At 38.5% G+C, this 288,358-nt stretch overlaps 2 protein-coding genes across 5 annotated transcripts; one reads left to right on the top strand and one right to left on the bottom strand.

The window, feature by feature from the left end:
* Window positions 1-53,637: 53,637 nt before the first annotated feature.
* On the bottom strand, window positions 53,638-261,806 carry LOC149197264 (uncharacterized). 4 transcript variants are annotated; one of them, XM_089405800.1, is made up of 19 exons: window positions 261,569-261,806; window positions 241,260-241,347; window positions 217,164-217,253; window positions 216,917-217,028; window positions 174,718-174,745; window positions 174,204-174,302; window positions 173,837-173,906; window positions 173,635-173,669; window positions 141,144-141,218; window positions 140,968-141,063; window positions 107,393-107,456; window positions 64,782-64,835; window positions 64,353-64,438; window positions 64,205-64,265; window positions 63,997-64,061; window positions 55,735-55,840; window positions 54,390-54,478; window positions 54,124-54,313; window positions 53,638-53,909 (listed from the first exon to the last, which is right to left on the bottom strand). In XM_089405800.1, exons 2-18 carry the CDS (start codon window positions 241,323-241,325, stop codon window positions 54,151-54,153), a joined length of 1,359 nt encoding a protein of 452 aa, XP_089261926.1. In that variant the 5' UTR covers window positions 241,326-241,347; window positions 261,569-261,806; the 3' UTR covers window positions 53,638-53,909; window positions 54,124-54,150. The 4 variants fall into 4 exon arrangements, with proteins under 4 accessions (XP_089261926.1, XP_089261927.1, XP_089261925.1 ...); XM_089405801.1 differs by having other exon boundaries at window positions 53,638-54,313; window positions 261,519-261,806; XM_089405799.1 differs by having other exon boundaries at window positions 53,638-54,313.
* LOC149197265 (uncharacterized) lies at window positions 197,907-200,557 on the top strand. Its single transcript, XM_089405798.1, has 3 exons — window positions 197,907-199,670; window positions 199,771-199,912; window positions 200,048-200,557. Exons 1-3 carry the CDS (start codon window positions 197,948-197,950, stop codon window positions 200,508-200,510), a joined length of 2,328 nt encoding a protein of 775 aa, XP_089261924.1. The 5' UTR covers window positions 197,907-197,947; the 3' UTR covers window positions 200,511-200,557.
* Window positions 261,807-288,358: the final 26,552 nt, after the last annotated feature.

Raw genomic sequence — 288,358 nt, 5'->3', positions numbered from 1 at the left:
TGATTTAAACATCTATGCTTATTGTTAGTGTCATCTATATGCCTGCCATTAAGCATAGATTATCAAACGCTGCATTCTACGAATCGATAAGTCCCGGGATTAGCTTATAGTTATTATATTTCTCTTGTAGTTTAGTTATTTACTTATTATCACCTTATATCGTAAATCATTCATCCATCCCGTTTATTTATAATCTTTGGGAAACTGGTCCCATTATCCCCAGTCGGAGCCACTATTCCAAACGGAAAAGGAGCTGCACTAAGTTCCGGACCGGGTGGTTTCCCCGATGTTGTTGCAACGAATTTCGGGGCATCAACATTTTTGGCGCTAGAAGGAGGGCATCGACTGTGAATGGCAAGTAGGTCCAAATCTGCAAACCATTCTAAGAGTAATTCTCCCTCCAAATCCTCTTCCCCTTCTCAATCACACGCTGGTTCTCCGGCACACAATCGAGAAAAAGAGGAATCAATCACCACTGCTCATACCCATCATATTTCAGAACAATTAAGTCTTGAATCCCCTGAAGTTCAGTCTCTTATCCATAAACTTCAGAGCTTCTCGATTTCGCCTCAGAAATCTGAAGTATCACAAAGCAGTGTGACCTCGCAGTTAAACTTATCCCATCCACTTACCAGACTTCAGAGCGAAAAACTCGGTATTGAACCTATTGAGTTCCCTTTACCGAAAATGAAAAAGGCTAAGAAGATTACTGAAGTATCTGATAGTGAAGATCTTTCTTCCATATCCTCCATCTCCACTCCTCCTCTGCGAAGTCAACCATCCACTCCTCCGTTACACACTATTGTTCATCAGGGAATAAGTACTACAGCATCTCAAACTACTCACTCTTCAACAACCTCTTCTCCTCAGTCATCTGGAATCCCAACAGTAGTAACAACTATTATCGCCAGCATAATGGCAGATCCATGGACTACGCCAGGTGCAGTCAATATGCTCGCACCATTGCATGATCTACCTAATGCTCCCGAAAAATGGTTGCCTAAATTTAATCCAGATAACGGAACACAAGCCGAAGAACATATTAACAATTTCATGTTAGCAGTTAATTTAAAAGGAGTGACAGAACAAGATGTTGTTGTCAGGCTTTTCCCTTATACCCTGCAAGGATCGGCAGGATCCTGGTATTTCTCTTTACCTTCTGGTTCTATTACCAGCTGGACCACATGCCAAGAGCAGTTCCTTACCAAATATGGAGATGACAGGTCTCTAGCCACTTTAATAAATGACCTCTCCAATTTGAGAACAGAGCATAGGGAACCAATAAAGGAGTTTAATGCTCGATTCAACAAACTCATAAATAAAATCCCTACCGCTTCGAAACCAAGTGAACAAATTAGGAGCGAATGGTATATTACTGCCCTCCCTTCCAACATAGCTATTTTTGTTGACAGGGCTGGCAAACCTACCTTAGCTGAAAATATGAAGGAAGCACTTGCCGTTGAAAAGCGTATTAATGCTCTAGAGAAGAAAGCAGCCTTGGAGGATACAAAAACCAAAAAAGTTTCATTTAAAGAAGATTCTAAGAAAAAGACCCCAAAGGACCCATACGACATGGAAGGTTTACAAAAAGTCCTCAAAACATTGTCTAATGAAATGGTTGAGATTAAAAAACAGGTGGCTGAGACTTCAAACAAAAGACCATTTAGAACTTTCAAGAAAACTGAAACAAAGCCACCCAATGTTATATCTAATGCAGACTCAGAACAGGATGAAGAGGAAGAGGAAACAACTTCTCAAACAGATGATGAAGAAGAAGTAGTTGAACGTCACGGCATGTGGGATTTTATACTCCCAAACTCTAACACTGAGAATCAAGAAGAAGCATTTCCTGTTACTACAAGAAGTAAAATCGCTTCTGAACCTACTCAAACAACTACAAAAAAGAGGAGTGCAGGTGCTGCCACACCAAAAGAAAAAGTTCTCCTAAAAAAGTCTCCGGTAGCAGCCCCTCAAAACCAGCCTCCAATTTCTAATTCTCCTTCGACATCTAAGACACTAGTGGTATCTGACTCCATGGAGTATAATATTGTTGATGATATGAAAAAGACTAAGGCAAACATAACCATGTTTGAACTGAGTAAGTTAAAGCATCAGCAAAAATTACTCCTAAAAGAATTTAATGCTGTCCCCTCTTCTCCTCTTCCCAGTTCAAAAGCTGCTAATGATTCAGGACAACCCCCTCCAGATATGGTCGAAGCTACCGATTCGGTTCTGATCGGAGATAGATCCAATTCTCATACCCCACCTTTCTTGCTCACCTATGAAATCTATAATCGAAATCTGCATAACTGTTTAATTGATTCAGGGGCTTCATCTAATATTATGCCAGCTTCAGTTTGTTCTAAACTGAACATAGAACCCCAAAAGTCCGCTATTCACATTGTGCAGTTAGATAGAACCAAAGTACAGGTTATAGGAGAAATTAATTCCGTAACCATCAGGTTGTCTGCTGATCCCAGAATAGTACAGAGAATAGATATTTTGATAGCTGACATACCTGAATTCTATGGCTTAATTTTGAGCAGAGATTGGTCTGAAAAACTGCATGGATACATTTCCACGGATTGGTCACATATGTGGCTCCCCCACAAGGGTAAGCCAAATCAAATAAGGATCGACCGTGAGAAACATATGACTCACACAGTAACCGATTTCGAACAAGAAAACCAACCTGTGGCCTTCAACAACAACATTTTGGGAAATTATTCCTCAGAATCATTCTTTGGCAACTTTGTTGCCCAATCTTCCCCTTTTTCAGTTAACCATTGTACATCTCAGGTAGAAAATTTTTCACAAACCAATTTATCCAAATGCTCCAATGAAAATCAAAAGGATGTAAATATTTTTGTTAATTTTCCTTTATTTTGGTCTTTGTATTTTGATGGCTCTAAGTCCAGCGAGGGCTCAGGAGCAGGTTGCATTTTGGTTAGTCCGCAAGGCGAAAAGACGATGCTTTCCTGTAGATTAGAATTTGAATGCACCAATAACACAGCCGAATACGAAGCTCTAGTGCAGGGATTATATAAGGCAATTGACCTTAAAGTCCAATATATTAAAGTATTCGGCGATAGTGAGATCATTGTTAAGCAGGTAAGGAATGCAATTCATTGCCTTTCAAGTCACCTTAAGCATTATCAATCGCTAGTGCAAGATCTTACTTCGCATTTCTCAGCATTCAACATTTCTTCAATTCCTAGATCACAAAACTCAGCAGCCGATTTACTAGCCAACGTAGCTTCCAAACTTCTCCCTTCCGAAGACTATAGTCTTGATAGATTTTCTATAGAATTAATTTTTAGACCTTCAGTTCCCGATAACATCACCAACTGGAGGGTTTTCAACCATGACGAGGACATCTTGCAATTCTTAACCTCTGAAAAGTCTTATGACAATCAAATCATTGAAGAAGATGAGCATGATTCTCAAATGAAAGAAACATCTCAAGATAACGCGATTCCTAAGCCTGTAGTAAAGCTCGAAGACCTTTATGACATTAAAGACAGGTTCAAACCTATAATTAATGCAAAACTCCAAAGCTCTACTCTTAGGTTTGAATTGATTAATTTGGGAACAGATCAAGCTCCTCAATATCAACTTAGGACTAGGACTTTCTCTAGAAGAAAAGGAAGCATTTATCAAACTCTTAAGGAAAAACAAACAAGCTTTTGCTTGGAAGTATGACGACCTCAAGACATATGATACATCTATCATACAACATACTATTCCTATGCTTCCCAATCAAAAACCGATCCAGCAGAAGTTAAGAAAAATACATCCAAATTTGGAGAGCCAGATAAAGTCGGAACTTAATAAGATCTTAAAGGCTAAGATTATCTTCCCTGTCCGACACTCAAACTGGGTCTCCAATATGGTACCAGTCAGGAAGAAAAACGGCGACATCCGAATCTGCATTGATTTCAGAAACTTGAATAAGGCAAGCTTAAAAGATAATTTCCCACTGCCTACCATGGAACAAATCCTCCAATCGGTAGCAGGATCTGAATTGATGTCCTTTCTCGACGGTTTCTCAGGATATAATCAAGTGCTGGTTCATCCTGATGACCAACTAAAAACCACATTCAGAACAAAATGGGGGACTTATGCATATCAAAAGATGCCTTTTGGACTCATAAATGCAGGAGCAACATTCCAAAGAGCTATGGATACAGCCTTTAGAGGGTTAATTAATCGAACAGTAGTCGTCTACCTCGATGATATTACTGTATATTCTAAGAAGAGATATAATCACTTGCATGATTTAAATCAGATTTTTCAACGATGCAAAACATATGGTATCTCTCTTAACCCGAAAAAGTCTTTCTTTGCTCTTAACCAGGGTAAGCTTTTAGGGTTTATTGTATCTAAGGATGGCATTTATGTAGATCCTGATCGAATTAAGGAAATTTCTGAAATTCCTTTTCCACACAACAAAAAATCGATGCAGTCGTTTCTAGGACAGATTAATTTCGTTAAACGATTTGTTCCAGATTTTTCACAGATTGTACTACCACTACAAACGATGATTAAAAAGAATTCAACCTTCAGATGGGGATTAGAAGAAAAGCAAGCTTTTAATGACATTAAGCAATCAATAATCAATGTCCCAGCTCTGAATACTCCAAATCTTTCTAATCATTTTACATTATATACCATTGCATCCGACTTATCTTACGCAGCAGTGCTCACCCAGTTGAATGATGACAATTTGGAAGCACCCATCTCGTTCTTCAGTTCAAACTTTCAAGGCGCCGAATTGAACTATTCCGATATTGAGAAACAAGCTTTTGCTGTCTTTAAAGCAGTCAAACATTATCGACCCTTTCTTTTAAAAACCCATACTAAAGTGATAGTTCCTTTCTCAGCAGTTAGGCAACTATTAATCCAAAAGGAATTGGGTGAAAAGAGGGCAAATTGGGTCGCAGCTCTCCAAGAATATGATCTAGAAATAAAGCCAGCAAAGTTTGTTAAAGGTCAAGGTTTTTGCAGGATATTAGCAGGAGCATCAAACATTCCGGAATCAAGTGATACAGAGCAAACCCAAGAAGTTAATCAGCTAAGTATTCCCGATTCCGAATCTCAATATGCAGATCTGATCTTTTATTTAAAGAATGGTTATGCACCTACCAATTTGTCCTACAAGAACAAAAGGGCCATTAGATTGAAAGCTAAGAGTTTTTCCATTATTGATGATGTGCTCTTCAGAAGAAACTATGATTCTGTCCTATTAAGATGCCTTGAGAAACCTGAGGCTCAAAAGGTTTTTCAGGAGCTACACGACGGACCAGCAGGAGGACATTTCGGAGCTGATACAACAGCTCATAAAGTCATTCATGCTGGATAATATTGGCCTACTTTGTTTAAGGACGCTCACGAATATGTAAGGAAATGTCTTAAATGCCAAACTGCCAGTGGAAGACAACAAAAACCAGCTTTCCCTTTGCAACCAATCAACATTGAACAGCCTTTTGAACAATGGGGATTGGACATCATTGGAGAAATTAATCCATCTTCTTCCAGGCAGCACAAATATATTCTTACAGCAACTGATTACTTTACAAAGTGGGTAGAAGCAGTTCCGTTAAAGACAACAAACTCTGAGGCGATCATTGAATTTATAGATCAGTTCATCATTACCAGGTTTGGTGTTCCAAACGCTCTTGTCTTTGATAATGCTTCTTACTTCTCAGGCAATGCAATGATTGATTTCGCTATCAAAAGGGGATTTAAATTAAAGTATTATGCTAATTACTATCCTCAGGGTAATGGCCTAGCAGAATCAACTAATCAAAATCTAATCAAAATCATTAAGCGAACAATCGAAGAAAATCATAAGAACTGGCACAAATCCTTGGTATTTGCATTATGGGCGGATAGAATAACACAGAAAGCTTCCATAGGAACCTCTCCGTTTAATCTTGTCTACGGAAAAGAAGCAATCGTACCAACCAATCTTCTTCTTCCATCTCTAGCCCTAGTGCAATTTATTGACGAAACTCCTTCTTCCTCTATCCAGTTTAGATATGATCAAATTCTCAAACTTGAAGAAGAAAGGGAAAAAGCCAAGGTTACACACGCAAAACATCAGCAAGTCATTAAAGCAGCTTTTGATCTAGCCTCATCTAGTCCTAAACAATTCCAAGTCGGAGATCTAGTCCTGAAATGGGACAAAGCCCATGAAGACAAAGGTAAACACTCCAAGTTTCAGAAACTGTGGCTTGGACCATTTCAGATCTGTGAAAAAGTAGGCCATTCCACTTTTATACTGCAAAATCTATCAGGGGTGAGAGATTCTCTCCCTGTCAATGGTCTGATCTTGAAGAAATTCTTTAATTGAGGAGGTAACCCCTTCTCTTTGTAGTTTGATAGTTTTTATATAGTTTGTAGGATTTGTAGAAATAAGGATGTGGGACATCTTCCATTGACCTTTCGCTGTAATTAAAAGTTGTCTCGCCACGACACTATTAGTATTTAATTTTGGATAATAGCGTCTTAAACCAAGAGAGATCATTTCTAGGAAATTAGATATCTTTTTATTCTGAACATCACAGTCTAACTTTTGTAAACTTCACTCTGAACGAAGTTCTATGAGTCATCTTGGGTTTTCAAAATTAGTCTCCAAAGGTTATCCATATTAAAATAGGAGCTAATTCATCTTCAGCATCTCTAACTCTTAAACCTGTCATCCATTTACTCTTAAGAAGATAGTTGTTCATCCCATTCACCAAAAGTTTATGATTACTCAGAGTGTAATTCTAAAATATAAAAGATTAAAGATAAGAGGTCTTATTACAAGCCTGCTTACCATGTTCATAGGAAAATAATTTAACTGACATTACCAAAACTGCATATCAAACAGGGTAATGGCTTGAAATTTCAAGACAAGGGGTCTCATCACGAGCCAGCTTGTTCAGTTTGATTACTACCCGTGAATGGCATTGTCATTATCTGGCCACCAAACCAGGACAATGGCTTTTATCTTAAGCAAAGAAGAAAGTGAAATTCAAAAAATTACGAAAAAATATTTTGAATTCATTCTGTTTAGTCACACTCTTAAGTGAATGGAACAATGGACAACAACATGGTTAAAAGGTAACCCTGCCGAGACTATGAACGTTTGCTGGCAGCAGAGGCTCTACCTGTGATAGAGGAGTTTATTCTAAAAGCTGATATGGAAAAGTTTTCTATTTTACCTTTATGAACCAATAAAGACTTGTTTTAAAACTTAAAATGCATTTATTTTCTTTATAAAAAGAGGAAGTCAAATGAAGAAGCCTGTTTTATTCAGAATCAATAGACATCCAGTTATATTAGAAATTTCCTTTCCTTTATAAAGATTCTATTTGAAAAGGTGTAAGTATATTTATTAGTCCAGAGATAACTGGTTCTACCAGCGAATCGCCAATTGTTGTGCCCTACAACAACCCCCCATTTCATAACATTTTTATCACAAACAATTAACATATGAAATGGGTCCCTTTTAAAATTTTAATTGGCATTAATGAATTTGTTCGAAAAAGGTATGATAATCAAATGAATTTGTGAATAAAAGCCTTTTTGAACAAATAATAAGCAATTTTTGGTTAAGTCCGAAAAAGCAATCGCCAAATCGTTTGCTACCTTGGTTCTTTCCGATGCGATATCGCTATCGGCCATCGGCGATAGCCAATGCACACACAGAAAAAGCACATGTCTTTTCCCCGATGCGACACGATATCGGTGATCAACTATCGGCGCTGCTTCTTATGAAAAGTGTTTTAAGCTTCGACCCGATGCGATATCGCTATCGGCAGTCGGCAGAATCCCATACATTTTCATAAGACGTTCAGATCTTTTCCCGATGCGATGTGATATCGCTATCGGTAGTCGGTAAATCAATTGATATACATTTAGGGATTATGTTCGCACGCTAAATATGATGCAATGTCGCAATCGGCATTCGCCAAGATCTCTCCCAAATGATAATGTCACTCACACCCCCGATGCGATGCGATGACTCTTAATGATGACCAGAATTCCTAAAAGGTGATTATTTCAAAGCTTTAAAGTTATATTTAAATCCGATTTGACAAAAGCACAGATTTCAAAATGCCGTTAAATAAAGGGATAAGGTAATGCATGCGTATTTAAAGCTTTGCCCCTTCGATTTAACGAACAATTACGATTAGACCTTTGAAAAAATCTGTTGCACGCTTTAAGGGGTCATTCGGTTTAATAACTTAAGTAATCCGCAGCCACTTTTAGAAATAATCTCACCACGCTTCAAATAATATATCTATCCCATTATGGATCGTCATTGTTATTTCCTTGTTACGATTTCTCTTGCATTTGTGTAGAATTCAACCGTCGAGAGAAGTCTGAATATGATGGGAAAGAAATTCAAGAAGGTGGCAGGTTCTACTGCGACACCTGTCTCAGGCCAAGCTGCTATAGTTTCAAAGAAAGGCTTAATCTCAGATACTACATGCACTGGTCTTCCTAGCACTACATGGCAAGGTACATACAATTTGCTAGAGGCAGAGCAACCAGAAAAGACAGTAACTGAGGCTAGTGTGGATGAATTAAGGAAGTCCGAGGCAACTCTCAAAGATTTGGCCGACTCCTTTCTGCACAGAATAGCAGCCAGAGAACAAGTCCTGCCTTATACTGATGTGGTACGCTGGGCAATTGAGGAAATTACCCTCACTGATAGAACCTTTCATACAAAGGATGGAAGGATTTTCGGTTCCTTCAAGCCTGATGACTTGAGACGAATGTATCATTTGCCTGAACCTGAGCTAGTCTATAACAGAGCCTTTGTGGAGAAGTTCGCGAAAGAGAATGAATCACCATCCGAACCTCTCCGAGATTGGAGGCAGAATCCAGCTAAACACAAGCATGATATGTCGGGTAAGTACTCCAATGCTTCTTTGGCTTCACCTTATTGCTATGCTGGGATTATGATGTGTAGATTGTGGGGATTACATGACTCTGCTAATATCCATATTGATATGGTTCCCTTAATGGAAGCGGCCGTCAATAGTACAATCATGGATTGGGCCACTATTCTGTCTGATAAATTGGTCATAGCTATTCGTGAGTTTAGGGCCAAAACCAGAGTCACCGAGAGGAAAATCCCACCCTTCTATTACTCTGCCTACATTATGGATACCCTTTGTTTTAATTCTGAATTTCCTGTCCTTGGTTGGAGATGGACCACCCATGACCCAACACCCATTCACTTGTACCATCGGAAATTATGGAAACCCTCTCACAAAGACCATTTGTATCAAATTTGCAATGGTTTCATGGTGCCCGTTCACTATTCTATTTTTGACAGACCTATCCCAAGAATTTCCTATGAAGCTTCTTTTGACCTACCAGTCGTAGCCCATTAGTTCGGCGAAGAGCATTTTACCTATATTAGAGTTTTTGGAAGCAAGGCTAGGCCACATGTCCTCCCCCTGTACATCCCAGATAAATTGTTAGCCCGGGAAATCTCCTACCAGATTATGTCTGAAGGTGTCACACAAACTCTCAAAGAGGAGAAAAAGAGAGGATGGCCCTCTTTTCCTTTAAGAATTGGAGTTTATACACTGCTAAATTACAAGCATGCAGAAAAGGAAGTAGCAAAACTCCAAATGATATCCCTGGCTTCTATTCCAAACAGACTCTATGATCCAAAAAAGACTGCTTTCATTGCCTTGGAACAGGCCAAACTGTCAAAGGTTGTTCATCAAGAAGATCAGTTTGACGACCTGTTCGTGAGTGCCGATTCAATAAGCCAAGTCAAACAACTTGCTACATTGAGATATGAAGATGTGGAGTTAACTGAATTTAATAAACTTAGAAAGCAAAGGTTGCAAACTTTGCCTCTAGATTTATTATCCACAACCCCAACATCCTCCTCAAGCGAGCCTGGTCAGTAGCAAATACACCTATCTCCTGTTACAACTAAAGAGTATGATAAACAACAGGAGGAAAGGAAAAACAAGCTGCAAGCAGAAAAGCATAAAAGGGAGCAGATAGAAAGGCAGCAAAAGGTACAAAAGGATCAAGAGCAAAGAAAACAAAAGGAGTTAGAAGAACAGAGGAAAAGAGAAGAAGAAGAGAAAGCAAAGAAAGAACTGGAAGATAGGCAGAAAAGGGAATTGGAGGAACAGCAGCAAAGAGCACAAGAGGAGCAACAGCGGAAGGCATTCGAGGAACAGCAGAGGATTGAACGAGAGAAAGAACAGAGTAAAGCCCACACAGAACAAAGTGAGCAAATCTCTACTGATCCTGAATTGATTAAAGAATGGAACCAATTCGATTCCATTATAAGTGGTAAGGAAGCCTCCAAAGACTCAGACGCCTCTAAAACAAATAATGCTCCCGATACTACTTCTTCTCCGGTTCTAGAAGGAACCAGCGGCCCACCCGTGGTACAGAATGTTGAGGTAATCACTCAAGACCCATCCGATCAAATTGATCTTCAGGTGGAGGAAATTCCTCCCCTAGACATTTTCTACAGCCCAAAGCATAGAGCCGTTGTAAGGCGCTCTAGGAAAAGACGAAGGCTTGATCAACCTTCTATTTCACCTGAGCAAACAGTCACGGGCAATGTGGTCTGGAAGGGAGAATTAGATCCCTCTGAAGATCTGACAAAGCTATCGCAATTTGCGGGAGCTTATTCAGCGGCAACTATTGACAAAGCCTCAGAAGTAAGTCTTCTTTTGAAGACTAAAGATCATGAGATATATGCATTGCAAGCAGAAGTAATTGAGGCAAGAAATAAGGCAGCACAGGTAGAGGAACAATTGCTGGCCCAACAGCAAGAAAATAATTTGTTAACCCAGCAAATCGAAAAACAGAGGATAGACCAAAGTGACATTCAGAAAGCAAAAGAATTGTCAGAGGCATTATCCCAGTTAAAAGCATCGAATGAGCTGATGACAAAAGCTAAAGACGAGCAAATAATTCAGCTATCAGCACAGCTCGAAGGTATCAAGGGCGCCCAGAGTATTGATGATTTCATAACAGAGGCAACTCGAATAAACAGCGCATTGATATCTCAAATCAGGCTCTTGTGCCAACAACTTGTTGACGCTGAATCACTTTGTGAAACATCTACAGCAGTGTGTGAACAAATAGAGAAAGCCAGGAATAAGCTGGATCAGGCTGAAGATGATATAACAGAATATATTGAATGGCAAGACACTCCAGAAGGGAAGGCAGCAAACTTGTCCCGAATCCATGTAACATACAAGGACATACTCTTCATGGAATGGAACACGCAGGTAATGAAAGCGGAAAGGGCAGCCTCAAGATGCAAAATGATTGCCAGCAACATGATCAATCTAGTCAATGATACATTGTATCTGGCAAACATGATTTCCCAATGCACACCTGGAAACATAACAACAGCAAACATGCTGGAGCACAGGAATTACCCTGATCTGGAGAAACAAGGGCGGTTAATCGCCGGAGTAAATACCTTAACCGCCAATGCATACTGGCTTTTTCTGATTAAACCACATTCTCAAAGGTCGGCTCTTAACTGTCTAACAGATGCTCTCCGATACCTGATTTCTGACATTCAAGATGCCACATATGATGCACAGCTAACTTCACGCCTCAATACTCCACCAGAAGTAGAGCCAATGCTGGCGATATGTCAGCGAAGGAGTAAAGGCAAAGAGACCTCTGAATGAAGCATCGCCGCCGACTGCCAAATCACCAGAATACAAGATGATGTTTGTTAATGCCGATTTAGTAGCTTTTCAGTTTTAGATATTTATATTAGCATAGTATTTATAGATCCTTTCATTGTTTTGGAAAGGGTCGTAAAATTTTGTAAAAGACTTAAAGGCTGAAGTTTGCACTATTGTGCTTCAGTCTATATTCTTTTTTGAAACTCGACCATTGGTTCTTAATTTTGCTTAGAAGGCTGTTTTAAGTAAATTGTGCACTACTGTCGTTTGCTTGGAATGCTTTCTGGTTTGAAGGAAGGACCGCGACATAGTGATTAATATACTGGATTGATCAAACAGCTTACATGGTACTATTATCTGTATCTGTTCTCTTTTCTATTATATGAATTGCTGTGTTATTATTTTTGCTATTGTTGAATACATGTATGCAATATAACAGCAAGTCTTCATTTCATATCACTATTGAATGTTTTGTGATTTGTTATCTCTCTTACTCATGCGTGTAACAATAATATAAATGACTGAGTGCAGTAATTCGCTATTATCGCTCTGCATAACTAATTATGCAGAGCAATCTTAAATGATTTAAACATCTATGCTTATTGTTAGTGTCATCTATATGCCTGCCATTAAGCATAGATTATCAAACGCTGCATTCTACGAATCGATAAGTCCCGGGATTAGCTTATAGTTATTATATTTCTCTTGTAGTTTAGTTATTTACTTATTATCACCTTATATCGTAAATCATTCATCCATCCCGTTTATTTATAATCTTTGGGAAACTGGTCCCATTATCCCCAGTCGGAGCCACTATTCCAAACGGAAAAGGAGCTGCACTAAGTTCCGGACCGGGTGGTTTCCCCGATGTTGTTGCAACGAATTTCGGGGCATCAACACGGGTCTGCAACATATATCACAATTGACGCTTTCAGGAGTGACAGCCCTTTGTATATTGCGATATGCGAGTACGGATAGGTAGATGTGATATAACAATGGACCATTGCATAATGTTGCAGCGGGTCCGCAACATATCGCAGTTATATATATATATATATATATATATATATATATATATATCGCAATTCGCATGTTTTAACGTGGCAAGGATTACAGCCCGAATATATGAAATACACTTAAAAGCATGCTTCGGAACACTTACATGTATATATATCACACATGTCTATCACAGTCGGGGGTTTCGGGTGGTGGCTCATAGTAGAACCCGCCGATTATAGTATCACTGATATATATATATATATATACTCTTCCTCTATACTCTGATATATATATATTCTGCCTCCGATATTGTATTCCGATATATACATTATTTTCCGCCTTCGATAGTGTATATTGCATATATATATTATATGCTGCTCCGCCTCTGCCTTTAGCCTTTATGTCTTCCGCTCTTCCTCTATGCTCCTCTGATCAGTCTTCTGATAGTTCTTCTGTGGCATATATTGCTCCTGATATGGCTCCTCCTGAGCTCTGATAGCTCTGCTTTTCTCCTCCAATATGTTCTTATTTGGCATATATATATGACATATATATATGGCTCCTCCTATAGCTCCAATAGCTCTGTTTTGCCTCCTCTGGCTCCTAGAATATTGCCATATTGACATCAATGACAATCTATGTCAACAATCTCCCCATTTGTTATTGATGGCAATATTCTTTTTCTCGCCCCCTTTGACATCAATGGCAAAGGAATGCATATAGACTCCCCCTATCGAACTGCTCCCCCTGTCCTGCAACATCTTTATGAATGAAATTAAGTGATGCTAAAGAGATAACCCCCATCTTTTGACGAAGATGTTCAAATTCTTCTCGAGGAAGAGGTTTTGTGAAAATTTCAGTTATCTTCTCCTTAGTGTTGATATATTCCAAGATGATGTTTTGTTCAGCTACTTGTTCACGAAGGAAATGATACTTGATTGGTATATGTTTGGTCTTTGAGTGCATCACTGGATTTTTGCTAAGACTAATAGCACTTGTGTTATCACAATAGATGGTAATTAGTTTATCTGTACCTATGTTGACATCTTTTAGAGCTTCCTTCATCCATAGTATTTGAGTACAACAGTCTGCTATAGCTATATGTTGGGTATACGACCAAAGTCCCACATTGACTAGAGGTGGGGAGGATGGACAGGATGGACAAATATCTCCATTGGTATGAGGCCTTTTGGGGTAAGTCCAAAAGCAAATCCATGAGGGCTTAGGCCCAAAGTGGACAATATCATACCATTGTAGAGATATGTGGTGTCCAGAGTCCTTACAAGTGGTATCGGAGCCATGCCCCGAAGTTATATCAGAGCCATGCCCCGAAGTTAGCCAAGTGGATGAATCCTCGGAATAACGAACGAAGGTGGTGGGCCCCGGTAATATCACGATGGGATCCTTGGATGAGCTTGGTTAGACAGGCTGTGTGCTCCAGATTCTTCATGGACGTGTCCTGGTCCCAACACGGTGAAGAGGAGTTGACCTGGGATAGAGCAAGCTCTCGAGGCAGGTGGTGCTCCATGTAAGGCGTGTGCTTCCAACGCATTGGAGCGGAGAATCCTAGTTGGTAGAGAGTGGACGATGGTCCTTTGTTTGAGGGGAAGATTGTTGGGTATACGACCAAAGTCCCACATTGACTAGAGGTGGGGAGGATGGACAGGATGGACAAATATCTCCATTGGTATGAGGCCTTTTGGGGTAAGTCCAAAAGCAAATCCATGAGGGCTTAGGCCCAAAGTGGACAATATCATACCATTGTAGAGATATGTGGTGTCCAGAGTCCTTACACTATATACTCGGCTTCGGTTGTGGATAATGATATGGATGTTTGTTTTTTGCTGAGCCAAGATACTAAACAGTCTCCTAGGAAGAATGCATTTCCACTAGTACTTTTTCAATCATCTACACTTCCGACCCAATCAGCATCGATGTATGCAGTTACAAGTCAGAGTTGAGCTCTTAGGGTACCAAATACCGAAAGCAAGAGTTCCTTTCAGGTATTTGTGAATTCTTTTTATAGCTAACAAATGGGATTGTTTAGGAGCTGATTGAAATCTTCCCACCATTCCTACTGCCTGCATTATATCGAGTCTCGTAGCAGTTAAGTACAAAAGGGCTCCAATTCTTGACCTGTAATGAGTTGCATCTACTGGAGGGGAGTCATCATTTTTGCTCAATTTGTAATTTGTGCTCATAGGTGTGATCATGGGTGCATAGTCTTCCATTCCATATCTTTTAAGCATGTCTTTAAGATATTTGGCTTGAGATATAAACAATCCTGCTCTGGTTTGAGATACTTGTAGTCCAAGGAAGTGAGATAACTCTCCTATCATCGACATCTCAAACTCTTTTGACATGTTTTGAGAAAATTCATGGCTCATCTCATCATTATTGCTAGCAAAAATCAGATCATCAACATAAACAAGTGTGACTAGTAACTTACCTTCATCCGCCTTTATGTAGAGATTACTTCCCACCACTCCCTTCTTGAAGCCTTATTGTTGTAGATAGTGATCCAATCTTGCATACCAAGCTCTAGGAGCTTGTTTCAACCCATATAATGCCTTTTTCAACTTACAAACTAAGTCTTTTCCTTCTGTTAGATCAAACCCTTATGGTTGCTCCATGTAGACTTCTTCCTTGAGTTCCCCATTCAGAAATGTTGATTTTAAGTCCATTTGATAGGTTTTGAATCCTTTTGAGCAAGAAAATGCCAAGAACATCCTGATAGCTTCCACACAAGCTATTGGTGCAAATGTTTCTTGAAAGTCAATTCCTTCAATTTGTGAATAACCTTTACAAACAAGCCTTGCCTTGTTTCTGATGATTTTTCCATATTCATTCATTTTGTTTTTGAATACCCACTTGGTTCCTATAATGTTTTTGTCCTTTGGATGAGGTACCAGCTCCCATGTCTCATTCTTCTCAATTTGAGACATTTCTTCTTCCATGGCTTTTACCCAATGAGGATCCTTACTTACTTGAGTATATGTTTCTGGTTCTATCATGGATAGAAGAGCAATATTGTTTTTCTTTGGTGTACTTACCATCCTTCTTCGGGTTTTCATCCCTTCATCTCTATTGCCAATAATCTGCTCTTTTGGATGATATTTTTGGAGAAAATTCATCTTTGAAGGGGTATGAGGTGGTTCTTTTTCCTTGGCTTCTTCTTGATCTATTTCTTCTTTTCCAGGTTCTTCTTCTTCAATGAGAGGATCAACTTCGTGTTCTTCAATTTCTTTTTCTGGAAGGTCTTCATCAATCTTTACATCAATGCTTTCCACTATTTTCCTTAGTCGATTATTGTAGCACTTGTAGGCTTTGCTCCGTGTAGAGTATCCAAGGAAGATCCCTTCATCAACCCGAGAATCAAACTTTCCTGGTGAGCCATCATTGATTTTTATGAAGCACTTGCTTCCAAAGATCTTGAAGTACTTTACTGAAGCAGGTCTTCCTTTCCATAGTTCATAAGGAGTTTTTTCATAATTTGGTCTTAATTGAGTTCGATTCAAGGTATAGACAATTGTCCTGACTGCTTCTCTCCATAATTTTGGCTGCAAATCTGCTGCTAATAACATTGTTCTTGCCATTTCTTGAACTGTTTGGTTTCTTCTTTCAACTACCCCATTTTGCTGGGGTGTTCTGGCAGCAGAGAATTCTCTTTTAATTCCATGTATTTTGCAGAACTCATTAAATTCTTTTGATGTGAATTCTCCCCCTCTATCTGTTCTGAGCTACTCAATCTTGGAGTCCTTTTCATTTTCTACAAGAGCTTTAAGATTCTTAAATCAGTCAAATGCTTCATATTTATATTTTATAAAATATGTCCACATCATTCTAGTATAGTCATCAACAAATAAAACAAAGTACCTTTCTCCTTGGAGTGTTGGATTTCTAGTTGGTCCACATAAATCAGCATGGATGATCTCCAAAGGCTTTGATGTAGAGAACTCCTTGGTCTTGTGGCTGGTTATGGTTTGATTTCCATGTTGACATGGACCACATATTCCTTGATTTGGTTTGAATAGCTTTGGGATGTTTCGTATAGCTTTAACCTTGTTAATATTGATCAAGTTCTCGAAGCTTGTATGTCCAAGTCACTTGTGCCATAACCAACTTTCATCTGTTTGACTTATGTAGCATTTATCTTCTTGAATCTTGTTCAGAAAGTAAAATTTTGTCTAGTGTTCTAACCCCTTTCGCCACAAGTTCCCTCGAGGAAGAGTTCCTTATTTCACAGTCTTTGGTGCTAAAGACAACATTATGTCCTTGATCACAGATTTGGCTGACACTCAGGAGGTTTTGTTTGAGCCCGTTTACTAGCAGAGCATTTTGAGATTTTCCTTTTCCATTAATAAGAGTAACAGTTCCTTTTCCAGCAATTCTAGCAGATCCACTTCCAAATGATACATTTCCTTCCTTTTTTCTCAATGAGACAAACTTCCTTTTGTCCCCTATCATGTGTCTAGAGCACCCACTATCCACAAACCAATGACTTTTGTTATTTTGAGCATATAGAGCCGGGCCACATTTATCTGCGTTGGGATTTTTCACTTCTTGCTTTTCCTCTTTTGAGTGGGAAATTTTGTTCATAGTGTCCATTATTGTAGCATAATGAACAAATCAGATCAAATTTGGTCAAGGGATCAAACGAATTGTAGGTCTTGATTTGTCCCTGCCTTTTGGGAGCATATGGTTTGTTAATTTGATGCTTTAGTTTTGGTGTTCCATTCTTGTGAGCCATGCAATGTCTGGCTTGATGACCAATTTTTTTACAATAGAAACAATGTCCAAGAAAGATAGTTTTGTATCTGTTGTAACAGCCACGATTTGAATCAACATTCTTCCTTGGAATTACTCCCACTTCATTATTTGGATTTGAGATGGGCCTTTGATGGAATATTGGTTTGTATCTATTGTAATATCCATGATTCAAATCCACATTCTTCTTTGGAGTGATTCTCTCTTCGTTCTTTGGATCTGGGATGTGCCTTTGATGAAATACTCTTTCTTCTTTTGGGTTGCTGGAAAGTGCATCGGCATAGATTTTCGCACTATTCTTAGTGCTTGATGATTCTCCTTTAAAACCTATTCCAGATTTTTCATGTTGAGGTTTTTGACTTTTTAGGATAGTCTCAAGTATTTGCTTTTCCAATCCTTTTTAAATTGCTCCAATTCCTTCCTCAAAAATACTATTTCGGCTTCACGTTCTTCGCAAGTTTCTTCTTTTTCTTTTAGTTTTGTTTCCAAGAGATCTTCCCTTCTTTTTGTTTCCTCGTTTTCTACCTTGAGAGAAATGATTTTATTCTGTAATTTCTCATTTTCTTCAATGGCACTTATTAACAATTCATCTACTTTTCCTTCTAGCCCTGAGTCATCATCATTTTTGAATGCCATGAATAATGTTTCTTGGCTTTCAGCATGGTCACTTTCTTCATCTGATTTCTTTCTGATGACTATAAATTCATCAGAATCAGAATCATCTTGCTTAGAGAAGAGGTTCTTCTTATTGATCCCTTTCTTTTTGTATACCATTCTTTTAGAATTTTATTCATCATCACTATCATGCTTATGAGGACACTTTGCAGCATAATGACCTATTTTTCCACATTTGAAACAGATAAGAGGGTACTTACCTTTTAGCTTAGATCCTTTCTTCATCTTTTGTACAAATTGTGCCAATTTGGATTCCACATCAAAGTCATCACTACTGACATTCCTTTATTTCCCTTTTTTTTATTTTGAAGCCTTGAATGTTGCATATTTGGAGCTTGGGCCACCTTTTCTCATCTCATAGGCAGTGAGGATTCCATGGAGTTCATCCATCTTGAGAGTATCTAGATCCTTTATTTCTTCTATGGTGCTTATTTTGGAGTCAAATCTGTGTGGGAGATATCTTAAGGCCTTTTGAACAATGGTACTTTCTTCAATGTTTTCGTCCAATCCTTTAAGAGAGTTGACCACTTCAGCTACTCGGAGAAAGTATGATGCAATATATTCTTCATCATCCATTTTCAGACTTTCAAATTGTCTTCTATGAGTTTGAAGCTTTGCCTTCTTGACTTTTGAGTCCCCATCGTATAAGCCAACTAACTTATCCCACATTTCTCTGGAAGAATTACAATTCATGACTTTTATAAATTTGGAATCAGTGATTCCACTAGTGATGGAGTTTAAGGCTTTTTCATTTGCAACGTAGGCTTTCCTCTCGTCTTGATCTATTGGAAGAGTGGAAGGAATCGGGTACTCATTTAGAACTGAATGCCAGACTTCAAGTACAAGGGACATTAAGTAGTAGGTCATTCTCTTTTTCCAGAAACCAAAATTGGTGTCGTCGAACAGAGGAGGTCTTCCTGACGCTTTGTGATTTCTCATCATGACTACGAATCCTTCTTCAATTTGTTAGGCTAATATGAAGAAGCCCACTCTGATACCAATCATTGGAAATACTGGGCGGGAGGGGTGAATCAATATTTCTTTTCAATTGTTCTTTTTATCACCAAAACAAACTTTATATATGGAACACAGAAATAGATAACTGGAATAAATGCTTTTATTAATATAATCTGTGCAATGAAATAGATACAATATATAAATGGTTGCAATCAGTTGCTAAGCACCAACTTGGACTTTTGTGAGGCTCCAACCTCCAGAGCACCAACTCTGTTTTGCCAAGGCAACAGTCCTAGACTTAGGAGCACCAACTCCCAAGGACTCCAATCCTTTCAGTTCTCAGGCTCCAAGCCCACGGGCTCCAACCCTTTATTATAAACTGTTATAATCTGTGTTGTTGTAGTTCTCTGCTCCCAAGCCTGCTAAGCTTATGCTTCACTTCTGTTCTCCTGCTTCTCCTACCTCTGCCTGAACTTCGGCTTCCTCTAACTCTGATTATTCACACACACACACACTACTTTCCTTGTTTTTCCTGTTTTATGTATTCCTGATGCCTCTAACTGTTGGTTTCCACTTTTCGCTGGCTCTTCGGTTTCCTCAACGCTCACTTTAGCTTCCTCTACACTTGCTTGCCTCTTCGGCTTCCCGATTCTTCATGTCGCTTTGGCTTCCTCTGTGTTGGCTTGTCCTTCGGCTTCCCGATTCTTCATGTCGCTTTAGCTTCATCTGCGCTCGCTTATCCTTCGACTTCCTGGCTTTTTGGCTTCCTTTATTTCCTCGAGTTCACCAACACTCTAGGGACATGTTAATTCAACAGCGAGGACCGAAATACACAGAGAAAATTGTTGCATATTAAAAACTGTAACAGAGGCCCTTTTTCAATAATAATATGCATACACAGGACTTTATTGTTTACGGAGAGATTTCATTGGAGAGATAGTACCAACAAGGAGGCCCCACCTGCCACGTCACCATCGCAATCGCAATCGGCATCGTTCAGGCCTACTGAACTATCAGAACCGTTATTATAAGCTTTTGGCCTAAAAAACCCCGGGCAATACAAATATTGAAATACATAGGAATATATGAAAAACTGAACGAAACACTTAAGGGCAGACTTCAAACTCATTACACCTACATCTATAACTGCATCGAGTTTGTTGTGTAATCGCAATTGGCAGTCGTAGCTTTCGGAAGTCTTGTATAAGTCGAGCTCATGACATCGCCGATGGCTGATGGCCGATTCTCCTGCAGATGCGATATAGCATTAAGTCAAACTATAATGTTGCATCGGGTCCACAACATATATCGCAATCGGCACTTTCAGGAGTGACATCCCTTTGTATATTGCGATATGCGAGTACAGGTAGGCGGATGCGATATAACAATAGACCATTGTGATATAACAATAGACCATTGCATAATGTTGCAGTGGGTCTGCAACATATCGCAGTTATATATATATATATATATATATATATATATATATATATATATATATATATATATATATATATATATATATATCACAATTCGCATGGTTTAACGTGCAAGGCTTACAGCTCAAATATATGAAATACACTTAAAAGCATGCTTCGGAACACTTACATGTATATATATCGCACATGTATATCGGAGTTGGGGGTTTCGGGTAGTGGCTCATAGTAGAACCCGCTAATTATAGTATCGCCGATATATATATACTCCGCCTCTATACTTCGATATATATATATATTTTCCGCCTTCGATAGTGTATTCCAATATATACACTATTTTCCACCTCTGATAGTGTATATTGCATATATATATTATATGTTGCTCCACCTCTGCCTTTAGCCTTTATGTCTTCTGCTCTTCCTCTATGTTCCTCTGATCAGTCTTCCAATAGTTCTTATGTGGCATATATTGCTCCCAATATGGCTCCTCCTGAGCTCCGATAGCTCTGTTTTGCTCCTCCAATATGTTCTTCTTTGGCATATATATATGACATATATATATGGCTCCTCCTATAGCTCTGATAGCTTTGTTTTGCCTCCTCTGGCTCCTAGAATATTGCCATATTGACATCAATGACAATCTATATCAACAGATCCAAGGGATTTGATAGAGCATAAGAGGCTTGGTTGTATGTAAATGGATCTATGCTTGGTTTTCCATATTTTTGGAGTACCCACACTTGGGGCATGCAAGCACTCAGATGACAATTCCCAATGCAAGAATGTCCCACATATACAATCATGAGAACGTCTTCTCCTACACTCTTCACTATGTGTTTCCCCGTTTGGGTATTCATTTACATATTGGCCGGAGAAATGTTGAGGTCCCACCAACTTATAGAAATCAACAGAAGAAACAAAAGGTGCATAATTCAATGGTCCAATTGCCATACTCACGAGTCTAGGAATTATATCAATTTTTGGATGGGCCTACATCTTAGCTCTTACTTTTAGCATCCAGGACTTCAAATATCTATATGATACAAACAATGAAATAACTAGCCAATTTGTACCTGCACAGATTCTATATGATGCATTTCATGGGCGGTATCATAGTTCCAGCGGAGCAATAGTTATGCGCTTTGTTGAGGGCCTTTCGATAACAACAACTGCTACACAAGTGGTTTATGCTCGATATGGAGGCATTCCCTTTTCGAAGATTTGGCATAAAGTACAAGGTTGCTACAAATTTTGTATGGTTGTGTGCAGTTATTTGCATTCCTATCTTGAAAGTAAATGTGCTATTCACAGTTATCACTTCAGTATGTACCATAGGATGGGTGTTAGGTATTGTATTTTTTGCCACCAAATTGGTTATTCAAGGATGTAATGACAGGCACAACCCCATACCCAAATGGAGATGTAGGATCATGCTCATCACCTGCATATGCTTTCACTAGATTCTATTTTGCTTCAGGTATCACTGGATACAATGTTCTGAGAAGCCTACCCCAAAAGAATCAGTAATCAGAGTGGACCAAGCTTCAGATTATATGGTTGAGATGGCTTGCCTAGAAAAGGTGTTTTACTTAAGCATGGTAAAAGCATGTGGATTTTTTTGATAGATTTATTGTTATGGCCCTGTGAGAATCTACAAAGGTAAGCCACCAGATCTCTACCAGATAGATCAACAAGTGATCTTGAGGTTCATTACAGTGTATCTCCATCCTTGAACCCTCGTTCATCATGGTTATGGGGAAACCACACAAAACCTTTGCCAATGAAGTCCATTTACTTGGCCACACATTGTCCACCTCATAGTCGGCCCACAAACATTATAGGGTATCTCTATCCTCAGTTCTCCGTTCATCATGGTTATGGGTTAACAACACAAAACCCTTGCCATCAAATTCCATCTGCTTGGCCACACACTGCCAACATCACAGTTGGCTCACAAGCATTATAGGGTATCTCTATCCTCGGATCTTCATGCATCATGGTTACAGGTCATCCACAAACCCTTGGTTATGGGTCAACCATGCAAAACCCTTGTCTTCAACGGCACTTGGTCGCCCACAACTCATCCTCAACAAAGGCTTCTTCGAAGGGAAATGCATGCAATGGAGACCATTACTTCCTAAGGGGGGAGGACTATCCGAATGGAAATTCACCCATGGTGTTTAACTATGGTAATGTAACTAAAGGCTATTAATGACTCACCCATGGTATTATCCACCCATGGTATTTACTCATGGTAATGTAACTAAAAAATGTTATAAATAACAAGCCTGCTTTTGTAAGAGGGCATATTGTCTAGGACAATGTAGCGGAAATCATCATTTTGATCTAAAAAAAATAGCTTTCTAATTTATTTTCTGGGTTGGTTTACTATATGGATTTCTTCTTTTGCTTCCTGGTGCGACTATCACTCAAATCTTGGAGCTCCCCAAGATATGGATTATATAACTCACCCATGGTATTATCCACCCATGGTATTTACTCATGGTAATGTAACTAAAAAAGGTTATAAATAACAAGCCTCCTTTTGTAAGAGGGCATATTGTCTAGGACAATGTAGCGGAAATCATCATTTTGATCTAAAAAAAATAGTTTTCTAATTTATTTTCTGGGTTGGTTTACTATATGGATTTCTTCTTTTGCTTCCTGGTGCGACTATCACTCAAATCTTGGAGCTCCCCAAGATATATATATATATATATATATATATATATATATATATATATATATATATATATATATATATATATATATATATATATATATATATATATATATATCTATATCTATATCTATATCTATATCTATATCTATATCTATATCTATATCTATATCTATATATATATATATATATACACTAAACTATTATAGTGAAACATTTCACCTAATACAAATATGTTTTGAAATTATTGCAATGGACAACCTCACAAAAATATGATCTCATAGTTTGCATCCTCCCTGCTTTCACCATCTCAATCATGGTGGAAGGAGCCACATTGTTGAATCATGCATCAAATTTGTTCTTCGGATTGAAGAAATACCTCCTCAACAGGCATATCATAAACTTCATCACTCGGTTATATAAAATAGTGAGCTAAGTTGTAGATTATTGGGCATGTTCTTTTGTTAGAAATTTTTCTTGCGATTTAAAGTCATGATTGGTAGGGAGTGTTGAATTAAAGAACCAAACAAGTTTGGTGCACAAATATACGAGAAGTGATAACTTGACAAACAAACCAAGTTCAGAATGCAACTATATCCAAAATTATAACAACTACATTTAATGATAGGATACTTCGGCAAATATTTATTAAAATATTTCATTTACTAACATCAAGTGCGCATAAAAGAATAAAGATAATAAATACATCTTTTAGCCTAAATGCAATTCTTTTGTTGTTACAAGATGCAATATATGCAATTTTAGTTCTTCGTTGTTGTTTACTTCAATTTATCTATATTTAAACTAAATGGTAAGTAATAGCTATAAATAAATTAAAATAATATTGAAGATAATAAAATTTAATTTGTAATGTTAAAGTATTAATATAATTTAATTTGTAATGTTAATCTCATTCAGTTGAAACTAAGTTTCTTCTCCATATCAATTTGAATGAAACACTGCATAAGAAATAAAGTTATAGAGTTTCATTACAACCAATGAGGTAGGGTGCTCACCAAAAAGCACCATTTTAGCACAACATTTTCACTTTCATATCTATTTTGTGATCAAGGCTTTAATTGTTTAGCTCGCACCCTGTTAGCAGTCCAGACTCCAATTTAGTTATATTTAAACTCATCGGCAGGTACTAGCTACTATGTAGCACTTGTTTAAATACTCTTTAGTTTTTCCCATCACCATTGTAAGACATTCTATAGAATATATTACATCTTTTCCATGTAACATAAGGATCTCCTCTTGGAGATTAGATCAAGTAAAACCAAAAGTATAAAATTCAAATCTCATGAAATTTTAAAACGTCAAAGTGGGTATTGTAGGTATGTTACACAAAGTTTGGTTTCATGCCTTCATAAAGATCAAACAAAAGTGTTTTCCACATCTCAAAAAAAGGAAAATAGTGCGGTTAATATATTATTAATCTCTTGAAATTAACATATGGTCAAATGTGAAATTCTTGGAATTTCAAGAAACAAGTTATGTGTATGTTGAAAAAATATTCTTCAATTGCCCCAAGTTTATTATGTGTGATGATAAAAACCAACAAAGATCACTTAAACACATTACTTGAATATAATTATGCGAAATGATAAATAAATTCTAACTTCAATGCAAAAAATAAAAGAAAATGTTGTACTAATTTCTTAGTTTATTAATAATAGATTTGATGTTCTTCCTAATTAAGTTTATTTAAATTTAAAAGTGTTAAATCTATCTTCATCAAACCATATTATCATTTGAAACATAATATTATTCTCTCTCACCGTCTTTAGTTGACACACTCAATATTCCCAAAAAAAAAAAAACCCTACTATCATTTGTGATGAAACATTATTCATGAAAGTAAATATATTATATACAAAGTACCTTAATCTATATAAACTCTTCATGATGCTAGTAGAATTAATTTGTATATCAAATAAGTGTACACTCATAAGGGCAGCTTGCTCAAAAATTGGTTTTCTGGAAATTGAATAATTGACCCAAAAACATTCACCTGCTTCAAACCATATCCTCCATTTCATCTTATTTGTCTATGAAGGTCTACAAAACTCAAGCAAGCCCAACTCTTCAAGCAAGCCCAACTCTTCAAGAAATTAACCTTTTTACATAGCATATTGCCAAAATATTTTTCAATTGATTAGCCTAAGTTTCTCCATCAATCAATAATGAATGTGAACAGTCACAAGATTACAGTCACTGGATTCTCAGACACCACTTGGTATATAAAGACCAAGGAATTGTATTTATATGTGAATATTGTTAATACAACTAACGTTTATCTTACTTTTGTTGTCTTCCCCATGTGTGTTTAACATGGTATCAAGGCTTGGCTCAAAAATGCCTCTGCCAGCTTGTGCTATCTACGTATCTACGTTTGGATGCACTCTGCTCATCTTCTCATAATCCCTCATATTCACATGTTCTTCTCTGGGTGTACTCGGCTCATTTAGAATTGCTTCTTCTCGCCCTGGTAGCTGACCTCAATCATAAGCTTATCCCTAGGATCGAATAATACCATGAAAGGCCAGAGCTTCATGTTGCTTTGCACAGAGGCATCACTGAAGCGCCTGCCAATCAATCTTTTAGCATCAAAGACTGTGTTCTGGAGATTCATGGCCACCTGATTCTTGGCAGTGTCTCCAATTAGACGCTTTGTATCAATAAAAGCAACATAGGAAGGAGTCGTTATGTTACCTTAGTCATTGGGAACTATTTATACTCTATCGTGCTACCAAGCAACCCACGCAACTGTAGGTTGTCCCAATCATGTGTTGGCTCCACCTCCTGAGATAACAACCTTGTTGTATGCCCCTCTAGAAACATCAGCTCGCAATATTACCTTGACCTCAAGATAGTTGTCCAAGTATCGCAGATTTGGATAAGTTTTGTTGAAATATTAATTTCAACCGCATTTACTGCAGTGTGGTTTGGCAAAACCACCCAGACTTCCCCGCACCACCATTAGCAAAAGGTCGTTTCCATGAGGAGGGCTCCGACACAATCAGCATGAGACACGCGTCCAGTGTACAACCATGAAACCACCATCTCCCCGGACGTTAAATGTCGTTTGAGTTGTGTGAGCTTGGCGTGCGAATTGCGTCCGATCGGGTCAACGCATGTGGAGTCACTCCAACCTGCCAGAACGTTAATCTTACTCTTACCGTCGGCTTCTAATTAATGCATTTAATGCTTGGTCATAGTTTTAGGTGAAATTTTTAAAGTTTTGCATACGGCACGTAATATTAAATTTGTTTTGCTAACACATAAAAATATATGTTTTGTGTATGGGTTGACTTGGAATGGTATGGTATTGTATTGCACACTGGAGGAGGTGAAACAAGTGGTGCGCTGCAGCGAAAAGAAACCAGAGGGTGTATGCACAGCAGTGCAAAGATATGCATCTTTGTATTTTGTAATGTTTTGTTTTTTGTGGTGTTGACCGTTTGTAATGCAATGGTGAAATCACACAGCAGGTGAAACAAGAGCAGAGCATGTAATGCTTTATGTGCTGGAAGTTTTGTAATATGCATGTGTGTATAATGAAATTGTTTTACAGCAGTAAACTTATGTAAATTTTTATTCTTCAGCAGTAAATGTAAAAGTTTCTTTTACAGCAGTAAAAGTGTATGAAGATTTTACACAGCAGTGTAAAAATCATTTTTGTAAAAGAGAGACAGAGTATTTTGTTTTGGTGAAAGTTCTTGTGTAAATCCCTCTCAGCTAAGAGGATGAATATGTATCAGGCAATTTTATTTTAATGAATACAAGCATTTTATGGTGATGTAATACTCTGTTCTCAGATAAATTTTTAAAGCTTCCATGTGCACAAAAGATCCTGGAGTAAAGGAAACAGAGCATTGCCTCTGTGTGTTTGAATTGTTTGTTTTTTGGATTTTACCAGAAAAATCCCCCACAGTTCAACCATTCCTTCAATAAATTCTGTCATGGCATCGTTAGGCTCATGTCCTCCATAGAGTGTATCACATCGAAGGTGTTGCATTCCGTTCTAGCCGCGAGGCCAACGAAGTAGTGAGCAACCTTACCAAGGTCGCAAAGGTAGCGGATGGCGATATCCACCAGAGCTTAGAAGGCGGATTACTAGCAGGATTGGAACCCAACACCTTCGCATATTTGTGCCACTGCAATTCCAGCAACCACTCGGCTGAAGGCATCCACTCCTCCAGTGGGATTTCTCTCATTGTTTGTCGGCATATGTGTCGTTGTTTCCTGCGGTGGTGTTGTCGGTGTTCCTCCATTGGTGGACATCCTCGTCACCAGGGTTGGAACTTAACGGGCATTTTGCCCGTCATAAGCCTTTTTAAACGTATTTGACGGCTGGAATTTGTCCATGCCCGTTTTGACTGACGTGCCCAGAAGAGGTAAAAACGTTTTTTTGACGTTTCGAATTTTTTCCAAAACGTTCTTATACCTAGGTTATAGGTATAGTTCTGTTTCAGGTATAGTATAGTTCTGTTATAGTATAGTTCCGTATAGTATAGTTCAGGTATAGTATAATATAGTTCAGGTATAGTATAGTTCTGTTACAGGTATAGTTCCTCACGTCAACTCAAACCCTGGGCGGAGCCGGAGGCTGTCAAATTAGCATGTGGGAGGAACGAAATTAGCATGTGGGAGCAGCCAATGGCAATAGCCATTTTTTCTCAGTCAGAGATTTAGTTTTTTTGTAGAGAATGGGCAATTCCTTTTTAGCCGAAGATTTTTTCTGTGGGAAAATTTGGAATCTTTCCCTGGATGATTTCGGAGATCTGTGCATGCCCATTGCCACTGCATGGTCTCCCTGTCTTTTACCCAACGAATGTGGCCCGTCGGCTTGTTTTCTTTTTACAATCGAGTTCATGATTCACAGTGCACACTCTCTCTCAACGCATTGCCGATTCAAACTTACGCTTGTCGCCCAGCTCAAGATTGGCTCCAGCCTCCAGCCTCCAAGGAAACTGCGAGGAAATTACAAATTGTGCTTCAAAGTTCAGGTTAGTGATTGATTTTTTATTCTTCAAACACTGTGGGTCTACTGATAAAATTTTAGGAAAACTGATCTGAAATTCTAAACCCAGTCATTTGACAGACAATAGATTACTGATTGTATTTGACATGCAAAAATAAATCATTCTTATTAAATGCATTATGCAGTTTAAATCTCAGACATACTGATTCCGTTAAGTTGAAGATATCCTTCATTTAAATGTTATGACAGAAAAAGTTTTTATTCTTGATTCTTTATCATCTCCAACCAGTGTAAGCAGCTTCTTGTTAGGGCTAAGCTCTACGATCAGCTGCAGTTTTCTCTCTAGCCCTCCCATGTTTCAAGTCTTCCCAAGTCCAACCAATATTCTGCATCCTATGATAGATCATCTGAAATCTCACTCAAGAGTCTAAACATTTCTCTATCAGATTATCATTAATGATAAATTTTTAGAAAAACTGATATGAAATCCTAAAACCAGTTATCCGACAGAGAAGAGAATCTTAAACATATTTTATAACATGCAAATATAAACCACGTATTATTATTAAATGCAGTATAGATCTCACATACCATGTTTTTGCATTAGTTGAAGACAAATAATTCCCCCATTAAATGGAATGAATCTACAAGGAGCACCTTTATTTAAAATTAAAAGAATATTATATTGTGATATACAATCAAATGGATTTGATACAATGTCTTTGACCCCATACTTTGCTTCAGAAGGGATAAATAAAACATTGATATGCCCGTCAAAATAATGGACAAAGTATGCCTGCTGTCACAAACCCCCTGCTACACAGATACTCTTTAATCTCAACATATGTTGAAACCTCCATACCATGCCTCCGAGTGAAACATCAACCTATGAAATGCCTTCAACCTACGGTATAAAACTCCAAGCTATAGTGAATGTAGGTGCCCAACAAGGACGGAGTTGAGTTTCAGCCCCACGCTTCAGAAGCTCAAGATCAAAATCAGAATCTGTGAAACTTTAAATTACCTTTATAGTTTGGGGAAATTCTCCTGTGTTCTTTTTCCCCTCACAGCTTTCAAAGAACAACTAAAATGTGATAAAGGGATTGGGCTTGAAAAGGGAGATGAGGTGCTTCGTATTTCAAGTTTTGTATTGGGAAGCAAAAGTGGTCAAATTAGTTGTCCTATCAGGGATTGTGATATACAAAAGAATAAGAAACGGTAAGAGATGTTCCTCTGTACAAATAAGAATTTTGAATTGGGTAATCGAAAGAGGTTAAAGCTCTGATTGGACTAGGAACAAAAGAATAGTAACAAATTTTGAATGAAGTTACTGGGCTAATCTAGATTTCAAAAGAAAATGTATACGAGCCAGCGAGAAAGGCTAAAATATGCAAGACTTGGGAGCAATAATATCTCTGTTATAGACATGGGCATCTATCAAATCCTTCATCACATTGTTCTTCATTTGTTTCCCGTACAGTCCTTTACATATCCGCAGAGCCCGATCCATGGCCTTTCTGTATGGGGTCAATCCTTTAATTATTTTTTTAATTTAATAAAAATTGTAATAATTGATTTTTTCTAACTTAAAAAAATTTATTAATAATAATTATTATTAAAATTATATATTTAAAATTATATATATATATATATATATATATATATATATATATATATATATATATATATTGTTTATAAATAGTATATAGAAAATAATATAATCAACCTAAATTATATTTTGTTTTAGAGAAAATAAGGGGTGGTTCAAAAAATATGGAATGGTTATATGTTATATATATATATATATATATATATATATATATATATATATATATATATATGAGGATCTAATAAAATGTTGATAATTCTATAAAAAAAAATATTTCAAATTTAAGATTACAATTATATGTAAGATTTAACAATATTATTAAGATGTTGAAATGCTAAGAAAATTTAAAAGTTTAACTATATAGATTAATATTCAAAATCAAAGTTCAAATAAATATTAATGTAGATATAAGGATTTCAACATATAACAACTTCCTTAATTCGATATGCCTTTGTCTTTACTTCTTCTTCAAATAAATATTAATATAGATATGAGGATTTCAATATATAGCAACTTCCTTAATTTGATTACCCTTGTCTTTACTTGTTCTTCTTATTTTTCCATTCGAGTGCTTCCATCCTCTTCTAAGTCTTCACATCTTAGCTCAAACCTCTTCCTTAACCATTGCCCTTGTCTTTACTTGCTCTTCTTATTTTTCCATTGCAATGCTTCCATCCTCATCTATGTCTTCATATTTTGTATCAAACATTATATTAGATAATGTCATAAATTATCTCTGAATTTGCATGGAACTTAGTCTTATTAGGCATCTAAATATTCATGTAGCATAATGTAAATTGTTGGATTTAAATGATAATTTAAATATATGAAATGGATAACCATCAAGCGTTTTACCTTGGACTGATTATATAATTTAAATGAGCAAATTTCAAATGTTCAACACTTTTTATTGAAACCTCCACAATTGAGTTTTTTCAAATTTTGGTTTTTTTTTCTTACGATAAATATATGAAAATTTTCAACATAATTATTTATTGAATGGTAATTTTTTAATCAAAACTTTATTAGTGAAGGGTTAATTTATTATGAGAACATCACTCTTGAAGGGCAAAATTTTTAATATAACGTTTCTTGACGGGAAGCATAAAGACCCAAAACGTCAAAAAAAAAAATTATGACGGGTAAAGAGAAATCCAAATTCCAACCTTGCTCGTCACTGAATCATAGAAACTGCTTCACTGGGGTTTTCTATGTTAAAACCCGATTGAGTATTTCTTGAGAGGGTAGTAAAGAAGAATTTTGCATTAAAACGAAACAAAATTGTGTAACTACAGAGGGAAGGGACAACTGTTGTCACTCTTTATACTCTCTTGCTAGAATGTGTGTGTGTTACACGTTGATCACACCTTTTGGAATCCTGTGATTTATCCTCATTAGTTGTGGAGATTTTGACTGATAGGACGGCTACTTCTTTCTACCATGAGTGATAGTGCCCTTTTCAATGCATCTGCTATGCCATTCATGGTGTTCCAGAGTTTAATTCATGTCTTCAAACATTTATAAACATGCCCCTTCTGGGTTCCATTCAGATGATGAGCGTAATATGGGTTGAATTATATGTTCGTTGATGTATTGAATGTCAAAGCATCTATGTGCGTTAAACTTTGAAGTCAAGCCATTTATATGTGTCATTGCCAACAACGAACATCTACGCACAATCAATTGTGTTTCCGGGAGGTATACTGAATTTCTTATATTGTTTCAAAAGGAAGGAGGTTGAAATTCAAATTGTTCCAAGGAAACCAACGAAAGCTCAAAAACTTTGAAGTGGTGCCTCATTTTGAGATGTTTGAATTTGACCACATTCGTTGAACTTCTATTAGTGTAAGAGGGTGAAATTTGAAGCTTTAGTTGTGAGTTTTATTGTCATATTATTTCTAAAATCTTCCTTAGCAACAATATCTGATCTCATGAGCTGTACAAGGCAGTACAATCTCCCTCTCACAGCTTTGTTGCGTGAATTATACACCTAAATAAACTCTGTGTTGGTATCATTTTCTATCTTTAAGGCCAAAATTTTTACTTGCTCTTATTGGTTGAGCTTGAAAAAATGTCAGAATTACTGAGGTATTAGAGTTTCTAAATACTCTAATTAATTCCATTGTTGATGAGAAGGTCCAAATCAATAAGGACACTCTCTCCGATATTCGAACTTGTTTACAAAATGCCAAAGAAAACATTAAGTTTTTGCAACTTGAATTATAGCTACAACAAGATGAGTTATAGAAAAGACAACATTCTGAACATGTTTTTGCTCAGAACATTTAGATAAACACCCATCAACAACCAGCGAGTCATCAAATCAATAATGTTGAGGTTGATACAGATCAAGTGCTCATTTCAGAAGCAGATTTGAATACAGGTGTGGAAATTCACTCGGCACTTCCCAAGCCAATCATCAAACCTTTGGAAGAGCTTGTCAACAACAAGTACAAAACAGGTCTTGGATATGATAAAGAGGCGTCCTTTCATATTCCAGATTATTCCAAGCCCATTCAATTTCAAAGTATTGGATTTCTTCATGGCGGTTCACCTTCACCTGTTCTAGATTCTGCTCCTCCACATTCCAACCAAAAGTTGTTAAATGCCAACACCGTGACCGAGTTGGCCATATGAAAGATCACTATTTTGATCTTCATACGTGCAATCATTGTGGTCAGCATACTCATTCTTCAGACAGATGCTTCAAAAACAAGCCTCCTGTAAGAACAAAGATTCATCTTGGATGGATCACTTCTTGGCAATGGGCTTCAACAACCAAGAAGATATTTCAGTCATATGTCAATCTCTTTTAAAATATTAAAAGTTCTTGCAGTTGAGTTTTCTCCATCTTCTCACCTTGTATCTGACGGGGGGGCAAGTGATGGTCATCTACAAGCTTCAAAGTCCCATCAAGTGAGCTTGAGCCACAACCTGCCATACCATATTCAGAGTTGTTGTCAGAGACAGAGATGCCCCTGAGTATGCCTATTTGTTGGTAGTCAACCTTAAACCATCCATGTGGGGTGAGACCTCCATTTTCAGGCTGAGCTTCTCCCTCTTCAAAGAATTGGGGACACTTCCTCTAGCAGAAAACTTCAGCGTCTTGCCAATTCTGTAAGAGTTTTAGGAATTGCATTAAGCATTCCAGAGTTGGTGGTCATCCTTAAACCACCGTAGGTTGAGACCTCCCTTTTCAAGTTGAGGTTCTCACTTTTTATGCAAGTTGTAGACCTTCCTTCCAGGTTGAAGGTCCCCCTCTTCAAAGCATTAAGGAGCACTTTTCTAGCAAAAGACCTTAGCTTCTTACAAGATTTGGAAGAGTTCCAGGAACTACACTAAGTGTTCCAATGTTGGTGGTTATCCTTAAATCACCACCTTATGCCAACATTTCAGATAGTACATTAAGCGTAGTGCTGCCATGCATTTTTGCACATTTTGTATTAGAGCTCTCTTCTTGGACTCATACATACCCCTTTAAATTAAGGGGGAGTATGTTGGACACCTAATCCTCTATGGGTTGGTGTAGAATGTGAACAGTGACCGGAGTCCAAGAGACCACTTGGTATACGAAGACCAAGGGTCACAAGGAATTGTATTTATATGTGAATATTGTTAATAGAATGCAACTCACATTTATCCTGCTCTTTCTGTCTTCTTCGTGTGTTTAACAAATTATTATTATTATTGTTATATTTATATTTACATTTATTATTTTTATATGAATTTTATTCGTAACACTTCAACATGTTTGTGAGTGCTTATTTTGTTTCTAGTGTTTGAGATCATGCCAATTTATATATCTTCAAATTCTTTAGTGACATGGGTGTAAAAAATTCATAAATTGAGGTTTCTTTTGCAATTTCCAAAATTTCACCTCTTTGGAGGTTCAATGGATCTAATCCTGTGAATTATCAGCCTTAGGGATGAACTGAAATATAAACTACAACAACAAACAGTGGAAAATATTTCTCATGATATCAACCCCAATATACTTGGCGAACCAAGAGAGAAGTTACTGTTAGGATATTCCGACGCATTGGAAATAGTTAAGTATAACTTGGTCTAGCGTAGGGTTAGGTAAAGTGTGTTTCTTTACTATGTGCTTTTGTAACTTACAATCCGACGGTCACGATATGTAGTGATCTGACAATTCATTCTCTCCTCGGTATTACCGACACTTGATCCGTGGCTTAACATCCGATTGGTCCATGATATCTATTTAAAGAGCATGGAGGGTCATTTGTAGGGTAACCGTTCATGAGAGAAGCTTATGTAAATTTTCAATTTTTTATTAATAAATTGTCTGAAGTGGGCACATTGGCTCAGGTCGTGGACTGTTTCCCTCTTTTAGGGTTTTAACCACGTCAACAATACTGGTGTATTGATCTGTGATCTATTTGTGAGCAGTGTCCTTTAGTGTTCTGTCTGAGAAACTTACCCTATAAATTCCTATATGGTAGCAGAGCTATTTGAGGGCCGCATCCGTTAGCGATCCAAATCTGAAGCCGGTACAATTGCATCCGACTGTCGTTTCTTAGATCTACTGTTACTAACTACTTTTGGGCCGAGAGGACTGCTCTATTGTGTTAGAAGCATCTGTTCCAGTGAGGAACCCCTTTCGTTTGACACGAAAAGGTTTCTGATAGCTCTAGCTACATCATTTTTAAGATCTGGAGGTATACAATGTTTATTTGCAGTTTTTAGTTATTTTCTCTCTGTTTATTTCGGTGTATTTAGTTCTTTGTTTTTTTTATTACCAGATCTACATATTTCATTTCTATGTATGCTCTTTGCCCCGCGATTCTGTACGATCTATGCAAATCAAAAACAGAAAGGAAGGATTTTTCTCATGCGTATGCTCTTTTCCGCTACACCTTAGTGTGATCTCGGAAAATCAGAAACATTGAGGAAAATATTTAGTTTCCGGCTAAAGCTAACTTCAAGTCGTAAGGTTTGTTTTTTTTTGTATGTCCATGTTGGGTTTTGTGTTTTTTGTTTTGTAGGAAAAAAGAGCTTTCTCAAGTAAGCACGCACCCCAAAGCTTCAATGACCAAAAAAAAAACCCTCCCTCTTTTCCACAAATTACTAACCTTTTAATCTAGCTCACTTGGTCCAAAGCTACTTTATGAGAATAAAGGTCTTGAGTTCAAGCCTTTCTTTTTGTTGATCTAATTAGATTAAGTTTGGAAATGAAGCAGATTTTTTTTAAATATAACATTATTATTCATTTCCGCACATTCCCGCACTTCGTCGGCATCTTCAACAACTTTTCTTCAAAAAGCCATAACTTCTTCATCCGAAAGCCGTTTTCAAAGCCGTCTTATTTTAATTGGCCTAATTTTTCAAGATATTTCTATTGGAACACTTCAAGTATTTATAGCTTCAGTTTCTGTTAAAATGAAAAGTTCATGCCAAGTTATTCTTGACAGCACCAACTACTTCCAATGGTGGTCCTACATCGTGGATTTACTTAGAAGTAAAGGTCTTTACATAATAGCCTCAGGCCAAGAAACCAAACTGAGAGATGAAGATAAGGTAACCAAATGGGAAAATAGGCAAGATCAAGCACGTGGGTTGATAGAGATGTCTATTTCTCCAGACCTTAGATTCCATATCATAAAACTTGATACTCCTAATGAAGGAATGAAACAGATCACTAAAGTTTTTGGAATTAAAAATGAACTTAGAGCCCATCAATTTGAAAATGAGTTGCTTACATTGGATCCCAATAATTTTTCTTTCATTGAAGATTTTTTGTCCAAGTTCAAGACCCTTAGACTTCTCTTGGAAGGTGTTAAGGTTAAGAAAAAATATGGTAACCTTATCTATTCCATTCTTACTAAGTTGGGACCAGCCTACTTTGTGTTTGTTTCCACCTTCCATTTTACAAGAGAAGCTTTCATTTCTCAAGGACAAGAGTACAAGTCCCCTTCCATTGATGCCTTTTATGATTCTTTAATAAGAGAACAAAAAAAACTCTTACATATTGGCCTTCTTAATCTTGGAAACTCTTCTAAGAAAGCCTTAGCCGCCCAGCAGCAACCAAATTCAAAGAATCCTAAGAAGTTGTATCCTAAAAAGAATGGTCCTAAACCAAACAAGGGTCTTAAGCCATTTCAGTCCCACAATGAAAAATCATTTCAACAAAATGACAAGGCAAATAAAAACAACGGGAAGAACACTGATAGACATTGCCACTTTTGTAATCGAGATGGCCACTAAGAATCCAAATGCTTTAAGACGATGGAAGCCTTGGAAGCAGCAATGAAGAAGCATAACATCCATTTGGAGCACTCAACAACTTCAACTTCATCTTCAAGAATAGCACTTTCTGCATGTGGTTGTCAAGTATCTCGGTCTGGATATGCACTAAATGTATCTTTTTCTTCTCATTCTCATGAGTGGCTCATTAATTCTGGAGCTTTTTATCACATGGCCAAAAACAAAGCCATGTTTTCTTATTTAAATGATTGTAACACCAAAAATATATATGTTAGTGATGATAGATTTCTTAGTGTTGTAGGGACTGGAACTGTTCATATAGACAATGGTCAATTCAATGATGTATTATGTGTTCCAACCTTATCCTGCAACCTTCTATCTGTATATCAGATAACTCATTCAGGTGAAGGTAAAATCGTTGAATTTTCACCTCACGATGTTGTAATTAAGGACCTAAGAGATCCTAAACAAATTTTAGCTACTGGCACTGTTGATGATTCTACAAGGTTGTATAAGTTTAACAACTTTGGGTCATCAAATCTTTCATCGGTATTTGTTGCTCATAATGATGAAGTGAGCAAACTTTGGCATGAGTGATTTTATGTAAAGAAAATATGGTGACAGGTCTTCCGATGATATCTTGCAGAGATGGTGTTTGTTCTAGATGTGTACTCGGAAAACATCATCAAGATAGTTTTGAAAAATGTGCCTCTTGGCACGTCTCAGCCCCTTTACAGCTTGTGCATAGTGATTTATGTGGTCCACTTCCAGTTGTTTCATTCTCTGGCTACAAGTATTTCTTAACTTTCATTGATGATTTCTCCAGACGCACTTGGGTATACTTCTTAAAACTCAAGAGTGAAGTATTTAACATGTTCTTGGCCTTTAAGGCCTTTGTTGAAAAACAATATGGACATCAAATTCTTAAGCTAAGATCTGATAATGGCGGAAAATATGTTAACAACAAATTCATCAACTTTTGCACTGAGAATGGAATTCAAATGCAACATACTATTCCATATACTCCACAACAAAATGGTGCAGCTGAAAAGAAGAATCGCACCTTAAAGGAAATGGCTAATTGTATGCTTCAATCTAAAGGACTTAGTCTTAATTTTTGGGCAGAAGCAATTAACTGTGAAAATTACATAATAAATTGCACTCATAATGTTCTAAAGAATATCACTCCAAAAGAAGCATGGAGCTCAATTAAACCAAATGTAAGTCACTTTCGTGTTTTTGGAAGTGAAGCATGGACCCATATTCCAGATGAGAAACATAAAGCTTTAGAACCTAAGAGTGAAAAATGTATTTTTGTTGGATTTTCTGAAGATTCCAAAGGATATAGAATTATTCCACTTAAGTCCAAAAATGTTATCATTAGAAGAGATGTAAAGTTTGCTAAAAATATATTGGCCTACGAGCCTAGTTCGGCGGATGTGCCACCTCTCTCTATCCCTTCTACTTCTGAAAATATTTCTTCTTCAAATGATGATAGTGAGGATGACAATCCTCCCCCACCTTCTCGGGATCCTCCTTCAACTCCTCAGCTTTCAAAATGGGTCTGTGCTACTCAAGATGCAGCAGGTGCTCTTACCGGTGATCCTATAGATCAGTGACGTACACGTTGTTAGTTCGATAGAGCCTCTTCTTTATTAGCTCAAGCTTCAGCTAATTATGATCCTGACACCTTTGCAGAAGCTTCAAGCCATCCAGACTGAGACGTAGCTATGAATGAATAATATCATTCATTATTGGCAAATGATACATGGGATCTTGTTCCCCTTCCAAAGGGACGAAAACTTGTTAGATGAAAATGGATTTACAGAACCAAGTATGGACGAGAAGGAAAAGCTGATAAACAGAAAGCTCGTCTTGTTGCTAAGGGTTTTTCACAAGTTGAAGGCATTGACTATACTGAAACCTTCTCCCCTGTTGCCAAAATGAACTCTATCTGCCTTGTTCTTTCCCGTGCTGCCTCTTTCAAATGGGAAGTCCATCAAATGGATGTTAAATCTGTCTTCTTGCATGGGGACTTGGATGAAGAAATCTATATGGAACAACCTACTGGCTTTATACAAATAGACTCCAGCCTTGTATGTCGGCTTAAGAAATCCCTTTATGGTCTCAAGCAAGCCCCTCGGGCTTGGTATGCCAAAATGGATAGCTTTCTTTTAGAAACTAGATATTCTAGGTGTCATTCTAACAATATTGTCTACACCAAGAAAGTGGGCAAGTCTCTTATCATTCTTGTTCTTTATGTTGATGATCTTATCCTTACTGGTAATGATCCCAACCTTATAAACCATGTGAAGTCCAGCCTTAAAAATAAGTTTGAAATGACAGACTTAGGACACTTACATTATTTTCTTGGTCTTCAAGTCTTGCAATCCAAGGAAGGTATTTCCCTTTCCCCGTCCAAGTATGCATGTGATCTTCTACGCCATTTTCACATGGAATATCGTAAGCCAACCCTTCTCCCTTTTAGTCAAGAGCCAAACTTTCAGTCACTTGTACTTCCCCTGAAGTTGATGCTACCTTATATCGTCAACTTGTAGGAAAACTTTTGTATCTGACCCATACTCATCTTGACCTTTCCTTTGTTGTTGGCCTTATTGCTCGGTTTATGCAAAACCCACATGAAAGTCATTGGAAAGCAGCTAAAAGAATACTTCATTATGTTCGAGGTACAGTTCAGTTTGGGATTCATTACAGTGCAGAGGCATCTGCTCTATCGGTTGGTTTCACTGATTCTGATTGGGCTGGTGACCTTCATGATCGGAAGTCTACTGCAGGTTATGTGTTCACTTTTGGTTCAAGACCTATTAGATGGGCTTGCAAGAAACAAAGTGTCATTTCTCTTTCTTCAGCAGAAGCAGAGTATCGTGGTGTCGTAGAAGCTAGTAAGGAAGCCCTGTGGCTTTGTTAGATCCTGTCAGAGTTTGGTTTTCAGCAGCAACATCCAACTACACTTTGGTGTGATAATCAAAGTGCCATTCAACTATGCAAAGATCTAGTCCAACATCAGCACAGCAATCACATTGAACTGCACATGCACTTCATCAGAAAACTCATTCACGACCATGTTCTTGAAGTGCAATATTGTTCAACAGATGATCAAGTTGCAGACATTTTTACAAAGGCTCTCACAGAGGCGAAGTTTACTAAACTTCGATTTATGGTTGGAGTTCAGAAAGTTGTCACTAAGGGGGGATAGGCTCTAATGCCTCCTTCCTTCTCCTATTGTGTCATATTTGTACATCCTTCAATCCTATAGTATTGTCGAAGATTGAGCTCAAGCGCCTCCTGCGATGTCTGCTTAGGAAGTTCTTCAAACATGTCGAATGCAACGGAAATCTTTATTGTCTACTATAGGAGGCATCAATCCTACTAATTCAAGCTTGATTACTTTCGATCTTGAAAACCATGTTCCTCGTCTTCCTCATCAGATTACATTTTTTATTCAAGTCATTATAAAAGGAAAGGCGATCCATCGGACTATCATTGATGAAGGTGATTCCCCCTGCATCATGTTTGTTTCGTGTTGGAAAGCTATTGGCTCTCCACCTCTTAACCAATCCCCGGACACCTCGGAGGCCTTTGATGGTAGAGACTCCCATCCTTATGGTATTCTCACAAGTTTTCCCATCACTTTGGAAGGGAAGGCTACCAATCTAGAAGTGGAAGTTGTAGATGTAAACCTGAATTACAATCTTCTACTTGGGCGAAGATGGACCCATGCCATGTTTGGTGTGGTTTCCTCTTTGTTTTGGGTGCTCTGTTTTCCTCATGAAGGAAAAATTGTCATCGTCGATCAATTGTCCTTTTTCTCTTCCAATGCCTCAAATGGAAACGTCCCATATGTGGGAAATACCGATATTCCATATGAGAGCATGGGTGCAGGTCTTTTCAAAGATTCTACTTTAATGGGAACTTTTTCTCTCCCACCTCCACATGTCGCCTCGATCAATGTGATCTATGTTTCTACAGACCCATGGTTGTTGCCTTCTCCAAATCAGGTTTATTCATTTGGTGACACTATGCGCTAAGTCCTTTGGAACAAGCTTATCATGAAATTGTCTCGGCTTCAGCAGCAACTTCGGAAAGTCATGTTGTTCTCAGTATGTACCTAGATACTTATTCACAATCTCCTTGGATTGGTTCTTGTGATTCTCCGGATCCTTTGAACGATATATTCCCCACCGACAAGAATATTGTTGAGGTTATGTCTCTTGACGAAACTCCTTGGAATGGTGTCCATCATCGTTCCTCGTTTCTTCCAAGTCTAGTGAGATTCCTTCGTGTCTTGAAGCTTTTGTTTCTCATAACGCAATGCACACACTTCAAACACCTATTCCGGTGCATGAAGTGTTGTTCGAACGTAATATGGGAAATATTACTGCAACCTTGCCTATTGACATTTCAGTCCAACCTGAAATCGTCAAAATCTTTCAACTGGGGGCATATTTTCCTCGTCATGAGATTAATATTTTCTTGCTTCCTTTCATGAGACTTTCTCATCGTATTTTTACCGTTTCCCCATTATCGTAATGGGGTATTCATCCTATGACTCGTAACCCTCACTCGCCCGGGGGGCATAGGGGCATAGCCATTTATGCATGTTATTCCATTATTTCGCTGAGTCGATGCTTACAAGTCATGCCAACGGTGAAACTTCGGTTTCATTTTTTGTTGATCGACTACCCAAGTCCGAAAATGGGCTCCATCTGAACTTTTTGTGCGTGATCATCTGTGTAAATACACTTTTGTACATTAGTGTGTGAATTCATTGGTGTGCAGTTTTGATTTTTGGTGTGATTGTTTGCTTTGCAGACATCTTCCTTCTTCTTACCTTGTGTTCCACTCAGTTTGCAAATGTCGTCAAACCATTATGTTGGTTTTCCTAATGGTGCTTGTCGTAGCACACAGAATTTATCCTCTATAGGTTGGGCACTATTAGGTCCCTATAATACTAGTGTATTCCCTTATTGTTATTGTCATTGTACCCTTTATTGTTATTTTTTAGCCCATGTTGTCCCCATATCGTTATTATTGTGCTCCATAGAAGCCCAATATTGTTATTGTTGTGCCCTTCCATTATTATTGTTATGTCGGCTCTGATTATATTGTGACCCCTTAGACTCCTATATATAGAAAGGAGGCTTTGTCATTTGTACCATCCAAGAATTGTTCATTTATTGTAATATAAAGTAGTTTTCCCCCTCGAAGAAGCTACTTCTGAAGTTGTTGATCTATCTCTTTCTTCTATTTTGTGAGTTGGCTGCATAACAAATGGTATTAGAGCTTTGGATTCTAGGGTTTCACGGCTTCAAACAGTTCATTGTGGAATTTTAGCTATACACTTTTTTCTATTGAGCGTCAGAAGCTAAAATTAAAACCCATTTGAGAGGACATCGTGATGAACCTCGTGACTGAATTTGAGATCTTGTCTCGCTATATTTTCGGAGATATACATTGAGGAAGTTAGGGTGTTTGCAGGTTCCCAAATTCGATCTCAAACAAGTCACCTTGGGAAAATCATCATAACTTTCTCTCTGGGCATCTTATTCAAATTTAGTAAAAAGTGACAAAATTAAACGGACTATAGTTTGTTGGGTATAATTTTCAGAACCTAAGTTCGAAACAGTGATACGTGGCACGTCGTACAAGTTCGCTCTATTGAACCAGTCTATAATTAGGTCATCCTAGGAGATTTGGCATAACTCTTTCTTTGGGAATCCAGTTGTGACAAAACTTGTGGGGTTGGAAGAAAGACTTGGAGAGCTATCACAGGCCAAAATTTCAGAACTTGAGGATCTGAAATTACAGAGTTACGGTCATTTCAAGATCGATCTCATACAAAGAGGAAAAAAAGAGTGTGTAGTTTTTTTTTTTTTAATTTTCGTAAGTCTTGTTTGAGAAAGTAGTTTGAAGTGATTCAAATGGAGTTGTGAAGCATAATTATCATTCATTGATGACCTGAAGAAATAAAATGGAAACACTTAGTAAGCAACCTGAAATCTCCACTATGACAATAAAGAAGAGGAAGAAATGCAACATGATATATCAAAATTACGAGACCAAATGCAACAAATTTTTCTCTCACAAAAATTAACTGAAGCTACAATGGATGGTTTAAAGAATGGAATGGAAGCGAAGATGGATGGCATGGAAACTAATATGGATCGTATAGAATCAAAACATAAAGGAAACATGGAATATTTGAAGATAGATTTGACAAAGTTGCTACAATAAATGCTTACTAATGGCAAAAGGGTAGTAAAGGAAACTCATGATGAGAACAAAAGAAATGTTATTCGTGATTTCATAGACTCTAACATTGGATTGAAGACCCACCATGTTCCAAATATCAATATGAGGAAGTTTGATCGCAAGGATCTCGTAACATGGATACTACAGATGGAGCAATATTTCGATCTCCATAGTGTGCAAAACACACAAAAGGTTTGCATTGCAACTTTATATTTGCAACCCAATTAGTTTGTATGTTATCGATGGTTTTTATCTCGTAAACAAATTGTCACTTGGGCAATTTTTACAAAAGAAATGATATCACATTATGAGGATACAAAAAGAAACACATTTTTTAGTCAATCAATAAATCTCAAACAAAAGGGTTCAATGGTAGAGCACATTGAGGACTTCCAAAAATTGAATATAAGGGTAAAATATATTCCAGAGGAACATAGGTTTGATGTGTTCATAGGGACTTTAAAAGATAACATCCAACATGAGGTTCGCCTTTGGGAACCTGATTCATTGGTGAAGGCATTCAGGTTGGCAAGAAAAATTGAAAGCAAAATTATGGCAACAAGAAAGCCTACCACTCACGACTATAAAGATTGAAGTGTTGTTGCCCCTAGCCTTCCACAACCTATAAGGATGACACCACAACAATTGGAAGAAAAAAGAGAAAAAGGGCTTTGTTACAGTTGTGATAGCAAATACACTAAAGGTCATAAGTGTTTTGAGAAGAAATTATTTTACATAGATTGTGAATAAGAGGATGTAAAGGAATAAGAAACATCAAAGAAGAGGATACACGTGAGGAACAAACCTTAGAGAAAAAGGAAATGGATCTGACCATATCTTGTAATGCATTGGCTAGAATTACCACTCCTCAAACTATCAAGATAGAAGGACATATCAAGAAGAAAAAGGTAATAGTGTTGATTGATTCGGGGAGTACCCATAATTTTATTCACTGTAAGATAGCCAAGGAACTGAATTTCTTCTTTTATCCAGCACCAGAGTGTCAAGTGATGGTTGAAAATGGAGGAACTATAAATTTCTTTGGAAAGTGCCATAATATCAAACTATCCATGGGGAAATATGTGTTGAATAGCCCAATGCTTTCCATTACAATGGGTGGTGTTGATGTTGTAATAGGAGTCCAATGGTTACAATTTTTGGATACGATAGCTTTTAATTTCCAAGAACTTTTCTTGAAAAAAAATCAGAAGGAAAGGAAGTTGAATTAAGGGGTATCACAGGGAAACCGGGAAAGGTAATCAACTCTAATGGCATGATAAAGCTTCTAAAGAAAGAACAATGAGGCATAATTGCACAATTATGTTCGCTAGAGGTTCCCACATTAGAATCATCTATTTTTTCAGATCTCCAAAAAGTCTTGGAGAATCATTCCAGGGTATTTGAGACTCCCAAAGGCCTCCCACCTATACGTGATCATGATCATGCTATTCATTTGATCCAGGAAGTGTTCCTCCGAACATCAGGCCTTATAGATATCCATATGCCCAAACGAGTGAAATTGAACGTATGTTTGCAGAAATGCTAGAGGCTGGTATAATCAACCTAGTCAAAATTATTTCTATGCTCCAGTAGTATTAGTGCACAAGAAGGATGGATCATGGCACATGTGCCTGGATTATAGGGAGCTCAACAAGCTCACTATTAAAGATAAATTTCTCATTCCTGTCATTGATGAATTATTGGATGAATTGCATGGAGCAATTTACTTCACCAAGTTATACCTCCATTCAAGATATCATCAAATCATAATGAAGCCTGAAGACATTTTGAAAACATCATTTAGAACTCATGAGGGTCATTATGAATTTTTGGTCATGCCTTTTGGCCTTACTAATGCACCTTCTACATTTCAAGGTTTGATGAGTTCCATTTTCAAACCATTCCTTAGAAAATTTGTGTTTGTATTTTTTGATAATATTCTAATATGCAGCAATTCTTGGAAGGATCATGTTCAACATGTTGACAGAGTGCTCAAACTATTGGAGGAGAAACAATTATATACAAAAACCTCCAAATGTTTCTTTGGAGTACAAGAGGTGGAATATTTGGGTCATATTGTATCTCATGAAGGTGTTAAAGTAGACTTTAGAAAAATTAAAGCCATTAAGGAATGCAAAATCCCCACATCCATAAAGCATCTGCGAGGATTTCTCAGGTTGATAGGGTATTATCGCAAGTTTTTTAATAATTATGGGAGAATAGCAGCACCTCTAACAACATTACTGAATAAATATGCATTTTCTTGGACTCCATAAGCAATGAAGGCCTTTGAAAATCTTAAAGAGGCAATGTGCCAAGCATTGGTCTTAGCTACGCCAGACTTCACAGAAACCTTTATTGTGGAATGTGATGTCTCAAGAAATGGAATTAGTGTTGTTTTAATGTAAGAAGAAAGACCCATTTCTTTCAAAAGTCATCCAATCAAAGGAAAATATTTACACAAATCTATTTATGAGAAAGAAATGTTGGCGATACTACATGCACTTAAGAAATGGTGGTCTTACCTAATGGGAAGACACTTCAAGGTAAAAACAGATCATGATAGTCTTAAATACTTTTTAGAACAAGGATCATCTTTGAAAGAGCAGCAAAAATGGGTCACGAAGATGTTGGGTTATGACTTCGAAATCATCTACAAAAAAGGGAGCAAAATGTTGTTGCATATGCACTCTCGAGAAAGGATGAGGATGTGGAAGCATTGCTTTGTTCCATTTCTATTATCCAACTAGACTGGATAAATGAAGCAAGGGATGAATGGAAGAATGACAAAGAAGTGTGGGCACTCATTCAAAGTTGCAGCAAGATCCTAGTACATCTGATACATTTAGCTGGAAAAATGATTTGTTATGGTACAAATATTGCTTATACCTCTATAAGAATTCCCAACTCAAACAAAACATTCTTCTGGAATTGCACACATCTCCGTTAGGAGGGCATTTGAGATTTTAAAAAGCTTACCACGAGCTTAAGAAGGATTTTTTTTGGGATGGTCTTAAATCTAGTATTCAAAATTTTGTGGCAGAATGTTTAGTTTGCCAACAAAATAAAGTTGAGATAATTAAGATCCCAGGTCTATTACAACCTTTATCCATTCCAAGTCAACATTGGGAGTGTTGGGTTGTGTTATATTCTTTCCATGACTAGCCCACGTAGTTAACCGAGGGGTTAGAGGGGGGGCAGAGCCCCTCCCCCCTTCATTGCACCGATTATGTAGCAAAGGGGTCACAGGGGGTTTGAGGGGTGTAGGTAGCCCCCCTCTATGGGGTCCAAGGCAATGCCCCGGAAAATTTTGTTTTTGGACCCTACATTAGTGTTGGGTTGTGTTATATTCTTTCCATGACTAGCGCACATAGTTAACTGGGGGTTAGAAGGGGGGAGGTCACACGGGGTTTGAGGGGCACTTGTAACCCCACTTTATGGGGTCCCGGGCAGCGCCCCGGAAAATTTTGGTTTTGGACCCTATGTCAGGTTGGGCGGACCCACGTATGGTTTTGTGCATGATTTTTGCACATGTTTTTGGATGTGATGGTTTTTCGGTCCATGGTTTTGGACGCGATGGTTTTCGGTCCATGGTATTGGATGCTTCGGCATGTATAAATATGTATTGTAACATTGAAAGGAATATAATGAAATATCAAGCTGGTAGTCCTGATTTTGGGATCCAGGGGAAAATCTCTGTCTATATGTGTTTTATGTGTTACGCTCTCGCATTGTTTATTTTCTGTGTTTTATAATTTGTATGCAAGTAATTTCTGTACGGGGTTAAAACCTACAATTAGGTTGGGCAAACCTACCTATGGTTTTGTGCATGATTTTCGCACATGGTTTTGGACGCAATGGTTTACGGTCCATGGTTTTGAACGCGATAGTTTTCGGTCCATGGTATTTTATGCTTCGGCATGTATAAATATGTATTGTAACATTGAAAGGAATATAATGAAAAATCAAACTAGTAGTCCCGGTTTTGGGATCCAGGGGGAAATCTTTGTGTATATGTGTTTTATGTGTTATGCTCTCGCATTGTTTATTTTCTATGTTTTAGAATTCGTATGCAGGTAATTTCTGTACGGGGTTAAAACCTACATTTGGTATCGAAGTTGTTTTGGCTTCAAGGGGATGCCCTTGTTGCTAAGGGGTTTCTCTCAGGCCTGTGGTAGACCCTGTTCAATGGGAGATCTGCGAGATCGATTTTGGTGGTGAAAGAAGATGGCGAGCAGTGGAAAGATAAAGATCGAGAAATTTAATGGTTAGAATTTTGAGTTGTGGAAACTCAATATGGAGGATCTTTTGGTGGATAAAGATCATGTTGTGTGTGGAGCATGATTGTTCAGAGGTCTTTTGTTTCAGTCGGATATATACCCCAGAAAGTTTGTACACCCCTCCACGCGGGGGGGTGCAGGGGGGCTTGTCCCCCCCGCGGGGGTCCGGGGGGGCCGATCCCCCTCGGCTAGGGGGTCCAAGGGCCAGCGATCCCTCGACAAGGGTTCGGGGGCAACGCCCCCGAAGCCAAAAATAGATGTAAAATTGCCTTGTAAAAATATAGTAGTTTCTAGTCAATCTGGGTCGTTCATTAGGCGGATGATCCGAAAATATAACTTATGTTTGGTTTAGGGTTTTTTGCCCTAGAAGGCAACCCCTCTCTTTGTATGAGGCATTGTATTTGAGGCTGTGATAGATGTGTTTTCTCTGAGCGAGAAACAGAGAGGTGAGACTGTGAGAGAAAACATAGGATATTACAGCGGATTTGTTGTAGGTTGTGTCTCTTCATTTTGCTGAATAATAGAAAAGAAGGACTGACTGTTCAGGGTGGACATAGCCCAAACTGGGTGAACCATGTAAATCCGTGTCTCTCTTGCTTTATGCGTTTTCTGTGTTTATATTTCTGTAACATTTATGTGTTCCATTGCTCCGTAATATATAATTTTCTAACAGATCAGTGGATCGCAGTAGATCTGGGTACTAAACCAACGCGAGTGTCCGATGAAGAATGGAAGAAGTTGGATCGGAAGGAAAAAAGCACAATACGATTGTGTGTCTCAAATTCATTATTGTTGAATGTATCAGGGGAAGCTACGGTGAAGGCTTTGTGGGACAAGTTAAGGATTTTGTACCATTCTAAATCTTTGGTGAATAAACTGTTCCTACGGAAAAAGCTGTATAACCTGAGGATCAAAGATGGAGACTCGGTGACAAAGCATCTGAACGCATTTAATATTGTGGTAAGTCAGATATTATCTGTTGATATTAAAATTTCAGATGAAGATAAGTGCATCAGTTTGTTGTGTTCTCTACCAGATTCGTGGGATAGGCTAGTTATTGCAATAGGTAGCAATGCAACTGCCTTGTAGTTTGATGAAATAGTCTCATCCTTGCTGACGGAGGAGATGAGGCGGAAAAATATGGAGAGCCAGAATGGTGATGCCTTGTCTGTACTAGGATGGTCCCAGAATAGAAACAAAAATAAGTCATCGAGTGGGAGATATAAATCTAGAGGGAGATCTAAATCTCCAGGAAAACCTGTAAAGGTGGTTTGTTGGAAATGCGAAAAGGAACAGCACTACAAAAGGGACTGTAAATCTAAAGCTCCTGATAAAAGAAAGGGATCTGATGATGCTCCTTCTGCAGAGGCGAAAACCACCTCAGATGAAGGTGGGGATGTGTACTTGGCTTCTTCAAGTACACATGTAGATCATAAGGCATGGTTGATTGACTCAGGTGCATCCTTTCACTTCAGTCCCCATAGAGAGTGGTTCTACGAGTATGAGAAATATGATGGTGGTGATGTCTTCTTGGGGGATGACAGGAAAGCTAGAATCATTGGTCGTGGAAAAATAAAGTTGACGTTGCAAGGTGGAAGGGTTTAAACACTTCCGGGTGTTTTGCATATTCCTGCATTGGCCAGAAATATGATTTCCATAAGCAAGTTGGATGATGCAGGTGTAAAAATAGGGTTCGAGAAGCATACTTGCAAAATGGTTCCGGGAGCATTGGTATTGATGCGGGGAGTTCAGATTGGAACTCTGTACAAGTTGCAAGATAGCACTGTTATTGATGGGTGCAATAGTTCTGTGGTTCCTAAAAGTGGAGCAGAAAATCTAGTGGTCTCTGGAGCGAAAACCATGTTGTGGCATCAAAGGCTTGGACATACTGGAGAGAAGGGCCTTTGAATACTTCATGGTAAAGGTATAGTAGAAGGTACGAGTAATAGCTCTCTGGATTTTGATTTCTGTGAAAATTGTTTATATGGGAAGCAGAATCGGTTGAGTTTCCCCTCTGGTGGTAAGAGGGCGAAACATATATTAGAACTTGCATAGTGATGTGTTTGAACCTATGAAGGTTCCATCACTAAGTAAGTCTATGTACTATGTATCATTTATAGATGACTTCTCAAGGAATACATGGATATATTTCCTTAAAAAGAAATCTGAAGTCTTTAACAGATTTAAAGAATTTAAGGCTTTGGTGGAAAACCAGATAGAGAAGAAGATAAAGGTGTTTAGGACAGATAACGGTGAAGAGTTTTGCAGCAAAGAATTTGAAGAATTTTATAAGAAATGTGGTATAGCATGACAAAAAACTACTCCATACACACCTGAGCAAAATGGAGTTGCAGAAATAATGAAAAAGATGTTGATGGAAAGGGCAAGAAGCATGCTCAGTGGTGCCGAGTTAGGACAGGAATTCTGGGCAAAGGTGGTGGAGACAGCATGTTACCTGGTCAACAGATCACCTTCATCAGCGTTAGAGGATAAGACTCCACAAGAGGTATGGACTGGTAAGAACCCCTCTCTTTCACATCTGAGGGTATTTGGATGTGATGCATATGTACATGTTCCAAAGGAGAAAAGAACCAAGTTGGATAGTAAATCTGAAAAGTGCATCTTTATTGGGTATAAGGATGGTTTAAAGGGTTATAAACTTCGGAACCCAGTAACAAGGAAGGTTATGTACAGGCGAGATGTGGTGTTCAGAGAAGTGAAAGATGTTATTAAATATGAAGTCCAACCAAGGAACCTGAAAAGATAGAGTTTGAGCTTAAGGAGGAAGAATAAGACTTTACAGAAGATGAGGAATCAGAAGAAGAAGAGCCACAAACTCCGGGTGTGAGAAGATCAGTTCGAGAAAGAAAGTACCCAGAAAGGTATAGTCCATCTGCTTTCTGTTCAAATTTTGCTTTATCTGTTACTGACGATGATCCCAGAACTATGAAGGAAGCAGTAGATTCAGAGGATGGAAAACTCTGGAAAGAGGCCATGGTTGATGAAATGGCATATTTGCACAAAAATGAGGCTTGGGATCTGGTGGAGTTGCCGCCTGGAATGAAACCCATTGGCAGCAAATGGGTGTTCAAGAAGAAGACAAATGCAGAAGGAAAGGTGGAGAAATACAAAGCTCGGTTGGTAACAAAAGGTTATTCCCAGGTGCTGGGAATTGATTTTGGTGACATTTTTTCTCTGTTGCCAAGTTGGCTTCTATTAGATTCCTTTTATTTGTTGTTGCTGCTTTTGATTTTGAGGTAGAACAGATGGATTTGAAGACAACATTTCTTCACGGGGATTTGGAAGAGGAAATCTACATGAAGCAACCTGAAGGTTTTGCAGTGAAGGGTAAGAAAGAACTGGTATGCAAGTTAAAGAAGTCTTTGTATGGGTTAAAACAATCACCAAGGATGTGGTATCAAAAATTTGATACATTTATACAAGGACTTGGCTTCACTAGAAGCAAAGCAGATCACTGTGTGTATTTTAAATTAATTGGTGACTGTGTTATTTATCTGGTCTTGTATGTGGATGATATGTTGTTGGTTGGAAATGACAAAGAAATTATCCAGGATTTGAAGACCCAATTGTCCTCCAAATTCGACATGAAAGATCTTGGTGCTGCAAACTATATTTTGGGCATGGAAATTAAAAGAGATCGAGCAAAGAGGAAGTTCTGGTTAAACCAAAAGAAGTATGTCGAGACAATACTGCAGAGGTTTAATATGTAGGATAGTAAACCGGTGAAGGTTCCTATTCTTGTAGGTGTGAAGTTATCTGCTAAACAATGTCCCAAGACACAAGAAGAGGAAGAGGACATGTCCCATGTTTGTTGAAAATAGCAACAAGAAATGCTAAAAATAACATTGTTATAGATAGCATTTCAGGATATATTCAAATTTTAATTTGTCCTTGAATTAAAATTGAGAATTAAAATTTGAATTTAGTCATACCAGTTGTTTGAAAAATAATTAATTAATTCATCTTGAGTTAATTAGTTGGTGAAATTCAAACATGAAGTCTTTCTGAAAATATGCAACAGTTATCCTTTGATTGAGGAAGTTATCCCTTAATTAAGGAGATGAGGATGAGTTGTATTTGAGTTGTAATTAGTTAGTTCAGTTAACTGAGTTAAGTCCAGTTAAATTAGTTCCAAATGGTGTGTGGAATTAATTGTGAGTTCAATCAGTTAATGTATGCATGCATTCAACTAGTGTTCTCCAGATAACGAATATTCTCTCATAAATAACTCATGCATGTCAGTTCAGACAAAGACAAAGTTGAGATTAAAGGCAGGGACAGTGTACTATCAATTGATAGAATATTCCCATGTGAATATCTCTAACATGCAAAAGGAATTCATTCCTTGAAGATTGCGCAGTTACTACAGAGGTCAGAGCAGTGTGTGAGGTGAGAATCACACAAGTTACAGCTGGAAGACCCAGGGGAAACTACGCAAGGAAATAGGAGGCTTGGAGGACAGAGGAGAAGGCATATGTGTTGTCTATTATGTTCATGAGCAGCAGTGAGGGATTGTACTGAGAGCTCGATAGCTTGAGATCTAAACCTTTGTGTAATCCTGAGATTTTTCCACTTGTATGATAATACAGATAGCGAGGTTTTTAGCTAAGGCTTTCCCCAGAGTATTCTTTTGTGTTTCATGTGTATTGATTCTTCTTCTCTGTTATATGTGTTCTGCTTGATCTTGCTCAAATCGATTAAGCTTCCGCAAGTTTGATTGTAGAAGTAGATTAAGTATTTTTCTTTAGTACATTGCATAATCAGTTTAATCTACAGTGAGAATTTCTACATGTTATCAGAGCAAAGGTGATCAAAGCGGATAACAGTATACAAAGAAGGGAGAAGTTCGAAGTTTGAAGTTCTTGATTGCAGGTACAAAATCGATTTCTTATCACATCTCAATGTTCACCAATGGCATTCAATGATCCAGGTGGATGTTGGTGGCCACCCACCTATCCCATTTGGACCCCCACAACTGTCTCTTTCAGTATTTGTACATCCTTCAATCCTATCACGATATGTAGTGATCTGACGGTTCATTCTCTCCTTGGTATTACCAACACTTGATCCGTCGCTTAACACCCGATTGGTCCATGATCTCTATTTAAAGAGCATGGAGGGTCATTTGTAGGGTAACCGTTCATGAGAGAAGTTTATGTAAATTTTCATTCTTTTATTAATAAATTGTCTGAAGTGGCCACATTGGCTCAGGCTGCCGATTGTTACCTCTTTGAGGGTTTTAACTACGTCAACAATACTGGTGTATTGCTCTGTGATCTATTTGTGAGCGGTGTCCTTTGGTGTTCTGTCTAACTTACCCTGTAAATTCCTACAGATACTAGATATATGCCAACAAGTTTCAGCCATTTAGGGCAACATTTTCATGAATAAAACAGATTGGAGATTGCTGCAATTATTGGAGACTTACAGCAATAAATCTGCCCTGTTATCTTCAATATAAATGTTAAATCCCTTCAACAATTTCAGACTTATATTATATATCAAATTAGCAGGACATATAAATGCTGGAAATTACCAAACCATGAAATGAAATCTTCAATATAAATGTTAAATCCCCTCAACAATTTCAGACTTATATTATATATCAAATTAGCAGAACATATAAATGCCGGAAATTATCAAACCATGAAGAAAATGACAGATGAAAAGTTCATATATATAGATAATAGATTAAGTTTAGGTAAATGGTTGTAACATCTGCATATATTATAAATCAGATTTTCTTCACGAATTCAGGTATGACTTCTTCTATAGATCTTCCAAGGTTTCCAATAAAAATGCCAACATCTCCAAAGTGATGAACATCCGCTGCTTAAGAAAATAATGTCATAGCTAAAACAATTCTTTAACTGCAATCAATATAACTAATGCTACATTGCATGTCTTTATCTGTCATTGGAAGCGGTTATATAATAAGAATAAATTACAAATTCACGAAAGATTTTCAATGCCATTCACAAGGGTTTTGACTAAAACAGTTAACCTGGACCCTTTGCATATATCCCAATGTTTCTTGTTTTTTCTTCCCTTGTGCATTGGATGATGAGCCTAACAAGTTTACCATGGAAAACTTGCACCCTTGAAGTTTAGATTACTTATAATAATGTAGTGGTTTCAGTGTCTAGAAACATCTAGTCAATTCTCCTTTGGTTTACAGTCTCCAAGTTAAACCTCAATTCATTAACTTTTTGCAGAGTCATCTTTCTGTATGTGTTCTAACCCAATTAGGGAACATGATAGAGTAAAACAGATTTCTGAATATTAGGATTGAGACCAGAACATTTATTTTTCAAATGAAGATATTCCATTTAAGTTCTTTGTGACTTTGACAATATAGGGATACTTTCCATAAATCTTGAATTCTATTTGAAGTAAGAGCATCTCTCAATAATATGGATGAGCAAAAGGTTCCAGCATCTGATTGATGCTTTACATCAATTAGTCCAACATTGGGACAGTGCCAAGACATAAATCAATCATTGTAATTGGAGAGATCAATCGCAACCCCAGCCTAACTTAATGCTTTACTTTCTAAGATTGGCCATTTGTAAGTTATTGTAATTGGAGAGATCAATCGCAACCCCAGCCTAACTTAATGCTTTACTTTCTAAGATTGGCCATTTGTAAGTTGTACTTGAATCATAGTCGTGGGAGGATTGTAAATGTTCATAGGCTTTCATGTCTTAAAACATATAGAAACAGTACATAACAATGAAAGAAATGCTTATTTAATTAGACAGAACTATGGAAATGCATCTTCATTTATATCAGAAAGGTAGCGCCCATGATATCTAGTCATTTATTTATAACGGATTTTTCAAAAGGGAATTGAACATGTGGTAAAATGTATAGTAACAAGAGTTGGCTTTTCATGGTTATGATATTTTTAAAAGAAAATCAGATTATTAGAGAAGCATCTTATTTCCTTGATTGGGACGAGGCTTGACCCTTCATACAATACAAAAGTGTGGGTAGGAATCCATGCTACAAAACCGACAAATATTTGAAAGATATAGATGTCTGCCAAAAAGGACATTCAATTTCAACTCCTTTAAAAAAGATTGTCAATATCTCCTGAATGCAATTAACAAACTCCTATTATAGAAACCCTGGTACAAGTAAATACTTAATATTGACTGAAATTGATCCTTTTTTTCATTTCTTTTATTTGCATTAAACGGACCCCTGCCTGTTAACCCATACAGTGCTTCTTTATAAAGCTCCAATTTTGATTTTTTTTTTTAATTTACAGTGCCGGCAATTTTTGGATGGCATTAACTGTCATTTTCCTGTAGGCAATGGTCAAAATTCAATGAACATGCAAGGAAAATTAAAATTCTACACTGCGAGACTGTAAGGTACATAGAATTACACTAAATTGCTGGACAGTGAGCTAGCAATAGGTAAAAGCAATAACGATTGCCCAATAACATATTTTGAATACATAGTATAACCTGAATTAGCATACTATAATTAAATTTTCACTCCAATACATAGTATAACCTGCATTGGCGTGCTAGAATTAGATATTCACTCCAATTGAGCTACAATTCGCTTTTTCCGAAGAGGATCAGTGACCACAGATCCAGGAGCACTGTGCGCTCTCTTACGCTCCTCTTTCCTCTTTGCTGCGGCATTTACAGTATGCCGTAGAAGCGCTGCTTTGTATATAGGCTTTGGTAGGTGTCGATGTCTGTCAAGTCAGTCACATATTAGTACCATTTAAGACCAATCTTTGTAATAAGATCTACTGTATCTAAGCAACATACCTCTCAATGCGTTTAATTTCTGGAAGATGCTTAAAACGTTCCTTTACAGCATCTAGATATTCGTGCCTTTTGCGCTCTCTCGGGAGAAGCTGCAGATCCAATTTCATGATTTAAAAATGTCCAACCTTGGTTACAAAAACGCATAAATGTATTTTGAGAAATGATAAAAAAATGAAACCTGGAAGACATTTTCGCTGAGAGGTGACAACTTCAACTATGTCATATCAGAAACCTCAAAAGATTTAAGGTATTCTAGAGTCACAACATAACTAGGCTTTTTCTTCACATCCATTAGAACCTTTTCAAGTGAGATTAGTAAGTTTCAATAATATTTTTATTTCTGGTTTAAGATTTCTACCATGAAATCTTCAAGTTGTTGAACTGAGTTCGCCACATCTGATGCACTTGTTAGTTGTTACCGCGTCAAATGTTGACATGAGCAAGATATTACACTTCCATCTTGTATTCTAGCTACACACTTTTCATGTGCACTCTTGCGGCCCATGCAATGCCACAAACATAGTTTGGATCAATTAATGCAAATCTCAAGAGAGTCCATGAAAGCTAAAGTGCTGGTTTGAGTACAAACTCAGTGTTATAATTTTTTTCTTTCAATCCAAAATTAGTCTTTATTCATCTTTGCCCATATTTTATAAGGTTTAGAATAGTTAATGTAGTTTGGCTCTTTTTCTTTTCTCCATTCATTAACATAAAAACTGGAAGGGTGATTACATTATCTATTATTGAATACCCTGCTCCAAACCCACCCATCCCCTAGCCATTCCATTGGTGCACCCCTATAAACTTATAATGTAATCTTTTCACCCATTTCATAGGAAATCCTTATGCCAAGGCAAAGTTAAACATATCTTAACATGCAATTTCATTTGCAATTGTTACCTTAGATACTCTACCTGCAGTCTCTAGTAACCTTTTTCCTTTCAGCTCAACAAACCTTTTTTCCTTTCTCAGTATCTTTGATGTAGAATTTTTTCATAACGGATATGTTAGGTTTTATAAAACTTCCTTCCTCTTTGATCTATTCAAATATTACATCCAACTGTTCAATATAATTTATCAGCTTCTGCCTCCTTAATCAGTGTTCCAACTGTACATCTGCTATTACTCTAATTAATTTTTATACCATCTTCAGGAATCTCCAAGGGACAGCACAGAAGCACTCAGTCTTTCAGTTTCAAAAATTTAGTCTTTTGAAAATAACAAGGAACTCTGAAAGAGTGAGATCTCCTGGGAGACTGAAAACATGCTATTTACAACAAGGATGCACCCGAAACAAAACAAGAACAGACAATAAATCGAGAAAGAGTAATGATAAGATGCCTACCACTCCTAACTGCTCTGATGCTTTAGCTTTCCACAGGCGAATATTAGCATCATCACTTCCAGAGACAACATAAGTCGCATCACCAGTAAATTTCACACAAAACACCCTGCAAAATCCAAACAAATGAAAGTCGCTGGTGATTAGACTCAGTATTCTCTTCCAAAACAAAGCATTATAATTATTGCCTGCTTATACTGATTCAACCATAGCCAAGTCTAAAATAATGCTAACCTTGAACATTTCAAATTTTATAGGCAACTGAAAGAACAGACCTGCACTGACTCCACCTACCAATTATGAAATATAACTTACAGTTACTGTACAAATAATTAAACTGCCCAAAAATTAAAAGCAAATGGGAATGGGCCATTAGATACTCAATTTCAGAAAATGATGTTATTCAATTGAAATTATATTATTAACCAAGAAAAAGGAGTGGACCATAAAAAATGGATGGAAGCAGCTGAGGCTTTCAATGGCAGAAGCAGGCTTCAGGCCTAAGCAAGAATGGTTATAGGCTTATAGCCTATTTATCTGGGTTTTGATTCTATAGGTAGCTTGTGCATTCTGTTCTTCCGTGGGTCTCCTCTGTGAAGAAGCACTTTGAATTTAAACTTTATATCTCTATTTTTTCTCTTTGTAGGTTCAGGCCTTGTTGGAGGATCTCATCTGTCCATCTCTTGCTGGATGGCCTTAGCACTGCCAGAAGGGAGAAAAAATGGATTTCAAAGAACCGCAAGGTTTTCCATTTACTTTCTCCATTGAGAATCTGACCTTGTTATTGAAAAGAGAGGCAAAAATTTTCGCTACCCCCCCCCCAAGAAAATGGATTGTTCCAACTTTCAGAATCCCCAGATCTCATCATTAAGCTAGATCCGCTGTCAGATCATATCAAGGAAAATCCTTGATGTGTCATGTCGTGAGTATTTGCAATTTTTGGGCTTCAACTGAAACAATAGCAGAGTGAATAATGGACTGGAAAGTTCAGAATGGTGTGATTGTTCGACCAACGCCAACAGGTTATATCTTGGTGCTTTATGATCCCAGAGATAGGGACATGGCCTTTAAAGGGGAGTCCTCTGATGATTGGGAAAGAAGGCCCGTTTATAAAGCACTGGAAAGTAGGGTTCACCCTCAGAAACACCCTCCTTTAACCCCCGAGTATCAATAAGGCTACCTACCTTAACTCTTAATTGTGGGCACACTTCAGTATCCAGACTCCAAATTAGTAGGGAAAACTCCGGGCTTTCTCTCTAATGGCCTCAAAAAACGCTACAGAAATTACAAATTTAAACTTATCAAGAATTTGTGTAGATGTTGACTTGAACAAGCCTTGCAGCTTTCATCTAACTCAAGTTTCTGGATTATATTTTGGAGCAACATGTAGACCACGAGAATAGTTGGTCCAAATGTAGTACCTGTCTCAAATATAGGCAGATTGTTCGTTCAGGCCCAAAACTCCAGATATCATCTGTTATATAATTCAGATATCTGCAGAGAAGAGACCTGCTAAAGAAACTACTACTTCAAGTTTGGAAGTTTGGGGTGTCTGCAAATCAGGAGTGCTCCAAGTATGGGCAGATTCCTCATTCAAGCCCAAAACTCCAGATGTCATCTGATACATAATTCAGAAATTTCAGAGAAGAGACCTGCTAAAGAAACTACTACTTCAAGTTTGGAAGTTTGTTATTCGGGGCAGTGGGCGGTTCTGCAAATCAGGAGTGGAACATGGCTTCCAAGAAGCCCTCAGGCTCATCTATAAAAAGGACTGTCGTTAGATCTTGTGCAACTGCAAACTGTTTCAGGCTCTCGACGAGCCCAAGCAAGAGTACAGGTGAGAGGGAGGAACATCCTAAAAATTCAGAGATATTTCTAGTTTCAGAATTGGGAGAGACAAACTTTTCTCTTAGACAAAGAAGCACTAAAAGACTCTATGCAACAAACTTTAAGGTAAGAGGAGGATCAAGAAATGTTGGATGAAAACAAAGGAGGACACAATGAATGAGAGGCACAGGTCCAGTCGGGTATCAAACTTTCTGATTACAAAGCTCCTAAGTAGTGGCCCGAGAAAGAAAGGCAGAAAGCTAAAAGCTATGTCCTTGTAGATGCTAAGACAGTTTTTAATTGACTTGTGGTTTCAAACTGTAAAATAATGACAAACATGGGAAAGAGGAATGTAAATTCATACTCTGTCTCAAGGGGCCTACTTATAGTGACAAACATTCCCATAGACACAAATTCCTTTGGATGGAATCTAAATGTTCTACAGTTTTGACATTTTTTGGTGCTGTCACCAGAATTCAACTATAAAAGAATTGCTGGAATTGCAATTTTTTGTTGTTGGAATTACAATTTTTATTGCAAAAACAGATTCAGCACCCTCAAAAACCCCTATTGTAATCAATGAATGAATTGAATTACAATGAGCAATGAAGCTCAATAAATAATACAAATGTATTTACAGAAGCAGCAAGTTTATAATAAGAAACTGCTAATAAGATCACAGACAATCTTATCTACATAAATGAGCATTAAACACTAAAATAGCATTATTCTAACACCCTCCCTTAATGCTCAATCTAGTTACAACACCTATAAACCCTCTGAATTTTACAAACTTATCAGGACCAAGGGGCTTGGTGAAGATGTCTGCTGGCTGCTCTGTGGTGGGAACATACAACAACTGAATGGATCCGTCTTCAACAAGCTGTCAAATGTAGTGACAATGGGTTTCCACATGCTTTGTTCGTTCATGGAAGACTGGATTCTTGGCGAGTTTGAGCACTCCTTGATTATCACAGAACAAGGGAGTAGGACCTGCCTAGGAAACATGCATATCCACAAGCATACGTCGAAGCCAAACTGCCTCACAAGATGCCTTAACTGCTCCCCGATACTCTGCTTCTGTCGAGGAGAGAGCCACTGCCTGCTGCTTCTTACTAGTCCATGTGACAGCACCGGATCCCAGACTAAACACATACCCAGCTGTAGATTTACGGTCATCAACCGAACCTGCCCAGTCGGAATCTGTGTAACCACTGAGTGTAGGATCTGAACTCCGAGTGTACAAAAGTCCATAATCAGGAGTGCCACTCACATAACGCAGCACACGCTTTGCTGCTATCCAATGATCAGCCTTAGGAGTTGTCATGAAGTGTGAAATGTAGCGCACTGCAAAATTGATATCAGGTCTAACGGCAGTAAGGTAGATGAGGCTGCCCACTAATTGCCTGAATAAAGATTCATCCACAAGTGGTGAGGATGACTGAGCTGAAAGTTTGAGCCCTGGTTCCACAGGAGTCGTAGCAGGTTTGCAATCCTGCATCCTGAACCTGTCCACAAGACTTCTGGCATACTTGGACTGAAAGAGAAAGATGTTGTTCTCAGTATGCCAAACTTCAACCCCCAAGCAGTGATGAAGAAGTCCCAAATATGTCATATCAAAAGTGTTGCAAAAATCATGTTTGATCCCATGGATCAAATGTGTTGAACTGCCACACATAGACAACAACAAACAGAATATCATCACCAGTATGTTTGATATACAGGTTTGCATCAGATGGACTCTGCTAAAAGCCATGATCTGTTAGGTACCTATCAATTTTCATGTACCAAGCCCGAGGGACTTGTTTCATACCATAGAGTGCTTTGACTAATCTACAGACTTTTTGTTCTTGACCAACAACCTTGAATCCTAGAGGCTGCATCATGTAGACTTCTTCCTGTAAGTCACCATTCAGAAAAGCACTCTTTACATCCATTTGGTGGACTTTCCAACTTAACTGAGCTGTTAAGGCAAGGACAAGTCGTATGGTACTCATCTTGGCTGTAGGAGCAAAGGTCTCCTCACAGTCTATGCCTTCCTTCTATGAGAACCCTCGAGCAACAAGGCAAGCTTTATACTTGTCTAGGGTTCCATCAGCTTTGTATTTCACTTTATACACCCATTTGCAACTAATGGGCTTCTTCCCTGCAGGAAGATCAGAAAGGGTCCAAGTGTGATTCTTCTGAAGACTCTGGAATTCAGCTTCCATAGCCTGTTCCAACTCAGGTATACCCTTAGCCTCTAAATATGTTTGAGGCTCAAAAACACTGTGTAGGTTAGCCATAAGAGCAAAATTTACTGTAGGCTGATGTTTGCTCTTATTTCTGGAAGTTCTAACTTCAAGGAGCTCATTATCCCGGAGATCACCAATAGTTTTAGCCCACCATTTAGGCCAGAGAATAGAAGAAACAATATCTGGAGTAGGTGGAGGAGGCTCAGGAACAACAGGAGCAACGAGAGGAGGATTATTTATGGAAGGAACTCAGGTAGTGCATCATCAAATACTGATGCTGCATCATCCCTCCCATCAGGTGGACCTAACGGAAGAAGAACACTGTGAGGCTGATCCTCAGAACACTGCTCAGAAGGAGGGGACTGAAAGAACCCTCTGTCTTCATCAAATACTATGTCTCGACTGAAGATAAGACGATCAGTGTCTATATCTATCAGCCTATAGGCCTTGTGGTGATCACTGTACCCTGTCATCATGAGTTTCTGGCTTTTGGAATCCAACTTAGAGCGCTTAGCAGCTAGAATCCAAACATATGCAACCGAGCCAAACACTTTGAGGTGACTGATCTTAGGTTTACGACCAGACCAAACCTCTTTTGGAGTCTTCCCCTTAACAGCCTGAGTAGGTGATCGGTTAAGAAGATAGACAGCAGTAAACACTGCTTCAGCCCAAAATTTGTTCGGAACACTCCTATGTTGTAACATGGAACGAGCCATTTCAACAACCGTACGGTTGCGACATTCGACAACACTGTTCTGTTGAGGAGTGTAGGGTGTGGTTAATTGGCGTTTGATGCCATGGGTATCACAGAAGTTGGAGAACGCAGAAGAACAAAATTCCCCCCTGTTATCTATCCTAAGAGTTATGATATTACAACCAGACTCTTTTTCAACTAAGGACTTAAACTTCTGAAATATACTAAATACATCAGATTTATGTTTTAGAAAGTACACCCACATCTTTCTACTGAAATCATCTACAATAAGCAAAAAATATTTGCAACCAATAACTAAAGATGTATTCATAGGACCACAAATATCAGCATGAATTAACTGGAGTACCTTAGATGCGCGCCAAGATTCTCCATCTTTGAATGAAGACGATGTTGCTTGCCAGCTTGACAGGCACCGCACACTCCCAAATGTTGAGTCTGAATATCAGGTAAACCTAACACAAGTCCCTCCCGAGATAGCTGAGAGAGATACTGAATGTTTAGATGCCCATATCTTTGATGCCACAGAGTGCTGATGGGAGAAACACGAGCTGCTAGTGCCACTTTTGGAGAATCACCAATGTCAAGAAGCCTGTATAGGCCATGATCCTCTAGGCCAATAGCAACCGTAAGACGAGTTTCCCTGTCAATAATGGAGCAATTGTGCGCACTGAACACTACATCAAGCTAAGGAGAGTTCCTCATAATCTGGCTGACAGACAGCAGATTAATTTCCATACCAGGAACATAGTACACATTCAAGAAGATGAGTGTGCGCCCATCAGATTGGATCTGAACTATACCTCTGCCAACCACTGTGTACTCTTCACCTCCGCCGAATACCACGGAATCACTGAAAGATGAGAAGTTAGTAAACTAGTCACGCCTGTGACAGAAATGACGTGATGCACCAGAGTCAATGTACCAGGCAGAAGACGGGACATGATCTGAGGAGCTCTTAGCCATAAAAGCGTAAAAGGCAGATTACTTCTGCTCGGAATGTTCTGCAACATTCGCTTTCTGATGAGGCCCTCCCTGCTTCGTCTGTTCAGAAGCAATCCTCTATCGGCAATCTTTCTTCATGTGGCCGAACTTGTGACAGTAATTACACTGCACATTTTTCTTCTTAGCAGGATCAGAAGGCTGAGAAGAACCTTTCTGCTGAAAGGGCTGAGAGGACTGATGTTTGGCAGCAAAAGCATTTTCTGAGGATGTTGATGAAGCACCACTACCAAACTGTTGTTTCCAACAATCCTGCTGCAGGAATTTGGTGCATAACTCCGGAAACTTCAGATCAACATTAGTGGAGGTAATGTTGAGTGTTTCTATGAAGTGCTCATAAGGTTTTGGTAGACTTTTTAGAGTGATGACTACCATATCTTCTTCCTCCATAGTCCGACCAATGGCTTCAAGCTGATCTCGAATGTCTTTAATCTTGTTAAGATGTTCCTATAAAAACATACGTTCATCCATCATGATGGAGAACAACTAATTCTTTAGAAAGAAAGCTCTGCTCTTGTCGGATATCTCGTGCAATTCCTTCAAATGTTGCCAGATTTCGGTAGCTGTCTTGCTGGAAGGAATCTGTGGTAATTGATCATCAGTCACAGAGAGTTTGAGAAGCATAACAGCCTCTCGATTTCGATCATCAAACTTATCTTGATCTGCACCAGGTGTACCAGGACTGAGCTCTTTTCCCAAAACGAGCTGGTCAAGACGCCTATATTCAAAAATGGTCAACATTCTCTGTTTCCAGATGTTATAATTGGTGCCATTAAAGCGTTGACTGCCTTCCAACATCAGGTTGGTTAGCGAGGCCATCTGCATGTTTCCCAAGACACAAAAAACAACAAAGGAGTCTGGCACGGATTTCAATGCAGATGCCGACTGATCCGGACAAAATCTGACAGGTGCTGGTGCAATATGAAATAGAACCAGAATGAAAACTCGGCCCTACCAAGTAAACAATTAATTTCGCCTTCAGATGTGGATCAATACTCTTGGCCCGTGGCTGCACTGTGCGTGCGATTTATTATTGTTTTTCTTAACGTTGTTTGGCCTTCACGCACAGGTTTATAAAATCCACCCTCCACACTGTCAATTCCTTGTGCTGCGTGTAACAAGAACTCGTCGTCCTCTGCGTGCTTGGCATGCGCTGCAAAAATAAACTCAGCAGAGGTAGCCACGATTCCAGTCAACCGGTGTCAGTGCTGCTATGCGGAGAAAATCGTCCCAGTCAGTTATAACTCCGCCCGAAGTTTGGAAAGTAGATAGTCAACATTTGAACGTGATGTGGTACGATTGCCTCGATCGATCGATGGGCAAGATTTCTACAGATTCGACAGTGTTTCCAAAGTCGACTTTGACCAATAGATGAGCTCAACCACGCAGGACCCGCCCTTGTGGATCCACTGGCAATGAGTAGATGACGTCAATCCCTTCTGCGGCAGAATTAGGGATAGCCAATTACGGCTCCCACAACTTAGCCTTGGCTGAACTCGACCGCTTGGCTTGACGACTCTAAAGAGAATGAGCCATCGACCCTAGCAAGAAGCACAAATTTCTGAGGGGTGACAGGTCAGATTAATTGTGCGTACCCCGGGGAATTTCGTAAGCCGCGTCCACAAAAAAATCCGAAGCCGATCTTTACACGAAGAGCATTTCACGGCCGAAGAACTTCAAGGCAAGCTATCTTTCAACGAATTTGTGCAAGCTGTACCTTCAAACCCTTGCGGTGGCCACTCCTGAAGCATCTGTTTCAGCAATGTCAAAACCCTCTGCGAAGGAAAAGGTCGAGGAATTTTGAGCAAAGACGGAAGAGTTTTACGTCGGTAACTTGAAAACCCTCAGAAGGCTCCCGTGGTGTTTGCCAAGGCCTGTCGAACTCCAGCGGAAAACAAACGCGACGCCCAATTAAAAAACTGCGGCTCAGAAATTGTGACGCCTAGTAAAAAAAAATTCAGACTCCTAGAGAGCAATTTCGAAATGAAGCACAAAATTTTTCAAACAATGAAAAATTATTTCGAAAAAAATACCCATGCTCTGATACCATAATCAGTGAATAAATTGAATTACAATGAGCAATGAAGCTCAATAAATAATACAAATGTATTTATAGAAACAGCAAGTTTCTACTAAGAAATAGAAACAGCGAGTTTCTAATAAGAAACTGCTAATAAGATCACAGATGTTCTTATCTACATAAATGAGCATTAAACACTAAAATAGCATTATTCTAATATATTGTAGCCATATTATGCAATTTCAACAATAAAAATCTGCCATACGAATAATTCGTAGCTGGATTTCAGGAAAAACTGATCAGGGAAAGATGACTTCAGAAGGCTGAAATCATAGCATTTTTAGACCATGCCATTTCCTACGTATTTGCCTATAAGAGCTGTTTGGAGCCTTGTATATTATTTTTAAATATATATTTTTATGATAAAAAAGGAAACACGGAAATAACAAGAAACTGATTTGTGTAATGACCTTTGCATTCGTTTCGTATGGTAGATTTCTCTGCTGTGACCTGCATTATAGGGGAATATTCTCACCTGTGTGGAACATCATGGCAGAAGTTATAAGATAATTACTTGGAATACATTTTCACATAAATATCTGCACAGAATAAACTTGACTAAATTTGTTGTGCTACAAAAAGAGGAAAGCTATTGCTGGTCATGTGCAAAGGAATTACTGTTCTATCATAAGATCCTGTCACAAACTCCCGACCAGATGGAGAATAATCAATATCCATCCTACAAAAAAGAAACAACCTTTAAATACCAACCAAACTTAAAATGTCAGAAAACTGCAGCAAAGAAAGTGTCGTTCTGAACACTCACACAGCGGAAACATGGTCTTGGTGCACACATGTTGATATATTCATTCTTCTCATATCATAGCTATAGCAGTTGCAATCTTCATTAGCCTGCAGTCACAAAAAATCAAACTGTAGTGATTAGAGCAGAAGACAAGAAACTTACACTACATTATATAAAAAAGTTTAGGTTTAGCTCCTCAGAAATTAAACCGCCTTTTTTTACTAACACTAAAAAAAATCACTTTACAGCATGATTATTTTGGTCCGTCTAGAGTTTGATGATACTAAGAGGTTGTCCTATACAGGAGTGAACTCTGAACAAGATACCAAGAAAGTACACTTGCACCGAGACTTTCACAAATTTCAGTAATTGCAAGGCAGAAATAATTATAGCAAAACAAAGAGGAGAAATATAATGGAATTCAAGTCAGTTTGAAAGACAACCACATACTGCAGTGAAATTCATAGGTTCTCTTGGATTCCATGCAATGGCATTATTCCTTGTCTGCAATACAAGAGAAACACAAATTGTATCATAATGATAAGAACTTTGCCACTACAAACAGTAACATACTCTACCATGTCATCAAAATAAACAGTACCACAAACATTTTCAAACAATAAGCTAATTATTGAAATAGAGAACGAAATATATTTAGTGATTGCAAGGACCAAAGTAGCCTATAGTAGCAATAACATTAGTAACTGCAAGAGTTTACACCAACGATAGTAACAACTTACCACCTACTTACATATTAAATTGAAAATTATAAAATGACAATAATCCTCCAATGCATGAGGAAATGTCACACAACATGGACTCAGAATGCCAAAGTCTAAAGAGTCTAACCACTTGGCAACATCTCAATAAAATTTTGGTATGTTAAAAAAACATAAAAGAGTTTATCATTTGAAAAGAAAATAGACATCTATTCCATCACAAATCCTTTCTTTACTAGGGACAGCACCATGCACATGAAACTAGTTTCCCTAAAGATTCATCCCCTGGCTGGTTCAGCTTTGCTCTCACAGATCTGACAGAAAGCCTCTTGGTTGGGGAACACAATGAACATCGAAGCCAAGGGAGTCAAAGATGGTCACCACCTCCTTGACCTGAGAATGACAAGCTCCCTCAGCTTGACCTGGCCATCTTGATGGAGGACCCTGAGCAGCAGAAGGGCAAAGGATAGGACCCTTCTCATCTGCTGATGCACCACCAGTTAATGAGTGGGTATTGAAACACAATGACGATGACCCTCAGAATATGTGATATGTCACTCCATTTAATATTTGTTTTTTGTTGTCTAGCCTTGGGCTACTGTTTCCTTTTTAGGCTTGTAAGCCATTTAGGCAGAGGGAATAGTTATCTTTTTTGATGTAGCCCCTTAGGTGTGTGCTAGATGTTTGGTTTTGCCTATGGCAGCTGCTCTAAAAGCATGTAAATATCATTTTTAATAGAGTTTAAAGGAAGCATTTTATTCAGGGGAAAAGGTCCCCTTTTAGCCGTGTTCCATGGGGACGTATCCCCCAAGGTTAGGTGCATGCACCCCTCGCACTTGGGACGGGGGTACGTCTGAGGGTGTGTTTCCCCACGCACCCCGTTTGCGGAGTCATGGGGAGATGCAGAGGGTGCGTTTCCCAAGTGTGGGGGACGCGACTCCCCAAAAGGGGTGCTTCTAGGCATCTCATTGTCACCTTAGCTAAGGCTCCCCACTATTTACGAACTTTCACCGATGGGAGGAGACTTGGTATATATGGAGTCACAAATGAAGGATAAATCAACAAATGGATATAAAGTGACCCAAACAATCCCTTTCCAGAAGAGGGTCAAGAATGGAGCTTGCTTGCTTTCTAAGCAAGGTACAATGTCTTCTAGGAGAAGGATGTGGGGATTTGAGGGTTAGGTTTAGGGAATATAACTTGTGAAAGAGTTTTCCAATCCCTAAAATCCTTATTGAAATTGGTATCCCAAATGGTTCTTGAAGAATTGTCTTTTCAAAGGAGTGGGACCACATGGGACCAAGTGGACCCAGCCTAGGTTAAGAGGCAAGAATTTAGCAACCAATGATGTTCTTAACCCAGACAAGGAGGGGGAAGGATCAAAGAAAGAATTTTCACTTAAAGGTGTCAAATTGATCCTATGAGGCAATAGCCTTGGGGATACCAGGGCAAAGTTTGATCTCGAAGCTAGGGCTTGGGTTATCTCACAACTCCACTGTCGGAATAGCTTCAAAATTGCAGGAGGCCTTGAGGAAACACCAACATAGGAGAGGCTAGGAGATTGAACTTTTTGGAGGGCTACTTTGTGAAGAAAATGATGCCCTAGGTGACCCAACTTGGCTAGACCTAGAAGACGGTGAAAAAGAGTTGATTTTTGAGTGACCACTTCTTGGTAGATCAGTGTCTTAGTCTTTGGAAAATGGAGTCTAGGATAAATATGAATGACCTTGTTTCTTAGTCAAGGAGGCCATAAGACTACCTCGCAGAAACAAGTATTCATAACTTAACTTAGAGAGTACTTGGATCAGGATAATGTTGCAAGACTTTGTTAACTTACTTGAACAATTTGAAGACGAACGAAGGGCAAGCAAACTTCTCACACTGAGCATACGAGCGCACACGACCTCTCTCTCTCGGGTCTTCACAACGCCATCGCTTTACAGCTCCAAGTTCTTTTGAAGTTCAGAAACTGTCCTCAGACAGGCGGCCCAACAGGCTTCAATATTAATTCAAATAAAAATTTACAGAGCTTTGCAAATTACAAACAGAGATCAAAGAAGCACTCCCTCAATCACCTTGGGCTTCTCATGGAGAGATCTCTTATAACATTTCAAAAGACTCTATCCTATTCTATGACATGACTAAAGGTGGAAATAATTGAGGGTCCTGTCGGCATTTTCTGATCCGACGGTGTCTACTCAACTTTTCCTTTTACAAAAGAAAAGACTACCAAGGTCCTTTCGGACTCCTATCAGAATCATAATCGTCCTCTGATGATTCTTGTCTGGCTAAAGCAGTTTTGTCCAATATCTTTAAATATTCGTAGTCCACCATCTTTGCATATTCTTCGTCCCAATTGATGTTGTATGGGTCTTGGGCATCCTGGTACATGTCCTGAAAAGTGGAATCTTCAGCTTTACCTTTTCCTTTTTGATCTGTTGTTACTATTCCTTTACCTTTTGGAGATGCTCTTCTTGTTGAAGTTTGTCCCTTATCCGTATTTATCTTTATCGTATGGAGATTCTCTTGTTGTGGAGTGAACATCAAATCTCGCTTTGCCCACTTGTTGACAAAAGGGATAGGATTAATTTCTATGTCAAGAAAAGAATCTTTAAATACTTTTTCACGAACAGGTGAAGGTTGAACTGCCAGCTCAATCCCATCTAGAAGTTCCCACTTAAAAATATGAAACATATTAGTGGAAGTCTCTATTGCATGTTGAACCCATAATCGACAATTTTCATTAATGTAAGATTTTGCCTGCCATCCCATTTCAAAGATTATAGAAGTGCAGATCCTATTTGAAAGCATCAGGCTGACAATATGAACTACGTCATTATTCCAATTTCCTGCAATAACACTAATTGTGATTAGTGCCTTCTGATTGATTACAAATCTTAAAACTTTTGGATTTCCTTGTAGTTCATCGATTTTTTGTATAGCCTGCTTCTTTTCCACTAATTTTAATTTCCCGAATTCTTTTAACCAAAGAACTAACTATTTAGTAAGCTCTTCTTTGTCTGCAAACTTGTTATCTCCCGTGGTTTCATAACAAAATACCTGTGCAAAAGGATTTGGGGAGATGCTTTCTCTTAGTCTTATATTCTGATAATCCCAGGGTGATGAAAACGTTCTTAAATACTGTAATGTCCTCTAGATACATTGAGAAGTTCTGACTGAAGGCTTCTTTCTGCAAAATCCTTCTTTAATTTCCCAATCAGCAAAATTTTCAAAAATCTCATATTGGGGAAACGTATCAGTGGATGCATAATTCTCATCAAATCTCTGTAAGAATGCTGATTCAAGTTCTTCAAAAATATCTGGAATCTTCAGAGACCAAATATATCTTCCAACTTCTTCTTTAATCTGTATAGTTTCCAAATCTAACATTTGTGCTCCAGTGTATATACTTAAAGCAAAATCTATTCCTCCTATCAACTGATAATAATTCAAGACTTTAAGGATCCAAAGCATGTTTTCTGTAAATTGGCTTGACCATAGATCAGATAAGCTTTTAAAATAGATTTTAACCTTCATATTAGGCAAAGGATATACCTTTACCAGATCAGCATCTAGACCTAATGTTATGCCAACATTTTTTGACTGCCATGCTTGGCACTTTTGGATCCATTGATTTCTTCGCAGTCTTAGTCCCACAATCTTCTTTATTTCTTCAGTCACCATATGAACATGACCTTCTAAGACTTTGAATCTATGTACAAATGTACTAAAATCATCGTCTTGAGGCTCCTTCCCTGGTATAGTAAAGAGTGCTTTATTCATATCTCTTGTTAAGGAATCAGCTAAAAAGTTAGAATTTCCTGGAACCCATTCAATGTCAAATTCAAACTGTTGAAACCATATCTGCCATGAAAGCAACCTTCCTCGAGCAAGCTGTCTTGAAATTTTAGCAGATAGAAAATATTTGAAATTCATTGAATCTGTTCTAATCAGAAATTTCACTGGTGCTAGATATAATTCAAAATGTTGAATCCCATTGAAAATGGCTAAGGTTTCCTTTTCTGCAATGAAATAATTCTTTTGATGTGGAGAGAACTCACCAGATGCATATGCACATAATTTTTCTTCTTCATTCTCCCTCTTTTAAAAAAGAATAACTCCCCAAAAACTGTTAGAAGCGTCTGTTTGTAATATCAGAAGACCATCACCTGGTGGTTGTAACTTTGGTAGCTGTTGACATTCTGATTTAAGTTCTTTGACAGCTGCAGTTGCTTCTGTAGACCATCCTCCTTTTAAATGCTGCCTAATAGGCGTTGTTTTTTCAGATAGTCTAGGGATATATCTGTGAACATAATTTAAGACACCCAAAAACCTTTGAATAGTTTTTGTGTCTTTTAACTCATCAGGAAACTGAGACAGTTTGGTTAAAACATGGGGTTGCATTTGAATTTGTCCATTTACTACATTGATCCCCAAAAAATCTATATTGTCTTGGAAAAGAACCATTTTCTTTTCAGATAGCACTATACCATGATTTTGAACTTCATGCAGGAAGATTTCCAAATGCTTCAAATGTGTTTCTAGATCAGGACTATGTATAAGTATATCATCTATATATGTAACTATAAAATCATATTTACCAAAAATATAGTCCATTCTCCTTTGAAAAAATGCAGGCGCATTTTTAAGTCCAAATGGTACCACCTTCCACTGATAGAAACCAACTGGGCAAGTGAAGGCAGTTTTATGTCTATCTTCTTCTTGGATTTGGATCTGATAGTATCCAGACTTCATATCAAACTTGCTGAATACTTTGTTGTTTTGAATCTTCTGCATAATTGTCTCTGGCCTGGGCAAAGGGTAATGGAAACTTTGAGTAATAGCATTCAGAGGTTTATAATTTATTACCATTCGGGCCTTTCCTCTGACAATTTCTGAGTGATTTCTGACCAGGAATGTTGAACAAGAGTAGTGAGAATCACTTGGCTCAATAAGATTCAAATTCAACAATTCTTTTATTTGGCTTCTAACTTCTTGTTCGTCGGTGGGGGTGCAAGGGATAAGTTTTCCTTTTACTCCATTATCATGTAGAGTAACTATCTCTTGCTTAGGACTTTCTACTTCCCAAAATTGTTGGGGATTGTTTGAACAACTTTTTAACAATCTTTCATAATAGATTTTTGTTCATCAGACCAATTCATCTCAGTGCATGCCTTCTGTTTGTTTTTAGACTCTATTCTTTCTTCATATATTTGCAAGACCTCTTGCCAATTGTTAGAGTCGTTTTTTGGTCTTCTTGCTCCTGCTCTCTTCTGGCTATTTTCTCTTCTAGCTTCAGAATTTGCTATTAGCAACCTTGGAACAGAAATAGCCTTTTTCTTTAAATTTATAATCAGCTTGTCTTGGTTGATTGTTACTGGGAGCACTGAATTAAGAAAAGGCATTCCTAGCATTAAGCTTGCAGATGGATCATAATGCTGAATGGCTGATATTTTGACAATATTTCCCCCAACTTTTAAAGGAATGTTATCAACATAATGAGTTAATTGAACAGAACCCCCGATTGTTTCAGAAACAAGAATATTTTGAAGCGGTTTCCAGAGAGTTTTAAATAAAGATGGTCTAGCCAAATTGTTTGATCCGCCAGTATCAATAAAGGCATCCACATTAATCCATTTGCCTTTAACTTGAACTTCTACTGGGATATAAATCAAACTATTGGTTTTGACAATCTTTTTTAACAAATTTTGTTCTGCAACTCTGTCAAATTCTGGAATAACTAATGCTGTGGAAGCAGCAGTTTTCTTTTGATATGGACAAAAAGAATTCAATTCTGCAATCAATGGTTCTGGCTGCTTACCTTTCTCTCTTACTGTGATCTGTGAACATTCTGAGGCGGTCTCATCTTGTGAGCTATCTGATGTTTCTTCTGTGATTTCTGTATCACTTTCATCAAATTCTTCACTGTAATGTAATTCTTCTGAAAAATCCTCATCATCAGAACAATATTTACAAATGTTCATTTTTTGTACACAATCTACATCTGTTTCTGTATCTGAAGCCTCTGTTAAAATATATACATCAGAGACGTCATCTTCAGATTCAACAATAGACCAATCATCTTTAAATTCCTCAATTTCAAAACAAGCTTTTAACTTATTAGAGGAAGTATTAGGACACTTTCTAGCAAAATGACCTTCTTGTTTACAAATGAAACAACAATTGTTGTTTCTTGGTCTATTTCTTTTCTTCAAAAATTTGAATTTTTGAAATGGCTTCTTGGGATTAGAAATTCTCTTGGGTTTGAACTTTCCATATTTTCTGGTTTTCTTTTTCTTTTTAAATGGTGTCCATGGTAACACTGCTCAGCAGACATCTGAACTGGGTGTAATGTCATGTGCCTTTTTCTGCCAGCATAAATATTTGACCTTTTCAGTGCACCTGAACAGAAGATCAACCCAATAAATTTGATCTATCTTTTTGGCCTGTACATCTAGATCTTTCATTATGAGATCTCCTAGATTCCCTGGAAGCTTAGAAAGAAATGAAATTTTTTGAGTGGTGTCATTGGATAAATTAGCTTTAAAGACTTTAGCCATAAAATCTTTCCCAAATTGGTCAAGATATTTTAAATCTTTTAATTCCATGCGGCTTAAGTCTGTTATAAGCTGTTTTTTCTCATCTACAGGTTCTAGAACAAACTGAGTTTTCAACAAAAGTTCTAATGTTGCCAGTCCTGCTTCCATGACTACTCTACGTTCCTCATCTGATGGTCCCATCCACCAATCATATACAATTCCTGTCATTCTTTTCTCAGCAAGGACCACGATGGAAACATTATCCAGTTTTGTTGTAACCTGCATTTGATACAGGGCACCTATCCAGTAAATGAGCTTGTAAATCAAGGGCAAAAGTGGACACTTCATAGTGGCATGCCCTTCCAAGTGGGCTTTAGAATGTACAGGTGTTCCCAAGCTCAAGAGGGGGGGTTAATAAAGGACCCTATTAGGTGGTTTCAACCTCTAAGGGAGTCGCAGGTCCATGGTGCATCCATGTTATGAATAAATTTTATATATATATATATATATATATATATATATATATATATATATATATAGTAAAAATAATATAAATAATAGTAAGACATAAACAACGATTAATTAACTAATAATTAGTAGGAAGAGGCATGTCTCTACAGACATGACTCTTCGTGAAAGGGTACTTCCTGACTATATATACAGGGCCCTCTCTCCCAATTGTAACATCATTCTTATTCATACATCTTCATATATATATTCTTGTATCTCAATGAAGATCTTTATATTCCAAGTCTTTTGGAGTATTTAAACCGAAGAATGAACTTTTTTCGCTTCAATTCGTCAAATGGCGAGTGTGATGTGAAATAGTGGTGGAACGGAGTGGGGCAATAGGGAAAGCTCCAAGCCACATGCCATGGTACAAGGGTAGCTATGATGAGGGAAACCCACACATGGGTGTATAGATGTAGGAGGGAGAAATTGTGGTACATGAGTTGCCCCCACCTTTGTTTTTTCGCCCTTCTTAATATGTCTTTTGCCTTTTACTGATTTTTCTTTCTTTTAACTGCTTGGGGCTCGAGGGAATGAGAGCATGATGTGTATGATAAAACAAAGATACCCCCTTAAGGTTAAGCAGTTCATTGCCGACCAAGGGTTGGGACAACCATGGGTTCCTTAATGATGCAAGGGGCACACATAGGGGCCCTAGGAACCAAGGTGATCACCATAATGATAGGGGGTAGAGCTCATGCTTGGCTTTTGCCCACATGCTAAATTCTTATGTCTTGACCATCTTTTGCATTTTGTGGTACATTTCTTGTTGTAAGTGGCCAAATTATTCTTCTAACTTTTTTTTACCGCATCAACCTCTGGGGCATCATTGCAGGCCCTACCCAAAGTGTGGACACGGGGAGGGGGAGGCTAACTCGTTGTGGACCCAATGGACAAATGTGGACACAGATGGGAAAAATGTGAAAAGGGGTTATAATGAGCAGAGGGGAGTGGTACATATGGTGTCAGGGAGTGGGACCACGCAACTAAAATCAGGGTTTCCCATGTAGTGCCACTCCTAAAGCTACTAACCAATAAAGGAGATCCCACAGGACTAGGATACAAGATTAACCACCAAGTTGGGATAGGGGAACAACAGTACAGACCAAGCCCATTCTTTCTGTCAAATCCCCCCACTAATCCATGTCCAAATGTGTCCAAGAAAAGCAAGCAAAAATACCCAATTGCATAATGAAAAGCCATACATTTGGTGGAAATCCCACCTTCAGACATATGATCATAACATATGGGCGAGGGCATATAATGGGTGGCCCAACTAACGGAGAATGGTGGCACATCGAGCTATCTAGTGGCTGCAAGGTGTTGTTGGTTGTGGTCTAAAGACATATCTAAGATAAAAATTCTCCTATGGGTGTCACCCCACGGGGGTGTTGTTGACAAACCAAAATTATATCACATGCATTCATATTGGGGCATTAAAAATGGAAAAATCACAAAATAATATATTGAGGTTATAATGAGGGCCTAAAGGGTTTTAGTATACCATACAATAATATATATAACCTAAGGTATTGTTTATACAAATTTTTGGCCAAGCGGAGGGAAAAATACACCATATTTTTAGAAAATGTCAGGCTACACATCACCTGCGGAGGGAAAGAGTGGGAAAGGTTGCATTTTGGAGTCGAGCCTCTCTGCAACCCGCCTTTCTGCGTTTTTGAGTTTGAACCCTAAGCTTTTCTGCGTTTCTGGGTTTGAACCAGATATGAGCAAGACCGCATTTCTGTATTTCCAGCGTGAGCAAGTTTTGCCTACAAGACCGACTTTTTGCCTTTCCAGCTTGAGCGAGACCTACTGCTTTCATTCGAATCTCTAAGCATAGTTTTCTTGCTTCTACAACCAAGATACCTTATTTCCACCCCATAGCTACTCTCTCGTTCTCATTCCGGAGGGATTCCATAACCCAAAATTAATGTGTTTTGTCTAGCTACAGTAACCTTCATGATCAAGGATTTAAAAAATGACGGGTTCTATGAACACCCAACACAAACAGAAGAAGAGGCAAGGAGTCAGCTTGTGGAGTGCAACAAGCGGTATTAGCAGTTGATTCAAAGTGTTGCCGATCATAGTGTTTTATTAGATTTTACCTAGAGAATCTCTATAATATACAGGTACATCCTTAAATGATGCTCTTGGCTCTTTCACAAACATGCTCACAATATCGACATAGCTAGGAGGACATGATTTTTGTGTGACAACCTATTATTCTTTGATACACAGAAATAAAATATGCCCAGAAACTTAAGACGTATATAAACTCATCACATGAAACTCCTATTCTATAATCTCTCATACTTCCATGAAAATTTCATTACAAAGGTGAAATATTTATAGTGCAACCTACAACTACCTTGAGCGATGTATAATATATTCCTTTAATAAATTCTGGATGGAAAGTTCAACCATAATTGCACCTAGAGAAGTGAGGTGATCTTACATCCCAGTTGGAAATCCCATAGAGAAGGCAACCACCTGTATCACTTTGAAATGAGATATTCTAAATCGTCAATATAAAGTTGAAAGAGTGTGGGACCTGAGCGACAATGGGCATCTTTGCTTTGACATGTATGGTTCTATGTATTCCATTTGTTTCTTTGCCTTGCTACTAAATAGTTTAATATGTTTGATTTATATATGCTAATTTTATTGGTTTTTGTGGGATGGTAGCGGCACACCAACTTGGGTTTTGCTCACAGACACCAGCAGAGGGAGAATGTAACGATAAGCAAGAGAAAATCACAGTTGCCAGAGCATTTACACAGCATAGGTCCAAGAAGATAACATTGTCCCAATAGTTGAAACAACACTCAACATCCAAGGGAAATATGCTCACCCAGAGAGAGAGAGAGTAGTAGCCATTTTGTTGAACACTAACATTATGAACCCTGGGCTGGAGGAACATCACGATGAGTTTCTTTTGACTTTCCTGCAGAAGTTTGTTCGAGCTTCAGTTCTAGTCACAATCATCATTTTCAGCAGCAGTTGCATCGTCCTACTCTACCATCGTCTGGGTCTAGGATTTTTCCCTAATTAGGTCTATTTTTCCGCAGAGGAATATATCAGTCTCTCTTTATGATTCACCTTCATCCTCCTCTATCTCAAGGGAAGCTATTTCATCTAATCGATCTCCTGTTGGTGACTGTGTTGGGAGCTCTTTGCATGAGCCATTGCCATTAGCATTGTCTAGGGAAGCTATTGTAGCAAACAGAGTTGGTGCAAAATCTTAGGTGCCCATTGACTCTTCTACACCATTGATTAGCCTCTTTATAGTCAATGGTGGGTACTTGGGTGTATTTCATATGCCCTTTAGGTATAAGTATTTACTCAGACTAATAAGATGTAATTAATGTCATATGCATCCAATGCCTCTTTATATGCCATTTTTGGAATCAGTGTCTGCTAGACTGATAAGATGAATCAGGAAGATTTTTCTCATTAGAGAGATATTAATTCAAGACATTAATAAGTATACATTCTTCAAACTAGCGGTATCTTCTAGTAAAGACGAAATATATTCTCATAAAAATTAATCAGAGTGAACTCTGGAAAATATTGATAAAGCAATTAAAATGGAAAATTTCATATTTTTTTGTAGTTAGTTGTTATATTTAATTCTATCATAACCCAAGGGGTTAGCTCAATGGGTTGTTTCCAATGTTTTTAGTCATTAGCTAGTTCCATGCCGATAGACACCTGGTTTGAGTCCCACTGGGTTAGGTGCAATAGTCTATGTGGATGGTTATACTAGGAGTTCCATCCAGTAAGGGTCTGCTCCTTTAATTTGGACTCAAGAGATGCAATTATTGTTTCTTGATCATCCCTGCAACATTTTTGTTCCTTCAATTCTACCTCTAAATTTCTCAAATTTTCTTGTAACGTCTAAGCTCTTTATCAAGTTTGAATTTTTCTTGGTAAGATTCTTGTAAAGTAGCCTCTAACTCTGTCTTCTCTACTCTGGAACTATCTAAGGCTATTTCAGTTGCATCTAAGGCTATTTTAGTATCTTCTAGGCCAGCTTTCAGATGCTCATACTCATGAGCCTTTTGAGTAAGTTCACTCTTTTCATTCATAAGGGTTTGAACTTCAGTTTGTAACGTGGCTAGCTTCAGAGACAACTCTTCAATCTGACTCCTATAATTAAGTTCATTCTTCACTTGTTTCTCAATCTCATCCAACGTGTTTTGTAGCTTTGATGACAATGCTTCACTCTCTTTCTTTGAGAGACCTAACTGGTTCATAAGTTCTTGCAGATTGTCCTGATATTTCTTTTTCATAGATGCAATCTCTTCTTCAACCTTTCTCAGTGATTCTTGCAGATTGGTTTTCTGTAGGTGGAATTCAAAAGCTTCTTTAAGTGCTTGTGTTGCTAGTTTCTCATTAGCATCGAATGTTGATGACATATGTTGAGAAAGCCTCTTAAATTCTTCCCGAAGTCATTATGTTGTAGTAGAATTATTCCATCGAGTCATTCTTAGTGCTTCTTCTTCCCTTTTGGCCCTTTGTTCCTATTCCCTTTTAGATTGCAACAATGCATCCAAATTTGCTGCAAACTTTGTTGTCTTTGTATCTATCTCTTGTTGTAATTGTTCAACCTTACTCTCTAGGATACTTATGGTTGAAAAAGAAGTTGCATGCTCATCTCTGAGATTTTGTAATTCTTCTTGCAGTTGTTCCTCCGATTTTTTAGATGAAAACTTCTCATGCTCCTATTTTAGTGCTTCAAATTCATGCTCTAATTGATCCATCTCTTTTACCAAATAGTCCCATGCTTTTTTGTAGTCTTCAACCTCTCTAGAGAGTTCAATAATATTTTCCTCTAATTCAAGTGTTTATGCAAGCTTCCTCTCCATTCTCATCAATTCCTCTCTTCTTTCTTTTGTTGTTTCTTTAGATCCACTTTTTTCTTCATCATGATTTAGTTGTCTCAAGCTCAGAAATTCTCTTAAGAAGTTGATCATTTTGCTCCTGTAGATGTAGTAGTGTGCTACCATTATTTTTGTGATCACCCTCTACTTCATAAGTTTTCTTATCTAAGATTTCTCTTATTCTGTTTTCAGATTCAGTCTTTCCTGAGTATAATGACATTTCTTCCATTAGGTCCCCAATCTGTTCCCGTGCTAGCTTGCCAGCTTCTTGGCTTGCATGGAGGCAATTTTGCAACTCAAGGTTTTCTGCCTCCAAAGTTTCAATTTTTGCTTCCAGATGCTAGTTAGTTTCTGTAAATTCATGGGCTTACTCATCAACCATTGCAAGTTGAGATTCTAAGTCTGCAATGAGTCTACAATGTCAAGCCTATATATCCTAATTTTCTCCTCTAATTTCTTGGTCATGTTTTCCAATTCAACCTGTACTTCATCAAGCTGCAAAACCTTATCCTGCAAAGCTTGTATATCACATATAGCTTCTTGGCTTGCATGGAGGCAATTTTGCAACTCAAGGTTTTCTGCCTCCAAAGTTTCAAGTTTTGCTTCCAGATGCTGGTTAGTTTCTGTAAGTTCCTGGGCTTCCTCATCAACCATTGCAAGTTGAGATTCTAAGTCTGCAATGTCAAGCTTATATATCCTAATTTCCTCCTCTAATTTCTTGTTCATGTTTTCCAATTCAACCTGTACTTCATCAAGCTGCAAAATCTTATCCTGCAAAGCCTGTATATGACATATAGCATTTTTCTTGAATGGGTGGTTGTATTCCAACCTTTCATCCTCTTTCAAGTCAAGAGTAAGGTTTTTGACATTTTGTTTTTGGGATTCTAGATTATCTTCACTTGTTTTGACAGGATGGATTGTTGTGAAACATCACATGATCTGCTAGAGATCTCCTCAATCTCTTTACTTTTCTTCTGTAATAACACTTCTAAATCTTGAACTTCTAGAAGAAGCTCGGAATTTGATTCTTGTGTCTTCTATAGCTACAAATTGAGATTTATATTAACCTGTTTCTCATAGTCTATCTCTTGCTCGAGCTCCTCTATGATACGCTTGGCATTATCCATCTCATTTGATGCTTTATTTGCAGCTTTAAGCTTTTCATTGCCTTGTCCTAAACCCTTGAGTTGTTCAACTTCTAGTTTCATGTTATCTCGCTCTACTTTGAGAGAGGAAATTTCCCTTGCAAATTCTTGTCCCTGTTTAGTCTCCTTTGCGAGTTGTCTCTTTAGTGTTTCCATTTCCATGGATAGTTCTTCTGCCTGTCTGTCCAGTGATGAAACATCATTCTGGAGTTCCTCAATGGTTGTTTCAGAAGCTTGCAACTTTTCTTTCAGCCTTTCATTTTCTTTGTATATATTTTCTTTATTAATTTCCATGGAGCAATCTGAATTCCACCTCCACCTACATCTCCACATCCACCTCCTTCCAGCACTCCACCTCCACCTACACCTCCTTCCAACCCTCCACCTCCACCTCCACCTGTCAAGTCTGCACCTACCCCTGCACCTTCCAACCATGGTAAGCATCTGAAATCATTTTAAAATCCTTAAATTCTCTTTTTGAAAAGGTAATTTTTTAAGTATATGTTATCTCAATTACAGATTCCATTTTTTAAGTATTCTTTGAAACAGAATTGTCACGAGAATCGTGACTCATAAGTTTGCATTATCACTCTGCCAGCATACTCAAAGAGAGGGCTTTATATAGGAATCTATTCAGTATTATTAACATTAATCATTAAATCACAGGCTTGGTCTTGGCCTTGCCTATACATCACTCCATATGGGCGAGAATGACTTTATAGTTTTATAGAGATGGTTCTTACCAAAAAACCAGGGTAAATCTTTTTTAGGATACACATCTATCAAACCATAAGATACATATCTGTTAAACCTTAACACAGATCTGTTAAACCTTAACACAGATAAATATTCAACTGTAAATCTGTCAATTCTGGAAAAAACTATTTAGAATAAATATGGTTTTAAATTTTGGAGAAGGCATTTATCTTACCAAGTGCAGATTCTGAAATATTTGAGAACTTTCAATTACACCATCATATTTTCAAAAATTATTTTTTCTTGATACAAATTCTAAAATATGTCAAAAATGTTTAGTACACCATAGGAGTTAAACTTCCTCCAAATAGTTATCTGAGCATCATGGCTAGCTAAGACTTGGTTGCCATAGGAGCTGCAATAATGCTAGAATAATCTTCCCCATAGGAGTTGTCCAAAGTGGAATTTGGCCCTAGTTGCCAATTTTAACACGCATTTACATGGTTGAAACAATTTCAAGATGCACAGATTTCTGGCCTATCTAACTTAATAATGGACATTTTTAAAAAAGCATTTGAAATTCTGGTTACAAATCATGTTAAGATTATGAATTAAAAATAGTTGTACAATGTTTTGTCGAGTTCTTGTGCAACAATAAATTAGCTCTCAAATATGTTTTAGTAATATGTTTTATTTCTGGTTTCAGTTCCATTTGAGGAATCCACCAATAGTACATTTTGAATCAAGGTGTTTCATCCAAATAGTAATATTTCTTCATGTTTTTTGGAGCTTTGAATTGAAATTTCATACCTTGCTTCCTTGCTTTGTTTTATAATAACCAATATGCTTGTGGAATTTTACTTACTTTTTCATTTATTTATGTGCAAAAACAAATGGAGTTGTTTTATAAAATTGCTACCAGTGAAGAGAATTCTATCATTGGCATGGTCAAGTGTCGAGAAGGTTGTACATTTGCTGAAATTCATGATGAAATTGTGGATGATGAAATCGTTGGATACCCTTTTGATTTTATCCAGGATGGAACAAGTTTAAATCCAAAGCAAGAAAAAAATGGAAAGTTTATACAACACTTGTAGACATCAAGAGGAAACTAGGCACATTTGATGTGGAAGAAATGTGTTCAAATGTAGTGGAAACAATACCAATCTTTGAAAACATTGAAGTGAATGTGGAGGGACCTATGGATAAACAACCAAGAGTTGAAAATATGTCTTTGTCAATGGAACAAGCCATAGTTGTTGATCCTAGTGTATTGGCATCTTGGGAAAAAAAAGTTAAAAGTTTAATGGAAGAGTTTGTCAATGAGAAAATTACTCTCAAAATATATTCAAAAAAGGGAGAATCTAAAATAAAGATCCATTGCGAAATTTGTGGCATTGATTATGGAACAGGTGATGTATCCTTGGCGGCGTGAACAACACGCAACTTCAAAAACCATCATATGAAAACAAGGGCCCATCAACAACGCCTATCAATGCCAAGTGGTAGTGAAATTCCTTCATGTAACGAAGTACAACAGACAGTGATGGTTGGAGATCAATTTCATATTGATCAAGCAATCAAACTTCTAGATGATTTCAACAAGACACAAGAGCCTAATTTGTTCAAGGTGGTGGAAGCAACACTTGTAGACTATAAGGACATGAAAAAAGTGAGAGTGGAATGTACACGATGCAATAAATGGTTTTGTTTAGTGCCGACAAGTGGTAATATTGTCAGTTCTCTAAATGAACACATGAAATCAAAGAAGCACATTGCTACTACTACAAATGAGGGTTCACATGAGGAGATTGGGCTGAGGAGTGGCATGGTTGGGAGACCCAAGAAGCCTACCAATGATAAGTCCCAACAAAGTTTGACTAGGTTCTTGGTCCCATTATCACCATCAGTATTACATAGGGGTTCTACAAGTGCAAATCCTTCTACTTCAAGTGTGTTAATTAACAACTTAGACTAAACTTGAATATGAATTTGTTTATTATTTTATTTATCTTACTTCAAATTTATTTGTTTGTTGTCATCTTATTACAGCTCAAGTATCTCCCTTGTTACTACAATGTTGGGGTTATTGGTATCCTTATATTGATAGCAATGGGGAGAGATTGGAAACAAAGGTCCTAATGGATGATCAAAGGGGTGGAAAATTATGGGCCATAGAGAAGCATACCAAGATCATGTTATGTTATGAGGGTATTCAATGTCGTTTTGATGGTACATATAGGCATATTCATTGTCAGAGCGCTTCTAAAACAGGGATCCCATTTGATTCATTAACATGCAACTTTTGTAAGTTAGTTCCAGAATGTGATGACTTCAGGATGCGATTATATCGTGAATCAATATGCACCAATAAGAAGTGAACGAGATACAGGAAAAGGTAGAAGACTTGACTATCTGACTCAAAATGAACTAAAGAATGTTGCAAGGGTTACAAATGCTAACCATAGATCAACAATGCGGTCTCTTTGGTGGGAGAGGACAAAGGTTGCTACACTCTCTATTAGAATAAGATCCCTAAAGGAAAAGTTGTTTGAATCGACAGAAAGGAAGGATGTCTTTAGATTTTGCAAGGATGTGTGTGAGGCACATAAGCAAGGAAAATTACAAGGTAAAGATGCAGTTTGGGAATTTGTCAAGGATAGTTTTCATAACATGATGCATGCAAAAGCAGGGAGAAGGTATAGTACATCCACAAAATCCCTTTACAAAATGATCAAGTTATGGGGAGGTCCTAGATTACATAGCTTTATTAGCTTGAACCTAGAAGGTCCTTCAATATCTACGACTTTAAGGCAAGTTAGAAAGTCATTAGCATATATCCCAAGGGAGCACGAGCATATTTTTGAGGCAGTCGGAAAATTTTATGCTTCTTATAAAGCCAAGCATGGTATAGATGGTCCAATTCTTGTATTGCTCGCTAAAGATGAAACAGTTGTGAAAAAATATGTTAGGTGGGTAGCAAAAAGCGATACACTGGTGGGGTTTTGTGGTACGAAAGAAGAACATCAATGCCAATCACATTTCTTGGTGAGAGTTGGTGAGGGAGTTGTAGGCTATGAGATTATAACAGATTCTTTTAAGAACAATGTTATTGGTCATTATGCACGTGTTATTATTGCAAACCCTTTACATGAAAAGCTTCCTCGTTTGGTTGTGGTTGTTCATCCAACATGCAATAGGTTCAATGCAAATTTTGTTTATCAACAATGGGAAAAAGTAGAATCTATGTGGAAGAAACACATGGAAAACAATTTGGGACCTATTGTTGGTCATTCCTTGAATGGGGATAGCATAAGAAGACAACTTATGTTGAAGGATTATTCTTCAACAACAGGTCTTCGATATCAAAATCCTTGGGAAGGGTGGAGGCTAATTGGGTTGTACAATGGTTGCAATGTAACAAGATTGCATGACCAAGATTACATCCACAACGGCAAAAAGCTAGTGAATCCTTTGTTTAGCAGTCGACGAGAATTGGTTTTAGGAAATGATTACATAAGTTTTGGTCATGTCAAAATGGTTTATCACACTTTTAAAGTGGATGATCACAAGCTTAAGGGTGAAGATATAGAGAAGTTGGATCGACAAAATTGGGGATCCGCACAACACATTGCTTTAAGGCATGTTCAGAGGTGTTTGAAAGAGTTGAGAAGTACACCAAGTGGAAAGTTAGAGAGGACACTAGCTACAAAGACTTATCTAATGATTGTTGTTGACTACATTGACATCTTTATGTCTCATAGTTTGAGCCTTTGGGAAAGGGTGCGAAATGCTTCACGAGTTCATCATTTCTTCACATTATGGTTATGTTGGGTACAGAAACAATCTCATACTAATGTCAACATAAATTTCATCAGCAAAGAAGCATATCAAGATGTGAAAATTTCTTGCCATTTTGCAATTTTGTTGATGAGATTGTTTCGAGATCATTACTTTAAATTTCCATGTGTTTTGCACCTCACTGGATCAGATGTATGTGAGAAATTCTTTAGTAAAGTTGGGGGGGTGGTTGGAGTGGAGAGGGCCTATGATTTCACTGACTTGCTTCATGTTGTTGGAACCCTTAGTAGAGTTGTTGAAGAAGAATCAAACCCCCAAGGGCTTCATTTTAATAAATCTCATAAGAAGCAAGAAAGCATTTGGAATAGATTGCACCAATAAACAATACAAAACATTGACATATTGTCGCAATATGATTCAATATCCACAAACGCTAAAATTGTAGAAGCCCTTACAATTGGATTGAAGGATGCACAAAAGATTTTATCAACTCTTGGAATGCAACCAGAAAATTACACTCAATCTTCTTGGTGGGTTAAACCATGGACAGAGGATCAAAATTATCCAACATTCCAAATTGTGGATGAAGTAGTTGATGCTTCTCCACCGAGTTGTTCCAACTCTATATTCCAATCTTCATCATCATTGGTACACAATGAAAGTGAATTGCAAATAATGGAAAGTGAGTGGAGACATGAGTTGGATGAAATTTTAGATTCCATTGATGAAAATGGAAGAAAAATGATAAAGTCAGTGGTGGATCTTGATGGTAAGGATATGTTTAAAGCATGTTTGGTTAGTCAGTTGAATGGAAATCCGACATTATCCAAAGATAGGTTGACAAAAGTGAGAAATGGGGTCTACTTTAGGCGAGATGGGAAGGCTCCACAAAAGGGTGTTTCAATTGGCTTTGGAATTGGATCAGATTGTGGGGTGTTGTTTGAAAGCAACTCAATTCCCCCCACTGAATGTACTGCAAGAAAAGGTGTTCCTTGAAGTACAAAACAAGGTGTTTCTTGTGGAATGTGGTACATTGGAAGGGTTCAAAGAATAAGGAAGAAGGATGGTAATAGGGTGTTTGATTACCATAATGACATTGACCTTTTGGATAGATTAGAAGGCATCGAGCTTCAATTATGTTGGTATAGTAGAATAAAGGGGCAATGCATGTATAAGTATGATTTGGCATATCATGCTTTTGTACAACTTGAATCTATTATAGCAATCGCAAAGTTATCATACAATGCTAGGAATGATACATACAAATTAAAATAATGTGATTACAAAGTTTTTTCAGATTTGGTGAAAAATTTGAACAAGGTAGATTTTCAAAACATTATACTTTCTCTTTCCTTATGTATTTACATATGTTGAATCATTTATAAATAATTATTGGTTGTATTTTTGTTGGTTTGTTTGTATGAATCTAACGTTAATTTTGTACTTTTTGGTTTTAGGTTTAGTGAATAGTTCAAATGGTGAATGTTAGGGATAACTCAACCTTTTTTTGCTACCTGCTTTTAGGTGTAAGTTTCTTTCACTAGCCAATCATCCTTTTGTAGTTTTGTTTCATTCAAACGTTAATTTGGTATTTCCTCCATAAAAACAATAGAATTACATACCTATATAACTATATGTACCCCTTACCTCAACACATATATAATTTGGAGATAAGGGTACCCCTTACCTCAACACATATATACAATTTGGAGATAAGGGTACCCCTTACCTCAACACTTGTGTTGGATGCCTTCCACTATGGTTCCTCTGAAGTTGGTCCATTTAATAATGAAAAACAAGAAGAGGTGGTTCCTTTTTCAAGAATATGCTTTGTAGATAAGTGGTTCTTCTCACTAATGTTAACATTTTCCTTGAATTTTAGATTAATGGTTCGCTTGCTAAGGATATCAAGGATTTGATGGCACGAGCTTCAGTCAGGATGGTTTCTGCTCACTCAAGTCAACAAATTTACACCAGAGCAACGTCTAGCACATGAAGTGCATTTTATTTTGAATGTTTATGTGGTAGCTGGCTTTCCTATTTTTTAAATTGGACATATAAATCAGAGTTTGTAGTTCAAATGTGCCATCAGAGTCTTTTTGGAAGTATTTATGTTTTGGCCATACGCATGGGGTCTACAACAGTTAAATTGCACTTGGTTATTATTGACAATTGAGTCCTCAATCATATTTTGGGCATTTCCTTTCAGTGCTTTCACTAAATGACATTAACATTAATTACTATCTGTAAAGGCTTTTGGACATGTGATGGTAGTTTGTTTTTAAATTGTTTGCAACTTTATTGAGATATGTGCTTCTGGTAGATTGGAAGGGTGATGGCACTTTGCTTTCCCAGAATCTCCAAGATGGCTGGTAAGCTTTTAGAATTCTTGAATTCTTGCAATAAATGATATGAACTACATAAGCACTTTGAAAGGGCACTTCTGAATCAATTTGAATATCACACTTTGAATATCATGTAGTTCGGACCCTTGTTACTAGGCACTTCTGAATCAATTTGAAAGGATCTTGGGTCATTATGAAATGATTTATTTTATGAGGCTAATTTGTATCTATCTTGCATTTCCTTTTGGCTCATTTAAGGCATAGACTAGCCCTTTCCTAAGGCCCTTCTCAACCTTTCTGAGACGCCCCCCCTGTCTGAGGCATTTTTGTATTAATTTCAGGCTTGTTCTGGGACCTATTTGGGCCCTCTTCTTGGTAGACCTCAGTAGTATTTGACCTAAGTATTTTCAATGGCATCTCTGTGGACAAAATTTGGGATTATTCTGAGTGAAGTTGGAGGACATTATTGTGTTATCTCTCTATGGTTTCTAGAATAATCTGATGCTCATTTAAGCCTTTGTTCTGGGCTCTTCTGAAAGCAATCTATATATATTCAAAATACCTCCAAGGCAGATTGTTTGTAGCCTTATCCTCACCTTTTGTAAGATTTATCATTTCTGCCAAATTTGAAGGGTTTGCTGAGCTATATCTAGACCTCTCTGGAGTTGCATCTAGGACTGATCAAGGGCTTATTCAAAGAAATGATAGAATCCTGTAAGGAAATGATGGCTATAATCAAATCAGGCCTTGTTTCTGAAACAGTTACAAGAAGTCTATTATTGGCCATCTCAAGGGCAGATCTCTCATCACTACTGGTATTGGTATTTTCTTAAATTTCAATTTGATTTTATGTTGTTCAATAATGATTATTATATTAGAAAGTGTATTATGTACATTTTTTATTACTTTCTATTGCCTTCCATGAATTGAAAAAAAAAAAAAATATATCCACAGTGTTTGACTATTTCAAGGTTATCTTGTAGTCGTATCCTAATATTTTACATATTGCTTTAACTATTTTTACACAGTAAATGATGGTGCAACAAAGAGCATGGGACTTCCATCCCAGAAACATGTTATCTATAGGTGGATGTGGCAGCATAAGGTAGATGTGTTGTAAATGGCCATCTTTTGGTTAGCTATTTGGAGCATTACTAAGAATAACTTGCTATTGAATACAATAACTATACCTATTTTCTTTTGCCTTTGCAGCACCTTGTTGACTGTTTATGCACTGTATCTGTGCAAACTTCTTTGCTCTTGAAAATGGTAGGAAGAATCCATAATTGTCCTTTTACAAGTCTTGGTGGGGAGGTGAACAAATTACAAGTCTTTGTTGATAATTTTATCCCTTCGTTGAACAATTCCGAGGTATGCAAAAGTGTTGTTGGGACATTGTAATTTTATTTAAGGTTTTAACTTTAAATTTATTATTGGTTTGAACTTTGTATTGATAGACATATGTTCTTGGCAGGATTCTTTAGATAAGTATCTTCTTGGAGGTGAGTTTATCATTGTTGACTCCACAAAGAATTATGCACATTTATCATTTCAAAACAAATGGAGGAAGTGGTGTATCAAATCTTTTTGGTGAAAAAGGAAACGCAAGAAGATGTTTCAACATTAGTTGAAGAGTGCATCGGAGAAGACAGTGTAATGCCCACCTCTAAGTTACCAGGATTCAGATTAGGATCCGGATCCGGATCCGAATTCAGATACGGATCCGCCAGCGTTTTGAAAACTTAGGATCCGGAAACGGCAAAGAAACGGCAAGTACAAGCAAATATAAAATATTTTATAATTTTTAAAATTAAAATTTATATAAATATAAAAATAAAAACTAAATTTATACAAATATTAAAAATAAAAACATATACTAATTTTTTAATATATAATTTTTACATACAATAAATAATTATTATATAGACAATTCTTAATGTATCATCTATAAATATTAATTAAACATTAATTAAATTTATATAAAAATAATGATTTTTAAATATATAACTCCAATTTAATACTTTAAAAATAATTATTAAATTAATCATAATATAATTAATGCATCATAAACACTAAGTTATAATTATTTATATTAAGCAAATTATTAAACTTATAGTTATTTTAGAAAAGTTACTTTTAAACTTGAAAAGGAACTTTAAAATTGATTAAAATATAAACTTACTTTCTGAACTTTAAAATATCTTCTAAATAAATAAGAGTTCACGTCACATGTATTAAAGTTTATAATGTCTTTAATACTATTAAAGTTTAATAAATATGAGTTCACGTCAGTCACGTGTATTAAAGTTTATAATAAAGTTTATAATGTCTTTAATACTATTAAAGTTTATAACATGGTCAACATAGAAATAATAAATTGTCGCTACAAACTTGCATTAAAGTTTATAGCGTCTTGTATTAAAATTTATAATATGTTCAACATAAAAATAATAAATTTTATGTCGCCCAGCAATTCCCTAGTTTATTTCCGCTAACAGATTCATTAATCTATTTCTTACCATTCCATTGACTTGCATTGAATTTCTCGTTTTGGAATTTTGTGCTCCCGTATGTTGATGATTTTTTACCCACGAAAAGAAGATAGGCGGATCTCTGCGGATCCGGATCCGAATCCGTCTCTGATCCGGGGATCCGCAGATCCAGCCATTAGGCCCAACGGATCCGGTAACATAGGCCCACCTTGAGTTAGATATCAGACCTCCCTTTTCAGTTGATTTTCAACAAGTGTTATTTTTGTGCTTACTGCAAGACATTTTCCCTGATATTTGCTGCTTAGATCTGCTTGAAGGCTTCAGATTAATACTGCATACAAAAACAAGTGTGACACTTCAGAAGGGGATAAAGCAACAAAATTTCCAGATCTCGCATAGAAGAAGGCATTCCTTTGTCCTGAAGCTTATTGCATGCTCATTGAAGAAGACTTGAGAAGAGAAGGATGTTGTTCTGTTTAAAGTTGTCACTGGTCTCACAATTCTACTGGGAAATTTCAGTGTTGAGCTCATCTACAGGGTTAATTTCGTAAGTCATTATGTGCTCGGCAGTAAGGGTTCTCTGTGGTCCATTTTATTTTGTGTATAGCATCTCTCATCTCCCAGCAATGTACAAAGCCATAATGCAATGGCCATTGGCTTTGAATCTCATTCATTAATGCAATTACAACTTGCTCATATGTACCAAATTCTAAGCTATGTTGATATACAATGCTCATCTAATTCACCCAAAACCACTCACATCAAGTCCCCTTTCCATGGAGGATATAGTGGTATAACCATTGGAATTCAAGTCCAATTCAGCTGCCATTTTGAGAATTTATTATTCCCGTTTGAGCATTTTTTAACTTGATTCGTATAAAATTTTCATGCAGAGATAGAGCACTAGAAAAGGGATTATTTTTTCATATTGCATTTACTGAAGCATCTGAATTCATTTTTTTTGCATGGTTATTACTAGATTTTTGGAACATGAGCTATATTTACATTTATTGATGCTTTTTCCTGCAGCTGGCACTCCATATGAATTTGGTGTTTTTCGAATGAAACTGATTCTAATTCCTAATTTTCCAAACTCTCCTCCCAGAGGTAATTGTTGATCCTTATAATGATGCTTCATCTAATTTACATTCTCTTAAATGGATATTATGTTTGCTTTATATGTTTAGTTGCCTATAAGACATTCCTTTTGTTTTTCTACTTACTGCTTATCTAAATCATCAAGTATATAAGGGGGATGCATGACTTGTAAAAACTGAGAAATAAACTTTTGCGTCTTTCAATTGTAATGATTGGCTTGGACTGCAGGTATTTTTTCACAAAAATCTTCCACCCTCATATTGCAAGCAATGGAGAGATATGTGTCAATACACTGAAGAAGGATTGGAATCTAACCCTTGGACTGTGACACATTCTACTTGTATGTGTTCAGCGACTTATCAATATGGGTACAATGTGATTATGTTACAAGAGGTACGATGTGCTTATGTTATAAACAAAATATATTGATATGGGTTTATTTTGCAGGCTCTATACAAGCATTCATGCTTTGAAGCTCAAATTGAAGAGTAAAGTGGCAATTTTAGAGTCTATTACTTTAAATGAAGGCCCAAGAAATACCCTTGTGACCTCTCCTACCCCACTTCTACCATGCCAAACAAATATGAGAATATTATTCAAGATCCAAGCATAAATGTCACTTCAACAAAAACTATAGGAGTTGGTGCATCAACATTTCATAAGAAGAAGGATCTAGCTTCTACCAGAGTGCACATTGATAAGAAAAAGCTTGATTCAATTTAGGAGGGCATGGTAGACTATGAATTGTATGATATGTACTTTTCAACTAACAAATGAATATTCTAACACCAAGCTTTGTAATGTGTCTTAACAGTGGTCATAGGTTTTTCACAGTAGTCATAGGTTTTCTGTAGTGCTTTTACAAAGCTTTTTCTGACCAGTGCTTAACAAGTTGACTTGGCTCTAGGTCTATGGAGTTGTTTCATAGATTCAATTTATTCTAGCATGAAGCACGATCCTAAACATGCAATATTTGAGTTTGTAGAAGTGGACATTTCTAGAGTTGGATGTACAAATCTACTGTTGGTTGTATCGTCATCCCATAAACAATTGTTTGATGGAGATGTTTTTTTAAAAGATATATCATAATATTTTCAGGCCTTGGCATATATTCGTTGTTTAGATTTAAACTGTGGAATGGTTGGAAATTTGGAATTTGGTTTTTGATGGTGCACAACCTAGATATTTTGACTTCATGCTATATAGTTGGGAACTTTCAAGTGCAATATGGTCAGATAAAGAAACTTTTTTCTTCATTATGGGGTAGATATACAAATTTAGTCTTGTTTATAGTGGAGACTATGTTTTTCACGTTATTTCATGTTATTGTGTGTTGTAACAATTTTGGTTTTGATAAGTTAGCATATTAGAAAAATGAAAAAAACAAAATATCTTAAAATGTTAAGTTAGGATATGGACAAAAGAAAATACAAAATAAAATGTTAGGAATATTTTATATTATGTCCATATCAAATAAAATGTTAGGAATATTTTATATTATGTCCATATCAAATAAAATGATAGGTTAGATTGCCCTAAAAAAGGAAGGAAAAATAAATAAAATGTTAGGGAAGCAAACAAAAGAAAAAACATTGCTTTAGTTGAAATGAAATAAATTTGAGGCAGCTAGTTTAAATGTGCCATTAAAAGATTGTTTACTTTGATAATAAGGGTTAAGCTTTTAAATTAAGTTTAATTTCTTTTTATCAAAAAGTTTGTAATAAGCAAAAAGCACTTAATTTGTCTAAGGTTGGAAAACGACAAAACATCAACTCAGCACCGATAAGCGCCCGACACCTTTCGACAGACATGATCAATAGCAGAGGTAGCATTTCGGCCCCCCCTTCAACCATTTCCCGTTAACGCGACAGGGGGGGTCCGAAAAGGTGTTTCAATGGCTGCCCGTTTTCGCTATGTGTCACTCTCGTAGCATTTCGGACCCCCAAAGCCCAAAACCATAAACCGCCTCCCCCCCCCCCTGAAATCCCGCCGGCGGTTTTCAACCTTCTAACGGTCAATCACACCCGCGCGCCATATCATCCATCTGTTACCCCCTTCTCCACTCACAAGCTGCCACGTCATAAATTCGTTGCGCCATACGCTCCCGTCCCGTTGCAAACCTCATTTAACCGTTTTTCGCTCCCGTTGGACAATTAATCCCCACTCCTCTGTCATAAATTTCCTATAGTTAAGATTTAAAACGGTAAATTAGCCAAATTCAGCTTATAAATAGCCTATGGCTCTACCGTTTATTACTTTTCTGCTTCAACCAATCCCTCAGAGAGCTCTGTTTTCTTCTGTTCATATTTTCCCTGTCATTCATCCTTCAATTAAATCAGTTTTCCTATTCCCCCTGCAGCAAAATGGCCCCGAAAGCTAAAACGCAGAAAACAGTTGAAGAGGAAAATCCATCTGCAACCCCGATCGACCTAGATCACCTTCCCCTTGCGGACTCTTTGTTCAAAGTCGCAGACTGTGAATGTGAATTCGACTTTCACGAATTGCATCTCTGGCTAAAGAAAAAATACACAGATAAGGAAGATCCCATTCGTTTCTGGGAGACACTCTTGCCCCTCTTCTCCTTTCCAAAAACTCATCATTTCCCTGATTTGATCACTTGGTGTCAAGCCAGATATGATCCTGTGCAGAGAACAGTGATGACTCAGGATGGAAACATTCTGGTCACCATTACTACTCAGAATATAAATCAAATGTTGTTGATACCTTCATCTGACTCCCTCAGTTATTTCTCACCAGCAGCTCTCATGGACCTGTATAATAAACTTACCTTCCCACAGAGAGCCCTTATTTTTGAACTTTTTCTGCCAAAAGATGTTGAATTACCCAAGAGAAACCCACCTTATTCATCTTCTATGTTCCCTGAAGCCACTAGACATATCATCTCCCTATTGTCATACCTTTTAGGCTATGAAAATGATCAACTTGTTGATGAATCCATCCTTGGGTTCTTTTCTATTTTCAGTAAGGAATATCAACCTGCCTTCATGTACAATTATAGCCAATTCTTGGTTGATAGTATACATGAGCAATTTATGAATTTTACCACACAAGGAGTGTTCAAGTATAGCTCAGTCATAATTCATTTGATTTTGTTTCAGCAAGGAGATTCATTGCACATTCAGCTCAACAAGCAAGATGAACAAGGAGTGAATCAATCAGTGATTCACTAGACAGAATTAGTTAGAGCAGCATCATCAAAGTTTACATTTTCTCAATTTATTGATTTTTTTTTTTCATTTAGTCCTTCGGTTACTCAATAGCTAGGCAGAGCCCAGAATTGGAGAAGAAATCAATAAAACATTACACCTATCTGAACAGACCAAGACTGGTCATTGGTATATGTACCAGAACTACACCGAAATTAGGATATATGGCAGTGACTTAGCTCCATACAAACTGCTTAAGTATTTGCCAATGAGGATATTCTCACTGGAATACAGTAGACAAATGATAAATATTGACGAAGTCCATTTTGTCTCTGGTAAAAAGAAGTCACAGTTTAAGCTCAAAGCCAAGGTAGGGTCATTCATCTGTAATACTAGGTCTGCAGGCACAGAGGCAGACAAATTATTGAAGAGCATGAACCTTCAACCAAGTTCCACTTGGTCCTATGATCCTTTTGGGATCATTTCAGCGTTAAGAGTTCAACTGAAGGCAACACCTTACAATCACACTCCCAGGTTGTTGAAATTTGGTACCGCAGGACAAGGGGTTCCCTAAGGCGTTGATCTTTGGCCTAGGGAAAAGTGTCCAAAAGAATTTAATTTTTCTCCTAAAGTGACTTTATAATTTTTATAAAGTCAAATCTAATTTAAAAGTGACTTTAAGTGATAAAGTTACTAAAGTCTAATTTTAAAGTGACTTTAATAAAGTCAATGTAAAATTAGAAAGGAAAAGTGACTTTGGAAATAAATGACTAAGTGGGTATTTATTAAAGTGGGGTGAATTAAAAAATAGAAAGTGAGATTTAAATGAGCATTTAATCTCAGCCCTAGATCTCAATCTATTTCAGCCATTGGATTTAGGGATTCCCCAAAAGTCACTTAGAGTTAGATTAAAGGAGGAAAAAGAGGAAAAGGTCATTCATTCTTTCATGAGCAGATTGAGTGAAGGAGAGCAAGAGAGCAAGGGAGATTTCTGGACAAGGAGGAGAAGGAGGCAGCAGCTTGGCACATATTCCAAGGCAGCATTTTAGCAAATCTATACAGCTGAGTTAGCACACAGTGAAAGGCAGATATTGGGCACGATTTTCTAGAAATTCGTACAGCAAGTGCACAGAAATCGAGGAGCAGAAATCCGTACAGCAAGTGGTTGTACCTTGGCACGCAAATCGAGGCAAATCCGTACAGCTGTATTGTTGGTTTTCTGCACGTATATCGAGGAAATCCGTACAGCATATTTATGGCAGCTTGCACGCTTTTCTAGGCAAGTCGTACAGCAGCATTTAAGGCTGAAATTTGGGCACAAAAATCGAGGAGGCCGTACAGCATTTATTGACGTTCTGTTTTGTTGTTTGCAAGCTTTTCCAGTTGGCTGTGAGGCACGGAAAACGAGATAAGTTGTAAAAGTTTGCTTGCTAATTTTTTGCTGAATATTTCTCACTGTAAAAAGCATTTTCCAAAAATAAGAAGGAGCTTTCGAACTGGTTTTCCCCAAGAGTTGTAGGGGGTTTTTTCAAGGTCACCTTGACCAAAAATCACTGTGTTTAAATGTGTTAAATGGTTGTTTGTATGTGCTGATTTTTATATTTCTGCATTTTCCAACATTCTATAATTTTTCCAGAATTTGTGTTTTCAGCAAAATTTATTTTTCAGTTGTTGAATGTATGGATATGGGAAAGGGCATTTAACTATTTTGGAGAAATAAGGTGAAACTGAAAACCAGGGTGGGAAATGAGAAATTTTTACATGGTATCGAAGCTTGAGTGCTGAAGTGCAGTTTGGGACAGCAAGGAGGAAAATTACAGCCTGCTGATTTTTCACTCAGAAAATTCAAGCAAGCTGATTTTTCACAAACAACAGTTTTATCTTTACTACAACGGTGCTATTTTTCAGTTTTAGAACAGCAGGATGTCATTGGGACTGAGAGAGGAGGATAGGTTGGATGGGCATACCAATTACAGCGTTTGGAAGGAGAGAATGCAAAGTATCTTTGAGGAGGCAGAAGTCTGGGACATCATGGTGCATACCACACAGAACCCTGTTGTTGTGCCTACTGATGCCACTCAGTTGGCTGATTATAATAAAAAGAACAACAAGGGTAAGCGACTGATTCTAGACGGAGTCAAAGACCATTGCATTCCTCATGTGAGAGGAAAGAGAAATGCCCATGAGATGTGGACAGCATTGTCCAATCTCTACCAAAGTACCAATGAGAACCGGAAAATGGTCCTGAAGGAGAAGCTGAAAACCATTAAGATGGATAATGATAGTGCAGTTGGATATCTCACAAAGATTATTAATGTGAGAGATGAGTTGGCAGCAGTGGGAGAGGTCATTCCACCCACAGAGTTGGTGTGGATTGCAGTGAATGGCCTCCCCTGTTCATGGATGAACTTTGCTGATGGGGTTTGTGCACGTGAGACCCTTACCACATGGGAGAGGTTTTGGGATGATTGCATTCAGACAGAGATCAGGAAAGGTCAGGTTGGGGCAGCCAAGCCAGTTGAGCAGGATGAGGATGTAGCACTGTTGGCAGGAGGCAAGAAAGGCAAAGGGAAGAAGCAGGCTTCCACAAGCAATGGTGGGGGCAAAGGCAAAGGTAAAGGTAAACAGGATAACACACAGAAGGACTATTCCAAAGTGAAATGTTGGAATTGTCAAAAGATGGGACACTATGCAATTGTGTGTCCGGAGAAGAAGAAGGGGAAGAACCAGAGCATGGCAGCTTCAGCAGAGGTTGAGGACTTTGCAGACCGTTTTGACCGGGAGTTTGCGTTCACTGCGTATGAGTCCTCTAGTGCAGGATCACCTGCCACACAGGTTCAGAGGGAGAATGCTTTTCTCTCGATTAACGGAGCATCTTCGGGTATCTGGTATGTGGATAGTGGAGCTTCACGTCACATGACAGGAGTTCGTGAGTACTTCTCAGAACTTTCAAAGAGTGGCACTGATATAGAGGTAGTACTCGATGATGACAGAGTTGTTAGAGCAGTCGGTGTGGGGACACTGACATTTCAGAGGGAGTCCAAACCTCCCTTGAAGATGTCAGATGTTCTTTATGTGCCAGGGATGAGGAAGAACCTCATATCCGTCTCAGCTTTGGAGGACAGAGGATATGAAGTACTGTTCAGGGGAGGATAGGTGTTGATGTATCCCAGGGGCACTCCAGCTGATTCAGCTAGAGTGATAGGTGTACGCCATGCAAAGGTGTACAAGTTTGCATTCCAGCCCCTTTTGGCATTGAGCAGTAGTACCGACAGCAGAGCTAGCAGTTCTGAGCTGTGTGAGATTTGGCACTGCAGGATGGGGCATATGTATCATGGAGCCTTGAAGACCTTGTGGGAGATCACTACAGGTGTGCCAGATTTCAGTACTGATCATTTTGATACTTGCAAAGGATGTGCGATGGGCAAGTTTGCCAAATCCCCTTTTCCCAGCAGTGACAGCAGAGCGACTGGGATACTTGATTTGATTCATTCCGATGTGAGCGGTCGGATGTCTCATGTTTCCTTGAGTGGATATGAGTACTATGTTTTATTCATTGATGATCACTCCAAGAGGACCTGGATTTATTTCTTGAAGACCAAGAGTGAGGTCTTCAAGCGGTTTCAGGAGTTTAGAGCTCTTGTAGAGACACAGACAGGTCGGAAGATCAAGTCCCTGAGGTCGGACAATGGGGGAGAGTACACCCTTGGAGAGTTTGTTGACTATTGTGCAGAGGCAGGCATTAGGAGGGAGTTCACTGTTCCTTACAACCCCCAGCAGAACGAGGTTGTGGAGAGGAAGAACAAATCCATCGGAGGGGCTGCCAAAGCCATGTTACATGATCAGGGGTTGCCATTGTTCTTGTGGGCAGAGGCCTGCAACACATCTGTTTATTTGCAGAACAGGAGTATGCATCGTGCCTTGGGGCACATGACTCCAGAGGAAGCTTTTTCTGAGAAGAAGCCTGATATTGGTCATCTTCGTATCTTTGGGTGCATTACATACTCCTACATACCCAAGGAGAAGAGGACCAAACTAGAGCCACCGCAAAGAAGGGTATCTTTGTGGGCTACAGTGAGACCTCAAAGGCCTTTCGGATTTACATTCCTACACAGAGGAAAGTTGTTGTCAGGCGGGATGTGAAGTTCGAGGAGGACAGGGCCTTTAGGAGGTCATGGGAGTTAGAGTATCTGGATCAGCCAGACCCTCAGCAGCAGTTGAGTCAGTCGCAGGGATCCAGTGGGCAGGGATCAGGAGGATCCGGAGGTACATCTATGAGGATGTCAGGTCCGTCAATGAGCAGTGGCTCACCGAGCCAGAGGAGTGGTGCTCCGGGCAGCATGCAGAGCAGTTCACTAGGGAGTCCACTGATGGACAATTCACACAATACCTCAACTTCTACAGGTTCAGGTGCAGGCAGGAGGACAGCAAACAGACAGTTAGGAGTTCAGGCTCCTAACGATGATGAGGAGGAGGAGTTTCATTCTCCAATGGGAGAAGTGCGCTCAGGGAAGAGGAAGCCCAAGTGGCTTCAGGACACTTTGAGAGATGCCACATCTGTTGCTGAGCCTAAGAGGCCGGTCAGAGAGAGTAGACCACCTGAGAGGTTTTGTAGCTATATGGCAATGGCTACCAGCATCCTTGACTCTGAACCTTCTAGCTATGAGGAGGCAGCTGGCCAGCAGGTCTGGAGAGAGGCCATGCAGGAGGAGTATTCTTCTATCATGAAGAATGATGTTTGGGAGGTGGTGCTGAGGCCTGAGGGCAAATCCGTGGTTACTTCTAGATGGCTTTAGAAGGTAAAGCATGCTGCAGATGGCAGCATTGAGAAATTCAAAGCGAGGTTTGTGGCTAGAGGGTTCTCCCAGGTAGAGGGAGTTGATTATGAGGAGACCTTCGCTTCCGTCGCTCGATATACTTCGATCCGCTCCATTATATCGATAACAGCAGAGATGGGTTGGAAGATCCACCAGATGGATGTGAAGACTGCATTTCTCAATGGCTTCATACAGGAGGAGGTGTACATTGAGCAGCCACAGGGCTTTGAGGTGCATGGGAAGGAGTCCCATGTGTGCAGACTAAAGAAGGCCCTTTATGGCCTGAAGCAAACTCCCAGAGCTTGGTACTCCGGGATAGATACATACTTGCAGGGGGTGGGTTTCACAAAGAGTGAGGCAAATCCGAACCTTTACTATATTGTGATAGGTGAGGAGCCCCTCATTCTGGTGCTGTATATGGATGACTTGGTCATTACAGGTGCAGAGAGACTCATAGAGCACTGCAAGAGAGATCTTGCAGTGAAGTTTGAGATGAAGGACATCGGCTCGATGCATTATTTTTTGGGTTTGGAGGTGTGGCAGGAGGAGGGGCATTTCTTCCTGGGGCAGGGGAAGTATATTGTGGACATCCTTGGCAGATTCCACATGGAGGATTGTAAACCCATGTCGACACCGATGATCACCAACTGGAAGAAGCTTCATGCTTCAGATTCCAAGTTGGTGGATCCCACATTGTACAAGCAGCTGATTGGTTCCTTGATGTATTTGGTCAACACTAGACCAGATATTTGTTTTGCAGTCAACACGATGAGTCAGTTTATGTGTGAGCCTAGGAAGGTTCACTGGGTGGCTGCAAAACACATTTTGCGGTACTTGCAGGGGACAGTGGATTATGGTCTGGACTACAAGCAGGGGGATGGAGTGAGATTGGCAGGTTATACTGATCCTGATTGGGCAGGTTGTGCTTCTGATAGGAAGAGCACTTCAGGGTGTTGTTTTGGGTTGGGTTCGGCAGTAGTGTCATGGTTCAACTAGAAGCAGCAGTCAGTAGCATTGAGTTCAGCGGAAGCAGAGTATATGGCAGCCAGTCTAGCTAGTTGTGAGGCCATCTGGCTTCGCAAGATGTTGTTCGGCTTATTTGGTCAACCGTTGAGACCTTCAGTGATTTATTGTGATAATCAGAGTTGCATTAAACTCACGGAGAATCCAGTGTTTCATGGCAAGTCAAAGCATATCGGGATCAAATATCATTTCATCAGAGACTATGTTCAGAAGGGAGCTGTGAAGCTTGAGTATATTCCCACTGATGAGCAGGTTGCAGATATTCTTACCAAAGCCTTACCACGGCGCAAGCATCTCTACTTCAAAGAAAAGATGGGTGTGGTGAGGAACACCTTCCTCGGTAAGAGGGAGCGTTGAAATTTGGTACCGGAGGACAGGTGGTTCCCTAAAGCTTTGATCTTTGGCCTAGGGAAAAGTGTCCAAAAGAATTTAATTTTTCTCTTAAAGTGACTTTATAATTTTTATAAAGTCAAATCTAATTTAAAAGTGACTTTAAGTGATAAAGTTACTAAAGTCTAATTTTAAAGTGACTTTAATAAAGTCAATGTAAAATTAGAAAGCAAAAGTGACTTTGGAAATAAATGACTAAGTGGGTCTTTATTAAAGTGGGGTGAATTAAAAAATAGAAAGTGAGATTTAAATGAGCATTTAATCTCAGCCCTAGATCTCAATCTATTTCAGCCATTGGATTTAGGGATTCCCCAAAAGTCACTTAGGGTTAGATTAAAGAAGGAAAAGGAAGAAAAGGTCATTCATTCTTTCATGAGCAGATTGAGTAAAGGAGAGCAAGAGAGCAAGGGAGATTTCTGGACAGGGAGGAGGAGGCAGCAACTTGGCACACATTCCAAGGCAGCATTTCAGCAAATCCGTATAGCTGAGTTAGCACACAGTGAAAGGCAGATATTGGGCACGATTTTCTAGAAATCCATACAGCAAGTGCACAAAAATCGAGGAGCAGAAATCCGTATAGCAAGTGGTTGTACCTTGGCACACAATTTGAGGCAAATCTGTAGAGCTGTACTGCTGGGTTTTTTTGCACGCAAATCGAGGAAATCCGTACAGCGTATTTATGGCAGATTGCACGCTTTTCTAGGCAAGCCGTACAACAGCATTTAAGGCTGAAATTTGGGCACAAAAATCGAGGAGGTCATACAGCATTTATTGTTGTTCTGTTTTGTTGTTTGCAAGTTTTTCCAGTTGGCTATGAGGCACGAAAAACAAGATAAGTTGTAAAAGTTTGCTTGCTGATTTTTTGCTGAATATTTTTCACTGTAAAAAGCATTTTCCAGAAATAAGCAGCTTTTGAACTGGTTTTCCCCAAGAGTTGTAGGGGTTTTTCCAGGGTCACCTTGACCAAAAATCACTGTGTTTAAATGTGTTAAATGGTTGTTTGTATGTGCTGATTTTTATATTTCTGAATTTTCTAGCATTCTGTAATTTTTCCAAAATTTGTGTTTTCAGCAAAATTTATTTTTCAGTTGTTGAATGTATAGATATGGGAAAGGGCATTTAACTATTTTGGAGAAATAAGGTGAAACTGAAAACTGGGGTGGGAAATGAGAAATTTTTACACAGGCCAGAATTAGAGAAGTTTATGAACCAGGAGCAGTGGTCTGAAAGGACTCTCTTGGAAGCAGATGAACAGGTTATAACTACTCCACAAGTGAATACTCCAGTCACTCAGAATACTCAACACAAAAGAGCCAAAGAAGAAACTCAATCAGCTACAGAATCGGTTAAGGAGTATTCTATACTGCAAAAGAAATTGAACACTAGATTATCAATGTCATCAGGGAGTAGGCCACCAGAATTAATTGATCTTGGAGATCTAGAGGATATTTCATCAGCAGGGACCATTGATCCCAAACCTCCTTCTACTTCTTCAACTCCTTTTTCAACAGAACCTATGGAGATTATTCAGTCAACTGAGATCAGCTCAGCAGAAGATAGTAATATCTTCTCAAGATTTCTGGAAATTAAACAAAAGAATGAAAATCTTAAGTCACAGGTGTATAGTCAGTTTTGGAAACAAACATCCACCTCTCAGCACAGACTTCTCTCTGCCTTTGACAATGAAAGAGGAAGGATGCAAATGGCTTTTTTGCAGGCTCAGATTCCATTTCCCAAGTCCACAACAGATTACAAGAAGACTATATTTTCATTTGATATAAACCAGATACATCCTATTGATCAAATAGATTTGCACAGGAAATCAAGTGAAATGTTATTTTCAACAATGACTACAACTGCCATGTCTCTCTCTAAGCTTAGAACTGCCTTGTCAAATATGCAGTCACAGCTTAAGATCGAAAAACTGTCATCCTTAGCTAAAGATAACAAATTAAAATCTTTAGAAGATCTTATTGTTAAAATTGGATATGATCCCCAAGACTGTAAAGAAATTGAAGAGATACTCAAGAAAAAGAATACAGAGATAGCAACCTTGAAGAAACAGTTGAAACTGCCTTCAACTGAGGATCCACAAACCAGGGAGATGGCAGAAAATGAATAGCACAAAGAGGAGATGTTGAAGCTCATTATTGAACAAAACATACAGATCAAGAACATGGAAGAACAAATAGAACAACTACTTAAGGAAAAAGAGGCAGCACAGCTTGTTGTAACCCCAGTAACAGCAGTTCCCATAACAAGTATAGAGCCAAGCTCATCTTCCACTGATATTGCCTCAACATCAACAATAATTGAAACAGCAAGGCTATCACAGGAATTGCAAGCACAAAAACAACAAAATGAAAAGTTACTCTAGAAGTTCCAAACTCTGGAGTCACAGAAGGTAAAAAATGATACCTTGTATGTAGAGGAAATGCAAAAGTCACACAGGTTAGAACTCAAGGTTAAACAATTAGAGAGTAAGTCTCTAATGGCAGACACTTTGGCCCAAGCCAAAGAGGACATCTGGTTAGACATCAGCCACTCCATAACAGAGGTATGGCCATCCATACAAATCATTTTTGAACAGCAGGAGTTGATTGCCAGATGCAGGATAGAGATTGATAATCAGAGGGCAGCATTGAAGACAAAACCCAAAGAAGCAGCAGGAATGATCAAAGTATTAAACTCCAAGACTAAGCAAGAGTTACAGGAAATAAATATTCCAGATAGGACAGCTACTATTTTGGAAATTAAGAAAGTCCTACAGAAGAAGAATTTACTGACACATTTGAAAACAAAATGTGAAGCTTTGAACATTGTTGTCTGAAAATTTCATTCTAAATTCAGTATGTTGAACAAGAAAGGTTTACCAGGGTTAGTGTCATCAAATGATCAGTTAGTCAAATTGGAGGACTACTGTGAAAAGTTATATACTATTGCAGTAGATAACAGTCAATTTGCAGGGATAAAAAGACTGATTACAGGGAAAGAGTTTTTGGAAGCTTTGAGCTCTGACCTCACAATCAAACATGAAGTTGGACACCTTTTTCTCACTAAACCCAATTTTGAAAGATATACCGAAGTTGATGAGATATTTAGAAGGATGGTAAATCTGGAAATACCAAGTGAAGAGAGGTGGGATCAATTATGTGAAACAATTGATTAACTTTTCATCCCAACAAGAAGACAGCACAGCAGCTTTTGAAGGAACAGTCATCAACAACTCCCTGCCTAATAGGGACACATCATTCAGCAGTTTTCTTTTCCTATTTTCTTTCAGGCTATTTTTGTAATCAGTTTAGGATATTTTGTTCAGTATCTAAACTAGTATAAATAACTCTCTTCTATGAGTTATTAAGGGTTGCACCCTTGCATAAGCATTTTGTAAGCATTCAATGTACACAGCTTTTTTGGATCACTAATGATAAAGCAGAGGATTCTGAATTTTGTTCCACACAATCTTGTTTCTCTTGTAAGTTTTTCCAGTGCATCTTTCATTCTGTATTCTACATATGTTTGAGTTTTATAAAGGTAACTAGGTAAGTGTAACTGTGTTTCAGTTATTCTTAATTTCCTTTTGAAGTTATAATCATTAAAGAGAATGGGTTACTGAACTATTTGTTTAAGTATCTCCCTCTAAATCATTCAATTGTCAGTATCTTTATAACCTTAAGTATATTTTGTTAAATCTTCAAACATTGGTTGAAGGTTTTCTAGCTTATGATTATTTAATCTTCTATCTGAAAAACTAAAGTAATCATATCTTCTTACTACTTCTACTTAACATCAACAAAAACTTAAATCACTGTGGTGAATTAAATAGCAGCCCTTTGTTTACCTGTTAGTATTATTCAAAAGGTTGAGCATTACTGTTATAATTTGTTTCATACATTGGTCCTCCAATTAAACCAAAACCAACAAAACATTATAGATGCTTTGGCATAACCAATTGACCTTAGGTTATCTCAAAGGACAACATTGTGTATTTAGTTTGTGTTTTGAGTCTTGACAATATGATTTTTGTTTACACCATAATGTTTAAAGTAATTTTGCTTGGCTTGTCCAAGAGTTTGATTCTTCTCAGGGCTCTTACACTAGAGCGGACATTGTAGGTGGCACAATTTTTATGAAAAATCCTTGTATGATTGTTCGTTGTGTTGCTACAACAGTGCTTGAATTCTACTGGAAGGTCACCCACTTGCATTTTCTGTTAACTATAAGAATATCATAGTTTTAGACTTTAGTATATTGTTTTATGTATATTTATATTTGTCTAGGTACACCTTACCAGTGCAAAAAAAAAAACAATCCAAAGCTTTCTGAAAGTTTTTTCCTGTGAAGGCTTCCGAGACATGATTTTCTTCATAGTCTACATGCAACTGTGTATTGTTGAGGTCAGTCTGCGATATGTAATGAGAAATACTGGATATGGTTGTATTGCACATCTGTTAACTTGTTAATGCTTTTTCGTTATGTTACAACTAATAAGTGAGTGTATCTTTAATAATAAGTGATGTTTTTTTGTTTTTTATCATTTAGTTCTCCTTAATAATGAATTTAATTACTGTCCTTTTTAGCAACTAGGAAAAGTTTTCTTGTTGATGTTGTCTATGTAAAATGCTAACTTATGTCTAACATTTACAACCACACATAGAGAGCCCCTGCTTCAATTCTGCTAGGGCTAAAATTGCCTCCAGTTGCAACTTTTGTATATCATTATTGCCAGAAATTTCTGCAGTGTTGCTGCAAAGCCACTTCTGAACATTATCATTCGATGTAGATTCATCTAGAGCTGCAAGCTCAAGACCTGTGCCCTGCAAATAAATGCATCCTACTTTAACAGCAGAAACCAAATTCGAGCGAAGGATATCAACCTTCATAGCAACACGTTCGAAATCTACAGGGGACCAACCCTTTGCTGCTATCTGGGCTATAACAAGTTTCGAATCCCTCAAGAAGGCACGGCCACTCTCATAACTATGTTCCAGATCTTCCTCTACAGCCAAAGCTATATCGCAAGATGAAACATCAACCATTGATTCCTTGATGCGAACAAAAATCTTATTTCTCACAAAAAGTTTTGATTCTTCATCCTTTATCCGCTTCAATGCTTCCACCTCCATCTTGATCTTGTCAAAATATAATCGGTAACCTATTTTTCTATTGTGATCCTCTGCTAGATTTATGATATAAAAATAAAAGGGTATAAAAAATGTGAATAAAAAAATGGATACATACAATATTTAGTGAAAATAGGGGTTTTATAAATTGGGAAGGCGTATTGGATTTATATTGGTAGGGGGTTAAATAAGGTGATTTTTAGAGGTATTTTCCAATATGTAGTCAAATTAAGGGTATTGTTTAGTACGCCACGAACGCACGTGCTATGTTAGAGGTTCAGTGAGTGACGCCCCCGTGTGTCACCCACTGGTGGTGGGTAATAGGGTCTTCCGATGAGAAAATCCAAGCCTTACAAAAAAAGAAGGTCAAGGCTCTCCTTGTTGAAATGCAACAAGCAAATGAAGAACCTACCCCCAAGGAAAAACCACAAAAAATTGAGATCTATGATCCTAGTTCATCCAACACTTCAATGGCCTTCCTAGATAAGCAATAAAATGACCATGAACAAGAATCTCTCTTCACTCACACTTTTCAGATCAAGAAAAAAATAAGCAATTGATCATAGATAGTGGCAATCAACCAAGCACGGTTTCTCAACAATTTGTCAACTCACTCCAACTACTTGCTACAACTATGCCATCATGGAAGGGACAAGGAAGCAAATTTCTCCACACCTATCACCCGTAGGTGTTCAATCCCTTTTTTCATTAGAACTTACATTGATTCAGTTGATTATGATATTACACCCTTGTATTTTTGCAACAAGCTTCATGGCAATCCATACTAGTTTCACAGAAGGCCACAATTTGAAGAATTTTTCAACACCTACAAACTTTACAAAAACATTAAATGCTACCAAATTACATCTCCCCCTTGACCTAGACAACAGCGTATTAAGAAAGTCAAGCTCCACAAATTCAAATCACTTTTCTCATGCTATGATGCTAGTTTTCCCTAACCTACTACAACCTCGTCAATAGGCTTCAAACCTTAGTAGGGATATGCCATTCCAAATATCAAGTCCACATCCAAGTTTGAATAGTCATGCATCTTTCTCAACAATCCCATCTTCATGGTTCCCCTCACCACACCCATCTAAGGGTATAACTTTTGCACCTTCCTTTCAACAACCCATGGTAGGCAGGTTTCTTCAATAAGGTGAACAATTCTTCTTCCAACAAACCACCAACGGTTGTAGAACCTCTCATTTCAATTGAAGTTCAACTCTAATTATTTCATCAAGACATTCCAGCCAACATATAGTTCCTACACCCTATGTTGTTCTTTGTTGGACTGCAAAGAACATTAGCGGAAATCAAGGATCATTTCCTCTGAATTGGGAGAACTGATCAAGCTAAGCCAAACTTAGTCCCTAAGTTCCTATGTGTACTTTGTTGATTTGGGGTAGCATCGGATGTACTTTATGCCTCAAATTTTGCAGGGAGGCTTGGCACATGTATTCCAAAGAACCCAGAGAGCGTTTTAGAAAATTCCACCCAGAAGTGATTTTATTAAAATAATTAATATTTTTAATGGGGTTCCTAAGTCTAAACTTAGGAAAATTAAAATATTAATGGGTATTAATCTAATCAGGGGTGAAACTTCTACAAAAATCCATGGATCAAGTCAAAACGATCTGAGCCTTTGATTATGTTTTAATCTAGGTCGTTGGTTGTCCAACAGGAAGATATAAGAAGGGGCTTGAAGGTCATTTGGAAAACACACACACACATAGATCAAGAAATAGATTTTCTGAAGTGAGTGGCTCTGAGGAGGAAAAATAGATTGAGGAGATCTCTTGCAGCAGAGGGGAAGGAGAGTTGGGTTGGAGGATCTTCTCTGGAACCTTGAATACTCAGCAGAAAGGCAGAGATACATAAGAGGAGGCAGCACAGACCAATGGAGGACTGACATTGGGCCAGGAGGGCCCATGCAGTGCTTGACGCAGTGCCAGAAGGGCCAACGAAGAGGAATAGTTGTCCTCCTGCATAAATCTGAAACTTGTCGAGGAGCAGCCAGATTAGCCAGGAAGGTTGACGTCAGAGCTCCAAGAGGCAGTGAGAACCAGCACAGCGCTGACGCAAAGCCTCAGAAAGCTCCACGCAATTACTGCGAAGCGGCAGCGCAGTTGTATCCGGGGATAGTTAGTTTAGTTGCTAGATCAAAGGAATTTGCCAGGTGAAGTGAGGTAATCTCACTAAAGTTTCTGCCAATGCCTTTTTCTTTGTACCTAGATTGCCGCGAGGGCATCCAGAGTTGTATTCAAAACAACTACTTAATAATAATAAACCCTCAGAGCTGCTGCACCAGTTTTCCCATATTGGGTTTTTCCGGGACTATTTGTCCAAAAATAATTGTTTCCTATGTGTTGTATTGTTCGTTCTTGCTCAGTATTTTGTTTCCGCATATACATAAATTAAGTGAAGGCTACAGATGTATTTACTTCGAAATTTACTGTAGAAGACAGTAAATAACTTGTATGATTTAATCAAGTAGGAGAATTAACATCAGTTTGCTACAGTAAGGATTCCGGTGTAGGAATTTTCACAGACTTAAATGGACTATTTATTATATTTGTAAATTACATGTTGCACTTAATCTTTTATACATTCCATAGGTCAAACCTGATCACTCCAAAATATATATATAACTCTAGAAGACTTGATCAAATAGCATCAACAGTTCTGTACTTCTTTCAATAGTCTATACAATATAGAGTCTAGACTGTACACATGTACATTGTATGATTGTAGAAATCTCCTCTCTTTATTTGCATGCTTGATCCCTATTGGTATTTTATTCCCATCCGTGAGTAATTGCATTGCTGTTTTATAACCATATCAGAAACCCTTCCCTAAGCTGACAAAGCCAACCTGCACTGACAATCCATGAAGGTGCTTTGGTGCAGGTTCCAATGAAGCCTGTAAAAGCAAGAACTCAAACAGCTTCTAGGATCCATATCTACGTTACAAGATATTATCCCCACAGATGAATGTTACAAAAAAAAAGCCTAGTGGGAAAAAACAAGGGGTGCTTCCCCACATTCATGTATGGCACCCCTAGTAAAATCATCAATGTAGACTACTGGGTGGATTCAAAATGGATACTTACTGACACAGAACTAGCCAAATGCCCAGCACCATCAGCGACAATTGATTGAGCTAAACCATGGGCTATAGGAAAAATATGTTTACAACTTTACAGCTAAATGTGCTTGCAGTTATATATAGTTCATATATGAAAAATAAGTTTCATTAAAAGTTGAGTGTAACTGCCATTGGATCGTCACTTGCAAAGAATGTGTCCAAGAATGGATCATGCTCGCATATGGAACTCCTAGATTCTGTCATTGAATGCCCTTAGTGCCACAACTTGGCATATAAATCTGTCATCATAGGTGATTATTGCTGATTTTTAATATTTTTCTGCAAGCATGGGACAACGCATTTGCACATTTTACAGAAGCAAAAGTGGATTCAAAGAAAAAATAGTAATATACTGTAGAGTGTACTAGATAGTTATGGATCTTTTCTCCCATGGTCTCTGAATTTTTTGCAGGCCCCAAACTAACAGCTACTGCAGTGTCCTGCTAAATGAAGTTCAGGGACCACAGGAAACAAGATACACAAAAGCTAAAAGATACTAGCTCTCGGAAGGCAAAAGTTCCACCTAATGAGTTATTCCATAAAGCATTGAAAATTTCACATAGATTGGAGCAGCTAGATTCTCTATTATCTCAGCAACAACATAAAACACATAAATTTAGTCATGGAGAACAGCATGACACCCGTTTTGACTTTTCTCACTGAAAGCCTTTTGAATTTTCTCAGGTATATGTTTGGAGGTGGGACTAAAGAAAACTCAAACATGAAATTACAGGACTATTCTATCATTGAACATGGAAATTTGCCATTAATCCTTGAATGAGACCAATAAAAATGAGGACTATTACTTTCTGTTATCTCTATCTTAATAACTGATTTCTTTCATGGGTGATTTTAATAGCATACCAATCTACTCCAATGATTAAGAATATAGAGGAATCACTGATGGTTCTGAATATGGCTTCTTGCATTCTTGACAAGCATGTTGGTTTAATAGAGACTGGATTTCAGTCCACTTTGCAGAATACCAACTATTTTGTCAATTATTTCATATTTCAAATAGATGTTTAAATAAACAACATTGATAGAATTTTAGTTTTTTGTGAGCTATACTACACTGCAAAAAAGAGAAGATTGCCTTTCAACACATTCTCAGATAACAAAGAGTGTACTTCTACCCATAAAGAAAGGAATATACCATGTACCTGCATAATTAACTTGTTCAAAGGTGATGCCATTCGAAGGTCATATAGAACAATACTGCGGTCACTGTCAAATAAAACAAAAAAGACGTCAATGAAATGATTAGTGTTGTATATTATCAGTTCAAGAGACAGACTTTAATTTCTATTAGAAAAAGGCATATGCTATAAAAAAGGGTTCACCTTTCTAACAAAAAGTATACAATGGGCTTATAATTATTACACAATTTGTAAATCACTGCCATTCAGCAACTTTTCATAAAAAAAGAAAGAAAAAATGACCAAATTAGATCTATGGGATTTGAAATTACATCCAGTAGAATAAAGAATTGCTGGGGTAGAAAGAACACTAGGGGATGAAAAAGTATACACTAAGATAAGCTTATCATTGTCCAACAAATGACCAAAAATAAGGTCAATGGGACTGCTCAGTATAAAATTCTGGATACAAAGTGGGAGTGCTAAGGTCACTTCTGTAAAAGCAAATGCATTGCAGTGAAGCTCCACCATATTCTCACGGATCAACGGGTAGCTAATATTCTGACTAAGCCCCTAGTAAAACCAAAGTTGGAGGTTTTCAAAGACAAACTAGGATTAATGCAGAATTCCTTCCTCATTAAGATGGAGTGTTGAGAATTATAGCTCAGTAGGAACTTCTGCATATGTTCAGTGTGAACATGCAAGGAATAGTTCAAGATATTTTTGAAAACTGATTCTATTCTTGAGAAAAAAATATATATATTTTGTAACTCACTTTAGTAAAAAAGTGAAAGTTTTATTTTTAGTAATTGAGATTACAATTGTAATTAGACAGGGAATAATCTTAAAAATTGATTCCTCGTTAAAACTATATAAAGAGAGGACAAGGTAGAAGCTTTTACACAAAAACACACACTTAAGCAGCTGAGCAAAAGAGAGAGCAGGCAGCCAGGGAAGAGGCATTCTCGGGTCGCACGCAGTACATGACAGTCATCCATAAGATTCCGTACAGTCACCGGACAGACCATACAGGTCATCCTACAGGTTATAAGACAGTTTTCTGTTGTTTCTGAGTTTTTGAGCTGGCTCTCCAAGCTCAGTTCAGAGCATTTTTGGTATCCATGCATACTATTTTTTTGGGCTGTGTGTGGAGGTTTCCTTCTACATTTTATTCTGAAGGAATGGAAAGCTTATTTAAAGGAACGATTTCGTGTATATGTGAGATTAACTTGTATCCTTCCATTGTTTAATTTCTTTCTAGTTACTTGTGATTGATGCTATGGTTTGAGATTTAAATTCAGCCATCTACTTGTTTGATTGAGATAATAGGAACATTAGTCACCTGGGCTTTAAATTCCGTCAAACTTGCATAATGATATCGTAGCCCACACATCCAGTGTTGAAGCATATAAGGAGGCCAAAGAATGTGATCATCCCTTAGCTCCATGAAGTGCTTTGCATTGAAGATCATCTTGGGATTCAAATCCCTAGAGAGGTGATCCAAGTGACTTGGATATGATACCTATAAATATCTTCCATGATGATCATGTTTATCTCTTGCTTAGTCGAAAGGAGGTGGTCAAGAGCATTTGACAAGTATTTGAATGGGCAAAGGTGGTCCATCTGTTATGAATAAAATATACTAAATATAATAATGATGATAATTGTAATAATAATTAGTTAATTACTAATTAGGTTGAAGAGGCATGTCTAAATGAGAAATGACTATCCATGAAGAGGCACCTGCCTAGTATATAAGCAGGCCTCTCACTCTCATTTGTAACATCATTCTTATTCATACATTTTATATATATTCTTGTATTCTCAATGGAGATCTACATATTCCAAGTCTTTTGGAGTGATTAACCTAAAGAAAAAACTTTATTCGCTTCATTTGGTATCAGAGTAGTGTGCTCCTCTGGCCACTTCACCGTTGCACAGAGCCACGCTCTCCAATCCAGACCCTTGGCCATCAAGGTTTAGTCAACATTGTTGCTATCGAGATTGAAGTGTTCTGCGACACAAATTTGGAGTTTCTTTGTTTGCTAGGCCTTTGGCCATATAATTAAAAAAAATCAGAGAAATAATATATAAAAAAAAGTATATGTAAATAAATAAATTTTTTAAATCATAATAAATTAATTAATTAATTAAATTAAAAGAGCAGTTGGTCATGAGCATAAACTTCTAGCAATCAAGACAGGGTGCTGACAAACCACCAGACACCATCCGCCGCTATAGCCACCAGCATCACTTCCCGTTGTGCATCTCGACAGACCGTTGCATCCGTCAACCGCCAAGCCCGACCTCATTCCTCAGCCATTCCTTATGAACTTGGTCGTCTCTACCATTGATCACCGGCTCGATAGACCCCGCCTCCAATTTTGTCGCCCAGCTTCTCATAATTGCATGCCACAAGCCACTGTTGCCCGACCACTACTACATCCTTCGCACGTTTTCCTCAACCTTCCCATAGAAGCCACTGCGAGCCATCACCGCTTTGTTTGGAATACACGACACTACTACCACCGTATCCACTGCAGCTTGAGTTGTAAACAGCTTTAGTTTGTAAAAGTCACAGTGAAATTTTGAAGCCAAATTGTTGTGCGAAGTCATCTTTAAAACAGAGTGACGCTTCAATAGTTTGGACCTTTCAATTTCCACATAGATATGTCAGAATAGGGCTAACATCACTTTCAAAACAACTTGAAGACTTCTTACATTCGATAAAGCTTCAGATTTTCCAGTTACATCTGATGTGTTTTCAAATTGTCATTATGGAGATGTAACTCTGCTCCATAAGGTCGAGACTCCTTTTCAGGAGGACAAAACGTTGTGCAAATGCCTAGAACTCCACTGCTGCAAACATAAATTATATTCATAATCTTGCAGTACATTTGCTACACACCTATCCCCTAATCGTAAGAAAATTTCAATCCCTAATTTGTCGAAATTGTTAGCAACACCACTAACAAGTAATCGTTGTGGTGGGAAACTGAGAGGTCGCATCTGTTCAGTTGAACCGTTGTCGTTGGTGCTATTAGTTGTACCACCTTTGTACATGACCACTTACCAAATTAAAACCATTAGTGGAAAAATTTTGGCCATCAAATTAAGGAAGGAATATATTGGAGTGCATAATCTATTTGTGGAGTACAATATAAATTTAATTAAAACCTTTACTTTTGACAGGTCGAATTGAAGAGGAAGAGCAATTATTTATAAAAGGGAGTCAAGTGAAGTTATTATTATCATAAAGATTATATAATGTTTCTGAAAGTGTAAAGTGAAAGCATTTTAATATAAAGAACGTTTTTTATATATATACAAGTTAGAACAACAAAAACAAAAAAAGGAAAATAGGTACTTTACAATAAAGACATAAAAATAAAAAAATAAAAAATTGATAGTATTTAAATATTTAAGGCCAATAATGATGTCTAAGTCATAAATGAAGGAAAATTTCTAGAAACCTTACCCAGCTATGCTAAAGTGCTTTTTAAAATTAAGGGAACTCTCGCAGGAAAAGACGTTACTATTTATATCTCTCGCTGAAAGTAAAAATTATATAAACCTTAAAATTGCAAACCAATTTGTGATTCCTGAATTAAATATAATCGAAAAATTAGACTTCTTGGACAAAAAACAATACGAAATAACTGATTTACAGTTAAACATTGGAGAATATACATTTATATTGCAATTCTTTGTTCAATCCCTATGGAATGATCAAGGTGACATTATTCTGGGATCACCATGGATGGAAACCCTAGATTCCTTCATCCTAAATACGAAGAAGAAGTTTTTGACATTTTCTTACAAAAAGAAAAAAATAATGCTACAAGATCTTACAGTGAAGCCGAATTCAGTAATACCAGAATACATACAAGATATTTCAAAAATAATTTTCCAAGGTAAAAAAGTACTACAAAATATGCAAAGAGAAATTGACAAGATCACCATTGACAAAAATGAAGAAGTTTCTCGACTTAAAGACCATAGTGAAAAATTACTGACGCAAATTAAGAAGCTTAAGAAGGACAAGAAGTCATTAGAAAACAAGGTACAACACCTTATCGAGAAGGAAGCATCAAATGTAGAAATTCAAGTTGACGAAAAGATAACAAATACTGATCCAGTCAATAACACAACTCAAGAAGAGGACAAACTAGTTCAAGTAAAGATGTACTCAGAAGTTGCAGTTCCAGCAACAAAAGATTCAAGTGAAGATCCAAAAATTAACCATTCAACTTCCATAGCTAAAGGAAAGTAGGTACTTCAAATAAATCAAAAAAACAACACAAACAAGATAAGAGAAAATCAAATCACTAGAATTCCTTATCGATATCTGAATCACGAAAGTAGACAACTCAATCAAGCTACGTATTTAGAACAGAAACAACAAACTGATGTTCCGAAGAATACTAATGTCAGTGCAATCCACTCATGTGATAACAATTCATCACAAGTTTCCAGTCACCACAAGATTTCATAGAAGATTGATCTAGGATGGTCTGATCTCTTCTCAGTGCGACAGTTTTGTTTGTCACGTAGAGGACCATATCAACTTGTATCAACGAAGATGACAATTTCGAGACGAGAAGACATTCGAAACAGGAAAAAAGATCAAGCCTTTTCATCAACAAGCTTTGAGGACAAAACTTTTTGAAGAGGAAGGCAATGTTATGAATAAAATATACTAAATATAAATAATGATGATAATTGTAATAATGATTAGTTAATTAGTAAGGTTAAAGAGGCATGTATAAATGAGACATGACTCTCCATGAAGAGGCACATGCCTAGTATATACGCAGAACTCTCACTCTCATTTGTAACATCATTCTTATTCATACATTTTATATATATTCTTGTATCCTCAATGGAGATCTACATATTCCAAGTCTTCTGGAGTAATTAACCTGAAGAACAAACTTTGTTCACTTCACCATCAATATGTCAATTGACTATAGTAAACAAGATACATTGGAGAACCAACAACGTACTCTACCTGAGGGGTGAACCTAGTGTGAAAATTCTATCACTGCAGCGACTGATTTACTTTTCCTACTTATTTCATCATAAGTTATTCATGAAATTACTTCAACAAACATTAAAATAAATACCATAGCAGATATCACACCATAATACAGAAACAAACATATGCACACATGGACACAGTGATTTTGGACTAATGTCCCCAGAAAAACCCAATGTGGGAAAACCGGTGCAGTAAGGGAGGATTTTATTATTCAGCAATTTTCTTGTACAACAGGGTGCCAAACTAGCTTACCCACAGATAGACAAACTTCCAGCTCTTTTCTAAACCCAGTGTAGGCCCTACTGACCTCTGCTACAGCCCGAAACCCTCTGCGTCAACCTGAAACCCTCTGCGTCAGCCTACTGAGGCTCTACGCAGTCTCTCTGGGCTTTTGCGTCACTCCTGCGGCCTCTGTGTGGATGACACAGGCCCTTCTGGCTCTGCCAGTCTCTACTACCTCTGCGTGGCTTCCTCTGGCTCTGCGTCTGCCTCTTCTGCGTTGATCTCCTGTCTCTATGTTCCGTACTTGCTACCTCCTAACTGCTCTCCAAACCACTGGTTCAATTCCTCAGCAAACCCTGCTCCAAAAATTGAACTGACTGGTCTCCCTCAGTGTGTTCTCCAAGTGCCCCTCAAGCCACCTCTTATACTTTTTCTGTTGACATCTCAACAGCCGAGATTAAGTCCCTAATCAACGGCTAAGATTAGATCTGGCTTGATCCATGTCTTTTGGACCATTATAACACAGATTCATATTAATACACAATATTTTATTTTTCCTAAGTTTAGACTTAAGGACTCCATTAAAAATATTAATTATTTTAATATCTCCTTATCTGTTTGGAATCTACCCAAACCCTTTCTAGGTATTGGAGATCTTATGTGCCCCAACCTCTCCACCAAATTTCGTGGCTAGAGTTCATCCGATGCTACCCCAAATCAACACCTAGTAATGGGATTTGATAAACAATAAAGGTATGGATGCTAGCCCGTGGTTGTTGTCAAGTTTGTAAATCTTCAGAGATGATGCAACAACTTACTAATATGAAAATGTTCCCAACTTAGAAGGGGAGTGCTACAAATTCTTCCTAAGTTGGAGTACCGTCCTCTTGCATATGGCAATGCAGAAAAGCAAAAGGGTTTGAACACCCTCGATGCATCCCCAATCTAACTCAAGTAAGCTAGGCCTACACATCTCCAAATTGTACAAAAATGTGGGTGTAATGATGCCATGAGGTCCAGCTTGGAGGACATGTCTTAAGAATGGTGCCTATTACTCACCCACCTGTGCGTAAAACCCATAGCAGAAAATTTTTCTACTATTGTTCAGCTTCCCAGCCATTAGCCCTATCATGATCCACAGATAGCTAGCCTCATATGTTTCTCATCCACTCTATAGTCAGTGTTTTATTCCATTGAGCCTACTCATACAATGAAGGTGGTCATCTATTATGACGTACATTAACCATTTTCGTATTCAAGTGATTTCATTTAATGTTCAAGGGCTTTCTAGTATGGATCACAGATTGAATTGGATAATAGACAGCGTTTGATTATACATTTGTTCCTTTGCTTCACCTTGGTGGTTATCACTTGCCCCTAGTCCAATGTGACCTTCCCTGAGGCATTTTTTTCCAATATCTAGTTGGGGCACAAATAGGAGGTTCAAATGATGGCAACATTCCATGATTTCATACTTAACGCTTTCCAATTCCCCCACATATCCACATCCCATCTTCAGGTTGATTACTATATGTCACTTGTATTGGTACCCTATCTTCCTCATCCTAACCTGAGCTCTACCTCCCTAATTAGCCCTCACCCAGTTCCTAGCTCAATCATGAGCTATCTAAATGAAAGGAACTTTGCATATCCCAACCCCGATGAATAAGGAACAATTTCATCCTTGAGGGGTCAATAATAAATGAAAGGTTGTAACCCAAGCTATGTATGTAAAATAATGATGAAAAACGCGCACAAGAGGGGTGGAAAAAATAGGCTGAGGAAAGGGGTAACTCAACTGCCACAATTGCTCCCTCTTCACACCATAACATGCTCAAAAATGTTGAGCACAGCATAGCCCGATATCAAACAATGGCATCCTTCATGAAGTAAACCCGGATAACATCTTTCACACCTATCTTTTGAAAGGGTCAACCTAAGAAATATTCCTCCCCTTAGGGTTGGAAGCACCTAATAATGCCTTGTGATAACTTTCCCATACATAAGCAAGGTAACATTTTTACAACTCATAAAGTAGAAAGATATTTGAAGATGATGCTTGTGTGAAGTACTTTGATACCTTTTTTCATTATATATGGCCCATGTGAAGTACCTTGATGCCCTTTTTTCATTGAATATGGCCCACTTTGATACTTTTATGGTTCTTGCACTTGTGGTGTTGATCTCACTTGATTTTGTATGGGTTAAATGTTTTCTCCCAAATATAGCAGTCATCCCTTGAGGGATTCTATGATGCTTCACTGATACTTTAGAGAAGACATCCTGCGCACTTGATGACTACACAAGGCACATTGTTGGAGGATGTTGGACGCTTACTATGGAGTGTTGAACTTTAGATGCTTGAGCACAAATTATGATCCCTTCACGTTCATCCAGGACCTTAGATGTTACCCTTCAAAGCTCGAACATTGTCTTGAGAGCTAATGTAACCGAAAGCCGATAGGATGCCCCCAGGCTTGCATTACACCTACTTGATGGACATTGCCCTGTTTTTGAGGATGATTGATGATGATGATGACATGAGACCCCTTTGGTGGGGATGATACACTATTAAAGACACAACATATAGTAGCACAAGCCATTCAGAGAGGGCTCTTCATAAGTGAGTGTGATACCCAAGTGTGTCAGGCCTGAGGAAGGTGCAGGGGTGCAGCGTAGGAGTGTTGAAAAGTGTAGCTAGGTTTAGTTCAGTCTTCATAATGACATGCAATTGTGATTTTATGTAAAAGATGTAAAGAAGAGATCATGGGTTTCATGAGCAAGAGATTTTATTTTTAGTTAAGGCTCCCATTGTGAGTTGTTAGGGATTTTTGTCATCTAGTCATAAAAGTCTAAAGAGTCATTAGCATGTATTGAAGGCACTTTACACCTTGTAAGAAGTCAAATTTGTTTTTGTAAATTCACCCTCCAAGACCTTGTCACTAGCCCTCACTCAAGTCGGCCTACAATGAAAGGATAATTCTAGAAAGATGAAGTCGGCCTACTCCAAGTGATCATGTCGGCCTAACTATCATGAACAAACCACTATATATAGCAGTGCTCGGCCTCATTTGGAGGACAAGAATTCAGTGAAGCAAGTTTGAGATAATCAAGTGCACAAATCATCATAGAAGGAGCCTTAAAGTCATGAAGGAAGGAGGAGGATAGCGAAGCATAGCGTCATCATTGTGGACTGTTTTTGGGCTAGTTTTCCTTCACACGTGCGAAGATTGCAAGTTTGAAGTTGGCAAAGATAGATCGAAGATTGCAGTTACATAGAGGTGATCTTGTTTGAGCAGAAAACTTTGCTGAAGGAAACCGAGTAAGAGAGAGAAAAGAGTCTCCCTCTTGAGGAGATTATTTGTTAATTTATGGTATGTTCTATGCTTAAGAGAAATTTACTTCAAATCTTCTTATTAGCCCAATATCAATTTCTAGTATAGCAATCACATTAACATGGTAGTACAATGCAAATAGAACATAAATGTAAACAACAGAAGACAAGCCAAGACAAGAGACACAAGATGTGGCACCAACCAGGGACAAACCCCAATGCAGGGAAACCCTTTAATCAATTCTTCTATATTCTACAATAATTCAGCAGAGAGAGAGATAGTACAGTATCACAAATCTGTGATTTTACAACAGCAGCAATAAGACCCTAACCCACAAAGTCAAAGCTGGTCAAACAGCTCCCAAATGACCTCAAGTCAACCTTGAAGAACTCAGTCTTCAACAGCAAGCATAGGCAGCCCAAAACAGTCCACAATACCCAGTCAAACAGCAGTCAACGCATCAGCAATTTTGTAGCCAGCCCTAACCAGTCAATGTTGGTCAAATCTGTGGACAAACAGGTTAACATTTGACTGTCCAACAATGCGGCTAGCCTAGGAGAGGCTGCCCAACCCAAAAATGCAGCCAAACCTCTTCTTCGTTGGTCAACGCATGCAAAATACAGCCCTGCTGCTCCACAGTCAACCCCAGGTCAACGCTGCCCTAAAAACAGAAATGTGTCCTTTCAGCCACACGTGTGAGAGATGCTCTTCTAATGCGTAGGAGAGAGAGAAAATGTGTGGTGAGATGAATGGAATAATGCCACAAGTTCTCCTCCTTTTATATGAATCGTGGAAGATAAGTTGGGGGTGTGAAACACTATTTTGTTTGCTGGCCGACCTTGACAAATTGTCAAGAAATACAAATAAATTCATATCTCAATGAATACATGTCAGAATCGGATGATCGTTAGATCAATCCTACACCTCTCAATGAGAGGAATCCAAGAAAAATATCAGCTGCCATAAATGAGGTGACCCACATGGAGTTTGGCCCTAGTTGCCAATTTTAACACTCCCTCTCAACTAGGAAGAACTCCATCTGCTAATCCATTTGTTTGTAACTCTGCCATCAAATGCATTGCCCTGCACAGCGCTTCTCTGTTGAATTATGAAGAAGAAGAAATGATCAAGAATGTATCATACCATCCTCTACTGACCCGAAGTTTGTCCCAATGAAGAGAGTGTGTCATAACACTCTTATTGATCCGAAATCAATTCCAAATAAAGAGAGTGTCTCATACCACTCTTAGTGACCCGAAGTCAGGTCCAGAAGAGAGTGAGTTATATCACTCTTACTGACCCGAAGTCAGTTCCAATTGATCCTAGATCAATGTCATCCTAGCATAGGGAGTACAATAGATACACGATGCATCCATCGGTACTACTATGGTCCCTATCCTCATTTCCCTACTCATTGGCCAGATGAGAGGTACTTCCCATGAGTCCCAGATTGCATGGGTAGGATGTCTCGACAAGAGAAGGATGAACCACTCATCCTGCCTACATGTCGCCATAGGGTATCACAGGGGAAGGCTAAATCATTCACCATGTACATAGCGCACCACTAGGGGAGGGTGAGTCACCCTATGGTCGCTCGTCGCTCCAAGAAGTACCCCAAGCCCCCCGAAGCTCCTAGAGCTCAATGTATGCATCATACAAGACCCTCATAAGAGGGTCTCTCCACGACTCCTAGTCGTTCTTGGAAAGTCAAGAATTTGACCTTTCCCAGGGGCTTCGTCAAAACGTCGGCGACCCGCTCATCAGTCCCAATATGATGGAGCCTTATTGCTCCTCGTTGTACCATATCCCGGATAAAGTGGTACCTGATATCGATGTGCTTGGAGAAATCGTGAAATACGAGATTCTCTAATAAATGAATCCCACTCTGGTTGTCGCAGAGGATCACGGTAGTATCCAGCGTATGTGCAAACAGCTCACTGAAGAGCTTCAACCAGACAGCCTCACAGGAGGCCATACTCGTAGCAACGTACTCTGCCTCAGCGGTGCTCAAAGCCACAGACTTCTGCTTCCTGCTCATCCAGGATATTGAAGCAAAACCCAAAGAGAAACAACATCGGGAAGTGCTCTTTCGGTCCACCACACTGCCTGCCTAATCAGCATCGGAATAACCATGCAACCTCACATCTCCGACAGTGTATCTCAATCAGTGAATGATTGTGCCCCAAAGATATCTCAGTAGATTCTTGGCACCAATCCAATGTGAGTGATGAGGCTCAACCACAAATTGGCTCAACATGTTAACTACAAAACATATATCCGAACGGGAGTTCACCAAGAACATCAATGCTCCTATGAGTTGATGATACTCATAAGCATTTCCCAAAACAAGTCCGGCAGCACTACCACATAACTTCTTGAAGTTAAGCTCCATCGAGGTAGTCACGGGCTTGCAATCCACCATACCAAATCTCTCCATTATCTTCACCATGTATTTTCCTTGAGATAGGAAAATTTCTCCTGGATTTTGCTAGACCTCCAACCCTAGGAAATAGTGCATCATTCCTAGGTCCTTCATCTCAAATTTGGAAGCCAACTCCCTCTTACATTTGTGAATGAGAGGGTCTACACCTGTCAGAAAGAGGTCGTCAACATACAGCACCAATATGAGAGGCTTATCATCTTCAACCTTAAAATAAAGGTTCGGATCGGCTTCACTCCTAGTGAATCCCGGCTTCATCAAGTAGCTATCGATCCTCGCATACCAAGCTCGGGGTGCTTGCTTCAGCCCATAGAGAGCTTTCTTCAACCTGCATACACGAGATTCCCGATTATGAATCTCAAACCGATTAGACTTCCTCTTTAATTGAACCACGCAAGAACACGGTCTTGACATCCATCTGATGTACGTTCCAACCTTGCGAAGCGGCGAGGGCTATGATCAATCGGATGGTGGTGTATTGGGCAATAGGTGCAAATATCTCATCATAATCTACACCTTCCTTTTGAGAGAAGCCTCGAGCAACAAAGCAAGCCTTGTACTTTTCGGCACTCCCATCAACTCCATGTTTGATTTTGTAAGGCCATTTCGAGGTGACAACTGTTTTGTCTTGGGATATGGGTACCACATCCCAGACATCATTCTTCATCATGGACTTGTATTCTTCATTCATAGCATCCTTCCATACTTGATGCTTCACAACTTCTTCGAACGATGAAGGCTCATTTTGAATGATGGTGCTCATAATGGTCAAGTATCCCTGATACCTGGTCGGTTTCTTACTTTCACGGAAAGTCCCTCTGGATGTAATATGTCTCTCAGCATCTTCAAGAGTCCCCCTAAGCCATGAGGGCCTCTTCCTAGAAGAGGAAGGCTCTTGCAGAGGGGGACCAATAAGATCCATAGGTTCTTCCACACCGGGCATCGTCTCATCTTCCTTCTCATCTGGCTTCTTGGTGTTAGCTTCTTTATCTTTCCTAAGAATAGGAAGATTGTCAACCTTGCTAAGAGCCATATCTTCGTCAAAGGTGACATCAAGACTTATTTCGACTTCCCTTTGACCAGCCACATAGATTTTATAGCCCTTAGAAGTTTTGTTATAGCCCACAAAGATACCCTTCTTACCAGATGCACCCAATTTGCTTCTTTTCTCTGTCGGCAGATGAAAATATACAAGACTTCCAAAAATTCTAAAATGAGAGACATAAGGTTTCTTACCAGTGAACATTTCTTCGTCAGTCTTGGAATCCAATGCTTGATGAGGGCATTGATTTTGCACATATACAACGATATTTGCAACTTCGGCCCATAGAAACTTTGGAAGCCTTTGATCATGGAGCATGGAACGAACAACTTCCAAAATCGTACGGTTCTTCCTTTCAACCACAACATTCTTCTCAGGAGTGTATGGTGTTGTGGTCTCCCTCTTAATACCAACTTCTTTGCAAAAGTCATGGAACTCATTGGATTCATACTCAGTCCCATTATTAGTCCTTAAAATCTTGATCCTCTTCTCAATTTGATTCTTGATCAAGGCTTTGAAGTGACGGAACCAGGAGAACACTTCATCCTTCCTTTTTAAGAAGTATATCCAAGCCTTGCGAGAATAATCATCTGTAAAAGTGAGATAATATAGATATCCTCCCAAAGAGTTCACGGGCATCATACCAAATATGTTGGAGTGAACCAACTACAAAATGTATGAGGTCTTGCTATGGCTTGAGGGGAACGGTCCCCTTTTGAGCTTTCCTTCGGCACATCCCGGACATACACCTTCATGCTCTACTTTGAACTTGAGCATCCCTGTCAGCATTTGTCTCACATTGGGTAGAGCTTTATAATGAAGGTAGGCAAACCTCTGGTGCCATAGTTCAGACTGTAGAGATGTGTCGCAAAACATGACTCCCAACGGACTTCCTCCAACTTGATATAAAGAGTCAACCTGGAACCCAAGAGTGAAAGCATCTTTAAAATTCTTTTTCCACACACATACCTTGTCATCGATAAAGGCCACCTTGTAGCCTTTGTCTTCCATTGCAGAAATGGACACCAGGTTCTTCTTGAGATCAGGTACATATAAGACTTCTTGCAAGTGAATTGTGTTACCCTGATTTAGTTGAAGAGTAACATTCCCTACACCCTTTATGGGATAGGTGGAATTATCTCCAAGAATAATCTCCAAGTTTGTCTCCTTCTCTATCAGATTAGAGAGAGCTTCCTTGTAGCCAGTGAAGTGCCTTGAGGTACCACTATCAATAAGCCAATTGCCCAACGAGTCCAGAGGAGAGGTAGTGGAGAGGGCCGATATCAAATAATACTCATCTTTCTCATTGTTAACAACATTTGATTCATACCTGGAGTTCCTTGCTTTCTTAGAGGGTTGACCACTTCTCTGATTTCCCGCATTCCTCTTTCCTTTGCCATTGAACCTGCCATTCCTTTGATTTGGTTAGAGTTGCCCCTCGAGTGATTTTGATCATCATCATGTGATGTCTCCTTTCTATTTGGACACTTCCTCGCATAGTGGCCAAATTTATTGCAAACAAAGCATCTTCCTTTCCTTCAACCCTTCGATCCGGACTTTCCTTTGAAATGACCATTAGACCCAGAATTATTTCTCCTTTTGGCATGAGAGGAGAAAGCAATGGGGTTGCCTTTGCTTGAAGCCATTTATTGCTCCACCATCCTTGTCTCTTCTTGAATGCATCTCGACATCAATTCTTCAAATCCCGAAATTCGATCATTGTTGAGAAGAGTGGTTCTAAATATGTACCATTTGGATGGGAGCCCTCCAAGGGTAGTGATACTTAGTTCCCTGTCAGGAATGACTTCTCCAATTGATAGGAGATCATTCTTGATCTCAGTGATCCTTAAGAAGTAGGATCGAATATCTTCGTCCTTGCCCTTCTTAATATCCTTCAACTTATTTTTTGAGGAACAAAACTTGATTTGCATCACTAACTTTAAACAAGCTTACTGGTCTATCGTAGATCTCCTTGGAGGTGTGCAACTCGAAAATGTAGGCCACCAAACGCTTGTCAATAGAGTCTCGGATGATCTTCTTCACTTTAAATTCACCCTTAGTGTACTTGTTCCTTGTAGCAACCGGTGCATTTGATGGAGGCTCCAAAATTCTGCCCCTCACATAGTCCAACACTTCTTGCTCTTCCAATGTCAAATCAAGAGACATTTTCCATCTGTGATAGTCAGCCTTCTCACACAGCATGTCTTCGGCCGGGAAGTGTGATGAGGAACCCATGAAGCCTTTTTTATTTTTCCAACTATCTTCGGTGATTGCTCTTGCTCTTGTTTGGGCTTTGTCTTCACCTCAACTCTGATACCATGTTAATTTATGGTATGTTCTATGCTTAAAAGCAATTTACTTCAAATCTTCTTATTAGCCCTGTTGTCACACAGAATGTCTAAGCACCACGAAAACGGCTCAGATCGGGGATTGTCACTCTGATCCCCAATCTCTCTGTTTAAGTTGTCTCCCTACAGCAAGCTAAGGGGGGTAGACCCTATGGGAAAATAGAATGAAGAAGAACTAGTTGGGAAGTAACCAGTTCGGGAGACACAATGAAGCGACCAAGTACTTGATTAAGATTTAGCAAGACTTATAGGATTTGATTAGATTTTAAACAATTGATACCAGTGCCTAATGGAGTCAACGATCTTGCTAAGGAAATTAAGACCAAATAATCGATTAGCAACTGTTGCTTAGATGAATGACTATCTTATATGAAATGCAGATCCTAAAGCTAATGTGAGATGCAAGAATCTTGGTTAATTTTAGTTAAATGCCTATTTGAATTTGAATCCTTCGATCCTTTCTGTGTTGAGCCTGATTTCGTAGAAATTGGCAGAGAGAAGATAAGGTGAAGCACACTAAGGTGTGATTAATGATACCACTCCTTAAAATCTAACATACCCGGTGCCTCCAACACTGCAAAGAGTTGTGGTTCTAACGACTGCAAGGTCACCGTTTTAAGTACCATTAAGAGCAGGCTTCTCAAGCGAAGATGGATGGATAACTATTTCTCTATCGACCAAGCTTATGCTTAGAAGTAAATTTTATTTATGCAAAGCTAACTTATATGCAAATGCACTAGATGATAAGATGAAGTTAGACTCGAGGATTAGAAACACTTGTGTCGCAAAAGCCCTCAATTACCAAAATGAAATGTTGGCTTTATTGGATGAAGACCTAAAAATAAACCCCTGAAAATATCACAATTAAACCACAAGCTTATTTCAAATCTTTTTGATACAATTATAGCTCAAAGAAAACAAAAACTTCTTTGCAATTTAATATCAATATCAACAGATGCTCAAAAAATACTCAACTTAGGAAACAAAGATATGCAATATATTACCATTCCACGACAAAGTACTTTAACAATTACTTGAAAATTTTCGTAAAATATCTAACATGTAGCAAACATCAATTAATTCAAACAATTACGATAAATTTCAATAGACACAAAATATTCTAGCAATTAAATTTCTAGAGATCCAAATACTTTAAAAACCCATGAAATTTAAATGCTAATCAATTCACAATCCTAGAATTAGAATGATTTATGCTTAGTGACCCAAACCTAGGAAAATTTATCACTTTCCTATAGTCAATCTTTAGATACAAAAAATTTAAGCGTGTTTAACTATAGAGAAATGAAAAATGTTAATAACACAAAATTTTTCTTTAGATTTTACTCTTAACACAAAAAGACACCAAGAAGGAACTTTAAATTAACAATTTAATTATTCCTTAGGAGAAATTCTTCGATGTGCTAAGTTTTATGAAGTGGTAAATGATAAATTAAGATTTTTTTTAATGTGGCCAAAACAAATCAAAATGATTTAATAATTTTTTAAATTTTGTAATGGGTCAGAGGCCACCTAAAAAATTTAAAATCTTTAAATGCGAAAATTTACTTTTGATTTAAATTTTTAGTCACTTGAATTTTATTTTTTATTTTTTAGAGTTTTGGAATTTTTCATGATTTTTTAGCTTTAGAGTTTTTTTTAATATTTTTTGAATCAAAATTAAAATCATAAATTAAAAAATTAAGAAAAAAGGTGGAATGAAATCAAATTAAAATATCAGAAATAAAAACCAAATCGAACTTTTTTTTTAAATTTTAATGAATCTAACTAAAGTTTTATTTAAATGAAATCGAAAAAAAACTAAACCTAAACCCTAAACCTGACACTAAAAGAAAAATATAAACTAATGGACACCCAAAAAAGAAAAAATCGAAAGTGTTTTTGTCTGTTTTATGTTCCTGCGGGTTTGGCGGTGGCAGAGAGAGTTTGACAGCAGCGGACATGAATGGAGCTCGAGGGAAAAGGGAATGCAACGATTGTTTGCAGGTTGACGGAAGTAAAAGACGTCGATCTGGAGGAGCGGAAAGGAAAGACAACAAAGGGAGAAGTGATGGAAGAAGGACTGACAGCGGGCTATGGCAACGACAGAGGGAGAGAGGCAGGAGCGATGGACGCAGATCTGGGTAGTCGCTCGCAAGGAAGAGATCGAACAACAAAGAGAAGGACGCAGGCAGTAGGGAGCTCGGGTAGCAGAAATGGCTGCGAGTGGAAGGGAAATCACGTGGATAGTAGGGATCTGAAATGCCTAAGGAGAAAAAGGGAAAAACACAAGCAGGGTCAGCAAGGAAAAGGAAATCTGAAATTTCCAAAACCCCTCAAAATGCAGACAGTACGAACATTTCGAAAAATTTTGGAAGGGAAAAACGCAGTGAGGCTCAATTCGGTAGCAAACAAAAAATTGGTAGGCAAAGAAAAACCTAAGAAAATTTCCCAAAAATTTATGCTTAAAAGGATATATTCTTTTGCTTAAAATTTCCTTTCCAAAACTTATGAATTTTTCAGAAAAATTGAAACCCTTCAAAGTGTAAAACCCTTATAAGATTTTTTCCAGAATTTAAAAAATAATAATAATAATAATAATTCAAACCCTTGGACTGGAAAAAATAGTGCTCCTACAAAAAATGGTTTCCAGGTCAAATCTTACCCTCCAGGGCCTAGATCTGGCTTCAAATCAAACTTCACCTTCAAATCTACAACCTGTACCTGAAAACAAAAACACCCGAAACCCAAATATGCAAAAAATAAATAAAATTCCAGAAACCCAAGTCAGAAAACCCAAAAAAATTTATAGATCTATGCACAAGAATGGTAGATATATCAAATCTGAGGAGTATGAGTCCAACTCCGCTCCCAGATCTGATAATCTGAGGCTCTCAACGGCCAAATCTATCAATTTCCCACACAAAAATTAAATTTTTTTAAATTTTAACAGAGATTCTTAGCTCAAAACCCTTCATGCATCACCAATAAAAATCTTATGATAAGCCTGGGATCAAATTAAGCTGGGTTCTTCAGAAAACACAGATCGGGAGTTGGCTAGTCCAACTAAAAACTTCTAACACCCGAGGATCTAAAAATCAAAAATTTCCTGCAAAACTCAATTCAGCCATCAAAATAGAGTGAGAAAATAATAATAAAATTCAGATAAATAGAGATACCTGCTATTACATTCAAAATTTAAATTATTACTTAAACCCCAGCGACTGAGCAAAATACCTATACTCAAATCACTCTTCAGAAGCTATTATCAATGGCTAAAAAGAAATTATGCTTGAAAAACTACACATCTTACAGTATTTTCATGAAGAGTAACACCAAGAAGATTAACCCCAAAGTCTTTCTTTATTATTCAAAAAAGATTACACGAGAGCTTTTCGTTTAACACACGACTCAAAAATCAGATGGATCAATTAACAAATGACCTCCTATTTAAAGATAAAACCTCCAATTGCTAGTTCGATTGATCCTCGTGACCGTTGATGAGGATTAAAATTTCTTTTAATCTCATTCGTTGAAAAATTAAAGTCAAAAATTTGACTTTGACTTAACCCCCAGGGACCAAAGGCTTAAAATTTAGCTAAATAATTAATTTATCTTAGTCCTGGGACCTTTTAAAATTTGATTTTTAAAGACCGATGAATTTTGCCTTTGGAGAATTTAAATTTACCTAGGACCTAGAATTAATTAAATTTTTGGCTTAGGATTTTAATTAATTTTTTGCCAGAAATTTTAATTAATTACTCTATGAGGGGATAAATTATTTTTTTCCAACCCTCAAGACATTTTACATCATAATTTTCATATTTTTTACATCATAAAGGGGAAAACCCATCTATAATAGACCCTCACAGATGACCCATTTCTGTGACACAAATATAATCCAACAAACCAAGCAATTTGTAATAAAATAACCTAGCCAAATAGTTAGGATTATTCCCAAATCACTTTTACATAGACTCAATCTATAACACTAGGACTCGCCTAAGATCCAAGTGACAAGATACATTCCGGCTTTGGGGTGAGACTGAAGGAAAACTCTGCCGATCATTCGAGAATGGATCTGTGAGACAAAAAACCTCCCAGAATGTTAGATTGTCACTAGAAAAGTAGGTTTACCTAGACCATTACATACATGAGAAGGTTCTACTGAGATTATTTACATAATATACATGCAAAATGGGTTTACACTATAACATGATAATCGGGTTGATGATGATAGTTGAACGGCACGGACACATCGATCAGGTGTTATCCTTTTTGCGAAAAAAGGGGTGTACTGTTATGGGTCGTTGACACGTAGTGGTCAACATCTAGCTCTACTTGGGGACACGTTGTTGCACCGGAGGAATGTGAGAATCCAGAATCTGCATCCACGCAACACACAAGATAACATAAGTAGTGTCCATTAAAAAATCATCCTATAACATTAAGCACAGGAAAGATATAAGCTCTTCATTTATTAACTATCTAGTAACATGAAAAGTAAATCTAATCCTAAAACAGAAATAAAATGTTGAAATGAAAGGGGTGGGGTTAGAAATACAATGCAAAGGATGCCCCATGGCATCAGATGTCATCTTTGAAGAATAGCTTGAGCATTTGGCCATTTGCAGGTAAGTCAAGTGGTTCGCCATCCAATCTGCTCAAGTGGAATGAATTTGGCCCAGCAATGTCTCGGATAATGTATGGTCCCAACCACAAACTGTCAAATTTCTTATGTTTTCCTAGTTTTTCATTCTTGCGATCCCAAAGGAGTACCATATCTCCAACCTGCAAAGATCTAGATCGAGATGATTTATCAAAGTTTTTCTTAATGTTAGATTGACTTTTACACATATTATCAAAAGTTGTCCTACGAGTTTCATCCAACTCCACAATCTGATCAATTATATTTTGAACAACACCTTTATTAGTAGTAAAAATGTTGAAGGAGTTGATAAGATGGCAATTTAAGGTGCACAGGTAAAGTTACATCCAAGCCATAAACTGATTCAAAGGGACTTTTACAAGTAGTTTTTTTTTTAGTAATCATATCTGCCCATAAAGAAAATTTGATTTTACTATCCCAAGATCGCTTATTATCTCCTACTATCTTCTTGATAATGGTTATAAGATTTTTATTACTTGATTCAGCAAGTCCATTAGCCTGAGGATAGTAATTAGATGAATGAGATAAGACAATACCATACTTGAAACAAAAAGATGAAAAATTTTGAAGAACTAAAAGCCTTGGCATTATCAATAGTGATCTTAGCAGGGACACCAAATCTAGTAATGATATTATTTTCAATGAAATCCATAATGACCTTTTCAGTGGCATTCTTAGCAGGGATGGCTTCAACCCATTTAGTAAAATAATCAGTAGCAGTCAAAATCCATGAGTAGCCATTGCTCGAATTTTCATGAAACTTCCCAACGAAATCCAGACTCCAATGCTGAAAAGGTGCCTCCACAACCACAGGTTGTAAGGGCAGGGCAGCAAGCTTTTGCTTCCTAGTGAATAGTTGGCAGGCTTGACAACTTCTAACAAACTTATGCACATTAGAAAAAATCGAAGGCCAATAATAACCAGCTCTCAAAATTTTGTGGGTAGTAGTTCTAGCAGCATGACGATCACCACAAAATCCTGAATGAAACTCAGAAATTAACTTCTTGGACTCAATTTCATCAACACACCTAAGTACTATGCCCTCAGGATTTCTCCATCCAAGGCCATCCTTCATGAGGCAATACCTAGTGGCTTTTAATCTAAGAGCCCTTCTCTTATGAGCGACTAAATGGTTAGGACATGTAAGATTTAACAAGTAATAAATAATGTCCTTGTACCACTCATGCTCTCCTAATCTTTGCAGCTCAAGTGAAGATGAATCGTTAAGACAAATCAAACCAAGAGCTTTCTCATTACCTTCAATCATCATTTCAGCCAATCCTTGACCTTTGACTAACTTGGTGGGTCTAATCTCTAAATCATATTCTTGTATTTTAGTAACCCACCTAGAACGAGTCCCTAAGCAATAAATTTGAGTTAATATATCTTTAACCACAAAATGTGGGACAAAAGCAATGATTTTGGAATAGCCCACATAAGTTTTGAAATGCTTAAGAGATTTGACTAAGGCATAGGCCTGCTTTTCCATGGTAGTGTAATTTAATTCAGAATTTTGAAGTGCTCTACTCATGAAAGCAATAGGCTGCTCATGACCATCCTTATTTTTCTGCAATAAGACACCAGCAATGGTATCTTCAGAGGTGAAAGAGAAAATCATGAAATCCTTCGAGTAATCAGGACTAACTAAAACAGGAGCTTTTGCAATAGCACCTTTGATTTCCTGAAAAGCCTTTTTGCCATATTCTTTCCATAAAAATTTTACATTTTTTTTCAGAAGACTTTGAATAGGCTTATAGCTACTTCTGCGTAATTTGGAATAAATCTTCTAAGAAAAAATGTTTTCCAAGAAAAGATTGAAGGGATTTAAGATTATGAGGGAGAGAAATCTTTTGGATTGCCTCAACTCTTTCAGGATCAATCTTGATTCCATCTTTAGAAATGATGTGACCAAGTAATTTCCCTTCAGTTACTCCAAAAACAGACTTAGCCGGATTTAAGGAAATCCCATACTCTCTACATTTATCAAAAACTTGCCTAAGATGACCTATATGACTAATACCATCCTTAGAAAAAACAGTAAGATCATCCTGATAAATTTCGATAATCTTCCCAATTAAACCCTTGAAGGCATAATCCATAGCCCTTTGAAATGTAGCCCCAGCATTGGTTAATCCAAACGGCATTCTAATATATTCGAAAGTACCCCATGGTGTGGTGAATGTAGTTTTGTGACGATCCTCCTTTTTAACCCATACCTGATTATATCCAGAAAAACCATCTAGCAATGACATCATTCCAGAACCAATTACTCTTTGCAACATAGTCTCCATGTTTGGGAAAGGGTAATTATCTTTCTTACATGCTAGATTAAGGTTGCGAAAATCAACACAAAGTCTAATTGTACCATTCTTTTTTCTAACAATCACCAGGTTGAAACACCATGTTGAATGCCTCCTTTGAGCGATAATTCCTGCCACAAGCATCTTTGAAAGCTCCTTTTGAACCAAAGGGGCTAACTTAGGATTTATTTGCCTAAGCTTTTGATGAAAGGGTTTAGCATTTCAATCTTTCAAGGGAATAGTGTGCGCCATGACATCTTTCCTATAACCTTTTAATTCATCATAAGAAAATGCTAAAACGTCCCGATATTCACGAAGTAAATTGGTTAACTTTTTCCTTTCTTAATCATTAGTACCCTTACCAATTTTGATAATCTTGGGATCACTGGAGGTACCAATCTCGATGAATTCGCCTTGATCCATTTTTTTTTCTTCTTTCATCTTTGTGGCATCATGCCGATCAAAGTGTTGTTCTAAAGAAACAACATTCCTAGGAGTAGGATTTATAATATCTTCATGATCATTAGATCCATCCTCCTTAGAATCTATCCGAAAATTTTCAAACTCATCCAAATTATAAAGAAAACAGATCACATGTTTTTTATCATTAAAAACTTGCTAATGTTTTGAATTATCTGGAACAGAAGGCCTAAATATAACTTCCATTTTTATCTTATCGTTGATCATCCCATCAGATAACTGCAAAGTAGAAGCAACTACAGCAAGCTCATCTGCCAAACTATTCTGTTCTCTCGGGATAACTTAAAGGTCGAGAGCATCAAAGTATTCCATTGTATCCCATACAACATTTCGATAATTCCTTAACTTTTGATTTTTACATGTAAATTTATTTTTAATTTGCATGATAACTAAGTCAGAATCACCCTTGATGCTGAGCAACTTAACTCTTTGCCAACTCAAGACCCAACAACAAAGCTTCATATTCAACAACGTTGTTGGTTGCTTCAAATTCCAATCGATAGGCAAACTTGAAAATATGACCAAGGGGAGATTTTAGTACTATTCCCGCACCTTTACCATGCCTAGATGATGCACCATCAAAATACATGTACCAAACTTTATCCTTGAGATCCCCAATATTTTTATCAACCTTATGATCGGGAAGAACTATGGAATTAGACAGAATAGCATAATTCCCAATGTCAGATTGTTCTTTAATTATCTCATTATGAGGTCTCTTAGGATCTTCAACATGGAATCTTCTCTCGGGCTCTCTATTGAGTCTTACAAACCCATCACCTCTAGGATAAGGAATCGTAGCATATGACCAATTCATTTGAATACTCCCTCCTAAGTCAGAGGCCCTTTTTCTAGATAAAAGCATACACCAAGCATCAGGACATCAACAACAACAATGTCCATAACAATCATAAGGGTAAACCGATAAATGAACTTGTAAATCCTTGATTAACCCATGAACTTCAATCTTCTTAGAATCCATGGCACATATATTGTAGTAAGGCCTAGAAACTCTTAAATTAAGTTGTTCCATGACCCTCTTGGTCATGACACAAGCTGATGCACCAGAATCCAGCATACAATTATTCATAATATATTCATTAACCATCAAAGTAATAAAGAATGGTTGATGATCCTTGTTATCTGAATCCAAACTTTGCAAATATATAGGAGCATCCTGATAATCAACTTCAGGTGCCTTCTGTTGAGAAACATTCACTTGAGGAGCTTCAATAGCTTTTAGTAACTTAGCCCTTTGGGAAGGAATCTTCGCAATTTCGGCGAAAGGAACCCAGATTTTTGCATTATTAAACCAACTTCCCAAATCAATATCTGATCTAGAGTTTGAACCCGGGTTAAAACTTCAAAGGGGAATTTGATTCCCACTTTGATCTTTATCCTAAACCCTTATCTTTAGCAATTTCCATGACTTGCTTTGGAGAAGGCTTTTCACCAAATAATTTAACCATCATATCAGTTTCATGATCAAAATTATTTATATTAAAAGCTAATGTGGAACACCTAACATCTTGATTGTTTTCCTTAACTTCCATCCAATCTTCCATAGACAAAGAAAACTCTTTATCCACTACATTTATTTGATTACTTGCCCAAACATTCCACTATCCAAAATTCTTTTTAATTGTGGGTCAAGTAGCCTCCTCATGAAGAGCATCACAAGCTCGACAATAAGGCGGAGCTTCATCAACCAAATTAGTAGATTCAAGTGGATTAGGTGGTCTCTAGCCACTAGATTGACCTTTCTTCTGCCAATTATTTCGATTATTATTATTATTTCTAGGCTGGAAATTTTGTGTTTGAGCTCTTTCCATTTGAACCAACCTAAACTGCAAAGTAGTTATCTCCTTAGCATGGTTAGAGATTAATTTCGCTTGGTTAAGCTCCATGTTTTCAGATTCTTTAACCTCTTTTCCTTTAGATTCTTTCAATTTTGTTGAAGCCCTATCAAAACCTGGGATTTCAGACTTCCCAGATGTCTTCTTATCTTTTTCAAGCTCTACTACTAAAGCTTGACAATCCCTATAATTAGGAAGTTTAGCACGCCATAATTCATAAGAGGGATCAGGGCTAAAGGGATCAATATAGAAGTCCCGAAGAGATTTGTCAGGAGGTTTATAATCTTGAGGTAATTCCTTGATAATATCATTGAACCTCTTATTAAATTCTTCTATGGTCTCATTTTCTTTCTTTTTAATGACATTGATAGCTTTTACAAGATGCCTTTCTTCTCTCTTATCTCCATACTTTTCCTTAAAGGCATTAATAATCGATTGCAAAGAATCAAATGAATTATGAGGCTTTTCCGTAAACCAATCTAAAGCATCCCCCTCCAAGGTAAGAACAAAAAGGCTCATTTTTACATCTTCATGATTATAATCAATAGCCCTCGCATACTTACCCAGCCAAGAACCAAAAGCTTTCAGATGAGCATTAACACTAATTGCATTATTGCCCTGAAAGGAAGGCAATTTATCCATCCCATGGTCTGGAAGATCATTGGGATAACCTTGAATGTTAGCAAAGTTACAAGGGGCGAACACGTCCATGATGTCGTGCTCAACTGGGTTAGGAAAAAGCAAATGGATATCAGAGAGAGCTTCTTGTCCGAGATTAACAAGAAGGGTACGAGAAGAGAGTTTGTGTAATCATACTCTGAGAGCCCTTTCAGGATCAGGAGCAGGATTAACCAAACTGCTTGGATGTCTTCTAGTACACACTCTTACAGAAGATAGAGGAAGTGGAGTCGCCACTCAGACAAAAATCTAACTTGAAATAACCCAAAAGCGAGGAACAAAGGACAAGGAACTTATCCTGGCAAGAGACGAAAGGATGAGAAGAATGAAATGAGATGAATGTCTTATGTCGTAAAGCCAAAGTCTAAGAAATTCATTCTCCGGCAACGGTGCCAAAAAATGTTGTCGCACCAAATTCTAGGCACCACGACAATGGCTCAGATCGGGGGTTGTCACTCTGATCCCAATCTCTCCACTTAAGTTGTCTCCTTACAACAGGCTAAGGGTGGTAGACCCTATGGAAAATGGAATGAAGAAGAACTAGTTGGGAACCAACCAGTTCGGGAGACACAGTGAAGCGACCAATTACTTGATTAAGATTTAGCAAGACTTACAGGATTTGATTAGATTTTAAACAATTGATACAAGTGCCTTATGGAGCCAACAATCTTGCTAAGGAAATTAAGACCAAGTAATCGATTAGCGATTGTTGCTTAGATGAATGACTATCTTATATGAAATACAGATCCTAAAGCTAATGTGAGATGCAAGAATCTTGGTTAATTTTGGTTAAATGTCTATTTGAATTTGAATCCTTCGATCCTTTCTGTGTTGAGCCTAATTTCGTAGTAATTCGCTGAGAGAAGATAAGGTGAAACACGCTCAGGTGTGATTAACGATACCTCTCCTTAAAATCTAACATACCCAGTGCCTTCGACGCTACAGAGAGTTGTGGCTCTAATGACTGCAAGGTCAACGTTTGAAGTACTATTAAAAGCAGGGTTCTCAACCAAAGATGGATGGATACTTATATGTCTATCGAGCAAGCTTATGCTTGGAATTAAATTTTATTTATGCAAATGCACTAGATGATGAGATGAAGTTAGACTCGAGGATTAGAAACACTTGTGTCGCAAAAGCCCTCAATTACCAAAATGAAATGTTCGCTTTATTGGATGAAGACTTAAAAATAAACCCCTGAAAATATCACAATTAAACCACAAGCTTAGTTCAAATCTTTTTGATACAATTATAGCTCAAAGAGAACAAAAACTTCTTTGCAATTAAATATCAATGTCAACAGATGCTCAAAAAATACTCAGCTTAAGAAACAAAGACATGCAATTTATTACCATTCCACGACCAAGTACTTTAACAATTACTTGAAAATATTCGCAAAATATCTAACATGTAACGAACATCAAATAATTCAAGCAATGACGATCAATTTCAATAGATGCAAAATATTCTAGCAATTAAATTTCTAGAGATCCAAATACTTAAAAAACCATGAAATTTAAATGCTAATCAATTCACAGTCCTAGAATTAGAATGATTTAAGCTTAGTGACCCAACTCTAGGAAAATTTATCGCTTTCCTATAGTCAATCTTTAGATACAAAAAATTTAAGCGTGCTTAACTATAGAGAAATGAAAAATGTTAATACCACAAAAAATTTCTTCAGATTTTACCCTTAACACAAAAAGACACCAAGAATGAACTTTAAATTAACGATTTAATCATTCCTTAGGAGAAATTCTTCGATGTGCTAAGTTTTATGAAGCGATAAATGATCAATTAAGAATTTTTTTTAAAAGTGACCAAAACAAATCAAGATGATTTAATAATTTAAAAAAATAATAGTAATTGGCGAGAGGCCACATAAAAAATTTAAAATCTTTAAATGCAAAAAATTACTTTTGATTTAAATTTTTAGTCACATGAATTTTATTTTTTATTTTTTAGAGTTTTGGAATTTTTTATGATTTTTTAGCTTTAGAGTTTTTTTTATATTTTTTGAATCAAAATTAAAATCATAACTTTAAAAATTTTTAAAAAAAGGTGGAAGAAAATCAAATTAAAATATCAAAAATAAACCAAATCAATTTTTTTTCTTTTAATGAATCTAACTAAAGTTTTATTTAAATGAAATCGAAATTTTAAAAAAGAAAGAACTAAACCTAAACCCTAACCGTGACACTAAAAGAAAAATATAAACTATTGGACACCCAAAAAAGAGAAAATCGAAAGTGTTTTTGCTTGTTTTATGTTCCTGCAGGTTTGGTGGCAGCAGAGAGAGTTCGACGGCAGCAGACATGAATGGAGCTCAAGGGAAAAGGGAATGCAATGATTGTTTGCAGGTTGACAGAAGTGAAAGACGCCGGTCTGGAGGAACGGAAAGGAAAGACGGCAAAGGGAGGAGCGATGGAAGAAGGACCGGCAGTGGGCTATGGCAGCGGCAGAGGGAGAGAGGCAAGAGCGATGGACGCAGATCTGGGTAGCCATTGGGAAGGAAGAGATCGAACAGCAAAGAGAAGGACGCAAGCAGCAGGGAGCTGCGTAGCAAAAATGGCTGCGAGTGGAAGGCAAATCAAGAGGAGAGTAGGGATCTTAGATGCCTAAGGAGAAAAAGGGAAAAACGCAAGCAAGGTTAGCAGGGAAAAGGAAATCCAAAATTTCCAGAAAACACTCGAAATGCAGACAGTACGAACATTTTGAAAATTTTTGGAAGGGAAAAACATAGCCCAAAAGGAGGCTCAATTCGGCAGCAAACAGAAAAATGGTAGCCAAAAAAAAAAACCTAAGAAACTTTCCCAAAAAATTTTGCTTAAAAGGATTTATTCTTCTACTTAAAATTTCCTTTCCTAAACTTATGAATTTTTCAGAAAATTTGAAACCCTTCAAACTATAAAACCCTTATAAGATTTTTTCCAAAATAAAAAAAAAAAAAAAAAAAAAAATAATAATAATAATAATAATAATATAAAATAAAAAATAAATTCAAACCCTTGGACTGGAAAAAACAATGCTCCTGCAAAAAATGGTTTTGAGGCTAGATCTTACCCTCCAGGGCCTAGATCTGGCTTCAAATCAAACTTCACCTTTAGATCTGCAACTTGTACCTGAAAACAAAAACACCCAGAACCCAAATATACAAAAAATAAATAAAATTCCAGAAACCCAAGTCAGAAAACCCAAAAAAAATTATAGATCTATGCACAAGAATGGTAGATCTATCAGATTTGAGGTGTATGAGTCCAACTCTGCTCCCAGATCTGATAATCTAAGGCTCTCAACAGCCAGATCTATCAATTTCCCACACAAAAAATATTTTTTTAAATTTTAAAGGAGATGCTTATAGCTCAATACCCTTCATGCTTCGCCAATAAAAATCTTATGATAAGTCTGGGATCAAAGTAAGTTGGGCTCTTCAGAAAACATGGATCAGGAGTTGGATGGTCCAACTGAAAACTTCCCCTAACGCCCAAAGATCTAAAAATCAAAACTCAATTCAAGCATCAAAATAGAGCAAGAAAATAATAATAAAATTCAGATAAATAGAGATACGTGCAATTACATTCAAAATTTAAATTATCACTTAAACCCCAGCGACTGAGCAAGATACCTGTACTCAAATCACTCTTCAAAAGCTATTATCAATGGCTAAAAAAAATTATGCATGAAAAATGACACATCTTACAGTATTTCCATCAAGAGTAACACCAGCGAAGATTAACCCCAAAGTCTTTCTTTATTATTCAAAAAATATTACACGAGAGCTTTTTGATTAACACACGACTCAAAGATCTGATGGATCAACTGATAAATGACCTCCTATTTAAAGATACATCCTTCAACGGCTAGTTCGAGTGATCCTCGTCAAAGCAATCTCGACCGTTGATGAGGTTTAAAATTTCTTTTAATCTCATCCGTCGAAAAATTAAATTCTTGAGGAAATTCGAATTTTTCAATTAAATGCATTTTAATTTACTCAAAAATAAAAATTTTGAGTTAATTTCTTCAAAAAATTGACTTTGAATTAATTCCTAGGGACCAAAAGCTTAAAATTTGGCAAAATAATTAATTTACCTCAAGTCCCGGGACCTTTTAAAATTTAATTTTTAAGAACCGACGAATTTTGCTGAAAAAATTAGAAGAAGAAAGGATTTTCTGGTTGGACGCATGAAATTGGCTAAACATTTTCTCCAAATCGAGAATTTAAATTTACCTACGACCTAGAATTAATTAAATTTCTGGCTTAGGATTTTAATTAATTTTTGGCCAGAAAATTTAATTAATCAACCTATGAGGGGGTAATTTATATTTTTCCAACCCTCAAGATACTTTATATCATAATTTTCATATCGAATTTAGGCTTCTATGATCCATATCAATTTTGAGAAGATTCTTCGGTGAAAATCACATAGAGATACTTTTGTCGACGCGTTTCGAACTTGTCCTGACGATGAACCACACTGGTTGGTTCGAAAGGCGTCGACAAAAGTATCTCTATGTGATTTTCGCCGAAGAATCTTCTCAAAATTTTCATATTTTTTACATCATAAGGGGGAAACCCCATCTGTAATAGACCCTCACAAACTACCCATTTCTGCAACACAAATATAATCCAGCAGACCAAGCAATTTGTAATAAAATAACCTAACTAAATAGTTAAGATTATTCCCAAATCACTTTTACATAGACTTGATCTATAACACTAGGACTCGCATAAAATCCTAGTGACAAGATGCATTCCGGCTTTGGGGTGAGACTGAAGGAAAACCCTGTCGACCATTCGAGAATGGATCGATGAGACAGAAAACCTCCCAGGATGTAGATCGTCACCAGAAAAGTAGGTTTACCTAGGTCATTACATACATGACACAGTTCTGCTGAGATTATTTACATCATATACATGCAAAATGGGTTTACATTATAACATGATAATCAGGCTGATGATAATAGTTGAACGACACAGACACATCGATCAGGTGCTATCCCTTTTGCGAAAAAAGAGGGTGTACTGCTATGGGTCGTTGACACGTAGTGGTCAACAAGCCCAATATCAATTTCTAGTATAGCAATCACATTAACATGATAGTAAAATGCAAATAGAACATAAATGTAAACAACAGAAGACAATCCAAGACAAGAGACACAAGATGTGGCACCAGCCAGGTACAAACTCCAATGCGGGGAAACCCTTTAATCAATTCTTCTATATTCTTCAATAATTCAGCAAAAAGTGAGAGATAGTACAACATCACAAATCTGTGATTTTACAACAGCAGCAATAAGTCCCTAACCAGCAAAGTCAAAGCTAGTCAAACAGCTCACAAATGACCTCAAGTCAACCTTAAAGAACTCGGTCTTCAACAGCAAGCATAGGAAACCCTAAACAGTCCACAATACCCAGTCAAACAGCAGTCAACGCATCAGCAATTCTACAGTCAGCCCTAACCAGTCAATGTTGGTCAAATATGTGGTCAAACAAGTCAACGTTTGACTATCCAACATGAGGCTAGCCTAGGATAGGTTGTCCAACACAAAAATGCAGTCAAACCTCCTCTTCGCTGGTCAACGCATGCAAAATACAACCCTGCTGCTCCACAGTCAACCCCAGGTCAACGCTGCCCTAAAATCAGAAATTTGTGTTCTTCTTTCAACCACACGTGTGAGAGATGCTCTTCTAATGCGTAGGAGAGAGAGAAAATGTGTGGTGAGATGAGTGGAATAATGCCACAAGGTCTTCTCCTTTTATATGAATCGTGGAGGATAAGTTGGGGGTGTGAAACACCTTTTGTTTGTTGGTTGACCTTGACAAATTGTCAAGAAACATAAATAAATTCATATCTCCATGAATACATGTCGAAATCGGACAATCGTTAGATGAATCCTACACCTCTCAATGAGAGAAATCCAAGAAAAATATCAGTTGCCATAACTGAGGTGACCCACATGGAGTTTGGCCCTAGTTGCCAATTTTAACATTATTCAAGAAGCAACTCTAATCTAGGGTTTCTGTTGTGAAAAAAAGAGTTGTAGACCTATAAGGAGACGCTGAAATTCTGAAGGAAGCCGAGAAGAGGAAGAAGAATAGCAGCGTTGATCTAAGGGAGAAGAGGAGGCTTGTGACTTGGTCTTGGAAGGGTTCTAATGTCAAGGGTCTTTTTCATGGTCTTGGAAATTTTCAATTGAAGGTTCTATAAGAAGAATTTGTTTGGGTTTTCCTCTCAAAGAGTGAGGTTTTGGCCTTGGATGACAGCCTACATACTGTGTCTCTTGTCTCCTTTATTGTTCATGCATTGGTAATTGTCTTGATGAAAAGAACACTATAATAACATAAGCAAGAGAAGATTATAATCAAGAAGTGAAAAAGCTCTCACAAGCAATTATCAAGATAGAGAAATCACCTAACTATTGATGCCCTAGATTTCTCAACAAGGAGATCCAAATCAACCAAGGAGATCAAGTATAGATCTAGGGCCTGATCAAATGGATCAGATCTAGGGAATGTTGTAACTGTAAATTTCTCAATTGGGCCACGTTGAGAAATTTAGGGTAGAGATAAGAGGTGGTTTCACTAGAAGTGATGTCTGCTTGTGAATACTTTTTACTTCTTTTGATTAGGTTCTTCTTTAGCTTTTGATTATTAGAGTGTTTACTTCATCAAGCAACTATCAAAACATAAACAATAATGAGACAAGGGACACAAGATGTAGGCAATCCGTTAGGGCCAAAACCTCTCCAACTTGAGAGGAAAACCCAAACGAATTCTTTTTCTTATAGAATCTTCAAGTGATGAATTCCAAGACCAAGACCCTTGACCTACTAACCTCTCTAAGACCAAGTCACAAGACCTTTTTCACAGCTTCTCCTTCTTGCCCAAGTCAACACTAGTCAAACTGACTTCTTGCACTGCTAATCTCGGCTACTCTGAAATGTCGGCCCTTTTCCACAGTCCTGCAATTCTCGGCCTGCCTGAACCTCTGCAATTCCACACGTGTGAGCTGATTGGAGGAGTTTGGTGATGCTTTCCTTCTTTGCTTGACTTGGAGACTTCCCTTTGTGATTTCGGCTAGCAAGAATGTTGGTTTGGTGATCTCCTTCATGGCTTCTTCAAGGAATGATATAACCCTACTGCAAAAACCCTAATCTCTGTCACACATGCGAGGAAGATGACCCAAAATAGTGCCAAAAACTCTTCGCTCTCCTTCCCTTTCCTTTCGCTGGTTATGAGGCTGCCTTCTAGTGTTTTCTCGCACTTCTTCTTGAATTTCAGATGCTTGAATGAATGCCCAACAAGTGAGGTCGAGTCCTCCTTTATATAGTAGTTTGTCCATGCTAAATAAGCCGACTTGTGCTTGTGACTAGGCCGACATCCTCTTCTAGAATGATCTTCATCTCCTTTTGAAGGCCAACTAGATGAAGTACTTGTGACAAGGTCTTGGAGGGTTTATGACTCAAATAAATTCTCTTTTACAATATGTAACATGCCCAAATGGGTTTTCAATACATGACATTGACTCAATCAACTTTATGACTTAATGACCAAACCTAATAGCTCACAATGGGAGCCTGATCTACAAAAATAAAATTCCCTGAGCATGAAACCCACGCCTCAAGCATTAAATACTTTTATTTTTCTTTTTTTCATTAATTATAAAAAATCATGATTACCCATGTTATTATGAAGACCAAACCTAGTTACATATTTCAATAGGCCATTATCCCAAGACTGGAGCCCAGGTAAGTTTTGATTAGGATTCAATGGAGAACTGATTTGATTGGGCAGAATTTGTATGTGTCGCATGTGAGTGAGATTGGCTGTAATTTTGCTTCCGCTGAATAATTGTGTTAAGAACCTAGTTGTGCATTTATTCTGTAGATCTGTGATAAATCTGCTAGGAACTAATTGCCAAGTGCTAGGTTCAGGATTTAACACTCCAAATGGCAACAGACTGGTTTTCTTCCTTGCATGAGGACTGCCCCCATTGCATACCTACTCACAATTGTTTCTATCTCAAAAGGTAGTTGTAGATTGGGCATGGTCAAATACCGGTGCATGGCTGCTTTTTCTTTCCAGCTCTTCGAGACCTCTCCTGTTCCTTGCCCCAGTGGAAACCTTTTCCCATAGCTGTTACAGAATGAAGTGAGGTAGTTGTGGCTGAAAATTGTAGAATTAACTTTCTCAGATACTGGGCTTCAATGAAACTCCCCTATATCACAGGCCAAGACATGGGGTTATAACAGATACAGTTCACTACAAGTATTAGATATTTGTTCACGGTGCCTCTTGTGACTAGAATATCTAGAGGCTGTACGTACGAGGTGATGAGCCTGAATTGAGTCAAAGCTTCAAGTGATGTTCCAGTGCAACAGCAAGCAATAGAAAATCTAAGGTAAAGCTTACAACATTTCTGTTTCTCCTTTCTATTGTAGTATTAACATCAACCTTGTGGAAGCATTTACTATGATATCTGAGATCAAGGGTTCTTACTGTATTAAAAAGTTCCATCAAAACCTGTATGTCGTTGATCTTTTTCACGAAGATCATTCCTTATGAGTCATGACTTACTGGATGATCACTTACTAGCTGTGTTAAGATTTTAAAAATAAATGGGTTTATCAATCAATCATCAACCCTGCCATAATAGCATTAGGAAATGACTACAACTCAGGTAGGGAACATTAGATGTAAATAAGAATGAATTGCCAATAGAATCCGTCCCATTCAAGAGATACATATCAGAAACTGTTAATTCTAGATCATCAAAGCACAAAGTGGTTGGGATGCAACACTAGGTGTCACAGATATTAAAATGAACACATCTATAAAGATTTTGTGTATGACATCAAATTTTAATGGAGAATTTCAAAGAGAACATTTCAATTTTCAAGTCTGCATTGATATATGTTTGATTTTCTAAAACCAGAAAATACATATAAGAAATTTTCGCTTAAAAACTGTTAGTCACAGAGAAAAAAAACTACATCTACATGTAAAAATCTAAGCCTACTCTGCATCAGACAAAATATTTGAGACACAATAATATCTCACTTGCAAAAAGTATAAATCACATTGGTATTCGAACAACATAACTTATTTTTAATTTTTTTCTAAGGTCCCGACTCCAACTTATTTACTATCTACAAACAAGTAAAATTATAAAATAAAATTTCATGTGTACCTGGCAGTTGTTGCAAATATATCTTTCTCTGCAGGATTAAACCGTACAGAAATGACAGTATCAGACCCCCAAGCAAAACTGTTTATCGGTTCTGACCTTTTCTCAACAACAAGAATTGTGTTAGGAGTTTCGAAAGAAAATAATTCAGCAATGACAATTATTGTGACAAGAAATACCTGTCATGATCCCAAATGTCAACTTGAGCCCCACCAGTTGCAAACACATTACTATCCCACTGGTAATCTACAGCCCTGTCAATGGCCAGAAGGAAAAAGTTATATATATAATGCAAATTTGTAAAAAAGTAAGACCACTGCTAAACATCAATTCCAAGTTAATCATATATTTTTGCCTTAAATGGTATAGCACAGAGAAATTTCATAGGTATATCTATTTTTAAAACGTGATGGATTAAGGGAAAAATGGCCTACATATGCCATATTTTTTAAATGTATTACCTGATCTACAATTTTGTTTCCAACCAGCAGATAGTGATGGGAGGAATGTATTAGTTGAACTAGCAATTTGCTTCCAGTCACCAGACAATGATGGGAGGAAATCAAAACTATTTTCAGATGCAACTATATGTAAGCTTTCAGCCACAAAGGATGTTAGACACTAACTTCTAGATTTTGCAACATTCAAAATGAGATAAGAAATAAGAACTACTAACACCCTCCATGCTCATTTAATGAGTTCACTTAGCAATTTATTGGTCAGATGAACTCATTAAATGGCCCAAATACAACTTCTCCCCTTTCTTTTATTAACTCAAATATGTTACAACTGTTTACAAGGGGCTAGCAGCTAGTAAATAAGTTGGACCTTAGTTGCTCTAGTCTTGGGATAATGGCCCAAATACAACTTCTCCGTTTTCTTTTATCAACTCAAATATGTTACAACAGTTTACAAGGGACCAGCGACAGCTAAACCTGTGCGCTGCCCAAATGTAGGAAATGCAGCAGTCGTTGGCCCATCCCAACACACCTACCCAGAACACCAAGTTCCACAACTAAGGCGTGCCCAACCAGAAACCCCCAAACTCGGCGTGCCAAAAAAACTCAAAAAACCAACCCTGCGACATGCGCAGAAACTTCACTCGCTTGGGCGAACCTCTCTTTTCTGCGATCGTGTCGTTTGTCGGTTTCCCTTGTCGTGTCGTGTGCCCTTCGTTTTTGCATTTATGTTTTACATTTGAGCGAACTTGTCTTGTCGTGTGCTCCGTTCGTGCCCCGTTCCAAGTTGCGCGAACCTTTACTTAAACTCATGTGAACGCCCTCCGCTCCAACCGATGTGTCGTTTCATCTTTCAGCCAATCCATCGGTTGGTCGTGCAGGCACCCCTGTCGTGCGGTCCGACTCATTGTTTCCTTCGTTCACAGTGCACAGTTCACACACCTTCGCTTCGCGTCATACTTTGCTTGCACGTCGTGCCAACCGACTCACCCATGTTGTTAGTGTCAACCCTCACCCGTTTCATTCGGTCCACACTTGTGCACATCTCACCCGGTCCGCCCATCATTGTGTCATGCAAGTCTCTTGTGGGCGCTGTTAGTGTCAGTCAGTTCAGCCTGTCACCAATGATCAAATATGCTCTTACAAGGTGTTGTTAGAGCGTCAAGTCAAATTTTTGTCATTTCAACAAATAAAAATTTGGTCACTGGTTGTTGTGTCTAGGTCATTGTTGCTCCCTTCACTTACTCATGGTCTTCATCACTCATCATGGTCATTGTCTTCTTCGAGGTATCATATCTTCATTTAAGTGTCTTGGGTCACAAAATGGTTAAATTCCTCATTTTAGGTCATGGTCTAGGGTTTCACTCCATGTGTCATCATGATACCATATGTCAAAACAAAAACATGTCCATCATGTGATTCAGTGGGTAAAGGGAGTTAGCAACTTAGGGAAAGCAAAATAAAGGTAAAGGTAATGTTTTATTTCAAATAAGACAATGTTGCAGTACACTACCTCGTCTGATCATTTCTCAAAGGGACATATGATGTCATGCCACTACCAAAGCAAAAATCAACTTTCAAGCTACAAAGGACCATCCAAAGCATCAAAAGGGTTTCATTTCATCATTCACAAGTTTAAGCATCTCCTTGGCAAGTAAATAAACATCTGGCACCTCTTATGCATCCTTCATTTTGAAGAACTCAGTGAAAATCCCTCTCCTAGGGTTTCGCTGTGCTTTTGGTCTCCAAATGCTTTTGCTTCATTGCGGTGAGAAAAATCCTAGTTTTTATGTTCCATAACCCCCAAAAATACCTTATATAAACCTCCCAACCATTTCCCATACCCATTCCCTTCATTTCCCCTCATTTTCCCTAAACCCTAGCTCAATGTTGTGTTTTTGCAAATTTTTGGGTTAGGATTGTGTTTTGGACTTTTTCACACCTTTCCCTCACTCTTTTCAAGAAATTCCACCTCCTTACACTCCCTAACATCTATCCCTACCACCCAAAATTTTCCCAAGAATTTAGAAATCCCCTAACCCCTTCATTCCCCTCCATCTACAAGATTGTCTCAAATCCCTTGTTTTCCTAAAACTAAACCCTAATTCTTCCTCCTAGTGAGCTAGGGTTTCACCTTGGAAGCAGAGGCCACACACACTGACAAGAAGTACAATAATGGAGGACATGTTTGAAGAGTTGAGCCATCTAACATCAAAGAGATCAGTGCCTCACAAACTCATCAAGAGGTCATTTGCAGCACACAGGGACGATTTTTCTTCAAAGTGTGTTTCTGACCAAATGGAGATGAAATTGACAAAAGTGGAAGAGGTTTTTGTCAATCATATACCAAGGGACAAAAACCTCCTTCATGTTTTACACAGGTATCATATATTGGGAAATATGAAACTTTCTTGGAGACCTATGTCAGAAAATAAAAAAAAATCAAGTTAATTTCCTGTTTTAGTCATGATTTTGTGGCATGGATTCTGAGCAAATGAAAATTAATTTTCAGAAACGGAGAGAGGTTTGTATTCACAACATCCTTATCTACAAAAACCTCTCTCAGTTTTCCAAAAATCCTTATGGTTAGAGAGATATCACTCCATCTTTGAGCCACTCTCAAACATCCTGAGTCATTTCATGGTAATGTTAAAAATTTAAGTAAAAGGATGAAAATGAAGATTAAGGAGAATGTCACTTTTACTTTAAGAATTTAACATTACCATGAATAGCATATCAATACTAGGGCCTAGACTTGATCATTAAGCTGCCCCACTCAAAAATTATTTGTTTCTTTCAAAAAAAATTGCAGCTTATGCAAGCAACTTTTTCTATCAATGGAATACGCGTTTTCCAGATGCAGGACACGACAAAAACCAGTGAATACGTTTTACATTTTATAGGACACGATGAAAAACGTTTTCGACACGTTTTAGGGCCGTTTTCGTGTCCGACACGTAAAATACGGGACACGGGACCTTGGAGGACGTGTCCTGTGACTTAGATCAAGGGCAATTCAATTTGTATAGAGGTTTATATATAGCAAGCAACACATCCTCTGGTGGCAAATCAAGAGAGATGACAAACGGTGATATCAAGATTGAAATCGACCTCCATCACATATTGCACAGCATGACAATGATCTTCAGTTTATTACTTTCCATGCTCGACAAGATTAAATTCAAGCAACAGAAGAGGCCTTTTAAGGTCTTTTAACAGACAAAGCAGTCACTTCTATAGTGTTGTAGCTTGCATTTTTCCTTGCATACAATTTCTAGGACTATCCTCCAATGCTTGTTCAAGGGATACCCATTCACTGTGAGACTTCACAAGTTAACTTCGGACCCTAGTTCCATAAACTTCTAAGATTTCTTAGCCTTCTTCATTGTAAACTTATGAATGCATTTCTTTTACAAATATCATGTCAAAATACTTCATAAAGGCAAGATGTATTTAAGGCATTCCAATGTCCTTTTTAGCTTCCTCTGATTCTAAGTAACCTTTTCAGATGCTTAGCAACATTCAATCAAGCAATGGTACGCTAGTACTAGCATAACTTAACCAGTACAATCACATTCACATCAGTGCAAAGCATCTTCTTGACAAAAACCATTATACAGTTATGGCATTAGCAACTTCAACGTAGCACTTCAAATTTTGAACACATATCTTGTAATTAAAGGAAATATCGAAAATGGTTTCAACATAAAGGTATAGAACTTATTTAATTCAGCCCTTTATCCAAACTCAAAATTGTGATGATGTCATCATTTCTCAAGACGACTCAAAATAGTGGATGTACATTCATTTGGTGTGAGGCAATGACCTTACAATATCTTCAAAACTTTTATCTAAAACATACTCTTCAGGTCTTCTAGGGTTTACAAACCCTAAGACAAATGAGATCATCAAATTTTTCATGTACAAACTCTCTTGTCAGTTCATCCAAATCATAAGAGACTAAGAGTGTACCATGGAGTCTTTTGTTTCTCCATATTATCAGTGAAATAAGGAATGTTTCATCTGGTCCAAACAGCCTTGGCAAGGCTTGTAATCTGCTTCCAATGAGCTTGCTCCAAGTTTCAACACAGAGAAGTTGCCCAAACAAATGCAAAAGAGATTCCATGCTAAGACTCTACTCTTATTCAACCTTAATCTCACCCCTTTTTCACTTTTATGAAAGGACTTCCATGATTTGTGTAGACAATGAATCTCAATAGAAACTTGAGGTTAGCCTTATTTCTTCAAAGCACTTTTGTTTGGTGTTCTTTGACATCTCGGCCTTGCTTAAAACCACAGTTGTCCTTTCCCCCCATTGCCACTATTATCACAAGCAACTATGGATTGAATGGTTGACCTAGGACCTATCATCTTCCCATTAGGGGCTACAAACACCTAATAGGGTTGACCATCTAGCCAATCCCTAACACAAGTAGAGAACACTTTTATGGGACTTGGTCAAGTTAGATAATTCAAGGTGATCTTAGTTTGAAGTGTTATTATGCCCTTAACAATTAAGTATGGTCCACTATGATGCATCTATGGTTGTTGTCCCTAATGATTGGTGACTTTCACTTAATGATGTGATGGTTTTTACCAAGTGGTTCTTTACATAGCAATAGATCCCTTTGAGGGCACATTATATCACTCCACTACACAACATGCCCTGGTCATTTTGCACATTCCAAAGAATAGTGATGACCTTGCAAATGCAGCGTTGCCCCTCCAAAGCAAAGCATTGGGCACTTTGATGATTCCATATGAAATGAAATGAAATTTTAACATCCACAAGACTAGATATAGTCTATAGGACCACTAGCTTCCTTGTTTTTTCCTTTTGTAATTCAATCCTCTTATTATTCAAATTAATGATGAGTTGACCCAACCTTCTAATAGTCCCCTCACTGAAAAGACAATGCCAAAGAAGCAATGTTAACGTTAACTATCTCTGATGCTAAGTTGCACCAAAACGGGGAAACGGGTACAAGTTTCCGAAACAGGCATGGGTACGAAACATGACCCCCCCAAATTTTGGAAACAGGGAAACGCGATAGATATATATATATATATATATATATATATATATATATATATATATATATATTAGAATTTAGGACATTTAAGAAATGTTATGTGCAATCATAAAGCATACATGATACATCATAATTTATTACATTTAAAGTTTAAACATTATGATTAAATTTACATCACATTTACTCATGAATGATAACATAATAAAAATAGCAATATCGGAATATCCAAAATCAACCTTTATTATATATCCAAATCTCAAAATCAGCCTTTATTATATATATGAGGTTGCAAGTACAATAAAGACCATGAGGCTGCAAGAACTATAAAGACAAAAGACTAATCCTCATCATCATAATCCTCATCAAAAATAGAAGCAGAAGCATGCTCAACAATGGATGGTGGTGTTGAAGAAGATGATGGACCACTTCCACTTCCAGGTTGGATCTCAATATTCAGGGCAGCAATAGAGAGATCCAAATCAGGACTTTCTGCATCCATATCCCATTCTTTAGAAGGACCATTGTTGTATTCTGGACCCCTACGAGATGCAAGGCGAAGGTTGGAGTGCACATAAACAAGATCCTTTGCCTTCTGTGAGCCCAACCTATTGCGCTTCACAGAATGAATAAAACCATAGGTGCTCCAATTCCTTTCTGTTGATGAAGAGCTTGCCACTTGTGAAAGAACACAAATGGCAAGGTTTTGCAAATGTACACCATTTGCTCCATGACAAATCCACCACCTAATTGGATTCATGGTGCTTCTCTCTTCCAAAGCTGATATATCTACATAATCATCTAATCCTGCAGCAAAACTGGCAAATTCTTCCTTTACCTCCCCATGTAGATGAGATGGAAATATTCTCTTAAAGGTTTTTTTCACCCCATTAGCCACCTCTCTATCCTTATGGGGTGCCTTCCTCTTCCCATTGCTTTGAGCAATAAGCTCCTCATCATAAAATTTGGGCTTCAAGGCTTGGCTAAAGTGTGCAATGGAGTGTTGAAATTGTTCCACCTATCAACAATGATTTTCTTGACTAAATCAGCAAAATGATCATCAACAAACAAAAGTTGTGGAGACTCTTGTGAAATGATTTCCATAGTTTTCTCAACCATGGAATCCATGCCATCATATACCTCTCCTAAGAAAGGTTGGTCAGTGTCAGCATTCTAAAGAAGCTCAAATGCAGGGGTTGTGAACTTTAGCAAGAAATCTATCTTGCTCCACCAATCCTCATCAAGGCACAATCTACGCACCATATATCCCCGCTCTGAATCTGCTTGTCTCCACTCAACCCAAAGTTGACTCACCACCATAGAAACTAATGCATGCTTAACCTCAACAAGGTCGTGCAACATTAGGATGTTTGAGGCATATCTTGTTTCAGCAACTTTTAACAACTCCAATTTGGAGTACTCCTGAAATATTGCCTGATATTGGTGGTGGTTGGTGATAAACTTAACAATCTCCATTGCTTCCCCTGTGATTTCCTTTATCATACCTCCCCTCAATAATTAAACCTGCAGCTTTGGGAACTGGTGCATTATCTGTGATAACTTGCACCACCTTGTTAGGCCTTATTTGTTCAATAGCTTTTATAATAACATCAGCAACGAACTGTGCATCTTTTACCTCTCCTGAGCAGTCTTCCGCCTTTATAAACATTGCTCCTTTGGGGGAAGTGGCAATGATATTTATCAATGGTTTGTGCCTTGTATCTGTCCATCCATTTGAGACTATGGTAACCCTAGAGCTACTCCAGGAAGAAAGAATTGGTGATAAGATATCCTCCACAAGCTCCTTCTCATTTTTGAGAAGTTGCGTTCTGATTTTCTCATAGCTGGGCCCCTTGTACCCTTGAGGAGCTTTGTTAATTTCCCTTATCCCATCTTGCTAGTAAGGAGAGCAAACAACATTGAATGGGATACCACATGCATAAAATGCACCTAGCCACTTTGGAATCAGTTTCTTCTCTCGCTTGCACATTCACCAATTTAGCAATTATGCTATCCTGAACTGAAGGGGATGCCCCTCTGGTATTTTTGGATGTTGGTTGTTCTGTTGTTGAGTGGCACTGGCTCTCCTCTTCCTTGCTTTAACTACAATCCTTGGCTCAATGTTAGATGGAGCTTGAGGAGTAGCTTAACTAAGCTCATCAAGCCTTCTCTTAATTCCATCCACCTCATCTTGCTCTCTTTGATATGCCCTCCTTGCCAGTGGGTCTGTTGTTTTTGTGCAACCTACAATCCCCTGTCCTCCTCCATGCAAAAGTTGTGCCTTCACTCTTAGGTAGGAGCCCTTGCATGAATTACTGCAAAGATTACATCGTCATTCCCATGAGCCACCACCTCCACATTTTTGAAGCTTCTGAACATGCCTCCAAAGAAGATAATATTCAGCCCTTGGGTTGGCCCTAGGGCTTGAACTTGGAACTGTACTTTGGTTGGAAGCCATTGCTGCAAAATAAATTAAAAAAACAAATTTGTAAAGAAAAACGTTTTTCATATTTTTGGCGGCATAAACCCTCGAAAAATTGAAGAAATAGTAGGAAAAAAACTAAGAAAATGAATGCTTCTTGCCCAAATTAATTTTTTGTAGTTGAAGCTACCCCAAAATGCCAGACAAGACGAGAAATATGGTTGTAGTTGAGCCAAAAGCCAAGAATGTCTGCACTCCAAATCTGTTGCTGAAATCTCTTTCTCTTGCTGTTGAAATCTCTTTCTTTTGCTACTGAAATCTCCTTTGCTCACTGTTGAAAATGCCCTAGCTAAAACCACTGCTTTCTTCCTCTCTTCTCCTTTGCTAAAATCATCCGTCTCCAAGAGAAACGACTTGCTCAATTGTGTGATGAGAGAATGAGGTGAGTCTTTTTTATAACTTGAGAGAGGCATCTAGAAGCATCCAGAAGATATTTTAGTCGCCCAATAGGAAATTAGAAGCGAAAAAATTAAAAAAAAAAATAAATAAAAGAAAACGTCAAGTTTTAAGTGGAAACTCTATACAGCCTGGAAACTCATTTCCAACCATACTGGCCAAATTTCCCCAGTGTGAAATGGGCCAGTACGGCTGGAAACAAGTTTCCAGGCCATACGGTACGAGTTTCCTCGTTTTCGTTTCGTTTCTGGCCGGAAACGAACCCCTGGGCAACGTTTCCTGCAACTTAGCTCTGATGTCTCTGAAAGCATCACATTCCAAAATGAAATGTTTTTCTGATTCCACTACCCCAGAAGTGCAAAAAGTACACACTTGTTCTTCCCAAGCTTCTTTAGGTCTTTTCCACCGACCTGTTTCACACCATAGTTGATGCGAGTTAGTTCTTAATTGAGCAATAAGAATCTTTTCTCTCCACGGAATGCTAGCTCCAATGTACTCTTTTTGTTGGATCACAAGTGGGGTTGAATTCTTGAACATAGTACTTCTTCTTTCTACCCAACTCTTTTCCCCATATACGCTTACGAAACTTCTCCATAACAAAACTCTTTAAATCCTTGCTATTTGTGGGACATGCATTGAGGTAAATATTCCATTTTTGCATCCATTTGTTGTTTTGTCTCATCCATGATTTCTTTTTTTCGATCATTCCTTCATTGAAGATAACTTTAGGCCATCTACCTTCTCCCATTTGCTCAATTCTTTGTAGATACCTTATGAGACGCACCATACCAATTGCTTCGATGGAAGTTGCACCTGTTTCACTCAGTGTTATCTCATAAGAAACCAAACTTTTTATTTTAAACTTGCTCATGATCAAGCGTTTTTGGATTTTCTCAACTTGCTTCCATTTTGAGACAGTGATGCTGCTAGCCCACAATTCACACCCATATAATATCACTAGACAAACTAGGAGCCCAAAAAGCACTTTAATTGTTTTCCAATCCCATAACTCTGCTTCTCTACATCTGTTTTGAAAAGCATATAATGTTTTCCACCCTCCTAAAATTCTCTTCTTTCTGCATTGTTCCCAATTAAGCTTGTTGTTGAAATCAATCCTAAGGTACTTGTATTCATTCACTTCTTCAAGAATGTTGCCTTCAAAGAAGAAAGTATGCTGGCTTTGCTTCTTTTTATTTGAGAAAATCTTTATTTTGGTCTCGCTAGTATTGACTTGCATCCCCACTGTTTTACAAAAATGCTCAAGGGCATATAGGTGCATCTGCAATCCCTGGGCTGATTTAGCAATCAATAAAAGGTCATCAACATATAAAGAAGCTTTATCACAAACTTCCCCAACCGAACACCATCCCGACCTTGCAGATTTAGCCACTCTTCCAATTTATCAATATCTAAACCAAAAAGAGTAGGGGATAAAGGGCAGCCTTGCTTGACTCCGATGTCACTTCTAAAACTTTCTGAAATACTTGCTAAAGTTCTAATTTTGACTTTCACCTCTTCATAAAGCCTATGGACAGCAACTCTATAATGCAAAGGAATTTCAAGTTCTTCCATTCTACTCCACAACTTATCTCTAGGGACCGTGTCAAATGCCTTTTTGAAGTCAACAAAGCAGAAAAATACTTCTTCTTTTCCCTCCCAAACCTTTTCAATAATGTGTCTCAACGTGATATCATGATCTACTGTAGAATGTTTCGGCCTAAAACCTACTTTCCCTTTTGCCCTCGTTTCTTTGACTTCTGCCCACTTACTGATTCTATTTTCTACCATGTTGCTGAAGAGCTTTGCAAACAAAGGATTGATCATAATGGTTCTACAGTTGGAAGGATTCCCAAGAGAGTGGACAACTAGTCTAGCAATACACCTTTTCTATTTTCAACTTCTTAATTCCTGTCTCTACTTCCTGTAAAGTGAAAAGATTTGTAGTTGTGTTGATCCTGGGAGGAGGCTCCTCCTTTGATTCTTTCTCATAAAGTTGTCTTGCATAGTGAAACCATTGATTGGCCATAATATTATTTTCAATTTGCTTCTTCTTTTGTTGAAGTTCCTGCCAAAAAAACTTTGGGGTTATTCTTACTTAGATATATTAACTCTTCTCGCCTTGTTTGCATGAACTCATATTTTTTCCTTTTTAAAATCTACTTATATAGCTTTACATTCATCTTCTCCTTGCTTGCCTTTTTCAAGGTTTTCTTTGCCATTTTTCATTCCTCGTCAAACCAAGCATTTACAGGAAAACAATTTGATTCAGATTTCCTATTTTTTGCTCTTTTGCACTTCTCAAGTGCACTCTGAATTATATTTGTTAACTCATAACTATTGAGGCTTTGGGAACCACTCTTCCCTTTCTGAATTAATCTCTCCAACATTTTTTTGAAGATAGTGCAATTTTCTTGTGTTTAGAAAAATTTTGCCCCTTGATATGAATTGTCGAGAACATTGGGTTTTCCTCTTATGTTGTCTTTCTTCTAACCAAGATAGCTTTATATAAATTGGGTTATGGTCTAATTTTAAGTCCCACATATGCTCTCCAATCTTAACTTCATCTATCCTTTCTATCAAGCTTTGTGAACAAATAATGCAGTGATTATTGACACCTCGGTACCCCTAGATGCTAAAATGCTAAGGTCCTCTTACTTGGTGTTAGATTTGCTTGATATCGTACATAGCAGACCCAGGACACCCCTAGGTTGACCTTGACATTGTTTGATGGGCATTGCTTGTTCCATAGTCCAAATGATGATGGTCATCCTCAAGATAACAAGGGAGGACTAGTACTCACTCTTGGAGCCCCAATGTTGAAGAGAGATAGTACCACATCACCCATCTAGCCCTTGAGAGGGTGACATAGGGCACCCAGAGCATGATTTTTGGACATGGAGTCACTTTGAGGCACTTCTTAAGGCTTCCCCTCAGGACTTGGAGTTGATTATGATGATGGGGCATCTCAGTAGCTGATTCCACACATTGTGGCATTTATTGCTAAAAAACGAGAAGATGTCATGCTTTTAGAGGATATCAACTCACACTTGTGGGCATCTATGGCATTATTTTATTGTTTTGAGCTATGGGGATGGCTTGTAACCCCTTGTCTTGTCAAACACTCAAAGTCAAACTTGTTTTCGGGCTTGTAAACTTAATTATTCATAAAAGTGAAGACCTCATAAATAGAGGATCCTTCCACTTCGTTTGTTCATCATCACACATGTGAATTCAGCCTCCTCCAAGAGTGCAAATTCCCTTGTTTATTTCGCAAATTGGTAAAAATGTGATTTTTGTGGAGCATCATTTTATTGGAGATGGATTTTTGCATTGGAGATGTCTTTTTCGGATTGAAAGAAGGCTTTCTTGAAGAAATTTGTAAGTTTATTAATTATTTTTCTACATTTTGCATGTAAATGAATTTATGCTGGGGTTTCTAAATATTCCATGACTAAATGCATATTGTTGATTAGAAATCTTGGTGAAATTTTGCATGTTAAATTTTTTCTTCCTTGAAACCTATAGAAGAACTCCTGCAGTGCATCTTCTATATTTAAATTCTCCCCTCATAAAAAAGATAGTTAGGGTTTTACAAGAGGAAAATTATTTCCCCCCTTACCCTAATCAATTTTCATCTTCCTTTGAAATTTTCCCTAGAACTCCATTTGCCCAAGTGGGATTAGGCATTGGCTAAGGTCATTTTGATAAAAAAAATACTAAAACTTAAATATTTTCCTTTCTTTTATATCTCCTAGGCTTTTTAAGGCAAGACACTAGGGCTTTTCTAGGGCCAATATTTGTGGGTTTCCCCCTATTACTTTGTTGATTTTAATCATTAAGGGAACCCTTTCTTTGACTTTTACATGTCTAGATACTTCTTTATGATTGCATATCAATAAGCCCTACCTTGTAGTAGTACTTTAACTAGTCTAGGGTTAGGATACTTGTGCTTTTATAAATAAAATTTTAGCATGTTTCAGCTTGATAGTATATTTCCCCAGCGTATTCATATCACCTTGAGCCCTCTAATTAGAATACCTTTATAGGTGAATACAAGGAAACCTCCCTTGTGGTGAAATTCCACTAAATAGTAGGAGGATGATTGTTGAGGTTGTTGAATGGTGTTGTCATTGATGCTAACATTGGTCCTTGAACGCTCTTAATATTCGACTAGGTTGCATCGATGGAGGCTGCAATAGTCAAGACGTCCTAAAGCCCATATGCTTGATCTTATTACCCCGCTCTTGTTGAAGAATTTGAGGATGAAGAACAATGATATTGCTCCCATAACCATTGTCATCTGATTCTCCTTGTCATGTCTATTCCAACGATATGTGGCACATCATGACGTTCCTCACGGTTTGAGAGATATGCCCAATCAAATTTGAAACTTGAAAAACCCCTTCTTTTGGTTAAAGTCCCTAGCATTAGATGATGTGGCAATTCATCATTGGTAATTTGTTCAACTCATGAAGTTTTTACAAGAAGGATTCTCATAGAAGTCTTAAATAATTATTGTTAAAATCAATTGTGATTGGAGGGGCATTCTTTTATTATAAATCCAATTTGGCCCTAAATGGTTTGATGGTTTTTGCCTCCAAAATGAAATTTCAGATTCAAATTTCAAATTTGTCTTTCCCTCCATAAGTCGGCTTCCCTCCTTAGGTCGTGTCCATTGATGCCCTCCTCAACCACTATAAAATAAAGGCTCGAATCTTCCACAACATATATAAAAAAATTACGGTCCAATTTGAATTTGATTATGCAGCTAGGGTAGTCTCGCTTATCTTGAAGGTCGATTTTTGTGGTTTTTCATGGTTGGGTTTTTGGTCTAAGGATCTCATTGGGTTCGTATATTTTCTATGGGTATTCGGCCTCCTATAATAGTGTTGATCTGTGCCAAAATTGTATGGGATGACCATGCAAGCAGGGTTCTGTTAGCATTCGCACACTTTCTAAGGGATTTTCTTTGAAACAAAATCAAATTACTTGTGAGCATCTTCAGCCTTGTGTCTTGCTGGAACACGATGTTTTGAGATCACTTGCAGATCTATGATAATTTTGAAACCCTCTCTAAAGTACATTGAGTTCTTGAGATATCTAGTGGAATTTTAGGCCATCTCCTAGAGTCACTTTGCAATGCGCATTAGGAATCAAATCTAAAGTTATTTTAAGGTGGCTGACAACAATGGCCTTTGTCTATGGATGAGTTCAAACGTATTTTTGTCAAAGGTGAACAATTATTTATGTTACTTTGATCTGAGTTTTGTATACGCAAAGGAATGGTATACTCTATAGTTCCAGTTTGATTACATTGTCTTGGTTACATCTGGCGGCGCTCGCAAATATCATTGTGCGATCCTGACATAATTAAGTTTCCCTTGGTTTTGCTATCGTTATTACTAGTTCGTGATTACTTATATGGTTTTGGAAAAATCTTTTTGACGGAGGGCTAGTTGTATGGTTATGGTTACAAAGCGTATTGTTGTCAAGTCTTCGCATTAATTTGACACGCCGCAAAAGATTTCATAGGACCCTATATCGAAACATGAATTTATGGATTGCACCAGTGAATGGTTATGACAAATGACACAGTGGTTTTTGACATGTGGAAATGGCTGAGACTGGCCGAGATGCATTGCAGTCCGATGTGGAGTATTGTTTGATAGTTGCATTTGTTGCATGGTTGGTTGCCAATGAAGCCACAAGGTCAAACAAATACACAAGTCGAAATGGATCAGATACACTGAAGAACTAAACATGTGGTCGGTGATCAGAACTAGTCTTGGTATTGGAGGTATCAATAAGTTGCAAGGAATTTGGATGTAAGCAGCTTTCTATTAGTCTCTTGGTGGTGTTTGTTACCCATCAGTTTGTGTGTGACACCCATAGGAGAAAATTTTCTCCTAGATGGTCCTCAACCGGCAGCCACCAACTCCTTGCAGTCACTAGATAACTCAATGTGCCATTTCTCCGCTACATGAGCCAGCCATGTGGTCCCCCACCCATCTATTATGATCGTATGTTTGAAGGTGGCCTTGCCAAACCCGAAGGTATGACTTTTCATTGTGTAGTTGGGTATTTTTGTTTACTTGTCATAGAGACATTTGGGCATGGACTAGTGGAGGGATTTGGCAGAAAGAGTGGGTTAGGTAAGTACTCTTGTCTCCCCAACCCAAATTGATGGTTAACCTTGTACCCTAGTCCTATGGGATCTCCTTTACTAGCTATTAGCTTTAGGGATGACCTACATGGGAAACCTAGATTTTGGTTGTAGGGTCCCGCTTCCCGATACCATATACATTACTCCCCTCCGCTCATTACAACTCCATTCATCATTTTTTTCCATCTAGGTCCACATTTGTCCACTGGGTCCACAAAGAGTTAGCCTCCCCCTCCCCTTGTCCACATCTTCAGTCGGGCTTGGAACGATGCCCCGAAGGTTGATGTAGCTAAAAGAAAAGGAAATAGCATAATTTGGCCACTCTCAATAGGAAATGTACCTTAAAATGCAAAAGATGGTCAGGACATACAAATTTAGCGCATGGGCAAAAGCCAAACATGATCTCTACCCCTTATCTATGGCCATCACCTGGTTCCTATGGGCCCTATATGAGCCTTCTCCATCATTAAGGATCCCATGACTATCCAAAACCCTAGTGGCGATGAACTGCCCCACCTTGAGGGGATATCCACTACTTCACCCTACACATCATGCTCTTATCTCCTAGAGCCCCGAGCAGTTATGAAGAAAAATCAATCAAAGGCAAAAGCCAAACATGAGCTCTACCCCTTATCTATGGCCATCATGTAAAGTTTTGTAGATGTTCTATGCTAAGAGCAATTTCACTTTTCTCACAGCAATCATACAAGTAGATAAGCAAAATGCAGATAGAACATATAAGCAGATCTTACAGAAGACAAATCAGAAACAAGAAAAATGTATGTGTTCGTTTCGGCGGTCAACAGGATGCTTCAACCAGCAAAGTCTCCTTTGGTCAGCCAGCCCAGCATGTGTCACAACAACCCTCCAACCAGTAGATGAGTCAACCCAAGTCAGTTCTACAAAAGTCAACGCTGTCCTGAAAAGTCAACGCAGGGGCAGCAAGCTAAAAGTCAACGCAGTAGCAAAACGGTCAACCCTTTGACCTCGATTTTTGTGCCAGGTAGTACGGCCTTCAAAAATCGAACCTCCCACAAGTTTTCAGCTTGTTTGGACCAAGCGTTGACCAAAGTCAACGCTGGTCAAACTTCTGCGAAACCCTAGCAGCAGAAAAATCCTCTTCGTCCTTCCCACGTGTGGCTGAAATTCGTCCTCCAGGTAGCTCGTACTTTTTAGGATGAGAGAGGAAGATGTGAGTTGTGTTGTGATCAAATTCTCTCCAACTTTTCTTGTATATATATCCATCAATGAGGGTGTGTGACACATTTGTTGGGCATGTGAGCCTACATTACAAAACTGGCTGACCTTGCACATATAATTTATTAAGAATAATAAATTCAAAATATAAGTTCTGCTCATCGGATTAAGACTATTTTTATATGGATTTTACACATCTCAGAAAGAGGAATCCAACAAAAATATTAGCCTCTTAATCTGAGCATCAGAACATGGAGTTTGGACCTAGTTGTCCAAATTTAACACTCCCTCTCAACTAGGGAGAACTCCATCTATTAGTGCAATTAACATCGTGAGTCATCCCGCCGAAACTTGCTTTGTTGGCTTCTTTATTTCAGAAAAGAAGTGGGTCAGTCACAAAGACATCATTCCCTGACTGACATAATCAGTCCAGAGGTCCCAGACCTCACAAATCTTGATCCCAGATCAAGTGGTTGGACCATGCCATCCTAGATAGAGAGTAAGGCAATCTCTGATACATCCATCAGTCTTTGCTAATAGTCTCTAGCTTTTCCACACCTCATTGGCCAAATGAGAGGTACTTCCCATGAGCCCTGAACTCAATGGGTAGGATGCATACGGGGCACAGATTAAATGAGTGGCGAACCAGCTCAATAATCACAAGGGTGGGGCAGAAGCATTATGAGTGCTTATAGCTCCGAGAAGCTATCCCCAAAGCCCCCCAGAGCTCCCAGAGCTCATCGTCCAACAGGACCCACATCATAGGGTCTTTCCACGACACCAAGACTCTCACGGAAGGTTAGGAACTTGACCTTCCCCAGGGGCTTAGTGAGAATATCCGCGACCTGCTCATCAGTTCCTATATGATCGAGCCTTACGGCGCCTCGCTGTACCATATCCCGGATAAAGTGGTACCTGATATCAATATGATTGGATCGGTCGTGGAACACAGGATTCTCAGTCATACGAATCCCACTCTGATTATCACAGAGTATTACAGTGGTATCTAGCACATGTTGGAACAGCTCACTAAAGAGCTTCCTCTACAAACTGCTTCACAACAGGCCATACTAGCAGCAATATATTCGGCCTCCGCGGTGCTCAAAGCCACCGACTTCTGCTTCCTGCTCATCCATGAGATCGAAGCAGAACCAAGATTGAAACAGCATCCAAATGTGCTCTTACGATCCACCACACTGCCAGCCCAATCGGCATCAGTATATCCCCGGAGTATCACACTCCCGGCAGTGTATCTCAGCCCATGGTTTATCGTGCCCCGAAGATATCTCAAAAGATTCTTGGCACCAACCCAGTGAAAATGATGAGGCTCAACCATCTGTTGACTCAAAGTATTCACTGCAAAACATATGTCCGGACGGGTGTTCACTAAGAACATCAAAGCTCCTATGAGTTGACGATACTCAGTAGGATTGGCCAAGATAGGCCCTGCAGCGCTGCCACTCAACTTCTTAAAGTTGAGTTCCATTGGTGTCGACACGGACTTACAGTCCACCATCCCAAATCTTTCCAGAAGCTTCACAATATACTTTCCTTGAGAAAGGAAAATCTCTCCAGGTCTCTGCCAGACCTCCAGGCCTAGGAAATAGTGCATCAGTCCTAGGTCTTTCATCTCGAACTCAGCAGCAAGCTCCCTCTTACATTGATGAATGAGAGGGTCATCACCTGTCAGGAAGAGGTCGTCCACATACAGCACTAGAATGAGAGGCTTTCCTTCCTCAACCTTAAAGTAAAGGTTTGGATCAGCATTGCTTTGAGTGAAGCCCAGCTTCATCAAGTAACTATCCATCCTCTCATACCAAGCTCTGGGTGCTTGCTTTAACCCATAGAGGGCTTTCTTCAACCTGCAGACATAAGTGTCTCGATCTTGAACTTCAAATCCCAGAGGTTGTTCTACATACACCTCTTCCTTTATTGCACCATGCAGAAAAGCGGTCTTGACATCCATCTGATGAAGACTCCATCCTTGCGTAGCAGCAAGGGCTATGATGGATCGGATGGTGGTATATCGAGCCACAGGTGCAAATATATCGTCATAGTCAATTCCTTCCTTTTGAGAGAAGCCACGGGCAACAAATCTTGCCTTAAACTTTTCAGCACTCCCATCAGATCCATGTTTAATCTTGTAGAGCCATTTAGCGGTGACAACAGATTTGTCCTTCGGTCTCGGGACCACATCCCAGACATCATTCTTCATAATAGCCTCATATTCTTCATGCATAGCATCCTTCCAGACTTGATGCTTGATGGCTTCCTCAAAAGATCCAGGTTCAGATTGTATAATAGTACTCATGGCAGCTAGATACCCTTGGTATCTACACGGCTTCTTGCTTTCTCGGAATGTTCCCCTTGGGGCAGCATGACCCTCAGCATCTTCGAGGGTGTCCCTGAGCCATGATGGCCTCTTTCCTAGAGAAGGGGAAGGATCAATAGGGTCCATTGGCCCTTCAACATCAGGCATAGTCTCATCCTGGGGTTCTTCCAGATTTCCAGGTCTTTCTTCATGGTTTTCTTCAGATCTAGGAAGATCTACTACTTTCTTCAGGGAAGCATCTTCGTCAAAAGTGACATCATGGCTTATCTCTACTTCCCTTTGACCAGGTACATAGACTCTATATGCCTTAGAAGTCTCACTGTAGCCCACAAACATTCCTTTCTTCCCAGTAGCATCCAGCTTACTTCTCTTTTCTTTCGGCACATGAAAATAGACAGGACATCCAAAAATTCTAAAATGTGAGACATCAGGTTTCTTACCAGAGAAAACCTCTTCGGGAGTTTTGGAGTCCAAAGCGGAATGAGGGCATCGGTTTTGAATGTACACAGCAGTATTTGCAGCTTCTCCCCACAGAAACTTTGGAAGACCCTGGTCACATAGCATGGCACGGGCAGCTTCCACAATAGTCCTATTCTTGCGTTCAGCAACACCATTCTGCTCAGGAGTATATGCAGTGGTAGTCTCCCTCTTAATGCCAGCTTCTCTGCAAAAGTCTTTGAACTCATTTGACTCATATTCAGTGCCATTGTCAGTCCTCAAAATCTTGATCTTCTTTCCGGTCATATTTTCCACCAAGGCTTTGAAGGTACGGAACCACATGAAAGCCTCATCCTTCTTCTTCAAGAAGTATATCCAGGTTTTGCGAGAGAAGTCATCAGTAAATGTCATATAGTAAGAACATCCCCAGAGGGATGTTACAGGCAACATACCGGAAAGATCAGAATGGACCAGTTGCAATATCTCAGATGTCTTTGTGACACTTGAGGGGAAAGGTCCCCTTGTATGTTTTCCTTCAGCACAGCCCTTACATACACCTTTATGATTATTTCCAAAATCAGGCATCCCTGTCACCACCTTCCTTGCTTCGGGAAGAGCCTTGTAATGAAGGTGTCCAAATCTTCGGTGCCATAGTTCGGTTTGACGGATAGTATCACAAGTCATAGCTCCCAACAGACTCCCTCCAACCTGGTAGAGTGTACCAACTCTAAAACCAATTGAGATAGCTTCCTTGAAGCTCTTCTTCCACATGAGTACCTTTCCATCAGAGAAAGTTACATTGAAACCTTTGTCTTCCATGGCAGATACAGACACAAGGTTTTTCTTCAATTTGGGTACATAGAGTACATCTTGTAGATGGAGGACTTGTCCTTGAGACAAGTGGAGGGTCACAGTCCCGGTCCCTTTCACAGGATAAGTGGCATTATCCCCAAGGATAATTTCTAGATTAGTATCCCTTTCAACCATGTCAGAAAGTGCTTCCTTGAATCCGGTGATGTGTCTTGAGGCACCACTATCGATTAGCCAGACATCCATAGTGTCGGGCGGAGATGCAGCTGAGAGAGCAGATATTAGAATATACTCATTTCTTTTATTAACAACATTAGACTCCTCATACCTGGTATTTCTGGTCCTTTTAGAAGGTGGATTGTTTCCTTCAAAGTGAGCCTTCCTCTTTCCTTTGGATTTGTCATTTCTTCGATTCCCATTCCTTCGGTTGTTGTTGTTGTCGTCACTATCGGGAGAATTCTTCTGGAAGGGGCATTCTCTAGCATAGTGTCCAGTCCTATGGCAGGTGAAACATTTACCCTTCTTCTTTTGAGTCTTAGTCCTTCCTTTGTCCTTGGAACCACCAGAGTTCTTCTTTCGGGAATGAGCAACATAGGCAGCATTTTTTTCATTATCAAATTCCTTCATCCTTGTTTCTTCTTGCATACATCTAGACAGAAGCTCATCAAAGTTAGGGATGGTATTATTGTTGAGAATGGTAGTTGTGAATACTTGCCATTCATATGGAAGTCCTCCAAGTGCGGTGAAAACCATCTCACGATCAGCTATTGTCTCCCCAATAGCTAGCAGATTGTTCCTGGTTTCGGTCAACTTCATAAAGAAAGTTTGAATAGACTCGTCTCGGCCCTTCTTCATATTCTTCAACTTGTTCTTGAGGAATAGCACTTGGTTCACATTGTTTACTCGGAACATAAGTATCAGTTTGTCATACATCTCCTTGGATGTGCCTAGTTCAGATATGTAGGCAACCAGACTCTTATTTATGGATTCCCTGATCAGCAGCTTTGCTCTGATTTCTCCCTTCTTATACTTGTGTTTAACAGCAGCAGAGGCATTTGATGGAGGTTCTTGAATCTTCCCTGTCACATGATCTAGGAGATCATGATCTTCTAATTTGAGATCTAATAACATCTTCCAGGCATGGAAGTCATCACTTCCAGTCATCTTGTCATTTTCCCTGAATTCAAGCTTAGAGGAATCCATTTCCTTCGATGATGATTGCTATAAATAGAGTTTGTCTTCACCTCAGCTCCGATACCATGTAAAGTTTTGTAGATGTTCTATGCTAAGAGCAATTTCACTTTTCTCACAGCAATCATACAAGTAGATAAGCAAAATGCAGATAGAACATATAAGCAGATCTTACAGAAGACAAATCAGAAACAACAAAAATGTATGTGTTCGTTTCGGCGGTCAACAGGATGCTTCAACCAACAAAGTCTCCTTTGGTCAGCCAGCCCAGCATGTGTCACAACAACCCTCCAACCAGTAGATGAGTCAACCCAAGTCAGTTCTACAAAAGTCAACGCTGTCCTGAAAAGTCAACGCAGGGGCAGCAAGCTAAAAGTCAACGCAGTAGCAAAACGGTCAACCCTTTGACCTCGATTTTTGTGCCAGGTAGTACGGCCTTCAAAAATCGAACCTCCCACAAGTTTTCAGCTTGTTTGGACCAAGCGTTGACCAAAGTCAACGCTGGTCAAACTTCTGCGAAACCCTAGCAGCAGAAACCCTAGCAGCAGAAAAATCCTCTTCGTCCTTCCTACGTGTGGCTGAAATTCGTCCTCCAGGTAGCTTGTACTTTTTAGGATGAGAGAGGAAGATGTGAGTTGTGTTGTGATCAAATTCTCTCCAACTTTTCCTGTATATATATCCATCAATGAGGGTGTGTGACACATCTGTTGGGCATGTGAGCCTACATTACAAAACTGGCTGACCTTGCACATATAATTTATTAAGAATAATAAATTCAAAATATAAGTTCTGCTCATCGGATTAAGACTATTTTTATATGGATTTTACACCTCTCAGAAAGAGGAATCCAACAAAAATATTAGCCTCTTAATCTGAGCATCAGAACATGGAGTTTGGACCTAGTTGTCCAAATTTAACACATCACCTAGTTCCTATGGGCCCTATATGAGCCCTCTCCATCATTAAGGATCCCATGACTGTCCCAAACCCTGGTGGCGATGAACTGCCCCACCTTGAGGGGATATCCACTACTTCACCCTACACATCATGCTCTTATCTCCTAGAACCCCAAGCAGTTATGAAGAAAAATCAATCAAAGGCAAAAGGCATATGAAGAAGGGTGGAAAAATAAAGGCCAGGGTAACTCATGTACCACGATTGCTCCCTCCTACATTCATGTACCCAAGTCTGGGCTTCCCTTATTATAGCTACCCTTGTACCATGGCATGTGGCTTGGAGCCTTCCCCTTGGTCCCCCGCTCCATTCCATCATTATATCACATGCCACCTACCTCTTGATGGATGTACCATGGACATGTCACCCCCTTTGAAGTTTTAACCACCTAGTAGAGTCCTTGGTTAACCTTTTCTGTTGAGCTTGGAGACACTTGTACATGCCAAAGCCCACTATGGAAGGGCATGCCATTATGAAGTGTCCAATTGTTTTCCATGATTTATAAGCTCTTTTACTCAGTTACTCTAATTATTTGATGTACTAGAAGGCGAGGAGACGCATTAGATCTTATTCAGGATTGCAGGTGGGGGGTTTGGTCTCCAGGTCCAAGCCCACTAGAGGGTCAAACTGTTATTTGTAGGGTGAGCATTGAGAGCCATGGCCCTCCACCAAAGCAGAGAGCAGTATTCCACTTCATGGATCCCTCAACACCACTTGTTGATTGCTCGTGTTCCACCTTTTGGATGAGGATGATGCACCTGGACCACCTTGCCTAGTTGGCTTCACACTTGCACCATACACTTGGAAGATGTTCTAGGGTCCAGATGAGGACGTATCTCACCACAAGAGACAATGGGAGGGCTTATGTCATCGTTCCAGCCCTTGCAGATGGTATACAGGCATTATCGATCCACTTGGAGACCCATGAGGTTGTTGTGCCCCCACACCCATTTGGGGCACCACATTGGATTTGTTTGCATATCAAGGGGCATCCCCTTGATCATTATGTTTGGAGCCTTTTCTCTCACATTGCCACACTTTGGACTCCACTAGGCCTTCTCAATGGCCCTACGACTCATTATGATTACTATTTTGCCCTCTTGCGAGGCTTTATCATTGTATTATTGAGCTATCTTGGTGGGCTTGTCACCAAGTCATGTCATTAGTGTACATTATTTTATTATTTGGGGCAGTATGAGGCTAATTAGGCTATTCGAACTTGTTTATGGATTGTATAAATAGATGAGAGGCTCATTCATTCCTCTCATCATCATTTGGATTTGGATCATTTGTTTCTTCTCGAAATTTCGTTGGGCCTTTTGATGGATGAATTGGAAATCTAATGCATTTCGATGTTTGGAAGAGCTTAATGTCTTGTCTTGGAGCTTCGATTTCTTTGCATTTTGATGATTGGAATAATTTCACTATACTTGTGAGTACCTTTTGCATGCTTATTTGTAATTTTATCTCATAAATTGTCTATGGAATATTTTCGTTCATGAAGCTGGTGTAGTTGCTCTTTATGCGAAGTTGTTGGGCTTGTCTTTGTGAGGGATTTTTCATATGATCATTTGAAGTATGGTGAATTATTTTCCTAGAGGTACATGAATGTTCGTGAATTGCCTTGATAAGTCATCGTTTGCAATATAAATAAGTATAAATTTCCCTTTGTAACCTAGTTCCTACTTAAGCCATACAAAGTTGTTGGGAACTCCTTGGTTGGAATTAAGCATATCTAAACGTTGATTTCATTTGACTCCATTCTCCCAATTGGCTAGGCACTGGTCTAGTCTAAGGTGATCACCAAACGAATATCTTTTACACCTCTTTTTCCTCTTTTCTAAGCCCTAACCTAGAAGGCCATCTAGGGCATCACACGAATTTTATTGTAGCCATCAAAAGTTGATGAAAATTGGTCTACAGTTGCATTGGTGAGTCCTCTAGAGGTCCTCCAAATTTGAGGCTACTCCAACGATGGAATCTCAAGATATCCCAAGCCCTAGCTCAAGAACCATTTCCTTAGTTTGCTTTGGGTTAGTGGCTTCATTAAGGATCATTGCATTCACATTCCAAGAGAGATCTAATTCCTTTGATCCTCTTCTCCTCCCTAACTTGGTCAAGTCCATTAGTGTGTTGATCAACCCCAAACCCTTGACCTTATTTGGGCCCACTAGGGCTTCTTTGTGGTCCCGCAACCTTGCAACTCCAATTCCACAAGGACCACTTAGAAACCTTATTTTTTTAGGATTCTTGGGTTTAGGGCACCTCATATTAAGAAAATATCTCTCAGCCCTAGGTTTAAGTATCCCCTTAGCGCTTCCTAGAGAGCCCATCACCTTGCTTCCAAAGCAAGTAAGCCAAAATATGAGCCTCCCTTGTGAATAGGCTTTAGGAATCACTCCTCATCCTATCAATGATCTATTCATTCTTGTGATTCTTCTTATACTGGGTCTCCTCCCATCGGTGAAAGTATGTAAAGAGTAGGGAGATTTAGCTAAGGTGATAGTGGGCTATTGCTCCATTGTTGCCACTTGACCTAATAGTAGCTCTATAGGATCCCCTCCCAGGACCCTTCTAGTTTGACCGATAATAATGTCAAGGCATTGTAATGACAGAGACATACATTCGATCCCTTAGGCATACCAAGGTCGAAACTTTTTTATTATTCTATTTTGACAATTTGATTGAACAGTTAGTGTTATCTGGTGGTCGACGCCAGAATCTGGCAAATTCTTTAGAGGACTACCATGTAACATGCCATTGTATATTGAGAAGCAATCCTTATATATGGTTGAGTGTTATGTTATATGGATGTTATAAATAAAGAACATCGTTGAAGAGTTGCTAGAATATAGTTGCATTATGCTTATTGAGACATTGTTGGTATGATATGTTAATGAGCAAAGTGTGCATTCCTAGTGGTTGATGATGCTACCACTAAGGGTAATGTTAGCACGGTTGTTAATATAACGTATAGACTGCGAAAATGTTGTTGTTGTATGTTTGAAAGTGAGCATTGGCATACTACTATGGTTTTGTGCATGTTATTACTGCAAAAGAGAGAGTTGTGCAAAATAGATGCATGGCAGAATATAGAACAGAGGTCAAAGTATCGAAGAGTTTATTAATATGCTTGATCATGTATAAGTGATGATACTTGTGAGATTAATAATGTCAACAGAAAACTATATGTTGCCAGCTATTAGGGTTTGCTATTGAGCCAAGGTTTGCATGCATATTATTGCCAAGTTTTGGCGGAGGTTGGATTTGAGGTCGATGTGTTTAAATGTATATGGAAGAAATTATGATACTAGGGTTTGACATTATTGAGGAGAGTTGATGCTGTTGATGCTAGTGGACTTGACAAAGTCAATTATATTGCTAGGGCTTGAGCAGAGGAAGTTGAATATCTTGTGACTGTGTTGCAGAGACAGCAAATTGTTTTGATGTTATTTTGAGCACAAGTGGATCCCGTCTAAAAATTGTGAAACGTGGCCCGTCGTGGTGAGCTGAATGTTGGAGCCTTCAAGGCAAGTGGCAGCTTGTTGAGCAGTGTGGCAAGGTGGTGCAAGGCAAGAGAGTGGAGTCTCCTTCAGGTTGAAGCCTAAGAACACTTCAGAGCGACAAGGTAGTGCTAGGGCAGGTTGGAGCCTGTGCAAGGCATTGGAGCGTCCTTCCAATTGGAGCTGGTAAACAGGGTGTTGGAGCATCCTTCAGGTTGAAGCTTGTAAACCAGGATGTTGGAGCATCCTTCCAGTTGGAGCTGGTAAACAGGGTGTTGGAGCATCCTTCAGATTGGAGCCTGTAAGCCAGGGCATTGGAGCACCCCTCTAGTTAGAGTTGGTAAACATGGTGTTGGAGCATCCTTTTAGTTGGAGCTGATAAATTTGGAAGTTGGAGCTTTCTAATTGATGTAAACTATTGAAGACCTATATTAAGAAGCATTCAGTGGTTTTTCTCCGTGAACAGTTTCCACCTAAAAATCTTGTGTCTATTGTCTCTGGTATTGTGTATTGTTGAATGGTGTTGTTGATTTATGTTTTTAATATGATGTTAATTAATGCTTTGTGAAGCTAAAAATCAACTAATTTATAGGAAATATTGATTCACCCTCCTCTTAGTGTTTCTAACAGAAGAGACAATGGCAATCCTTTCTAGATGCCCCTAGGGTAGCCTTAACACTGTTTGATGGGCATCCCTTGATCCATAGCCTAGATGATGATGGTCATCCTTGAATGACAAGGGAGTGCTTGTACATCACCTTGGAGCCCCAACACTTGAGTTATTTGATGCCACCTCACTCTTATTTATCTTGTGAGGATGATGTAGGGCACCTTTTAGGCATGACATATTGGCATGGAGATAATTTCGATGCCTTGTGCATCATCCTTGAGCACTTCTTGGAGTATGGAGCACATTTTGGCCCTTGCCTCACATTTTGAGGGCATATTGAGCTCATTTGGAGGGTGACGTCACACTATAGGAGCATTTATTCCCACACGTGTGGGTTTTATGGCATATTTTGTCTTGTTTTTGAATTATGGGGTTGGCTTGTAACCTCTTTCTTGTGGAACATTCAAAAGTGAACTTGTCTTTAAGGCTTTTAGTCATTTTTACTTGTAAAGTGAGTGGTAGAAGGCTCATATAAATAGTGCCTCCCCCTCACTTCTTATTTCATCATCACACATGTGAATCTGGCCTCTCTTAGAAGAGTGCAAATTAGTTGTCTTTTTCATTACTTGGGCATAATGTGATTTTTCTAGAAGCGATTTGTCTTGGATGTGATTTTTGGCTTCGAGACACTATTTTGGCATTGAAGGAAGAGCTACTGTAAAATATTTTGTAAATTTATTGTTGATTATTAATATTTTGCATGCTTTAAATGTTTTAAGTAGAATTTCAAATGCTTATCATTGGTGAAACGTTGCTTCATTATTGTATGTAGAATTGTCTTAATAATAGTCTATAAGGAAACCCCTAGTGTGCAAACCTTTACTTAATTTCTCCCCACAAGAATTATAGCTAGGGTTTTACAAGTGGATGCCCAAGAGCAGCCCCCCTTGCTCCATCAAGGTCCCTCCTTGGTATTTTTGAACCATTAAGACTCCATTTTCCCTTGTAGGTTAAGGCACTAATCTATGAGTATGTTGATCATCTTAAAACTAAACAATTTTTCTCTAAAACCTCTCTCTCCTAGATGGCTAGGGCAGTCTCTAGGGTTTTATAGGCAGATTTGTTGTTGCAGATTTGGAAAGTGTTGATTCATTGCATGGGAGTGGCTCTAAATTGTAGGATGATTTACATATACCATATAAAAGCAAAATTTATCTTCATGAAATTGTCTTACATGCCATGGAGGGGCTGACGTCATCTCTATTTATTGTTGTTGCACATCTAATAGCCCTAAATCCCTCTTGTTTTGCATTAGCCCTAGTCTCTATCAGAAACTCTTTGTTCCCTTCTTGTTGAACACCATTTTAAGGGATTTTCTAAGACTGTTATATGCAGTTGCATGCCATAATATTGAATATCATTCAAACCCTATCTTATGGCAGCCTCATCATAGGTCTAACCTTAGAAATATTGAATCCTAGCTTTGAGTATCTTGGTCATCTTTGGCCCCATCAAGTCACCTTGATCCATTGTATTAGAATAAGTTGTGGATGGCACAGGGAAGCCTCCCTTGTTGAGATCAAACTAAACAGCAAGAGGAAGGTTTCTGAGGTGAAAGTGGCGACCATCCTCATTGTGACCATAGGGTCTGGCCCCTCGTCCAGTGAAGCCTTTCACCGAGGCTGCTAGACTTTGCCACAACAGGTATATCACAATTAAGCATTAGACTCCCAGCTGTCCATCTCACTGCTGCCTTAGATCTGACTTTGATGCCCTGTCCGCTACCTCAGCCTTGAACCTCAGAAATAAAATACAAACCTCAATATAGGCACAGTGGAATGTGTATTAATATACATGTCCTTCCTTCAAAATAGAACAAGAGAAAAGGAAAGGCCAGCCCTAGGCTTCATTGACATAGGTCAGGACTCAGCCATGGTCTTTTGCTTGGAACAGATCAGCCTCCTTTGCTACTGCCTGTGGGTACACTCTCGTAGGTATTATGTTTTCCTCAATGGTAGGATCAAAAACCTCAATATGGGCACACTAGAATGTGTATTAATATATATGCCCTTCCTTCAAAATAGAACGAGAGAAAAAGATAGGTCAGCCCTAGGCTTTATTGACATAGGTCAGCCATCGTCTTTTGCTTGGAACAGATCAGCCTCCTTTGATCCTGCCTGTGGTAACACTCACGTAGGTGTTATGTTTTCCTCCATGATTGGATCAAAACCCCACTAATATAACCACACACTTTCATGTTGTCTCATATATCCTGCCAACATAAAAAGACTTCCAGGATTAGATCTTGATCAAGCTGGAAAATGATCATTTCTCTGTTGTTTATAATGCCTTCATATCCACCACTGATTTCTGCCTGAATAACCTGCAATTCCTGGCTGCTACAGAAATTCACCCCTGGAGTAAAACAGGTCTTTATCTTACATCTTCATGGAGTGCTCTTCCAACTTGATTCTGATCATGCTTCTATTGTTGTTGGGAAATACATATATGAAGCTTACAGTTAGTGCTGATGAAAGATGTTACACATCGGATGCCAGAAATGTCTCTTATTCTGTTTGAAGCTTTGAGACTTTCCATGAAGTCATCATACACTGGGTGTAGATGCTGTTGCAAACAAGATTTACTTCAAGTTTTTCTAAAAGTTTGAGCATGAGAGTTTTCTTTGACAATTATCAGCAAAGGCATCCTGGAAACCTTGGGATATTGTGCCCATCCACAGCTTCGACTTGCTACAGGTTAGAATGACTGTCTGTTATAAACTCTGCGTACAAATATGCCACTGGTATTTGCCAAATGTCTGAAAAACAAGGCTCCATCACCTCCATGGCGTCAGAACAGTGCTTTCTTCATTAAGTCGGGGTGCTAGAATGCCTTTGAAACTCTTAAAATACCCCCTTGCATTTTGGGGTGTAACAGAGGGTAGCAAACCTCACTGTAAATAATTTCAAGGAGAATGTTATGTTTGGTATATCCACATATCTTATTTTGGTGTCAAAGCCTCGAAAATGGTTTAAACCATTCATTGGTGAGGCCTTTTGACAATCGGTTTAGTGGAAAGAAATTATTCTGAGGTAGTTTCACACGTGTTCCACACCTTATCTGTACATTTTCTTTTCTAATGAAAACCTTGTGGGTAACCTGTCAATGTTGATTACAATGCCTGACTGAATAAGGACATTGAGTGAAGCATACGACAGAGACAACTACCTCAGGGGATTAACCTTAATGCCTCCTGCATGAAGTTTAAAGCACTCAACCACTCAGGCTAGCCCATTGGGCTATCTAATCCTTACATTTTATGACTAGGATAAATGAATATATCTTTTAGGAATTTCCTTATCCATGTGCAAATTAGGTTTATTGGATAATTACAGATACAGTAACAAATCAGGGTATGTATACCATTTATCCATGCACAGTCTAAGTACACAAATTAATTGGTGTTAAGACAGGGTGTAAGTAATTTAGTGTGACCTGATTATAGGGTCAATAAATAATTCATAAAGTGAGAAATAAGTCATACATAATGAGATATGACATTTAAGTTCCATTATTCTTTGTTAGTAACTGCTCAACTAATCTAGAGTGGAAGAATCAATCCATCACAAAGATGGCTAGATGCATGATAAAAGGACATCATGTAAGTTGTCAGTTTTGGGTTGAAGTTATTTAATCAAAAGTTTTTTGTTGATTTGAAGTCCCACAAAGGAAGTGTGTGTTAGACTACTTATAGGGTTTGGTTACGAAAGAAAACATAGGTAAGCAAATTTCAAATTTTTTGGTTGTTTGACATATTGACATGTTCCACAGAAAAATAGACAAAAATGTCGATTTTTAATGTACCTCGGACAAGTGGTTTCCCATGGGTTAGTCTCTACCTAGGAAAAAGTGTCCAAAATAATTCTTTTCCTAAGTGTGACTTTATAAAGTGAAAGTGACTTTATAAGTGGTAAAGTCAATGTTAAATTATAAAGTACAAATAATTTCTATCTTCTTCTTTCTTTCTAAAGTGAAAAGTGACTATAGACATAAAGTACAATGTGGGTATTTTATTTAATGGGTGAGTTAAAAAATAGAAAGTGAAAATTAAATGCACATTTATTCTCATTTCTTGATCTAAATGAATCTGAGCCATTAGATCTTAGGGTTGCCCAAAGTCATTTAGGGAAACAAAAAGGGGAAAAGAAAAGAGAGATTGCATTCATTCTTCATGAACAGATTGGATAAAGGAGGCTGAGAGCTGGAGAAAAGTTATGAAGGAGAAATTTGTTGCAGTAAGTTGAAGGAGTGATTTCTGGGCAAAGCTGGGCACGGAAATCAAGGCATAGAAGATAGCAGAAGGTACAGTACGAACAGCATTTAATGCTGTGAGCTGCATGCCGTTCGAAAGAAGTTTTTGAAAAAAAATTGGAAAAGTCATACAGTATGTACAGCAGTACGGAAATCCGCACAATTCATATGGAATCCGTACAGTAGTCTGTACAATACATATCCGTACAGTACATATTTTCAGCTTTAAGTGAGCATGGAAATTGAGGCAAAGTGGGCACGGTTTTCAAGGAGTTTTGGGTTGAAGAGATAAGTTGTATTTTGTTGTTTTGTTTTTTCTGCAAATGTATTTTTCTTGAACTTGAAAGATAAATAAATTTGAAGAACTCTCTAACAGGTTTTCCCCGGAGAAGATTGAAAGGGTTTTGCCTGGGTCTAAGTTGACCAAAAATCTGTGTGTACTTTTATGTGTGTTGCTAGTCTGTTTATGTCCATATTTATTTTCAGCATGTGTTGACAGTCCTATGTGTTTTAATCTGAAAATTTCATTTCCAGAATTCTATATGTTGAATGTGTGTTTATGGAAAAGGGCATTTAACTGAATGGGAGTGATAAGGTGAAATTAAAACCGGGTTGTGATTGCATGAAACTTTTTAGTCATCAAATTTCAACAAAAAATTGGTAGCCATAAGTGGAAGTCCATATTTATTGGACATAGCATTGAATCAAATGCATACAAGTAATACGATCCAGTAAATAGGAAATTGTTATCAATAGAGAGGTAATTTTTTATGAGAAACCCCACATGTGCAAACATCCGAATGGAAAGTTGATGTTTTGTGGATTGATAAAAAAAGAGTTCAAACTCAAATCTCCTATCATATATAAAAGAAAGAAAAGAGAAGAAGACAAAGAAGAGGAGGAAGAAAAAAGAAGAGGAAGAAAAAATCAAGCTAGAATTATAAGAAGAAGATGGTAGAGGAGGTGGATGTTAGTTCGGTGGCTCTCAAAAGAGGCCAAAATAACTCTACAAGATGCTTCAAGATGCAATGCTAGATGAGATGGCGCAAGGTTAGAGGAGAACAAGGTCAAAATCACCATATCAAGTAAATCTTGCTTCAACGAAAAGTGAAGTTGTGAATTCTTATGGTCTGGATTCTTTTAAGGAAGCAAATGGCAAGCAAGAATAGATAGATGAAATGCAAGTAGAATATGATGCATTAATGAAAAACAAGACTAGGTACTACAGAGTACTGCTCCCAAAGTCAACTTAAGCAATCAGTCTTCCATTTGAAGATTCTTCCCCACACCCCCCTCCCTTGTTGAATTTTGTAACTATGGTCAATCTTCATAATTTATTTTAAGCCCTTGATGTATTTATAATGATAAATGTAAAGCATGTTCTTCATGCGCTTAGCAAAAACAAAAATTGAATTTTAGAATTTGAATCTTTTGGCTCCACAAAGTCAAGTCAGCCCTCAAACAGTTCAAGTCAACCCCAACTTATGATGGCACCCATTCGGCATAACAAATGACTATATAAACACTTGCCCTCTCACATTTGATGCATAACTCAGATCTTTTCTATGGAAGTAAGTTTGGACTTTCTGAGGGAAAGAGAAGACGGATTTGAGGCAGAGACAAGACAGCTCTGAAGCAGAATATTGAGCGAGTCTGAGGCTAATTGAAGGACTGAATTTCTGTGGATCAGAAGGCAGCAGAACCAAGCTTCTATAGGCACAATATGAGATCGAGATTCTCTATGTATGAAGAAGCAGACCAAGATTCTCTCTATAAAGAAGCGTACCGAATTCTCTGGATGAAGAAGACGGCCGAGTTCTCTGGGCAGAAGGATGACTTGACTAAAAGGGCTATTAGACCAGGTTTGACCAGAATAATGTTGGTGGTCAGTTTGACCTGAGGTTTGATTTAGATGTATCTCTTGTTGAACAAATCAGTTTCTCTAAGGAAAAGGTTGCTGGGTGTTTCACCCATGTGGGTTTTCCCAGGGTTAAAATGCTTCGTTTTTTCTTGTCTGGCTGTCTCTTCATGATCCTACTGTCATAAATGTTGTATTTTCGATGTCTTTTGTGTAATTGCTTAATGATGGAATTATGGATAAGAATGTAAAAAAGAACTAAATCATTAGAAGTAATTATCAGTATAGAAGACTGTATGAAAAATCAACACCCCTACCGGCCTTGGATGTGGATGTTATAAGTGATGGACCTTTTCCATCCAAGGCTCCTCCCACAGTTACACAAACATGTCCCCATGGCTCTGGATATTTTCCAGATGGTATCATCAAGAAATGCATCAGCCCATTTGCAGTGCTCAATGACTATGATGGGGAGCTCTCTCATTTCTCTTATTCCCCTGTCTCTCCTCGCTCTACTTCTACATGAATTTGTATTTTTATTGCTTCTTTTTATGGTCTTTATATTTCTATTGATCAGATTGCTTTTAGTAGATTAGGGATAGGAGTTGCTTTCACATTCCTACTGTAGATTCACATTGGTTGTACTTTTGAGTACCAATGACCAAGTTTGTGGCCATTTATTGGACATCAATACAAATAATCTTATCTTATCTAATAGTTTCTAGTTCTTCACAATCACACCTTCACTGCTTCATTAAGCATTGAAGAAAATGAAAAACAGAGCATCGATAACAAATTTGCACTTGCATATGTACTTTGAATAGTTGATAAACAGTTCATAAAAGGTAAACAATCAAAATATTCTACAATGAGAAGTTTTTTGGTATGGAAAAGTTATAGACATCGAAGGAGTTGTTGTTTAAAGGGCTGAAAGTACCTGAAAGAATTTTTTCCCACATAGGTTGCTAGTGGCTGCCGCATAAAATAAACAAGCAAACCCAGTCAGTGTGCTTACCTAGAGATTTTGCTTGGACTTTTATAAATTTCACATGTAAGTTTACTTCTAAGAATGTTTATAGTATATACAGGATTAACTTTGTGCAACTAAATACAAAAATGCAGGGCATATAAAAGTAAACCTTTTGAACATTCTCTGAGCCATAACTTGATTCCCCAATGCCAGCAACTGGGATATCCCATAGTCTAACTCTGTAAACATAAGAAATGAATTAGGATAACCCCAACTGTGCTTTAGCCTAGATTAGTGAGTGCTCATACTAGTCAAAGTGAGTTTTCATTGAACAAACTTGTATTGACAGGGAGAAAATGTACCCAAACCCCAAAAAAAAAATTCTAATAAATACAATTCCAAAGATCAGTAAAATTTAAGCATCCATATCATGAAAAAGTAGATATCATAATACCCATTCGATCTGGCTTGTCAAATACTAAAAAATAGCAAGTGTAACCAATAATTTCCACAAAATACGTCATGTAGATTCTTACGTGCAATCATCTCCACAAGAAATAAGCCGCTCTCCTTCTGTAGACACAGTCAAACCACGCACCGCTCCTCTATGACCTGGAAATTGTTGAATTGTGCGCCTAACTTACAAGCATCCATTAGTTACTTTAAATCAGAAACGTGCAAACTACAAAAAATATGATATACATATACCAGAAATGGGCATAGCAATATGATGATTAAAAGCATAGTTCCTTCAATAGCTAAATAAAGTTTATAATTGAATGGCAAAGCAATATTAAAATATGGTTGCAACTTGTAATATATAAACACCAATTAATTAAGAACCAAAAAAGGCAGTCTCTTAGTTATAATACAAAACAACTCTATCCTTGTCTACCATGAAAATCAATCCATGAAATTAAATGGTAAAACATTCAAAACTATTCTAAATGATCAGATGCTTTTCAGCCCTATACAGATAGCATAGCATATTGACACAAAAATTGTGATCTACAACCATGTAAAGATCAATGAAGCAACATAGGATCATACCTGGCCGCAATGTCCCAGAGCCGGATATCTGACAACAAATCACAAAAACAAAAAGATTCACTTAACCCCTCTTTGACTAAAAAAGCTAAATAGCAAAACCTTCACAATAAAATATAACTCTACCTCTGAAAAATGAGTCAATCCAAAAGAAGGAAAATCTCAAGAAACAAAGAGAATGGGAACCAACAAAATCTGTCCTAACATGGCTTTCTAGGCATAGGCAATGCTGCCCATGCCATTTCAGATCTAAGTGAAAACAGTCCCACTGGACTTGCTTTTCACCAGGATCAAGAAGAACTAGTCAAATCTGATGTGCAGACACATGATGATCTGAATATCAGAAAACGCAGAATTGCCAAAAATAGAAGTTTCCCGGAAACTGGAAAAAAATGAATATCAAAGGTTATGCCATGAATCTTCTGGTAATAGACCAGTGTGACTGAGTCTCACTGGACCTTAACCCTTTGGTAGCAAGAATCACTGTATGGGTTAACAGGGTTCTAGTACAGAGATCTGTTTAATGCAAATAAAAGAAATGAAAAAAAGGATCAATTTCAGTCAATATTAAGTGCTTACTTGTACCAGGGTTTCTATAATAGGAGTTTGTTAATTGCATTCAGGAGATATTGACAGTCTTTTTTAAAGGAGTTGAAATTGAAAGTCCTTTTTGACAGACATCCATATTTTTCAAATATTTGTTGGTTTTGTAGCATGGATTCCTACCCACACTTTTGTATTGTATGAAGGGTCAAGCCTCGTCCCAATCAAGGAAATAAGATGCTTCTCTAATAATCTGATTTTCTTTTAAAAATATCATAACCATAAAAAGCCAACTCTTGTTACTATACATTTTACCACATGTTCAATTCCCTTTTGAAAAATCCGTTATAAATAAATGACTAGATATCATGGGATGCATTTCCATAGTTCTGTCTAATTAAATAAACATTTCTTTCATTGTTATGTACTGTTTCTATATGTTTTAAAACATGAAAGCCTATGAACATTTACAATCCTCCCACGACTATGATTCAAGTACAACTTACAAATGGCCAATCTTAGAAAGTAAAGCATTAAGTTAGGCTGGGGTTGCGATTGATCTCTCCAATTACAATGATTCATTTATGTCTTGGCACTGTCCCAATGTTGGACTAATTGATGTAAAGCATCAATCAGATGCTGGAACCTTTTGCTCATCCATATTATTGAGACGTGCTCTTACTTCAAATAGAATTCAAGATTTATGGAAAGGATCCCTATATTGTCAAAGTCACAAAGAGCTTAAATGGAATATCTTCATTCGAAAAATAAATGTTCTGGTCTCAATCCTAATATTCAGAAATCTGTTTCACTTCATCTTCGGATGCCCTGCTTACTACGAGATTCGACATCGTTTCCATTGTCTCTTCAGGTCTTCTCAGACTTTGTCCAACTTCCTCAGATATGTTGATCCGAGATGCCTTGCACTTTATCTCCAGGAGGCCTTCAGATTTCGGGCCCGTTTTCTTCAGCCCCCCACCAAATCGGACACCACGCAGAAGATCACGGACTTCTTTAGGGCGCTACCATCAGCGCGGGGCACCAAAAGAACCATTGACCGACCCACAGACACTGAGACCAGATCAGTGCGGTCCCGAGGGGCTGACCCACCAGACTGCACCCACACTCCAGGATTGGATCCACCCCTGGGAGGCGCCCTAGAATCTCCAGGCGACAGCAGCGACAGCCCAGTATGCCCACAGGACAGCAGACTTTGACAAGCTTCTCCCAGTTTTCTTCTCTCGACCTCGGATGTTAGGAGTAGGGACTGGACAGGAAACTCCCTCCTCCTCCTTCTCCTTCTCCTTCTCTGCTTCATCGCAGAGCTCTGTTTCGAAGCCGAGAGCTCCTAGCTTCTACATTTACATTTACTTAGATTATAGATGTATTTTCTGCTCTTTAAAAAGAAAAGTTAAAGGGGACCGCTTGGTCCACCGGCTTGGCATGTTGTAATCATTGTACCCGACAGTCCCATTGACCTATTATGGTCATTTGTTGGACATTAATAAAATTATCTTATCTTATCTTATTAGCATGTTCCCTAATTGGGTTAGAACACATACAGAAAGATGACTCTGCAAAAAGTTAATGAATTGAGACTTAACTTGGAGACTGTAAACCAAAGGAGAATTGACTAGATGTTTCTAGAAACTGAAACCACTACTTTATTATAAGTAATCTAAACTTCAAGGGTGCAAGTTTTCCATAGTAAACTTGTTAGGCTCAACATCCAATGCACAAAGGAAGAAAAAACAAGAAACAATGGGATATATGCAAAGGGTCCAGGTTAACTGTTTTAGTCAAACCCTTGTGAATGGCATTGAAAATCTTTCATGAATTTGTAATTTATTCTTATTATATAACTGCTTCCAATGACAGATAAAGACATGCAATGTAGCATTAGTTATATTGATTGCAGTTAAAGAATTGCTTTAGCTATGACATTATTTTCTTAAGCTGCGGATGTTCATCACTTTGGATATGTTGGCATTTTTATTGGAAACCTTCGAAGATATATAAAAGAAGTCATACCTGAATTCGTGAAAAAAAATCTGATTTATAATATATGCAACTCAAACACTTGGCTATTTGCTAATCAGATTGGCTAATCAACTGCGGCTGCTGCACTACTATTCAACTTGGCTTGGTTTGCTATCTCGACTGGGCTGGATACAGTCAGTGCAGCTAGAAGCTATGGTTTGTGCAGCTATAAAACTATGCTTGGTGCCAAGTAGTCAGTGCCAAGTACTCATTGACAGTCATCATAGACAATCTGAGATGCCCGAAGGTGCTGATAGTCGATAGTCGTTGAATGAAGTCGATAGATAAGATAGCCAGTTGCCATTGCCGGTAGTCCAGCATAGTCCCTAGTCCGAGTACCCATCATAGCCAGCTTGTCAGTGCCAATAGCCGAAAGGCCATCAGTCCCAGGAAGGAGGTCTCGATTACCGGTTGCCTATATCCGAAATAACCTCTCCCTTATGGTCGAGCCTGCTTGCGCATCCTCATTACACACCGGAACAGGAGGGCCCACACGGGGAGGGGCATTGAATGGATGGATGCCGCTCATTCGCCATGCCTATTGAAATCTCCTCTTTTAGGGGGCCGAGGCAGAATCCTCATTCGGGCATTACAACCATGTACCTAAACTTAATCTATTATCCATATATATGAAGTTTTCATCTGTCCAAAATTCTCTTATTGCAGAATTGATTTTCAGCTGTCATTTTCTTCATGGTTTGGTAATTTCCAGCATTTATATGTCCTGCTAATTTGATATATAATATAAGTTTGAAACTGTTGAAGGGATTTAACATTTATATTGAAGATAACAGGGCAGATTTATTGCTTTAAGTCTCCAATAATTGCAGCGATCTTCAATCTGTTTTATTCATGAAAATGTTGCCCTAAATGGACGAAACTTGTTGGCATATATCTGTTATCTTCTCTCTTGGATCGCCAGGTATATTGGGGTTGATATCAAGTGAAATATTGTCCACTGTTTGCTGCTGTAGTTTATATTTCAGTTCATCCCTAAGGCTGATAATTCACAGGAATTACATCCGTTGAACCTCCAAAGAGGTGAAATTTCGGAAATTGCAAAAGAAACCTCAATTTATGAATTCTTTACACCCATGTCACTAAAGAATATGTAGATATAGAAATTGGCATGATCTCAAACACTAGAAACAAAATATGCACTCACAAACATGTTGAAGTGTTATGAATAAAATTCATATAAAAATAATAAATGTAAGTATAAATACAATAATAATAAATAATAATTTGTTAAACACACATGGAGAAGACAGCAAGAGTAGGATAAATGTAAGTTGCATTCTATTAACAATAGTCACATATAAATACAATTCCTTGTGACCCTTGGTCTTCATATACCAAGTGGTCACTTGGGCTCCGGTGACTATTCACATTCCACACCAACCCATAGAAGATTAGGTGTCCAACATCCCCCCCCCTAATCCGAAGGGGTATGTATGAGTCCAAGAAAAGAGCTCTAATACAAAATGTGCAAAAATGCATGGCAGCACTAGGCTGAATGTACTCTCTGAAATGTTGGTGATTTAAGGATGACTACCAACACTGGAACACTTAGTGCAGTTCCTGGAACTCTTCCAAATCTTGCAAGAAGCTGAGGTCTTGTGCTAGACAAGTGCGCCTTAATGCTTTGAAGAGGGAGACCTTCAACGTGGAAGAAGAAAGGTCTACAACCTGCATAAAAAGTGAGAACCTCAACCTGAAAAGGGAGGTCTTAACCTGCGGTGGTTTAAGGATGACCACCAACTCCGGAATGCTTACTGCAATTCCTAGAACTCTTCCAGAACTAGCAAGAAGTTGAAGTCTTCTGCTAGAGGAAGTGTCCCCAATTCTTTGAAGAGGGAGAATCTCAGCCTAAAAAGGGAGGTCTCACCCCGCATCGATGGTTTGAGGTTGGCCACCAACATATAGGCATGCTCAGGGGCATCTCCATCTTTGGCTACAACTCTAAATCTAGTATGGCAAGTTGTGGCTCAAGCTCGCTTGATGTGACTTTGAAGCTTGTAGATGACTATCACTTCCCCCCTGTCAGATACAAGGTGAGAAGATGGAGAAAATCAATTGCAAGACCTTTTAATATTCTAGAAGAGATTATGACATATAACTGAAATATCTTCTTGGTTGTTGAAGCCCATTGCCAAGAAGCGATCCATCCAAGATGAATCTTTGTTCTTGCAGAAGGCTTGTTTTTGAAGCATCTATGTGAAGAATGAGTACGCTGACCACAATGCTTGCACGGATGAAGATCAAAATAGTGATCTTTCATATGGCCAACTCGGTCACAGTGTTGGCATTTAACAACTTTTGGCTGCGAATGTGGAGGTACAGAATCTAGAACAGGTGAAGGTGAACTGCCATGAAGAAGTCTAGCACTTTGAAATTGAATGGGCTTGGAATAGTCTGGAATATGAAAGGACACCTCCTTATCATATCCAAGACCTGTTTTGTACTTGTTGTTGACAAGCTCTTCCCAAGGTCTGAGGATTGGCTTGGGAAGTAGTAGTACAGACTGAATTTCCACACCTGTATTCATATATGCTTCTGAAATGAGCACTTGATCTGTATCAACCTCAGCATTATTGATTTGATGACTTGTTGGTTATTGATGGGTGTCTGTCTCAATGTTCTGAACAAAAACAGGGTCAGAAAGTTGTTTTTTTGTAACTCATCTTGTTGTAGCTATAATTCAAGCTGCAAAAATTCAATGTTTTCTTTTGCATTTTGTAAACAAGTTCAAATATCGGAGAGAGTGTCCTTATTGATTTGGACCATCTCATCAATAGTGGAATTAATTAGAGTATTTAGTAACTCTAATACCTCAGTAATTCTAACCATTTTTCAAGCTCAACTAATAAGAGCAAGTAAAAATTTTGGCCTTAAAGATAGAAAATGATACCAACACAGAGTTCTTTTAGGTGTATAATTCACTCAACAAAGATGTGAGAGGGAGATATTACTGCCTTGTACAGGTCATGAGATCAGATATTGTTGCTAAGGAGGATTTTAGAAATAATATTGACAATAAAACTCACAACTAACACTTCAAATTCCACCCTCTTACACCAATAGAAGTTCAACCAATGTGGTCAAATTCAAACATCTCAAAATGAGGCACCACTTCAAAGTTTTTGAGCTTTCGTTGGTTTCCTTGGAGCAATTTGAGTTTCAGCCTCCTTCCTTTTGAAACAATATCAACTCTATAAAAGAAATTTGGTATATCTGCCAGAAAGGTAGTTGACTATACGTAGATGTTCGTTGGCGGTAGTGGCACATATAAATGGCTTGACTTGAAAGTTCAATGCACATGGATGCTTTGGCATTCAATACATCAATGGACATATAATTCAACCCATATTATGCTCAACATCTGAATGGAACCCACAAGGCGCATGTTTATAAATGTTTGAAGACATGAATTAAACTCTCGAACGCCATGAATGGCATAGCGGATGCATTGAAAAGGGCACTATCACTCATGCCAGAAAGAAGTAGTCGCCCTATCAGTGAAAATCTCCACAACTAATGAGGATAAATCATGGCATTCCAAAAGGTGTGATCAGCATGAAATGCACACACATTCTAGCAAGAGAGTATAAAGAGTGATAGCAGTTATCCCTTCTCTCTATACTTACACAATTTCGTTTTGTTTTAATGCAAAATTCTTCTTTACCACCCTCTCAAGAAATACTCAGTCGGGTTTTAACATAGAAAACCCTAGTGAAGCAGTTTCTATGATTCAGTAACGAGGATGGCCACCAACGGAGGAACACCGACAACGCCACCGCAGGCAACAACGGCACGGATGCCGACAAACAATGAGAAAAAGCCCATTGGAGGAGTGGATGCCTTCAACTGAGCGATTCCTAGAATTGCAGTGGTGCAAATATGCGAAGGTGTCGGGTTCCAATCCTGCCAGCAATCTGCCTTCGAAGCTCTGGCAAATATTGCCATCCGCTACCTCTGCAGCCTCGGTAAGGTAGCTCACTACTTTGTTAGCCTCGCAGCCAGAACGGAATGCAATGCATTCGATGTGATACACGCCATGGAGGACATGATCCTAGCGATTTCGTGACAGAATTTATTGAAGGAATGGTTGAAACTTATCCAAATCTATAATACTTGGACAGTTATCTCGAGGTCAAGGTAGTATTGCAAGCTGATGTTTCTAAGGGGGCATATAACAAGGTTGTTGTTATCCCAGGAGTTGGAGCCAACACATGCTTGGGACAACCTACAGTTGTGTGGGTTGCTTGGAAGCACGACAGAGTAGAAATAGTTCCCAATGACCAAGGTAACAGAACGACTCCTTCCTATGTTGCTTTTATTGATACAGAGCATCTAATTGGGGACGCCGCCAAGAATCAGGTAGCCATGAATCCCCAGCACACAGTATTTAATGCTAAAAGATTGATTGGCAGGCGCTTTAGCGATGCCTCCGTGCAAAGCAACATGAAGCTCTGGCCTTTCAAGGTATTATCTGACCCTGGGGATAAGCTTATGATTGAGGTCAGCTACAAGGGCGAGAAGAAGCGATTCTAAACAAGCCGAGTATGCTCAGAGAACAACATGTGAATATGAGGGATTATGAGAAGATGAGTAGAGTGCATCCAAACATAGATATCACAAGCTCAGTAAGGCAGAGGCATTTTTGAGCCAAGTAGCTCTGATACCATGTTAAACACATATGGAGAAGACAACAAGAGTAGGATAAACGTTAGTTGCATTCTATTAACAATATTCACATATAAATACAATTCCTTGTGACCCTTGGTCTTCATATACCAAGCAGTCTCTTGGACTCCGGTGACTGTTAACATTCCACACCAACCCATAGAGGATTAGGTGTCCAACATAATTAATTAACTAATAGTTAGTTAGTTAGTAATGAAGAGGCATGTCTTAGAGACATGACCATTCATGAAAGGGTACTTGCCTAGGTATATAAGTGGGCCCTCATTGTAATCATTTCACACATCTTTTGTACATTCAACAATTCTTATATACAATTACTACTTGTCCTACGATGGACACTTATATATTTCAATTCTTCTTAATTATTTCGCTGCGTATACGAACATTGTGCGTTACATTAGTATCAAAGCATTCCTCTGAGTATACGAACCTAGTTCGTTGCATGAAGTCTTAACATTGAAAATGCCTAGGGAAAATTCAATTTTAACACTATGTATATTTGACAGTAACCATTTGTGCTTGGTTGATGTTTGTGTATGGACCAAATAAGGGACAGGTTTCAACCTTCAGGAGGTCTTAATTGTTGAATTTTGTAGCTCAAGCAGGTACTTCTTCACAGGCCATGTGTCTAGGCGCGCAAAAGTTGCTCACTTTCCTTAGAACACTTGCTCTAAGTTGAGCAAGTTGTTGATGTAACTCAAACTTAGGAAAGCACATATTAATGTGTTGGCTTATTGAGCTAATAAAACTTAGGAAAACTTAATAGTAAAGTGATTTATTTTAGTAATTTTTAATCTTACCAATTGATCTCAAGTAAGTCGTCAATCATTTGAGATTAGGGTTAGGGTTAGGGTTTTGGCTCAATGCAAAGTTATAAAAGCAATTAGGGAGTGGAAGGAGACACACAACCGCAGCGCAAAATTAAGAGCAGTAACTCAATGAGCGTGTGCTAAGTCCGAGGAAGTGTAGAGGCTAGAGATCTAGATCTGCAAGGAGATTGAGCATTGATATAGGGCAGATCTAATGGATCAAATCCAGAGTAATTTTTGTATCTATATTTTCTCAATTGAGCCACTATCCCAGGATGGGAGCCCAAGTAGGTTCTGAGTTTTATTAATGATGAACTCATTTGTTGGGTAAAAATCTGTTTGTGATTCATGTGATTCAAATAGTTAATTGCTTCCACTGAATATTTCTTTTTGTTAAGAACCTAGCGGTCTGTTTATTCAGTAATCTTTTGCTGGACATTAAATGACAAGTGCTGGGTTTTGAAAAACTAACATTAATTTGTGAGCATTCTAAATTTTAACCAAATTAAAAGGAGGAGGTGGAGTGTCATAATCTACAAAAATGGAAGATGCTTCACACCTTAGACATTCAGAGGTATTTCTACCTAATCCGAAATGTTTCCATATGCAACCAAAAGAAGATGGACAGGCCATGAAAGATTGGAATAGATTTAACAATTTTATGACCTTTTGATTGCATGACCCCAGATATTGAATAAGGAAAAAATTTGACATCAAGGGAATAATTTCCAAAAGAGGATTATGCATATAGGATTGAACTTGAACCTATAGACTTCTTGGAGAAATATGGAATAGGAAGCTCCCTTGCTTCATTAGTGGGCTATCTAATTTCTTTCAAAGGAAACTTCAAAATAATTATCGAATTTTAAATTTTAAAATTTGATTCCCTTTGATTGGGAAACTAGTGGACGAAAAACCCATAAATAAAATTTGTCTCACCCTTCACATTTTTCAGCAAAGAATGAGGTTGTCGGTACATCCCCAAAGCCATTACAATAAATTACACAAAGGCTACACCAATGATCAACATCAACCATAGTTTTAAAAATCGAACTCGGAACCGGCCAAGGGTCAACTCCAACTCGGTATCGACTCGGACTAGTTGATTCCAATGCCTCGGTCTTTGTAAAAAGTACATTAAATATTTAATTTTAATGAAAAAACATATTTTTAAAGATTTTCATTCATGTTGCCAAACTCAAAGCATTAGAATAATAGAGAGAAAACAACATTTGATCAAAGCATGCTCAAGAATATATCTATTATATCAAAATGGCACCAAGTGCGCTGTCCAATACATTTAATATATAGAGATTAGAACAAAAACACATAACCAATGTTGCTCCAAAAACCAGCTCCTCAATGTTGCTCCAAAGATCACCCAAGAACCCCTGCAATGTTGCTTCAAAACCCAACTCCAACTGCTCACAAACTCCTCCCAAATGCTCACATAAATGCAATGAGATAGTTGTGAGGAAATATGAGGGGGTTGGGTCACCTTTATAGGCGTGGGAGAAGGGTAAAAGGGCTAGGAAATAGTTTAAACAAAAAAAAAAACGATTTCAAGACCGCCCAACCTGCCTTTTTTCTCGTCACTGAGATCAACCGGTTTAAGTCGAGCTCGGTCAGTCTGGTTGGTCCATTACTGAACCGGCCAAATAGGTGACCAACTCAGCCAGTTCAGTAAGAGACTGGTCGCTGAACCAAATAATGGACCTAGTCGGTCCGGGAAGGGGTATGGCTCGGTCAACCAGGCTGATTCTAAGTCAGACCAGCTTAGTTTCAAAACTATGGCAACAACATCTAACAAACCCCACAAAGGGGAGAAGCATGCTTATTAAGGTTTGACCCTTGCTCATTGTCACAACAAGCACCCAAATTTGCCATTAGACCATGACCCATTGAACAAATTGTTTTTATATTTCTAGTTTCAAGCTTTTTATCATTTAAATTTCAACGAGGTAGAAGTCCATTACACTCCACACTCACAAATCACCAATTCATTAGCATGCTAGCAAAAATGGAGTGAGTATCCATTCATCCACTTTGCTAGGAAAAATTGCCTTATACCACAAAAGGTACAAATTCCAGTGTTTGTTCACACAAATCTTTGCCTTTTTTTCAGTAATAACTAGAATATCGAGTTAAACCCAATGGAATGTGGGATTATGGTGGCTTGCAAGTTAAAAGTGACATGATTTTCCTATGGAGGTTTTGCAAGAGGACGCAAAAAGAAAGCTTGATGACCTCACGCAATGTGATGAAGCTCGACCTAGTGACTCTAGCTGAGGGAGCACTTCAATAGCAACAAGAGATGAGGTGGAAGATTGCATAGATCAAGATGAATTTGCTTACTATTCCACTATGACTTGTCTAACATCAAGAGTCGACTAGAACCATCTTTCGATTTTATGTTACCCTTGTGTATTTGTAAATTTGGCATTTGCCAGACATATATAATTATATTTCCAATGTTTTAGACAATAAATTCTATTATGATGTCAATGTTGATTATTTAAGAAAGGTTGTGTAACATATCCAACCCCTAAGTCATTTTAAGGAGGTAGGGTTATAAATTTCCACCTTCTTTTACTCACCTTGAAACCCTTTTTTGAGACCACTGCCATGTTCTGCTCTCAAGAGCTTTCCAACGATATAAATTTCATCAAAATCTAAGGTTTGCACACAAAGTTATAGCCTTTTGAAAATTTTCCCTTTCCAAGCACCATGTCAACAATTTACATTGCCATGTGACAATCCTTGTCCACGTATTGGCACCACATAGCACCATGTTGCCATGTGACAATCCTTGTCCACGTATTGGCACTACATAGCGCCATGTCCTCAATGGACACGTCAACCCACCACTCTTATATGGATTCAAAATTTCCAAGAATCCCTTGTGAATCCCCTACTCTGTCATTTTACTGGATCTTTGCCCTTCTGAGTTCATCCAAATCTTCAAGAAATTTCAAACCCATCCAAATTCTCATTTTAAGAGATTTTCAGACCTCCAGATCTCTACTATCCAGACCCTTCAACCATCTACGTCACCCACAACTCAACTATCACTTGGCCTCCACCTCAACATCACAGCGATACTCCAATCCTTATTCGCAACCACCACATCAAACTGGTTCCACGTGGTCAACCCCGCTCATTGGATATTTGGGTCTTCAAATTTCTCGGATTTATGTGGATCCATCCAGATCTAGAAAAACCCAAAAGAAACTCATTTTACAAAAAATCCAGATTTCCACAACCACCACATGAGCTCACTTGCACTATTATGCCACATCATCTCACCACGTCGACATGCCACATCATCAACACATTAGCATGCCTTGATCTCACATCATCATGACACATCCTTCCACGTCAACATCAACTTACCCATTGGTTCAACAATACCCCCATGGGCTCCATGTAACCTACTACCTTGGCATCCACATCTGGGATTTTTCAACAAAGTCCCTTTTCAGAGTTTTTCAAATGTCCAAATGCTCGGATCTCGACAGAGTGTGAATCCTTGATCTTTTCCAATTGATAGATACTGGTAGCATCTACCAATAGCTCTTAACAGACCTTGGTTCTCATCTTTCTCCCCATCTAATTAGTGAACCACCCAGGGCATCAAGCGTCTAACTTGATTTCAACCAATCTGATTGATGAATCAATCAACTAACAGAGATCATTTTCTCTATTTGCTAACATCTCTATCAACTAGGCCATTAGGAGTTCTAAGAAAATCTCTAAGAAACATGAGGCGAATCTAGTGGGTAGACCCTATGTCTAAGCTGTAAAAATTCCTTGTAGATTCAAAACTGCTAATGCAATTTACTAAAACAAAATACTTGAATCTACTCTACTCATCAACGCAAAGCAATTTAATCGATCGAGAAATCACAACATAAACATGAGACAAAATTCAATCACATATGCTCAGAGATTTATCCAGGAAAAAACAACTATTAAAAACCCCTTATTATCCATATTGCATTAATCAGAAAATAGAGAAGAAATACAATGTTTTCTCAAGCCTGAGCAACCTCTGCACTAGTATTGTTTATCTCACTGCCTCACAGACTGACCCTGGCTAATACTTAGCCAATTATCCTACCTGCCAAGCTCCTACTTCCTTGTGTTGTTTCCATGGGAATTAGGCCCCTATTTAATAGGAATTTTCCTCCATTGGATTGCGCAATTCCTTTAGGTCCTTCCTCTAACTGCATGCACCACTTGTACAACTTGGAATATGCTACAACTGATAGTACACTGCCCTTTAACTCCAATCTCAACTAGGTAACTCGTATTCTCTGCATGCATGAGCTAATTTAGGTTGATTGATCAATTAACTCGTTTACCACTGATGTCACACCCCACTACTTGACCTTCCACTAGTTCCTCCAACAATTGGAACTAGTTTAACTGACCATAACTCAATTTAACTGATTTAAATTGTTACAACTGAAATTAACTCAACCTAGGCTCCTAAAATTTAGGAACCCACTGCACAAAACTGAACTTCATGCCCCTAACTCGAATTAACTAAGCTAACTGTGATAACAACTATTTCAACTCAATTAACTCATTCAAATTGTCTAGCAATGTGGAATTTCGAATTTCTCTTAATTTAATCAAGGCAAAATTAAGTAGGAATTTCTTGCTGCATTTTCAACATGTTGCACCGGATTTGTCAAAGTTCCAAGGAAGCGGAAGTGCCAAATCTTTTCAGCAAGATCGGATCATTTGTCAACAGTGTATATGTCATTGTAAACACATTCTGCAAGTTATCTAATGTAAATCATCCTAGTAAGACCTTGAATATATGTAACAACCTAGATAAGCCTATGATTTTGATAACGAATTTCATCCTAGGAGGTTTTTTAACCTCACTGATTACCTGTGGTTTTAAAACACGGCTAATCAAAAGAGTTTTCTCCCTCCATCTTAAACACCAAAGCTAGGGTGAAATTTATTGTCAAAATCTTAGGTGAGTCCTCGTGTTTTTAGTCGAGTCTGATGTAAAAGTGATTTGGGAATAATTTAAGCTAGTTGACTTATTTATTTTATTACAAATCACTTGGTTTACTAGATCATATTGTGTCGCAGATGAGTTATGTGTCTTGAGGGTCTAAGCCAAATGTGTATTTCCCCTTTGAGAGTTGTAAATGTAAAATCTTATGTATTAGAAGGTGGAAAAATAAGTAAATCCCCTCATGTGTAAATTAATTAATTTTTCTAACAAAATAAAATTAAATCCTAAGCCAAAAATTTAATTAATTAGAATCAAAATTAAATTGTCTAAGGAAAAATAATTCTCCAAATGGAAAAATTCGTGGGTTCTAAAGGAATCAGCTTTTAAAGGTCTTCCACCAAGGGAATATTGTATATTTCAAGAAAAATTGGACCCTTGGACCTTGACGGTTAAGTCAAAGTCAAATTTTTTAGGAAATTAGCTCAAAATAATTAATTTTGAGCTAATAAAAAAAGAATTAAATAATAAGATCGAAAATTCTTCAAAAACAAAAAAGCAAGGGCCAAGATTAAAAGATCTTGAAGTGTTTATCAACGGCCAAGAGTATTTTGACAAGGATCAAAGAAACTAGCCATTATTTTTCCACTTAGAGGACAAATCTATAAATTAGAGTCGTTTGAGTCTCTAGCATCTTGATCTCTGGCTAGAAAATTTCTATTGAAGCAGCTTTGTAACTATTGTCACACTGGGAACTACATTTTCAATCATAATAAAGACTTTGGGGTGCAATTCAAATTGTTCTTATTTATTGATTTGTGGTATGTGCTGACTACACAGATCTCTTTGTTGTGTTGAATATTGGTAAGATTTGTTTTTTCATTAAATGGAAATAGAACCATACTATTGATAGTTTTGGGCTAATCTTAGGTGGTTTCATTCCCCATGTGATCTAACAAAATATTTTGAGATAAATTCATAGTGCTTGCAGGTACTTCAGTCCTTGGCCTCCGAGTTCACAAACTTGGGCAAGAATCATTGTTGTTTGGATTCCAAACATTTATACGGTGGATTAAATCTTCGCAAAGGCTATAGTATACATTGGGGTTTCTAAAGTTGTTTTAGCCATTTTTCAGAGGAAAACTCCACAAAATATTTTTCTCAAAAATTTAAAATTTTTTAAAACCCTTGTATGTTTGTAGATCTTGTGAATAATTTTGTAGATCTAACTTGTAAATTATTTTTTCTAGCTTGGGTTTTGAGGAATTCTAGTATTTTTGTATATATTTGGGGTTTTGGGATTTTGAATTTTTGTAGAGTATTTGTGATTTTGAGGTTTTGAAATTTAAATTTTTTATATTGGTTATTTGGGTTTTTATTCTAAATTTGTTTCAAGATTGAGGAAGAAATTGGCATTGAAAACCTCAGAAACCCTAGACGTCTAGGGTTTTCAAACTATTTTTGCAGATTGCTTATTTTCAAATGAAGGAAAAAACCCATTTTCTGAAGGCCTTAGCCCTTACCCAACCTAAAAGGCTAGTGTTTGGGATCTATTTTGCAAGCATTAAGAAGGCCATAAGCCCTACAAGGGCTAGATCTCATTGCAAACAAGGGTTTCTTCAAAGGATTGACATTTTATCTCTAACAATTTGTTTTGCAGCAATTTTGGCTCAAATCTTGTGTTTTCAAGTGCCAAGTACATTGAAGAAATTTTGGCAAATTTAAGCAAGTAATCATCAAGGCCTTGGGCCTAGGGTTTGACCTCTAAACCCTAGTTGTATCTCTGATTTATTACAGAGGTCAAATCAATAACAATTAAGCGCTAAAGTAAAATCACATATTACATGGTCAAAATTGTTTAAAATTGCAAAAATCTTCATTTTCGTAAATTTTGGCCACTTGAACATCCCAGATCTAGCCTAGATCTAACTTTTATGCTCGCAGGAATTTACTGCATAACTAAAGTTTTCAAATCTGAAATTTTTTAAGCATACACTTAATAAGGGTCTAAAACTTGAAATTTTCAGTGTCCGGTAAATTTTTCTATTTCTAAGCAATTTTGGCATTGATTGTAATTGCATTAGCTTGTTGATCTGTCAATTAATCACTGTTATAGTAGATAGATCAGATCTGAAATTTTCTGAATCACTCTCTAAAAACTCTAAAAATGATTTTTTTCAAATTGGGTGAATTTTACTATTTTTGGGTATATTGGGGATTGTTTCTGACATCTCTATCTTGCTGATCTGTGGGTCAATTTATTGTTGTAATAACTTATTACAGGTCTGAAATATTACTGAATACATCTTCATAAAGTAAGCTAGACACATAAATTTAATTCTATTGGTCATTGGAAAGTTTTATACTTCATATGTTGGGCAAATTTTATAATTTAGAGTGATTTTTCTAATGTTGTCATAACATTAATAAGCGTTGAAATTTTCTAAAGTACTACTGTTGATTTAACTATTGAGATCTAACACTTGTTTGGTTTACTCAAACTTCCAGAATTTTGCACCTAAAGCACTCCTACATTTAAGCTCTAGATCTAATCTTGTGATAATTGGAATCTAATTAGCATCTTTGTCTTTGGTAATCACTCTAAATCTTAGCATCTAGATTTTCATTTGGCTATCTTGAATAGTAATTAGTTTATCTTAAAGTGGTATCGAACATTGTTGAAAAATTAGAATTTTACATCTTGTGAGAATTTGTTGAAGTTTTGCACTGGTGTCTCTAATGCAATTTATCTTGTTCAAGATTGTCATCTCATCATTGTTAAGTACTCTCGCTATAAGCTAATTCACATTAAGTGCTTAAGTAACATAAACAATCTAAAAATGGGGTGGCAGGAGGGGGAGGGATTCTCATTAATCCCGAAGGAATCATTGAATTTAGTTATGCTTGGGGGCTAGGCCGGAAGACCAATAACCAAGTTGAAGCTTATGGAATGCTCTTGGGACTAATCTTGGCACAAAGAAATGGGATAAAAAAGATTCAGGTGTTAGGAGACTCCATGATCGTTATAAGGCATATGATTAACACTTCAAAGGCTAAGATCACTAACTTGAACCAAATCATTATGAGAGCCCAGAACTTGCTCCCTGCTTTCAACTCGGTGTCCTTCTATCATGTCTTGAGGGGAAATAACCATGATGCTGATAGACAGGCTAATAAGGCATGCCATCTGGAGGAGGAAAAATGTGTAATAAACGATGTCGTGAGCACGACAAAAATTCCTTAAGAAAATGAAGAGAGATATATGTAGGCAGAAAATAAAGTCTCGAGGGATAGCTAAGGAAGTGGAAAAGTCGCATTTAGCATACGATAAAGATATTAAGCCCCTTCTTCCTCGCCCCCCGTATCCCTCCCACGTCCCTTCCCCTTTCTCCCACTCCCCCTCCCCTTCCTCATTACGCTCCTCTTCCCCCTCCCCTATGGCCCCTCCCTTTTCTCCTTTGTCCCTCTCCGTTATAATCACCACCCCGGGATCCTCCTCCACCTGTCGCATCACCCTCTACAAGTTCCTGCCAGCCATGAGGACTCATGGCATGTTGGACATCCATACTCGCTCAAGACTTGGCATCATTTGGAAATTTTGTACCACACTTGTTCTAAGCTTAAGTCACAGCGTGCGGCCTCACCGTTCTTGCCCTGGTTCTTGGAGAATTGGGCGGCGCAACACCTCAGGCGTCTGCAGGGATTTGAGATTTACGAAGCAGAATTAAATTCAGGACCTCAGTGAAGTCGTGCTCGCTCGTGGGAGAATTGTGGGGATGGCTGATAGAGATTAGGAGCTTGGTGCGAAATTAATGGAGGATGGTAGAATTATGATGGAGTACTCATGGGATCTCGATTATAGCAATCTCCTCGCTTAGCTTTGGATCACCTCTCGGTCAAGCAGCAGTTATAAAGTGCAAACCGATATATGGATTTTGTACGTTTTAAGGTTTGAGACTGGGATGGTGGCCTCTGCGAAATCCTGGTGGCTAGAGTCGAGGCTATTGTGTATCAATTTCAGTGTCACGAAGGCTAGGAATTATGCTATGAAAAGTCGAAATGAGGGTCGAAAGGTCTATCCGTCTGAGATTTTAAAGGAAAATAACGAAATTCTAAGTATAATTGAAGGGTCGTGAGTGCTGGATGGTTTGGGCTTAGGTTGTTCTGAGTGTTTGCAGTCAAACTAGAATTGGGACATCGGGTGGGTTCGTAATTCTCTCCGGAAGGAGGAGAATTGGAGTCAGCGAGAGGTTGGGATGTGCATACTTGCTGAGGAACAAGGCAGTGTTTGAAGGGTGCAAGAGGGTGCCTAGTTGTGGGAGAACATGGAAAACAGTGACAATTTCTGGCGCTTGATAAAAAGTGAGGTTTTGGAAGCCAGCATGCAGGGTACAGAAGACAGTTCCTGGTCGAGCACGTGGGCAAGCCACAGGCCGAGGCCTGGGGGGCTGAGGGTCGGCTCATCAGGGAAGGGTGGTAGAAACAGACCCTCCTGTCTCACCTGTGTTCAAGACCATTGGGACCTGAGGGAGGCACTAACAGAACTCCAACGCAGCATGCACCAGCAAATGCATGAGAACATGACCATACAAGAACGGGAGATTGAGGAAAGGGAACGCATCAGGCAATTAGAGGACACAGTGGATGCACTGCGCCATTAGCTAGAAAATTTGAAGATCAAGGTGGAAACCATAGAGGAAGGCATGGAGGAAAACATGGAGGGTGTGACAGACCTAGAGAATTCCAAAGACTAAGAAGATGCCTCTCCTGGCCTAGATCTAAATTGCCCAGCCCCAATGGATATCTGATCACCTCTATCTTGGTTTTTGTTTTATCAAAATGATGAACTGTAAATGTATATACCTCTTATTTCAATTCTGTCAAAGTTATTGCAGTAGATATCCCAAAATGGGAACCTTTTGTAAGCAGGATAACCATATCTACTGCAATAGTCTAGATGGGCAAAGAATTTTTTATCAGCTTGTTGAAGCATGGAGAAACTGAAGTAAAGACCCGATTTTGTTGCGAACAAGCGCGACTTTTTTAATATAATCTATACTCATTCTGCTTTAAAAAAAAAAACATAAACAATCTTAATTCAAGATAATCTCACTCATAATCACTTGCATAAACATCCTAGATCTAGCTTACATTAAAACTTACCTCCTAGCATAAGCTAGGTTGATAGAAATCTAGGGCAACCCTTCTTACCTACCTTGAGGGGCTTGGCAACTCTCCGGTGGTTAACACAATGACCTTGCAGTCATCAGAGCTACAGTTTCTGCAACGCCGGAGGCATCGGGTGATAGGAGCACAGCAGAAGGTATTGTTAATCAAGCCCTAGCCTGCTTCCTATTGGCCTCCTTCCCACAACCTACCTTGGAGCCCAGCTTCAAAATAGTCAAGGGAAGGCCATACTTCAACTAGGCATATAATTAAAATAAACTAGAATCATTGCATCACACATAGATCCTAGGACTTGCACATCATATAGGATAGTTAATCATTCAAGCAACCAGTGTCCATCCGGTCACTTGGTTTCAAATTACCATAAGCAAGAATTGTGACTCCATTAAGGCACTGGTCTCATACTTAAAATCTAATCTAATTGTTAATCTTGTTTAATTTAACCAAGTGACTAGGCCATTCGTTCGTGTCTCCCAAACAAGTTGGTTTCCAACTTGTTTTCCTTCACCTCATTCCATAGGGACTACCCTCCATAGCCTATTTGTTGAAATTTGGTACCGGAGGACAGGTGGTTCCCTTAGGCTTTGATCTTTGGCCTAGGGAAAAGTGTCCAAAAGAATTTAATTTTTCTCCTAAAGTAACTTTATAATTTTTATAAAGTTAAATCTAATTTAAAAGTGACTTTAAGTGATAAAGTTACTAAATCTAATTTTAAAGTAACTTTTATAAAGTCAATGAAAAAATAGAAAGGAAAAGTGACTTTGGAAATAAATGACTAAGTGGGTCTTTATTAAAGTGGGGTGAATTAAAAAATAGAAAGTGAGATTTAAATGAGCATTTAATCTCAACCATTGATCTAAATCTATTTCAGCCATTGGATTTAGGAATCACCCAAAAGTCACTTAGGGTTGGGTTAAGGGAGGAAAAGGAGGAAAAAAATCATTCATTCTTTCATGAGCAGATTGAGAGAAGGAGAGCAAGAGAGCAAGGGAGATTTCTGGACAGCTGAAAGCAGAGTAACAGCAAAGCTGAAAGCGGAGTCACAGCAAAGCTGAAAGCGGTGTAACAGCAAAGCTGAAAGCGGAGTAACAGCAAAGCTGAAAGCGGTGTAACAGCAAAGCTGAAAGCGGAGTAACAGCAAAGCTGAAAGCGGTGTAACAGCAAAGCTGAAAGCGGAGTAACAGCAACAGCCGCAGTGTAACAGCAACAGCCTCGGTGTAACAGCAATAGCAGCGGTGTAACAGCAACAGCTGCGGAGTATCAGCAGCGGTGTTTCAGCAAGGCTGAGATAAGTTGTAAAAGTCCGTTTGTTGATTTTTGCTGAACATTTTCTCTCACTGTAAAAAGGCATTTTCCAGAAATAAAGAAGAGCTCTCAAACTGGTTTTCCCCAAGAGTTGTAGGGGGTTTTTCCAGGGTCACATTGACCAAAAATATCAGTGTTTAAATGTGTTTTAATGGCTGTTTATTACTGCTTATTTTTATTTCTGCAATTTCCAGCATTCTGTAAAATTTCCAGAATTTGTGTTTTCAGCAATATTTATTTTTTCCAGCTTGTTGAATGTATGGTTATGGGAAAGGGCATTTAACTATATGGGAGAAATAAGGAGAAACTGAAAACCGGGGTGGGAAATGAGAAATTTCTACATGGTATCGGAGCTTGAGTGCTGAAGGGCAGTTTGGGACAGCAAAAGGAAAAATTACAGTTGCTGATTTTTCACTCAGAAAATTCCAGCAAGCTGATTTTTTTTCATAAACAGCAGTTTTATCTTTACTACAGCAGTGCTATTTTTCAGTTTTAGGACAGCAGGATGTCATTGGGATTGAGGGTGGAGGATAGGTTGGATGGGCATACAAATTACAGCGTTTGGAAGGAGAGAATGCAGAGTATCTTTGAGGAGGCAGAAGTCTGGGATATCATGGTGCATACAGCACAGCACCCTGGTGTTGTGCCTACTGATGCTACTCAGTTGGCTGCTTATAATAGAAAGAACAACAAGGGTAAGAGGTTGATTCTAGACGGAATCAAAGACCATTGCATTCCTCATGTGAGAGGAAAGAGCAATGCCCATGAGATGTGGACAGCATTGTCCAATCTCTACCAGAGTACCAATGAGAACCGGAAGATGGTCCTGAAGGAGAAGCTAAAGAACATTAAGATGGGTAATGATAGTGCAGCTGGATATCTCACAAAGATTACCAATGTGAGAGATGAGTTGGCAGCGATTGGAGAGGCCATTCCACCCACTGAGTTGGTGCGGATTGCAGTGAATGGCCTCCCCCGTTCATGGTTGAACTTTGCTGATGGGGTTTGTGCACGTGAGACCCTTCCCACATAAGAGAGGTTTTGGGATGATTGCATTCAGACAGAGATTAGGAAAGGTCAGCTTGGGGCAGCCAAGCCAGTTGAGCAGGATGAGGACGTAGCACTGGTGGCAGGAGGCAAGAAAGGCAAAGGGAAGAAGCAGGCTTCCACAAGCGGTGGTGGGGGCAAAGGCAAAGGTAAAGGTAAACAGGGGAACACACAGAAGGACTATTCCAAGGTGAAGTGTTGGAATTGTCAGAAGATGGGACACTATGCAGTTGTGTGTCCGGAGAAGAAGAAGAAGAAGGGGAAGAACCAGGACGTGGCAGCTTCAGCAGAGATTGAGGACTTTGCAGGTCGTTTTGACCGGGAGTTTGCGTTCACTACATGTGAGTCCTCTAGTGCAGGATCACCTGCCACACAGGTTCAGAGGGAGCATGCTTTTCCCTCGATTAGTGGAGCATCTTCAGGTATCTGGTATGTGGACAGTGGGGCTTCACGTCATATGACAGGAGTCCGTGAGTACTTCTCAGAGCTTTCAGAGAGTGGCACTGATATTGAGGTAGTACTCGGTGATGACAGAGTTGTTAGAGCAGTCGGGGTGGGGACAGTGACATTTCAGAGGGAGTCCAAACCTCCCTTGAAGGTGTCAGAGGTTCTTTATGTGCCAGGGATGAGGAAGAACCTCATATCCGTCTCAGCTTTGGAGGACAGAGGATATGAGGTACTGTTCAGGGAAGGACAGGTGTTGATGTATCCCAGGGGCACTCCAGCTGATTCAGCTAGAGTGATAGGTGTACGCCATGCAAAGGTGTACAAATTTGCATTCCAGCCCCTTTTGGCATTGAGCAGTAGTACCGACAGCAGAGCTAGCAGTTCTGAGCTGTGTGAGATTTGGCACCGCAGGATGGGACACATGTATCATGGAGCCTTGAGGACATTGCGGGAGATCACTACAGGTGTGCCGGATTTCACTACTGATCACTTTGATACTTGCAGAGGTTGTGCGATGGGCAAGTTTGCCAAATCCCCTTTTCCCAGCAGTGATAGCAGAGCCAGTGTTGAAAATATCGCCGATATTTCGGCGAAAATCGTAAATATCGCGAGATTTTTACCAAAACGAAATTTCGGCTGTAATTTCTCGCGATTTTTTCTAGTTTTGAATTTCTCGCGATATATCCGAAATCTCGGCGATTTTTTTACAAATATCGCGCGACGACCATAAAAATCGCCGGCAGCATTTATAAATTGGGGTTTGGCCGTAAATGAACCATTTCTGTTTCGAGTTTTCGTTAGAGCTGGAGCCTGGAGACGCTGCGAAGTTCGAACGGTGGCTGCGGAGGGTTCCAGTTTATGTATTTACAACTTTCCAGGTATGCGTGCAGCGTAATACGTATTCCCCAACCGTTAAAACTTAATACTTTGGCTGCGGAGGGTTTAATATTTGACCATAATTTCAACACTGTGTTCCATACCACGTATGATCTCATCATTGTGTATGACTGCGTGGTATATTATATGAATGCCCAGCGTATAACTATATACACAATGCCCAACATATATACATAATGCATTGTATGGATTGCGTGGTAGTGTTGTGCGTTATATGGACTGTGTATAGCATGGTTCCATATTCATATGTTTGTGTATAAATGAATGTGAACAGCTTATAGATATATAGCATGAATAGCTTTTGATATATGAAGTTCATTGCTTGTGTTGATAAACAAATTATAAGAAATGCCACAGTATAATGCAGAGTGAAGTGACACCAGTTTTTTACCGTAATATGCATCATTTTTAAGGCAAAAATTATCACTGTAATGAAGTATCGAAAAGGCACAAATCTCTGAAATTGACGCAGCCCAAGTCACTCAGTGAGTCAGTCTATTCTCAAGCAGCCACAGACCACCGTCATGACTTAAAGAGTGGAAGCCTATCTATGTCATCATCAAGCCCGAATCCTTCCTTGAACCAATTATAGTGCAAATTCAAGATGTAATTCAAATCAGATTCCTCCAAGCAACAGAGTTTCACATAGAGACTGTAGCCTAGTGGTGGTCACTGTAGCAGCCTATCAGTAAATTTATATGCAGCTCTTCGTTTATTGTTCATGAGTACAGAGAGATCAAATTTCTATTGTTGTTCAAAATTCAAATGATCCTGACTGTATTAACTTCTGGCAACTGATAATGTATTTGCAGCAATGCATTCATGGTTTGCTTTGAAGTTTGCATCATCTTCCACCTTCCGTTATAGAGGTAAAAGGAGTACATCAATTTGACTGGTTGACAAATTACAATACAGCAGCCAGCTAACCAGACCTCCAGTGACAGCATGACCTCCTGGGGTCATAACTTATAACTTTATAAGTACTAGAGGAAGCCAATGTTATCCAGTGAGCTTTGGGTAGAGCCCATACGTGTGTGTTTGTGTTTGTATGTGCTGGCACAGATTGTCTTAACCCTGGATTTATGGAGGAGGGATTTGAACCTAGAGCTTTTTGATTGCTGTCAGAGCTTTTCTTCAGAATTTTATAAATTTATATATTAAAAAAACAAGGGTTATATATTACTTAATAAGTTATTAAGTTACTAATTCCAAATTTTTTTTGGTGCTGTAGGTTTCCTTTTGAGTTAGCGGCTAACAGCAATACAAAAATACAAATATGCCAAAAAACTTGGACCCATTTTGGGAGTATGGGATCCCTGATGGTGGGACAAATCGTGCATATCTTTCATGCAAATTGTGTGGGGACAAGATGACAGGTGGGGTTACACGACTGAAATACCATCTTGCTAGACTCCCTGGACATGATGTTGGCATTTGTAGAGTTTCTAGTCCGGAGCTTATACGAAAAGCTCTTGAGGCAATTGAAGAAAAGGACAGAAAGAAGGAAGAGGCGGAAAGAAACAAAGCTGAACGTGCAGGTAGATCCTTTGGGATATCTTCTCATGATTTTGATGTTCAGGGTAGTGGCCCTACTGGCGCTAGTGGGAGGGGCTCCACAACTGGCACACCATCACATGCTAGTGTGAATGCGAGGTCATCATTTTTTGTTCCACGAACAGGAGCTGGAGCACAACCTGGCATAAAATCGCTTGTCAAAAAAAAGGAGAAGGAAGAAGCAGATAGAGTCATGGGGAGGTGTATTTATTGGAGCGACTTACCTCTCAGCATCACAAAAACCAATCCATTTTGGCAACCAATGTGTGATGCTATTGCTGTTGTGGGCCCAGGGTACAAAAGTGCCACATATGAGGAGTTGCGGGGGCCAATTCTTCAAGCAGAAAAAGAGGACATCAACTCTAGATTGGCGGAGTTGAAACAGACATGGGAAGTCACTGGATGCACAGTGATGTCTGATGGTTGGACAGATAGGAAGGGTAGGACCCTTCTAAATTTCTTGGTACATTGTCCTAAAGGTACCATGTTTATTAAATCGTTGGATGCATCAGAACATATCAAAGATGCAGCAACGATATGTGAGTTGTTAGATGGGTTCATTCAGGAGATTGGTGTGCAGAATGTGGTGCAAGTCGTAACAGACAATGCAGCTAATTATGTGTCTGCCGGCAGAATGCTTATGGAGAGGCATCCCACATTGTTCTGGACTCCATGTGCAGCGCATTGTCTTGATTTGTTGCTTGAGGATATGGGGAAACTCTCCTTCATCAAGGAGGCAGTTCATATGGCTAGGAGCATCCCCAAGTTTATTTATAACCATGCTATTGTTCTTAGCCTTATGAGGAGGTTCACAGGAAACAAGGAGTTGCGGCGTCCTGCCATCACACGTTTTGCCACAACCTTTATTACTCTTCAGTCTTTGCTTCGATGTCAGTACGAGTTGAAGCAAATGTTTGTGTCTAATGATTGGCGTGGTTGTAGATACAGCAGGAGACCTGATGGGAAAGCCATTGAAAAAATGGTGTACTCTGAGACATTTTGGCGTGGAGTAGAAGAAGCATGTGCAGTTAGCGAACCTATAGTAAAGGTTCTTAGATTGGTGGATGGAGAGAAGCCTGCAATGCCTTATTTGTATGAGGGCATGGATAGGGCCAAGGAGGCCATTCGTTCCTATTATGCAGACAAGGGTTCTGCTGGCCTTAATAGGCAGATGATGTTATGGGATGTGATCGATAGTCGGTGGACAGGGATGCTTCATCGACCCATTCATGCAGCAGCACTCTTCCTCAACCCTGCATTTGCATACAAATGCAATTTTCGTTTTGATGGCGAGGTGATTGAAGGGCTCCATTCCTGTATTGAGAGGATGGTACCTGATTCTGAGCTTCGTCTCAAAATCAGCCGCGAGATACATAATTATCAGGATTGTGTTGGCCTATTTGGCTTTGATGATGCCATTAAGGAAAGGGCCCTCTTCATGCCACGTAAGTGACAAGTCATCACTCATTAGAAATTATAAATTTGAATTTAATTATGTTTTAACTTTTAAGTTTTTGAATTTTTTATTTCATTATTTTGTTGTAGATCTTTGGTGGCGAAGCTATGGTGCAAGGGTACCAAATTTGCAAAATTTGGCTATGCGAATCTTGAGTCAAACATGTAGCTCTTCAGGGTGTGAGCGCAATTGGAGTGTATTTGAGAAAATACACGCCAAAAAGCGCAACAGGTATAACTTTGAACTCAAGCCTTCAGTTGAGCAATTACACTTATTGTAATTTTTAATTTTTAATTTATGACCTTCAAGTGTCAAGACTCAAGAGTCAAGAGTCAAGACTCATTACTTTTTTTGACACTCTTACAGGTTGGAGTTCGCACGCCTCAACGATTTGGTGTATGTGCATTACAACATCCGACTTCGAGTGAGGCAAATAGAATCACCAGTGGATCCAGATGCCATTTCCTTAGACAATATTGATGTATTGTCTCCGTGGAGGGTGGAGTCTCAGGAGCCCATATTGGAGGAGTCACCTTCATGGTTGGAGGAGCCAGTGGCAGATGATCCATTAGAGCAGGGGCAGCAAGAGGAGGACTCGGAGTCAGAGGAGCAGCAGCACTTAGAGGAGGAGCAGGAGGAGCTGGAGGAGGACACTGCGGGAGCATCAGCATCAACACCATCTGCTATAGATATAGGAGAGCATAGCTCCATGCCTATCACTCATTATTTGACATTAGGTGCAGAGGCAGTGTCAGGGCCTTCTACTACTAGGGGCAGGCCTGACAAACAGCCCATCATGTTTTCCCGTAAAAGGGGGAGAGGGCAGTAGATAGATAGCTGCTAGTTTTATTTGTTATGCTACATGTAACTCATGATGATGAGATAATTTTATTATTATATGTGATGTTATTTTGTATTGGTTCTCCACATTTGAGTCCTTGAATGGACAATTATCAGGGATTAGCACGATTTGGTATCGCCTTTGATATATCATTTCTATTTGACATCATATATATCAGTGTTTTCTTCATATTTATGTGCCAATGTGTTTATTTCATGTTGTTATTGCTTTATATGTTTAAAAATCTGAAAAAAATGAATATAGTATGCATTTTTTATGCTTGCTTTTGTTGTTTAAATTCTGAACATGAAGATGTTGCTTTAAAAATTAAAATAGTTTCTTGAGTGTTTGCTGGGCACTGTATAGTTATACTCATTTAATGCCAATTTTTTGTTTTTTTTGTGCCCTAGGTTTGAATTAGTTCACTACAAGTACAAATGTCAAATATGCCAAAAGCTTTGGACCCATTTTGGGAGTATGGGGAGGCTGTTGGTGGGGCAAATCAGGCACTTATATCATGCAACTTGTGTGGGACCAAGATGTCAGGAGGGATTACACGATTGAAATACCATCTGGCTAAACTCTCTGCATATGATGCAGATGTCATGCCTTGTATGGTTTCTAGTGCAGAGGTTATACAAAAAGCTCGTGAAGCAATTGCTGAACAAGACAGAAAGAAAGCTGCTAGGGAGAGGCCAATGGTCTCAGATAGATAGCTGCTAGTTTTATTTGTTTTGCAACTTTTGCTACATATAAGTTTATAACTCATGATGATGAAATACTTTTAAAGTTTTATATATGTGATGTTGTTTTGTTTGAGTCCTTGATTGGACAATTATCACTATCAGGGATCAGCAGGATGTGTGATGTTATTTTAATTTTTGTTTGAGTCCTTGATTGGACAATTATCAATTTATCACTATCAGGGATCAGCAGGATTTGGTATCGCCTTTGAAGTTTGATGTATCATTTCTATTTGATATCATATATATCAGTGTTTTCTTCATATTTATGTGCCAATGTGTTTAGTTCATGTTGTTATTGCTTTATATGTTTAGAAATCTGAAAAAAAATGAATATATTATGCATTTTTTATGCTTGCCGATATTTGCCGATATTTTGCCGATATTTTCGCCGATATTTCCGATAAGATATTTTCCAGACCCTCGCCGATATTTTCCCGATACCGATATTATCAACATTGAGCAGAGCGACTGGGATACTTGATTTGATTCATTCCGATGTGAGCGGTCGGATGTCTCATGTTTCCTTGAGTGGATATGAGTACTATGTTGTATTCATTGATGATCACTCCAGGAGGACCTGGATTTATTTCTTGAAGACCAAGAGTGAGGTCTTCAAGCGGTTTCAGGAGTTTAGAGCTCTTGTGGAGACACAGACAGGTCGGAAGATCAAGTCCCTGAGGTCGGACAATGGAGGAGAGTACACCCTTGGAGAGTTTGTTGACTATTGTGCGGAGGCAGGCATTAGGAGGGAGTTCACTGTTCCTTACAACCCCCAGCAGAACGGGGTTGCGGAGAGGAAGAACAGATCCATCATAGGGGCTGCCAAAGCCATGTTACATGATCAGGGGTTGCCATTGTTCTTGTGGGCAGAGGCCTGCAACACAGCTGTTTACTTGCAGAACAGGAGTCTGCATCGTGCCTTGGGGCACATGACTCCGGAGGAGGCTTTCTCTGGGAAGAAGCCTGATCTTGGTCATCTTCATATCTTTGGATGCATTACATACTCCTATATACCGAAGGAGAAGAGGACCAAACTAGAGCCCACCACAGAAAAGGGTATCTTCGTGGGCTACAGTGAGACCTCAAAGGCCTTTCGGATTTACATTCCTGCACAGAGGAGAGTTGTTGTCAGACGGGATGTGAAGTTCGAGGAGGACAGGGCCTTTAGGAGGTCACGGGAGTTAGAGTATCTGGATCAGTCAGACCCTCAGCAGCAGTTGAGTCAGTCGCAGGGATCCAGTGGGCAGGGATCAGGAGGATCCAGAGGTACATCCATGAGGATGTCAGGTCCATCAGTGAGCAGTGGCTCGCCGAGCCAGAGGGGTGGTGCTCCGGGCAGTATGCAGAGCAGTTCACAGAGCAGTTCACTAGGGAGTCCACTGATGGACAGTTCACACGGTACCTCAGCTTCTACAGGTTCAGGTGCAGGCAGGAGGACAGCAGACAGACAGCCAGGAGTTCAGGCTACTGATGGTGATGAGGAGGAGGAGTTTCATTCTCCTATGGGAGAAGCATGCTCAGGGAAGGGGAAGCCCAAGTGGCTTCAGGACACCTTGAGAGATGCCACATCTGTTGCTGAGCCGAAGAGGCCGGTCAGAGAGAGTAGACCACCTGAGAGGTTTTGTAGTTATATGGCGATGGTTACCAGCATCCTTGACTCTGAGCCTTCTAGCTATGAGGAGGCAGCTAGCCAGCAGGTCTGGAGAGAGGCCATGCAGGAGGAGTATTCTTCTATCATGAAGAATGATGTTTGGGAGGTGGTGCCGAGGCCTGAGGGCAAATCCGTGGTTACTTCCAGATGGCTTTACAAGGTAAAGCATGCTGCAGATGGCAGCATTGAGAAATTCAAAGCAAGGTTTGTGGCTAGAGGGTTCTCCCAAGTAGAGGGAGTTGATTATGAGGAGACCTTCGCTCCCGTGGCTCGATATACTTCGATACGCTCCATTATATCGATAGCAGTAGAGATGGGTTGGAAGATCCACCAGACGGATGTGAAGACCGCATTTCTCAATGGCTTCATACAGGAGGAGGTGTACATTGAGCAGCCACAGGGCTTTGAGGTGCATGGGAAGGAGTCCCATGTGTGCAGACTGAAGAAGGCCCTTTATGGCCTGAAGCAAGCTCCCAGAGCTTGGTACTCCAGGATAGATACATACTTGCAGGGGATGGGTTTCACAAAGAGTGAGGCAGATCCGAACCTTTACTTTATTGTGATTGGTGAGGAGCCTCTCATTCTGGTGTTGTATGTGGATGACTTGATCATTACAGGTGCAGAGAGACTCATAGAGCACTGCAAGAGAGATCTTGCGGCGGAGTTTGAGATGAAGGACATCGGCTTGATGCATTACTTTTTGGGTTTGGAGGTGTGGCAGGAGGAGGGGCATTTCTTCCTGGGGCAGGGGAAGTATATTGTGGACATCCTTAGCAGATTCCACATGGAGGATTGTAGACCCATGTTGACACCAATGATCACCAACTGGAAGAAGCTTCATGCTTCGGATTCCGAGTTGGTGGATCCCACATTGTACAAGCAGCTGATTGGTTCCTTGATGTATTTGGTCAACACTAGACCAGATATCTGTTTTGCAGTCAACACGATGAGTCAGTTTATGTGTGAGCCTAGGAAGGTTCACTGGGTGGCTGCAAAACACATTTTGCGGTACTTGCAGGGGACAGTGGATTATGGTCTGGACTACAGGCAGGGAGATGGAGTGAGATTGGCAGGATACACTGATTCTGATTGGGCAGGTTGTGCTTCTGATAGGAAGAGCACTTCAGGGTGTTGTTTTGGGTTGGGTTCAGCAGTAGTGTCATGGTTCAGCCGGAAGCAGCAGTCAGTAGCACTGAGTTCAGCGGAAGCAGAGTATATGGCAGCCAGTCTAGCTAGTTATGAGGCCATCTGGCTTCGCAAGATGTTGTTTGGCTTATTTGGTCAGCCGTTGAGACCTTCAGTGATTTACTGTGATAATCAGAGTTGCATTAAACTCACGGAGAATCCAGTATTTCATGACAGGTCAAAGCATATCGGGATCAGATATCATTTCATCAGAGACTATGTTCAGAAGGGAGCTGTGAAGCTTGAGTATATTTCCACTGATGAGCAGGTTGCAGATATTCTTACCAAAGCCTTACCACGGGGCAAGCATGTCTACTTCAGAGACAAGATGGGTGTGGTGAGGAACACCTTCCTCGGTAAGAGGGAGTGTTGAAATTTGGTACTGGAGGACAGGTGGTTCCCTTAGGCTTTGATCTTTGGCCTAGGGAAAAGTGTCCAAAAGAATTTAATTTTTCTCCTAAAGTAACTTTATAATTTTTATAAAGTTAAATCTAATTTAAAAGTGACTTTAAGTGATAAAGTTACTAAGTCTAATTTTAAAGTAACTTTTATAAAGTCAATGAAAAATTAGAAAGGAAAAGTGACTTTGGAAATAAATGACTAAGTGGGTCTTTATTAAAGTGGGGTGAATTAAAAAATAGAAAGTGAGATTTAAATGAGCATTTAATCTCAGCCATTGATCTAAATCTATTTCAGCCATTGGATTTAGGGATCACCCAAAAGTCACTTAGGGTTGGGTTAAGGGAGGAAAAGGAGGAAAAAGATCATTCATTCTTTCATGAGCAGATTGAGAGAAGGAGAGCAAGAGAGCAAGGGAGATTTCTGGACAGCTGAAAGCGGAGTAACAGCAAAGCTGAAAGCGGAGTAACAGCAAAGCTGAAAGCGGTGTAACAGCAAAGCTGAAAGCGGAGTAACAGCAAAGCTGAAAGCGGTGTAACAGCAAAGCTGAAAGCGGAGTAACAGCAAAGCTGAAAGCGGAGTAACAGCAAAGCTGAAAGCGGAGTAACAGCAAAGCTGAAAGCGGTGTAACAGCAAAGCTGAAAGCGGAGTAACAGCAACAGCCGCGGTGTAACAGCAACAGCCTCGGTGTAACAGCAACAGCAGCGGTGTAACAGCAACAGCTGCGGAGTATCAGCAGCGGTGTTTCAGCAAGGCTGAGATAAGTTGTAAAAGTCTGTTTGTTGATTTTTGCTGAACATTTTCTCTCACTGTAAAAAGGCATTTTCCAGAAATAAAGAAGAGCTCTCAAACTGGTTTTCCCCAAGAGTTGTAGGGGGTTTTTCCAGGGTCACATTGACCAAAAATATCAGTGTTTAAATGTGTTTTAATGGCTGTTTATTACTGCTGATTTTTATTTCTGCAATTTCCAGCATTCTGTAAAATTTCCAGAATTTGTGTTTTCAGCAATATTTATTTTTTCCAGCTTGTTGAATGTATGGTTATGGGAAAGGGCATTTAACTATATGGGAGAAATAAGGAGAAACTGAAAATCGGGGTGGGAAATGAGAAATTTCTACACTATTATTGGGAGACAGCTAGAACGGAGAGGTCAGGGATCAGGGTGACAACCCCTGACTTGAGCGTTGTCGCGGTGCCTGTACAATACGGGTGACAACACAACATAAGCCCCTTTCGCAACTTATCGACCATGTTACCAGGGGTTGGGGCAAAATACCCCCAATCCCTAAATTTTCAAAACAACCCCAAACCAAGGAGATCAATCCCTAAATTTAAACTTCCACTAAGACCCTAAGCCGATTTCAAAGGACTAAAACAAAATACAACAAGGCATTAATCTACCCAAAAGAACTTCTAGGACACAAAATCCATATTTAGCCTTTAAGGGTACTCATACTATGCTCTTAGAAAAGGTATCATTTAAAGAGGGTACAAACGATCGCCAAAGGCCAACTCCATAACTTGACCCAAACTAAGATGAGATTCTTCTCACCCATTTGGGCTACAACTTCAACTTCAAACTCCAAAACTCTTACGAACAGAGGCCAGTATATGGGCTTACCTCCAAAGGAAACAAAGTCTCCCAACACTAAAGAACTTTCAAATGTTCTCATTCCAAGCAAAAATGCAGCCATAGTTGTTTCATCACACAGCTAACCTAGTAAAGGCCATTCACATACAAAGCAAAAAGTAGCCTCAAAACTCAGTTAAACTAATACATTATACTTTACCATACATTTCATACTTAACACAAGGAACATAATTATAAGTTTTCTTCCTCTTTCCACATTGTTTAGTAAACGAATCCATAGCTATTAACACATTCAACATGACTTTCAACTTATCATTGCAAACATGCGTAGAAATCCATCCCAACAAATAATCATGAATCACTGAGTGGTGGTTTCATTTCATTAACAAAGAAAATAGATACACTCATATGTTTTATTGTAAGTTTGTTGGAGACTAAAAAAGGAAAGCTATTCTCCACCCAACCATAGGCTTAGCTACATTGTCATCTTTCTTATAATTAGCCACCCCTAAGACAGAACTAATGCCTTGAGAGGAAGCCTCACTCAAATAATATCAAGGATTCAAGTAGGGCAAAGAACATGAGGGATATTCTCCTTCATACATAAGGTTTCAGTATGCTACCTTCCAACAACTAAGCCAAGGCTTGTTATCTTCATGGTGTGGCCACACTGAGCCTACACGGCACATAGGGATCCCTTCACTCAACCAATAGTCCTTTAGTAGTTCCCTTTCTTAGTGCTTTTTGTGCACAGCTTCAACAAGTCGCTTTTTGTACATAGCTTCAACAAGCTTTCTCAACAATCCAACTGGCCCTCTAGCTCAAGTTGAAGGCTTCAAAACTGACTTTCCTCACAAATCAGGAAATCCAAAAATCCATATGAGCTATTATGATTTAGAAGGATCTCTCTCACTTTCTGCTTAGCGTCACAATCTTAGAATCCACGGCAGCTCTGGTTCACTCCATTGGTTACTCGGGTTCACACGTACACAATCACATTCCACTATCCATAGCCTTACCCAATTGATCTCCTCTCACACACTCGTGCTTTCCCCCTGCTCAACCACACACACGTTGCACAGCATGAGACTTCAAGTTTTTTCCCTTGGGCTAGGTGGTCAATCTGAATTCTCCAAAATGGGTATGTAGTCCATATCACTAGAGAAATTCAATATTACTACCATTCCTTCTCATAACGACTAGCAACTAAGTAGTTCAACTACCAAATCAAAAATTTGAACATTAATTCAGGAAATATAGGAAACTTCCCGATATCCCATACAACTTTCCTCAAGCATCAAGATCCGTGTTGGTTGCTCTATTCTTCAGTTTTAGTAATATATTAAATAAAATGCATATTACATCAACTAAAGTTTGTCAAGATGTTCATGTTGGCTATTTCCAACATCATTGGTCTTAATCACAATTACAAAATTGTTGATTTTCTAGTAGCAGGCAAAACTAAAACAATTTTCAAACTGATAACTACTTGTAATGATACAATTTGACTTCTTTAGAACATTCCAATCATTAAGCAGTTATACTTGAAAATTTCAACCATTAACATTAAGATCCATAAAGCAATAAAGATCACAGTATGACAATGAACAAGAGACACAATATTGCCCTGGGAAAACTCCACTCCATGACGAAAAACCCAGCAACCTTTCCTTATGAGAGAATGTCTAATTCAATCCAATTTGTACATCAATCAAAATAGCATATATTTGACAAGATCCTTTATCAATACATATTGACAAATATTGACCAGCAAGATGACCTCCCACAAGTGCCAAGCCAACCCTCCAAGATCCAATGTGGGTTTCCCTTCAATTCTACCCACAGTGAGGTATGTAATTAGATTTTCCACAAGTCTCCAAGAGGGTCGAACTTTGGCCTTTTCCTCAGCCTCAAAACTTGGATGATGCCACAGAGTATAATGCCTCAAACCTTCGCTTTAGCGACAAAAACAAGTGCCTCAACCCTCGCATATCATAGAGATTAGGTAGATCAGTCAGCCTGCATACCACGAAGATTAGGTGCCTCAATCAGCTCGCATATCACTCACAGAGAATAGGTGCCTCAGTTTTCACATAAGGGTCAGACCAAATGATCTGAAATTTGTTCTTGAAGGAGAATGAATAGGCTCAATTTATAGTTATTCATCCATGCAAAGAGGTGTGTCTCTTGGGCATGCCGACTTGATCTTGGAGGGGCCAACTTGAACACCTGTGGGGTAAATACAAATTCAATTGCTCTCTTTTGATTTTATAGATGAAAATACCAACTGAAGCTATCATTTTCCAACACTCCCTCTTAGCTAGGGAGGTACTTTTCATTCTCTCTCAAGATCAATCTCCCTGACCAACCCACTGGTCTCTCAGTAATGACCTAAGGGAGAGATCACAAAATCAGATGTACAAGTCTCATCATAAGGAAAGGTTCATAGCATCAAGTTCATCAATCAACGTTGCTCACGAGGCCAAACTCTCCAACCATATGAAATGGTTTCTCATTCAACCACAATAACCCAAGAGAGTAATCAAAGTCAATCTCTCCAACCATCCCACTAGTCTCTCAGTCAAAACCAATGACCCTAGAGAAAGAACTCAACATCAATCTCCTCGACTATAAACAAGGGTCTCTCGGTCAAGCTCAATGACTTAAATGAGGAATCCCTATCTCAATATCAAACTCCCTGACTATATAGTCTCTCAATCCATGACCCAAGGGAGGAATCCTGTTCTCGATGTCAAAAGGGTCAATCTCCCCGACTATATGGTTGATCAATCAAATGCAATGACCCAAGGGAAAGTACTCAAAATCTATGTCCCAGAACAACCCTTCTAGTTTCTCTGTCAAACACAATGACCTAAGGGATCACTCCAAGCCTCAGAACCAACCTCCCCAACCATAAGGTTTCTCAGTCAAACTCAATGGCCCAAGGGAGTAACCAAAACAATCTTCCCGACCATAAACCATAATTTCTCAGCCAAGCCCAAGGAAGATTCATGATGTTATACAAACAATGTTTCCTCAGCCAAGCCCAAGCAAGATTCATGATGTTATACAAACAATGCCTCCTCTCGCTCGAAGAGAGGGGTTCTCAACCATTCCATGCTTCTTCTCTCAGAAGTAAACAAACTTCATCCGGGATAGTGGCTTTGTCAAAACATCAGCAATCTGCTTATCAATAGAAATGTATTCAAGCCTAACAGCTCTTCTTTGGACAACATCTCGGATATAGTGACACTTGATCTCAATGTGCTTCGACCTGTCATGAAAAAATAGATTCTCAAAAAGCTTCACACAGCTTTGGATATATCACGGTCGATTCCAACACCTAATCAAACAAACCAGCAAACAACTTTCGAAGGCAAACTACTTCACAACAGGTTGAACAACTAGCTATATACTCAACTTCAGCTGTGCTAAGTGAAATAGAGGTCTGCACAATACCCATCCATGATATCCAGGCTAACACAGCGTCCAGAAGTGCTTTGCATGTCTTTAGAACATCTAGTCCAATCAGAATCTACAAATCCATGCAGCAAATAGTTCAACAACCCAATCAGAAAGATCAATCAAGTCAGCAACAGAGTCTCGCAACTTCTTCAAATTTGTTATCATGGAGGTGTCCATGGACTCGCAGTCCATCATGCCAAATTTCTAAAGGATCTCAACAAAGATTTCAACAGGCTTATGCCACACTTTCAATCCTAGGTAGTAATGCATTAGACCAAGATCCTTCAATCAGCTCCCTCTTACACATACATGAGGTGTCTGACTTCATATTCTTCTCCCTCTTACTGAGGTAATGCTTCGCTTGGTACTTCTATCCATCTTCATCTTGGAAGTCACAACTGACTTCTTTTTAGCATAGATAAGATTTGCCCCATTTGATTCCATAGCTCAACATGAGTCTTCTTATCATTATCTTTGCTTTGTTCTTCCATTCTTTCCATCTGCTACTACAGCTTTAGTAGCATTCATCCTGTACCTGTAATCCTCACTAGGAGGGCATGGAAGAACAATCACAACCAAGCACGAGATACAAAGACAAGAGACTAATAGAAACAACAACAATAGTAATAAACATGAAAGAGAGATATAAAATACTTATCTTTTGAGAACTTGTCAGCTCCCTCTTATTCTTAGACTTCTTGCATTCATCTTGCAACTTCATCATCCTTGTCCTCCACATCAACATGATATCATATCTTTCTTAAATGAACTAGGGTTTCTTCTTTTAGCGGAGATGATCACTCCTAGGGTTTTGTCCACAAACTCTAGATATTTTCCCATTCGAACCCCAGATATCCAAATATGTAAAATCCTATATTATCTCAACGGACTCCATGATCAAGATTAGAGATCCCTCGACATACTAATTGCAGCTCAAGTAGTTTGTCATTGATAAGACTCTTCTTAGAGGAAATCAACCTCTTGTTGTCCTACTAGGGTTTCTAAACTCTAGACTTCCAATCTGCAAGATTCCTTATATTCATAGCTTTCGAAGCTTAAACAGATTGATGAAGTCACTTGACCCTTGTCATTAGACCTAATCAGTCTGGATTCCCCTAACTTCATGAATGTTTCGATCATTTTGAATATGTTTATTGTGAAAAAAGAGTTTATTTATGCTTGAAAATAGAGATGTCCTCAACCACTTTTGCACTTCAGGACTTGTCAAGAGTGAGACTTTGAACTAAAGAGGAGTTTGACCTTCTTTTCCACTGATATCGAGTTTCCTTCATTGCTATGAGCTTTCTTCAAAGGTACATTATAGAAAGTGATCCTTCTTACATTTCAAGGTTGATCCTTCCTACACTCCTTCTAAGTAAGGGTCACATATTCTAGTGTGGATACAACTTGAAATGTTGCATACTAGCAATATTTCATTGAATATTATCTTAATAGAATGAACTTCATTATACTTATCCTTCTTTAAAGGTTTCTTATTGATACAATATGCATTGTTAAGACTTCAAAAGATCTAATCTTTCATACAAGTTATGCTAGACATAAACCTGGTCTTAATAGAGCTTCTTTCGAGAACAAAAATCCATACCTCATATTTCAGGCTCCAGACCTCATATTTGACCTCGATCATCATTATAATATAACTTCATGACTTCACATGTCAGACTTTAGATTGAATTGCAACTTTTAAATTTTTCTAGGATGATTTCTTTCAAAGAGATATCAGGTCGCCTCCTAAATCAATCAGGTCGTTTTCCTACAATCATTTCGTCCCTCTTTTATGTATAGGATAGAAACCCTTTTTAAGTTGTCATCAAATTGAGTTTTGAATTAATTCAAAGGATTTGGCTCCTTCGAAAGACTTGCTCTTCAAACACATAAGTTTAAGCTCATGGAGACTAAGGTCATTCGGGCTCCTCTGAAATTACCCAACCTTTATCCATGAAGATCTTTGAGATAAGCTTCGTACTAGACTTCTAAGATTGTCAGATCTCCTGTAGCACATTTCTGATATTTTCAGATTCCTATTTGTGAGCCTTCTCTAATTTAATGTTGGGACAGAGATTATGCTTCTCGATTTACTTGAAACAAATTATGAGATGATCCGGATCTATGAAACCATGACCATGGAGATTCGAAACAATCATACTGAAGAAGGTCATTTGGCCTATCACAAACAAAACTTTGGTCTTGAATTAGAACTCTGTAATTTTTCTTCACAGCTACTTTGACTTTGAGCATACCTTGTGATCTTTCAATCTTCAGTGATACAATGGACTCTCTGAAATTTTCGGACTTCTAAGTTTTGAGAAATTCGGACTAGATCAGTAGATAATTTCAACCATGAGTTAGGGTTTCGACCCTCATTCTTTTGGATCTAGAGGTTCAGTATGAGACTTACTTATCCTTACTTTAGCAATGGAACTTTGACTTTAACCAATGAATTGGATTAGGTCTTCTAGAGGCTCGGACTACTGCTTATTTTTCCTCAAAGAAGACATGGCTTAATAGGGTTTCTCTTTCACCAAGCTTTGATACCATGTTGATTTTCTAGTAGCAAACAAGACTTGAACAATTTTCAAACTGATAACTACTCCTAACTATACAATTTGACTTCTTTAGAACATTCCAATCATTACGCAGTTATACTTGAAAAATTCAACCATTAATATTAAGATCCATAGAGCAGTAAAGATGACAATAAGACAATGAACAAGAGACACAATATTACCCTGGGAAAACCCCACTCCAAGCGAAAAAACCCAGCAACCTTTCCTTCTGAGAGAATGTCAAATTCAATCCAATTTGTACATCAGTCAAACTAGCATCTCTTTGACAATATCCTTTATCAAGACATATAGACAAATACTGAATAGCAAGATTACCTCCCACAAGTGCCAAGCCAACCCTCCAAGATCCTATACAGGGTTCCCTTCAATTCTGCCCATAGTGAGATCTATAATTAGATCTGCCAGAGGTCTCCAAGAAGCACAAACTTCAGCCTTTGCCTCAGTCTCAAAACTCAGATGATGCCAGAGACAATAGTGCCTCGGACCTTCGCTTTAGCCATAGAAACAAATGCCTCAGATCTCGCATATCACATAGATTAGGTGCCTCAGTTAGCTCACATACCACAAAGATTAGGTGCCTCAGGCAACTCGCATATCATAGAGATTAGGTGCCTCAGTCAACTCGCATATCACAAAGACTAGGTGCCTCAATCAACTCGCATATCACAGAGATTAGGTGCCTCAATCTTTGCATAAGCCTTAGACCAAATGATCTAAAATATGTCCTTGAAGGAGAGCAAATAGGCTCAATTTATAGTGATTCGTCCATGTGAAGAGGTGTGTCTCTTGGGCAAGCTGATTTGACCTTGGAGGGGCCGATTTGAACACTTGTGGGGTAAATATAAATTCAATTTGTCTCTTTTCATTTTATTGATGAAAATACCAACCGAAGCTACCATTTTCCAACAAAAACTTTGGGTTTAAATAGGGATGTTACAAGTTGAAGCTTTGGGTCAAATTGATGTACCCTAATCCATTACGACAATCAATTATGAATCGAATTCCATTTACGATGTACATCATCCATCCATTTACATCTTGTGGGTCTTCAAATGGATTTCTTGTATGCATAACCTCAATTCCACCTCTTCCTTCCACTATGCCTCCTAAGCTCTAACTCATATCAATTATTTCATGAGAGTTAATATCCACTATGCCTCCTAAGCTCTGGCTCCTATCAATTATTTCATGAGATTTAATATCCACTCTATTTGAATGCAAGCTCTCTCCCTCCACTAACTCACATCAGCCCCAAACTACAACACCAGTTAACCCCACACCAACGCATGTCACCCACGCATTGGCGTAAGTCACACATCAACAAAACCTAAGCACGACCTACAAATCTAGAAATTCTCACATCTACCCCAAGGAACAAATTGACTTAGGTCGACCTTGCATTGCAACACAAACTTTAGGTTTATTTCAACCCTCACCTTAGGCATAAACCTTAACATCACACATCAACTCTGAAAGCTATGTCTGCATTCAACAAGTTGTCTCTATGTGTTGGAAGTTGCCCACAAGAAGTCAAAATGTCATTCCATTATCCCCTTGTCTTGTCAATTAATCTCCCCCACCACCCCATTCTTTGCACTATCCCCCACAACTCCCCCTTCTCGGACATCTAGACCTTGTACATAGTTCTCCCCTCCTTCTACACATCACCCCATAAACACTCCACTCAACCTTATGCCCCTACACCATATCCTACTCCCTTTACTGTTAACAATAGGCAACAATCAAACCCCCTCTTCAACAAGCACAAAGAAAATGGCTCCCAACCACTGCAGATAAAAATTTTCAACAAGAAACAACTTGGAAAAGCAGATACAAACAATAATTCATCATCACCTTTCTAACAAGATGGAAAAGCATGTTATGTGTTTATTTGACCAATTTTAGGTCACTCACATATAGAATTTGATAGCAAGAATTGACTATTTGTAAGATGAAGTTTGTAGCCTCACTAATCAAGTTTCAGAAGTGTTGCCTAAGGACCCTATTCTTGAACAAAAATCTTTGCATGCCAAAACACATATCATCTCCAACCATCAAATTATTCCCTATATGCAAAAATTCAAGATCCCAAGAATAAACAAAACAAGATTAGATCCCTAAAGGAAACCTTCAAATAGGCAACTAGCACTACAATCAAATCCTAGACAAAGATAGTTTGGGGGCAGTGACAAAGATAGTTTGGTTATGCAAACCAAACTTAATGAATAGTGCACAAGGGCAGCTAGAGAACCAAATTTGAAAGTAACATGTCTTCCTTCAACCTAAAAACCACATTTGGACCCCACACAGATTAGGACTGACTTCCTTTGGGACACATTACACCTCCCTAAAATAAATCCAAAGACAACTTGGTTGGATATCAAATTCAATGCTTGTCCGATTTGGATGTACAGGGATCCATTTGCATACCCTCAGAACAAATAAGCAACTTTTCACCCTTCCCAATAGATCTTCCTAGATGAGCATCTCATACATCTAATGTTGCAAAGCTTAAGAAATCCAAGGAATAAGTTGCAACATCACAACAAATAGGAAAATGGGAGGCTATCCATGATCCTATGGTTGTGATCTTGGATTAGCCATAGGGGGGAAGTGAGGGGTGTTCAGGATCACGATCAAGTGTTGGAACTGCAACAATGCCCTCTATTCATCCCTCTGCACAATCTACGATGCACTCAAACCTTTGAATATTCTCTTCTTAATTGAGACCCAAGCAAGAATAATTATCTAAGCTATCATTATGTTTCAAAATGTAATGAAGTGATTGAAAGCTCCAAGGGTGTTGAAGGTTTGAGAGGCATAGCTTGTCTTTACCAAGATTACCTTTAAGGTAGACCAAAACAACTCATAACAAATAAGCTTACCGAATTTTTGTTTATTGGAGTATCCCCCATCCCTCGATATCTTCATTTGTGATCGGCTTCTTTCCACTTACCTACTCAATTTTCTCCCTTCACATAGATTTAGATAGGGACTTCAAAGCCCAAGTCAAAACTCAATAGGTTCCCCTTCATGATAGGTCAAAGGATGTACTCTACTTGGAGTTCGAACCAGACTCCATTTGCACAAGTTATAAAGTGCAATTATTTGTCCTTTGTTTGTCTCATTTGACTCATTTGTCTCAGTTTGTCCTAATCACTTTATATTCAAATCACTCATTACTATGAGATATGTGGTTCCACTTCCTATGCAAGGAGTCTTGTAACTCTCTTTACAACTTTTTAATATCCAAACCAACAAGACCTAGCATTATACTTAGGAGAGGCACTCGAGCTCATAGCTCACATCCTATAGCCCACCATCCAACCGAACACTACTTAAAGGATCACTTCTTTGTTCTTAGTGTTCCTAGTGGATAGGGGCATCAAGAGGCAGGGAAAATGCTACACCATTCCAACCAAATCTGTCAAACCCCAACTAGGATCTCAACCCCCAGCAATGAGAACCATGCTGAGTTGTTGGGACAACTTGGGAGGCTACAAGACAATTTACTCTAGAACAGTAACTAATGTTAACCACACCAAACTCCCAACAGCGAGTCAACTCTTCTAAACAAAGAAACATCCCTTGAGCCAGATCCACTTCCTCCAGTGACTTTTATATACATAGATTCCTCCCCTCAACATCAAATGGTAGGACAACTTGCCATTCAACTTCAAAGGATGGTAGGAGAGCTTCCCATTCAACTTCAAAGGAGGAGCTGCACTCCCCTTGGTCCAATGACAAGTACTTGGAGCATCAAGGTTCTTTTCCTTGTGCTCAACTCCAAAGCATTGTATTTTTTTCAAGAATTATGATAGTTGTCCCCAAGTCAGATAGATTAGCGTTGCTTTTTGCTTTTATAGGAGTGGCCTTCCTAGTCACACTATGTATTGCCATGTCTACTACAGTCATATAGGCATATTTTTAGTCATTTGTTGGGCAGTAACAAACTTATCTTATAAACCTCAAAAACCTTATAGCCTTTGTTTCTTCTTCAAGTCATTGTTTCCCACTTCTCATTTCTAATGACATAGAAGAATCAAAGATGCTTCCCAATTTTACTTGAGCAACAATTATCAACCACCTATCAAGAGATGGGAGACAGTTTACACCATAGGTTACGTGGCCACTTGGCCTGGCTTAATGGTCACAACAGCTCAGCTAGAGAACAATGTGCCCCTTGCAAGCTTGCATCAGAGACTTTGACAAATGGCCACAAGATGTAAGAGGAATCAGACCCCAAAAGGCACCATAACAGCACCCCACTCTCACCAACTCAGCTCACATTCTTGTGCTTGTTTCTAGGAATATAGCCTCAAGACATGTTTTAAGAAATAAAAGAACATGAGAAGCATATAGTCATGCTATAATATGCCAATCAAATCAATTCCCACAAATATTTCACAAATCCCAACATAGATAGAACTATGCATTAAAATAATACATTACATCCATCACAGCCAAATAGTGGTCACCAATAACAGCTCTTAAATATTAAAAAGGCCACAAGTCATAGAATAAATGTTATATTCTTCATCTATTATTGCAACTTTTTCAGAAGTATTAGATGTACAATTTCATTCCTTCTGTCTGGACGATTAATTGGAAATTGGAAAACTAAACTACAAACAAAATAATATGTCGTGTCAAATCCATGAACTATGCCTATTAAGAAACTCAAGTGAACACTGTCAACTATAACTATACAATTTAAGAAATGAAGAATGGATACAGAAAAGAATGAAAGGAAAAAGGATTATCAATACCTCCATCCACGGAACCCGAAAATATGCTTTTCAAATGACGTGGGCTCTTTGCCATGGCAGAAATGCCATCAATGTGTCCACTCATTGCTGCCAGAAAGGGTTTTGCAAAAATCTGATCACCAAGAAAGGCCACAAATAGAAAATAATCAATTGCCAGCTATTCCTGGTCACATACAAAGTGTCCACCAACAATATGGCATAACGGATGTACCACATTAAATTTGTAAATTTTATAGCATGACTCTACCTTGTCTAATTTTGCTGCATTGAGAGCACGGACATATTCTTGAGCCCTTGCCTGAGTATGTAGGTTAGGATCAAAGTTTCTAAAAACCCTCTGTTTATACATAAACAAACAACAAAGAGATATATGAGAATTCAAACTTTTGCCATACATAAACTAGAAAAAAATGATTGAACACAAAAATTAATAGAAAATGTATCAAAATATTTCCGTGCTAAACACACCCATTGGGGATAAATTTTGTATGAGAAGGTCTGTTTACATCAACAGCGACTTCATTGACTTAAAATTATACTCAGTCAAGGCCATAACCCAATGATCAAAGTGTCCAAATCATAAGCAAATTAACCTCAATTGCAGCATTGAGTTATGCAGATAGTCAAAGAAGTTTGTGCTTATTTTGATGTTACTTCTCAAAGAGAACCACCAGTTGGGTTATGGGGGTTGTTTTGGGGCAGGAGGTATTTTATATATCTCTGAGTCCTATGTCAACAGTTTTAAAGTAGGTGTTGATCATGGCACTGATAACAATGCAGAGTAATGGGCACTGAAGATTATTTTGACTTTAGCATCAGAATATGCTGTGCAGAATTTACAATTTTTTTATGACTCCCTACTCATAATAAAATGGCTTTGGAGAGAGTACTCAGAAATTTCACATTACCATTGTTGTACGAGGACATATTGGATATAGTTGGGGGTTTCGCACACAACTTTTGCACACATCTACAGACATAGGAATCAGGGAGCTGATCATCTGCCTAAGGAAGGTCTTCATCTGCAGCAGGGTGAATGGATAGTTCATGAAGTTAACAATGGGTTTGACAGACTCCAGAGAATATAATTGCCTGCCTTTTATGTGATATGTTATTATTTTTCTGCTCACTTTTTGGGGAACTAAAGTACTTTTATCTCTGTTATATTTCTCTGAAATCATGTTTAAGAGGACTGTATATTTTTCATATTATATATGTGGATCTGAACAGATGCCTATAGGCATGATAGCTGAGAGGGTTTGTGGGCCTCTATAAAGCTTACCACTATACAGATAAAAACTTGTAATGCAAAGTTTAGGACTGCTTCTGTTTCTTTCTCCTGGGGTCTTAAATGGCTGTTAACAATGTTGTACAAGCATCTGCCACTGTAATTTTAATCATCTTGAATAAAATTACAAATTTTCCTTGGAAAAAGATAATCAAAGATTTCAAGATGTCAATTAAGTGAGGGCCAATAATGCAGATGGACTGATTCACATGAATCTCACATTAACTGTAATACTTCATTTTTGGTGCATGTGAAAATACAGAATGGGGGAAACATATCTAATATTCATTTCTGTAAAACCATCCCTGTTCTACAAAATGAAATCTATTATAACTAATTAGTAGGATGCACCTAAAAATATGCTGTAAATCTTGTTAGAATGTTTTGTTTTTTATATTGGCCAGCTGCCTGGAACTCATATCTACATAGTGGCTAGAAGTGTGCTAACAAAAGATAGCAGACAGAGAAGATATGATAATTTTATTAATGTCCAACGAATGACCATAAATAGGTCAATGTGATTATGAACAACTGGACATGAGAATGATAAAACCATGATTTGGTGTGAGGAAAGTCAAGTGGGTTTTTTGGTTTGAACCATAACCAGGATAGTGTATCTTTTTTCTCAAAGCAGTAATAAATTCCTGAAAGATAGTCTAACCAAGCCCATAGTTCGAAATAACTCCATCCAATGAATTATGACAGAGATGAGCTCCTTCCAAATTAGGTTAACAATAAAACTGAGTTAAACACAGTAAACATCTTGATTCTGTTGAATTTTTGTAGCTATGGTCGGTCTTCATAATTAATATTTTAGCCCTTGATGTATTTGTAATGATAAATATAAAGCATGTTCTTCATGCTATTGTCAAAAGAGAAATTTTAAGGCATGTTCTTCATGTCCTTTTCAAAAGAGAAAATTTGAATTTTGAAAATTGAATTTTTGGCTCCAAACAAGCCAATTCAGCCGTCCTCCTAGTCAAGCTGGCCCAGTCAAACAGGCACTCATTTGACCAGCCAGTCTTCCATATATATGAGGCATTCGACCTCCTTCTCAATCAAGAAATTTGATCATCTGAGGCAGAAAGAAAAGGGTGAATCTGGGGCAAAAGACAGGACAAATTTGGGGCTTGTTGAAGGACGAACCTGAAGCTTAAATGCAGGACCCAATCTCTGAGATAGCAGCATATCTATATCTCTGTGGAAGGACCAAATCTTTGAGGACCAAAACTCTGTGAAAGGCAGCAGGACTGAGCTTCTCTAGGCACAGTATGAGGCTGAAGTTTGTCCCTAGCAGACCTAACAAGACCAAATTCAGTGGGCAGACATATGACTTGACTATGAGGCCATTGGACCAGGTTTGACCAAGTCTTTTTTGCTGGCAGTTTGACCTTGTGATTGACTAGAAGATCTAGGTGTGTCTCTTGTTGAACTGAAGAATTTCTCTAAGGAAAAGGTTGCTGGGATTTTCCCCCATGTGGGTTTTTCCAAGGTAAATGTTTGTGTTCTTGTTTGGCTGTCTCTTTATGATCCTACTGGCATTTAGTTTCTACTGTTGAGATCTTCTGTGTAATTGCGTTATGATGAATATGAATGCAAGAAAGAGTAACTAAAGAAATTTAGAAGATCCTATGAAAAATCAACAGATTCATCTATCAACTTCCATCAACCCCCTTTTCATCATATATCTTTACACAAGTGAAATAGTATCATCTTCCTCCCAACCAGTGTTGAAAATATCGGTATCGGCAAAATATCGGCGAGGGTCCAGAAAATATCTTATCGGCAATATCGGCGAAAATATCGGCAAATATCGGCAAGCATAAAAAATAATTTTTTCAAATTTTTAAATATAGCCGATATTTTGCCGATATTTTCAAAATATCGCGATATTTTCAAAATATCGCGATATTTTGCCGATATTTGCCGATATTTTCAAAACAGAAAATATCGCGATATTTTCTCGGCGATATATCGTTTTGCCGAAAATATCGCGATATTTCCGAATATCGCCGATATTATCAACAGTGCTCCCAACAATATGACACCTTAGGAAATTATGGAGTTACTAACATGGGACTTGACTCTTAGATCATGCAAAGAGAAGTTTTTTACTGCTGGTTCAAGGAAGAGTTCTTAGCCATGACCTAGTAGTGGCTGGCAATAGCTTATTGTATCTCTTTATTTGTTACCTTCTAGTAGTGGCTAGCATTGTGATTTGATATAAAAAAAGTCGGGAATAAACCACAATTGCCAAGCTTTGTGGGCACAACTGCAGATGATGGTACATGGACACTTATTTTGAAATCCAAGTTCAGTTGTGTGGCTGCATCACATTCACACACACATGGAGATGCAACATAATTTTCCCTGCTTTTAAAAAGAATGGACTGAGGATTTGGTTAAAATGCAGTCTCTCTCCATGAAAAGATATGTTAGCAGCATGTAAATAAAAAAGGCATTATGACTTATTGGATGTTCAAGACAAACAAATTCTCCGACAATTGGACATTGGAGAAGATATGGTTTTCAACAGTGATCATTCCCATGGTTATTGGAAACAAGCATTTAATTTCAGGAATATCATGTTTGGGAAGGATAAAGCAATCTGTTTCTCCAGGGATAAGAAGGAAGGTTGCCATCATGTAAAAACTGTGAAGGAAGACAAAGAAGACAGGCATGTAGTTGAATGGAAAGAAAGAGAGATCAAAAGAGAAGACTACTGAAGTGAATTCTGACTGAAAAGTGGAGTGGATCATTGAGGATCTAATGGTCTCTCAAGACATCAAAAATTACTAGTATTGCATGAACGTCTCCTTGCAAATTTGTTGGGTGAAGGTTGTGGATTGGAAGCTATACTCAAGTGAACGGAAATTTAATTATGAGAGAAACACCCCTATGCCAGGCTACATTAACATTGGGATACATGCATGTTTTTATAAGAGGAAAAACACAAAGTTAGGCACAACTACATTGCTAGGAAAAGATGTATATAATAAAGCGATCTTATACATGATGCTTTTATAATCTCCTCAAAGTACTCAAAGCAATGACTCCCTAGCATCAACCTAGTAGAAAATATCCCAAACAATTCAATAACAAGAGTAACAGGTAGGAAAAATATAAACAAAATCTTATTGTTTAAACTTTATAATAACCACAATACTGCTTTACTAAAAATGATCTGCATAACACAAAGAAGATTGAAAATATGAACCTTACTGTTATCAGCATAAATTTGAATAATTATGATCTTCAATAGCACCCTGCTTGGCCAGATGTTGATGATAATAGCTCAGATAGGTGCTTCTGCATAGGTTAGGTGTCAAGCATGTAGAAGGTTAGATGTCTAGTTTGGAAACATCCTCAAACTCTTACTGTCCTTGGCATGGTTCGTACAAGCCTCCTGCTCTTGAACATCCTATAAGGTCATTTCATAACAAAAGACCTTAACAAACTTGGGGGAATCTATCCACTGCTCCTCCCCTCACAAACCTAAAGGTTGACTCCCTCTGAGCTACTCAACCTTCTAAGCTATCTACTTGTCGTTCTCTGTCACTACTCTGCCTCATGCTTTCACTTGAGTAGCTTGGCCCTTTAGCCTATACATGTTTCTCTCTCTAACTCCAATGACATATCCATCATCAAAACCAGATCTGCTAGGTTTGACCAGTTGATCAGTACCTTCCCATCCAAGAAAGCAACAGAGAACCCCTTCTTCTCCATCATGGAAACTTAGAGCAAACTCCACTTGAGTTCTGACACACACAACACGTCCTTTACTTCCATCCTGCCTCCTAACTCAGTTGGAATATGTTAAAATTGGCAACTAGGGCCAAATTCCATGTGGGTCACCTTATTTATGACAGGTGATATTTTTCTTGGATTCCTCTCTCCGAGAGGTGTAGGATTGATCTAAAGATCATCCGATTCCGACATGTATATATGGAGATATGAGTTTATTTGTATTATTGACAAATTGTCAAGATCGGCCAGCAAGCAAAACAAGCAACCCCCAGCTCATCCTCAACGTTGCATATAAATAGAGGAGACCTCAAGTCATTTTAGGTGCACATCATTTCATGATCTCTCTCTCCACTTGTTTGGGTATGTCTTCTTAAAAGGAGGACTTGGTGGAGAGAAGGGTATCAAGCCCTAGCCGCAGCAAGAAGAGGCCCTAGCCGCAACAAGAGAAGAGGCCCTAGACAGCGTGAAAGGAGCCTAGAAGGACAGCATGGAAATCTTTGTGTTGTAGGTGACAGCATGGTGAATAAGGCAGTTCTAGGGCATGAATTAAGGACTGTTTGCAAGGCAGGGAAGCCGCAGCCACAAGGAGCAAAAATTCATTGAAGACAGGTCAGCGTAGGGCTGGATATGCATGCAGTTGGGTGTTGGCAAGTGCAATCAGCTAGGCCGAGTTCATGAGGAAGACAACGCTGCTGTTTGGGATTTTTTGGGTAACATTTATGAAGGCCGAAAGCTACAGCAAGCTGTTGTGCTAGGCTGCAGGCTAAGTCACAGGACACGTCCTCCAAGGTCCCGTGTCCCGTATTTTACGTGTCGGACACAAAAACGGCCCTAAAACGTGTCGAAAACGTTTTTCATCGTGTCTTGTAAAATGTAAAACGTATTCGCCGGTTTCGTCGTGTCCTACATCTGGAAAACGCGTATTCTGTTGATAGAAAACGTTCCCTGCTTAAGCTGCAATTTTTTTTTTAAAGAAACAAATAATTTTTGAGTGGGGCAGCTTAATGATCAAGTCTAGGCCCTAGTATTGATATGCTATTCATGGTAATGTTAAATTCTTAAAGTAAAAGTGACATTCTCCTTAATCTTCATTTTCATCCTTTTACTTAAATTTTTAACATTACCATGAAATGACTCAGGATGTTTGAGAGTGGTTCCGGCCTCATTGGATTTCATATGGAGAAAGTAGAATTTTAAATTTCATTCAAAATGCAGCAGACTTATCAGTTTTTCAGGATTTCAGGATTGGGAGATTGAAATGTTTCCAGGTGACACCACCTACCCGGGCTACCCCTGCCACCAGTAGAGGACGTGGTCTACCTCCTATAGCTCCTACTTCTAGTTCTTCAGCTTCTAGAGCATATCAAATTCCACTGCCAACTCCACCAGCACCAGCATCTACATCTAGAGGGAAAGGGAAAGCTGTGGCATTTTCTCGCAAGAGGGGCAGAGGAAATCAATAGGATTAGACTTTAGTTATTTTCTTATGTGCTTGTAAGTTGTACATGAACAATGAACATTGAATATTCAATAATCAAGACCAAGCATATCACATTCTAATTTCTAAATAGTAAATTTTGATTCTATTTATTTTTTTAAAGTGAACTATGAACTTTGAGAAGTAATTATATTTTAATTTGATTAGATACGCTGCAACCTGCAATTTAATATGGATAAAAAACTATATTTCGGTATATATATATATATATATATATATTTATTAAATATATATAAAACGTGTCCCCCGTGTCCTGTTTCCAGGTCGCTGCGTTTCGTATTGAATACTCGTATTTACGTGTCCTCCGTGTCTCGTGTCCTCGTGTCATGTGACTTAGGCCGCAGGCCATAGCACACAGCTGGAGGTTGTGTTAAGGGCTGTCATGGGTGGACAACACCTTTAGGAGGCAGCGTGGTATGAGAGGAGGGTCTCCAAGGTGAACCGCAGCCCTACAAGGGCTTGTTTGCTGACTGTGTGGTGGAACTAGGGCTGCAGGACATGTCCTAACCAGGAGTGCAGCAAACAACAATATTGCAGCAATATTTTGTGGAGGGTTGCTGGATTGATGAACTCCTCAAGGGTATGCCACAGCTCTCTTAGGGACTGTTTGGAAACTGTCAAGGGAGTTTAGGGCCGCTGCAAGTGCCCTAACTAGAACAGTAATCATCAGCGCCCTAACATGATGATGATCACAATCACTCCAGGGGCAACTTCAACAACCACAATCAAAGGAATGGCAGGTTCAATGGCAAAGGAAAAAGGAATGCGGGACATCATGGAAATGGTCAACCCTCCAAGAAAGCAAGGAACTCCAGGTATGAAGAATCAAATGTTGTTGACAAGAAGCAAAAGGAATACTATCTTATATCGGCCCTCTCCACTACCTCTCCTCTGGACTCTTTGGGGAATTGGCTAATTGATAGTGGTGTTTCAAGGTACTTCACCGAGTACAAGGAAGCTCTCTCTAATCTGATAGAGAAGGAGACAAACTTGGAGATTATTCTTGGAGACGATGCCACCTATCTTGTGAAGGGAGTAGGGAATGTTACCCTTCAATTGAATCAGGGTAACACGATTCATTTACAAGAAGTTCTATATGTACCTGATCTCAAGAAGAACCTGGTGTCCATTTCGGCAATGGAAGACAAAGGATACAAGGTGGCATTCATCGATGGAAAGGTACGTGTTTGGAAAAGGAATTTTAAATATGCTTTTACTCTTGAGTTATGGGTTGACACTTTGTATCAAGTTGGAGGAAGTCCATTGGGAGCCATGTCTTGCGACACATCTCTACAATCTGAACTATGGCACCAGAGGTCTGCCCATCTTCATTATACGGCTCTTTTCAATGTGAGATAGATGATGATAGGTGTGCCCGAGTTCAAAGTAGAGCATGAAGGTATATGTCTGGGATGTACCGAAAGAAAACTTACAAGGGGACCATTTCCCTCAAGTAATAGCAAGACCACAGATATATTGCAATTGATACACTCTGATATATCTCGTATGATGCCCATAAACTCTTTGGGAAGATAATTATATTATCTCACCTTTACGAATGACTATGCTCGCAAAACTTGGAAGGATGAAGTATTCACCTGGTTCCGTCACTTCAAAGTCTATGTGGAACAACCAGAGGGGTTTGAGGTTCATGACCGGGAATATCATGTATGCAGGTTGAAGAAGGCCCTCTATGGCTTGAAGCAAGCACCTCGGCCTTGATATGAGATGATTGATAGCTATCTGATGAAGTTGAGATTCACTAGGAGTGAAGCCGATCTAAACCTTTATTTTAAGGTTGAAGATGATAAACCTCTCATACTGGTACTTTATGTGGACCTCTTTCTGACAGATGCAGACCCTCTCGTTCACAAATGTAAGAGGGAGTTGGCTTTTGAATTTGTGATGAAGGACCTAGGACTGATGCACTACTTCCTAGGGTTGGAGGTCTGGCAAAAGCTAGGAGAAATTTTCTTATCTCAAGTAAAATATGTAGTGAAGATATTGGAAAGATTTGGGATGGTGGACTGCAAGCCTATGACTACCCCGATGGAACTTAACTTCAAGAAGTTATGTGGTAGTGCTATCGGACCTATATTGGGAAATGCTTCTGAGTATTGTCAACTCATAGGAGCACTGATGTTCTTGGTGAACTCTCGTCCGAATATATGTTTTGCAGTTAATACGTTGAGCCAATATATGGTTGAGCCTCATCACACACATTGGATTGGTGCCAAGAATCTTCTGAGATATCTTCGGGGCACAATCACTCATGGACTGAGATACACTGTCGAAGATGTGAGGCTGCATGGTTATTCTGATGTTGATTGGGTCGGCAGTGTGGTGGATCGCAAGAGCACTTCTGGGTGTTGTTTCTCTTTGGGTTCTGCTTCGATATCCTAGATGAGCAGGAAGCAGAAGTCGGTTGCTTTGAGCACCGCTGAGGCCGAATACATAGTTGCGAGTATGGCCTCTTGTGAAGCTGTCTGGTTGAGGAAGCTCTTCAGTGAGCTATTTGGACATGTGTTGGATACCACCATGATCCTCTGCGACAACCAAAGTGGGATCCGATTATCAGAGAATCCTGTATTTCATGATCGCTCCAAGCACATCGATATCAGGTACCACTTTATCCGGGATATGGTACAACGAGGAGCAATAAGGCTCCATCACATTGGGACTGATGAGAAGGTCGCTGACATTCTGACAAAGCCCCTGGGAAAGGTCAAATTCTTGACTTTCTGAGAACAACTAGGAGTCGTGGAGAGACCCTCTTATGAGGGTCTTGTATGATATGGACATTGAACTCTGGGAGCTCCGGGGGGCTTGGGGTACTTCTTGGAGCGATGAGCAACCATAGGGTGAGTGGTTCAACCTTCCCCTAGTGGTTTGTTGTGTATAGGGTGAGTGGTTCAGCCTTCCCTTGTGATACCCCGTGGCGACATGTAGGCAGGATGAGTGGTTCATCCTTCTCCTACTGAGACATCCTACCCATGCAGTTTGGGACTCATGGGAAGTACCTCTCATCTGGCCAATGAGTAGGGAAATGAGGATAGGGACCATAGTACTACCAATGGACGCAAGTACAAGGGCTTGTTTGCTAACTGTGTAGTGGAACTAGGGCTGCAAGACATGCCCTAACCAAGAGTGCAGCGAACACCAATATTGCAACAGTATTTTGTGGAGGGTTGTTGGATTGATGAACTCCTCAAGGGTATGCCACAACTCTCTTAGGGACTATTTGGAAACTATCAAGGGAGTTGAAGGTCGTTGCAAGTGCCCTAACTAGAACAGTAATCATTAGTGAAATGAAATCAGAATTATGAGCAGTGTTTGGGCTGATTGAGCTGCCCTATTTGACCAGCATTGACTTTTATGGTCAAGGCTTTACTGCTGCTGTCATAAATTATCATATTTGTATATTTTGTATTATCTCTCTCTACTGAACTAGTGAAGAATATAAGAAGAATTGATCAAGGGTTTCCCCACATTGGGGTTTGTCCCTGGCTAGTGTCTTGTGTCCTCTTGTCTTGGATTGTCTTCTATTGTTTATGTTTATGTTCTATCAGCATTTTACTATCATGTTGATGTGATTGCTAAACTGGATATTGATATTGGGCTAATTAAGAAATTGAAGTAAAAATGACCATTGTGGATCTAATTCCGATGCAACATCATACTCAAGATTCTCACCACAGAAATCTTCAAACACTCAATTTAACTACATGTTTAGCATCATCACCAAACTCCGCATGTAGTTCTAAGTCCCACTCTATCAAGATGTCAAATTGCTCCCCTGCTCTTGTCATATGCCTCGTGGCTCCACAATCTAGTAGCCATGCACCCACTGGTAATGTGCCCGAGGTAAGGTAGGAAACAAGTACAAATTTTGTTTCGAACTTCTTGGCAAAGTCCTCCTCAGCTTCTATCAATGCAGATATAGTTGGTTGCATGCCCTTCCCCCTTTCTTCCTCTTCGAGCACTGTGAAGGATAGTGTCCCATCTTATGACGAACAAAACACTTGGCCTTAGTCTAGTCCTTCTTCAACTATGAAGTTGACTTCTCACCTATTGCTCAAACCTTTGCTCCTTATTGCCCAAGTGGCAGGAGCAAGGCTCTCATCATTTCTCTAAGATCTCCTTTTGGATGAAGTCATCCCACAATCTGTTCCAATCTAGTAGATTTTCTCTTGCAAAAACACCTGTCACAAAGGTAGCCCAATGTTTTGAAAACCCACTCAAGGATATCCTTACAGGCTAATCATTTGGCAAGGCTATCCCAACAACTCTAAGTTCATCTCGAACTTTCTAAATGCTTGTGAGGTATGACACCACAGTATATGATTTAGTCATCTTGGTGTTCCTGAGCTTCTCCCTCAACATCATACTCTAATTTTAATTGTCACTATGATATAGGCTCATCAAAGCGGTCCACATCTCATATGCACTACCCTTCCCTGATTTGTGAGGGATCACATGATCCTTCACCCCATCCATAATGATATGTTTAGCCTTCACATCTTTCAAAGTTTCATCATGGGCTTCTAGAGTTGTAGCATATGGAGGAGTTGTAATCTGGGTGGTTGCAAACTCCCATAGGTTGTTCTCCTTGAGAAGCAACGCTATCCTCTCCTCCCATGGACTGAAGTTATAGGCCCCATCCATCCTATCCTTAAACCTCAAAATGGTTGATGCCATCTCAAAATCAAAAAATCACCAACTATCACGCCCTAATTGTTACGGTCTCCTCTCTCTCTTACGAGATGACCTCTGTTAATCTCACAGCCTTCTGCCCCGATTGTTACTAATTTGAACCCTGTTCTGATCATCTCTTGTTGACCCCCACCTAGTTGGGGCTCTAGTTGTCGGTCAAACTCTCGACACCTATACACAATTCGCGCTTGTCACCCAACAGTTTCATCGTTGCTCGACCCTTCAAACCTATCGTGACTTTTCCTTAGAGGTTGCCCCCCCACTTCTGTACAACGACTCAACTTGGTGGTTGGCGCTATAACTATTGTGTCCCATCTGACTTCCTGCACTGTTGCTCTATTATCCTCCTAGCAAACTGCTTCAACTCGTATTGTGTCTTGTGCAGTCAGGCTGGCGACTAGCCACCCTTGTCCCTAATGTGTTTATGACTTGGTCGGTCGATCGACCCACCTTTTGCTTCGACGCGACTTCTTTTGCGGTTGGGTGCCCTAAGTCAGCTACCCTTGTGCGTCTCAATGGTTGTCTACTACCCGACATAGCCATCGGGCCTCTGACACATGTGTATCATTTCTTTGCCCCAACCCACTCATGTTTAGTGTGTTACAAAGGATCCTCTGCCACCGAAGTCACTGCATCATGATATTGGTCGACAATCGCTCCGCCGACAACACATTGTGTGATTGGGAACATCAAATAATTGAATCATATCAGATGCGAAAGTGTTTGGCTCTAAGAGTTCACTTGTCACAACTACTTAGCTACTAAGCGATTGTCAACCACCAGCCATCAAGCCTCCCCTTGCACATTGTTCCATCTCCCTTGTAGCTAGTCACGACCTCTTATGGCCAATTAGTCACAACCTCTTTTTTGGCAACTATCATAGTTGTCAATTGGACCTGCTTTTTTCTTTTTTCTTTTTTTGTCTTGGTCACTATCAACACAGCTCCCCCATAAAGAAAGAAAAAAAAATTCTTTGAATCAACCATAAAAAATATTTGTGACCCTCCTTTAAAAAAAATTGCTTTCAAGAGCAATATAAGGCCAATTTCTTTGGTCTTTGTTAAAAAAAATCGCTCATACGACCACAGTTGTACGTAGCCTTGACAATCCAATACGAACTCTACACTAGTGATTCAAAGATCGGTATCTCAAAGTTTATGTTCTCATACCATGTTAATTTTCTTACCCTAGCATACCAACAAATAGTTCCGAGCAGATTTACGTCGATTGAATAAAAGCACCAGCTAGGGTATTAACAAAATAAATTCAGCAAAAAGCAAATTTACCAATCTCAATCGCAAAAATGACACAGATTTTGCCTAATCGCAGTTCTTTGTTGAACTTTTGAACTTACTTAGGCTCCCTTCCTAGGAAAACGGCCTAACAAAGGAACAACATACAACATTTGATCTAATCCAATTGATCAAACCCTCCTTGGATGATTTGGATATCCTTGTTGCCCCTTCCTCGGACCCAACACACTCACTAAGATGCCTCTCTCAATCTTGTGTTGTTGTATGGTGTGTCGTCTCCCTCTCCCTAGCTGTGCTTTTATAACTTGACATTGAACTAAATCCTTAACCCTAATCTCTAAAGTGATTGACGGTCGAGATTAGATCTTGCCTCATTTGCGATTATGGGCTGAGAGTAAAACATATTCACTAAAGTAATTTACTTTACTTTTCCTAACTTTACTTGAGCTCAATAAACCAACATAATACCCATGTGCTTTTCCTAAGTCTAACTTAGGCTAAGCAACAAAAACAACTTGCTCACACTAGAGCAAGTGTCTAAGGAGATCTTTGGGTGACTTCTGCACGCCTAGACAATTAGGTCTAGGCAAAAGTACCTACTTGAGCTACAAACATCAACACCTCAATTACCTCCTCTATTTTTTCCTCCTAAGGTTGGTCATACCAACGTAGCTTCACAACAATGAGGCCTTCTCAATCTCAATTTATGCTCAAGGCCCTTATTTCGAGGAGGTAACATACACCACTTGATGTCCCCTTAAACTAACTTAATAAAAAATATACAAACAATGTTGCCTATGTCCAAAGCCTCTTCTTGATGACCAATTAAACAAGCTTTAGAGATACAAATAAAACAAAAAGGATTGTTTGATTAGGCTTTAGAGCCTATGGAAGCCCCCACTGAACCATAAAAAGCCCTTTTTACTTAGTCAATTTTCATGGATGGTTTGCTTGATGGTAGGGGCTTAGCTCACATGGGAATCAATCAACCTAGGACACCCAAACACATATTTTAGTTTTGTCCCCTCTCCGTGTTTCCTTTCCATTTGGTTGTTAGCATTTGTGTCTAGTTCCTTCCCACACACTTAACCCAACCTTATTAGGGGATAAACTCCCTTGGGTTGTTGAGTTTCAAACCCTATTGCAACCACTGAGAGTATAGATCATCATTTTTATTTAAAAGGAATTTATTCACTACATTTAATAATGCCCAGCCTACTAGAATCTTCACATGGTTTGGCATCTTGCTAAATTGTGCATGTACATGGAAAGTGTGGTACAAGTGAAGAAGGTGGAAAAGGATGTGACCCACCTTACATATATCCTCAATTTCTGGGGAGATACTCCCTTGTGCCATGAGAAAAGAACCTCCAAACTGCACTCAATTTGATCCCGACAACAACAAAGATCTAAAGGTAATGCAATCACAAAGTGGAGGTAACACCAATACAACTAGCTCCCTCCACCTACAAAGAAAAATGACAAATTTTCCACACTTACACTTACAATTTCTAGCATTGAAACAACCACTTGAACCTAACAATGATGGTTGTAAACATATCGTATTTGATCTTGAGCCTATTGTCAAAGGTCATTTGATGTTATATTTTGTTATGGACTGCTTATATTACTAAGTTATGCCCAAGGGGGCAAGTTTATTTTAGAGGGTGTTTTTGGTTTGTAACCAACACGATCTATAACCTAAGGACACCCCAAAAGCCAAAAATCATGACTCTTAGTTAACCCAGCCTTTGAATTACCCTAATCAATGATCTAGCTTTAAGGAACCAGTACTTTCTTGATATTTGATAAAATTAAGTCATTGTATATAGTCACAATCACCTTGGAAAGAATTTGGCATTTGTTTGTATGATTGAAAGCATTATGGGTACAATCTGTGAAATGGCAATCATAACCCATGACCACATGCTTCATGTAACACATGTTGATGAGTGCAGTGATTGGGTGTGGCAAACAAGGAGAATAATAATGCAACGAAATATCAAAAAAGACATTAAGGAGCAAACAGTACACAATAACACAATCAAATGCTAGGAGGCTACTGTTTCTACAAAGGATTGATGGTGTTTTCATATTAATTGGCCATGAAAGAGTGGCGTAGGATATACGTTGCTATGCATGTGAATGCCCAAAGACAATGTGCCTGGCAAAAGTTTGCTGAAGGGAGGATAAATATGAAAAAATGTGAAGTTGTGTGGCATTGAAGGAGTAAAATAATGGCATAATGAGATTTAATGGGCTGTCAATCATGATTCATTGACCAGTGGGCAGAAATGCAAGATATAGTTTTTTGAAAAGCCTGGCAAAAAAAATTAGTCAAACTTATGTGGTCATGTAAATACAACATCATTTATGTGTGGCACAGTGGAAGGCTTTTATACTAGTTAAAGGCACGTATATTCAGGTATGCAGTACATATGAATGGGTGATATAGTGAAGCATCACTTGTAGATGGGTAGTAATCTTAATATGCAATCGTAAAACAAACAATAGTGTGCAACAATAATAACTTATGGAATGCTAAGAATGGGGATGAAGATACGAGCAAGTATGGGTAGTATAAGAAAGCCTGTTGCAGCCACTTAGGTGAAGGCACTTATTTGAAATGGCTTGCAATGGTAATGATTGTGATGAGAGAACATAAAGGCATAAAAGTTCATCTTTGTTATAAATTTGACTAAAGCCAATAACTTTACTATGATTACACCAACATAGCAAAGAATTTTTTGATCCATATCACAATATCGGGGCCCATTTCAAACAATTGTACAAAATTACGCAGATGGAAGCTATGATTGCAAAACACTATAAAGATCAATGTTTGTATTTACTGTCACTTGTTATTATTTGATGGGTAAGTGACTTTAAAAGTAGGAGCTAGGTGCTTGTGATGATGTAGAATGGATTTATTTTGAAGTGTTGTGATCATTGCCATTCTAATGTTGAAAGCTTTTCATATTCAATGAGCAACATTGAAGCAGATATCAAGATTCACGACACAGGAAAAAATGCAGGTTGAGATCCGAGGCATATGTTCAAATCTGCAGTTGAAGACAACATCTTAGAATTTTTTGGAAGACTGCTTGAGAATTCAAACTTGGCAATGACTCCGCCAAGGTCCAAAATCAGTGAAACAGGAAAAACTTGACAAAAATTTGGTAAACAATAAAAGAGAAGGATATATTTTTTCAACTTAATTAAATTATAAATTTAAAACAACATATTGCCACATAAATATCAAAATAAGATACATATATAAGATGTATAAGATGTCCAATCACATTGCCACAAATATGAAAAGAGTGTGCACAGGTAAGATGTATAAGATGCCCAATCACATTGCCACAAATATGAAAAGAGTGTGCACAGGTAAGATGTATAAGATGCCCAATTGTTGATTTGGGTAGCATCGGCTGTGCTCTAACCACAAAAATTGGTGGAAAGGCTAAAGCACATGAGATCTCCAAGACCCATAAATGGTTTGGGCAGAATCTAACCAGTTTGGGAGATATTAAAATAATTAATATTTTTAATGGAGTCCCTAAGTCTAAACTTAGGGAAAATAACATATTAATGTGAATTAATATAAAACTAAATTAGAATGGTCCAAAAGTCATGGATCAAGCCAAATCTAATCTTAACCGTTGATTAGGAACTTAATTTCGGCCGTTGAATTGTCAAAGAGAAAAGTATAAGAGGAGGCTTGAGGGTCACTTGGAGAACGCACCAAGTTGATCAAGAATTCGATTTTCTGGGGCAGGGCTTGCTGAGGAAATCAAAGGAGTGATCAGAGTTGCAGGCTGCAGCTGAGGGGCAGTGAATACAGAAGCAGAGAGACAACGAGGGTACCGAGAGCATCAACGCAGAAGCCGGGAGAGAGGGATGCAGACCCAGCTAGAGGCCACTCAGGGCCCACGCAGAGGTAGCTAGGAGCTGCACAGTGCCAGAGGCAGAGAGAGCCAGCGTGGATGACACAGAGGCTCTAGAGGCTGACGCAGTGCCTCCAGAGGCTGACACAAGGCGAGTTGGGGTGACACTGGGCTGACACTAGGCCAGAAAGGCTGACACAGTCCCTAGAGGCAGACGCTGGAGATTTCGTGGGGCAAATTGGAGCTAAGAATTGTGGGATTGTTAATCCGGGGTTTTAGCCAGAATATCTGTCTCCAACTGTGAGGTACTACTGCCGAGATCATTCTATGTTGGGTGAGTCGATTTGGCACCTAGATTGTATTCTGAAATTGCTAAATAATAAAACGCTCAGATAGTTGCACCTGTTTTCCCGCATTGAGTTTTTCAAGGAACATTAGTCCAAAAACAATGGTGTCACTTGTGTGCTTGTTTTTCCTTCAGTTGATGATCTGTAATGTGTTGAGCATGTACTTGTATTTATTTTCAGTATTTACATAGTAAATAACTTGTTAATTAAACAGAACAAGTAGGCAGAAATAAATGAGAAAGTACATGAAGGATTTCTAACAGTTAGACTTAGAAATTCCAACATGGTATCAGAGCGAGGTTACAGATCACAGGAGAACTAAGGGCATCAGCCGAGCAAAGCAGCAGCAACAGAAACAGTTGTCCCGAGTGATAGAAGTTGTTCCTAGCGGAGAAGTAGCAAGGAAGGGGTGATTCAGTTCCTACGTCATCAAGTTTTGAGCCGGGAGGAGGATCAATGCAATGGCAGAAGGAAGAAGACCTGACCTACGTAGTGCCTGGTCATCTTTCTCAGTCAGGAAGGATTGACGCCCGTGGCCAGGAGGTGCGGATTTTGCTGGTGCCGAGATTGCACAAAGCCTAAAAGCTCTAACCTTTAGTGTGTTGAGGCATAGGAAGCTGTGGGTAAGTTGCGGAGTGAAGCTGGTAGGGTATTGTGGTCAGAACAATACCTAACAGGGCAAGACCAAGGAGGAGGGAGTTGTTGTCGAGGATTTCTAGCGAAGAAATCCGGACCAGTGGTGCAGTTGCACTAACGATCGGAGTGGAGGCATCTCGACATTGGCAGAGGGGTTTCCAGGAGGGAAATCGAGGCTCAGAGGGAGTCACTCGGAGAACTTCCAGAAGGGAAGTAGAGGAGCAGTGAAATGGCAGTGAACGGAGTAAGAGACTAGGACAGACTGGACGGAGCCTTAAACTTCATAGTCTGGAAGGTCAGAATCTTGTCCGTTCTAGATAGGAATCGTCTCAAGCACTTCGACTTGAAGACGACAGCAATCCCAGTTGACCCGGTTGAGAACTACAAGTACGAGGAGGCAATGGCAAGGGCTGAGAGCATCATCCTTGACAGGGTCAAGGACCATGTAGTACCACATATTGCTGAAAAGGAAACAGTAAATGCGTGTGGGAGGCCCTGACAAAATTGTATCAGCATACTTCCGTGCAGAGGAAGATGCTACTAGAAAATCAGTTGTCGTCATACCAGATGCCAAAGGGAGAACAGATAGAGACCTTCCTCGGTCAATTGAAGGAGATCCGGGATCAGCTGACATCCATAGGGACCACGCTAGATGAGGATATGTTGGTGAGGACCACATTGAACACAATCTCAGAGGATTGGGAGTTATTTGTCCAGAGCATACTGGGCAGGTCGGCCCTTCCAAATTGGGAGGAAGTGTGGGCAGCTCTTCGTCAAGAAGAGATCAGAAGGCTAACCAAGGCGAGAAGCAATGGCAAGGGGGTCAGAATCAAGAAGGAGAAAGAGGAGGATGTTGCCCTAGCATTTGAGGGAAAGCAGGAGAAACAAAAGAAGAAGGACCTCTCCAAGGTCAAATGCTTCCACTGTGGGGAACTGGGTCACTATGTGAGCCAGTGTTCGAGGAAGAAGAGCAAGGGAGAGGCTTCTGAGACCAAGGTTGCACCAACAAAGGCGGAGAAAGAAGTGGAGACAAATGATGAGAGGAAGTGGGGAGACATCGAGCTATAGTCAGACAAACTACAGGCGATGAGGGGCAAGATCCTCGAGGTACCCAGCCTCTTGGATTATACCTTGATACGGGAGCCCCGAAGAGGAGTAGCAGGACTGGCGGATATCGGAAGAGACGGTTGCGGATGGAGCGACAGAGGGAGCTACAGTGTAGGAGTCCCAGGACAACAGTCGAGATGCATAGAGTTGTTGCAGCAGCACAGAGGTCAGAGAGGGAGCACTTGTTAGTGACAGAGGGAGCTTCAGCATCAGGAGTGTTTTTGTTAAACACACACATGGCAGAAAGAGTATGAAAGATAAAACATGAGAGTACCTTTATTATTAACAAATTATATACATTTATAGTACATGGTGTGACCATTGGGTTCCACATCCCAAGGTCTCTTGGACTTCCTTAGTCCATTCGGCTTCCACACTAACCCTTAGAGGATTCGGTGTCCAACATTCCCCTCCTTAATCCGAAGGGTTATGTATGAGTCCAAGAAGAGAGTTGTAATACAAAATGTGCAAAAATGCATGGCAGCCTAGGCTGAATGTGCTCTCTGAAATGTTGGTATAAAGGGCGGTGGTTTAAGGATGACCACCAACACTGGAACGCTTAGTGCAGTTCCCGGAACTCTTCCAAGTCTGGCTTGAAGCTCAAGTCTTCTGCTAGAGGAAGTGCTCCTAATGTTTTGAAAAGGAAAACCTTCAACCAATAAAGGGAGGTCTCACCTCGCATAAAAGGGAGAACTTCAACCTGAAAATGGAAGTCTCAACTTGTGATGGTTTAAGGATGACCAACAACTCTGGAATGCTTAATGCAATTCCTGGAACTCTTCCGAAATTGGCAAGAAACTGAAGTCTTCTGCTAGAGGAAGTGTCCCCAATTCTATTCCTGGAATTCTTCCGAAACTGACAAGAAGCTGAAGTCTTCTACTAGAGGAAGTGTCCCAAATTACCAATTGAAGGCATGCTCAGGGGCATCTTTGTCTCTGGCTACAACTTTGAATCTAGTATCGCAGGTTGTGGCTCAGGCTCGCTTGATGTGGCTTTGAAGCTTGTAGATGACCATCATTTCCCCCCTGTTAGATACAAGGTGAGATGATGGAGAAAAATCAACTGCAAGACTGTTCAATACTCTAGAACAAGTTCTGACATGTCACTGGAATATCTTCTTGGCTGTTGATGCCCATTGCCAAGAAGCGATCCATCCAAGATGAATCTTTGTTCTTGCAGGAGGTTTGTTTCTGAAGCATCTGTTTGAAGAATGACTGGTTTTATGACAGTGCTTACATGGATGAAGATCAAAACAGTGATCTTTCAGATGGCCAACTCAGTCACAGTGTTGGCATTTCACAATCTGTTATGGCTGTTGTGGAAGAGAATCAGAATCTGAAACAGCTGAAGGTGTTGTCATGAGGAGCAGGTGAAGAATCAAGATGAACTGTCCTGAAGAAATCCAGCACTTTGAAATTGGATTGGTTTGGAGTAGTATGGAATATGAAAGGACATGTCCTTGTCATATCCAAAACCAGTTCTGTGCTTGTTGTAGACAAGCTCTTCCCAAGGTCTGATGACCAACTTGGGAAGTGCAGACCAAATTTCTGCATCTGCATGTACGACTGCTGCTTTATTGGGCACTGGATCTGAATGAACTTGCTGCTTATGAGAGACTGTTTCAATGTTCTGAACAGAAACAAGTTCATAATGATGACTCCACTGTTGTAATTCTTCCTGCTGTAGTTGAGATTCAAGCTGCAAAAATTCAATCTTGTCATGTACATCTTGTAAACAACTGTGAATATCAGTGAGAAAATCCTTGCTGATTTTGATTGTATTATCCATAGTAGAGAGTATTAGATTGTCCAGTGACTCTAATATTGCACCAATTGGAGCCACTTTTTAACCTCAAAAAGATAGTAAAACAATGAGGACCTCAACGCACTCCAAACTCTAATACAATGCCAAGACAAAGAAGCTCTCAATAGTCTCCAATCTCCAAATTAGTTCAAATATCGAAAACCCCACATGCTATAACTCTTGGTCATGATGATCGAGATCTGGTGGAGAAACTGTTGCGTTATTCACTATTTCACTTTATATAGAGCTGTCAAAACAGATATGGCCTGGGTTCAACAATATGAACTTCATATGAATGATATTGTACAGTTCAGCTGACATGTCTCTTGATTATTCTTTCAATCAAGGCCGTTTTATTCTATATATTTTACATGAAAGCCATCCCACGATTATTGAGGGCTACATCCTTAACCAGCAAATTAATCTTCATCCTTCCATGTGCACTGCAATGGCCATTACAAACCATTCCAAACACACTACAGATACAAAACTATAACATCCACCTTCATCTTTCTGTGATACAGTGATCAATGTATCTTTTAGAACTATGTGAGATATATATGTTGAATTGATGAGCACTGGATAAAGATATTGAAGAAACCAACCATCTCTAAGATGATGAGAAGTCAATATAACATTCTATAATAACTTCCAATACATCAATCTGTTGAAGCTCAATCCAGTATTTCATTCGCTAACAACAATGTTGGTATGCACTGGGAGCAACTAATGACAAATGTCTTTGCAATTAAAATCTGGGAAGGTGAAAAGGAATGAAACATATTTTTGGTGATTATGGGGGAGACATTTGTCTCAAACTGCCTCCTTGATCTTCTAAGCTTGGCCTTCACGACGATGGGTTGCGAGGGCAGTATTAACGATAGGACAGTGATAATGGTTCCTTAGCAAGTGAACTTATTACAAGGATTTCATTGCAGTGTAGATCCTCGCTTCTCTTCAGCAGCTTAACACGGAGCCCTTAGAGACAAGTCTCAAAAAATCAACAGAAAATAGGTTGATATTTTTCTATTTACTGGACTGTGTATGCACAACCAAAATCTTTGCGCAATAAGATTTGACCCACAACAATTGGTTGCTCATTGTGTAGCATTTGGGATGCTATATCGACCCTCTAGCCATCATAAAGATTGAACTCATTGTTTCAACAACATACTCCATTCAATGCCCAATATTACACTTGTTTCAATGCACATATAAAATTCAATTGGAAGAGCAGTTGAGTCAAATGAAGATGAATCAACGCCACTTTTAATTCTCAATGTTCAATTTAATATATACCATTCCAAATATTGTATATAGCAAGAAATCTCAAAATGTTTAGTGCAAAACAATTTTACCAACAAAACTAGATTTTGAATCAAATGAGTCGATTCAGTTCTTGCTCCACATTGTGTCAATCCTAGACAACCTTTGCGTGCATTCCTTCAAATGCATCTTTCCGCTCCTTAGATAGAATTTTGACGATCCAGCAGTCTAATTGCAACAAAGGATGTAACGTTTGGTCTTGCGTAGATCTTTAATGGTTCCCCACAACATATCAATTGGAGCAGCAATGTAGTGTGGAGGGTCGAGGGTTGTAGGCAAAGACAGTAAGAAATCTTCAAGTCTCCCAAACAAGGTTACAGGCAATACATCACCAAGAATTCGCTGTAGTAGGCTGCAAATTCAGTGCGGAGGAGAAATTTTCATTGAGTCATCTGGGATCAACCATAACTATACACATTCGTGGAAAGAATCTAGCAACCTTAATATAAACTGCGTATCAATGGTAATGGACAACGTCCAACACAGGCAACATTATACCATTCAACAACGTAGATATAATAGCATTCAACAGTGTATGGGAGGAGGCGAGGACTGGTATGGCAGTATTCAATGGAATGGTATTAACACTAGCCATCGGTTGTATTGTTTAACACAATTGGGAGTATATAAACTGCGGAGTTGACAACATATGAAGAAAATAGATTTTGATACAGTATTTAAAGGGTTCAACAAAATACAACGACGCGTAATGATGGCGTGACTGTGAATCTTTGAGCGTAGACAGAGGAGCAGTGTGCAAACAACACAGTGGCTCATATAACAGTCTCAATGCACAATTTTCCACAGCAGGAGCAGGTATCCAACAGCGACAGGAGCAGGTATGTCAAACCAGTGGAAGCGTTAGCGTGAGGTATGTCAGAATTTTTCTATTTGGGGAATTGTGCACAGAGAATGCAGCTAAAATATGGCTGATAAAACATTCATGAAATGCAGAACTGACCTGCACAGAAAGGCCATAAAACAGATGGCTCAAAGTAATTATGAAGGGCAGGAATAGGCCTGCTCTGATACCATGTTAAACACACACATGGCAGAAAGAGTATGAAAGATAAAACATGAGAGTACATTTATTATTAACAAATGGTATACATTTATAGTACATGGTGTGACCATTGGGTTCCACATCCCAAGGTCTCTTGGACTTCCTTAGTCTATTCGGCTTCCACACTAACCCTTAGAATTAGGTGTCCAACAGTTTCTAGCCTGACGGAGATGTCAGAGTTGGGAGATCAATTACTTACTTCTCAATAACTGAGTTGCATTGCAGCAGTTAGTAGTGGCAGTGCTATGGGCAGCACGATGCAACATGATGAGAGGGGTTGCAGTGCAGATGCAACAGTGGCAGTGGCAGGACCATTGGCAGCAACACGGATGCAAAGGGAGTTGTCGTACAGATGCAGCAATGGCAGTGGCAGGGCCATGGGTAGCAGTACATGATGCAGCAGTGCAGAGGATGTTGGGCAGCAAGTCAAGCATCAGCACAGGGACCAATGTCAGATGATCAGGGTGATGCTTAGTAAGGAGTATTACTAGAGCACAGTCCTCGCTAAGAGGGAGTGTTGATTTGGGGTAGCATCGGATGTGCTCTAGCTACAAAAATTGGTGAAGAGCCTAAAGCACATGAGATCTCCAAGACCCAGAAATGGTTTGGGCAGAATCTAACCAGTTTGGGAGATATTAAAATAATTAATATTTTTAATGGAGTCCCTAAGTCTAAACTTAGGGAAAATAATATATTAATGTGAAGTAATATAAAACTGAGTTAGAATGGTCCAAAAGTCGTGGATCAAGCCAGATCTAATCTTAGTCGTTGATTAGGGACTTAATCTCGGTAGTTGAATTGTCAATGAGAAAAGTATAAGAGAAGGCTTGAGGGTCACTTGGAGAACACACCGAGTTGATCAAGAATTCGATTTTCTGGGACAGGGCTTGCTGAGGAAATCGAAGGAGTGAACAGAGTTGCAGCTGAGGGGCAGTGAATACAGAAGCAGAGAGGCAGAGAGGGTATCAAGAGCATCATCGCAGAAGCCAGGAGAGAGGGACGTAGAGCCAGCTAGAGGCCATGCAGAGCCAGTCAGGGCCCATGCAAAAGCAACCAAGAGCTGCGCAGTGCCAGAGAGAGCCAGCATGGGTGACGCAGAGGCTCTAGAGGCTGACGCAAGGCGAGTTGGGGTGATGCTGGGCCAGAAAGGCTGACGCAGTCCCCAGAGGCAAACGCTGGAGATTTCGTGGGGCAGATTGGAGCTGAGAGTTGTGGGATTGTTCATCTGGGGTTTTAGCCGGAATATCTGTCTCCGACTGTGAGCTACTACTACCGAGATCATTCTCTGTTGGGTGAGTCGGTTTAGCACCCAGATTGTATTCTGAAACTGCTTAATAATAAAACCCTCAGATAGCTACACTAGTTTTCCCGCATTGGGTTTTTCCGAGGTCATTAGTCCAAAAACAACAGTGTCACTTGTGTGCTTGTTTTTCCTTCAGTTGATGATCTGTAATGTATTGAGCATGTACTTGTATTTATTTTCAGTATTTACATGGTAAGTCACTTGTTAATTAAACAGAACAAGTAGGCGAAATAAATCAAATAGTACATGAAGGATTTTTAACAATTAAACTTAGAAATTCCAACACCAACCATATATATCATAAATTACTTGTCAATGGAAAGTCAAGAGTCAAAATTAAAGAGTCCAAACAAATATACTTATGCTTACCTGAAGATCGTTACTCCGTTCCCTTGTAAATTCATCTGTTGAACGTGATATAATCTTCACCTTCATTATTTCACAGCTCAAAAAAACCCTATCCACATTAAAATTATCAAACAAACAACAATTAGTTATATAAACGGACCAGATTATAGAATCAAATACAAAATTCAGAGGTGCACACTAGAGACTTTTATCAACTTATTCACAGGGACAAATTCCATGGATGAATGCAAACCTTGAAAATCCTTATCAAACAACAATTTAAATAATGCAAACCTTATAAAAACCCCTACAATCAACAGTTTCATTCTCGAACTAGCTTTCTCTTATTACGATGAAACTAATGCGCCCTCCCACCAACCAGGCAAACCATCATTGACATCATACAAATATTTAATTGTGTAAACCCTAGAAAAAACCTACTATACAACAATTTAAATATCCACAGATTAACACATTTTGGTCTGCAGTTTTTCATTGGGTAAGTAAATGAAATTCTTGTTTTTCCCTTTGGAATGGGACATGATAAAATTTGTCAATATGTTGAAGAAAATACAAAATTCAAAATTCAAACCTGTACATATAAAATTGCATGCATTCATTAGCACATATGATATGAGCTAAAAAAAACCATACCCGAATGAAACACATATCAAAGAACAAAAAATTACAGTTAACTGTCTTTCTAACAGATAAAGGCAACAGTAAAACAAACAACAAAAGTCCAGAGAGAATCCTTCTAACATACACAGGCAGCGGTAAAACATGCAACAAAAGTCCAGGGCGGAATCCTCCTAACAGACACGAACAGCAGTAAAAAATTTTAAAATACTATAAAAGTTCAGAGGGAATCTTCCTAGACATGCAATGTTCCCTCTAACTTCAATGTTCGTATAAAACTGGGGAGCGAATTCAAGAGGTACCTTCAAGCTCGATTGAGTTCAGCCGGCAGGTTTCGTGTGTTATGAGTTGCAGTTTGATCATAATTTAATTTAATCAGTCTGATTTTTCACTTGCTGAAGCGACAAGCTAGCAAATGGCTTATACTTTTATCTGGTTGGAATTGGCAAGGAAGCCTTGTATCAGTAAGCTAGCAGATGGTTTCTACCTTAGTCCAGTTGGAATTGGTGTGAAAGCCTTGTTCCAGGGAATGATAGCAATGTAATGAAAGTTTAGTAATGAGTGCCTCCTTGCTACTGTCTTACCCTTATGATTCCCACCTTGCCCTAGGGAAGGGCTAGAAAGATCGATCTCAGAGCTAAATAGTGTCGGTAGAAGAAAATCACGGGTTGCAAAGCTCGTAAACAGAGATAGCCAGAATTTTGATCACTGGCATTCCACTGGTGGTAGTCTTTGTGTATCTGGTGCAACTGCTTGTCCGCAGATCTACTCTATCAGTTTATAGTTTGTCAATTGAAAACTCAATGCATTCGATCTACCATATCGCGGGCAAGCATCGAGATCGAGTGAGAAACAGGCAGTTGGAGTACAGGGATTTACAGTGAACACAGGCGGTTGGAGTACATGGATTTACAGGTTCTATTGAGGACAAGCATCGAGATCGAGATCTGGAAGGAAAGGTCTGTATCTGTTCACGAGGAAGAAAGGTCAAAGAAACTATCCTTTTCGCAAATAATTCCAGTTAAAATGGAGAGGTAAATTTCGAGTGTACATCTACAACGGAAGATTTACAGAAAATATTGGCGTTTCCATGGGTGAAGGGATGCAGTTTCCTGGCTCTACACTCCTGGTACAAGGGCTTTAATCATTTGACGCAGACGCCCAAAAACAAGCTCATATGGGTCAAGCTACCGGGACTTCCAATTGAATTTTGGACTAAGGAAGGTTTTACAGATATCGGAAACGCCATAGGGAAATTCGTCTACGTCGACCCTTGATATCTAGGAGCCAGGGAGAAAAGAGTTGCGTGGATCTTAATCGAGAAGGATTTCTGCGAGGCATTCCTAGACGATATTGAATTGAGATGGGAGGACACCAATCTTCAACAGCGTCTGGACTTTTGGGGAATTCCTTTTAGATGCCTTATCTGCCATCAGACTGACCATCTTATGGCACATTGTCCTAAAGGAAAGGGTGGTTGGCGTTTTTCACAGGGTCGTCACCGGCCAAACTCCATGAACAGGGCAGAGGCCAGGTCTGAATATTACAGCTCGTGTCGAGGAAAGAACGCCACTCGGGGTGGCAAGCATCCGTTTACAGGTAATCCTAATCACCCTGCACTGTTTTTTTTTTCTGACCTACCTCCCCATTTAGTAAATGACGTGTCTATTCCCATTCATGTTCCCTCATCCCCTTGGACGTCGGAACACTCTGGCTCCCCTACTACTACTGACCAATGTTTTAAAACTTCGACTCCAACTCGAAAACAGCCGAGGGTCGACTCCGACTCCGACTCGGTATCAACTCGGTCGGATTGATTTCAATGACTTGGTCGTTGTAAAAAATACATTAAATATTTATTTTTTTATAAAAACATAATTTTAAAGATTTTCATTCATGTTTCCAAACACAAAGCTTTAGAATATAGAGAGAAGACAACATATGATCAAAGTAAGTGATGAGCCCCAAAAATGGATAATTATTTGGGCTCATTCAACCTCCTAATTCGACTTAATCCACCATTCTCATTAGTTTATCGCATATCTTTGATTATATTTATGCTAATAGAGTGAATTGGGTTAGTCATTATTCCAACAAGTCTAATGTGTGCTTTGTGTAGCCTTTTTGGTCAATTTGGAGACAAAGTCAATGGTTGAAATGAACACTTGGCAGCCAAATTCGTGGAGAGTAATTTTAGAAAGGTGTTCCCTTCATTTATGGGCCCTTACTTCGAATTCTCCATCATCAGCTCAGAGTTCAAGGGCCACCAAATCAATTAGCACAAGGGCAGCCAAGCAAGTCAAGTAGGACTATTGTTAACTACAAGTTTTGGGCAGCCGAGTCCCTAAAGTTTAGGAGGACTGTTGGGTCCTCAATTTGTATAAATAAGAAGGCTTAGGGCCTCATTTTGGTTAGCTAGTGGTTAGTCATTTTGTAGCTAGTAGTTAGTCAATGGTTAGTCATTTTGTAGGCAGAAGTTAGCTAGTTTGTATTCGATTTTGAGGCAATAGATTAGTTTTGCTATCAGCTCATTTTCAAGTTCTCCTTGTGGACAGTTTTGATGTAACTCTTCATTTCTTGATCAATAAAGATGAATCCAACTTTGCACCAGCTCTAAATCTCTCTTAGGAGGTTGTAGCTCTTGGGGTTGGGCCCATCTCAAGCGCCCAGTACCTCCTTTGTTTACCTTTATGTGTCTTTGTTGCATTCTTAGAATAAAATCTGCCATTGAGATCTAAATCTTGTTTTGTTATTTAGGTTGTTTTTGATGATTAAAGTAGATTTTCATATTCAGATTGATTTGATAGGTTAATAACATAAAGGATCCTTGGAAAAAGGGCTCAAGCACCTCTGATCTTACCTCTCCCTCAGTGGGATCGTGAGTTGGGACAAAGGTGACCTTGCTGCCCAACAAAAACACTAGTTTGCTTGTCCATGCAATCTTTGGTGTAATGTTTTCATTTGTAGGAGTTAATCATGCGTTCAAGCCTTTTGAAATGCTTCTTTGCTTAAGTGTTTTACATGGTTCTCTTTATGAATAAAGCTGCTGTTCATTTGTTTCATTGACAGTTAGACTAGATTAGCTAAGATTTCGATTGTGTGCAGGACTTAGTTGATTCAGTTAAGTGTACACCGTGCAGGGCATCTCCATCTCTCTCTCATTCACCCAAGCTTCGTCCAGGCCAGCTGCTCCATCTCCTAGTGAGGTTCCTCGTCTCACAACTGTCTTTCTGCCCACGTAACCCTACCTTATTGCTCCTCCATTGTCTTAGCCTTCTTTAAGTCAAGCTAGCTTTCCACACCCTCTCACCACTCCAACCATCAGTCCTTGGGTCATTTCAGGCCCCTACTCTGCCTCCCTACCCATTCATGCACCTTACCTCACTCACCCATCCTCCAAAATCCAATTTTTAAACATCCTGTAGAAAAATTACAGAACATCCTGTAGAAATCCTAAACATCCTGTAGAACCCCTGCAGACTTCCTGTAGAAGCTCACGAATGAGGGTTCTTGATAGCCAAACTCTGTGAAACTCTCTGGAAGGGTGTTGGGGACTCCTTAGACCCTCTCTGAACCTTCCTGACCTCTTCCAAGCATTTCTCCTCCTTGATCCACCTCTGCACAGTCAAAAATAGTTAAAAGCACATGCATGATAATTCTAATAACTTATTCAAAAATACAAAAAGATATTTTCTTCAGGTAGAGGTAGTCTAGACACATGTATCTTACCTTCATAGAAGTAATGGCATCTCTTTCAGTAGTTTGCATTCTCATCTTTGCATCAGTAGGACTAGCTGGTAGAATTAGGGTTTGCTAGGGTTTGCGTTTCTTTTTGGCTTTCAGTTTCTTTCCGCAAGTAGATTAGCTTCCTTTGAGTTAGCTTTCATCCATCAATTAAAAAGCTTCTTCTAAGAGCTCATAGAAGTTGGCTTAAGCCCCTAGCGGACTTGTGCCAGCTGACCTAGTGACAGCTGCGGCAAGAGCTAGTACTTGTGCATACAGCACCGTCGCTTCCAAGTTTGTTACGAACTACCGTGTTGATAAAATTAAAGAAGGGAGTTCCAGGAGTTGTAGCATTATTGCTACAATACTGGAGCCCACCAGTAAGCTCATGAATATATCCATTATATCATAATGGCACCCGGTGCACTGTCCAATAAAAACTTCATACTTAGCCACCAATGGCAGGATTCTGTTATGCCTCAGCCTAAGGAAAATCACTAGACTACAACAACAATAATACCAATTCTCTGCCCCTAATGAAGGCTGAAAACCCTTGATTTAATTTTGGTCAAGCTCCAGAACAATCAGAGGTAAATATGTATTTATTATTCCATTGCCAGAACGTTTGCCTTTTTAAAAACATTGTATGGTTCAATGCATTGTTTCAGTTTTCTAATTCATGCCACTAGGATAACTATACTTCGACCTTGTAATTTTCAAAACTTTCTCATAGCGATAGATTACTTTAGGGCTATAAATATGCAATAAACAACAACCCAACCATTGATATGTAGGAGGCGGAACAACTTTTGACAAATATGCTTCAGGATTTTTGTCAAAGAGCCCAGCCAATCGAGTTGTTACCGAGTCAAGCGAGTCGACCGAATCAATGGCTGGCTTGGTAACAACCCAGCCAGCGATTCCGTTTCAGCCACCGAGCCGACCCGACCAGCCGTTCCGTTTCGGCCACCGAGTTGACCCGGCCAACCGTTCTGTTTCGACCACCGAGCCGACCTGGCCAGGCATTGGCTCAGTCTAACTCGGCCAAGTCAGAGTCAACTCGATCGTTTTTTAAAACAATGCTGCTGACTCACCCCAACTGGATCAGAACCAATTTCTCTCCACCTCTGTGCTGCCTCCCCTAGATTCTGCTCCGACTCAGAGACCACCTTTCGACATTCCCTCCACATCTTTCGTCACGTATACGCAGGCACGTAAACATTCCCCCTCTACTACCGACCCTACTTTGACCCCTACTAGGCCTATTTCTCCGAGTTCTCTGGTATCCTCACCGAATAACTCGATAGATAGCGACCTAGATTTTTTACTACAAAGGAAGCCTCTTGACCTACATTCACTCACTATTCACAAACCACCAGGCTCATCATCCCCGGTCATCAACCCATCCTCTGCTGGGAACATTACCGTTAGAAGGAAACAAAACAGAGGTAGTAGACATTTTAGGAGGTGCCCCCGCCAAACTAATACTACTCTAACAAATTCTCCTTCTCTCATAGATATTCCTATATCATCCCCCATCTCTCCTCGGGCCCTTAGAGCAACCATGCCCGCCTCACGCCCTACATGAATTCCATTCTTTCTATGAACATTCAAGGTTTGGGGGCCCTTCCTAAATTCCTCGCCCTCAAGGAGCTTTTCCTCTCTTCTTGTCCTATTATTATCCTCATACAAGAAACTATGCACTCGGCTTCTCAGTCTATAGACTACTTCCGGCGGATGCTCCCTACTTGGTATCACTATTTTAAGAATCGGTCGGCTCGGAACCGAGTCGGCCGAGTTGGTCCGAGTCAAGCCCTCACAGGGTCGACTCGGTCATCGAACCGGTTCGGCTGGCCAGGTTATTATCGAGCCGGCCAGGTTGTCTAACAACTCGGCCGAGTCCGAGTCGGTTCAGTGATAACGGCCCGAAAATGCTAAAAACAACGATTTTTTTTAACTTGCTTTTGGGGGACCCCAAACCCATTTTTATTTTGCCTATAGGTTATTTGGGGTCCATTCCACTCTCTGAAACCCTATAAAATCCACCCAACCTCTCTCATTTCCTCACAGCCATCTCATTGTATTTGAGTGAGAATTTGAGTGAGAGTTTGTGAGGAGTTGTGGAGTTTGTTTTTGGAGTAGCAGTGAGGAGTCTTGGGCAAGCATTGTAGCAGGAGTGAGGAGCTTCTTGGGCAGCCATTTGGAGCAGCATTGAAGAGTTGGTTTGTTGGAGCAACCTTGAGGAGGCAGTTTGTGCCTAGAGTTTTTTTTTCACTTCTAAAAATCTGTTTTTGCTTATTAATTTTTATGTGCAAATCTGGAAATTGAAAAGAGTGTTTTTTGTGTAAGAAGTGAACATTGAAGCGATGCTATTTTTTTTGTTTTCATTTTCAGATTTTTTGCTTTTATTTCCATGTCAAAAAATGGCACCTAGAGTGAAAGATGCTGCTTGGGCATATGTTGAAATGGTTGACAGTCAAATGCATTGCAAATTTTGCCATAGAAAAATTAAAGAAGGTCCTGGAGGTATTAATAGGCTGAAACAACACTTGGCGGGGATTAGAGGCCAAATTACTCCATGTGAATCAGATGAAATTGGGGAGATTAGGAAGGAATTGTTAGCCAATTTTGAGAAGTTTAAAGAAGAAAAGGCTAGGCAAAAAGAAATAGAGGCTGAAATTGGGAGGAAGAGGGGTATACAAAAAATGATGGCTACCAACCCCCATTTTGATTTTGAGGGTTCTTCCTCTATCCCTTGTACTGATGCATCCAACCCCTTCCAATATGTTCCTCCCTCTTTGGAGTCTATTCAAGAAAAGGGTAAGGGTAAAATGAAAAAGAAGGGTGATATGAATATCAAAAGTTATTTCACTGTCACACCCTCCTCTCCATTAGATGCACATGGTCCTCAAGCTCGTAGAACTTTGCAGCCCACTTTAGATGACCATTGGAAGAAAGAATTGAAGGAGGCTACTCGTGATTACATATGTAGATGGTGGTATGATGTTGATATCTGTAAAGTTTTGTAGATGTTCTATGCTAAGAGCAATTTCACTTTTCTCACAGCAATCATACAAGTAGATAAGCAAAATGCAGATAGAACATATAAGCAGATCTTACAGAAGACAAATCAGAAACAAGAAAAATGTATGTGTTCGTTTCGGCGGTCAACAGGATGCTTCAACCAGCAAAGTCTCCTTTGGTCAGCCAGCCCAGCATGTGTCACAACAACCCTCCAACCAGTAAATGAGTCAACCCAAGTCAGTTCTACAAAAGTCAACGCTGTCCTGAAAAGTCAACGCAAGGGCAGCAAGCTAAGAGTCAACGCAGTAGCAAAACGATCAACCCTTTGACCTCGATTTTTGTGCCAGGTAGTACGGCCTTCAAAAATCGAACCTCCCACAAGTTTTCAGCTTGTTTGGACCAAGCGTTGACCAAAGTCAACGCTGGTCAAACTTCTGCGAAACCCTAGCAGCAGAAAAATCCTCTTCGTCCTTCCCACGTGTGGCTGAAATTCGTCCTCCAGGTAGCTCGTACTTTTTAGGATGAGAGAGGAAGATGTGAGTTGTGTTGTGATCAAATTCTCTCCAACTTTTCCTGTATATATATCCATCAATGAGGGTGTGTGACACATCTGTTGGGCATGTGAGCCTACATTACAAAACTGGCTGACCTTGCACATATAATTTATTAAGAATAATAAATTCAAAATATAAGTTCTGCTCATCGGATTAAGACTATTTTTATATGGATTTTACACCTCTCAGAAAGAGGAATCCAACAAAAATATTAGCCTCTTAATCTAAGCATCAGAACATGGAGTTTGGACCTAGTTGTCCAAATTTAACACTCCCTCTCAACTAGGGAGAACTCCATCTATTAGTGCAATTAACATCGTGAGTCATCCCGCCGAAACTTGCTTTGCTGGCTTCTTTATTTCAGAACAGAAGTGGGTCAGTCACAAAGACATCATTCCCTGACTGACATAATCAGTCCAGAGGTCCCAGACCTCACAAATCTTGATCCCAGATCAAGTGGTTGGACCATGCCATCCTAGATAGAGAGTACGGCAATCTCTGATGCGTCCATCAGTCTTTGCTAATAGTCTCTAGCTTTTCCACACCTCATTGGCCAAATGAGAGGTACTTCCCATGAGCCCTGAACTCAATGGGTAGGATGCATACGGGGCACAGATTAAATGAGTGGCGAACCAGCTCAATAATCACAAGGGTGGGGCAGAAGCATTATGAGTGCTTATAGCTCCGAGAAGCTATCCCCAAAGCCCCCCAGAGCTCCCAGAGCTCATCGTCCAACAGGACCCACATCATAGGGTCTTTCCACGACACCAAGACTCTCACGGAAGGTTAGGAACTTGACCTTCCCCAGGGGCTTAGTGAGAATATCCGCGACCTGCTCATCAGTTCCTATATGATCGAGCCTTACGGCGCCTCGCTGTACCATATCCCGGATAAAGTGGTACCTGATATCAATATGCTTGGATTGGTCGTGGAACACAGGATTCTCAGTCATACGAATCCCACTCTGATTATCACAGAGTATTACAGTGGTATCTAGCACATGTTGGAACAGCTCACTAAAGAGCTTCCTCAACCAAATTGCTTCACAACAGGCCATACTAGCAGCAATGTATTCGGCCTCCGCAGTGCTCAAAGCCACCGACTTCTGCTTCCTGCTCATCCATGAGATCGAAGCAGAACCAAGATTGAAACAGCATCCAGATGTGCTCTTACGATCCACCACACTGCCAGCCCAATCGGCATCAGTATATCCCCGGAGTATCACACTCCCGGCAGTGTATCTCAGCCCATGGTTTATCGTGCCCCGAAGATATCTCAAAAGATTCTTGGCACCAACCCAGTGAAAATGATGAGGCTCAACCATCTGTTGACTCAAAGTATTCACTGCAAAACATATGTCCGGACGGGTGTTCACTAAGAACATCAAAGCTCCTATGAGTTGACGATACTCAGTAGGATTGGCCAAGATAGGCCCTGCAGCGCTGCCACTCAACTTCTTAAAGTTGAGTTCCATTGGTGTCGACACGGACTTACAGTCCACCATCCCAAATCTTTCCAGAAGCTTCACAATATACTTTCCTTGAGAAAGGAAAATCTCTCCAGGTCTCTGCCAGACCTCCAGGCCTAGGAAATAGTGCATCAGTCCTAGGTCTTTCATCTCGAACTCAGCAGCAAGCTCCCTCTTACATTGATGAATGAGAGGGTCATCACCTGTCAGGAAGAGGTCGTCCACATACAGCACTAGAATGAGAGGCTTTCCTTCCTCAACCTTAAAGTAAAGGTTTGGATCAGCATTGCTTCGAGTGAAGCCCAGCTTCATCAAGTAACTATCCGTCCTCTCATACCAAGCTCTGGGTGCTTGCTTTAACCCATAGAGGGTTTTCTTCAACCTGCAGACATAAGTGTCTCGATCTTGAACTTCAAATCCCAGAGGTTGTTCTACATACACCTCTTCCTTTATTGCACCATGCAGAAAAGCGGTCTTGACATCCATCTGATGAAGACTCCATCCTTGCGTAGCAGCAAGGGCTATGATGGATCGGATGGTGGTATATCGAGCCACAGGTGCAAATATATCGTCATAGTCAATTTCTTCCTTTTGAGAGAAGCCACGGGCAACAAATCTTGCCTTAAACTTTTCAGCACTCCCATCAGATCCATGTTTAATCTTGTAGAGCCATTTAGCGGTGACAACAGATTTGTCCTTCGGTCTCGGGACCACATCCCAGACATCATTCTTCATAATAGCCTCATATTCTTCATGCATAACATCCTTCCAGACTTGATGCTTGATGGCTTCCTCAAAAGATCCAGGTTCAGATTGTATAATAGTACTCATGGCAGCTAGATACCCTTGGTATCTACACGGCTTCTTGCTTTCTCGGAATGTTCCCCTTGGGGCAGCATGACCCTCAGCATCTTCGAGGGTGTCCCTGAGCCATGATGGCCTCTTTCCTAGAGAAGGGGAAGGATCAATAGGGTCCATTGGCCCTTCAACATCAGGCATAGTCTCATCCTGGGGTTCTTCCAGATTTCCAGGTCTTTCTTCATGGTTTTCTTCAGATCTAGGAAGATCTACTACTTTCTTCAGGGAAGCATCTTCGTCAAAAGTGACATCATGGCTTATCTCTACTTCCCTTTGACCAGGTACATAGACTCTATATGCCTTAGAAGTCTCACTGTAGCCCACAAACATTCCTTTCTTCCCAGTAGCATCCAGCTTACTTCTCTTTTCTTTTGGTACATGAAAATAGACAGGACATCCAAAAATTCTAAAATGTGAGACATCAGGTTTCTTACCAGAGAAAACCTCTTCGGGAGTTTTGGAGTCCAAAGCGGAATGAGGGCATCGGTTTTGAATGTACACAGCAGTATTTGCAGCTTCTCCCCACAGAAACTTTGGAAGACCCTGGTCACATAGCATGGCACGGGCAGCTTCCACAATAGTCCTATTCTTGCGTTCAGCAACACCATTCTGCTCAGGAGTATATGCAGTGGTAGTCTCCCTCTTAATGCCAGCTTCTCTGCAAAAGTCTTTGAACTCATTTGACTTATATTCAGTGCCATTGTCAGTCCTCAAAATCTTGATCTTCTTTCCGGTCATATTTTCCACCAAGGCTTTGAAGGTACGGAACCACATGAAAGCCTCATCCTTCTTCTTCAAGAAGTATATCCAGGTTTTGCGAGAGAAGTCATCAGTAAATGTCATATAGTAAGAACATCCCCCCAGGGATGTTACAGGCAACATACCGGAAAGATCAGAATGGACCAGTTGCAATATCTCAGATGTCTTTGTGACACTTGAGGGGAAAGGTCCCCTTGTATGTTTTCCTTCAGCACAGCCCTTACATACACCTTTATGATTATTTCCAAAATCAGGCATCCCTGTCACCACCTTCCTTGCTTCGGGAAGAGCCTTGTAATGAAGGTGTCCAAATCTTCGATGCCATAGTTCGGTTTGACGGATAGTATCACAAGTCATAGCTCCCAACGGACTCCCTCCAACCTGGTAGAGTGTACCAACTCTAAAACCAATTGAGATAGCTTCCTTGAAGCTCTTCTTCCACATGAGTACCTTTCCATCAGAGAAAGTTACATAGAAACCTTTGTCTTCCATGGCAGATACAGACACAAGGTTTTTCTTCAATTTGGGTACATAGAGTACATCTTGTAGATGGAGGACTTGTCCTTGAGACAAGTGGAGAGTCACAGTCCCGGTCCCTTTCACAGGATAAGTGGCATTATCCCCAAGGATAATTTCTAGATTAGTATCCCTTTCAACCATGTCAGAAAGTGCTTCCTTGAATCCGGTGATGTGTCTTGAGGCACCACTATCGATTAGCCAGACATCCATAGTGTCGGGCGGAGATGCAGCTGAGAGAGCAGATATTAGAATATACTCATTTCTTTTATTAACAACATTAGACTCCTCATACCTGGTATTTCTGGTCCTTTTAGAAGGTGGATTGTTTCCTTCAAAGTGAGCCTTCCTCTTTCCTTTGGATTTGTCATTTCTTCGATTCCCATTCCTTCGGTTGTTGTTGTTGTCGTCACTATCGGGAGAATTCTTCTGGAAGGGGCATTCTCTAGCATAGTGTCCAGTCCTATGGCAGGTGAAACATTTACCCTTCTTCTTTTGAGTCTTAGTCCTTCCTTTGTCCTTGGAACCACCAGAGTTCTTCTTTCGGGAATGAGCAACATAGGCAGCATTTCTTTCATTATCAAATTCCTTCATCCTTGTTTCTTCTTGCATACATCTAGACAGAAGCTCATCTAAGTTAGGGATGGTATTATTGTTGAGAATGGTAGTTGTGAATACTTGCCATTCATATGGAAGTCCTCCAAGTGCGGTGAGAACCATCTCACGATCAGTTATTGTCTCCCCAATAGCTAGCAGATTGTTCCTGGTTTCGGTCAACTTCATAAAGAAAGTTTGAATAGACTCGTCTCGGCCCTTCTTCATATTCTTCAACTTGTTCTTGAGAAATAGCACTTGGTTCACATTGTTTACTCGGAACATAAGTATCAGTTTGTCATACATCTCCTTGGATGTGCCTAGTTCAGATATGTAGGCAACCAGACTCTTATTTATGGATTCCCTGATCAGCAGCTTTGCTCTGATTTCTCCCTTCTTATACTTGTGTTTAACAGCAGCAAAGGCATTTGATGGAGGTTCTTGAATCTTCCCTGTCACATGATCTAGGAGATCATGATCTTCTAATTTGAGATCTAATAACATCTTCCAGGCATGGAAGTCATCACTTCCAGTCAGCTTGTCATTCTCCCTGAATTCAAGCTTAGAGGAATCCATTTCCTTCGATGATGATTGCTATAGATAGAGTTTGTCTTCACCTCAGCTCTGATACCATGTAAAGTTTTGTAGATGTTCTATGCTAAGAGCAATTTCACTTTTCTCACAGCAATCATACAAGTAGATAAGCAAAATGCAGATAGAACATATAAGCAGATCTTACAGAAGACAAATCAGAAACAAGAAAAATGTATGTGTTCGTTTCGGCGGTCAACAGGATGCTTCAACCAGCAAAGTCTCCTTTGGTCAGCCAGCCCAGCATGTGTCACAACAACCCTCCAACCAGTAGATGAGTCAACCCAAGTCAGTTCTACAAAAGTCAACGCTGTCCTGAAAAGTCAACGCAGGGGCAGCAAGCTAAGAGTCAACGCAATAGCAAAATGGTCAACCCTTTGACCTCGATTTTTGTGCCAGGTAGTACGGCCTTCAAAAATCGAACCTCCCACAAGTTTTCAGCTTGTTTGGACCAAGCGTTGACCAAAGTCAACGCTGGTCAAACTTCTGCGAAACCCTAGCAGCAGAAACCCTAGCAGCAGAAAAATCCTCTTCGTCCTTCCCACCTGTGGCTGAAATTCGTCCTCCAGGTAGCTCGTACTTTTTAGGATGAGAGAGGAAGATGTGAGTTGTGTTGTGATCAAATTCTCTCCAACTTTTCCTGTATATATATCCATCAATGAGGGTGTGTGACACATCTGTTGGGCATGTGAGCCTACATTACAAAACTGGCTGACCTTGCACATATAATTTATTAAGAATAATAAATTCAAAATATAAGTTCTGCTCATCGGATTAAGACTATTTTTATATGGATTTTACACCTCTCAGAAAGAGGAATCCAACAAAAATATTAGCCTCTTAATCTGAGCATCAGAACATGGAGTTTGGACCTAGTTGTCCAAATTTAACAATATCCCCTTCAATGCTTCCCGTTCACCATATTATGAGTCTATGTTTGACGCCATACATGGTGCTAGAAAAGGCTTCAAAGGCCCTACTATGCATGAGATAAGAGGGTATCGTTTGCAGAAAGAAATTGTCTCCATTAATGAGTATTTGAAAGATTTCAAGGACTCATGGGCAAGAACACGATGTACCATCATGTCAGGTGGATGGACTGATCAAAGGAACCATACCATCATAAACTTTCTTATCTTCTGCCCACAGGGAACCATGTTTCTAAAATCAGTTGAAGCATTTGATAAAGTAAAAGATGGACAATTTTTGTTTCAGCTATTGGATGAGGTTGTTGAGGAGGTAGGGGTGGCTAATGTTGTTCAAGTCATCACAGATAATGCCTCTAACTTTGTTGGTAAACTGTTAGAGGAAAAACACAAAACCATCTTTTGGACACCATGTGTTGCACATTGCATAGACCTCATGCTTGAGGATATTGGCAAATTAGATTGGGTCAAAAACACTGTAGATCATGCCAAAAGCATAACAAAATTTATCTACAATCATTCATGGATATTGAGCCTGATGAGGAAACACACAGGGGGCAGGGATATTATTAGGCCTGCCATGACTAAATTTGCTACTCATTTTTTGTAATTGCAATCTATGCTTTCACAACATAGAAACTTGCAAAAGATATTTTCCAGTCAAGAATGGAATCAAACCCAATGGAGAATCAAAGCCAGTGGTCTAACAAATAGGAAGGCAAAGAATTGAAAAAGAAAGTTAATGAATAAATATTTTGGAGAACGGCAGCAGAGATTGTGAAGCTTGTTGAGCCACTAGTTAAGGTGTTGCGATTGGTGGATGGGGAAAGATTGGCTATGGGCTTTATTTATGAAGCTATGGATCAAGCAAAGGAGCAAATAAAAAGGGCATACAAGGATAAAGTGGCTAAGTATGGGCCCATTTGGGCAATCATTGATGAAATATGGAACAACCAACACCATCGCCCTATACATGCAACTAGGTATTTTTTGAATACACGGTATGATTATAAAGCTAAGGCGGGCAGGAGCTTTGAAGGGGGAGGTTAGAGATGGATTGATTGACTGCATTGATCGCATGATCCCATTGGAGTGTGATCAGTTGGAGATACACCGACAAGCCACAAACTTTAGCAATGCCTCAGGTACCTTTGGGAAGAACCTAGCAAAGATTGCAAGGGAAGCAGATGAGCCAGGTAAACAAAAATTTCAATTTTCAAATTCTTAATACTTATTTTGTTAAATCGTTTATAATTTGAAAGTTGGATGTAATTTGTAATTTTGTTGAGCTAACTCATTACACTGCTATGTTTTTTGCAGCACAATGGTGGGAGGCTTTTGGTAGCCATTGTCCTAAATTACAGAAGTTTGCAATTCGTATTTTGAGTCAAACTTGTAGTGCTACTGGGTGTGAGCGCAATTGGTCTGTCTTTGAGAGGATTCACACAAAGAAGAGAAACCGTTTGGATCAAAAACACTTAAATGATCTAATCGATGTCCAATACAACCTTCGGCTCAGACGCAACCAATTGCTGAACAAAAAACCTAATTCAGATCCCATTGTGTTGGAAGACATTAATCCAACATCAAATTGGGTAGTGGAGAGTCATCCAGCAGAGTTTCATTCTGATGAGGATATTGATTATGATTATGAGACGATAGCATCACTCGAACATAATGTTCAGTTGAATGCAGATCCTGATCCACTTGTACCAGCTCAAGGCCAGCAAGCCCTCCAGTTGTAGGCGCTTCCTCTGCTCAACCACGACAGAAGCGCATATCTCGTTTATCTCAGCTTGCAACTGTTGCACAGCCTGCTAGTGCTACCACTTCTACAGTTGCAGTTGGAGATGATGAGGAGGAGGAGCCATGGGGCCCCCTGTCTGACTCTAATCCAGAGGTTGATCCAGATGATCTTGGCTCCTCTAGCAGTAGCCAATAGTACTGGTCATAGTTTACTTTTGTTGTAGAGACCATTTCTAGCCTCCTTGGTTATGTGTTTTTGTTTTGATCTCTATATCATCATCATGTATGTATTGGACAATGCATTGGGTGCCATTTTGATATAATGGATATATTCATGAGCCTACTTTGATCATATGTTGTCTTCTATCTATATTCTAATGTTGTGCGTTTGGAAACATGAATGAAAATCTTTAAAATTATGTTTTTTCTTAAAAAAAAAATATTTAATGTATTTTTTACAATGACCGAGTCATTGAAATCGAGCCACCCGAGTTGATACCGAGTCAGAGTCGATGCTCGGCCAAGTCGGAGTCGGAGTTTTAAAACATTGCTTGGTATATGGTGGCTATTTATGCTACCGGAAGGTCGAGGGTTTTGGCTGCCTTATGGGATCCCCGATGGGCTAAGATGAAGGCTTTTTCCTGTTCAGCGAGTATTTTCTTGGTCGGAAGCATTAGAGGCCTCCCGAGGAGGACTCATATTCTCAATGTATACACCCCTTACAGGGAAAGGGAGGTTTTTTTGGAACAACATAGTAGCATCGGGAATTTTACATTCGATTTCTCTGATATTGGCTGGAGACCTGAATTGCACTACTAGGCTAGATGAAGTTTGGGGCCATTCCCGAAGTATTGATCAAATGGCACAAAAACTCAAAGATATTATCTTTGAACACAATTTGGTTGACATTTGCCCATATAAGAGTGCACCTACCTGGGACAATGGTAGGAATGGAATGAACTACATAGCAAAGAGATTGGATCGTTTCCTTTTACATGAACAAATGGTGGAAAAAATTGGCAATGTGCAATCCTGTATTGTCAATAATTATATATCAGACCATCGACCAATTATTCTCTCATGGCGACGTGGGGATACGAGATTTGGTATGTCGTTTAAATTTAACAGGGTATGGCTGGAAGACCATGAATTTGAGGACCTTGTCCGTGCACACTGGTCTGAAGACAGAACTGTTGGTCTATCCCCCATGGAGGACATCTTACACAGGCTACGTGCCTTAAAAGTAGTGGTTAAGAGATGGGAACAAAAGAAAAAGGCACTACAAAAACAGGAGCCGGCAGATATAGAAAAGGCCCTAGTGCCGCTACATGACCATATGGTCACACAATCCCCGTCTGTCGAAGTGCAGGAACACATTCACGCACTCGAGATGAAGAAGAAGAAGATCCTTCAGCATAAGGAAATCACATGGCGCTTAAAGAGCCGCGATATATGGATCCGGGAAGGGGGCAAGAACACTAAGTTCTTTCATCGTTATGCCAATCACAGAAGGAAGGTGAATACCATTTGGGAGATAGCAGACACTTAAGGGAATTGTTAGCGCACGCAACAGGAGATCGCTAATCTTGCGGTCACTCATTTTGAACATGCCTATAGACGCAAGGAACTTGATAGCGGGGAGGCACAAGTCTGGGGGGTAAGTGAATACCCTATGATGTTTGAGGAGGCAGCGAATTAGGAGCTGTACAAGCCTGTCATGGTGGAGGAACTGTTTCAGGTTATAAAAACATTGAAGGGTGACAAAAGCCCGAGACCAGATGGCTGGACGGTTGAACTTTTTGTTCATTTCTATGACATTTTTCAGGAGGACCTTCTAAAAATGGTGGAAGAGACAAGAATTAAGGGGTATATACATCTACATATAAATTCTACTTACATTGCCCTCATCCCTAAGAAGGCAATGACTACCACTTTTGCTGATTTTCGCCCCATTTCTCTCTGCAATCTTATTTATAAGATTATTTCTAAGACTATCGCCACATGGATGAAGGCAACGTTATCAAAGTACATATCCCCGGAACAATATGGTTTCCTCCATAACAGAATAATACATGACACCATGGCCATACCTCAGGAGTGCCTGCACACTATTCAAGTAAAAAAGATGAATGTTGCAGTTATGAAGGTAGATCTCAAAAAGGCATACGATTGCTTAGATTGGGGATATTTGCGCATGGTTCTACATAAAATTGGTATAAGGCCCAATGCAGTTGAATGGATAATGGCATGCGTCACAAATGTCAGATACGTTGTGGTAATAAATGGTTATCCATCTTGTTTTTTCGGAGCCGGGAGGGGACTTAGACAAGGTTGCTCCCTTTCTCCCCTTTTATTCATACTTGCTATGGACGGTCTAAGCCTGCATATTAAAAAAGCGGTGGTGGCAGGTCAGTTTGATGCATTACAAATCAATAGACAAATTTCTATTTCTCACAAATTTTTTGTAGACGATATTTTGTTAATGGGAATGATTAGCAGATACAAATGGCTCACACTATCCCAAATCTTCAAAAAAATTGGGAGAGCCACGGGTCTACTTATGAATGACCTCAAATCCTCCATCCTATATGGATCATGCAACTTAGAGGACATAGTATATATACAGAGAAATTTCGGGGTGGGAGCGGAAGCACTCGCTACGGGCATGAAATTCTTAGGATATCACCTAAAGCCATGTAAATACAAGAATATCAACTAGATGTGGCTTGTAGATCATTTTCATAAGAGAATCAGGGGTTGGGAATACCGGTGTCTCTCTCTGGGAGGCCGTATAACCCTCACCCAGTCGGTGCTCACCCAACTGGGCATCTATTGGGCACATTTATTTCGAATCCCGCAACTCATTATAAACTCACTAAATCGTATAATGGCACAATACATATGGTCTGGGGCGAGAAAAAGCTTCAATTCCACCTAGTCAAACTGGAGAAGATTGCTAGACTGAAAAAGCTCGGAGGATGGGGCATCATAAATATCAGACGTTTTGCCTAGGCACTATTGTTAAAGTCATTATGGCGGGGAATCTTTGGTGAAGGCATATGGGGTAAGATTATACGCTTCAAATGTCTCAAGAATAAAGACTTTATATGCTGGATGCGTCAGGGATCAATTGGCAACAAAAAAGGATCGAAGATATGGTGCAGTTTTAACAAGATTAAAGAGCTTTTCTTACAGAACATATGCTAGCAATTCGGCACTGGACACCGGATTATTATGGGAAAGGATCGTATCCTAGGTACGAGCACAGAATCACTTATTTCAGTTGAGTTATTAAACCTTCTCAATAGCAGAGGCATCTTCTTCTGGAACCAGGTCATCCGGGAATGGATTGGTAACATACCAATTTGGAAGGAGCCCAATCAACTGGAACTCACCGGACATCTGGAACTGGAATGGAACCGAATCATAGATATGATGAAAAGTGTTGGCTTTTGCTATGACCGCAGGCAGGATCAATTGGACCAGGAAAAAAAAAATTGCGGAGATTGAAGTAGCGGACAGCTACTTTAACCTTTGCATGAGAGAACTGCAGCTCACTGGAAGTTGTTGGTTCTACAAATTTTGGCATATGAATCTGCCTATCAAGTTAATCATGTTCCTGTGGCTGACATAGAAAAATAAAAACCTTACCTAGGACAATCTACAAAAGCGAAATCGACAAGGGGACAATCTACAAAAGCGAAATCGACAAGGGCCGAGGATCTGCTACCTATGTCAAAACAAGGGCGAAGATATCAGACATCTATTTCTACAATGCCCATATTTTGTCTGTATATGGAAACATTTTACTGCAAATATGAATATTCCATATGTCCAATACAATAACATAACCAACTGGTAAAAATGGTGGAGTACTCAATGCTCCAGATGGAGGATGCTCTCCTTGGCAGTTTTTTGGGAGATTTGGAAATGGCACAATCAGTTTATCTTTGGAAGGTTAAAGTTGAGAGAAGATATGATTATTGGCCACATAGATCGATGGATCAATTTTGGTCAGGATAATCACAATTCGCACAAAAATAAGGATGACAAGGGGATGGCTCCATGCAATGCATACCCCGCAGACTATTTTGATGGGGCTTCACAAGGAGGGAGGTGCGGGTGTGGTGTTTGGATTAAATATATTGAAGACCAAGAGGTTTGGATACACTAGTAAGCGGGAGAGGGATCAAACATGAAAGCAGAAGCCATTGCTTTGTGGGGGTTAATATGGTTCACAAAATTCATGGGTATCCCACACATACAAATCTATGGAGATTCCCATTGTATCATTGACCATATCATTGGAAAAAACAATATACAACAGAATTCACTGCAAGGCTAGCTAAGTCGAATACAAGAGCCATGGGCCACATTCCAGGAATCCACCATACAACACATCAGCTGAGACTACAACAAGAATGCAGACAGGATGTCAAAGAAGGGTCTACTGGATACATCAGAAGGATTACACATTCAGATAAAAATGATGACAAGGAGGATAGAAGTTGGATGCCTCCTCCTGCCCAGGTAGGACACTCTCTCCTTTCCTTCCTGAGCAAAAATGGACCAACACAGATAAGTATCTTTTAATATACATTTTTGACCTTCATTTTTGTATATGGTAAATATGTAAACAATGACACATTGATGCTTTTGCACATAGATGACAATGTTTGATAATGAGCACTCTCTGGGTATAACAGAGGTATATAGTTTTGTAAATAATGTGGTATGGAGCCAGCTTTTAATGCCGCATATAGATATTATCCCGAACAGCTTGATATCGATAGATAATTTCTGGAATATGCTGTTTATATGTACTGTTTTATATAATACAAAACAGGCGTTTTCTCCTGCTGGAAAAAAAGCGGAGAGGTACCAGAAACGTGGTGGAAAATATCAATTTGGACACAACCCACGGAGACGTACCAGAAACGTGGTGGAAAATATCAATTTGGACACACAACCCCCGGTAGCCGCGAAGCAAAAATCTTTGGTTCAGCAATAGCTCAGTGAATCCGCGGTCAGAACATCTCTGTCCAATGGTTGTCAAGATGAAAACAAGAGAACTAAGGGCGTCGAAAGGGTTTAAGAAATCATTCCAGACCGGGCTTCTTATTCTCCGCGTGAAAGAGAGGGAAGTTGACTGCGACGAAGGTCGTGGTAGGAAGGCTCTTAGTAGTAGGAATTCCCTGCCTTCTTTTTTTGTTTTTTTCTCGTTTAGGTTAGGTGTTTTATTAATATTTCCTTTAATTCAAAATTTTTTCATTAAAATTAATAAGTTTATAAATTAAAGAGTTATAAATAGGTTTATTTAAATTATATAAATTTATTAAAAATATTAACGGTTTTAACGGATTGTTTGATATCATCTAATCTATATTTATTTCAGAATAGTCCTTTTAACTTATTATTTAAAAGGAATCAAAATATAATTACTAAACAAATAATTTTTAGTCATTTAATAAATATTTATATATATTTTTCATAATGTGAATTAAAAGAGGTAATGCATATCAATTTAAATAAATATACTTGGAAAAAAGAGTTAATCAAAATAAATATACTTGGAAAAAAGACTTAACCATTAAGTTATACTAACTAATTATTTAATCATTAAACTTTAAATTTACCTGAATTTATCACATAACAAAAGTTTTCACATATGGAATAGAATCAAAATTATTAAATCTAAAAAAATTAACTAATTCAAAGAAATTAAATACTATAAATTCATATCCGAAATAAATTAAAGGAGTTGTCTATAATGCGACTTTTTGGAGATTCCGGTGACGGAATCCGTCGGAAGAAATTGAGCTTAAATCTTGATTTGTTGCAGTTAAAATGGTTTTTTAACTGCATATTTGGATTCAGCACCCTCGAAAACCCCTGGGATGCTTTCATTGTGCAGAAACTAGCTATCAAACTTGCGATTCCAATAAATTCCCATTCGACCGGAAAAACCGGCTGGAAAGACTTTCAAAAAGTCGCATTATAGACAACTGCTAAATGAAATACATTTAGTCTCAATTAAATTGGAAAGAGGAAAAAAAATTAATAGTTACATATAAAATTGAATCAGAATTAACAAAAAAAAAACAAAAAAAAAAAAAAAAAAAAAAAACAAAAAAAACAAAAAAACAAGAAAACAAAAACAAAAACAAAAAAATAAATAAATAAATAAAATAAAAATTTAACTAACTAAAAAAAATTAAATACAATAAATTCATATCCTAAATAAATTAAAAACATTTAGTCTGGATTAAATTGAAAAGAGAAAAAAATTTAATAATTAGCAACCAATATATTTTGAATCAAAATTATTAATTCTAACAAATTAACTAACTAATTATTAAATTTCCCCAACCATTAATAAGAAGATAATGCATATCAATTAATATACATGGGAAACAAGTTAATCAATTAAATTCAACTAACTAATTATTTAATCAATAAATCTTAATCCCATAACAAAAGTTTTCACATATAATTTATTTGGTTTGAAATTGAAAAGATTTTTTTTAATAATTATTAACGGATATACATATGAAATTTAATCAAAATAATTAAATCTAACAAATTTACTAATTAATTAATTAGTAAACTTCCCCTACCCTTGATCTAGTCAAATTTAGTTGTAGTCCAATTAATTGTAGTTGTTTCCTATGGTCCAAATTAGTTGCTTCTTTCTAGTTGTTTGAATGAGGGGTCTCTCATTTAATATGTTGTTATGATCTAGTTTTTCAACTTGTCGTGACGATGAACCACACTTGTTGGTTCGAAACACGTTGACAAATGAATTTTGATGTGATTATAGCTGAAATTTGTTCTTGTAAACTTGTTATGGATCACATAAGCCTCAATTCTATAACTAAATAAACTTAAAATAGATATTGAAAGATTTAAGAGAAATAACAGGGAAAAAGGAAAGAAAAACAAACAAGGAGATAAATAAAAGGAAAGGAGAAACAAAAGGAACAAAGATGAAAATAGAGGCATCAGAAAATAACCCTAAAGACATAAAGCATGAACAAAAACAAAGAAATGTGAGGGAACAAGAAACAAAAGGGAAAGTAAGAAAAAGACCAAGGACTAAGTAACCTGAAAAGCCGAATGTTTACTTAACTTTCAACTATGTAATATACACCCCCACCCCTCTCTCTTTTTTGACAAGGACTTGCATCAATGAAATAAAGAAAATTACAATATTTAGGAAAACCTACAAATTGATATAACTCAAATTTTGGCAGCAACGAAATAACTCGTAAAATTACAATATTTAGGAAAATCCACGAACTAATATAACTCAGATTTATTTTTAGAGTTAAGATTACAATGTATGATCAAAATGAACAATATCCATATAACCAAAATACTCTAAAAACACAATTGGAGCATACTCATTAAATATGGAAATGCATAAGTCTGATTTTGAATCGAAATCTGCAAAATCATAATATCAATGTTACTATAGCAAGCTCTAAAATCTTTTTTGTTACCACAAATATCCTCAAATCTTCTCTGGATTATTGATATCAAATCAACAATGAAGTCGGTTGTGATCTTTGTGATCTCTGTGTGAAATCACCAGAATGTCACCTGCAAGGGTTTCGTCCTCACAAACCAAGAAGAAGTAATCTCCTCGAGAAAATAGCAATATCAAATATCAAAACCAACATATGAAATGAACTCCACAAATTTGTTTTTACAACTCTCCCAAAAAGTTCAACCATGTTCATGAAGCCATGTGAGACTAAATAAAATCAATTTTATTCTCCCAATTAAAGGCCTCATTCTCTTCATTTTATTTTTGAAAAATAAATCATCTTTTACTTTATAACTAGCCCTTATAGTCCCTTCATTAAAAATATTAAAATAACAATAAAGTTAAAACTTTGATTTAACTTTAATAACTTGTCATTATTTTATTTAAACCCACCCGACTATATAAAATGTTGAGATAATTATCCAAATTGAACCCACCAACAATATTAAAATTAGTAACCCTGCTAACTGACCGAGTCGGTGCTTGTAACTAACTCACTAAAAATAGTAAGCATTGAAAATTGTCCAAATGAGATCTCAATTAACTAGCAAACATTGCTAAACTACTAAATTAATTTCCTCCAAGGTTCCCTAACCCTAACCCAATAGCCTACGGGAACCAACTAATAGGCTAGAGGTCCACCAAGTCCACTGGTTAGGAATGGGACATACAGTCCCCCCTTCCCAAATTGCTTGTCCTCAAGCAATGTCAGCTTTGGATGTTGCAATATATGTTTGTTTTCCCATGCGGCATCCTCTACTAACAAGTTCTTCCATTTGACTATAAACTCTTTGATGACCCTCTTATGAGGAGTCCTCTCTCAAGTATCAATGATGGCCTCTTAAATTAATATCAACTTCCCCTCCTCATCCAATGGTAGCAACTTAGTTGAGGGAATCATCTTATGACCAAGTGCCTTCTGAGCCTAGATACATGAAATGCATTATGAACCCTGCTACACGCCAGCAGCTCAAGTTCATAGCCAACCTCTTCAACCCTTCGAGATACTCTAAATGGTCCATAAAACCTAGGCTTGAGTTTTTTTCTCTACTCTTCTTGAGAGTAGACTATCTATATGGCTACAATCTCAACTAGACCATGTCTCCAACCTAAAAATTGCACTCTACCCGATGTTGAACATCATACAACCTTAGTTGATTATGTGCCCGTTGCAAATTTTCCTTCATGACTTCAAGATGTCCTAACTCTTTTATAGTAATTCATTTTCCTTAAGCATTTTATTATCCCAAAAAAGTATATCCATGAAGTTGGGAGCCTCGAAACCATATAAAGCCAAGAATTGCGACATCGTGATAAACATGTGATAAGTAGTATTATAGCAATACTCACCAAGGTGTAGCCATTTCATCCAAGCTCTATATTGTCCATAAACATAGTTCTTAAGATACCCCTCCATCCATGTGTACATTATATATGTTTGACGTGTGGGTGGTAGCTAGTGCTAGGAGTGAGCTCAATTCCACTCAATTTGAAGAGCTCCTGCCAAAACATACTCAGGAACTAGTTGTCCTTGCAACTAACAATATTCTTGGGCATCTCTTGCAATCTGAAAATCTCTCTGAAAACAAAGTAGCTACTTGTGATGTTGTATAAGTCGTTGAAATGGCAAATAAGTGCGCAAACTCGGTTAATCTATCAACCCCCGCATAGATGCAATCTTTACCGAGTACCTTAGGTAGCCTTGTGATGAAATCCATAAAGATGGATTCCAATTTATTATTAGGAATGGGCAAGAGCTTAAGGAGACCAACTGGATAAGTATGTTCATTCTTATTTTGTTGGCAGGTATGACTCTCTCTAACATACTTAAGGACTTCATTCTTAAGTCCTTTCCATGTGAATCTCTCTTGAATCTACCTATAGGTTTTAAAGAAGCCCAGGGGACCAACCATAGGTGCATCATGAAATGTCCTCAATATCTTTACCTTAAGCTATGAAGAAGGCACCAAATAAATTTCGCCCTTATACATGATCAACTCATTTACCATTATATATTTGCCATCATGAAATGTGCCTTCCATAACTGATCCAGATTGGATCATTATAATGTTTTTTCATCCATCTTGATGCTTTTAGAGTGGAAAAAGTGGAGTAATTAGCTCATGGGACCATTTTTTACTAATGGAATCTAATTTGGCAAAACATGGTCTGAAACCTCCAGGAGTATTTTGAGGCATCAAATGATGATTTTTGGGGGTAAAAAATTTCTACACAAAGAGCCTTTCCAACGATGCAAGAATCACATCAATAAGTCTGTATGCAAAAGTTATGCCACTCAGAAGTTGACCTTCATGTTTTCACCACCATAATTCGAGAGGATGCCACGTAAGGCCCCAATATTCATGGAAAAGGGGCTAGCCACATGATTATGATAAATGCCTTTCGTTGTTTATAATCACGGTGTGAACTGCAATTAAGTTGAATTTTGATGTTTCTTTATGTTTTACATTAAAGTGATTAAATCATGTAATGTTAAGATTGAGAAGCCTATTTTTCTTTAAGTGTTCAGGTATGTAGTTGAACTTTAATGTTTCTCTACTTTTTACATTAAATTGATTAAATCATATAACGTCAGTTTTTTGGGTTGTCATAGATATAGGATATATGAGAAGATATTGTTTCACAAACTTTTACACATAAGAACTTCATATATGCCATATCAATAATAACAATAAGTATAATATGTCATATCAATAATAACAATCTATATACATATATGTGAGATCAATAATATATATATATAATTTTTAAATTCAGGTCTTTGTGTTCCATAATATGTTTGACAAAAAAAATTGTAAAAATTACATACGAGAAAATCTTGTTAACCAACTAATAGGATATCAATCAAATTTATAATAGTATCAAAACGCTTATATTATCTTACTTCTTATGTAAAAATAAAAATAAAAATAATATATATATATATATATATATATATATATATTATAAAATTTAATTAAACTATAATTTCATATATATATATAGTTTAAATATATGTACATTTAATATATGTACTTTTAACTAAATATGTGATAAGAAAAACATTGTAATAAGAAAATGGATAATAAAAAAATAATATTTTTTTAATTAAATTGAAGAGTAAAAAAGATATAATTATTTTTAAAATAAATATCAATATTTTATCCTAATTATTATTAAAAGTATTGTAATAATATTTCATATAAATTAAATCTTTTTATCTATTTAATAATTATTGATAATTGATTTAAAATTCTAAATTTCTTATTTAAAAAATAACAAATATGTTTGAGAAAAAAAATCAAATAAAAAAGAATTGGCAAACCATGTTTATCTTTCTTTCGATCAAATATCTACCTTTACATATGAATTTTGATCAAACTTCTCAAAACATATATTTATATATTTAAGGGTTCCATCTTCTTGCAAGACCAATAGAGGATTGAATTGATTTATTGGAACCATAAGTTATGGTTATCTTTTTTCTATTAAATATTTATTTTTATTTATGGATTTTGGATTTTTATGTAATTTCTTTCACTATGTGTTTATAGTTGAAGGCTTTTTTTTTCAACTTAAGGTGGATGAGGATCTGTTGATTTTTTTTTGTTAGTTTACAGTCTAGATTGATTCTCAAGTGTATATGCTCAGTCTTAATTCTTATCAACGACTGTAGTGTGTTACAAAGTTTGTTATGTTCATTGACTTTTAATAAATTTAAACTAGCATTTGCACCAAATGCTGCAAAGGAAACGATGTAAGTCGCCCTCATGTGGTAATGGTTCCAGATCAAATTTTTGTGCAAGTATTCTCTGGCGGCGTTTCCATTTATACACATCTCCATTAGCATAATCAAAGGACTAGTTCTTTTGATAAGGATCCGCAGCAACCCAAATTTCTTATTCTGCAATCAATTATGATCAAGATGCATCCATAATTATTCTTCTAAGAATGAAGTCCTTGTTTAGCTGAAACCTCATGACTAGCTCCTAGCAACACAACTTGTGTCAGGTTTTTATAAGACCTCTAATGCCCAACAACCTTATTGTTCACAACCCATATACTCCTTCCCGAGTTAAAAAAACTCATTGGTGCCATACCAATTCATTGTTCTCATCCATTCTGTATTGCTGACAACTCTATCTTGGATATCATAATGGCCCTGATACAACAAGTATTTTGATGTTGTTTCTCAAATGGTCCAGATCTCGAGTTGTCTTAGTCTCTGCAATGTGATTTGAATTCTCCTGATATACATCTGAATGGAATAATTTAGCTATAATCAAAGTCTAATATCTATTGATCGACTATGTGTTCCCCTCAAATTGCATATTGATAGGCTACGTAAAACACTTAGGCACCAGGAGGACGTGCACAGAGCATTGGAAAGAGCCTTCACAAGACCTCTAGGGGTTCTCCCTCGTCTTCCATCATTTCTTCCTCAAAAGGTATACTAAAACCTGATATACAGAGCAAGCTTTAGTAGGTGATCAAAATGGTTGACTGAATGTCTTCAAGATCTAGTTCGCAAGCATATTGTTTGAGTGAAAAGTTAACATTTAAAATTGTAGATGAAATGACATGGGCATATCTTTCACTTCACTTATTCATGTAAGAGAGTTTTATAATTCCTATTCAGAATTCCCAAACCATATCATATTCTTGTCTTCAAATGATGGATTTCTTTCCCTATTGTAAGGGAAGCACATGTAAAACCGGTTTTATAAAGGAACCTATAATGGATTGATAGTCGGAACTATTTTGTAAGGGATGGTTTTCTGTTCTAATTGGAGGTCTTCAGAAAGATAATGTTCCAGTTATTTAATTTCTCAAAATAGTTTTGTCCTTGTGGAGGTGTCTAGAGTCGATTATAGTATTTGATAGATATGCTTTCTTTGTGGCTTGGTTAGACAAAGCAGCTTCTTGCCGAAGTAACAATGCTTGAGGAAGAAGTTGTTTTCCTAGAGGAACAAATTGTACACGTGAAACCATCTATGTATCAGAATGAAGAGCGTGCCCATCATCTACAAAGCAGAAGGAACGGCTTGGAAATGTTGAAAAATTGAAGGAAAAGAGAATATTGCGTAGGTCTCCTTCATCAGGAGATTTATCTGAGTATGTTAGGAAACAGGGAAAATGATATTCTTTTGTAAGAAGCTTGCTTCATTCCATGAAAGGGAGTTCACCAAATAGGAATCTAAGAACACCGAATAGAGTCCCCAAAACACATAATAGGGCTTTGGAAACTGGAGGTTTACATAGAAGGCAACTATCTATGGGCTCTATACCAGACACCCAGGGCCTCTTCTTTCTATCGCAGGCTATGAATGACAGCCTTTCTATTTACAAGGGGCTTGTAAAAACAAAGGCATTAGAGCTATCAACAAAGCACAGGAAATCAAGGATACCATTAATTAGCCATGAGAAAGAGAACCAGTCGCATTTGAAAGCAAAGAACCTACATTCTTTGCCTCCAGTCCCAAAAGGAAAGACTGGAGCTCAGAATCAGGCCTCACTGATTCATACAACTCTTATGGATACGCATCCTCCAACACCAAAACGAAAGGTAATAATTTTGGAGTCATGTATGTTAGCAAAACACTTTTTTAGCAGAATCATGCATCATAGAAAAATACTTCTTTAGCAAGTGAGCATCTTTTAGCTCCTTAGCACTATTTGATATTGTAAGTATAAACTGCATGGGTATTTGTATATCATATGAGTATAGTTTTTTTTTCCTAGAAAAAAATTATGAATTCATTGCAAGTAGAAAAGAACTTACATTTCTTATGTGTACCTGCACTTTCAGAATATCGTATGAGTAGAGATATTGATTCAATTTATGTATGATTTTCTAACATTTACCAGATAGAGCATATTCCCCTATGTGCCACCGTGTCCTGTCTTGTACCATTATGTGTTAGACGATTCAAAAAATTTGCAACACTTATTTCTAAATAAAATATCGATCGCTGTATGACATTGCCATTGAATAGATACAATGTCATTTTCCTCTGAGGATTTCACACATTATATTTTGGCCTTGTTTGAAGATAACTTAAGTTTTTTCTCAGCTTTCAAACTAGGACTTTCAAAAACTTATTCGACTTGTAAACTTGTCACCTGTAGCCTTCTGGATGCCCTCTTTAACTCAACAATAGACATAACTTGCCTTTGGTATGGCACTTTAGTTCTTGGGAAACTCCTATTTGCATAAATTTAAACTGTGGACCGTTGAACCAGTAAACTTATCACCTGTATACACAACCGTGACTGACGATGACTATTCTAGGGCATGTAAACTGAGGCCTGACAGGGACTATTCTAAGGCATGTAAAGAGGCCTGAGATGAGTTAAATTTTTTGCAAATGCAGTTGTAAAGTTTAACCCTACCAAGACATTGGCAAACTCCTATTTGCATAAATTTAAATTGTGGATTGTTGAACCAGTAAACTTATCACCTATATACACAACTGTGATTGACAATGACTATTCTAGGGCATGTAAACTGAGGGCTGAAAGGGACTATTCTAAGGCATGTAAAGAGGCATGAGATGGGTAATTTTTTTGCAAATGCAGTTGTAAAGTTTAACCCTACCAAGAAAATGTTACTAGAAATTTTGGGGTGGAGTTAGAATTCTATGGTCTAGACCGGAATCTCTACAGATAACTGTTAGCAAATCCAAGCACCGAAGCCCAAGAAATCGATAACTACAAATGATTGTCAGCAAATCGAAGCACCCAAGCCCAAAAAATCAGTAACTGCAAATAATCGTTAGCAAATCCAAGCACCCAAACCCAAGAAATCAATAAAACTACGAATCTGGAAAAATAGAAAACAATGTTGGCCCAACACCCAACAGTGCCAAAACCACTTTAATCCAAGTTATTCAATAACTGTGAATCTCGACAAATAGAAAACATTGCTGGCCCAACACCAAAAGGTGCCAAAACCACTCCAATCCAAGTTATTCAAATATAATGAATAATTTAGCATTTAAGCTATAATTCAAGTAACCCAAATATAATGAATAATTTAATTTTAGGCTCAAAGCAAATTTGGTTTTATTATACAAGGCCAGAAGGAAGATTTTGGCTTATGGGAGGAATGATTATGGTTTTGAGGTGTGAAAATGTGATCCAGGCTCATCTTAGGACTGTTCATGTCTATTTGCATGTGAGACAGACATGAGGTACAAGTAAATTCGGTCTCTTCCACTACCTAAATTGGTCAGGGGAGAACGACAGATAATGGTTATGCCGATTTTGAGAAACCACAAACCATGTTTGTGATATATCCTTAGTCACCTGAACGAACTGGTCAGGGGAGAACATCAGATCATGGTTATGTTTACTATAGTATGCAAGGAAATGAGTTTCAAGGATGTTCCAGATAGAACCAATCCAAGTCATCATACTCCCATATAACCTGCAACTCATTGGGCATATTCATCAAATTAGACAATATAGCAACAGGGAGTTTGATAGTTTTAGAAGCTTGGAGCAGGAGAATCATTGTTTTTCACAGCAATACATAAATTTATTATCAGAATTGTATCATTTCCACTCAGCAGTTTGCATGCATATATTGTAACTTAGGTAACTCCACAATGCAAGTAAAATAGGGCAGATGGCCTAGACCAGACTGCACAGTAGTATACACAGGCAATGTTGCTCTTGCTATCTGAGCTATCTCTTTCACTAATAATACTCTCACCTATAAATAAGAGGAGGTAGAAATGGTGACATCTTGCACTTACAATGGAGTAGTATCCTCTAGCTCATCCTTCAGTGTAATCCCAACAACAAAATCAAGGTGGAGTAGAGGATACGAAGGATCATAAACACTATAGAAGCACTTACATTGTTTTAAAATTGACTAGGATGTCATGGTAGCATTCTTCTCAGCATGTTTTTGTTCTTGGCCCGTTCACCCATATAGCTTAACTCAGTTAACTCCATGGTGCAAGTAAAATAGGGCATATTTCTTAGACTAGACCGCACAGTAGTATACACAGGCATGGTTGCTCCTTCTATCTGAGTTGTCTCTTGCAACAAATTTTTGTATGCCCCATCTCATCCTATTTGAACCACATGTGGTGATCGTAAAAGGAAATAGATCATCCAGAAAATAAGTTTCAAAACACCACCAAAACAAAATCCATACCAAGATTTTTGTAGCAAGATCTCGAGAAGGGCCTCTCTAGGAAAGAGTATTAAGTGCCACCTCTAGAGAGACATGTTCAACATGTCCCAATGTGCTGCAGTAGTTTGGGCTCTCAAATACTTCTCCACTAAAATTAATAGTAGATTTTAATATGGACGCATGATCGGGCCCCTCTCTGATATAAGAGTATGCTCGCAGATTGAGCAATAAGGAAAAATAGAATTTCAGGAGAAAGAGGCCATCGTCTAACTCCATCACTCCACCTGCTATGGAGACTCAATCAATCACGGAGTTGTTTCTTATACAGGAGAATCAAACCAAACCTATGAATTCAACCCTACCTTCAATTTCCAAGAATGGTAGGGGTATCATTCCTAAAAAACTGGGCCGATCAGAAGCAAACCTCATCTACATTTGTGGAAATCGGGGGTGATTGAAGCAAACCCCACCTGCATTCGTGGAAATTGGAGGTGATTGAAGCAAACCCCACCTAAAAAGAAGGCATATTTGAGGCTTTGCATGTTTAGTTGGTTTATTTTTCAAGGCTAAAATATAATAATTATTTATTTTTTAAATAATTTTTAGGGGAACTGTAAAAAAATGGGTGCAATATAAAAAATTCACCCTTCCAAAATATAAAACTCCTTAAATTTCACCCATGGGCTAAAAGTCGCCCCTAAAATTTTCTATGGTGTGCAGGGTTAGTAGGAATATTCATCATGGATGGATATGATTGACACGTAAGCAAAGGAGATAGGTAGAAGAATATACGCTACTGAGAAAAAAATCAATTTATATGGTGGAATAAACTATTAACAATTGCATTCTATAGTTCATGTCACATATAAGAGATGTTGGAAGCACAAAAATATCAGGGAAAATGTCTTACAGTAAGCACAAAAATATCACATGTTGAAAATCACCTGAAAAAGGAGGTCGGATATCTGACTCAAAGTGGGTATTGCACTGTCTTCTCCAATGCACTCTTCAACTAATGCTAAAACATTTGCTTGCATTTCCTTTGTCACCAAAAAGATTTGATACACCACACCCTCCATTTGTTTTGAAATGATAAATGTGCATAATTATTTGTGGAAGTCAACAGTGATAAACTCACTTCCAAGAAGATACTTATCTAAAGAAGCCTGCCAAGAACATATGTCTACTAGTACAAAGATCAAACCAATAATAAATTTAAATTTAAAACCTTAAATAAAATTACACTGTCTCAACAACACTTCTGCACACCTTGGAATTATTCAACGAAGTGATAAATTTATCAACAAAGTCTTGCAATTTTTTCACCTCCCCACCAAGACTTGTAAGAGGACAATTATGGATTCTCCCTACCATTTTCAAGGGAAAATAATTTTCCACGGATATATTGCATAGATAGTCAACAAGGTGTTGCAAAGGAAAAAGAAAATAGGCACAGTTATTCAATAGCAAGTTATTATTAGTAATGCTCCAAATAACTAACCAAAAGATGGCCACTTACAACACATCTACCTTTTGCTGCCACATCCACCTATAGATAACATGTTGCTGGGATGGAAGTCCCATGCTCTCTGTTGCACCAACATTTACTGTGTAAAAATAGTTAAGCAATACATAAAATATTAGGATATGACTACAAGATAACCTTGCAATAGTCAAACATTGTGGATAACAAAAATCTTCAATACATGGAAGGAAACATAAAGTATTCAAAACTATACATAATACACTTTCTAATATAACAATCATTATTGAAAAACATAAAATCAAATTGAATTTAAGAAAATACACCAATACTAGTAGGGAAGAGAGATCTGCTCTTGAGATGGCCAACAATAGACTTCTTGTAATTGTTTCAGAAGCAAGGCATGATTTGATTATAGCCATCATTTCCTTACATGATTCTATCAATTCTTTGAATAAGCCCTTGATCAGTCCTAGATGCAACTCCAGAGAGGCCTAGATATAGCTCAACAAACCCTTCAAATTTGACAGAGATGATACATCTTACAAAAGGTAAGGACAAAGCTACAGACAATCTGCCTTGGAGGTCTTTTGAATAGATATAGATTGCTTTCAGAAGAGCCCTAAACAGAGGCTTAAATGAGCATCAAATTAGTCTAGAAACCATAGAGAAATAACACAATAATTTCCTCCAACTTCACTTAGAAGAATCCCAAATTTTGTTCATAGAGATGCCATAGAAAAGACCTAGGTCAAATACTACTGAGGTCTGCCAAGAAGAGGGCCCAAATAGGTCCAAGAAAAGGCCTAAAAGTAATTCAAAGCTGCCTCAGACGGGGGGTCTCAGAAAGGTCGAGAAGGGCCTCAAAAAAGGGCTAGTATGTGCCTTAAATGAGCCAAAAGGAAATGCAAGATAGATACCAATTAGCCTCATAAAACAAATCATTTCATAATGACCCAAGACCCTTTCAAATTGATTTAGAAGTTCCCTGTAACAAGGGCCCAAACTACATGATATTCAAAGTGTGATATTCAAATTGATTCAGAAGTTCCCTTTCAAAGTTCTTATGTAGTTCATATCATTTACTACAAGAATTCAATATTTATAAAAGCTTACCAACCATCTTGGATATTCTGAGATGATGGAGAGACCAATAAGCAACAAAACAGTGGGAACTAGCTATGCCTGACCTCCCATTGACAACCTTCCTTGCTCATCAATGCATATTTTTTTCTTCTAACTGTGTTCCCGGAGAGATCATAAGTATATTATGTATGATACTTTGTGAAAAGTGGCCACCAAGTGGCATGCTTTTCCTTTTTGGAGGTGATGTGTCATGCTATAAGCACTTTGCTATGTATTTTCCTTTTCCAAACCATGAAATAGAAACTTATGCATTCTTTCTTTTGAAAAAAAAAATCAATTAAATTTTCACACCATTCACCCTATCAAATTCTTGTCAATCCAAAAGTTGCAAAAAAAACCATATACCATTCATCTTAAAATACCTAACCCCTTGGATCAAACACACACATTACAAGGCCCATAAAACACATTTATATCAATGTAGGCAAAAATAAGAAAGTAAAGTTACACTCTTCATTGTAACTAGAATTAAGCTACCTTGCCGACCCACATCTATCACGGTAAAAGTAATGCTTCCACCTGCTAAAGATGGTCCACATCATCTAAAATTAGGAACCATGAGAAGATTTAAGATACCTTTGGATTTTCTCTATACCATCATCAAGGTTGTCTATTCGGACATGCACTTAAGCCAAGCCCTTAAGAATCATTTTCTGCAAAGATTTTAACTATTTTCTCGTTGCATTTTCTCTGACATTGAATTGAAAGTAAGCTTGATTGTAATTTGATCTACGACGGTTAAAGATCTCTTTTGCTAGGGTGGTTTTTCAAGCACGGCCAAGCCCCACAATTCCTATAACTCTAGTCTTATTGCTTTGTTGCTCGAGTAACATTGCCCTTTCGAATTCTTCAACTTTTTCATCCAACGTTGTTGGATATCTAGACACATGTAGTGCTCTTTTAACTTTTTCCAACACTCCTTCCTACCCATCACTGAAATGAAATTACGAGTCAGAAATTTGTACAACATAATGTATATATCAATCCAGCAAGGTAGAAGGTTAGAGTAAGAGGGAGATTGGAGTACTCACCCATTATATGTCTCCATAATGAAACATTTTATTTCTGCAACATCAGTGAGAGCCTTCCTCCATTTCTTGATGGTGCTGGGGTCATATCGTGGTTTAGAATCGAACATTGTCTTCTTCTCTAGCGTTTGCAGTGCTCGACCATATACTCCTTTTTCGCCTTGTATTCCCCATCTAAGATCTGAAGGCTTGACACTACCATAGAAGACTAGAATAATAGTTGCCCTCAAATCAAACATGAGCAGGAGCTCATCAAGACACCAATTTGACTCTGCATATCGGGGAGAGAAAATAGTGATATGCAAAGAAGTTGTTCGAATGGCACTCTGGATTTTAGGAGTTATATACTCTCCATTTTGCAATTCATCTTCGTCGAGAAACACTCGCAGTCTGTGTTTGTTAAGGCGATCTTGTTGTGTCTTTCTCAAGCTAGAAAGGAAGAAAGGATTAGGGTTCAAACTCAGAAACAAAGAAAGGTTTGGGGTCGAAGAGAGGCTCAACTGCAAACTGCAACTTTCCCAAATTTCCGCGCCTGTGCAACTGCGCTATTCCCGAAATTCTCCAATAGTCTTCCGCTTGGCCAAAAAATTGTATAAACAATACCTTAGGTTATATATATTATTATATGGTATATTAAAACCCTTTAGGCCCTCATTATAACCCCAATATATTATTTTTTATTTTTCCAATTCTAATGCCCCAATATGAACGCACGTGATATAATATTGGTTTGTCAGTGACGCTCCCATGGTCTTTCCCTAAGACCCCGAGTGATGTTTTTTGTCTTGTTAGACTAACTCAAGCCTATTTTGTCCCACATGGGTATATGTGGAAATTTTATTATTGTAAATATGTTGTAAGTGAAATTCCAAGTGTCACTAGTGGAATGTGAACAATCACAATGTATTGTGAAGAGTCATGAGGGTAGTCCAAGAGTCAAAGGGAAATTTCAAGGGTCACCCCAACCTTTGCTATATATAGAACCTCATAACTCACAGTACAGGCTTTTGGGAGCCAAGCTTTTGGCTAGTGTTGACAAGTTTAATCCTCTCTATGGACAAAGATGATCCCTCTAGCCCAATGAGTGGGTTTAGCAACTTAAGTGATAATCAACTAGACATCTACCTAGATTATATTTGAAAAGTAGAATGAGAGAGATGACTTACCTCATTCTGAAGCTATTCCAATTTCCTTTGTTGAAGGCCTCGAACCACTTGTGTCACGGACTTGTTCCTGCTTCTCTCGGCGCTTATGTACCTGCACAAGTGATCAAAAGACAAAAAAGCATGCCAAAACCAATATCAAATACAATAACAACCTACTTAACTGACCAAGGAATGTCAAGCTAAATAAACACATGAACATTTATATTTTGGAAGATGAACCAACAATTGTATATTATTTAAGGAATAAAGGGAAGCTTACAACCATAGCCTTGATGTTGAAAGGCTCTCCTTGAGTGGCAATCCAAGTCCAAGCCAAGAAACTTCTCCAAGTCTAATGAATAGCCTCTAGGCACAAGCTCAGCATAGGGGTGCAAATGGACATAGACCAACCATTTGGGAATGGGAGAAGAGGGATTTATAGGCTGGGAGATGGAGTTAGGACTCCTCCAAAGATAGGATTAGGCCCACATCTCAAGGAGGTAGCTCATAAATATAAGACAAAGAGGTCAAGTTTGGAGGATTCGACCTCATCTATGCGAAACCACCTCCAACTCGCCACTCCGGAAGCTTCTAGATCACGAAGCTTCTCATCCTCTTTGGGAAAATTGATCATTGTGGGTATGCAAGGGAACATAGCGATGCCATCACTTGTCATACACAGTGAAACATGCGACATTGTTGTTTTGAGATTCATAAGAGCAATGACTCTCATTTTAGGATTTTAAGAGCTATTTCTTCAAGGAGAGCTCAATACATTCTCCAAACAAAGTTTAAGGAGGGATCTGAGCTGTATACATGGATGAGTATATTGTATAATGGTCATGTTTCGGGCACTTCGGAGTATGTCACAAGGAAGTGCAGGAGGCGTGACAAAATACAATGTAACAGATGCCCCCCAAAAGCATGAAAGCAGAATGAGGAGTGATGGCTGAGATGATTTACAAGCTCTTGCAAGGACAAGGACATGCACTATCAGGAGACTTGCAAATCAAGGATGCATATACATATACATATCTGAGATCAAGACATGAATCCACGACATGGACGCAACCATCCGGATGATGAATACTATATGAAAAGATCCATGGTATAGGCGCAGCCATCCAGATAACAAGGATCATCATAAATATAAAGTCTCACGGTATGGTCACAACCATCCGTATAGTAGAAACATGTGTACAATCATGAATGACAAATAACTCCATGTATCCTGAGTCATAACAGACAAGACTCAGGGTCTTGTGCTCCATCCTGACCCGATCAATGTACGAATTCTAACATGTGAATAAATGTGTTGAAGCTGAACATGCTAGAAAACAACTCAATTACCGGCTAATGACGTGAACTGTTAACATGCACGAAAGAAACCACCAATAATGATAATGGCTCTCAAGGTACAACCGTACAATCCGTGAATGTGATAATGAAGCTGAAGTCGAACACTCGTGGAATCACCTGATCGAAAGCCAATGATGAAGACTTGTCGTCGGATGCAAAGAACTGGCCATTAGGGCATGCCATCTCTAAGGTACTGAAAGGGAGTTTCTAAGCCATCTTCTTGGATAATGAGATGAAGTCGACAGGAAGCGACCCGTCGAAGGAGGGCAATAATGAATCCCTCATCAACGACATGAAACAAGGAATAAAGTGGAATAATATTTAGGACTGTAACAATGACTAAAAAATTGTATAGGTAAATAATTGCAGATTGGACTTCTCTTGAACATATTGGTGACATGACTCTGGAGTGTGGCAACATCTAACTCGACATAGGACCAAAGTTCATGATGAAAAAATAGAATAGTCAAATGAGAGGCAAAATGGATCACCCAAACCTGGGAGGACAAGTGACTGAGTGAGGATATCCCAAACCCGACACGAGAGCAAAAGAGTGTCATGTTCAAGAGCGACATGCTGCCTATACAAAGGATGTCTCATCTTCATTTTTCCCCCACTATTTCTAGCGAGTACCCCAATTATTTTTAATCACAAGCTTGAAGGGGATATCATATTCTTGTCATGTAAGTTCATTCTTCGAATGAATCCATACTAGTAAGTTTTACGAGACCTAGGAAGGAGAAACTCAGTCTCATCACGGCGACGAGTCTTTCGTCGTAAAGTTTTAATGAGTCCAACCTAAGAATAACTCAGTGTATTTTTCATATTTAGAGAATTTGAAAAAGAGATGAAAAAGAAAACTCCAGAGCGTCCCTTTTCATAATTTGTCCCTCGAACCCAAAAAGGTAGAAAACAATATCCGAGGGAACCTCTTGACCATGTCGACCAAGGTGTACATTTTTCATACATAGTCAATCTCTGCCCGAAAAGGGGTAAACGTATACTGAGGTGACGTCGATTCATTTACTTTAACGAGTTCAAAATGACAAGTACTCGACAATCTTTTAAGTTTTCGAGAGTCAAAAAAGAGCTGAAAGATGACTCTAAGGGGTTCCTTTTTTGTTTATTTAATGAGTCCGAAAAAAGAGATAAAATAAAACTCGTAAGCATCGGTCAATAATGATCACTGTTCACTTTGAAGGTACCTGTAACTGCACAAGAAACACACCCATCACTGATATCGAGAGAAAATATTTAAAAATGACTTTCAAAACTTATAAATAGCCAAAAGTAATTTCATTTTTTACCATTTTACCACAATAAGCTCTGTAAGTGCATTTTGTGCCCTTTTTCTATTGATTTTCAAGTGGTTGTTACAGAAGATCTAGGGTACCATTTCACGAACCATCTGCAATAGCTAAGAGGCCCATCCTTGCTCTTGCATTTTATCATTTTTTTTTAATTCATTTTAAATGGTAAATTTCATGCTCTAAAGGAGGATTTCAATTTTTTAGGGCGTCGGCGACCATTGCGGGTATGGTCATCAGACTCGCGATGGTCGCACTTGAGCCCAAAGGCTCGCGCGATGCCATCGCAATGTTTGTAAAAACAAGTGTGATGGCGCCGAGGGCGGATTTTTAGGAAAGAAAACTCTCTTTTGAAGAAAAAATTGATGATTTTGATCCATGAAAAAGGAATTAATAAGTGTCAAATGATGTTTTGCAGGAGATCATGGTCTTGGAGTGGAAAGAAAGAGGCCATGAGGCCGAAGACTTCCAAGCAGCTTAGGATCCTGAATGCATAAATTCTTTAAGGAATTGCGGGTTGTTAAAATTCTTTAGGACCATAGGGTTATGGGCTCAGATGGAATTGCTTCCCTAATTTGATTAGTCTCCGGGATGTAGACCAAGAGATATTCATCATAAAAAACTAGGAACTAGAACTAGAGGAGATGGATATCTACTTCATCAAGGGTTTTTCCCGACGAGGGGAAGCGATCCAACTCTTTGGATCTCACCGAGGAGGCGAAAGTACAAGGACTCTAGTCCAGAGGCATTGTCCCGTTGCCGAAATGACCAATGGAGGGAAGGTAAAGATAACAAAAATCACCAACAACCTCATCTTGAGAATGATTTTTTTCACTATGGTGTGTGTATCCAGCGTGCAAGCCTTGCATGAGGCTTCAAACTCCCAGTTCCAATATGCTATCGCATGCTTGACCCCCATCGTATTCAATTGGTGTGGAGGCCTTTTGGCAAACATGAAATGACAACTGACCAAGGGGAAGCATGGACACCTAAAGAAATTCAGGTTCGGTTCGATATTGATGACCTTATTTTTAGAGCGAGTGGCCTTTTTCTGGTATCAGTGGGAAGAGGTACCAGATCCTGCCCCCCGAGATCTGAGACTCGTGAGATGGAGTCAGCTCATGCCTCGAGGAGGCATGGGTCAACATATGCGTTATCTGCCATAATTCTTCACTTGGATAGAATGCTAACTACTCATGGTAGACGATTATGCTTATGCTGGCATGGACTTCAGGTGGGATTCAGATCTACCTCTGCCACTAGGAGAACAGTGGACCAATGTAGGTAAAAACTTGGTTTTAGATTTTTTCAAGTTTTATGATTTTTTGTAAAAGTGTAAATTGAGACTCAACTTGTGATAAATGTGCAGATGTGGGACCAGAGAGACCACCAAGTACGTCGCCAATAGCACGACGACCTTCTCATCCGATAATGGGTGTGGACTACAAAGAAGGGGCTGACCCCTTAGCCGAGATGGAGCACAATTTGGAGGCAATAACTCATGGAGTCCCAGAGTATGCCACTATTAATGATGTTCCACTATGTTGGAAGAGACACACAGTGGGAGTCTCTGCAAGACTGCGTCGGCTGTTAGGCCGAGTGATCAAAGCGGTCTTGTGCTATCATGAGCACTGTGCAGGCTGATAGTTTATCTAGCTCTATTGCACATTTTGTAGGCTTTGAAAGCCAAGTGTCTGAGAACACTCTATTTTTGATATTTTGATGTAAACACTCCGAAAGACACGATATATATATATATATATATATATATATATATATATATATATATATATATATATATATATGCATGTTTTATTTTCTACTTATGTGTTCATAATATGGTCAATTTTATAAATGACACAGATACCTATCAAGGACAAATTTTGCTAATGCATTTGTTAATGTATTTAAATTATGTGGAATATGTTGATATATAATGAAATCAAAATTTCTTTCCAGCAATCTAACACGTAGATACATACGCAATATTTGTGGATTTCTCACCGAGTAATGATTGTTTAATTGTAATACAACGAGCTGTCAATCCAACTTGACAACTAAATCCCTAATGCCAAGAGAAACTGCTTCTCAAAGGAGTTCAATAACTACATTGTATTCAACAATATTATTGGTTGTTCCACCAAGGCAGATACCTTGTAAGTTAATAAGCTCACCATTAGGGTCATAGAGTACACATGTCGTGGAAAGTAGATTTCGTGTGCTACAACAAGCACCATCAGCAAAACCAACGTAATGGTTTGATGGCATCTGCAAACCAAGTGGAACACAGGATAAGCAGAAAAACACATGTCTGCAAACCAAACAAACACACCAAAAAAAAAAACGCACACTAATGAATTAACAAACTAATGTACAAAAGTCATTACACGAATTTCACGCATAACACTTCTTCAGATGGAGTCCATTGTCGGACTCGGGTAATCAATCAACAAAAAAGGAAACTAGAGTTTCACCGTTGACATGACGTGTAAGCATCGACTCGGCCAAATAATAGAGTAAAAATAATAAAAGGCTATGCCCCCATGTCCCCTGGGCGAGTAAGGGTTACGAGTCATAAGATGAAAACCCCATTGGGATAATGGGAAAACGGTAGAGACTCGAGGAAAAAATATCATGGGAGGAGGCAAAAAAGACTTAAGCTCATGATGAGGAAAAGGTGCCCCCAGTTGAAAAATCTTGACCACTTTAGAATGAACCGAAATGTCAATAATCAATGTTATAGTGATGTTCCACATATTACCTTCTGACAACACTTCGTGCACTAGAACATGTGTTTGAAGTGAAGCCGTGGGACAATGAGAAACAAACGCTTCAAGACAAGAAGGCATCTCATCGAGGCTAGGAAGAAATGAAGAACGATGATGTAGACCGTTCCATGGAGTTTCGTCCAAAGACATGACCTCAATGATACTCTCGTCGGTGGGGAATGTCTCATTCAAAGGATCTGGAGAATCCCAAGAACCAAGCCAAGGAGATGGAACATAGGTGTCCAGGTTCATACTGAAAATGGTATGACTTTTTGAAGTGATCATCGAAGCCAAAACACTTTCTTGATAATTAAGCTGCAATGGACTTAAAGGCATAGGATAACCAAATGAATCAATCTGATCCGGGGTAGGGATAATCCAAGGATCCATAGAGGCCGAGATCATATTGATTGAATGAACATTCGAAGGTGGGGGAGTAAAAGTACCCATTAAAGCAGAGTCTTTGAAGAGACCTGCCCCCATGCTCTTGTAAGGAATCTTAGTATTTCCCACGTAAGGACGTTTGTCTTCGATGAACCAGAAGAACAAAAAGGACAGTTGATCAACAATGACAAATTTTCCTTCATGAGGAAAACGAAGCACGCAGAACAAAGAAGACACCACATAAAACATGGCGTGAGTCTAGCTTCACCTGAAAAGAAGGTTGTAGTTGAGATTTTCATCTACAACTTCTACTTCTAATTCAATAGTCTTTCCTTCTAATGTAATCGACAAGTTCGTGAGAATACCATATGGAGACGAACCTCTACCATCAAAGGCTTCCAAGGTGTTCGAGGACTAGTTAAGAGTAGGAGAGCCAATGGCCTTCCAACACGAAAGAGACATGATGCAGGTAGAAGAACCTTCATCAATAAATGTCCGATGAATCATCTTTCCTTTGATAAGAACCTGTATCAGAAAAGCAATATGATGAGGAAGACGAGGCACGTGATTTTCTAGATCGAAGGTAATCAGACTCAAATCAAAAGGATCAATAGCACCTATGGCAGACAATAGTGACTTCCGTTGCGTTGGACAGGATTGGAGAACCTTCAAGGCAGACATCGTCGAAGGCGTCTGAGCTAAATCCTCAACAATGTTATAGTGTTGCGCAACTCTAGTATTCAAATTAAAAGATGACTTCCGAAGAACACCTTTGGAAGGTGGTCGGATAACAGACTCACTGTTAGGGCGCTCAATATGGAGTGGACCAGAACTGGACAAAGTAGAGATAGAAGGAATATCAATAGCTTCTTTCTCCACCATCTGCTTAGGCATGGTTTGATAGTAACAACGTAAACTTTGAAACGAGAACTAATACTGTTACCCGTTTCATAGAGATAGAAAAAAATTGACCCGATTTTGAAAAGGGGCAATGCAGAACACACATATTTTTTTGAGAGCATAGTTTTTGGCACTTTAAATAACCGGTACGATTACCTGTTTCGTAGGGGTAGTAAAAACGTGACCCGATTTTGAAAAGTGGTGATGCATAATACACTTCTTTTTCTTTGGAGCATATTTTTGACAATTTAAATTTTCTTATGTATCAAATATAAATATTTATTTCTAAATGTTAGTGATTTTCATGCTGATTTTGAAACGTGTTGATGCAACATACCTTTTTTTAGAGGAGTTATTTTTCACACTTTAAAATTTATGATGTCCAATTTTTTTTGAAATTATGATTACTTAACGAATTTTCAGGTTGTTTTATTTTTCTTTTTAATGTTGATTACTTAAAAAAACAAATATTAAAATATATATTAAAAAAAAAAGACAAAAAAATTGTTAAAAAAAATTATCTCATAAACCATAAAAGAATTTGGAAAAAAACAAAATTTAAAAATAAATAAATATAAAATTAAATAAGTAAAAATTAACACATTAACAAAAACTACAAAAAAAAAATTAAAAACAAACTAGATTAAAGAAAAACTAGAAAATTAACAAAAAAAAAAAAAAAAAACTAGTAAAATTAATATTAAAAAGATTTAAAAATAAACAAAAATAAACTCAAATAAATAAATAAATAAATAAATAAATATATATATATATATATATATATATATATATATCAAAATTTTAAAAATATATATGTCTTTTTAAATTAAAAAATAAAATAAAATAAAAAACATTTAAAGTTTATAAAGAAATATGTATTTTCGATTTAATATATATATATAAACTTACATTTTTTATATAAAAACAAAAAATCGAAAATCAAAAAAATTTAATTAATTTTATTTTTTATTTATTTATTTCCGATCTCCCATTATACAACGAAATAATAAATTTTGACATCTTAAACGACCACGAACCTGACTCTGATCATAGGCCTTTACTTATAACTCTCAATTTTGTCATGCATAGAGTTCCCATAGAAAATAATACTTATAGCCAAAAGAACTTAATATTTGATAGAAATAAAAATGATCTCTTTCTAAATGAATTAAAAACTAATTTGCTTCCTTTATCTAGTATAGACAACATAGAAGACCTCTATCATAATTTTACTACAACCCTCTCATATTCTATTAACAAGTTCTCAATTGAAGTTTCAAATAATAGAAAAAATAGCAAAACCAATCCATGGTATGACAAAGATTGTAAAAGTGCGAGGAGAGCAATTAAGGAAGCTGTTGATGAATCTCTTAAAATGGACAAGATAAAAATATACAAAGCCCTAACTAAAAGGAAAAAGAGGCAGTACATTCGTCAAAGACAGGAGAATCTCTTACACCTCTCTAAGGTAGCTCCTAAGAAATTTTGGACGCAGATTCTAACTAGGAAGACTAAGGATAATAATAAAATTGCTCTTCACGATTGGAATTCCTATCTTAAAAAGCTTTATGAATCTCCAAATGTCATGGATAATTTGGAAACCCTTCTCACAACGAAATAAGTTTTCTCTTTAGAAGACATTAAGTTTGGGGTTAATCCCCTCGCTAATGGGAAAGCTAAGCACATTGAAGGTTATCAAGCAGAAATCTTAAAAATTGGAGGTCCTGTCCTCATCCCCCACATCCACAAGCTTTTCAATCAAGCAGTCAAGCAAGGGTTCCCTAAACCTTGGACTGAGAGCCTTATTATCCCTATTTTTAAAAGTGGAGATACAAATAACCCCTCTAATTATCGAACAATTATGATCAACCCTCTCTTAGCCAAGTTATATGGTAGTATTTTGGAAAAGAAGTTAAGCATATGGCTTGAAAGTGAAGGTAAGCGGGCTAAAGGCCAAGCAGGTTTCAGAAGGCATCACTCAACAACAGACCACCTTGTTACGCTTAGGATCATTGCAGAGGAATGTCGTAATGATAAATCCAATTTATTTTGTTGCTTTGTGGACTTTAGAAAGGCTTTCGATACGGTTCCTAGATACAACCTTTGGAATAGATTAGAAGAGTTAAAGGTTCCTCTCGAGTTGAGAGCTGCCGCTATAAGGTTATACGAAAATGTAATTGCCAAGCTAAAGAGCAATGAGGGGTGGTCGAAAGATATTAAGTGTAACATCGGAGTTAAACAAGGTTGCCCCCTCTCCCCTACCCTATTTGGCATTTACATCGATAAGCTCGAAGGCTATTTAGAGGAAGCAGGATGTGATGGCACGATCTTAGCTGGGATAGTTGTCATCCTTCTTCTTTATGCTGACGATGTTGTTCTTTTGGCAAGGTGCCCATCTGATCTTGATAAGCAACTCAGGCTTCTTAAGGATTTCTGCTCTACCATGGGTATGACTGTTAACATTGACAAAACAAAAGTTATGATTATCAAATCCAAGAAGGACACTTACGCTAATTTTATGTATGACAATAATAACTTGGAGGAAGTGTATTCTTACAAGTACCTAGGAATTGATATTCATCACAAGCTCAACTGGAACCATAGCATTGAGAAAAGGATTAATGGGGGGTGGAAAGCTTATTTTGGTCTTGAAAATAATTGTAAAATAGCAAACTCGTAATGTGGGATAAAAAGAAGTTCCTCTTTGAAACTTTAGTCACTCCTGTTATCTTATATGGCTGTGAGGTTTGGGGTTGCAGCATCTCCAGAGAATCATGGAGAAAGATTGAGCACATCCAGAAGCGTTTTATAACTTATAACCTTGAAATTAAAAGTAATACACCCTATCCTATTCTCCTTATAGAAGCAAGTCTTTTCCCTATTGAGAGCCTAGCTATGCTTAGGTTTCTGTTGTACAAGCACAAAATCAATAACATAAACGATTATAGACTTCCTAAGCTAGCTTTAAGTTCTAGCTAAAACCACCTAAGGCTCAATCGAGGGTGGCATAAAGACACAAGGGCTTGCTTAAACTATTGGGAGATCAACGAAAATGATGCATTGCAAAACATAAATAACATTAAAGATATTGTTACTTCTAAGTTCAAAGAAAAAATGTGGTGTGAGAAAGTTTTAGTAGCTAAAAGAAAATTAAGTTATTATAAGAAGGTCATCAACCCCACCCTAGAAGATCAAAAGTATCTCTCTATTTTAATTAGTTCAAAGAAGAAAATTAATATAGCAAAGATTAGAACGAATTCTCATGAGCTCCATAGTGAAACAGGTCATTGGGCAGTTCCTAAAACGCCATGGATGGAAAGGATCTGCCATATATGTGAGAATAGGAACAACGAGGATGAAAACCACTTCCTTTTAGAGTGCCCCGCGTACAACCACATTAGATCTCAGTTTCACAATCTTTGTAACAATACTGACCTTCCTAGCCTTTTACAATGTCAAAATTATAGTGAGCTCGGGAGGCTTCTCTCCAAGCTTTTTGAGCATAGGAATAAAATCTTAAATCAAAATAAATAATTTGTTTCTTTAGGTCCGATAGACCATTGTTTGGTCTCAACGGACGTTAAACATCATCATCATCATCATCATCATATTTTTAAATCTAAAATAAAAAAATAGAAAATGTTTAATTTTATTTATTTTTAAATAAAAAAATTAAGCTTATATATATATATATATATATATATATATATATATATATGTTTTTTTGAAAAGACACATAATTTTTTTTTTGAGTTTATTTTTAAATGTTTTTAATATTAATTTTTTTTTGTTGATTTTCTATTTTTTTTTAATCTAGTTTGTTTTTAATTTTTTTTAATGCTTTTTTGTTTAATATTTTAATTTTTACTTAATTATATATATATATATATATATTTAAAAATTTGTTTTTTGTCTCTTTTTCCAAATTCTTTTATGGTATATGAAATCCTCTTTTTTTTTTTTTTTCAAGTAATCAACATTTTAATCTTAATTTTAGTAGTTTTAAATTTTTTTGTTAATTTTCATCTTTATTTTATATTTTTATTTTTAAATCTAGTTTGTTTTTAATTTTCATATTTTTTTTTTTAGTTTTTTGTTATTGTTTTTAAATTTTTTCTATTTTTACCTACTTAATTTTATAGTTTATTTTTTGCCAATTATTATTATTATTTTACAAGATAATATATATATATATATATATATATTTTTAATATGTTTTTCTTACTATTTATTTGTTCATAATTTTTAAGGTTTTTTTTGTTTTTGTTTTTTAATTCTTATCTTTTATAGGTTTTTTTTTATTGATTTATTTATTTATTATTTTTATTTTTTTTAATGTTGTCATCATTTTTTCTGAAATTTTAATGTTTTCGGGGTCATGATAAAATATTTTACGCCATTATTTCAAAATGTTGAAATTTTACCCTTGAAAGAAAAAAGTGTTATTCCACCGTCAACACTTTTCGTTTTGAGGGTGCTTTTTGCAAAAAAAATTACCATTGAAAAA

The sequence above is a fragment of the Pinus tabuliformis genome, chromosome 2_2 (genome assembly GCF_031772625.1).
Source record: "Pinus tabuliformis cultivar Carrire ecotype Pingquan chromosome 2_2, CPIR1, whole genome shotgun sequence".
NCBI lineage: Eukaryota > Viridiplantae > Streptophyta > Pinopsida > Pinales > Pinaceae > Pinus > Pinus tabuliformis.
Note: the sequence above shows the minus strand (reverse complement) of the source record. Positions and strands in the feature narration are given on the sequence as shown.

What these genes read in the sequence shown, in the direction of transcription:
- LOC149197265 (XM_089405798.1), top strand. Translation starts at nt 197,948, where the DNA reads ATGCCAAAAAACTTGGACCCATTTTGGGAGTATGGGATCCCTGATGGT. An exon ending in AAGGGCCCTCTTCATGCCAC is followed by an intron (nt 199,671 to 199,770) that starts GTAAGTGACAAG and finishes ATTTTGTTGTAG; the next exon opens with ATCTTTGGTGGCGAAGCTAT. An exon ending in CACGCCAAAAAGCGCAACAG is followed by an intron (nt 199,913 to 200,047) that starts GTATAACTTTGA and finishes ACACTCTTACAG; the next exon opens with GTTGGAGTTCGCACGCCTCA.
- LOC149197264 (XM_089405801.1), bottom strand. Translation starts at nt 241,325, where the DNA reads ATGAAGGTGAAGATTATATCACGTTCAACAGATGAATTTACAAGGGAA. An exon ending in TTCGGGTTCCGTGGATGGAG is followed by an intron (nt 174,746 to 216,916) that starts GTATTGATAATC and finishes ATTTGTTGTCAG; the next exon opens with ATATCCGGCTCTGGGACATT. An exon ending in CAAGACCATGTTTCCGCTGT is followed by an intron (nt 64,266 to 64,352) that starts GTGAGTGTTCAG and finishes TCTTTTTTGTAG; the next exon opens with GATGGATATTGATTATTCTC.